The sequence below is a fragment of the Melopsittacus undulatus genome, chromosome 8, assembly GCF_012275295.1.
Source record: "Melopsittacus undulatus isolate bMelUnd1 chromosome 8, bMelUnd1.mat.Z, whole genome shotgun sequence".
Lineage (NCBI taxonomy): Eukaryota > Metazoa > Chordata > Aves > Psittaciformes > Psittaculidae > Melopsittacus > Melopsittacus undulatus.
Genome location: NC_047534.1, coordinates 2599735 through 2873008, shown reverse-complemented (window position 1 = coordinate 2873008; position 273274 = coordinate 2599735). Strand labels below are relative to the sequence as shown.

The following is a 273274-nucleotide window of genomic DNA, read 5'->3' as shown; positions in this document are numbered from 1 at the left end:
ACCATCCAAGCTTAAACATGTGCTTTAAGTCATGGAGAACAGAGGTAAACTTCAGCACATGTTTAAATGCTTTTCTGTACATGGACCAGAAACACATCATTTCTGGTGTGTGTGATGTTAACAGGGAGAAGTGAAAAGGAAACAACTCAGAAATGAACAAAACATTTTGATTGAAGACAACCCTATCTCCTCCTGCTTGGCTATTCCTGTCCATGGGAAATAAGCTGTATGATTTGGAAGTTTCACTGCCTCCTATGAAGAGAAGTACCAGCAATGCATTGACAGTTATGTGTACAAGTGCCCATGTGAAAAAGGAAAATATAAAGAGTCTCACCAAGTCGGTACTGAGCCACTCCTCAATGTCATCCATGACAGAGGACTGTGCAACAGGGATCTAGGGAGTGCAGCGAGAGAACAGCAAGGCAGGCAAAAACCAAAACACATCCACAATCATGGCCACAGAGCGATGGAAAACGCCAGAAATCAGATTCAAAACCAAGAACAAAACAAAAACAAAGGTGTAAGATGGGCTGGAAGGAAAAAAAAACACAAAAAAGGGAAAAAAAGGCAACAAAATATAAATGGCATTTTAAATAAAGAAACACTCAGGGAAGGAAATGATGAACAACAAGGCTAAATAAAACAACCCAAGAGAAGATTATGGGGAACGACGTGACTTGATGCCAGCGTGACTTCTCGACCACGTATTAAAACCATCAGGATGGGCTGATGGTTCTAATCTTGGTGGTGGAAAGCTTTTAAGGGTAGAATACTGGATCTCAGTTAGGTTTTGAAAGGTTAAATTTGCACCTTTTTGTTTTGGACGATGGGTGTTAGGCACAGTGAAGGGTTAGCAAAATGAGGGGCTCAGAGTGTTCAGCAGCACTCCTATGAGGACAGTCTGGCTCTCTCTGCAGGTGGAGGCAGTCACAGCTCAGGGTACACAGTCCTGTTTCCTTCCAGTTCCTCCTCCCTCCATATCACTGAACACACTGGATTAAAGCAAAACTGTCCCAGCTCCATATTCTCTATATTCTATGACCTTCTCCCAGCAGATCCAACCTGTGCCAGTGTAAAGTGTGGAGTCTCAAAGGTGAAGGTGAGGAGGAGGAGGATGGGGCAGCAGCTCATGGCGTGCGTACAGAAGGAATGCACAGCACAGCACCCTCGACTCATTGTCAGGCTGCTATAGATGGTGTAATGAAAAGGCATGGAAGGTTTGCATCTCCTCCTGTGACAAACCACTCACAGTTCACTGTGTGACGATGACAGCAGCATGCTGAGCGCTGAAGTTATCTCACAAAGTGCTACAGGCAACAGGGTCAGCAGAGGGAAATTACTGCCTATGAGGTGTAGAGTTTCCTGACTTAGCTGCACTGCTCCAACACAACTGAGGGCTGCAGGAGTAAACAGGAAAACTGCACAATAGATCCCGTGAGGACAACCTGAAAAACACTTGGAAAGCCAAGTCAGACACAGGTTCCAGGGCAGAGCACAGCAGTTGTGCTGGAGCACCTTCCACTAAACCAAGCCCCATCCTACCTGGCCTTTTTCTCCTAACCAAGTGGCCCTTTGTACTAAGGAGACTGGTTAAGCCCCTGCTTGAGGTGAGGTCTGTGAAGGTGGATTAGCTGTGTCTAAGGAGGGGAAATCCAGGGCTCAGTTCAAAGCATCTCCCACTGAGAGGCACTGGGATGATGGCTTGGCTCTGACTGCAGGCTGCTGGACAAAGTGCACGGGACAGATCCAAGAAGGGTGAGAGGTGCAAGTTGTCATTTTGCTGTCAGCTAATACATGAAGATCCCCAAAGAGAAAAGAATTTCCTGCATTTTCCTTTGGAATGGGCCAGATGAAGGATTAATTGCTCCTTTTTAACTTGCAGTGGAGAGCTGAATCATGCACATACTGCAAGGTGGCCATTAACAAGAGGCGGGCTCTGCAGACATCTGCCAACACATTCCTTCCCAAAGACAAGTTGCATCTTGTAGGACTGGTTTGTTGGTTTAACAGCTTTGGAGAAGACAGCTTTAGAAATACAAAGCAATGGAATTATTCAGCCTACAGCAACCTAAAAACTCCAGCAGAAGTTTCCCTGCTGTCTCTCTCCTGCATTGCTTAACGCTGAACACAATAAGGGATGCTTTGGGAGGTGCAGCCTTCAGAGCTGCTATGAAAGGTAGTTGAAGGTTTCTTTAAGGATGGGATAATGTGTATGGAAGGGAGGAAGAAAATAGCAGGGTTTTTTTGCTTTTCTATGAATAAAATAAGAGCAGCTGTTCTATAAAGTACATTATGCAATCTCTGTGTTGGAAGGAACACAGTTCAAATCTCAGTTATCCCCAAAACAGGACAGATGACTGAGCAAGGAATGGACTCTTGAGTTACAGGAGTCCTGGAAGAGCAGCTCGGCAGTACAGGAGTCTGTGCTGCTGTGTTCTGTAAGGCTTGAAGACAGAAAGGAATTCCACTTTCAGACAGACCTATCTTATATAACAAACACAAACCTCACAAGTGCAAGAACACTTCTCACACAGGTCATATATAAGCCACAGAGAGAACTGCAGGATAAACATTTGAGCACGTCAGCCTTTTGCTATTCAGAACTGACCTTTTAAAAAGCTTCCCCTACCTTCCAGCACGCCACACAAGTGCCAAGGGTTTGTATCTATTGCTCCTTCCCTCCTCAAACACAATTTATTGTGGCAGTCGGAGCCCCAGTTCCCCCATAAACCATGGGTTCAACGTCTCAGGTTTAATTTGCTCCAGAAGAAAGAAGGGGGGAACTCTCCAGAGTAAGTGGAAGTTTTAACATGCTTTAAGATTGCACCATTTCTATTCCAGTTGAAAGTGGCCACACGCAGACGTTTGGCTTTTGCCAGTTTCTTGTGGCTTTGGCAGGTTTCCCCTTTGCAGAAGCCCTCAACTGGAAAGTGTGGAGGGGAGTTTTGTTCAAACTAATCCCCTACAGCACAACAGGAGCAATGGCAAATAATCAATGAGCTGGTTTACACGTTAAAAAGAAACAACAGTTGCTGGGAACAAACAGCAGTGGCAGCCACAGACTGCATGGAAATGGCTCCAGAGTGGGATAGCCTCTTGTTAATACTTTGATTATGCAAACATGCACGGTCTAGTGAAGCTCTGAGTCTTGGCAAGACAGTTCCCTCGACAGTCATTGTTGGCTGCAAGAGCTGCTTTTATACCAATATTGTGATTTCTTTGAGTCTACACTCAAAGTCAATGGAAGTTTTGGGTCCTTTGCGGAACTGGCTCGAATGAAACGTTGGGCTCAATGTTCAAGTTCCTTTTCTATTTCGTCTTTGGAAAATCCTACTAATGGGATCATCTCAACAATCCCGAAAGGGAAATGGAAAAGGAAGGCTGGGAGAACAAAAGGAAGCACTCAATCCCACAAAACCCATAGGAACCTGGAATTCGAGGTTTCATTTCGGTCTAAGATCGTGTTGGTGTTCTCACTAGCAGTCAAAAGCCAGAGAGTATTGCCAATAGATTTCCTCAGAAGTCATATAATCCAATATTCTACCCTTAAAAAGACAGTGTAAGGTTATTACCATCACATTTTATTTCTATTAAAGATGATCCCACTGGAAAAGAAGCAGGTATGAAATGACAATTCAGGTTTCTAGGTGAGCTCATTAATGTTCTTCAAATGTTTAACAAGGTTCATGCTAATTGTTGCTAGACTACTGTCTTGTAGTAGCTTAGTTAATTCCACTTCCTTCTAGGTGTTTAACAAAGCTGACACCAACACTAGGTTAGTTGCTATTCACTCCCCCCCCGTTAGTTAGCAATAGTAAAGAGAGCTCTGTCATTCCTATAGCAGCAGAATGAGCACTAAGATGCCTACTAGCAGTCTACTCCAGCTTACTACTAGTCTTACCACCTATTTAAAGCTGTTGTAATCTTGAAATAGCTGCCTGGCCTCAATATTAGAACATGTTTGACTTTATAGGTAAGGGTTTAATTAGCTACTTGATTACTTGGAACTGTGTTTGCACACTGCATAGACAGGGAAAGCAAGAGCTCAGGTGCGGTTCGCTCCCCAGCACAGCCTGTTGTGCCCGTACAACAACCAGCCCATCTGGATCTGATGGCATGTCCAGGCAGTGAAAGCCTTCGTTCATGTGGGTGTCCCTGTAAAGTGGCTCCATAAAATGCCATGGCTGGACGGGGAATGAAACCTATGTGGTCTTCAGACCAAGGGAACGAGCCTGCTTGCCTTCAAAAGGGAGAGGGGTCTTACCACACTGAAGAAATGAGATCTTCCTGTGCTTATTTCTCTATCTGTCCACAGCCCAAGCACTTTAGCCTCCAAGATGATGCATTTCAACAGTCTCATGTTAACCAAGGCATTTCCACATCCTAGATCCTATCTCTCTACTGAAGGCCCATAGTGGCATCCCACTTTGTCACCGACCAACAACATCTCAACAAAGGTTTCATTTACTCTTTACCCACATATCTTTATCTCTTCTCCAGCTGCTGGTGGTCGAGATGCAATGCTGAAGGCTGTTCCTATCACTTCCTGTGACCTCTGGTTCAGTTTTATTCTTCCCAAATAACACCTGCCCTGATGTGGTGGCTTAAGCAACACCTGCTTCTCACTTTCATTACAAACACCTATCTGGCATGTGAGCGGGTGACAGATGATTCCAACAATTACATCTCAATTGCTGCCCAAACTCATGAGAAGGAACTGGAATTACCTGCACTAAAATGTGGTGGCCTTACGCTGCGCCTATGAGCTGCTGATACAAACCCCTGTATGACACCTCCCTTGCAGAAACCCAGACCTTACACTGCAAACAGACCCATCACTGGAACAGCTCAGGTGCCATCCCTAAATCACATTTGAATCACACACTTTTCTATAGCTATCACTTTGTCTGCATTAGCTGGAATGGATAAAGGTGTGGTTTGTGTCTCCGTGGTCCTGGCAACCCTTTGTTAGCAGAACTGAGCTGTATGTGAAGCTGAAACAGAAGCAACACTGCCAAGAGAGTATGCAAAGCCCTGAGTGAGCCTTCCTCTACAAAGGTGTGCTGGTAGAACTGGGATGCACAGAAACGGAGTGAGAAGAACTCAACCCTAAGCTAAAACATCACAGTTTGGGATATAAAACATATCACGAGGGATGCTCTGGCATGGGGAGGATGCCTTTTCAGTGGTCACAGTGTTGTACAGGCACAGCTAATGGCAATGTCAGCTCACCCCTCTGACACTTGTCCAAGTACAACAAGCTACCAAGGAAATGTGCACATCAAATCCATACCTGGGATGCTAATTATTCCACTGGTATTGCAAATGCTACAAAGTCACATTAATAAATATGGTTAAGAACTACAGCCAGTTAAGAGGACAACAGAGTTAATCATTAGTTTTGGTTTAGGCATTTCTCTCTCACATTTAGCATACAAACAAGGTGACAGGTTTGTAAGAGCAGCGACTGGCTGGACAGTCAGATCCCTTTCCCTCCCCAAATCCATATGGCTCCATGAATGCTGCAGTATCCTTTTTCCAGGCTGAATAACCACAAGCCAATGAAGGAATATTGTCTTTGTTTTCTTAATAAAGCAGTGGTAAGAGTGGTGGGAGCAGCAGGGGGGCCGATTTCATGCTTCCCCGCTCTTGTAAACAGTGGAAAGGCAAAGAAGAGGAACTAACTAAATCACTGGGTTATTCATTATGGATGAACATCTCACAGCAGCACAGCACATTCAAGGCTGCAACAGAGCTACTGAGCAGCAAGAGCCTCTGTCAACTACAGTCAACACTATGAGAGGCACAGCAAAGGCTGCACGCTTCATAGCTCTTCACTCTGGTGTTGAGCTGGGGGCTCTGACAAGCACCAAATGGAAATGCTGGCTCCCAAGGCCAGGTACCTACAGTTTGGGTTCACCCACGTGTGCTTGCAGGCACAGCACCGCTTTTGGGTGCTTGCACGGGCAGGTAGATACAACCGGATGGATGCACGCGTCCAATGGCATGCAAACACCTGAGGAATTCCTCACCCGCCCAATAGGAATCACCTGTATTAGCCCTAAATCTAAAGGAATAAATACAAAGTGTTTCACAGATTATTTGATATTGGATTTTCTCAGCCTTAAAGCTCTCTGGGATGTTTCTCTTCATAAGCACTGGGCAGCCTGGTCTGGGATAACCAAGGCTCTCCCTGGAGTGAGGCATCCCTGCCCCATAGGCCTCCTGACACCCAGCCCCACAGGCTGCACTGCAAGTGCACCCTAGCCCAAAGGGAATTCTATACTGTGCCTTTTACTGAGCTCAGCCCCAGCCAGGACTGCTTCAGAGGGAGTTTGTACAGTCACATCATTGGTACTAATCTCAAACAACGCTTCAAATGATGGATTATGGCATCCAAAAACACAAAACTGCCCTTAGATCTTGGCTTTAAGGCATAGCTGAGGCTGGTTTTTACCTCCCCCTGACTTCTGCACTTAAAGCAGGCTTTTGAACTGCTCTCTGTGAGCCTGTTGATGAAGGACAACTTCAAACAAGGTCAACATGTGCACAGATTCCGTGATGTTCAGAAGCCTGATTTTCTCAGAGCACTGGCATCAGTAGACATGGGAATTAAATCCTTCAAGCCAGAAACACTCTTGTACCTTTTGGAGTCTGAATCCCAATGCCAGTGGGGTGCAAGAAGGCAATGTGGGGAGCAGCTCTCCCATTCCTTTCATACAGAACTATGCCTGCATTATTCATTCCATTAGGTATGACCCTACAACTTCCATATGTTTATTCCAGACCACATACTTCAGCACTACCAGAAAAGGCTGCTTTAAGGACACATAGGATGTGTCCTCTTTATGGACAAGATCCAGGAGACTTGTGTTTATCCCTCGAAAAGTGGATACTGCATCAAGAAATCAAGACAGTATAAGGAACCAAATGGATCCCCAGGCTTCTTCCAAAGGCAATGTGGGATCCTACAGATGATTCAGTTGGTTACAGGCCTGCATAAACCAGGAATTGGTGCAAATCTTTCCCTTTGCCCCAGGAAATGATGTAGGTAGGAAATAAACTCCTTGTACTGTCTGATTTCAAGCGGTTCAGTAGGGCAGGACAGGAGGTGAATGGAGGATGGTTATTCTAGGTGAAGGGACTGGGGTGGGCAATAGGAATCGCTTCACTGGTGAAGTCCTCACCATTCCTTGTGTAATTAGCCACTTGTCTATGGGCTCCATGTCTGAGTTCCCACCTTTACCTCTCCTCTGTGTTGAGAACAGAAAGGTCCATAAAGAAAGAAACCACAGCAACAACCCATGATAAAGTAACAGAACAGCAAGTTAAAAACTTCACATACACGTAACCCACAGACAGAGATGCATCCCCCTCTGCTCCCTGTCAGCTCTGTGAAGGGCCAGGCCTCCCCCTCACCTCTGCACTTCCTACAGACAGTTCATGGTATTTGAGCACTTCCTCCCCACTGATATTAAAACCCAATGTCACTGACTAGTAGTGAGGCTGATGTTTGTCATCTTAGAAGGAAGATGCAGGCTACCCAACCTACTAAAATCAGACTGACTGGAAACACCCGTATTACACACTGTGCAGTCCCCTGTTTATGAAGCTGAGAGCTGCAGCACACCCTAGTTACCTGCTTGATCTCAGCCCCAACCTCAAAGTGTGACAGCTCTACTGATGGTGCTGAGCAGGAGGGTAAGTAAAGCAGTTTGCTGCAGTGCTCTGGCAACCTTTCAAAGTGCCCCTCTTGAGGAGCAGCAGAGGTTAAAAGGACTATGTTCGGTTGCAGATTGCATGGCACAGCAACACAGAGACTCCCAAGATGGTTCAATGTCATTCAGCATCTCATCTCTGTGCCAGGGCATGGGTGCAGAGTCACCTCCAGCTCCAGAAGGGCTTGCTTGGGACAGAGCACAGTGATCCCAGCCCACCAGCCCTGGTAGAACTGGGCCAGCTCAGCAGAGCCACTGGTGTGGTTATATACAACACCCATATACATGGTGCCCCCCTTCCACACACAATGGAGAATCAGCTGCAACCTTTTACATCTCATTTCAGTACTTGTGCTGTGAAATAAGGGGGGCACAAAACCACTCCAACCTCATCTCCTCTCTGGGTAACACCAGAGGGTTGTTTCTTGGCCACCTCTCCTCCCAGTCGTGATCACGCAACCGCTCTGCGGCAACGAAAGCAATTCCCAACATGGAAAAGCAATATTAAGAAAACCTGTTATTTTTAGCTCCTCTCGTTTCCAGCTGCTAAATCATATGAGAAGCCAGCTCATGCCACGTGAGCAGCCCTCTCCCTGCAGACCATTCTGAGAACGGCTGCATTCGGAGCGCCGGATGGGCTGGATTTTACCCCTGGAACAAGACATGTGTGAAGAATGTGTTGTGAACCTCTTGGCTCCTCCCTAGAGCTGCTCTTAACTTAGCTCTCGACCCAAATGAATGCGTGTTGCCTGTTTACAGAGCGCTGCCAGGGGGTTTTGACACACATAACTTTAGGAGGGTTTAATTTCCTTGCAGGAGAGACACCCACAAGCCTCACAAACGCTTGGCACAAAGCAGTGTTTACCCACCAAGGGCTGCGTTTCAAAACAAGAGATTCTGATGACATGATGCAGTCAGCAGGACCTTTGAAAAGAGGCTGAAAGGCTCTGCAACACCTCAGAGCCCAGAGTTCCACAGCACATAAAGCCTCTGCCTCAGAAAATACTCTGACCATCAGATTAGCTCAGAGACAGCCCTTTGAACTGAACACCACTTGGGGCAGAGCCGGTGTGAATGACACGTCCCATCAGGGCCTCAAGCAGAACTGGCTGAGAACAAAAGTGTTAATAACTAAGGACACGACCCTGTGGCCACCAAGGGGAATACGGCCCCTTGACCAGTAGCTAAATGCAGGCTCCTTTGCTTTTCCAGGAACAAAGAGGAGAGGCTCAAATCCTTTCCCAGCTGCCAATAACTCAGCTCGGTGATACTGAGGGCTTGGGCTGTCACATTGGCTTCAGGAATTCCCCTCTCATTCCTACCTTAATGTACTCCTGCCTTCCCATGCTTCCCCTTTTTCCCTCACTGCTGTCACTGGTCACGGGGCTGACGTGGGTTATAAATTACACTTTCTGCAGCAGGACAGGGACAGGAACAAGCAGCTGGATTTGTGGAGTGGGGAGGGGGGATGCTCCATAAGGAATCACTGCTGAAGCCCTGCCACCACTAAACTATGGCCCAGGCAGGCGGCAGCTGGGATCTGACCCCAGCTGGCTCCCAAAGCAAATTCCCCCTGGCTCAGAGCACAGGCTGCCAGGCATGCCAGCTGCCCTGAGCGCTCCCATTTCAGCTTAGGAAAGAACTAGGGCGGGATCAGCCTAGGCATGGGGAGGCAATTCCCCATGGAGGGAGGTGTGTGTGTTACACTGGCTCTGCCGTGCTCCCTAGTGGTCAGCACAGGCTGGAAAAGGCTCTGACCTCGCTCCATCATCTCCATACTGACAGCTGAGTACAAAGGAGCCGGGCAGGTTTCAAAAGCAGGGTGGTAGGAAGGGGGTGAGGGATGATTGGAAAGCTCTTTTCACTTCTGCCTTCACCAAAGCTGGCCAAGCTCAAGCTCTCAAACACGTTTCTAGCATCAGCTGCTGGGAGGTGACAGCACATGGGCCTCCTCTGCTCACACAAGAGAGCAGGAGCCTGCCTTGGGACAGACAGAACAGACTGCATGCAAGGGCACTTGTAGCAAAGCATGGGAAGCATTAAGTCCCTCCCTGTAACTCGCTCTTGTATCCATGCACTTAGAGCAAAGTCTAATAGATTAAGACTGCATCAACTTTCATAAGCAAAACCAAACCAAATTCACACCAGTGTTCACAAGACATTCCCCACTTATTCTTTTCAGCAGTGATTCCAGTCAAAGAGCTGAACCCCCGCAGGCAAGCTGCAAGAACACAGGAGAATTTACCCACTCTGATTATGATCTCTTTTAGGCTGGTGTGCTAAGTAGCAGCTCTTTAGAGATCATTACTGTGCAAGTACTTGCTCCTAGATATCAATTTCAAAATAGCCAGTGCTAGCATGTTGCTGGAATACAGAATGAGGAGTCTCAGTCAAAAGCAGCTGCCTACAGCTTGGATTCCATGCACGGCTCCAGATAACGAAACACAGAGCAACCACCTACCCCTCCTGTGTTCTGTTTTCGAACATCCAGGGCAGACGCTAGTCCTTTGACAGCCTGTGGATCCTCATATGTCACGCTGCAAGAAAGGAACAGACCATAGAAACAGAAGGAAGTCCAGCAGTCACCCATGAGGAATGCACTTCCTGCTCTGATTTACACCCCTGGAAATCAGAAAGCATGTTCTTTTTCTTAACAAGACTTCAAACATATGAAGTGTATTCCAAGAGAAGGAGCGTGTGCTGTATAAAGACCATCCATCAGTTTCAATAAGCGTGTTGAAGCAAAAAGAGTAAGACCAGCATTATGAAAGGAAGGCAAATAGGTTACAAGGCACCCTAAGCGTGTCCAAGAGCTAGCAGAAGACTATGAAAGGAGGCCAGATTACAGATTATGTTTTGCAAAGCTCTGAAGATGACATTTGGAAGCCTGACCTTGGTACATGCATGGGGAGAGGCAGGAGAGGGGGGCTCGAAGGCAGGTGAAAGGACTAAGGAACTAGAGTGAAGCATACAAAATAAATGCACTATTTGCAGAGCACATAAAAAGAGCTTCTCCATTGCTACACAAAAGGGACATGTCGCAGTCAGGGGGCAGAGGCAGGAGCATCATTCCTCAGAGCACAGGGGTGAGCCATGAGCTGAAGCAGACGCTAAGACCTGCCAGTAAATCAGCCCCTGGGAGGAGCTGCATGTCTGAGCAGGAGGAGCCCTTCCTCCTCCAGCCTGCTGGCTTCTCCCAGGCTCTGAGCACAGTACCCAGAGGCTCTCACCTACACAGCACAGCAAGTCACACTCACATCTTCCCTGCCTCGCTGCTGCTCCATTTATACAGCGTACAACCCATGGAAGATATAGCAATCCTCCCTTGTGCAATCAGGGACTGATATGTGCTCCTTGTTCCATTAGCTCGCAGAATGAGATAGAGGTGCAGTGTGGGAAGACTAGTTTCGTGCTTCATTTAGCACAAGAGACAGAGGGACCTCTATTAGATCTCTCTGCAATGCATCTCCTTTCTGACTACACATTAGGGCTCTCAGCCTGAAATCTCCAGTGGTAATGCACGCCTCTACAGCAGAGCATGTCTTCTCAACACGGATATTACAGCTGAGGCAGGACCAATAGCTATATTGAGAACTGCAAATAAAAGATCCTGATAGATTTGCTGGCTCAAGCTGGCATGTTTTGGCCAATTTGCTAAGGTCTGAGCTAAGCTATTTAACAATAGCTCTTAGTTTGAGACAAGATACTGATGATGTTCTAACTGCTCGTAGCTACTACATCCTCTAGAAACTGAAACCAGGAGGCAAAGAAATCATATATGAAAGAAAAATACCCAAGTGTGTCTTTTACTGAATCTCACTTGACAGGGATCAAAGGATTTCTTTGTAAGTGCCTAGATTTATTTCACATTAAAATAATGTGACCTGTTAAATGCCCTTGAAAGTGCCAGCTCTGCAGCTCTGGAGATGCAAGCCCCATGCATATAAACAAATTAGGAATAGCATGGCAGCCAGGCAAGCTGCACTGCCTTGACAGCCTGCAAGAGCCTGACTGCTGGGCCAAAGGGAGACTTTAACTGGATGGTAATTCTGTTTCCAAGCCCTTGATGACAGTAATTCAGTCACCAAAGCATATCCATGACCTTCAGGTGAAGGACCCTTATGCTCCTGTATCTCAAGCACTGGCTGGGTGGATGGGATGACAAGCCTTTATGAGAGGAAGCATCTGCAGAAATATAGGCAAGTACATTTCCAGGTTTCCAGTGAGCTCATTAACTGTGACAGTCAAATAACATTTCTCAGCTGGCCTGTTCTGCCCACAGCAGCAGGAACTTCTCCACTTGCTCATCCTAATAATGACCAACAGGATAAGGATTGGACGAGAAGCACAAACACATAAACCAAAACTACTTTTTCTCTCTGGAACAAAGTCAAGAAGCTTCAGATTTATGCCCTTAGAAAACAGCAGCCCCATGACTCAAACAGTGCTAAAGACAAACTCCACGTACTTCTTTCGCTGCTCAGCCAAGGAGCTGCCTCTTGTCTGTGCAAACATGTCGAAGTCATCACGGGGATTCGAGTGCTGGAGAGAGCTGAGTGTGCCGCTGACGCTGTTTGTACCCAAGTCTGCAACGAGAGGCACAGAAAGGAAAGCAGTGAAGCAGCAAACCATAGGCAAGCCCCACTGCCATGACTATAGAGGGTACAGAGGATGTCATTAACAACATAGACAGCTATAGATACCATCTAGTTTACAGTTGCAGTTCTGTCCAGAAGAGGCTGGAGGCTGCTAATCATGCATCCATTAAAAGACAAACACAGAGATTGTCTTATTCCTCCTGGAAGCCACACACCATAACTATTTCTCATTGAGAAGCCAACATTTGGGAATTCATGTGCATCTGCTGCCCATCCCATCTTGAATAGGCCTATCCCATTCACTAACATGGTCCAAGATTTTGGGCATGGATATTAGTCTTGCCACAGAGTTTTGAAACGCTGGGCTGAAGAAGGGATCCTCCTGCTCTTAGTTCTCAGCTACTGACTCTGAAACCAACAGTTTCAAGACAAGTGATAGGATATTGGTGCAGTGCTGAAAGAAGTGGAGAACCTGCAGTGAAATCGAGTGATGCTATCAAGCACACTTTGGTTTGATTTGATGTAAAACACTTTATAGTATCATAAAGCCTTTCACCCAAAGATTTCAAGTGTTATTTGTACAAAAGGAATCAAGAACGTTCACAATAAGGGTTTGCACTAGGTGTTCACATTGGTCACAGGGATCTCAGCAACTGCCAGACTTGCTCCTGCAATCACACACATAGATTGCCCAGCAGCCTGCACATGATGGTCAACAGACCTGTTAGGTTTGGAAAAGTCCATGCATTGAGCCTGGTGTTCATCAGCACTCTTCAGATCAGGTACTCACCAAGCCCTGCAAGCTGTGAAGAAAGTGAAGATGGGGGAGCTGAGTTTCCAACCATTGGGCTGACTACAGCTGGAGAGCCAGGACCCAGATCTATTAAGTTATCTTCTGTCACCTCATTGAGTACCTGTTGGGACACAAGAAACAAAGCAATCTACACATGGCAGAGGGTTCAACACCAAAACATAATGGGTACTTCCTTGCACACTGCCAAATGGACCAGTCTCTTGGACACTACAGTGATAAATGCAGAATAAGGAGGGTCAGCCACCAAAAAACCCCTCAGGTTGACTGCTCAGCACAGACAGAAGCTCTCCTGGAGGTCATCAACATCTCTTCAGATTTAGTTGATATCTCTGTGTTCTCCACCTCTTTTAGGACCAGGCCAGCAACATAGCTAAGTCAAACTGAGTTTGCTGCCATCTTCCACATTAGATATAAACTGCTTTCAGAAGCAAAACTTCTTTGTTGTGGCTGAAGTTACCACGCAGAGCCTGTGCTGGAGTTTGCATCAGTCTGCAGTGGAACAGCCATCAACCAGGCAAAGTAAACAGAGGGAATGGTTAGAAGAAGGCAGAACAGTAAATGTGATGGTGACACATAAGAATGCATCACATACTCGGATCTTGAACACTGAATGAATAATAAGAACTGTAATACTTCAGCTTGGAAAGAAGCTGCTGAAAAAGGAGAAGTTCCTAAACTTATGAGTAGCATTAAGAAAATTAACCTGCCCAGTGGCATTGTATGACACAGTGATCAAATGTAAGCAAAACAGTTACTAAATACCCTCACAAATACATAAAAATGTATAGTGAATCTGTGGAACTCAGTACTTAAGGGCATTATGAATGCCTAAAGTCCACATGGACTCAAAAGCACCCATAAAAGTTAGAGGAAAGAAAACCCATCGAGGACTGTAAACCCAGGTGTTTTAGTGGAGGGGCTTCCTGAGCTAAAGGCTGTCACTTGTGGTTTGCACACCCTCAGGCTCTTTTCCCTGTATCCACTTCACCACTACAGGCAGAAGAGAGGGCTGAAGAGGCAAAAGGTCTGATCCCAGTGATACTAGCATGGTGTAACTGCTGATATAATAAATGGACTTAGGTACTTACTCCATTGCTGGCATTTTGTGTTGAACGTCCCGATCTGTAGCGCTCAAATCTGTTCAGAAAACAACAAAAAACCAACATGGATTATCAAAACCACCAATAAACCGTGAAAACCACGAGTTTAACAAAGCCATGACACTGAATTCTGCTTTTGCTGGTTCAAGAAGGAACCCTGGAAGTGTTAACTCCAAGCCAGGACAAAGGGAGGACAGATGCAGAAGTTGCATCCTTGGCAAATGGGGATATTAAACTGACTGATCTCATCCTGCTGCACACACAAGCCTGGAAAACACTGTAGGATTTGTCTTTGGTTTGGGTTGTTTGGGTTGTTTTTCTTCCATTAAGTGCTTCATGACAGCCTATTCTGTTAGCCAAGGGACGGGAGGAACTGCAGCAAGATTGATGCTCCCTGCTAAATAAGCTGAGCACGGCAGCAAGTCTGACTCCCACTTAACAGCTCCCTCTTGCTGCAATCGATGTAAATGAGAAGCCATATGCAGGTTAAGGCACAGCCCTGCCCAGGCAGCACATGGCAAGAGAGACAATAATGAGCACATTCATTTCTTAAAAGCCTAGGTCAAAGCCTGTCAAAACCTACGTGCAGATAGTTTGGTCCTTTCCAAGAAGGAAAAGTAATGATGCTGCATGGAAATCCTCATACTACTTAGGGGAAGAAGAATGGCAGGATCTGGTCTCTTCTCTACTCAGATGGGCATTTGGGGCTGCAAACCTGACCACAGCTTTCATGAAGTCAAAAAGCAGAACTGCCTCCTCCCAAGGCCTGTCTGAGGCCATTTCAATCTCCTTCCTTCCCAGGAAGAGCATCATGATGGCTCTAAGACATTCGACTTTTCCCTCATTTAAAAGCAGTTTCACATGCAACCTCTCTGTTCACCAAAACCATGATATTAATATAATCCTGTGGGTTTGCTCCCAGATGGACAAAGTACAACAGGGAATCTCAAGCAAACTAAAACCTTTTCTGGATGCAACAGAGGGAAATGCAGACTTCAAAGGCAGCAGAACCAAACCGAAGCCCAATTTTCAATTTTAGGAAACTGTGGGTGTCTACTATTACTGGAAATCCAGCTCCCTTAGCTGGAGACCTGAGACACCTCCCACCTCATACTTCTCACCAAAAGGCTTATGAACCACACATTGGTTTACAGCCAAAGCTTCCCCAGTGAAGGCCAGAGCTCCTGCTTGAGTCACTGACAGAGCTTGGTACCCAGACTAGAAATCAGTGTGATGAATGTGGAGCCACTGGAATAGCAGAGGAGCAACTGGGATTTATGGAAACATTCAGACCAGTGCAGCTATTCCAGCACAAACAGCTTGCTAACATCACTCAGCTCACCTTTCAGTGTATAATGACTACAAACACATTAGCCGCAGTCAGCAAAGGCACAGATGGAGGAGAATAAGGGTGAACAGACTAAGCCTTGGTGACAGTTCCACTTTGCCACTTGCAGAATCATGCTCGTGCATGAAACACACATCATTTCACTTGAAAAGCCAGCATTTGTTTCAAAGTTTGCCCTGATCTCCTCCGAGCAGCTAAATCAAAGACAAAAATTGAGGCCACTGAAGTCTCCTCTCCAGCCTTCACCGTGACAGCGCAGCTTCACACATCTAGAGTCTCATTTCTTTTTAAAGGCTTCAGAAACAAAGCCCTGTGCTAAGAGCAAGGAACAAAGGGTGTTCTTTAGTGCCTCACACCCTAGGCCTGTCATTAAGGGGAAGATTAAACTTTCCCAAGCCTGCTCCATCACGTGTCACCTACTGCAGCAGATGTGGCTGACAGCGCCTTTGTCTAACGTGTCCCAAGTCCTGTGACCCATGGGGATGATTCCTGCAGCCCAGCTCTGCCCAATCTTTTCTCTGAGATTTTAAGTGTTAACTTAAAACCTAAACCCTCCATGCAGGAAGGTCAGGCCCACCTCAGACAGCTCCCCTTGCACCGGCACTGGAGCTAGAAAGCTCAGAGAACAGAAGAGCTCACAGGAGCCTCACTAAGCAGCAAAAGCATTCATGCAGAGCCCAAGCTAGCAAGCAGAATTAGTGACTGTGGCTGTGCTGTTTGGGATCCCACATCCCTACATCTGCACAACAGGGACTTGCAGACTCAAGTCTCTGCTGGTTCAGAGAGTTCTGCACAAGATCGCCTTGGATCTTATGGATACACCCCACAGAAATTCGGCAGCAAGGACAAAAACCCCAAATCACAGTTATTAAAAGAAACAACTGAAATGGGAATTTTACCACAAAAGACCATAAAAAGACTTTGTAAATGCCTTCTGTGCCTTGGTTCTCTGCATTCTGTTATATTGGACCATTGGCCCCATCGGTCAGCTCTTGTCAAGTGCCCTGTCTCATACACAGTGAAAACCCAGACTGAATGTCAATAGTTGCTGGAAAAGGTGCCCACCTTTCATACCGGAGGAAAACGTTATTTAAATCATCATTCACATGCAGCAGCTCCTCTGTGACTTCTTCATTGGACACTCGTGAGATAAGCTCCACAATTCTCTGCTGCATTGCTCTGCAGGTCCGGTTCAGTTCCTAGGAGCAACGCATTGTGCACACACATTCTGATAAACAGCCAGCAATAAGCTCTGTTCACAGCCAAACATGTCCCCCAGCTGAGAACCACTAGGACAAGTTTATCTTTGCATGATTAAATGTCACCCAAAAGCACATCTAATCAAACACCCTTCAAGAGCCGATGGCATAAAACCTTGAGAGCCTATTTACAATTCAACATCCTGATTCTTCTTGAACTCGGAGCACTTCAGGAAATAAATATCTGTATTTTAGTGATGGGGTTTAAGAATAAAACATGTTAATACAACAGCCTTCCAGAAGAGAGCTTTCAAGGAAAATTCAATCTGCCTTTTTTTTGGCAATAGCATCCTTAGACACTGAAAGATGGACAAGTAGGGAAAGTCACTTGTAGTAGCCCTGAGTGCTGGGGACAAAGAACCTACCAGCCACTGAGAACATGAGGGTGAACACAAAGCAACAGGAGCATGAAGAGATGAGGCCTTTGCACACTGAACTACACACAGAAACGTTCCCTTCAGCTGAGCAAGTCCCCAGACAAGAGACTGCAAAGAGGCAGTGGGGAGGTTCAGAAGAAAAAGTTAAAGGATATATAGCAAGGGTGTTTATTTCAGAAGTGTTTCATGCCAAGGAATGTAGATTTGAGTTTGCCTGAACCATGAGTTCTCCTGCTTCCAGCACACCTCTTCCACCATAAATCATAGAATGGTTTGGGTTGGAAAGGACCTTAAGATCATCCAGTTCCAACCCCCCTGCCATGGGCAGGAACACCTCACACTAAACCATGGCACCCAAGGCTCTGTCCAACCTGGCCTTGAGCACTGCCAGGGATGGAGCATTCACAACCTCCCTGGGCAACCCATTCCAGTGCCTCAGCATCCTCACAGTAAAGAACTTCCTCCTTATATCCAATCTAAACTTTCCCTGTTTCAATTTGAACCCGTTACCCCTTGTCATGTCGCTACAGTCCCTAATGAACAGTCCCTCCCCAGCATCCCTGTAGGATACTTCACACACTGGAAGCTGCTCTGAGGTCTCCACGCAGCCTTCTCTTCTCCAGGCTGAACAGCCCCAACTTTCTCAGCCTGTCTCCATGCAGGAGGTGCTCCAGTCCCTGATCATCCTCGTGGCTTCCTCTGGACTTGTTCCAACAGTTCCATGTCCTTTTTATGTTGAGGACACCAGAACTGCACACAATGCTCCAGGTGAGGTCTCACCAGAGCAGAGCAGAGCAGAGGGGCAGGATCACTCAGCAGAATTCTTTACTGCTGAAAATCCTCAAGACCAAAGATCAAAACTGGTCTGTTGAGGAGGAACTCCAAGCAGGAAGGTGCCATATGGCACAGCACCACTGCTTAGGCCCACGGTTTTACTTCAATAAGCACTGACACTCCAACTGAAGCATGTCCCTCTGTCACCTTCTACCCCCTCCCAGCCTCTCTTCACAGCAAAACTGCAGCCCTAACCAAGGCTGCCTTGTTGGTACACAACCTTGGGGATGAAAGCAAAAACGTGTTTGTTTTCCTTCCTCGGTCTGACATCCTAAGCTCTGGATAAATTTCACCTAGTGCAATCCAGCTGCCTTAACAGCTTGAGGAATGTGTTCTCCAATGTCAGTTTTGATCCCATCACTTGCGAAGCAGATTGTGACATTTCAGAGGTTTGTTTGCTGCCTTTCCAAGCGGGCTGACAGTACCTATCTATTCTGCTCAGAGCTGGCTCTCCAGCAAGCTGTTTACATTTGATTGTAGGAGAAAATGTCAGGAATTATTTAAGGAGGACAGGGCTATATAAACCTCAAAGCAAGGACTCCTTGTATGCAGCACCCAGCTTATGGCTTTCAAAAGACTAACCAGCCTTTGGTAGCAAAACCAGGTTCTCCCCAGCTCTGTGATTCAGATTTAGGATGATTTCAGTCAAAGGAGGGAAGCAGTTGGAATAAAGAATCCTCGCTGTCACTCCGCTTTATGATCAAGGTCTTTCACCTTAAAGCTATGCCGTAAGGTTACGCTGTCAAGATGTTAGGAGCTGTTCCTGAATGTAAGCAAACTGTTCTGTGCTGCTCTGTCTGTCGTGGTTTCCTGGCAGCTTCTTTTGTTTTGAGCAGCCCGACCCAAATGGGCAGTAACTGAAAGGCTCTTTATTGCAAAGCCTCTCATCAGCTGCCATCATGGCTCTAAGACAAACACACAATGCCGCTGCATGGGAGAGACCAGTTTTTGGATGGATTTCAAACACTGATGTATCACAGAGAGCAATTCCCTGCCTTCCTCCAAATGTACTGCTGTGGGAGCCCATCCTCCCTGCCGGAGGCTCAAAACAGAAGCCTATTTCTGAAGCTATGGAAAAGCAAATACCATGGTAAGGGCAGCAGCTGGAATGCTCGCTCACAGTATTCCTCATCTGTGCTGCACGTGGTACCGCATTACTTTCCTGAGCCAAAAGACCATCCCACTACCACTGGCGTAGGGAAACATGCATAAAGCCTGAGATATGAGCTCAGCTTATACTGTTTTTCCTCCTGAGATGCTAAATGCTGCACTGGATTGAGCCTTTCCACTGAAGAAATCCATCTGATTCCCCAGCCAACCCTTTGGACAGCAGGAAGCTTCATCCAAGCACGTGTCTTAAGACACTACCTTCAGGAGAAGCTGCAGCACATCTTCTGGAAAGACATTTAGTTCATATGTAAGACTTCAAGTGGCAGAGAATCCACAGCCCCTTGGGTAATGTTTGGTCCAGCTGGAAACACGGAGTGGTTTTTTCCTGCATAGTGACTTGGAATGTTTTGACACTGCCTGAGTGATGATAGAAGACGTAAGAGAAGCAGAAATGCTCAGGGCTTACAGGGCTTATGGCAATTCTAAGCTGTTTTCTGGTAAAGGAGACCTGATATTCAACACTGGGAAGGATTTCTAGCCACACAAAGAAAGCCCTGGACCAAAATCCGAGGGTAGTTAGGAAATCCTTGCCACCGGAAGCTTTAGCAAATGAAGAGCATCAAGTGATGAGTCTAAGCAGGGTCAAGCACAGCCCACATTCATTATGTAAACCAGGCAAACCAAGGCAACAAAACACACACCCCAAATCAAGCAGAGAAAGATCAGGATCGTATTTCCTAGGAAACTCTTACCTGGAGTAATTCAAGGTCTGAGGAATCCTCTTGTCCAGGTACCATTTCCGTCAGCATTTCAGACATCACTTTTGTGTTCCCACGGACGATATCCAGCTCACTGCGCAGCCGGGCAATCTGAATTGGAGTAAAAAGACAGCACAATGCTGCACCATCATTGGGTTCAAGCAGATCACTTTCATTAACTGACTTTGGGATACCTCTGAGTTTGTATCTGAGGCTCCAGACATTCTAGCTGGGGGGAAACTGTAAAGATGAGAAGTTTACCCAGAGGAGAGTTATAGAAAAGCAATAGAAAACAAAGATAACTTCGTAGATCCACTCATTGTCATTACAGCCCCAGATGTGCTATGTCTGGATGGAAGGGAAGGAACTGAAATCAGCTAAAACCAGACCCTGTTTGTAGGACTTCATTCAGGTAGGGGGAAAGATGCACAACTTTCAGCAGGATCTTGGGTTCTGAAGTTATTTTTGCAGAGGGAGAAGGAAATCTTCTATCAGGGCATTTGCAAGGGTCTTATGGATTTAGACTTCCTGCATCTGCAAGACATTCTGTGCCTTTAAAGCAGGGGAGGATAAGAAGAATAACTGCTAACCTACAGCACAACTGCTGAGTGGAGTGGTTTATCAGGCTGGGAGGTTTTGTAACTGCTGCCATTAGCCACACATCCCAACTGAAAGCCTAGATTTCACAGTGTAACAGGAGGAAAGATTACTAAGTAGAACCCAAGCTAGGAGGCAATCAAAGCCAAAAGAGTTCAAATGAAGGTTCCTCTGCAAACTGGTTTCTAATTTGATCTGCCGAGAGTCTCACTCAAAAGAACCATCATCCCAATACCTGTTCAGAATTAGCAGTGATGGGACCAGTCACATTCAAAGCTGGGGCCTGAGGAGAATACGCTGTCGGAGAAGATGACGAGTAAGAACTGGTGCTCATCCTTTGCTGAGGCTGGGAATTGTGCATATTTGCTGCAGGATCAACTTCAGGGACACTCTGCCACATCAGAAAAACAGGAGTTCAAAGCTGAATTGTGACAGCACTTGCTTTGTCAGCAACCTCAGGCCAGCTATGCTCAAATATAGAACATAATTGCACCTTGTGGAAAAGGTCAGTGGAGCTCTGAGACCAGACCAGCAGGCCAGCCCATAAACAGGCAGCTGCAACAAAACCCTGTGCCTGTACTTTCTCAACCCAACCCACCTGGATTTAAGTCAATTCAGCTTTACAAGTGAGAAGCAAAATAAAAACAAGAGCCAAAGAGAAATAATTACAAATCATTTTAAACCCGGAGTTGCTTATAAAACATGATGTGTAGACACTGACTGTAATTAATCTTGACACAAGAATTGTAATCTTTCAGTCCTTGATCACTTGCATTTAACCACTTCAAAGATTCATTAACTTCAGCTTTCGGAGTGAATAATCAGAACACCTGTGATCATTAAGTCACTTCCTAACAGCACTTCTGTCAACTTTCCAGACCCAACTTTTCAGAGGGCAAAGATCTCACATTACCATAGGATCAGGGAGAGATTCTGACTCGGTACATCTTTAGAAGCCAGGCTGGCCTGGGTTCAGGGTTATCACCAGCAGAAACAACCATATTTTGGAGCAAAAGAAGGAAAACCACAACCATATATCCTGCTGGAATCTCTCTGAACAAATTAGCTGCATTTGTCTGGTGGTTTTGTGCTACAAGAGAGATGTACAAACCTCTCCAAACCCTTTTCTCATCTCAGATGTCTGACTCAAGGGAGGAGATACCATTAGCTCATCAGCCTGTCAAATGCAGCTGTATTATGCTTCTCCTCCTGCATAACCTTTGACTATTGAAAGAGGCCTTTCAGGAGTGAGTAAATGAGCCAAATTTGGTAAAACAGGAAGGGAAAGAAGAGAAATTATCCAATTATTTGGACATCTTGGGAAAACACCCCTGGAATTGCAAAGCTGCAGCTTACCCTCTGTGGTGTGTGTATTGGAGACAGAGCATCAAGATCTGCCATGGGAAACTCGATGCCTTTCCTCTTGAGCTCTTCATAAATATGCACTACTCCAGTTAAATCAGGGCTACTTCGAAAGGCATCAGCCCAGGCCTGGAAAACAGGAGGGATTATCCATAAACCTTCCAAACGAAGTTCCAGCTCCACCATGACCTCAGATACCGACTATAAAGAACTTTGATGTATTTCAGCTTCAAAGGGAAGCTGTAACCATTAGACCTGGTCTAAAAGACCCTGCAAATATTAAGACAGTCATGTACATATTTCATTCAAACATAAATAGGAACCCAGTGGCTGTGTCTAGCCCCTGACATCATCAGCATCTGTAAATGCAAATGAAAGCCAATCTCCTCTGCTGTGTGAGTGCACGCTGAGCTTTTCTTGCATCTTCTATGGCCAATGACTCACCAGAAAAAGTCTGATGTGAAAGATTAAATGGATCTAAGCAGAATTTATAACGTTACCCAATAATCTGAGGTCAATACTCACTTTATGGAACATCCTCATTTGGTGTCAAATGCAAATCAGAGCTGTCAAGTTTTCTTCAGTATTTCATCTGGACCAAATTTAGGTTCAAAAAGGTAGTTTCTGAGGTTCTTATAATGGGAAACATAGAATCCCATGAGAGATAATGAAGCCTGCGTTCTTACAGAGCATAGCCAACACTCAGACACCCCAGTGGGGCAGAAAGAACAAGCTTAAAGTAGAGTCGTATCATCTCTCCTGCGTGAATTCTCTGGTGTCTAAAGAGCCCTGAATTCACATTGGAGCTTTCCCTTCAGTGGGAATACTAAGTGATCCTCTTCCCTAGCCAGCCTCCCATACTCACAGAGCAGCTGGGAGCACGATACCTTGAAAGCCTCTCCCCCCTTTCACTTGAGCTGGAAATTAGCCAGGTATTAAAAATGGAGAGGAAGGGAAAATTGCAATATTATGACTCAACTCAAAAGGAAGCAGTCCACAAACCCCCACATACGTGAGGCAGAGTATCAGCTCTGCATCCAGAGCTGCTGCGAGACGCGTGTGTGGGCTCTGCACTTCATTCATTTAGTCATCACTTTTGCACTAGTTCTTTGGACTATTTTTACTTTAAAAGCTGTATTTAACCACTTTTTCTATCTAAGAGGAGAGAAATCAAAGATAGCAAGGAAAGGAAAGAAATAATATTAATATCTAGGAATAGCAATTCTATTCCTATCCAGTTCAATTCTAAGAAAGAGCATTTCCTACCCCATGTGCCCAGGAGACAATCCATTATATCAGTTGCAAGCTAATAATTCTGGGTTTGCTTCCCAGCTTTCTTAAGGGTAAATTAAGTGCATCAAATGTTCTGCTGCAGTGCACGTCCAAACAGCACTGCTTGAGCCAGAGAAAACAGCAGTGACTGCAAAGAGCCATTCTGTTTCCTTGGAGCTGACCTTCCAAGCCATCCCTAATTCTGATGGAGATATTGACTGCAAGAGTAACTCTACCCTGGCACTCTCTCTGCATTTTCAATTTACATAAGAAGTCATCTGAGTGATGCTTCTACATAATGCGTCCCCCACTTCAACTCTATTTGCATGTAAGAGGGAAAAATGTTAGGCAAGGGATGCTTTAGTCAGTAATCACTCAAAAGAAACTTAGAGGTAAGAGTACACTGGGTTGCTGCACCCTACTTTTAATGAGCTTTGTTTGTCCAGGAGGATGCACTGATGTCCTCTCTTTCACTGCCTTCCTATAGATTTCGTTGCAGGCACAAATGACTGACCTCGCTTCATTTGCACTCTACCTGTTTAATGTATTCTCTCTCCTGCAGCTCTCTTCCCTGGAGAAAGGAGACACTGTCATTTGTATTCTTCCTCGCCTGCACTGGGAGCATTATCTACTTTAGGGTGTCTCTCAGAGGTCATGAGCAGGTCTGGGCACTATTGTCCTAAGTGCTGTCTACACACATTGTAAGACAATCCCTGTCCTAGACAGCTTATAATTCAACTAGGCAACAGTAATATTAGCTTTACTTTGCAGATAAGGAGCTACACACAGAGCTTAGGAGACTTACCCATTGTCCAAACAAGCATATGACAGAGGTGAGATTGAATTCAGACCTTCTAAGGCTTTAGGCCAGACTATCAGGGGTAGATATTTAAGGATACTGCTGTATAAATCTCACCAGTGTGCCCAAACAGGTTCAATAAATACCATTGCAAATCTGTCCTTAAATCAGTGACCATCCCAAGGCAAAAGGTGTTTGACACTGGAAAAATCAACACAGGTACCCACAAAAGTCTCCCCATATTTCATCTCTGATGACACTGCTCAGCTATGGGCAGTAAGGTGGAACTCTGAGGTGATAGTGAAGCTCTTACCAGAGGTACAGCAATAAGGAATATATCCAAGGCCTTTTAACAAGGTGAACAAGGCTGAATAAGCAGCATTTAATACATGCTAATTCATGTACATTGGCAAATGGGTTGAGAAAGTGAAACACAAGATGGTCAACATCTCAGAACAGTCAAGTCTCTAGGTAAGGAATTGGATGGCAGTTTATCTACCCTTGCTATGGAAAGGCCCAGGAGCACAAGAGCTGCATGGCTGGAAACATGCTGTTTGTACAAGTGCTTGCTGCTGATCCTCTCATTTCTGTTCCTGATATCAACTTGTAAAAGAAAGGGATAAATGTAGTGTGAGTGGAGCAGAACAGAGGAGATGAGGCCCCTGGAATGGGGTTGGAGCTCTGAAGAGCAAAGTCTAAGCTAAGGGTATCTGGGGGGTGTGCATCCACAGGGCACTCGGGATGAGTGACTGCAATCACTTCTCCTAACTTGTCAGGCCATCTGGAAAACAAAGTCCCACCACCTCCAGTTAGAGACACTAACAGAACCCACCCACAGGCAGCTTCCATCATTCCCAGGCTTTTCACACCAAAAGCTATTTAGTGTCCATAGTGAGGCTTTTAGCTCTACTGCACTGAGTCTGCACAGATAAGGCTCTGTTTAACACACTGAGACAATGACTGGGGCTTTTTGGTTATGTTACAAACACTTCAATCTCGGTCACATTGATGACTGAGAATCCACTTAAATCCAGGATGCAGCAGAACCAGCATTCTTTAAAACACTAACAGAGCAAATGGCAGGGAAACATGCACAGCTTCTCTTTATGGGGCAGGATTTAACCTCATCTCCTGGTCACTGCATGCATCAGCTCTCCCACTAAAATCAGCAGACATCTGAGAGCTCAGTCAGATGCACAAGAATTGCTTTTAATAATCATTAATGTTGTGCCATTTCTTTAGAAAGCCTTGAGATGAGAGACCAGAAATCAAAGGACAGACACAGACCCCAATGCAACACCCACCTAATTCCCCCTCTCAGCCTATTTCCTGCTTGAAAATCACTTATTTACATTGTCATGCTCCAATGATGTCCTATCTGGGTATCCAAATAACAAATAACCTAGCAGAAATCCAACTGCATGCTCTGGCACAAAAATCAGAAGTACATTTGTGCATTTGCACATACCTTCCCACTAGAAACACTGCAGCAGGTTTAGATCATTTTAAATACGCAGCATCTTTTAGTCTCTGGTGTATGCAATAGTCTGTAGAAGCTTAGTGATAAAGCTTCCTATAATTGTCAGATTTCCTCCAGGCAGGCACCAATGTTCCCTCATGTGTTGCTAATGGGTTGTGGAATTAGCATGGCTGTTTATTGTTATGCTGCACAGAAGGAGAAGTGGCAGACAGGCCTATGTCTGAACTTCCCCACTGCAGGCAAGGATGCGACAGTGCACTTTCACTGCACAATAACCAGAGAAAAGACACCAGAACCCATTTTAACTCCTATATGGTCATTTACTTTTCTATAACCATCATGAAAAAGGATTCAGAATGCTTTCTAATGGAGGGAAACAACTCCATTTTACGGTCAGGGGAACAGACACAGAAAGGTTCCACAACTGACAGCAAAAACACAATCCTCTAAGATTTCCCAGCCTTAAGAGGACATGAAGCAAGTCTCCATCTTCTAGATGGGACTGTTAAGTTGCCAATCTATCCATTTATCTTTTATGAAGTCTTCTTGCTTTAGAGTTCTCTATCAGAACCCAGACACTTCTCCTTCAATGAAGAACCTATGTACATGCACATCTGTCCTTCCCTGCCCATCTGGATATATTGTCTTTACCTATAAAAACCTTGCCACATTTCTAATGATGACAGCATGTTTCAACACCGAAGCAGACAGTCCTTATTTGAGGCAGCAACGCAAGGAAGCTGTGTACCTGAATGAGGGCTAATACTTTATCCTGGACAATAGTGGGGGGGTTATTCTTGGGCGAGATGATTTTCACCAGGACACCATCGATGAAGTCACGGTTTGCCACCAAGACATGGAAGCGATGGCCGCAGTTCTTCACACAGGTCTCCAACACCTACACACACAGAGGAAAACATTCATTGCTGCTGCAAAGCTTGATCACACACACAGCAACTATGGGCTTGGTTTCTGATTTTGGGGGGTTTCTCCCCTTTTTAAAGCTTTTGAAGGGAGAAAAAGAAGATAGAGGAGAAATTATACTTATAGGCTTAATTCTTCTCCAGTTTTACCAGAAAGCTTCCTCTTTACACACACATTCAGATGTACTTCACTCACCATTACCCATACTGACCGCTTCTGTGACCTACCTTCAAGGTAAAGAAACATAAAGCTTCTTCCTCTTCAAAGCAGAACTTCCCAACCTGCACAGCTATGTACACAGCATCACATCAAGAGCAGAGGACATCCTGTCACAGTGAAATATCACCGTGCTGTGGCACTCCACCATTGTCTATGTACCCAGAACACAGCTGGGCCCAGTTGCTCCGAGCTATAAGCCATGTTTTAGAGTTGGGAATTCAGGTGAATGATCTTCACTCATTCAAAACCCTCCCTTGTGAATGCTCTGACAGGTTATACTTTGACACATTTTCCCCCTGCAACCTAGCTGGAGGCACCTTCCACTTGCCATTCAACTGCCATGGAAGAACAGCTGTTGGTTTTTCTCTGAAGAACATGATTAGCATGGAGATAAATCCAATGCGTCACTCCTTACAGCCATGCCTAATAACCACTGCGACTCTGTAGCTGAGGAGGCTGTAATTACTCCCCTACTTCAGCTACTCTCATCAGCCATGATGACACGGACTCGTTCCTGATGAATTTCACCCTTCCCTGCACAATGGATATGCTCATGGCTTGGGCTTTGGTAATCTGTCAAAATGACAATCCAGGAGAGGAAAGGGCAAGAGGACTGAAAGTACAGTTATGCTTTGTCAGGGAGACGTAACAAGAGCTCTGTGATAGAATCACACAGGTCCCCTACCCACAGCAGTGTAATTCCCTGTAGCTACTGCTGCAGCAGAGCCTGGCCAGCACTGCGCACTCAGGAGTGCTGTGCTGCTCAGCAAACCCCTGGCAAAAGCCATCAGCAGGAAAGGTCACTGGCAAAATACCTCACACCTTCCCAGTGCTGCCTAAATGCTCTGAATGTAATTTACACTTTATTGAGTGAAATTAGATCAGCAGAAATGAGTGTGAGGCTCCTACAGGGATCCATTCACGAGGGAAATTGTGCATCAGCTCCTTATGAAGCTGAAAATCTGGCAAGTTCATCATTCTCACTTGCAGATATGCCCATAGCTGTTGGAGTGGAGAAACAGCTGGACACAGGGTGATGAGAGGAGAAGGGGAAGCCCCAAAGGGTACTCAGACCCATTTGGGCTACTTTAGCTTTCCTCAGCCAGTACTTGTGATGAGTAAGAGCCCTGAAAAAACCCAGGAATCAATTGAGTCAGAAAAACGCTATGCAAAGCTGCCAGGAACAGTCCCCAAGGAGGAGAGGAGGCAATTGGAGAGAGGAAAAGGGCAGAGCAGTGGCTGTTAAAGCAAATAGTGTGTGTATTGAAGAGATTGCCAGGGAAAGCAAAAGGACAAAAGAGAAGGGTTCTGCCCTTTCGAGGCATTCCAGCCTGCCGCCACTCACCGTCAGTGCCAGCATGACCTCTCTGTAGTTCTTGTTTCCGTTCAGCCTCTTCTTCAGCGCTCGAATGGCATCCTTGGGGCTGAGGGAGAAATGCATCAGCTCAGACACACTTTTCACATGGCATATATTGTGGGGAAAGGAATCTTTTCCCATTTCCAGCTGCACACAGGCATAGGTGTTAACTTCAGATGGCTTGACTACCAATAGGGTCACGCACAATGATGGGAAGAGACAAGGTATCACAGAAGTCATGACCAGAGCAACATCTGAGGCCTCCAAAAAGGCAGGATGCTGATCAAGCAGGAAAGACTGTCAGCTACTCAAAGGTCTAGGGTGTAAGACCAGTGACCAGCTCTGCAAGCAGCACAGCTTTGCTGATGCTGAGGGAAGTGTATCAGAGGTTTCCATGCGAATGGCTGGAATTAATGGCACTGCAAAGAGATACAGCTGCTGAAAACAAGAACCCCAAAAGCATAATAAGCTCAGTACCCTCTCCAACAATGTGCTTTTCCTGCCAAGCAGAGGCTGACCACAAAGTGCTGCATCATACAACAGCTTTCTGAAATGGCTACAGAGAACTGAGCAATCCATGCAACCACATTCATCACAGAATGGTTTGGGCAGGAAGGGACCTTAAAGCTCATCCCATTCCAACCTCCTGCCACAGACAGGGACACCTTCCACTAGAGCAGGTTGTGCACACTATGAGCATCTGCCCCCAAACTCGCTCCTCCCATGTGGAGTGCAACTGGATGAAGATCACGGTCATGAATCTCTCAAAGCTTGCTGAAGTAGCACATACCCTTCTTCTGTCTCGTTGATAATGTCACAGATCTCCATGTTCAGTGTCCAGTCTTCGCTCTGCAGAGACCCATCTGTGGCCTTTTCTGTAAAGTAAAGAAAAATCAATCTTTTTCATCTTCCTCATTAGACTTCAATCTATCTTCAGTTACTCTGAGCTCAAACTACCCAGTAGAAGGAAGATAGGGGCAAAAAAGAAGTCCCCAGTGCCAGTAAGCAATGTCAAACCTTCCTTCCTGGCTTTAGGGATCAGCACAGAGGTTTCCAGACAGCATCCATTATCCCCCGAGCTCACTACCTTCAGCCCACATAGATGGGCTGCTCTTCAAAGACTCCTCAATTCCTGGCAGAGCAGGCAAATGTCAGCTAATTCCAACTTAAACTTCTCAAATGCTGCACTGTAGGCAGGTTATGAGGTAGGAAAATCTCCCCCAGATCAACATGACCTCCCCTCTGGTTCAGTAGCTAACACCTCCACATGGATTGAGCGAGGAAAGACAGCAACTTGGGAGACAGAATTCAAGGGAATCCAGAATTCCAGTGTGAAAAGAGCATTGAAGCACATCAAATCAGTGAGTATGTGATAGTTCAAGTCATAATATCATTCATGAGCACCTCTTTTTAGCCAGGAGCCTCCTATTCCTTCCCATACGTGGTGCCTCAGTCCCTGCTTGCCTCCTGCTCCACACTGTTTCCTCTGTTTCCTCTCCATCCTAGGGCTCCCAAGCACAATCTGCCTTCCTCCTGACTCCCAAATGTTCCCTCACTCTCTGCATGGCAGCTAAGTCACTTCAGCATCAGCCTAAACACAAGGGATGACCTACAGCACTGTGACAGTGGCAGATGCCAACTGTTGGCAGTGTAATTTATAGACGTCTGCAAGAGTAGCATAACCATAACTTCAAGTAAGCAGTTGACAAGAACTATTTCCTCCTTGGGATTTCCTCCTAAATCAATATAGTTCTGTCTCGTGGTGCTTAGAACAGCCCCTGAAGTTTTCACACTCCTCTCCTGCAGCACTCAAACCCTATCTGCATGACACTCAGAAATGCTATCAAGTTGAACATAAACCCTGTCACCAAGGAGACCTACAAAGGGGACCTTTGAGCTGAACACAACCTTCTCCTCTACATTAGTCTGGCTCTGTCTGCATTCCATGGCAGAAGGCAAACAAAACCCATATTTAAGATGTGAAATAAAGCAAGCCAGAACAAAACATCAAGCTTTTATATGTCTGCAAGCAGAAACAAACCCATCTTCACCATTTATCCTTCTGTCTCCACATCAGCCCCCAAGCTGACCCCCAGAACAAGGCCAACCCTGTTTGAGGACATGAGGCTCCAAGGACTTCACACATCTCGCTCTGTTTACCAAGGATGCTTTTCCCATTAACATTTCTAGCACTGTGACTGAGGATACAGATGCCCACAGGCCATAATTATGGGACATGAATGGAGAAAGACTGTGTCTGGGTAATTTAAGTTTCAGTGACTTATCTACACTGCAATAGTAGCTAAAGCAACTCCACCAAGGACAGTAACTACAGGAGACTGAGACAAAGCCAGAGAGCTATGCAAAACCCAAGCAGAGAGTGCTGAAAAGAAGCCATCTAGCTCCAGAAGGGAGAGGATACCATGGAAAAGGAGATTATGGACCTCATTCTTTGCAGGCTCACTTCCCATTCGGAGGCAGTGCGGGGGGGGCAATGCAGATCATTGCACAGGGTCTTACCCACAGGGGAACAAACAGAAGGTGCAGAATTCCCAGTTCCAGGTCTTCTTCAGCCATCACCACCCATGGGAAAGTTCACTTTGACAACAACTCTCTTTGAGGAGGAGCCTCAGAGATGCATGGCTTCCAAAATGTCCCAGTAAATCCTGGACAGGTTATTGAGTACTCTGAATTTACTGCATTTAGGCTATGCTAGGCAGGGATTCTCTTAAGGAAGAGTGCAGGCAGAGCTGTTTCATGCTTTCTGGGATACAGGAATTCATCTGTGCCAGTACTGAAACTGTGGCTACAAAGATGACCAAGACTCCCTTTTTACCAGGAGTCACACAGAAAAGGGGCAATGGGTACAAATTACTGCTGGGGAGATTCCAACTGGACACAAGAGGAAAATACTTCCCAATGAGAACAACCAGCCACTGGGAAAATTTCCCTATGGAAGTGATGGATTCCCCAGTGCTGGATACTGTTAAGATGCAGATGGACAGGGTGCTGGGACATCTAGTCTGGGTCATGCTTTGCCTAGAAAGGTTGGACCAGATGATCCTTGAGGTCCCCTCCATCCTCTTGTGCTGTGATTCTATGACACATCTTTGTGCACAGCTACTTGTAACAATCACTTTTATTAGTTGCATTTTGTTCTTATACTCCACATAAGACTATTTTATATGTGATCTGCCTTCATGTGCATACAGTACCTGCTCCTTAGGAAAACATTTTATTTACCATCAGGGAAAAAACCTTTCATATCCAGAGATATGAAAGAAAACATCCCTACATCTGCTCTGCTGGGAAAGGGGAGTCCCAAAGGATTCAGTGCTGCAAAATGAGAGATTACACCTTAAATACAGAGTATTCCTTTAGCTAGTCCTATGATTTGTTTTCTTAATCTAGAACTATATTAAAGAATTTGTGTGTTTTTGACAGCATCAGGCAGCAACTTTGCTCTGCTCTAAATGGCTGTGGAAAATGCTGCTGCTGCACAAAGCTCCCAGCCCATTCATTCACTGCTCTGCTAAAACCCATGCAGTGAAGGGTCATTTTGTGTATATGGCAGCACTCCACAGCTAAAAACTGTGCTGGTTTGGAGATGGAGTGCAGGGATGCTGCTGCAGTGCTGCGCAGAGGTAGCACAGGAATGCTCCTTAGGGGGCCCTTATAACCTCATTGCATTTCCCTTCTGAGATGCACTAAGGAAAACCAAATCCCCTCTTCCCAGAGAGGTTGGCTACCACCTTCTTGTTTCTGTTCTTCAGCTGGAGTAATGCATGGTTGAACCTGGTGTAACCCAGATTTGCCACTGCAGAGCTCTCTCTGCTGTTACAAAGGAGTTAACTCACTGCAGAGAAGGCACAGGAGGTGGTGTGTGATGGGGCTGAAGAACAGCATTACCCTGCAAGAAACTGAGAGCCTGGAGATCTCTTGCAGAACCAAAGGCAGCAGGTTGGATCTGGATTTCTGGTGGAACAGCTCTGCCTACACTCACCTGTAAGACAATCCCTGCCCCACACATCCAAAATGCAGGAAATTAAACATGCTCAATAACCTGTCCAGGATTTAATGGCTTCTTTGGAAGCCATGCATCTGTTTGATGCAAAATAGGTATGACTGTCACATATCTATGGCTGCCCCATCCCTGGCAGTGCTCAAGGCCAGGTTGGATAGGGCTTGGAGCAGCTGCTCCATTGGAAGGGGTCCCTGCCTGTAGCAGGGGGTTGGAACTGGATGAGCTTTAAGGTCCCTTCCAACACAAACCAGTCTGGGATTCTATTATTCTATGTTTTTATGACAAAGATTAAACAGATTTTGGAAGCTATCACAACTGCTCCTCTCCTCTGCTCTCATGAGACCTCACCTGGAGCATTGTGTGCAGTTCTGGTGCCCTCAACATAAAAAGGACATGGAACTGTTAGAACAAGTCCAGAGGAGGCCACAAGGATGATTAGGGGCTGGAGCAGCTCCTGTATGGAGACAGGCTGAGAAAGTTGGGGCTGTTCAGCCTGGAGCAGAGAAGGCTGCGTGGAGACCTCAGAGCAGCTTCCAGTATCTGAAGGAGGCCTACAGGGATGCTGGGGAGGGACTGTTCATTAGGGACTGTAGTGATAGGACAAGGGGTAACGGGTTCAAACTGAAACAGGGAAGTTCAGGTTAGATATAAGGAAGAAGTTCTTTCCTGTGAGGGTGCTGAGGCACTGGAATGGGTTGCCCAGGGAGGTTGTGAATGCTCCATCCCTGGCAGTGTTCAAGGCCAGGTTGGACACAGTCTTGGGTGCCATGGTTTAGTGTGAGGTGTCCCTGCCCATGGCAGGGGGTTGGAACTGGATGATCTTCAAGTCCTTTCCAACCCAAACCATTCTATGATTCTATGAATGGCATGCAAAGCATGCCAATACCCTTTTAAAAGTCACCAGTTCCTCAGTCTCATTAAAAGGCATCTAAATAGCACTGGCTCACACCAAGGCTGGATCACTACCAAAGGATCCCGGAGTGACATGAGAATGTGAAATCAGACAAGGAAGAAGGCAATGAGCAGGAGTCCCTCCTGCCCCTCCCTTGCTGAACTAAAGAGTTCATGGCATGGTTTAATAGCACAACAAAAGGGCTGACACCTCCCAGCCTGGTGCCAAAGGCACCCTACACACCTCCTGACCCCAGAGCAGCTCCCGGTGCTGTGTCAGTGCTGATTCAGTCCCTGCAGGAGCTGGGGTCTCCCACAGAGCCAGGATACCAGCAGCAGGATGGTCGCATCTCCCAAATTAAAGCAGAAATGCTCTGGTAGAAAGGAAGCCAATCTGGCACCCTGGGCCTGACACTCCACAGACCTCGGGCACTGCATATGCACACACAAGCATTAGCTTATCTTTAGCCTGCAAAGAAAAGGAGGCAAACAAAATGATGCTATTTTTCCACTTCACACCTTCCTTCTGAGATTTAACTCTTGGGGCTCCGTTTCCATGCTCTGCCAAATGGCAGGATCAGTATTGCCCTTCTCACACTGAGGTCCTGCACCTTTGCAGTGTAGGGTTTGCAGTGTACACAGGCTCAGGGCACACACCAGCCCAGCCAAGCCTCTTGCTCTGCCCTGAGAGATGTCATCACACGGAAACCCAAGTCAGGAACACCTGTGGAACCAGCTGGTAATAAACAGGCAGGGCAGGAATGCAGGAAGAAAACAGAAGGTCTTTGACCACCCATCCTGAACCAGCTCAAGTCACCTAACAAAACAATGCTAAGACTGGTTGTCTTCAAGAAGTTAACTCTCAATCCATACTCCTCATGCTTCTAACTTACATACAGATGTGATAAAGCAGAATTCCTCACTCTTCCCTGCTTCCCCCTTACAGCACTCATCTCTGAGCATGACACTGAAAATAGCACTGGAGACAGCCTCAAGACTCCAACGTGTGCAGTCCCCATCTCAATTGGAGTGTGGATGCTCTTTAACTCACATGCCATTGATGCAGCAGAGACTGAGCGCTGGAAGCACTGAGAACAGCTCCTGTGGCTGAATGATGAAAGGAGGCACAACCAGCGTGGAGATCTCCCTAGAAAGGTCTGTCTCTCAGTACCAGTGACTGTGGTGCTGGATAGGAAAAGGAAGAGGTGCTGCACTAACAACAACTCACATGGAATGACAGTGGGAGAACTGTGCTGTTTTCTGCCTGAATCCCAGAACCCAGTGAATGAACAGATCTCTGTGCTCAGAGAAAGCACAGTTTTCCCTTGGGGCTTCTCCAGATGTTGCTTCAGAGACTCTCGATACATATGTTTAGGAAGGATTACACACAAAAATCACCTTCTGTTTACACAGGAAGCATTCACACCCCAACAGAGAGATCCAAGAGCAAGCTCCAACTCCAACTCTCTCCCATTCCCTCCGACAGCATCTTCAGGCAGCGTAAAACATCTTGTTTGGGGTGTTTTTCTGCTTGGAAGTTCAGAAGATTGTGGTTCTTAGATCTCTCTGCCTCTTAACAGTCCAGCTGCCTGCCAGCTGTGCTCCAAGCCTCACATTAGCAAATCAAACAGTCAGATGCGCTCTATTTCACTGCGTGATACATGACAGGGAAGAGAAGAAGCTGCAGCATTAGCGGGCCTTTACTTCCATCCTACTGGTCCCCCTCTTGTGGGTGCAGGAAAAGCCTCTCAAATCAAGGGCTATCACTAAGGTCAAATGCAAAATGCTTTTACAGCAGGGACAAAGGTCCTTGAGGGGAAAACAGATGCAAGGCAATGCAGAAGAGGCAGGACAGCTCACAAGGGAAGATAAGCTATTGATGGAGGCGATGGCATCTCTCCCTTGAGCTGTAGCTTATAGAATTGTGCTGCTTTAAAGCATCTCTATGTTTCATGGCTGCAGTTTCTCTCAGATTCAACAAATCAGCAGTGACCTGCACAGCACCATCAGTAAGACATGGGGAAAAGACCATACAGAGGCCATGGAAGCAGATTTCAGCTGTCCAAGCAAAATGAAGATAAGACTAAAGATCCTCAGTATCCACATAGCTACTGAGTTCAAGATACCTCACTTGGAAGATGGAGATAACCAGAATGACACACTTGGATACTCCTGGACTTCACAATCTTGCTTTCTCTGTTTTCTTTCAGAAAGACAGTCACAGGCATTTAGACATTATGGTACCAAGAGAAGGTTTTTTGCCTTTTGATCAAAATGCTGCTATTAAAGAAAATAAATGGGACTTATTCAAGATGCCAGATCAAAACTCAGCTCCTGAAGTGACTTAGTCCAAAACCCCTGCCAGTTTCTTTGTTCGAAAGCACAGCTCCAATAGCAGTTTTCAATTAGCCACCTCACTGCTCCGAGTCCTTTTTCTACATTCCTTATTTCACACTGCTCTGAAAATGCTGAGCTTCACACTTCCAAAGGAACAGGCAGTCAGCTTGAACAAACGGGCTCAATCGGAACGGCAGGGCATTACAGAGAACGTGAGCTGGGTTGTACTGCTCAGCACTGGTCACCCACTTCGACCGTTGTGATTTTGCAATTGATTTTAACTATGCTCATGGTGAAACTCTTTGGGATGAAGTCATTTATCCTCCACTCCTTGTTTCAACCGAGTTTCGTATGCTGAATAAACAAATAACCATGGTTTGAGTTGAAAGGGACCTTAAAGCTCATCCAGCTCCAACCCCTGCCATGGGCAGGGACACCTCACACTACAGCAGGATGCTCCAAGCCCCTGTGTCCAACCTGGCCTTGAGCACTGCCAGGGATGGGGCAGCCACAGCTGCTCTGGGCACCCTGTGCCAGCGCCTCAGCACCCTCACAGGGAAGAGCTTCTGCCTAAGAGCTCAGCTCAGTCTCCCCTCTCTTGGGCAGGTTCAAGCCATTCCCCTTGGCCTGTCCCTACAGGCCCTTGTCCCAAGCCCCTCTCCAGGTTTCCTGCAGCCCCTTTAGGCACTAGCGCTGCTCTAAGGTCTCCCTGTAACCTTTTCTTTCACCCTGAAGACAAGAGAAGCTGAAGTATATGTGCAGAGTGAATGTTTAGCTCCAATGATGTTTGAAGGCTCAGGGGTAAACTGGGAGCTGTCATTTTCCCCAGTTAACTTTCAGGTTTTCCTCTTCCTGGAGCTGCTGCCCAAATGCCAAACTTCTCCAGACCTTTCTGAATCACACTTCCCTGCAACCATGAAGAAGCAATATGCAATTACTGGGCCTAAGGTCCACATGATATTCAGAGTTATGCTACAGCATTCCTGTGATTTAGATATGCTATAGGAAAGACGTCACCCCCCAAACTCTCTGGAGCAGGAAGCTATAACTGATTAACTGAGCATATTACAGCAGTTTCAGCAGCAGAGCAAGGTGAATGGATTAACACATTAAATATTAACAGTTGTACAACAAAGATGGTTTTCCTTTCATGCTCAGAGCTTCTCCTGAACAAAACCAAAACAGCAGTCCTTATAATAATCACATAGGAGGCAAGGGAGTGTATCAGTTCAGTTTATCACATCTCGTAAGTCTCAATGCATTTACAGGTTGTAAAACCAGATGGACCTCCCAGGACTACACTATTATATTGTGCAGGAATGGCCTGACAGGGTAACCTAGTCCAGGCAGTTTCTGTACTCAGATGTCATTCATCTGAGCACAAATGATGCTTTAGTCATAGCCTTTAAGAGCATTTGGAATGCGGATCTGCAGCAGAACGGTGTGTTTCTGTACAATAAAGACTTCTGTTATGTATCTTCTCACTGAAGTTCCCCCATCAGCAGAAATTGCTGCTGCTGACAGCATGCTCCGCTGAATGACATGTATAGAAGTTGCTCTCTTTCAAAACAGATGGCAGAAAGAGACTACTGCTTCTTTAAACCCAAGCGAAATCCCTCCCACTTCTTCATTCTCCCTAGCTTTAAAAGCAACACACAACCTCCTGCCTCCCTCCTATGCGCTGTACACTCATTAAAGCAAGCGTGTTGACCCATGTACTGTAAATAGCTGTCCTTCAGAGCTAGGTCACACAGCAGCAGCTCAGAGAGCCATTTGTGTGATTCACAGGCACTTCTCCCCAAAACTCTGCTTGCACTGCACGTCTCCTCACCTCTTTCAGCAATGACCTTGGCCAGATTCCCATCTCCCTGCAAAGCCACGATACTCATCCTCTGGTGCCACTTTACAAGTGACAAACAAGGACCTGCTCGCTTCAATAGGCTAAAGCCTTCAATCAGGAATGTCAACGCAGTTGGAAAATATACACCCTGTATTAATGGATTTTAGTGGATTTGAATGGAGGTGTTTGCTGTGTGATTTACTGCAGGGAAGCAACAACCCAGCTACTCCTTCGTGACATGCCACATCTCATGACAGACTGTCCCCTCGCATGGCTGGATAGGTGGAGATGATGGCTCTGCTTGGCAAACATCTGTGATCTATGAGGCCATGCTTTCAGCAGTGATATTATCACACTCCATGTGTCCATCTAGATGAGAGGCATGAAAGCATACATTAAAACCTTCGAGGTGATAAAATGCTCCCCCTTGGATTTGCCTTGTCTGAGTCTGACTGCTATGACTTGTCCATATGACTCTGCACAGGAGAATCAGTCAGTGCTGTGCTACTTCAACAGGTCAGTGCATTAGGGTGGTGAGCCAAACCTCCTCCTCCTTTGGCCACAGTAAGCTGCACACCAAATCACCCCAACATCCAATCATTTCCATAGCCAGAACTCAGCTTGCCAAAGAGCTTTTATTTCTCCAATGAATTTGGATGACTGGGGGAGCTCCTTGTTCCTTAACTGGGGCTACCAGGCCCTTAACTGAAATCTCAGCTATTACACCACATACCAGATGAGTAACTCCTGTTGACCAACAGTAGAAATACAACATTTCTTAAGAGCTGAGTCTTTGCCTGTCCCCAACCTGAAAAACCCTACATTAAACTAGAAAAAGCTGCAAATAGTCTTTTCCCAAGCACCCCTTAGCACCTGAGAAGCTTTTCTCACCAGAAAGAGAACTCACAACAGACAACCCCAATACTGCAAGAAAGCTCTTAAACAGCTCACACATAGACATGAATTTGTCCTAATGCCAAAAAGCATTTGCTAAAAGAGGGGAGGGGAAGAAAAAAACCCATGCATTTTACCAGCCTTAACTTAAATCTGAGAGCAGGGGCAGCTGAAAGGACTGATCTCCTTCTCAAGTTCTTTGCTAACATGCCTGAAGGCTCTATTTTCCAAGTCACACAGAACACCAGGATGACAGCTCCTTAAATAAACTGTTGCAAATGGCTTTTTTAAACATTTCCCCCCCAAAAGGCAGGAGAACATCACTACAATACAAAGCAGAATGTATTTGACAGGAAGATACTACCAGGAGTTAAGAGGGAGGGAGAAAGGAGTATTCTATGCATCCAGATGCAGTTTTACCACCCAGAACTGCAGGCAGAGAGGTGTTCCAATCTGATAGCTCAGCTGCACAAGATGTCAAAGCAGCACCAAGAGCAAGGAGGTGGCCTCATGTGTGCCTTGCTGCCCTGCTCAGGACATCAGCAGCATCCAGTCATTACAGGTGAGACCAAAAGGAATAACTTTATGGAAACTTGTAGCTGATCAGAGTGGCAGTGAGCCCTATTTGAAATCTATCAGCTCTTGATGGCCAATTTTGTACTACATGAGTAAAGCAAGTTCTAATAACTCACTTGGGACTTCACTCCAGTACTTACAAGCGACGTGCTTTTCATATTCATAAAACAAACCTAATTGCCTTTCATGGATGAAATGTTTGAGGAATTTTTAATCCACGTCAGCTGCACACTGAAAATCCAGCCCCGTATATTTAGACCTCTCCCTCCCACCCACTCCCTTGGAACATGTTTGCTGCAAACAGATTCCAAGGCAAAGAGAATCCATCAGGCTCCTACATTAGTATTATTTAGATCAGTTTTAGGGGTTACTCAAGTCAATTGCCCACATTCTCACACGCTTAAAATGAACTGAAAACACTGATTACATTTAATGAGGGGCCAAAAAAAAAGGCAGAATCTTCCCATCCTGCAAAGGAAGGAGCTGTAAGAACAAGTTTACTCCTTAGCTGCAGTGTGCTACAGAAGATTCTGTGTTAAGAATGAACTGAAGCAACTCCTGCAGTGATTATTGCATGTGCATGTTCCCCTACCCAGCTCTATTACTATGAAGGTGAGAGCTGTCTCCTCTGGCAAACCATGATTATCCCATATGTAGAAGTAGGCAGTGAGGAGCCTCCTCTCACACTGCTCTATAAGATAACAGCACACCTGAGCACAAGGCAGCTTGCTCCCATCCCATTCAAACTCTCCGTGGCTTGAAGATCAGTGTCTGCAATACACTAAGTGTTCTCACCATGGGAAAAGGGGAGAGCTGGCTCTTGCTCCTCTAGGTACCGGGAATCACTCCTGCCAATTCTCATTGAAGGGCTCTGTTGCCAGCTGCCCATTCCAAGGAGCCAAGCTTGCTATGCCTGTTGAAGCTTCCAAAGTCTTCTTGGGAAAGCTGAGTGCAAATCAGGTGATATTAACCAGATGCATGTGTGCAATTCCAGCCTGTCCAGGCTGAGAAATGCAGGTTCCTTGGTCTCTAATAACCCCACTAAAAACACTGCTCCATTTCTGCAGCCCTGCTTCTCAAGTGCATTGCCACAGATAACTCTGAAAAAGACTGATAAATAGAAGATGTCAATGCAAGAAGTGCAGATCAAGCATGCACCTGCCTATTTCTGAGGCTGCCATTTTAATTTCCCCTTAAGTTTCCATTCCCCAACTGGTGTTATTGAGTCATGTAACTTCTTCACGTCAGGAACTGTCCCACTACACCACATTCCACTGCAATTGCCTGTTGTACATGATGCTATTACTGTGGTAAAAGTAAAACCAGTGTGAATGTGCAGGGGATTGCATTTTACTTGGGGAAAAGAACTATATTGGCCCTTGGGCAGTTGAAATTCTAAGTGGAACACAGGTTCTGAGCATGGCTTACAAAGAGTTTGGCTCAAAGTGAACCCTAGCAAATGAAAAAGGCTGACCTGAAGAAAGGGCACTCTGAAAACTGAGGAGCAGGGATGGGAAGGGAACTTTCCCAGTGTGAACATACACAACCCTCCTGGAATGCACAGAGAACCAGCTCCCCAGTCCTTGCTGCTTATAGCTTGTGAATGGGAGATTAGACAGGATACTGAATACCAAATCCAAACCCCACTGGCAGTGTGACACTGATACCTGTTGGTGCCACTGCTCCTGCTTGGGAAAGCAATGGGTACCAGCACCAACCTGCTCCTGTTTGCTGGTGACCCACTCAGTGACTGCGCATCACCAGCTTCAGCTGAGTTTAAGCCTCTCCTGGGTACCCCTAACGTTTGAGTGGATCAAGAGTTTCTCAGCTTCCTCTGGCTTTAATGTTCATGTACACTGTGCACGTCCTTCCTCAGCCCAGCAGCAGCTTCCTAAGCAACCAACAATATAATGAAACAGTCTTTTTGAAAGGGTGCCCTTTAGAGGTGTAAAGCTTGCCTGAGAGAGGTGGCAACGTTTCAGCTCTCTCCTGGTGACCAGCAACAACCAGCATGCAGACTAAGGATTGCTTTAATGGATGCTACATCTGAAATACATCACTAGCTGCACCAAGAATCAAGGCCGATATCCTTTAAGGAACTCGGTTGGAAGAGGGATTTCTTGCTCACTGGCTATGCCAAGTCATAGGCATTGATGAGCATTTTAAAGGTGGGGTTTATGATAGGAGGTAAACCCCATACAGGATCCAGTGTTCAAACTGACCACTGACCCATTTGGGATATTTGTTGAACTTTGATCATGTCAAGTCTGACAGCTGCTCAAATTGCTCATTACACTTGTAAATACAAACTGATCTCACTCTGCCATTAGGCAGCCACTGTAGAGTTGCCATAACAACTTCTTGTCTAATAAGTGATTTCAGATTTCCCATTCTTTGCACTAACAGAACATTTCACAAAGGTCTGAGATGGCTCTTTTCATTAAAATACCCTTCTAATTAGAAGAACTCAAAATCAGGAGAGAAAGAGCAGCTCAAAGATAATGAAAATCAAGCCATTTACTACAGCTTAACCATCAGATAGAGTAACTCGAACCCAAATACAAGCTGGATCCTACTTAACCTCTGCCTCTCACTCTCAATCATCTCCATACCCCATAACAACTGCTTGGAAAAAGACAAGCCAGAGTTCAGGGAATAACTGGTCACAATGTGGAGACTGATTTCCAGATGAAATATCCCAAATGTTCTAATAAAGTTTGTCTGTTTTCTCTATTAATACCTTACATTAGGAACCAATGAACTGGTTAAATTCCTTAACACTGTCAGAGCTGCTCAAGGTACCTTTTTGAGGTTACAGGCAGGAAGGAGGTCCTTTTCCTTCCAAAAGGAAGGGAAATGCAGAAAACTAGAACTGAGACAAAACTAAGGTTAAAAAACACAGACTAATCAGGAAATACAAGGTTTTAAGAGGGACTTTCTGCATTTACTCATCTCCACAAGATCTGCGAATGCTTTGCTATTTGGGACAAATACAAAGCTGGCCACACTTTTTGCAGGAGATGCATCCTACACAAATACAGGGATGATGCAACACATCCATGTTAACAATATCCTCATCCTCCCTGCGCACATTTGGGAAGCAACAAAGTCTCTTGCTTTCAGAATAAGAAGCCAAGGCTCTGCAAAGCTCTGGGGTTCAAGCACAGTTTAACGCACCAATCTGTGCCTCCACTTGTGTGCATTTGCTTTGATCTAAATTTGAACAAAGAATCTCTTCCCAAAGTAATGGAAGCCAGAAGGTTTCTGAGGACCAGCTGGGGAACAGCCTGCCTTCGCCTGCAAGAAGAAAGCAAGATTATGAACCACACAAATGATTCAACAGGTCTCTTCTATCTTCTCATCTTTGAGTCTCCTAATGCTCTGAGACTACGTGGCTAACACTGAGCTGCTAAAGGGTTTCTGGGAGCTGAGAGATACTGAAGCATGGGTACGTAGTCTCTACATAACCCTGCCAGGGATTGCCCAAACACAGGCAGGGTATATACATAAAGGGACTTTTCTTCCTTAATCCCTGATTTTGAAATGAGCTACTACATTATGGGCCCTACCTTATAATTCTGACAGGTACAGAACGATCACAGAGTGTGTATTTAAATACAAAGACAGTGCTGCCAATAACAGGCTGGCTGCATTTATGTGCATCTCCTCTTGAGCAATGGGAAGAACACCTACAGATTGGAAGATGTGGTTCCATGAGTTAGGTAAAGACACGTTTACCTGCAGCAAAGGACCTGCTCCTAAGGGAAGAGAGAAGCAAAAGCAAAGCCTTTAGACCAGTGAGGTTTTGTTCTGAATTTTAAGAGTCCTTTCCCATTGATAACAAACAAGTGAGCAAGGCAATCGGGGAGAACCATCAGCAGAATGGCTAAGCAAGCAAAGCAGATTAGGTTTGTCCATCCGAGATAGGATCTGTACCTTCAGCAACAAGTTTCTTCTATGTAAAACCGTAACAATTCCCTACAGAGATGCAGAAATGGATAAGCCATTCTGGATGATCTGCGCAGACTCATCATAGGGAGGAAGATGATGCTCTGCAGATTGGCCTTCAGGTCACTTCAACTGCTCAGGGCTCCTACAACACTTCCTTCGCCACTGTGTTCTCCAAGCATTTTTTGCCTGTATATTACATGGATTTTGAAACCAAAACAGGGGGTGAAACCATTTACCCAAATACAAAATACCACATGAGGAAGGAGACTGCCAGGACAAGCCTGATGAGCACCAACCCTGCAGGAACCATGCAGCACCTTTCCCCCCAAAGGATCATCATAGAATGGTTTGGGTTGGAAAGGACCTTAAGATCAGCCAGTTCCAACCCCACTGACCGTCAGCACTGAGGATGCTACCAAATGCCTCCATCCTCTTCAAGGGATGCTTAATTAAAACCTCACCATAGTTTATGAAATCAAAGGGAAGTCTCAGTAATTTAAACCTGTTCTTAATCCAGCCAAGGCAAACACACAATGCTGCTATTTTTGGTGAGAACACTTTTGGCTGAAATCTGAAATCAGTTGGAAGGGTCTGTGGGGATTTTCTAACTGTGCTTTTAGTCAAGCACATATGAAATGTGCAGTTTAAAGACACAGTATGTGAACAGAGAGGCAAACTGGGAACGAGCTGTCCTCACACTGCAACCTCTCACATCGAGGTCTCTATTAGAAGCATATGGAGTATATATTTAAGTATCTTGTGCTGGAAGAGATAAAACTGCATTACTCAGAAATGCATGTTCTAATACCTTCATGAACTACAATCTGCTTTTGTGCCTATAAAATAAATCCAGTCTTAGAGCCTTAGTATTAAATGGCATTATACTAATTACCCAGCTTCACACATGTATGTAGTTTCTCCAAGTTGCCAGATCCATGACTCAGGAGTTATTTGCTCCTTTAAAAAGCAAAGAGAGCCATTTTCATATTCCATGCCAATCTGCCTTACAACAGAAACCATTGTCACAAAGTGAAAGCAGATCCAAATAATCTCATAAAACTAAAGCACTTTATCAGACTCTCTTTTGCATGACTAGCACTAAATGAACAGCAGGGGGTTGGATCCTTCCCAACTGACCAGCTATAGGAATACCTATAAAAGCACTTAAACTCTAAGGAAAGAACTTCTTGTGCTCTCTTCACTGCAGGAAAACACAAAGTTCACCTTTCTGATATCATACAGCATATGCTGTGGGCATCTAGTTACTGCTACCTTGTCCTGAGAAGAGCTTCCCATAGAACAGGGCACAATACTTCAGTGGTTATAGTTTTATTTCATTACAATGCAATGAATGAAGGGAGAGAGGATGCAGGCGCCAGCAGCACGCTGCAAACACATCACTTTATTGGTACCAGATCCTAAGATTATGCTGTGCACATTAAGCACTGACTTCTGGTGCTGGGGAAAGGTTTGTCTTTAAAAACGTGGTTTACTTACAGCATAGCAAAGTAGAAAGTTTACTCTGAGGGGGACTTGTGTATGTGGACACGAAAGGCTGGGTTAATTCCTCCTGGGGGATTACCATGGGCTGCTGGCTGCAATACATTCCTCTATTCCTGCACGGAGCCATCAACTCATTCATTTAGGAGCCACTTTTATTCCAAGACTCATAAAAATCTTGAGACAGAAGAAACCTGAAGAAAGGCCTTAAGTGCTTCTTAGGGAAAGGAAAATAAAACGGTGTTTATGCACCTCCCAAGCGGAGGCATTTTCTCATTAAAGGGAGGGGAATGAACCAGCAGCTCTGGAAACAGACTCTGTTCACCACATTTATTATCAATTTAACAGCCCTGAATGGAAACTGCGAGTGCTTTTGATAAAAATCAATTGCAAAGCTGTCTGCCTCACCGGTGCTTCAATAAAGTGCCTCGGTATCTTTTGCTGAAGCCTTGTTTTCATAGCCTCCTTAAACAATACTCTCTATTAAACCACTGTACTGTTCCTCCTCTGGAAACAGCTGGTCTGAACCAGCACCCCTCATTCAGACCTACCTTCAGCAGCAGGGAACAGGGGGGTAAACCCTGATCAACACCCCCAGTTGTGCAGAACACCTTCATTCCTACTATATAGTTTCAAATTACCTTTCAGGCCTCTGTGCATTAAGTCTGGTGCTGGACCTCTCTCTCTGGAAGTCTTAGGCTCCAAGTCAAGCAGTCCTGAGCTTGAAAGGCTGACTTCAGCACCACACAAAGCCCTGACCACAGCCCTTCCAAACCGGACCTGGATGTGCCCATCCATCACCCCATTTCACACATCACTGCCCCAAATCGCCCCTTTCAGCCCTAAGGGAGCTTGGTGGGAGCTGAGCAAGACTTGGTTTAGATTCAAACACATCAGCACTCTCCTGAAGTCTTTGTAAAATATCGAGAGGTAAAAAAAATACCCTAAAACACTACAAAATGGAACTGGTTTTCCTGTGTCCTCACGTGGAAGCCATATGGTCTATATCAAGTAAGCAAAAATGAAGGCACCAGCACTCCCCATTCTTGTAATTCAATCAGCTTTAATCATCTGAGATATTTCTGCTAACCGATGGCAAGGGTATTTGTTCTAATAACCTTGAATCGAGTGGTGACACTTTAAAGATGGCTCCCTTGAACAAAGAGAGATAAAACACAATTTATGGCAGGATGTTCAATCTCAAGGCAAATTCCCACTACTGTAAATTGCTGCTTTTTCCCCCAGGCCAGCCCCTCACCATACAGCAAGCAGTCTGTCTTTGCTGGTTTACTGCCCATCCTCCTGCACTTCTCCTCCTCACTGCTCTGGAGGCCTGTTCACAATAATCCTTCTCTAAAGATTTAGTCCATTGTATTTACAGCACTAAGTGGGGAAAAATCAACAGCTCGGTTATAAGAACCAGGCCAACACCCAGAGCCACAAAGGATCAGAAACCTGCCATACTCAGCAGCCTATGAAGCCCACAGCACCCAGTTCCACCCTCCAGACCCTTGCCAACTTCTCTAGGGCTGGTGGCACAACCACCCCTCAGCTGGCCAGAGCCACCAGCACAAGCTGCCAATGAAAGCTCCAGTGCCCTCCGGGCTCCCTGTGCAGCATCACCAATGGTTACTGGGTTCAATGCATGCTGAGCATGCAGCACTGGTTAAAAGCCATTCACAGTACACCAGGAACAACACACAAGCCCTAGACCTTCCCAAGGAAGCCTGCTAGGAAGCACTGACCACTAAGATGGGCTGAAGGGACCAGGAGGACTTCTAAGTGCCTTGGGATGCTGAAGAGCACCATTTGCTCACACAGCCTTTGGGGAGTATTGGATTCTGCTACAAAGACCTGGCTGAAGCTTTCAGTTTATATGCAAAGTGATGCTATTACCTCCCTCCAGGTAAAAGGCAATATGGAATGAACAAGATAAGTTGGAATCTCTCAGCCAGCAGCCCAGCACCTTCACACAACAGCCCCATCAAAAGCTACCTCATCCACTCAGCAGAGGACCTTGCTGGAGGCGTAAAGGCAGTTCAGTGTCCACAGGTCAATCAAAGCATCAAAGCAAAATTAAGTGTGGTTTGTAATTACTGGCCATGGTGATGGCTTATACAGCTTGGGTTCTGCCACCACTGGAAATTAAATAGAGGCTATTATAAAGCCAGTTCAAAAATCAGGTAGCTTTCAGCAATGAGGAACCTGGCTGCCGTTTAAACCAGCACTTTAGATGCAGGAGACTCCATCCATCTCCATTACAAATCCTCCGAGCTCATCCTTGCATTACTTTGCCACATTAAGCAAAAGAGTTCACATAAAAAGCCTGTCTGGCTTCAGACATTATCCAGCTAAAGAGGAGGAAAGGAGAAAATCCCTTGTATTACCTCCCCGAGCTCTCCCCAAACCTTCTCCCACATCTTTGTTCCTTCTCTGCAGACATCGTGTAGCCCTAATTAAATCTTCATGTGAACTCCCTGCTACTTCCTGGCAGAGCACACACATTCTTGGTGTGCTGATGGACCTACAGGATTTGCTGCACTCCTCCCTTCTGGTGAGTGTTAGGCCTTGCTTGAAAACATCACAACTGTGTTCAACACAATATGTTGAACCAGAAATACCAAATCATTCAGTTCCTTTGAAAGGATGAAGAGGAACATAAGTGAAAATCATATTCCACAAGCTCATTGAAAAAAAAAACCCAAAAAAGCCTGTGGAAACAGTGGGCAAATAGCAGTGTCTGAGAACAAGGCATGCTTTTGTTTCCCTGTTGTCTCAGAGAAGGGATAACTGACAGGGATATGAGAAGCAGAAATATCTTCCTTCCAAAACAAGATCTGCAGCTCCCTCTTCTCCCCCCTGGAACCAGAATCCATTCTTAAAGTGCAGTGGAATTTTGCATTAAGGGAAGCTGCATTAGAAGCCCCTCACACCCCTCCCAGCCTTAGCTGATGAAAGCAGCTCCTTTGGAGCTTTGTCTTCAAAGCTTCCAAGTTGGAAGCAACTGCTCAAAGAGGGGATGGAAGAGCTGTGAAAACCTTTGCAGAGGTTGGAAAGCAGAAGGTTAGAAAAGCAGCTTTTAGTGCTAAACACCCCCCCAGCAATTCTTAAGGAAGCCCCTTTAAAACACTCACTGATGCTAAAAGGAGCTGACAATAGATGAGAAATGATTGCCTTCCCTTTAACAGCACTCACTGTAGAAGGCCTGTCCAAGCAGCTATCAGCCAGCTGTCCCGGCAGATGTGGTCATATGGCCAAGCACAAAGCAAAGGCACTTTAAAAGCATGTTTAACTTTCCCCATTCCCATTATTACCCTCAGCACTTCTCTCCTTAAGCAGATGAAATAACCCCAGATGGCTAAAGCAAACCAGCAAGTCATAGAGATGCTCCATAGAGCCTGACAAAGCAGAGTCCAGTCATTTTCAGTGCATGGTGGGAGACTCTCCCATGTGAGGGCCTTTCACCTCTGCAAGGTGTGGGTGAGGAAACTGCTATAGAAGAACCTCAGGGCTTTGAGGCCATGAGCAGATCCCCTGCCAAATGTTTCCACTTTAATTTCCAATTGGAAATTGAAGGAACAAATGGACCAATATTCCATAAATTAACATGGAATACCTATAGGTTATATAAGCTATATATAAGTCCTAAACAAGGCATTAGAACTGTTGTTTTGAAACGCATTCAACTGCACATGGCCTTGGCTCCTGGGACCCCTCATTGCAGGAACCTGAGCTGCTCTGCTGCTCCTTCCCAATGTAAGGGATCTTTCAGTTCTTCAAGGTCCAAGAGAAGAGAGCAGGAGGCAAAACCAGGCCACCCAACCATGGGCAAGGCACCAAACTCTGCACAACTGGTGCCCAGGCCTCCTCCCATGGTCCTGGCTGTGGCAACCCAGCCCAAAACCAGCCCTGCCACAGCTGAGAGTGGATGCATCTGTGGGAGGGAAGGAAGGAGGAGCAGCCACAGCAACCAGGGAAGGCCTTCGCCAGTCTTAGAGTGGAAGCACAGCCAAAATAACCTGCCCGATGTCCACAGAGCTTTAGCAAACCACACCTGAAGCTCTGGGCTGAAAACAGAGCATTGTATCCCTAAACCTCAGCACTCTCCGTGCACATACACAGGACCGGGGGGTTCCACACTTTGGGTTAAAGGCAGCAGAACCCCAGAGCTGCTCCGTAACCAAGCACACACAGGGAGGAGAAGGGAGTGGGGAAGCAGGGCAACGACTTCTCCTCATCCACCAACCACCCTGGAGTGGTGTTGCTCCCTCCCCATGGCAAACAGCCTGCCCAAGGCCACCACCCCCCATACTGCTGCCCACAGACCCCTCTGTGACCCACACATACAGCACCCACCAGACCCAAACCCCTCCACGGCCAGAGCCCCCCCAATCCTCCATTAGCACTCATCTCCTCCAATTAACCCCCAGTTAATACAGTTACCTCCAATTAACTCCATGGGCCCCCCCCCAGGCCTTCACTGACCCCCCCCACATCACCTCACGGCCCCACCGCCCGGAGGCCCACAGCCCCCCCATAACCCCGCTGTCCCTCCAGCCCCTCCTCGCCCCCTTACCGAGGCTCTGCCCCACCGGGGTGCTGAAGGGGTTCCCCAGCAGAAACTCCATCTTGGGATGACAACAAACAGCGGCCTGGCGGCCTGCTCTCCCCCCCTTCCCCGTCCCTCACCCCGCCCTGACTGACAGCCTCACAGACCAATCGCAGCTCGTTTTATCGAGCAAGTCCCGCCCCCTCGCGGTTGATTGGATAATGGATGGACACCTCCTGGATTCATAGGCTAAGGGGAGTGTCCATCACTGTCAACCGAAGGGCACGCCCCCGCGGTAGTCCCGCCCTCCTGTTGATGGCCACCGATGCTGTCATTCCTCATTGGGCAGCGGCCAAGCCAATCTCTGGTATTATTGGGAGAGAGGGACGTCAATCAAGCGAGCCTCCTCCCGCCCCCAGGGCACGGTGCCGGCGCTGATTGGCTGACACGGATTTCTCGCGCTCTGATTAGCAGCCGGCCTTCCCACCCACTCGCTGACTATTGGTGGATGAGCCTGTCACGTGGCCTCCCTTAGCAACGCGCCGGGGCTTCCTTAGCAACCGGAGGCGAGGCGCAGGTGAGGGCCGGGCAGGGCCGCGGCCTGGCCCTGGGTGGGAGCCGGGGGCAGGCGGCAGCAGACCGGGATCAGACACTGACAGGCAGGGACAGGACCCATTCTGTGCCAGGGATATGGGGCTTGACCCGGGGCTGGGGTCCGGTGGGCACCAGCTTTGCGTCTGGAGGCTGACCCATTGCTGGCACAGACACCCGTGCGGTTCCCTGCCGTATCCTGGGCTGCATCCAAAGGAGCGTGAGCAGCAGGGTGAAGAAGGTGATCCTGCCCCTCTGCTCTGCTCTCGTGAGATTTCACCTGGAGCATTGTGTGCAGTTCTGGGGTCCTCGACATAAAAAGGACATGGAACTATTGGAACAAGTCCAGAGGAGGCCACGAGGATCATACAAGAGCTGCTCCAGCCCCTGATCGAGACAGGCTGAGAAAGTTGGGGCTGTTCAGCCTGGAGAAGAGAAGGCTGCGTGGAGACCTCAGAGCAGCTTCCAGTGTCTGAAGGGGGCCTATAGGGATGCTGGGGAGGGACTATTCATTAGGGACTGTAGTGATAGGACAAGGGGTAATGGGTTAAAGGAGAGAACTCTCTAAACCATGCATTTATCTTTCCTGTCCTGTGCCAAATATCAGCAGAACTTATTCCATAACTACAGACACCTCACACAAGCAGGAGTTGGATGATTCCTGTCCCTCAGACTGATTCATTAACTGGGCACAGCTCTAGGAAGATAAGAAGTCTCCTTGTTTCCCTTAGGGATATTTAAATGACAAAGAGCAGAAGGGTTTGATTGACAGCATTGTCTATACCCCCCAAAGGAAACATGCTTCCTCAATGAAGGTGGGTTTCAGCAACAAGTGACTGCCATGCAATGGACTGTTGCTCTTCAGAGGTGCTGCACGGGGCCTCCTTTCCTAGTCTATTTATTAGGCCAAATCCTAGTATTCTTCACTGAAAACACCCAAAAGTCATTGGAAGTTCACATATGAACATGCCCGGCTTGCACTTCGAGCCAAACCAGTGACTCCATGATCCAAGTTAAGTCTTTGGTATGAACTGGGAGGTACTAGCTCTTAAACCTCAGCTGTGCTCTTTATTCCTTGGTATCATCACCCCTCTTCAAGGAATGCTGGAAATAGCTAAGCAGTCGTTTTATTTCTCTTTCTTTTCTCTCCTTTAAGGCAGATACTGTCTAAGAATGAGTCACTTGTATGAGAACATCGAGCCAACCATTATTGATGATGAACTGGTTCAGAAAGTTCTTGAAGAGGAGCGCACAGAGGGCATAGAAGAGATTGTCAGAACGGAAGGCTTTAACTTAAAGGATGTGAAGGAGCTACAGCTTAGTTTTAGAAGTGAGTATCAGAACATCAGAACAATAGAACCAAGCATGAATAGAATCATGGCAATGAAACACTCACGATTAGCTTGGATTTGTTATGTGAAAAGCAGCATTTCACTTACATTTTCAGGCAGAGCTCTATGAAGTAGCTTCATTCAAGCGAGTTGAGTGCTTTTGCTGGTGGGTAACATTAAAGCTGCTTAACCTGATGCTATTATTGTCGTCGCTGTTCTTATTTAACATTTATATTGTGGTGACACCTACAGGCCACAGGCCTGTTGGGCCCTTCTGTGGACAACTCCAACCCTGGGCAGGCTCTGCCATAGCTGGTGATGATGTGAGAGCTATTTGGTCGATGATGGTGATTACAGACCAATTCAGTGGCTTCCTCCCGTCATCGGTAGCATTATCACAGCTTGCCTCTGACTGTCCAACCAGGCTTAAACTTGCATTCTAAAAAGGCAAAGGAAGAACATTTGGCTCAATATTTGAGTGTTCTGGGGGTATGTAATTGGATGGGCAAAAATCTGCCTTCCATTATCCCTCCTGTGCTCCGGTGACATCATGGTGGGTGTTAGTTGGGTTCCTTAGGGCAGGCCCCCCGATCCTGCATGTGTTCCTCTGCAAATACAGAATATGGAACTGTGTGAGTATTTTATGCATGAAATTCCTTCCTTTACTCTGCACTAAACACTGACAGCAGCAAAGCAGCCACCAAAAATCTCCTGTGAAGCCATTGCAGAGGGAAGGGGAAGCAGGAGTGGGAATATTCTATATTGTGTGGGTCCCAGTGTTTTGCTGTAGTGCCTAACGACCTGATTCTGTTTTGGGAGCAAGCTAAATGCAGGGATATTGATTAGCTCCAAACTGCAGCCTTCACAGAAAGAGTAGACCCCAGCTTGCTCTCCTGCAATGAGAATCCCAGGAGCACAGGAGTCATTTACACAAGCAGTTGCTGGCCACCTCTAACCTGCAAATGCAGAGAAAAGCAGAATCTCATCCCAAATCTCCCTCTTGGAGCTGGAAAGGAAAATGAAGGTCAAGGTCTCCTAGTAGTGGATTCATAAAGCTGCTCCTGACTGCAGGGCCGTAGTCAGCATCCCCTCAGCGGCTCGTTGGCATCGCTGATGAGCAGTGTGCGCTGGGGCAGGACACTGAGGTTAACTGGGCTGCTGCACTGAAATCTCATCCAGCCAGTGGAGCTCTCAGCTCTCTAGAGCAGTCATCACACGCTCTTGTAATCTGCTGAAAATCATTTTGGAGGTAAGACTGGGCATGTTTGCCTTGTGCAAGATAGCGTGGCTGCTGCACTGAGAGCTGTCTCACACGGAAAGCAATTCTCTTTGATTTATTCGGGGTGGTTTTCTATGGTTTTAGATATCCTGCAGATTGCTAATCTGTGGCAGTTTGAGAACCTGACTAAACTGCAGCTGGACAACAACATCATTGAGAAGATAGAAGGCCTGGAGAGTCTGGTTCACCTTGTATGGCTCGGTAAGACACAGGCAGACGAGGCTGGGTGCCTTCACACAGTGTGCGATAAAGCCAGGATGTCACATTCCTTCTCAAACACGACTGATAGGAGCTTTCCCAGGGAAGGCTGTCAGCTGTCGGTGTGTTCTCTTGTTTGACTGTCAAATGTCAAAATGCCTGAATATCAGAGCTGCAAAACAATCCTTCAAATGTTTCAAAACTGGGTTTGATACATTCAGGGTGGCAGGAACAGGAAGCTGAGATTTTAAGGTTGTTCCCAGAGTCTGGAGGTGACTTTCAGGAATATTTATGGAAACATCTCTATGGTTGAGAAGCCTGTATTCTGTTTTCAAAGCTAATGCAGGCGTTTCAAAGCCTAGAACCCACTATCTTTACCCCTCCATGCTGAAGGGCTTGTCATCATTGTTGTCCCAAGAAGTGCCCATCTTCGTAGTTTTATGTGACTGCTTTCAAACTCAGGATGATGAGAGAGGCATCACACAGTGGTGCAGGTTTTGATGCTGGGCAGACTGGGGAGCTTGCTGCTACAGGTGCATCACTCAGAGTGCTGGTTGGCTGTGGAAATATACCCTCAGCTGTGTTTTGGAACACCACGGAGGGCTGCAGCTCATAGGGACAACTTAAGACGTCCAATAGTCTCTGTGGTTCACACTGTTTTGCTGCACAGTGACTGACTAACACACTGGTGAATCAACAGCTGATGACCACAACGTAAGCACAGTGTTTTGCAGCACACTTACATGGGCTGGTTTGCCCAAAGGCTGCAGTGCTTCAGCAGCTGCTGCATAAGTGTCTTATCCCTCCAAGGCCTGGGGTGATGCTGACACCTCATCAACCATCTTTGGACTCTTGAATGGCTCAGTACTGGCCTGAGGAGAAATACTGCCCCTATGACAAACGTAGGTGTTATAATAGCTGTTCTGACAGGATAAGAGGAGATTTCAATGAGTGAAATAGCTCAAGTGAATATATGCCTTTGTATGCCTCCAGGGTGATTGGTCCTATGGGAATGACCCTGACAGTGGGCACTGGTGTGGCAGGCAAGAGTCTGCAAGAACCAAGGCAGGGAGGATCAGATTGGTCACAGAAATACACCCTTTTAGGGCATTTCCCCACCTCTTTTCTTGTGTTTTGGGTTTCCCCATAAGCTACAAATCACTTTCAGGTGGACTCTGCAGGGAATACCTTCAGCTGTGGAAGGACGTACGCATGGACCGTTGCAAGGGGGAGATGTGAACAAATGATGGTTTAATGCAGGCTTTCCTGCGGAACACTGAACACCCCTGAGGAAAATACTGCCCATCAACTCCTAATGCAAGAACCAGGCTAAATGCAAGGTCTGAATCAAGGTGTTCTGCTAGAAATAACTGCACTTTCTCAACTCTTCCTCAGACTTGTCCTTCAACAATATTGAAGTAATCGAGGGCCTGGATACCCTCATCAAACTGCAGGACCTCAGTCTCTACAGTAACAGGATATCTAAGATCGAGAACCTGGACACGTTGCAAGAGCTGCAGATCTTCTCCATAGGAAAGAATAACCTGACCACTCTGGAAGATGTGAGTACTCCCTGGATTTGTAAATGTTCCCTGTCAAAGGGTTGCATATTCTAAGGCTGACGTTTGTCACTGTGTCTGAGCCCCTCCTTAGGGGAGGAAATCCTCCTTAGGTTCTCACTGCCTCTATAGTGTAAGTTATGGTTTTGGTAAGCTCTGTTGGTGCTAAGTGCTTACTACAGTTATTTCTCTTTTAGATTATTGACTCCTGGGGGCCTGGTTCTGTTACTGCTGTCAGCCATGGCAGAATTCCTATGGGATCCCATGAAAGCTAGGAAAGGAATAAGTAGCTATCAATGAGAAAAGGAAGGAGTGGAGACGAGGATGTATTTGGGGTTCTTTCAAGGTCGGCTGATCAATCTCAGGCCCATGATTTGTATCTACCCCATCTCCCTTCTCTCTACACCCAACATTTATATATTCAGGACATAAATTTAAGTATTCCCTTTCCTGAAAGGATTAGAAACTCCTAATTCAATGTTGTCTGTGTTTGGCAGCAGAGCACCATATGTATTGCAACATTAAACTGACAGAGGGTGGATTTAGATTAGACATTAAGAAGTTCTTCCCTGGGAGGGTGCTGAGGTGCTGGCACAGGGTGCCCAGAGAAGCTGTGGCTGCCCCATCCCTGGCAGTGCTCAAGGCCAGGTTGGACACAGGGGCTTGGAGCAGCTGCTCCAGTGGAAGGGGTCCCTGCCCGTGGCAGGGGTTGGAGCTGGAGGAGCTTTAAGGACCCTTCCCACACAAACCATTCCCTGATTCTATAACTGTATTAAGACCAATGAATTTCAAGGCTGTGTTTCCCAGCACTGGGGTGAGCATCATCTCTTTCCCCTTGGCACAGGTGGTCTATTTCAGGAGGTTTAAACACTTACGGACGCTGAACCTCGCTGGGAACCCTCTCTGCGACGACGAGCGGTACATGCTCTATATTGTTGCTTACGTTCCCAACCTGGTGTATTTGGACTTCAAGCTCGTGAGAGACTCCACAGTAAGCATCCCTGCATCCCCTGCTTGTGAAATCCAGCAGGAGCATCTTACAGAGCGTTTGCTTTGTTGGTGTGCCAGCAATATCCTAGCACTGGGGGCAGGTTCCCTGCAGAAATGAGGCTCTCAGAAACATGCAGTGTTGATTCTGCCTCCACCTAACAGCTGTGAACCTGTAGGCCAAATCCTATCAAATCTGACAGGGAGGCAGAGGTGTCAGAGGCATGATGTCTTCACAGATTTGATGAAGATCAGCAGCTGTGTGTAGGAGGGGGGCCTGGTTAATGTTGCCACAGAGAGGCTGCAGTGTAAGCAGAAGCCTTCTTAGAGATCAGAAATATCTCAGAGGAAATCAGTCTTGAGACATGGATCCAGGGGGAAGAAACCTTGGTGGTCCTGCTGCTCAGTGAGCAATTACAGAGTGGACTGACTCTGTATCCAGGCAAGCAGGTACCATCAAATGCACTTCCCACTCTTGGTTCTGACAGTGCATCTGCACTGGTAACCCGTGGGGCTGCTTTTTGATCCCAGGGCTCAAAGGAATAAAGAAGGGGGGTTTGGGGAGGGGATTTATTTTAAGTAACCAAAGGACATGGTTAATTGTGAATTTGCTTGGCACTGAGCAGAGCCTGTACTTGGAATATCTATTACTCTTACCCTAGGATGGAAAGGGTTTTCCAGGTCACTGAGCCCAGTCCCTGCTCACACAGACAGTACGTCATAGACCTGCAGACTTAAATTTGTCAAGCTTCAGTTTCGAGCTAATGAGGTTCTTGCCCCTGCCACTACTTTGCCATCCACTCCTCCAAAGAGCCTTCTCCTCCCTAGTAAATGTATTAATCTCTCCAGCTGATCGAATCAGAGCTCAGATCCTGGAAGTCAAAACAGGACTTCCTGCTAGAAAAGAGAAAAACAACCCAAAAGAGGAGGCAATGGGGAGAGAAAAGTTTTCTGGGGCTGAATCCACTCAGATGCACCAAGTGCAGAGCCAGAGGAACATGGCAACAAAAGAAGGGATGAGGAATGGATTAGAAACCTTTGTAAGCAGTTTCATTAAAAGCCCACAGAGAAATGGAGCTGCACATGTCACTCAGGTGCATGTTCTAGAAAGTCCAAGGGCTGAAGCCCACAGTTTTTGAGCAATGCTGGATGATCTATTAACAATTTGCTCTTTGTTCTCATTTCTCAGCGAGAAGAGGCAGTTTTACAGTATCAATATCATATTGAGCCATTGGAACAGGAGGAGGCCGAGGCCCTGGCTCAGCTGGAGGACAAACAGGCAAAGCAGAGGGAGCTGGAGTACCACAAGGTATGTTTTCTTTGGCTGGCTGTATATTGTCTCAGGAGAAAGAAGCACAACACATATTGACTTCTCCTTTACCTGCTTGAAGATTTAATGAGAGGTTAACATCGACCATGCTAAAACTAAGGCTGGGATTAATCTCTGTGATCTCTGAATCTCATCTTCAGCATGAAACCAGGAACTGCTGTGGAATACACATGATGTTGGGGAACGTGCTTCTTCTGGCTGAACAATGAACCTACAGATACAGACCCTGCAAAGCTAAATAGTAAAACATACCCAAGGATCTTATCAGCCTGACATAAGATTAAGCACATTACAGGTCTGAGGGAACTCTCAGCATCATCATAGTGCAGTGACTTTATTTTCTCCTTCAGACTAAGTGAATGCTTTTCATTAGTTTCATGGTTAAACCATTCCAGGCTTACAGAGATCACTATAGTCCTGTGAACAGACTGAAAACAAGCCCAGGCAGGATGGTGCTGTCAGTCTGGCTCTGTATTCCCCACCTCCAAAAGATCAGACTGGCTGGAGAACAGGAGCTGGTTTAGTTACAGGGAGGGCATCTTCAGCTCTTCCTTCCATCCCTCCCCAAAGTCCATTGATTCCTTATCTGAAAGGCTTAACAGCCTTCTAATATGTGGTTGAATGTGATAATGTCTCCTATAAGACTAAACAGTGTTTTCTATCCTCAGGCTAGAGTGTTCTAGCAGCAAAGGCACCAGGATGGTTGTCAGTCCAGTTGCAGAATGCTTTCCTCACTTGGTGTATCTATTGTGTTGGTGTAACTGTGTCTGCACCAGCATTCCTTTGCTGGTATAGTGCTTATAGGAGAGACACATGCTGAGCACTGGCAGCAGGTTGGCAGTCTTCATTTTGCTTATATTGCTCTGATTCTCTTCAAAGACAGCCTTTGTTGAGTACCTGAATGGATCATTCCTGTTTGACAGTATGTTTGCAGAGGATACAGAAGCTGCCAAACTGGCTTGCCTCCCTGGAGTGAATGACCTGCTGCAGACATATCCTTCCTGGGTTTAGAATACCTACAGCTAAATGTAATGCCTCGAGTTAAGAATGAGGTGCATCCACAGGGACTCTTCATCCATTGCTTTTGTCCAGGGCTGAAAGCTCCATTGATGTAAGATCTGAAACAGTCTGTGTTCAACTTTTGAATGGTATCAAAAAACCCACTGCAAGACTCTGAGACCACTGACAGCTTTAAGGCTTGATGCCTTGTGAAATATGAGGGCTAAAAACAAATGGTTTCTATGACTGCCAAGCTGGCCAGCCCAGCTTGAAACAACCCAGTTGTAAACCCACTTGTTTCTGTCAGCAACAGGTCATGGGATGCCAGCATTCCGAATCCTCACTGTTGGAATGACCATATTCCCTTCCCTTCCCTTGAATCCAATGCCTTCTTTTCTGACCCTTCAAGAATCAAGGCTTTGTACTTTCTCTAAGTCAGGAATCCACTTACACTTTAAAATGAGCTGCAAGATAAATCTCTGTCAGTTAGATTGTGAGAGCGCAGCGGCTGAAATCAGGTTGAAATGGAAGTGGTAGGAGATAGGAACAGACTAATCAGAATGATATGAGTCGCATATCTCACAACCTGCCAGAACTGGCAACATGAAGTTTTCAGGCCAGTGCATTTTTCTGATCATTGCTCCTACACGAGGATCAGAAAGCAGACACTTCTTTTCCTCTTCTCTTTTCTCATTCAGATTAATAGAGCATTGTCAAGGCCGGTAACTTGACCTTCCTTAAAATTGCATTACACTGGTGGGGGGGAAAATGCATCATGGCTTAACTACAAGAGGCTCCAAAAACAATTCCATTGCCAAGATAATAGCAGAAGAAAAATGGACGTTGTTTTTGTGATGTTACCAAGTCAGGAGTTTATTCTCTGCTCTGGCTCTAGGCTCCAGAGCTGTATTTATTAACTACTCTGGCACTGTATTCACACTTGTGAAGATAGATAGTGTTGTATGCTTCATTCTGCTGCTGTGTCAGAAAGGAGGCAGAGAAGCTTATGCATTTCCTTTTCTGCAAGGCCTTTTCCCCCTCGAGTTGCTACAGCTTTCCCCATACCCTTAAGGCAGCACAATCCTAGCTATAAAACACGAATGGGTGACCCAGCCCTGCCATAGACAATACTTGGCAGCCTTCTCCCTGCAAGAACTACAGGCTTTACAGAACAGTAGCTTGTAACTCTTGTTGCTTCAGTCTGCAGAGGTAGAAGGAACGTAGCATGTTGCTCCACTCAACAAGTGAAATACCTTGACTCTGGTGTCACGTACAGGGAGGAGTTTGTCTCAGTCTGTGAGAGCCTTTTTAACTATGGGCTGAAGGAGCATGAAAACCGAGAAGCTGAAGTCTCCCATTTCTATGAATACCTTAATGAAGTGTTAACAGCCAACCAGCAAGAAGGCAGGAAAAGAGTCCTAGAGTTTGAAAATCAGAGCAAAAAGGTAATGTGGCTATATTCTTGTTTGTTTCATACATGATCTATCTATAGTATATCTGTATCATGTGCTAGCTTTTAATTTGACAGGAACCAAGGATAACCCCATGAAAATTAGTTCTACCATTCTGGATTTACACTGCTGTGATAGGAATCAGTACTGGATCCCTAATGGTAGAATCACAGAGTGGTTGTTGAGGTTGGCAGTCTCCAACCCTGCTCAAGCAGGCTCACTACAGCAGGCTGCCCCTGTTCATGCAGCTACTGAGTAAAGGATGGAGACTCCACAACCTCAGGGGGCAACCTCTTCCAGGGCTCACTCCCTGATCTATCCTGACAGATTAAATCCATACCAAGAAAAGATGCTATATTAGCAATACAGTGTCATTAACTAACAGAATGGTAAAAGGTGATTACTACTTTATGGAGGAAAAGAATCTGGGGATTGAAGTTTCAACCCCTTTGGGCAAACCAGAACCAGCTATCACTGACAGCCGTTATCTACACTGGAAATTCAGTGTAGGACACAATTTACATGTCACCAGGTTATTTTACTGTTCATAAGGTAAAGATCCTTCAAGGCCTTACAGAAAGAAAGTAGCTAAGTATGACTTTCATTTGCCATCCACAAAAGTGACCAGTCTTTAACAAAACAGAAATGCTCAACTTTCTTTTAGCTGAAGCATTTTTGATGAAGTTGATTTCAAATCTGTATAGGTTTATCAGACTCAATGCCAATCCCCTTTGCTTTGAGGCCTCCAATAGCTCTTCCTTCATTAAAAAATGGGGAAGAAAAGGAAGGAGATTGAAGGGATTCTGTTTGCTTTCAAGTCATTTTCTGCTTTGGGTCATTTTGTCAACAACAGCTCAAAGAACTTTGACAAAATCAAGTTATTGTAATGTATTTCTGGCCTTTTTTAAGCAGAAACTGTCTTTTCTCCTTCTGCTCAATTACAGCCACCCACTGCGGCTGCTAAGGGTGCAGCTTCTAGCTGGATCCCTTTCTAACCATGTATAATAGATGGATCATTATAGTGTTTCCACAGGAATAACAAGAGGAGGGGATGCTAAAGCCCAGTGACCCTGTCAGCTGAGCAGAGCAACTGACACCAGGCAGAGTCACAAGCCCTGGCTCCCTTTGGAAACCAGGTCACTTCTGCTAGGTGCCTTGTCTCTGCTGCTGAGTCGCTCTGCTCCCAGGTCCTTGAACCTTGCTGACTCACGCTGGCACATGGGCTCCATGTGCTCTACTTGGGGTATGAGTCTGCAGCCTTATCAGAAGGCAACGTGGAAAGATGGAGCTGCTCAGAGGGCTGGAGCTGCTCTGCTCTGGAGCCAGGCTGGGAGAGCTGGGCTGGGGCAGCCTGGACAAGAGAAAGGTCCTGAAGGGGAAACCTGAGAGCAGCTCCAGTGCCTAAAGGGGCTGCAGGAAACCTGGAGAGGGGCTTGGGACAAGGGCCTGTAGGGACAGGCCAAGGGGAATGGCTTGAACCTGCCTGAGGGGAGACTGAGCTGAGCTCTTAGGCAGAAGCTGTTCCCTGTGAGGGTGCTGAGGCGCTGGCACAGGGTGCCCAGAGGAGCTGTGGCTGCCCCATCCCTGGCAGTGCTCAAGGCCAGGTTGGACACAGGGGCTTGGAGCAGCTGCTCCAGTGGAAGGGGTCCATGGCAGGGGCTGGATGAGCTTTAAGGTCCCTTCCCACACAAACCAGTCTGGGATTCCAGGATTCTATGGCGATACGTACTCAGTTAACTTCCACTTGAATTCCCAATAAATCTTGAATATAACTTGAATTGAAATATAATCTTGAAAATAACTTGAATTCCCAATAAATCTTCCATTAAAAAACCAAAACCAAACCCCCCAACCAACCAGCCATCCAAACCCCCCTCCAAAAATACCCCAAATCAAACCCAAAGAAACACAGCTAAGGCCACATTTTGGCCCTCCACCTTTGCCTGATGACCTGCTGGCTCAGCTATAAGTGAGCTGCAAGAACAGGACCCAGGGGTCAGTGGGATGGTTTTCATCTGAATACTGGAGAAGTTGGCATCCAAACTGAACACTGCATTTAACAGCATTTCCCCATTCATTGCAGCTTGCCAGAGGAGTTCAAAGGCTGCGGAGGCCCCAGCAGACTGGAGTCTGTGAGCCTTTCTTAGGGGCTGTTTGTCTCGCTGGAATCCTTTCATGTAAACTTGGGTAACCTGTAAAATAACTGCTCTCTGAAGTTGCTAAAGGAGCAAAGGAGCATTAAAAGCCTTGAACTTTGAAGTTACTGCTCCCAGAGGTGTGTCTTGAATGGCTGCAGAGCCTTTGGAGCCTCCTGACTTCTTTACAATAGACAAGAGGATTCCTTGCTCTCCCCCCCCACACTTTTAACACTGCAGAGTTTGGGTAACCTGGTTTGTTTTCAGACACAAGTCTTGGCAATGGTTTTCAGCAAAGTTCCCTATTTCAGCCCATTCTGTTCACTCTCAGAAGTGGATTGGACATCCTAAACCATGTTTATTGTTTTCCTTCCTTGTTTTAACCTTTGATTGTTAACTGACTTGGAACAGACTTGGGAATAACACATTGGAGAAGGAGATGGTTTTGATCCGAGAAATCAGACATCGTCTCTGATCCAAACCTGACATCAGTATTTCCTTCTGAAGGGCAATAAATCCTTGCTGTAAGAGGAGGTCAGGCCATGAGAGGTATTCCATATTCAGAATACTCAATCCTGACCCCAAGGAAGTCAATCAAGCTTCTCCTTGACATGAAGGGGATCAGGATTTAGGCCTGCGTTTCTTCCTGCAAAGGTATTGTTAATCTCCTCTTCATGGCCAGCAATGTCAAGACTCTCATTAGTCTTGACTTGCAATGTGTCAGAAGGGGAACCAAAGTTGGAGGCATTGAAGGAGCAAAGTCTTCTGCTGACTGGAGGATGAGGAAGCGTTTTCAGTGACTCCACTGCATTGCCCCTAGTGCAGCAGCATACCTCAGCAGTGTTGACGACCCAGTATGTAAATGTGGAGACTTCCTGAATCATCACATTTCATTTCAGCTCATCAGCAGCAGGAACTTTCCTCGCATCTCTAACAAGTTAATTAAATTGCAATGGAGTGCTGAACACAAACTACGAGTAATTTATGTATCTCTGTGTTTAGAGGCTGGAGGAGATTCATAATGCCACTAGTTATGATATTGCTGAGTCGAAACGAGCCCGGTACAGGGAGGACATCCTTCAGCTCTCTGAAGCACTCATGGGCTTGGAAATCCTGATAACCAACCAGCTGGAGGTAAGGCTCAAACACATACCTGGGAGACCTCACATCCACAATGTGGGGGGGTCACTTTTCTGTTGCTGCACCCCTCTGTTTAGTAGCTCATTGCACAGAGAGTGGGGCACAGGTCCCCATCTTACTCCTTTTCTAGTCAGAGTTGTTCTGGATGAGATCAGGCCCTGGACATCAATACATTGCAATAGATTTCTGTTTCTCAGAGCAGAGCACAGTACATCCTTTACATTTATCCAAGCTGATTTCCTAGGCTTTAGGGAAAGGGTCATTCAATCGTTTCATAGGTCTGCGTACAGAAGTGGCTGCCTAGCATGGGGTGTGCATTTGGGATTCTAGAGGTGTAATGCTTTGAAGCTCATCTTTGCTCTGAATAAGATTACACACATTCCTGCCCAGCTTCCTGCATTTGCTTGCATAATAGCTGCCTTTTTTTCTCCCCAGACTTCTCAAAGAAGTAGGGCAGGGCTGCTAATGTGCATCTTCATTTGAAAGGGAAGAAATCTGTCTCGAAATTAGCAGGCAGGAGCAAGCAGCTGCAGCAGATCACTGCTGTGAATGTGCATGACAGCAAGCAGCTCAAAATGGATTCCTCACTGCAGCAGGATGGTGCCTGGTGGTGTTTATTGCTCCTCGTGTATCTGCAGTCACTGATGGAGCAGAACCCAGGTGGCTGTATCTGAACTGTTGTTTCAAGGCATCTAAGTTCAACACCTCATAGTCGATTTTGAGAGGGGTCCTAAGCAGCAATTTTAATTCCTGAGGACTAAACCAAAAGCTGCACTAAGCCTTGGCATTGGTTCTGCTTCCAATAAGAGGCTCTTCATGCATACAAGGAGACTGTGGCATTGCAGGATATGGGAATACTGCACTCTCCATGCACTACTTAAGTGAGGGTAAAGAAGGATCAGCTGTCTCGACACCGACTATGGGAATCATTCAGTCTCCTTCCCTCCCCTAACCTGATTGTGATGTTCTGGCCCCAAAGGAGGAGAGAAAACCTTGCAACACGTTCAAAACACTTTAAATGCTTGAGGCAGTTCAGTTTGTGAGTGTGCTGGGAACAGCAGTGAGTCCAAATGGTAATCAGATGTAGATTCTTCCCAGGCTCCCCAGCTTGCTTTTATGTTTATGCAAGTTCACATGGTAATATCTCCTCTTTTCCCCTCTGTTAAGGAAATACTAGAGGAATTTAAAAGAAACATTGCTGCTGTAGCATCAACATTCATGGAAAACGTGAAAGGGATATATCCTTTGGACAGTTTGTTGGCCTGGACCTCCCAGTGAGGTATGTATATCTCACCTATAGGCTCAGAAATGAGCCAGCGCTATAGAACTTGGGGGGCTGGTTGGGTTGGTTGGGGTTTCTTTTAGTCGACAGAAAAGGTCTCTTCATAGGAATAGCCATTAAAGGTGCTCAGCTTCTTTCTGTTGGGTCCCTGGAGAGCACAAAAGGATTTAAGTTCTCCTGTGTCTGTAGGACTTATGGAGCTTTCTCCCCCTTGGGAACCTTCCTTTCTTCCCACAGCAGTGACAAAGCCCTGGGAAGATCTGCTTAGGCTGATTCCTATGTACATTCCTGCTACAGCAGCCAGTGCTATACCTACAGCTCTTGCTGAAGTTTCTTTAAATGGCTTCCATTTTGGGGTTGTTGCTGTCTTCTGGAACAAAGTGAGATGAGGATAACCAAGTGCTTCAGTGACAGGTTACACTAAATATAGAGATCTCTTGGCCTGGGGCGAATAACTGCATCATATTCAGAGCATAGTTTCTATCCTGGGAGGCCTCTTTCAATTCCCTTTGCAAACTTAGGCCCACTCTCAGTTCTGTGTAATAGATAGCAGTGAGGATGAGCCCTAATGTGTGATTAAGAGCACTAAGTGCATATCCTGACATCACAGCAGCTTCTGGCAGCAGCAAGGCCCTTTCCTGCAGAGGTCCACTCAGTCTCTAGTTACAGGAGCTCATTTAATCCCTGTAAGTGAATGGTGTGCTCAGCTTTTTCCTTAACCATCTTCTATACGATGAACCAGTGCCGGGACCTGGAAAACCATCACCATGAGAAGCTGATGGAGATCTCCATCACCACGCTGGAGAAATCACTCAAGGATGAGCTCGACGTGGATTTGCCAGCTGCTGTTCAAAGGGTGAGGGCACCAGAACAGCTCATCTCTGCTAGGGAGCTGGCAAGAAGAGGCCACAGCCTCTTCTCTGAAGAGACATGGTTTCCAGTGGGCTCAGTACCACTAGAGCCATGCCTAAGGCAGAGCATCACCTCCTCCCGAGTGGTCCCAGCCCCAGTGCTGCAGGACATCTCTGCTGCCTGGGATAAAGGATAACTGCACTGCAGGTTTCCCTGGGTGCTGGTGGCAGCAGCCCAAGGAAGTGCTGAGGGAATCTCTCTCCTGCTTCCAGCACAACTCACTGCTCTGGCTGATTTCCAGACAGCCCCAACCCAGTAGGCACTTAGGCAGCATCTCTGCTGCCCTCAGAGCTGGGTTGGTTCAGACTCTCCCTGCTCCCCCAAGGAGAATCCAAACGCTGCTCTGTTTGCCTTGGTGCTTTCAAATCCCTCCCCAGCCCATGCTTTGGAGGTGGGATGTGACATTTCAAACGGAGCCTTGCACAGAGCCTTGCTGTGATAGCAAGGAGCCCTTCAGAGAGCACAGAGGTCTCTGCAGGGCTCCAGTCAGCAGCGCTGCCAACCTTTTTGCCTCCACTCCCCCTTTAGTTCCTGGCTAAATGCCTCCAGTTTTGCATTCCCTGTGGTTTCCCTCTGTCTAGATTATCCTCCTGTTCCTCCAGGTAATCAAGAGCTGACAGACACAAACCAGAGCCCTCAGCCCCCCGCCAGGCTGGGGGGAGCTCCCTGCTTTATGGCCTGTGCAGATGGCTGCAGTTCCGCACCGTTGCTGTGCACCCATTTTGCCTCCCTGCCATCCATTTCCACAGAGAAGCAATCTTCATTTGTTCAGCAGCTGCACTTGGCTGCAGGAGGAGAAGTCATTATGGCTTAGTGAAGCCACCTTCCATTTAGAGCCCTGGGGGGAAGTCACTGCTTCCATCAGGAACTGGGACTCTCCAAAAATGAGGATTTATGGCCAGTGCCACCAGTCCAAGAGACCTTTCCAAGTGGGATTTTGCACTTGGTGTGCTGGAGCACAGGCAGCTGCCCACAGGGGCCTGCCATGTGCTGCAGCAGGGCATTTGCACACAGGGTGCTGCCTCAGTTTCCCCACCCATAGGAAGGATAGTTCTCCATTACACCCTAGGGAGGCCCATGAGCATCCTTGCGAAGGGTAAAGCTCTGGATTCACGCTGGTGACTGGGGCTTTGTCTGAGACACAGGGCTCATTTTCCACCCTGTGAGCTGCTTGTTGTGAGCTCTGCTGCTTTCCCTGCATGCCTGCTCCCCTCCTCTCATCCGGTCACGTTACCCCCAGCTTCTGGTGGACAAAAACACCATTGTCAACGCAGTCAACACATCCCATGGCACCCGCCTGCGGAGCATTGATAAGCGAGAGAGTGACATCCTCAGCAACATCGACCACTGGCAGAACTCTGTGACAGAGAAGGTAAGAGACCCTCGAGCTCAGGGGGATGGGACACAGGTAGGTCTGGCTCAAACGGCAGGGACACCAGTAGTAAAGATGCTCCCTAACCTTTGCTGGAGCCCTGTGTGTGCTGGGGACCCTGGCCAGGGATGCTGACCAGCCTGTGGGTTCAATCTGTGCAGGCTTTCCAAAATGAGATCGACAGGAACCGCAACCGGGTCAAAGAGATCATTGTGTTCATTGAGAATCTCCAGGAGGAGCTGGAGAGCATCAAGATCCCAGAGCCCACGGAATAGGTCTGGTATGGGTTGGGGGGGGTGCTTTAGCTGGGGGCGCACAGGACAGCCCCCAGCAGCAGCACACACAGCCAGGGATGCTGCCTGGGACATTTCTCCTTCCATCCCACCATAAACTGCAAATAAAAGCTACTTCTTGACCCTGGAAAAGCTGTTTCTTCCATCCCATTGGCGTGAAGCCGTGCAGAGCTCAGACCTGATCACAAGGGGCTATGGGTCAGCTGTGAGCTGTCTGAACCAGCTCATCCCAGCACATCACCCCTGACAGCTTTGCTACCTGCAAGCACAGTGGCAGGAACCTGTGAGCCACAGGCACGTGGCAGCAGCGTGGGAGAGGAGTGCTCTCCATCAAACCACCCCCAGGATAACAGCAGGTTTCCAGCTCAGCAAGCACAAGGCTGGCAGGGGCTCTGCATGCCTGGGAGCCTCGTCCTCTTCCAAAGCGGCTTTGTGCAGCGTGAACAGAGCAGCCCCCAGCAGCAGGAAAGGGAATCAAGGGTTCCAGAGGAGCTCACACACTGCTGCTCACAACAGCCAAGCGAGGAGTCATTAATTCCCCTCCTTTGCTCCGTGACAGCAGCTGCTGCACTCACTTGTGGGCAGCTCCTGAGCAATGATGCTGGCTGGTGCAGTACTGCTGGAGGCAAGCAGCAAGGAGGAAGGTGGGGAGGTTACATGAGAGGGTGGCTGCATACATGGCCTGCAGAAGAGACTGGGTCTCTCTCAAAGCCCCATGGTGCTGTCATACACAGGTTTAGCTCACAGTGCTCTGAAGCCCACATTCCCTCCTTGTCCTGCTCCAGGATTGCAGTTGCCTCCCTGTCACTCTGCAAGGACAGGGCACCTTGCATGGGCAGGCTCACCCAGAGGGAGCAGATCTGTTGGGTAGGGTATGCTCTGCTCCATGCCTGCAGCCATCCCAGAGCCTCCAGCACCACAGCTTGCTGGTTAAAACAAAGAACTACTCAGCAGCGTTGGCTTTCAGGACCTAGCAGGGATGTGCCTTTAATCAAACAGAGAGACCCTGGTGTTACATACAGGCACGCTGAGGGATGAAGAACAGATGCAATGGAGCCTGTTTTCAGATTCCCATAACAAGTGTGTGTCAGGAGCTGGCAGCTATGAAGACATGTGGCATATGTTGGGTATGTCTGTGCCGTGCCCTGCCCAGGAAGCTGTTCCCTTCGTGGGAGCTCCTCTGATGCATTGCTGACACCAGCATTGGACAGAGCTGCTGGCCTGGGATGCAGAGGATGCTCACCTTGACCTTCCCTCTTTGGGGGCTCAGAACTGCTGGTGCTGCACTATGACAAGCAGCCCAAGAGAGGAGCTGCCCACAAAGTCACAGCTCCTCAGCATAAGGCTGATCCCAGGAAAGATGTGATGGCAGGAGGATGATTCCCATCCCTTGGATCATGCCAGGGATTCAGAGCCAGGCATTTTCCTGCTGTTCCAGCCCAGCAGCCTCAGTCCTGCAGCAGTTTGTGTTTCACAGTCGTGCTCTCCGAACAGAGGTGGACAAAGAGAGTCCCAGCTGCAGCACGGGCACGCAGCTCACACAGGTCATAGTCATGGGCCCACTCCACATTGCCCCATCGCTGGATCTGAAGGAGAGGAGGAACACGAGGCAGTTCAGAACTGGGTTATCCATAGAGCTGCTCAGCAGCTCTCCCTTTCCATGGCTGTGAACCAGGAGCTGTGCTGGTCACTAATGGGGCAGGGAGATCTCCTGTGGTGGAAGGATGTGCTGCATCTCTAGTGGGGTCTGAGGCAAAGTCCCTTAAAGGGAGGATGAAAAGATTCCCATCAATTTCAACCACTTTTGGGTCAGGGAGAGCTTTGTGCCAGGCCAGCTTCCAGCAAGCAAGTTATTAGCTTGGTGTCTGCCAAAGCCTCCAGGCTGGATAACCCACAGCAAGAGAAGCCAGCCACAACTTTGCACTTCACATTAGAGAGGGAGCAAAGCAGCCATCTGGGCTCTGCAATAAGAACCTGGCAGCCCCAGGAGCTCTCTGGGCTGCTGTGCCCATGGTGTTGCTTTACAGCAGCACACTCCAAGCTCTCTCAAACGCAGAGAGTGGTGAGGTGGAACCTCTCCTGCAATAGCAGCACTTCCCTTGCCAGTTATTTGTGGTGGGAGATGCATTTGTCACGCTGAGATTATTGCTATTTGAATGATAGGGCTGCTTTGTAACATGATTTACCTGGTATTCTTCCTCCAGGCGAGAGAGGAGCACGGCTTTCTCCACTGTAATGTGCCTGTCAATCACACCCATGGACAGGATCAGAGATTTCAGCTGGGTGATGATATATTCTATACCTGGAAGGGAATAACCCAAAACAAACAAGATTCAGCACTGTTTTATGCAGCATTACAGCAGCATCTTCACATGCTCTGATGAGACAGGCGGTGTGGAACCTCCTCAGGGAGCTCACAGGGCCACTGATCCTTGTATCTGGGTACTTGAGTCTCAGATCTGCAGTTAACAGCAGACACAAAACGCTGTTGTGGTCACTGTCACTGCAGTGACAAAGGTTCTGCCTTGGCAACTGCCTCCTTTTATTGTGCCACAAACCTTCCCTGTGCAAAATACCCTCTCTCACCTTGCAGGGCCCACATGTTGTAGGATGCCAGATGGCTGACAAAGGTATCCTTGGTGCTGGCTGGGATGTTTGGCCCCAGGATGCTGGTGGAGGAGCCAATTGCCACATTGTACCTGGAATGATCACCCAGCTCCTTAGAAAAGCACAAGGCTCATGGATCCTGTGGCTCTGACAGCCACAAGCATCAAAGCTCCTGGCCTGGGCAGGCCAAAAGCAGACAGGAACATCTTTGGCCTCTTCTTACCTTTCCTCAGCCCAGGCAACAATGGGATCCCATTCATTCTTCTGCAGCTCTGCCAAGGCAGGTGGCTCCTCCACACGATAGCTGGGCCATTGCAGAACAGAACCACAATGGGTGTTCATTCACCCCCAGAGCACAGCAAGGGGGATGAAGGCAGTGGCAGCAGTGATGGGAACAATCCCCCCACTTCCTCCCCACATTCAGTGTTCTGCTGTTCCAGGAAGGATAATTCTTACTACAAAACAGAGCAGCAAAGCAGCCAACAGGCAGCCCCAGGCCAGGCACAGGATGCAGTGAGGTTTAGTGGTCGGAGCAGGGGATATATCCCACTGGAATTCTTTATATGGGGCCATGCAGCTCCCAGTGGGTATCACAGAGGCTGGGACTGTGAGACAGAAGTCTGGGCATGAAAGGCTGGATCCTGCAGCCCACTTTAAGGAATGAAGGGCATTTGGCTGCTGGTACAAGTTATATGAGCTGCTTGAACTGGCACAGGAGTGCCAGGGACTGGGCTCACAGATTCCCCAAGGCCTTTCAAAGCTGTTATCTTTTCCCCAAGGAAATCTTCATTTCCTGCTGCTCCCAGCCTTGCCCAGCATGGACATGTCCAAAACAGGGGTCAGCAGAGGACCAGATCCCCATTCACATGCATGAGCTTCCACTAAGTCTGCAGACACAGAACTGGCCTAAACCAATTCAAACCCTCAGGCCAACCCTTGGGCAGCTCAGAGCCCTGCTGTGACTGAGTTACAAGAGACATCAACCCCACGGTGCCCAGACAACCTCCCCCCTGTGCCCCATCTCGTACCAGACAGTGTCAGTCTCCAGGAACTTCACGGCTGCTCGGATCAGCTGCATTTTGCTCCTCTGTGTGGGGTTGTCCAGTGCTGTGTTGCACAGGGTGGTCTAGGGAACAGAGGCTGTTTAAACCACCTCAATCATGGCTTGGGGAAGGAGCAGCTTCTATTGTACAAAGGCAAGAAGCAGCAGAGGAGTTCAGAGGGGTGCAGCTAAAGGGGGTGCAGGGCCAGAGCTGTGTCATAGGAATCATCTCCCTGCTTTCAGAAGCCACAGGAATGGGCTCATCCAGCACCAGGGAAGGAAGCTCATCCTTTCCTCCTGCCCTCACAGTCCCCACTGACACAGTCCAGCCCCTTCTCAAGTCCCTCCAGTGACACCCTCTGGAGTCACCCAACCAATGTCAACCCAACCAGTGTCAAGCAGTGCCCTGTCAAACTCCTGACCTCTTATCCCTGTTTCCATGGGCATTCGGACAACCTGACCTCTCAGTGTTCTCTCTTTAGAGACCATTCTCATGTCTACGTGGTCACCCCTGTTCTACACCAACCTATGCCAATTCCACTGCGAGCACTCAGGAAGGCTGGGAAAGGCAGGATACAGAAGGAACCTCTCTCAGAAGATGCTTTGAGAAGATCTCATGCATCCCAGCACATCCCAAAGTGTTCCAGCTCTTGCTCTGGAATCCACTCCATGCACTGGCAAAGCCCTCACCAGGTAGCAGTGGCCTGGAAAACCCACCTTTAACCCCTGGAATTTCAATTCCCTGTCTCTAATCCTGACTTTCTTGACCTGACTGCTCCCAGCACACTGTGTTCTGTCCTTCCAAGGTCCTGGTATCCCATCTTGCCGTGCTCACCAGATGCATGGTGTAGAACTTGATGGTGTCTTTCTGGGAGTCCCATTCTGTTGCCACTGCAATGGCCAAGGCCTCACTGGGCACAGTGAAGAGCTTGGCCTGGGGTGTTTTCAGCTTTCGGTGGTCCAGGTTGATTTCAAAGCCTCCTGGGGAATCAGAGTAGAAATCCTGGGGAATCAAAGAGGAGCAGGCACTAAGGAACAACAGCCAATCCCACAGACTGACAGCGGGAGCTGAAGGGAGCAAGGACCAGGGATGCTCCAACACCATCATTTGGCCATATTGGGTCTTGGAAGTGGCTTCCCACCCCACAGCTTTGCTATGGATGAGGAAAGGGGACAGCAGGATGGTGACCATACCAAACCCACACAGGCAGGGACCAGCCCCTCTGCCCTGTCCCAGTGGCTGCACTCACCTTCTCCTTGAGAGATGCTCACGTTCTGGTAAAACCGCTTCCTCTCTGGGGACAAAAACAGCCTTTTAGGGGCAGTCAAGGGGAGGTTGGTCCCTTCCCCTGCTCCCCATCACAGCAGACAGAGCCCTCGGGGCTGTTCTGGTGGCCTGGCCACAGAATTCCAGCCCATTCCTTCCCAGCTTCCAAGCACCCCAATGAGCTCCACTCAACCAGGGAAGCTCCAGGACACTGGTGAGAAGCACAGCATTGCTGTGCACAACCTGCACGTCAATGGGAGCAGCTTCACTCTGCTCAGCTCCCTTGGAGCCCTGAGCACTGCCAGGGATGGGGCAGCCACAGCTTCTCTGGGCACCCTGTGCCAGCGCCTCAGCACCCTCACAGGGAACAGCTTCTGCCTAAGAGCTCAGCTCAGTCTCCCCTCAGGCAGGTTCAACCCATTCCCCTTGGCCTGTCCCTACATCCCTTGTCCCAAGCCCCTCTCCAGGTTTCCTGCAGCCCCTTTAGGCACTGGAGCTGCTCTCAGCTCTCCCCTTCTCTTGTCCAGGCTGCCCCAGCCCAGCTCCCATCCTGCTGCAGCTTCTCCCACTGCAATCCAAGACAGCAAACCCATCAGAGCCGGGTTAGGACAGGGCACAGAAACCTCTTCCCACCCCTTGATGACAACAAACCCACTCTCAGTGCCTCTGACTCCTTCCCTGCCCTGCACACTGCAGCCGTGTCCAGGGGCAGGATGCTGTGATGATGGTGCTGAGGACACATGGACCACACTGAGGCACCAGGGGAGGATCCAGCTCCATCCTGCCCCAGCAGCAAGGCCAGCTCTGCTTTCAGAGCACCTTCACCTCCTCCCGGTGCTGTTGCACACATCACTTGGAGCCAGGTTAAAGCCATCACAAAGGCAGGAGGAATCTGCCCCATGTAAACCCCAAGCCAAGTGAAGGGGGAAGCAAGAGGCCAGGCTGCAGCTCTTTGATGGGAGGCTAAAGGAGGCTCATTCCCGCTGGGAATGGAAGGGGATTTGCTCAGCCTCAGGAAGCACCACAGTGTAAAGCACAGATCAATGCACCCCAAAGGAGACCCAGCAGTGAGTCACAGCAGCTGCAGCCTCGCCTCCGACAGAACCAGCCTCATTTTAGTGCCCCCAAACCCACACAATAAGGTCTGTGCAGGGGATGCACGGCCCAGAATGTCCCTGAAACACCCCCAAACCCCATGGAACCCCAAACCCAACATATCAGAGCAGTGCATTGAGGATGTGGCTCCGCTAACGCCAGGCAAAGGGTGCAGGGGGATGCCCATCACCAGGAGCACTGTCCGAGGTGCTCAGAGGATGGGGGGGCCCCGACCCCACAGGACTGTGCTTGCAGGGGGGATCCCGTGTCCCATTCAGCCCATGGGGCCCTTCCCTGGCCCAACAGGGCTGGTCACCCTGCAGACCCCCCCTCCCCATGACAGCTCTGAAGGTCATCCCTGGACATGAGGGGGTATAGGGAGGTATGGGATATAAAGTATGGGGTATGGGAGGGGTATGAAATATGAGATATGGGGTATGGGATAGGGGCTATAGGGGGGGTATGGAATACGGGCTATGAAGTATTAGATACGGGGTATGGGGTATAGGGGGGTATGGGATAAAGGGTATGGGGTGTGAAGTATGGGATATGGGGTATGGGATATGGGGTATGGGATACAGGGTATGGGATATGGGGTATAGGGGGGTATGGGATAAGGGATATGAAGTATGGGATACGGGGTATGGGATATGGGGTATGAACTATGGGATACAGGGTATAGAATATGGGGTACAAGGGGAGTATGGGATATGGGGCATGAAGTATGGGATACGGGCTATGGGCTATGGGGTAAGGGAACAGCCCCCCCCCCCCCCCGTGTGCTGCAGGCTCTTCTCACCTCCGGGCGGGGCATACCCCCGTGCGGCACCGGCCGCGGCAGGGGGCGGGGGGGGCAGCGGGCGGCGGGCGCACAGCAGGCGGCGGCATGGGCGAAACATGGCGGCGGCCAGGCCCCCATGCGCCCCCTCACCGCCGCCGCACGGGCGCCGCCATACTGCCGCGGCGCCAGCCAATCAGACTGCGCGAACGCGTTTTGTCCCTTCCGCCGCCCCGTCCCTCCGCCTACGGCAACGGAACCACACTTCCCATCAGCCCCCGCGGCCGCGCCTGCCGGGAGGCAGCCCGCAGCCAATCAGCGTCCGGCTCCGCCCCCCCCGCTGCGGCCCCGGGAGCCAATGGGAGCGCGAGGAGGCGCTGACGGGCGGCCCCTCAGTGAGGCAGGCGGCGGCCTCGGCGTGAGGGGAGCGGAGCCGAGCCCCGGTTCCCCCCTCCGGTCCCCCCCGGCCCCGGCCACGCTGGCGCCCGGGGACCCCCCCGAGATGCCGGTGAGGAGCGAGCGGTGCCGCGCAGGCGGGGCCGCGGCGGGCCCGGCCTCGGCCTCCTCCTCGTCCTCCGCTTCGCCGCCGGCCGGAGCGGCCGCCAGCAGCCTGGTGCCGCCGCCCCCCATCAACACGGCGCAGCCCGGCGTGGCCACCTCGCTGCTGTACAGCGGGGCCAAGTTCCGCGGGCAGCAGCGCAGCAAGGGCAATGCCTACGAGGTGGAGGTCGTCATGCAGGTGAGGGCACGGCGGAGGACGGGTTCTGACCGCCCCATCTCCACACAGCTTCACCGGGCCTCGGGCTCCTCCCTGCCGGCCCCTCAGGCCTGCTCTGGCTCGGGCCGTGTCCTGCCGCCGGCCTCCCTGCCTTCAGGCCCGGCCCCGGCTCGCTCAGGACGCAGCCGCAGTGGTATGAACCGGCCGCGGAGCCCCACTGAGGCCTGTGGCTGAGCGGGGGCTCGCACACAGACCTCTCTCTGTCCCCGTTCCCTTCGGGCCTGGAGAGGCCCATGGCGCTCCCTGCTTGACCTCCCTGTGAGTCTCCTGGTTCTGTGAAGCCCAGGGACAGCTCTGAGTGCTGAGGTCTGCAGGGATCTCTTGTTACCTTCTGTGCTCCCCTTTCCTGTTGGGATAAGGGGTAAAGACTGTGTCCTGTTCTCCTCAGGCCCCAGGAGAGGCTCCATTCCCGCAGGGCCACCACTTTGCTCCCTTGCCCTCAAACCCTAAGCAGAGCTCACTGCGCTCAAGCTTTCCCCTCACCTCTGTGCCCTCTTCCCCTTGGGGCTGTCAAGGTTCCTCCCTTCCCCATTCCCTGCAGGCTGTGGAGTGGCCATGCAGGACAGAAGGGTGAGAGCCCGGCTCAGAGCGGGTGATGTCCTCAGAATCCCTTCTTCTGGCATGGCCTGTATTTCAGGCCTGGCTGGGAATGACCAGAGAGCCAGGTCCCAGTCCCAGGCTGTGGCAGAGCTGGACCCAGGGTTCTCCATCCCTGTGGTGTAGGAAGCTCCCACAGGAAGCATGAGGTGAGGTGCGGTGGTTTGTCTGTAACAGGAATGCAACCAGACAGCTGTAGCGTGCTGGAGAATGGGTCCTCTGGCTCCTGTGGCCATTCCTCCTGCAGTCATTGTCACCTGCATGCTTTACTTTTAGGCCCAGGCTCTGGCAGGCTTGCTTTGGGCAGAGCTGGGATGTGTGAAGTCATTAATACACGTCCAAGAAGCCATCTGAGACATGCTTCCCTACAGAGCACACTGCTCACAGCTTTATTCCCACCTTGGTGGCACAGGAGCATGTAGTGAGGGCAGTGCTGAAGCCTGACAGTGCAATGGGGAGCCCCAGGGCTAGCAGATGGGGGGTGTTTGAGCCAGCTCCAGCAGCACCAATGTACCTGGTGGGGTTTGCTGCGGTGGGGACATCCTATGGCTGCTCAGCTCCACTGCACGCAGGGGCTGGCAGTGCCTTTGTGCTAAAAATGCTGCTGTTTTCATGTGTGTCAGCTGAGGAGAGGTGGCTGCTGCTGCTGCTGCTCTCCCTGTGCTGAGCACAGGGAAATGGCGCTTTCCACAGCACAGGTGGGGAAGATTCATCTCCTCAGTGCCTGCACTTCTCTAAATAACTTCCTGCTTGCTCTGAGAAAGGAGCTGGAGATGGTAGGAAAAGCTTGGGAAATCCTCTGGTTTTAAAGGTTCATGGAACCCATGCGGCATCCTAACCAGTGAGATGGAGCCCAAAGAAGGGTGGCATCAAAGTGTTGGATCTGGGAGAAAGGCCTCCTTCAAAGCACATGGGACCTCATCTGGCTTCTGAGCAGGCCTTGGTGTGCACCCTGCAGCCAGGAGAGGCAGGGTGCACACAGAAGCTGTGGCTGCCCCATCCCTGGCAGTGTTCAAGGCCAGGTTGGACACAGGGGCTTGGAGCAGCTGCTCCAGTGGAAGGGGTCCCTGCCCGTGGCTGGGGTTGGAGCTGGAGGAGCTTTAAGGTCCTTTCCAACCCAAACCATTCCATGATTCTATGGGAAGTGAGTTAGTGAGGTGTGGGTCAGGCCTGTTAAATAAGCAGAGGGCAAAGCTCAGGGCTGTGCTTTCTTCCTCTAGCCTGGATTATCTCCAGTAAATAAGATGCTTTTTACTCTTCCCTCACCCAAACACTTGTTTGCTGCTGGTGGTTGATGGAGAGATGTGGGGCTGGGGGTGTGATTAAGTCAATGGTGCTTTCACTTGGAGAAAACAGAGTTGGCTTCATCTGGGTGGAAGGGGAAGGTTTGCTTCCTATTGGAGACCTAGGCAGAGGCTGCTGCCTCAGTGTGATGGAGCTGGAAGCCGGCAGGGTGATATCAGGGATGTCGGAGGTGAGCTGAGCACCTCTAGATGATCATTCCAAGTGGTTCCCAGCCATGGGGAAGGGCTGTGAGTGTGAGCACTGGGCAGTGAGCTGGACAGAAATTAGCCTTGCAGGGGTCAGAAACTGCTTTGGATCAATTGGGTGTCTTCTTGCCTGTGCTTATGGTTGGACCTTGCACTCTTTTCTAGCATGTGGATATGGAAAACTCGTATCTCTGTGGATACTTGAAGATTAAAGGCCTTACAGAGGTGAGTGTTAAGTGGAAAACAGCAAGAAAAGATGCATGTAAAGGCTTTGCTTGTTCCTGGTGGAGTGGGGGAAGCTGCCATTAGAAATAGGAAGTGGAGTAGATTTCACCACCAAACAGTTTAACAGCGTCAGTCTGTGCTTGGCATGTAGAGCAAGTGCAGTGGGCCTGGATGGGAGTCCTGGGAGTGGGAAGTTCATCTGTCATCCCTTAAGGTTGAGCAGGCCAAATCTGACCCTGCTTTAGGCACTCTACCAGTGGTGCTGTGTGGCTGAAAGAGTCAGATCTTCATGTATTTCCTTTCCCATCCACCCTCTAAGCTTGCTCATGGTGTGGGACAGTCAGTGAGAGCTGTCTCCCAGGAGTGATGCTTGGAGAAGCTTGCTCACCCCAGCTGAGTCTTCTGTTCCCTGCCCTTGCTCTCCTAATTCAGTGCTAAGGCAAAGCTGGAGAGGAGGTTTTCTCCCCTGGGTGGCTTAATGCAGCCCTTGGGCTTTGGAGCAGCCACACAGCAAGGGGCTGGGTGTCCTCTGGGGAGCTGGCTGTGATTGTCCTGCTAAGAGACTCCCCACGGTCCAGCTCTGACACAGTTCCTGCTTTCAGGAAGTGAAGAGAGGGGCTGGGATAAGAGGGTGAAGGTTGTATGTGTGTGTGTGTGTACCAGACCTGGAGGTGTGAGGCAGGCAGGACCAGTCAGTGGTTGGGAAGCTGAGAGCTCCAGCCTTGGATAGCTCAGAGCTCCTGCTGGGAGATGTGGCTTCTTGCTGAGTGCATGTACCCCTCTATGTGTGTGTGAGTTTCTGGCTCTAGGTGACAAATCTGACCTCTCATCCATCTCTCTTGTCTCCCAGGAGTATCCAACCCTCACCACTTTCTTTGAAGGTGAAATAATCAGTAAGAAACACCCTTTCTTAACACGCAAGTGGGATGCTGATGAAGATGTGGATCGGAAACACTGGGTAAATAACCCTGGGGGGGAGCAGATGTGGGTTCAGTTCAGCTGCTCTGGTGGTAAGGTGCAGTGTGTGCCCATGCCAGAGCTGTCAGAAAGGCCTAGAAACATCTTCTTGGATGTCTTCCTCCTTCCCTCACTGGGATCTTTGCAGGTAGAGGTTCCCCCAGCAGGCTGGTGGCTGTGATCCATGACAGGGGATGGGGCATCTTGCTTGCTGCTTGCTGACCCTGGGGTTGGAAGGGAGCAGCAACAACCTCCCATCTCTTTACCTCCCAACAGGGAGAACATGCTCCTTATTTGAAGGTTTATCACAAAACGGAGTGGAGATGGAGAAGGTGCCTCTAGCACAGGCAGGGCAATTGGTACCTGTGTCTTGGCCACCTCAACCCTCTGCTCAGGGCTGGGTGTGCCTGTGCTCTGGGTCAAGCAGTTCATTGCCTTCCCACCTTGACCTTTGCTGTTGTTTGCCAGACTTTGATGTTTATTATGTTTCTGTCAATAATTTCCTCTGGAAGTATAGGAGCTTCTCCAGCCAGGCTGGATATGGCTGTGGGTGTCTGCCAGTCAATCCTCTGTGTTCCCCTGTGCTCATACTGGGGTATGTGTTTAGCACTGCTCCAAGGGAAGAGCCCCTTTGGTGAGCAGGTCCTGTTCTGTAACAGCTTTTGCTTCCCAAATAGCAGCTGGCACCAGTGAGCTGGAATAAGCATCCTCAATGTTTTCTTCTGTGTTTCAGGGGAAGTTCCAGGCTTTTTACCAGTATGCAAAAACATTTAACTCTGATGACTTTGACTATGAGGATCTGAAAAATGGGGACTATGTCTTCATGAGATGGAAGGTAAACTTCACATGTCTCCTTCTCTGAGCTTACAAAGGACGGATGGAGGCTTGTGGTACCTGAAAGCTTTGTCAGCTCTGATTTAATGAAAGGTTTCACCCTCCCAACGTCATAACCCACCACAGCTGCAAATCCCAGCATGACTCTTGTCTAGCCAGCTAATTGCATCCTGAAGGGCTGCAGTCATGGCTCAAAACACAACAGGAAAATCTTGCTTGGTGATGAGAGAATTGGTGTCTTCAGTCCCTGTGTGTGTGTGACACAGACTGGACAGTCTGCACCTCTCTGTTCTTCACCTGGGTTGATTCTTTCCTCTTTACATGAGCCTTGTGCAGCTGCAAGAGGAGGAAATGATAGAAATGTGGAGTGGTTTGTGTTGGAAGAGGCTTTTGAAAGTCATTCTGGTACCACTTCCCCACCAGGGGACATCTTTTCCCTTTGGATGTTTCCAGGCATAGGTATCTACCACCTCTCTGGGCAGCCTGTGCCAGCAAAGAAAGTCTTCCTTATACCCAATGTAAATCTCCTCTCTTCTGGTTTAAAACTGATACCCCTTCTCCTATCACTAGATGCCCTGGTAAAAAGTCTCTCCATCTTTCTCCTAAGCCCCCTAGAAGGCTGTAAGGTCTCCCCAGAGCTCTCTCTTCATCATCAGCTGGCTCTGATTGCTGGTTTTGCAATTGGCTTCTGGTCTGAGCTGAAACTGATCTCATGCCCTCTTGTTATAAGAGCTTCTATCCTCGGTTGTCTGCTCCCCTGTAGGATGCCTGCAGTGGGGCAGGTGGTGAAAGAACACACTGGTCTCTGCACTGGGCTGCTGAGGGTGCAGGGAGTGCTCAACCAGGAATGCCTTCATGTGAATGGATGCCAGTGCTCAGTTTGGGAGGACACATTGAAGGGAGGGGGTTGTATTTTTGCTCTGTGGTGTTTTAAAACGGAGTCTGTGTTTTGTGCACAGGAGCAGTTTCTAGTCCCAGATCACACCATCAAAGACATCAGTGGTGCTTCCTTTGCTGGTTTCTATTACATCTGCTTCCAGAAGTCAGCAGCATCTATAGAGGGCTATTACTACCATAGGAGTTCAGAATGGTAAGGAAGCTTCTTCCCTTCTGCTCCTCAAACCTAGGAGTGTTCAGGTGGTGCTTTTCTGGGCTGAGAAGGGGGTTTAGCCTGGTGGCTGGACCTCAGGGCAGAAGGGATGGGGTGTGTGCCATGCTTTTCGCCAGAGCAAGCTACTGCAGCCCATCTGTGTGGTATAAAGTGCTGCCCTTTCTTCATGGTGGGGACTAATTGCACTGGTGAAGTGGAGCAGGGGTTGGTACCAGGTCTAGAGGCGTGCTGTGGCTCAGCAAAGCAATGCTCTGGTACATGGGCAGGCAGATAGCACTTATGGATCATGGAAAGCATCCCTCCAGAAGCCTTGTCTCCAGTCCAAGTGCTGACAGGACTCTCTTGTGAGGAAAGACGAGCACAGAGCAGCCTGATCTCGTGTGGAGTTGTGCTCCCTCAGCTTGTGCTTTGCTCAGTGATTGAGGCTTTGAGCTTCTCTGTGCCTTGCCCCTTCAGAGGATGTCAGAGGGGCTTCTGAGAGCGAGCTCAGTACTTCCTCACATATAATGACTGTTGCTCCCTTCAGGCAGCAGCCTTGTCAGGCCAGTGTGTTGTAGTCCAAGGTGCTTGGGGGGTTGCTGTAAGACAAAGGAACAGTCAAAGTCAGTTGGTGTCTTATTAGAGGCAGGGATCTGACAGTGAGCTGTGGAGAGCTCTTTTCCCTCTGGCAGCCTCGAATGTGACACACACAGCAAGTGAATCTGTAGGGTGGCTGAGGCTCTCAGGGGGAGGGAAAGTACCTGGGAGGCTTTCAGACAGATCCCCTCAAGCTGAGCTTTGAAAGGCCTGAGTGTGATTTGCAGTCACAGCAAACACCGTTTGAACATGAAAGTTGTTGCACTTCAAAAGGTGTCCAGAGCCCACCTCAAACACAGCCTGCCTGCAGGTAGCTCAAGGAATGGAAATGAGGCATGATGCTGAGGGGTTTGGCACTGTGGGTAAGTGGGTGTTGGGTGCCTGAACACCTCTGAGGCTGTAAAAGGGGAGAGAAAAGCCACCCGCCAGGCTGTGTGCCCTGGGGGCTGCCAAGCGCTAGGGGAGCTCTGTTGCTCTATGTAATCCTCTTCATCCATCTCTTTCCTTCTCCCAGGTATCAGTCATTGAATTTAACTCACGTTCCTGAGCACAGTGCTCCTATCTATGAATTCCGATGACAGCTGTCCGGAACTGGTACCACACAGAAGCAAACTGGGCAGGAGAGCATGGCCTGCCAGGAGAACTGTGTCCCTGTCGGAGCACGGGAATGCTTCTCTCCTGCCCCTCGGACTCGCGAGACAGAGCCTGAATGTAAAACTCACCCAGCCCAAGGAGCGTGGCTGCTGGAGCTTGATTCTCCCTCCTGTCGAGTGGCGATTTGATCTTTAATCTGGTTTTTGAGCTACCTTTAAATGCACTTTCTTATTGCACAGTTAGTTTCTCTATCACTGAAGTTCTTCCCGGCTCTCCTTTGGAAGCTGTTTCCTCAGTAGCTGGAATCAGTGGTTTGCCCTCTGAGTAATAAGAAAATACAAGCTGGGTGCTTTCTATTTTCATTCTTCCAGCCTGGAGATGGGTTGAAATCGCCAGGACTCAGGTTTGTTGCCCAGATTGCTGCTCCCACAGCCAGGTCCTGTGTGTTTGGGGGGGCTCTGCTCGCCTGCAGCGTGCTGGGGGAGCATTGGCTGAGGCAGATAAGGCTGGAATGAGTCTTTGCTTTGTGCTGGCTGAGGAGGTTAGCCAGAGCTGCAGATCTTTCAGGAATGCCAGCCCTTTGGAGCTGGGAGCTCTTCCAGTGTCTGGATAAGCCACTGGGAATTAATTTGATGTATGGACTTCCAGGCTCTCAGTAAAGTGGATCTGAACTTTGCTTATAGGTGTATATTTGCTCTTTACTTAAGTTAAGGGTAAAAGACAAAAAAAAAGACAAAAAAAAGAGACTTTTATTAAATATATATATATATATTTTTATGGTTCCTTTTCCAAAGGACCCCAATGCACAAGTACTCAATGGCATTTTACAGTTTTCACATTGAAAACCAGGAATGTTTTGTGTTAGTTTTCCAGACGTGTCTGTAATCAGCCGCCTGCTTCCGAGCAGCACCATAGGAACAGGGCAGCATTTGCACTCACTCCTTGTGCTTCCCCACCGCTGCTTGATACCTTTTTATGGGGCTAAAAATACCAAGGAAAGGCAAAAAATACCCCAGCAAAACCCACCCCCAAGTAGCTCTCCTCTGACTTGGAATGTTTCAAGTGATAACTTAAGGCTCCTGTGCCAAAGTGTGTGTGTGTGATGCGCGTGTGGTTTGGTTTCTTAAAGACATTTTCACCCTCAGCCTCGGTTGTATGTTTTACGTGACTGTCCCACCCCGTGGGGCTTGTGATGAGGGTTTAGTTTGAGCTTTTCTGGCTGGTTTTGAAGCATAAACCCCTCCGAGCAGGTTTGTGTTGGGAGTTAACCGGGTGGGTGTTGAGGAAGTGAAGCCTGCCTGTGCCTAGCACCAAGGTGGTTTGGGTTTTCTTCTTTCGAGCTGCCCTTGCTTCCTTTGGTTTATTGCAGCAGCTCAATTGCTAGTTTAAGCCTTAAAGAGAAAGTATTCAGGTCTTGGTGAGCCCGTTTCCTTTATTCCAGGTTGGGATCATGTGTGATTTGGGAAGTGGCTGAGCTGGTCTTGGGAAGTGATGCAGGAATCGCCTGCTTTGAGCATGCTGTTTGCTGCGAATGAATCCTATTCCCCAGCACAAGCAGGGAGAGACCTGCTTTTGGGAGAAGGGGGGACCTGGCCCTTCCGTGGGGCAGGAGCCCCCCATGCCATGAGGGAAGCATGTGCATTGTCTTGGCTGTTGCAGGTGGATTTGGAGAGTAGGGGGAAGTGGGAGAACGATTCAAGGCACGAAGGGAGAGCGGCTGCGAGCAGAGCAGTTGGGAAGCACATCCCTGTTTTATCCTGCTCAAGGAAACTCATCCCTTTGGCAATGGGGAGAGGGGTTTCCTCACGGATGGTGCTGGGTTCAGAGCCTCAGTGGTGCTCTGCTGTGACCAAGCATGGGCTGAAGCCTCCTCCTAGGTGCTGTTTGGGTGCAGAGGGGCAGCTCCAGAGGCTCACTGTGCAATGCTGGTGGTGACACCAACCTCCTTGTGCTTCCCAAGGTGTGACACTTGGGTTTCTGCTGTGGTTGATGCTGGTTGTTGGCAGGAGCTGGGTTAGGAAGGGGTTGTTTAAGATGTCCAAGTACCCCCAAACCTCTGAAGTGTTTTCTTTGAGGCTTGCTATGTTCCAAGGATGGGGAAGGAGCATCCCGCTCTGTGCCGTCTCCTTCCCACCATCCTGAAGCCAACACTTGGGGGGATGCTGATGTGTGTGATAGGCACAGAGCGGGTTGTGGAGCTGAGGAAGCTGTTGGTGCTCAGAGCTTTCCCCCCTATAAACCTTCAGTTTTGGTTTTCCTTTTGCCTTGTTTGAGCTCAGGAGAGCCGTTTTGTATGTGCTGGTGTGGGGAGAGAGAACCCATGTGGGCTTTGGGGGTCAGAGATGGGGTGTTTGGTGTGGGGAGAGGTTGTGATGTCTCTATAAGGTGTTACAGGAGGCGTTTTGCAGAGCGATCAACATCCCAATTAAACATGAACTGTATTCAAGGGCTGTGTCCGTGTGTGTTTGTCAACCAAAGCACTTCTCGTTCCAGCGGTGAGCTCTGCTTCATCCTCTCCCAATGGGATTCCTCCAGCAATCCAGTTACGGAATCCCAGACTGCTTTGGGTTGGAAAACACCTTAAAACTCACCTAATTCCACCCCCTTGCCATGGGCAGGGACACCTTCCACTGGAGCAGCTTGCCCTGACTTGGTGCTGAGCACTGCCAGGATGGGGCTGATTGCTTTAAACGCAGGATTTGGCCTTCATTAATGGATCCTGGGGGGGTCCCTCTGCATCCTTCCTTAGCCCTCTCCCTATAATCCCCATCCATTCACTCCCATCCCTTCCTCCGGGGATGGCCACGCTCGGAACCCAGGCTCCCGGCGCAGGGTTGCAGCCGGAGCGGCGCTGCGGGCGCACAGCACCGCCCTCCCACCCGGACGTGCAACGGGGCCGGCGGCAGTTCCGGAGCGCGGCGTGCGGAGCGGAGCCGGACACAGCCATGGGCATCCTGGAGAAGATCTCGGAGATCGAGAAGGAGATCGCCCGGACACAGAAGAACAAAGGTATGGGGGGAGGTGTTAATGACCCCGGTGTTAATTACCCCTGGTGCTAATTACCCCCGGTATTAATTACCCCTGGTATTAATTACCCCTGGTATTAACTACCCCTGGTATTAGGGTGGCTCTGCCCTGGGTTGGGGCAAGGAGACCTAAGTGATGCTGATGCAAAGAGATGCGGGGTGGTGCTGGGAAGCCATAGGTTAAAGAGGGGAGTGGGGAGCAGAGCTCCCCGTGGGGTCTGTGGGGCCCCGTTGCTGTGGGGAGTGGGGAAATAAAGCTGTAAAGCTTTGGGGTTTGTGGTCTTCTCTGTTCCTTAGGGCTCTGCCTCCTGTTCGGCTGTGCCGGGTGGGAATGGGAAGTGTTCCTATGGGATCACAGCCTGGGTTGGGTTGGAAGGGAGCTTAAAGCTCATCCAGCTCCAACCCCTGCCACAGGCAGGGACCCCTTCCACTGGAGCAGCTGCTCCAAGCCCCTGTGTCCAACCTGGCCTTGAACACTGCCAGGGATGGGGCAGCCACAGCTTCTCTGGGCACCCTGTGCCAGCGCCTCAGCACCCTCATAGTAAAGAACTTCTTGCTAATACCTAACCCAAATCTGCTGTGTTTTTGCCAAGAATAAGCCCATAAAATACTTCCACACGGGAGCTACAAGTTAAATGTCTTTAAAAATTAACAAAAGCAGGGAGAAAACAAATCTTGCATCTTTATGATGTTAAATGTTGTTGGTAAGGAGGGGTCTTTGCCCTGGCGCAGCCATTCCCTGTTTAACTGGCTCCCTTCACTGTTCATTCCTGCCCCTGCTCTCCCCCTGGCTCTCTCTTACTAAGGACCATTTTGGCTGCTTATTCCCCCTAAGCCTGACTTTATGGACTGGTTACCAAAGGTTTGCTCCCAGTGTTTCAGATGCTACAGAACAGCTCCTGTGTGTTGCAGTGGTTCAGACCTGGACCACAAACCGCAATGCTGTTAGTTAGGAGGGGTCCAGCAGTGCATTACCTGTGTTACCTGGTTGTTGTGTTCCTGTTCTTCCAGCCACCGAGTACCACCTTGGGCTGCTGAAGGCAAAGCTTGCCAAGTACAGAGCTCAGCTGCTGGAGCCATCCAAGTCCTCGGCTGCCAAGGGAGAAGGCTTCGATGTGATGAAATCCGGAGATGCCCGCGTGGCACTGATCGGTTTTCCTTCCGTGGGTAAGGTCAGTGAGAGCCTCTGTGTTCCCAGTGTGGGATAGTGGTGTCTAAAGCAGAAACCCATCCGCTCTTCATCCCTCACCTTCCTGCCAGGAGCTAACAGGAGGTGGTTGTGTGCTGAGAGCTGAAGGTTAGGGAGAGGGAAAACCCTCCTCTTGTGCTCTGTGGCAGCAGCCTGAAGCTTGGTCTTGCCCAGCTACAGCAGAGAAAATAGGTGGGAGCATGGGATTTCCATGGAGTTATAGAATCCCAGACTGGTTTAGGTTGGAAAGGACTTAAAGATCATCCAGTTCCAACCCCCTGCCACAAGCAGGGACACCTCACACTAAACCATGGCACCCAAGACAGTGTCCAACCTGGCCTTGAACACCACCAGGGATGGAGCATTCACAGCTTCCCTGGGCAACCCATTCCAGTGCCTCAGCACCCTCACAGTAAAGAACTTCTTCCTTATATCCAACCTGAACTAACCCTGGTTTAGTTTGAACCCATCCCTACTTGTCCTATCTCTCCAGTCCCTGATGATTTACCATCATTGAGGAAAGCATTGTCTGTCCCATCGCCACTTTAATCCCTGTTCCTGGAACAGCCACAACCCAGCTCCTAAGAGCCGAGGAACCCTTTGGTGTTGCCTGTTGAGCTCTTTGTTGGTGTCTCTTTAGTGATGCTCATCTCTTGCCTTGCAGTCCACGTTTTTGAGCTTAATGACCTCAACCGCCAGCGAAGCTGCCTCTTACGAGTTCACAACCCTGACGTGCATCCCAGGAGTCATAGAAGTGAGTAGGATTCTCCTCCTTTTCACATAGTAGTAGTAGCAAGAACCCCAGCCACGCTGATGTGTCTGTTTGCACCGGTTACACTTGTGCTGCCGCTAAGCAGTGATAGCCAAAGGGCTCTGCTGACTTCTGCTTTCAGCTCTGGGATGTCATGAGTGCTCGCAGGTCTCGTGCAACCTGCAGTGCTGATTTAGCACTTCCCTCGCTCCATAACTCCTCAGCATTGGCTGTCTTGAGTGGGGTTTCATCCGCTGCTGTTGGAGTGACCAGAGCAAGGCGACGGTTCTCAGCTGAGTTTTTAATACCCACTATTGGCAGCATTGACCAGATGGCAGGAAACCTTGACAGATTTGTTTTTAATGAAGCTTTCAAAGAGGCAATCTGTACTGTGATCAATTTTGGAAGGAAAACACAGCTCCTCCTGTCCTTGAGGAGTTTGATTAGCGGTGGGCTAAGCATCCATCAGCAAAGCAAATGACAAAGGGCATCAAACTGAAAAGCGTTCAAGAGTAATGAGAAAAGCAGGGCCTGGATTGCAAAGTGGAGTTAAATAATGAAAGCAACTGTATTGGTGTGAACCCAAACACTAATATTGTGACACATCCACATGCAGTCGCTATGAGGGCTTTGCTGCAGGAATAACATGGAAGCTGATGCCCCCACAGATCTGGTGATGAATGAAAACCTCCCATTGCTTCCTGCTGCTGTAAGACCTGCAACACATCTGAGTGACTCGGAGCTGTCTCAATGGGAGGTGGTGGCCCTTGCTTGTTCCTGTGCTTCCTTAGGAGACCAAGAGGAAGGGGTCTGTCCCCTCTCCCTGGTGCTTTGTCCAGCTGCAGTGCTGTGGTGCTTTAGGAGCTGGGGACCTGGGGTGCTGCACCCAGCTTCATAGGAAACACTCTGGAGGTGGCTTTGCAAAGCAGAGCCATCAGCACTATGCAGGGCTGTCCTGCTCTGTCAGCCTCCTTCAGCTCTGCCCTCTGCAGGCTTTGCACCACGTATTTAGGGCTTTTGAGGCAGCTCAGGTGCCCTGTACGAGGCTTTCAACTTCCCACCCTTCTGTTTCCTTTCCAGTACAAAGGAGCCAACATTCAGCTGCTGGATCTGCCTGGCATCATCGAAGGAGCAGCACAAGGTTGGCTGATCGATGTGTTCATGTCAAGCAGGCTCTGCCCTCAGCTGCGCACCTGTGGTGCCTCACACATTAGCAGGTTTCCTGGGCCAATGGTTTCCACGTTGGGTTTCCACATTTGAAGAGTCCTTGATCCTATGTGAGGCACGATTTTTATCCCGGAGCCCACGTATGGTTCTATATGTAGCAGAAAGCTGCTTTTCTGGAGGTGGGAGCCAAAGCAAGGCAGGCTCTTCTCACCTTCCTGCATGAGTGTTATCTTGCTCATCTGTTTTGTGGTGCAGAGGAAGTCTAAAGAAAGATGCTGGAGAGGCGGAGGGGGAAATTACAGCTACACAGTCACCCCTTTTGACTGAGAGCCTGCCAGTCCTCCCATGACTCCGGATTATGGGAGGGGGGCTGGCTTTGTCATTGTCCCCACATTGCCTGTGTCAGAAGATGCCTTAGGGAGCTGCAGATAATCTCCCAATGGTCTCTTGAAGGAGCATGTTCTGGTTGATAAGGTCTTGTTTTGGACCAGAAAATACATTGAACCCTTCTGCACAGGGGCCCTAGGCCCATATCTGGAGCTGCTGCCACAGCAAGTGTGTGGGGATGTGTGTCCTGCTGTCGCAGATGTCATTTCCACCCATGCAGCTGTACTCCAATAGCTCTGCACACACTAATTCCTGTATCCTGTGGCAGAACAGCAGTAAAGGGTATTGTGCTGGACATAACACAGCATGGATGGACCACATACAGTCCCTCAGGGCCCTCCAGCAGCACTGCAGGACCTTTTTCCTTGCTTCCAAGTAGCAGCCCTCCTCTGACACAGACCTCAGCTGGTTTTCCTTGCTGATGGGGCCATCTCCTCTCTCCTCAGGGAAGGGCAGAGGCCGGCAGGTGATAGCTGTGGCCAGGACAGCAGACGTGGTTATTATGATGCTGGATGCCACGAAGGGTGAGGTACAGAGGTGAGTATGTGCTGATGGGCTGCAGAGCTATGGGGTGACCAGGTTCAGGGGCTCCCATGTGCCCAGGGGTTTGAACACACCAACTTCCTCAAGCATTGAGCTCCCAGTGTGTTGGGGAACCAGTATTAAAGCTATTGAGTACGAGCTGGAGGTTGTACTATGTTAGAAGTGGGCTAGCTAACTGGCTTGGGCTCCTGAGCTGGATTGTTCCCTCCGGATGGCTGTTTGGAAATGGGGATGTCAACCTTGATTTCTGCCTCACACTGTTCTCTTATTAGCTGTGGTTTCTAGGTTGTAGGTAAAGGCTGTATCAATGGGAGAGTCAAAAAGGGAAGGGATGGGTGTCCCCTGTCCATGCTCAGCCTGACAGGTACTAATGTGCAGTGTCCCTGCAGGGCCTTGCTGGAGAAAGAACTGGAATCTGTAGGGATCCGGCTGAACAAAAGCAAACCAAATATCTACTTCAAGGTGAGGTTTCCTGGGCTGCTGCAAGCACAGCTGTGTCTGGCTGCCTGTTCAAAGCAGAGATCCCTGTGCACTGCCCCTTGTATTGGACAGACTGAAGGAGGGTCATGGGTTTTGCACTGGTCTTAAGGCTCTTTGTTGCCTCCCTGCAGCCGAAGAAAGGTGGGGGCATCTCCTTCAACTCAACTGTCACGTTGACTCAGTGCTCGGAGAAGCTGGTGCAGCTCATCCTCCATGAATACAGTATCCTTTCCTAACACAGGAGACCCCGAAGCCATCAGCATCAAGTGGTACCCACAGTGGTACTTGCAGTGCCTTTGGTGCTGTCAGCATTGACAGGCCAGCTGATGCTGCTGGCTCCCCATGATGTGTGGATGTGTTGGGGTTTGGGCCTTGACAATGCTCACCTCAGAAATCTTCAATGCTGAAGTCCTGTTCAGAGAGGATTGTTCTCCTGATGAGTTCATTGATGTGATTGTAGGCAACAGGGTCTACATGCCGTGCCTCTATGTGAGTATCTCAGGAGCACACTGCACCCACCACCTGCAGCCTGTGCTGAAGCAAACACTGGGTCCTCCTGGTTCCTAAAGCAGTTAGATTTGGGGGTTAAGAAGTGGAAAACAGCTCCTCAGGGAGCTTTTCATCAGCTTTCCATGGGTGGCTGTGCTCTGTGTGTGTTCTCTGTGCCCTCTTGTGGCTGCCTGCTGTGGAGCAGCATGAGGAGCTGCCTGTCCTGCTGCCATGGGGTTTGTTCCTATGGCAAGGAGCCTTCCTGTGCTGCAAGCTCTGTGCTTGGGGTTTCACTACTGGTCCCATGTGCCAGAGGTCACGTAATGGCTATGGGAGTGACTGGGCCTATAGTGAAACTAAAGGTACTGGAGAACACATTGCAAATCATCCCAAAGGATGAACTTTAAAAGGGCCAAAGTTACGTTTAGGCTTCTGGATTTTACCAGTTTGCTTTACAAAGAGCCTTGGCCTCTCCTCTGGCTCCCAGTTTCTGTTTGAGATGCTGGAACTACCCTGTGATACCTGCAGGTACATGTCTTACTGCCCCACAGTGTTGCTGAATTGACTTCCTAAAGGGTGTGTTGTGTCTTCTTTACTTAGGTTTATAACAAGATTGACCAGATATCCATGGAGGAAGTGGATCGTCTTGCTCGGCGGCCCCACAGTGTTGTCATCAGGTAGGAGGCTGTGACACTGATGTCCTGCCCCACATGGTGTGCTGGTTCATTCCATACCCCTTTCTCCAGCTTTTCCCAAGGAAGGGCTTTTTCCAGGCATCCTTACCCTGGTGAGGCAGGCTGCTTGGCTTCTCCACACTGTCTGCAGGCCAGAGTAAGCCAATCGAAGCTGGTTTAGAAGTGCTGCTCTATCTGGCTGTGGCTTTGGTGCCCCGAAGCTGCTCACCCTTCTGAAGGCTCTATTTACTTACTTCACCTTGGGCTTTTTCCTTTAGTGGCCTCTTTAAAGACTTTCCCCTTTGTCCCCTAACCCTCAGTAAGATGCTTCACCTTGTTCTCCTGGAGCTCTGAATCACAACAGCACTAAACAGAGGTGTTCCTGGTGTTTTGCAGCTGTGGCATGAAACTGAACCTGGATTACTTGCTGGAGAAGCTCTGGGAATACCTGGCACTTACCTGCATCTACACCAAGAAACGAGGACGTAAGTGGCCATCAGCTGAACAGGTTTGAGAGGCCCAAGGGGTCAGTGCTCAGACAGGCTGCTGGTGGGTGCCAGGCTGTCAGTGAGCTCGTGTGGCTTGGGAATGCTGCAGTTGTGCTCTCCCTGAGCAGCTTTCAGCTCTTGGGAGATGCTTTCTCTTCCACCTGATCCTATCTCTCTGCACTAAGAGCTGGACTAAAGCAGGGGAAGGTCAGGTTGGATATAAGGAAGAAGTTCTTTACTGTGAGGGTGCTGAGGTACTGGAATGGGTTGCCCAGGGAGGTTGTGAATGCTCCATCCCTGGCAATGTTCAAGGCCAGGTTGGACAGAGCCTTGGGTGCCATGGTTTAGTGTGAGGTGTCCCTATCCATAGCAGGGGGTTGGAACTGGATGAACTTAAGGTCCTTTCCAAGCCAAACCATCCTATGATGATACAAGGAAGCAAAGTGTGCAAGTTCACTGCTTTCTTCCTTATTATTTGTGAGTACTGGGGTGTCTGCAGAACAGATTCGATGCTTTCAATGCCTGTTTGGGCAAGTGTAACAGGAGGAGGAATTTGGGAGTAGTAAGCCCAAGGCAAGGTGAGGTTGTGTCAGCATATTAGAACACATTTGATGGAAATTAAATGCTTTTTGTTCCCTCCCTCTGCTGCTTCTCCACAGAGAGACCAGACTTTACAGATGCCATTATTCTGCGGAAAGGGGCCTCCGTGGAGCATGTGGTAATTTCTCTGCATCTTTTATGTGTCCTTGTCTGTAGAAAGCAGCTTCCTCTTGGAGCCTGCTGTGATTTGTGCTTCATAAAGCTCAGGATGGGTCAGTGTTACCTGGGCTTCTCCTTTTGTTACTGTTCCTGAGTCCATCTGCCTCAGGTGGCTTTCCTAGCTGCTAGGAAAGGCTAAAAAGGAACTGAATGCAGTCCAGTGAAGAAGCACATGGGAGCAGTGGAACTGGGGCTGTTTGGTGGCTAGTGATCCCTGTGTGTCTCTTCTGTATTCTTCCAAGTGCCATTAACTGGCTCCTAAAGTCACTGTTGTCATTTCTGCCATAGGGTTGAGTTGCTTTTGATTCCTGGGTATTGAGTAGGTTGGTTGTAAAGGCAAAGTAGTGTCATTGCACTGCCTCACACGGTGTCTCTCTTGCAGTGCCATCGCATCCACAGGTCGTTAGCCAGCCAGTTCAAATATGCATTGGTGTGGGTAAGTGCTTAACAGCAAATGACATCTATGTCCTCTGCTGTCTCTGGTCTCCTCTTAACCTTCTTCCCTTTTTGCTTTCAAGGGGACAAGCACAAAATACAGCCCTCAAAGAGTGGGCTTAACCCATATGATGGAGCACGAAGACGTCATTCAGATCGTAAAGAAGTAACTCATGGCTGGTGCTTGGCCTCATCTTTGATCACTACAATTGGAACTGACCACATAAAAGCAAAAGCAACCAAACAAAACAAGAAATAAACGAAAAAGAGAAAGAAAAAGGAAAGGGGAGACGTGTTCCACAGCCAAGAGAGCTTCTGTGAAGCTCCTTCTCTTGGAGAAAGGCAAAAGCTGAGGCTACTCTACTGTACACGCAGGTGGGGATGGGGAAGATGAGGTTCCATCAGGTCAAGTGTTGTCTCCTAGAAAGAAGAGCCACTTCTTCTAGGACACAGTTCCCACAGGTAGGGATGTCCTGCTCCTAGCAGGGGCAGGGTTTGCACATGGATCTGTGGCTGGCTTGACCAGTGGGTTTGTGAGAACAGATCTGGCCCTGTGCTTTGGGACAAGGAAGCCAGGGCTGAGGGAACATTGCTGATGCTTTGCTGCTTATCCATTCACGTAAGTTAAGCACTGATCTGAAACAAAAACGAAGTTCTCCCTCCCCTGCCCACTGGAATCATGATCTCTGCAGCATTCACCATTGGAGGCTTTGGTCTCTGCATCTGAGACAACCCCTGGTGAATGTATCATGGTCCCACCTGAGGTAACACGAGAACGTGGCTCTCTGTGCCTCTCCTTAGCTCTGCAGTAGGGTTTGTAGGACCCCCTGCTCCAGCTGGTACTGAGATGAGGAATGGAGCTTTGCTGATGAATTAACCTGACCAGACTGCAGCAGGGTATGATCACAGTGCCATGGTCTGCACTGAGGAGGCACTTGGGGCTTACTGCTCATCGAGGAGCTCCTTTGCTCTTGGGTCCTTTGCTCCTCCTGCCCATTGGTCCTCAAGAGTCTTGCTGGGGATCTCCTCCTTTCTCACTCATGCCCTTCAATTCCAGTAGCAGCTCTCTGAGCTCCAAGTACCACCCTGTGCCATGGGTTTCACCCCAGCCCTGTAACCATTCTTGCTTGTCTGGCTGTTTCCCATCAGAAATGTGGGCTTCTTCTAATCCTGCTTTTTCCCTTCACTACTGATGCTAAACAACTGGGAGTGCCTGATAGAGAACAGCTCTTTCCTTCTGGGATCAAGAGTTGCCAATAGCTTTTCTTTTATGGGGAAAAGAAAAAGGGGTTGGGGGTGATGTGGATCCTTAACTGTGATGGCAAACATGCCTGAGCAGGGCTCCTTCCCTCTCCTGTGTGCTCCTCGCCATCCCTCACTCACTGATGGAGGAGAAATGGAAGGATTATTTTACTTGAGGAAATAAAAGTTGCTGTTTCATGTGAACTGTGGGTGTCTGCCTGCAGTGGGCAGATGGTTTTGGGGTGCTTTCTATCTCTCTGCTTTACCTCTGGCCACCTGAGGGATGCTGGATGCTGCTGCAGCAGGGAATGGATTGTGAGGCTGGAGGGTGGGAGTGATAGAGATAGCTTAGGTATTGTGTGTAATACCTATTGAAGAAGGTGACTTTGAACTCTTGAGTTCCCTTCCCTGTTCCTGCCTTTGTTCACAGCTGGAATGCAAGAGCAAATCCAGGCTGTGGAGGCAGCAAGTGGAGAATGAGCTCCAAATCAGCTGCATCCTGCCTGAGCTGGCTGTGGAAGCAGGAGCTTCTCCGTGTCAGTCGGGTGGGATGCTCTTCCCATTCACTTCCCTTTCCATTTCCCACCAAGGTTGCACAGTTACCCACACAAAGGCTTCTTTTGGTTCCATTTTGTCCCTGAGTTTCTGACTTTTCAGTCCAAGCCCTGGCACAGCAGTGGGCTCCATCCTTAGGCTGTGTGGGGTTGGGAAGGTACCTGGTGCTTGTATGAGGCTGAAATGCTCAGCATTGCCTGCGGGAACATGTCCTTGGTTGGTTAGTGCCTGCCTCTCCGTGTGTTTGGGTGTCAAAATGACTAATCCACCATTAAAACCCCTCTGTCTAATTACTTTTCCTGCAGGAAATGGGGCAGTTTATCCCGTTCCAGATGAACTCCTGGTAGGTGATTAAATTTGGAATGGGGATGAAGTAAAAATAGCAGAGGCAGAAGAAGATAACTTCTTTTTTTAGTGAGAGTAGCTCCTCACAAGCCAGTTTATGGCTGTGTTTGAAGACATTTAATTGCAGCCTTCACTTTTCCAGACGGCTTCCCTAATTGTTCTGTGCTGCCGTTAAAAGCTGCCAACGTTGCAGTTGGATGCAGGTTTGGTTGATGATGCCTCTGAATCCTCAGAAAGCAAGATCCAAAGGGCAAGGGGGGAATCGGCATTAGGATTGTTCTGGAGCCTCCTGAGGTTTATGGGGTTGGTTGGACCCTTCTCTAGTGTTGAGGGATGCTCGGAGCATCCTTGCAGAGTGGGTTTGGAGAAAGGTTCTGGTGGGAGGATGTGGGGTGGTTGAATAGAATGGAATGGTTTGGGTTGGAAGGGACCTTAAAGTTCATCCAGTTCCAACCCCTGCCATGGACACCTTCCATTAGAGCAACTTGCTCCAAGCCCCTGTGTCCAACCTGGCCTTGAGCACTGCCAGGGATGGGGCAGCCACAGCTTCTCTGGGCACCCTGTGCCAGCGCCTCAGCACCCTCACAGGGAACAGCTTATTCCTTATATCCAACCTAAATCTCCCTGTTCAAGTTTGCGCCCATGGAGCAGCATCCACCTTTTCCCTGCTGTATGGGCTTGGGTGATGCTCTATGAGCATCACCCCATAGAGCAATCTCCCCTGCAGAGCAATCTGCCCTTAACCATTCCCTGCTCTTTACTCCACTTCCCTTAGTGCCATACCCTGCTCCCTGCAGGGATCCTTCCCTGTTGCTGGAGCACCCCTGGCATCACCACTGAGCATCACTCCAGCTGGGAAGTGGGGTGAACCCATCAGCCACCCTCCATCTACCCTGGAATCAGCACCGGCCCGAGGCTTGCTCCGTTTCAAGCTCCTGTTCCAGGCAATGGAGCAGCTTGGATTGGCTGAAACGCTCCCTTTTAGAGCATAATTTAGTCAGGAATCGCTTTGCAAGGTAATAAACAGCCTCTGCCTCCAAATCCATTCATTTAATTCAATGAGAGACACTTAGTGCAGGCGGGCTCGTCTCAGCCCCATCCCTGCTGCCATCCTCAAGTGCTGCTCAGGGCTGTAGATAAGAGGCAGCTCCGCAGTGACAGCTTAATTGTTTGGGATGCTGACAAGGGTGACCCCGAGAGGAGGATTTATGGCTGGCAAATAGGTTTGAATTCCTCTGGTTGCAGCTTGCTCAATGATGGAGCTGCCCCGTGGGGACTGGGGCTATTGATTGTAATTTGCAGTTAAGGCCTCGCTTTCTGAGGAATCAGCATAATAAATACCCAGCGCATTCCAGCAGGGATGTGTCTGCATGGAGGAGGAGGAGGAGGAGGGAGCCTGCAGCAGGATGCTGGCCCTGCATATGGAGAAGGAGAAAGGCTCTTTTTTGGCTGCTGGTTTCTAGTTTGGTGTGATGCAGGAAGCTGGTGTCAGAGCTTTAAGGCACTGGGATGCTTTGAGAAGCAGGTAGAGATGCCCTGCTCATCCTAATGGTAATGTTGGGATGATGGGTGTCTAGATCCCTTCTGCAGCCTTGCTTTGGAGAGGGATGTGAGTGGTGTATGTGTGTGTCCATCCCTGTATCCCTGTGATGCCTTCTCCTGAACTCACATTGCTCTGGGGCCATTAGTTCACATCTGGGCTCAATGACAGAGGTGGCCCAGGTCTGCATCCCAGAGGGAAGGGGCTTTAGGGCTGTCACTGGTAGCAGGAAGAGATGGATGGAACCACAGGAGGACCAGAGCTGCTGCCTTCACCCCTCTGCTGCTCCCGGCCCTGCAGAGGGAAGATCAGCTCCAGTCGTGGGGATGTGAACAATAGCACTCATCAAATATGCATTGGGTGCCAGTGCCTGCAGCCAGCCTGGTCCTGCGGCTGCCTCTGAGCCCTGATGGGGAGCGAAGCCAAGAGCACGACCAGCACCATGCGGGTGCCTTAGGCTGCCCCAGGTGAGTGCCTGCGGGTCCCCTATGGGGTGATGCATCCCTTGGCATCACAGGTCCTGCCATGGCTTGGCCTGTGTGTGTGGTGTTGGTCCTCCCGTGAATGCAGTGCTGTGGGGCTCGGATCCCCTGGTCAGGGTGTGCGGTGTCCCCTTTATCCCTCCTTATCCCACCTTTTGCCTCCTGCCTCTCCCAGCAGCATCCTGCTGCCCTTTGCTCCATGTCTCCTACCACCTTTTCCCCACATTCCTTGTGTCTCGGGGCTGTTTTACCCTGGGAAAGCTGCCCCACACCATAGCTGAGCCTTGTGGGACTGTGTGCTTGGATCTGGGGTGAGGGCACAAGGCTGTGACCTGGCTCTGGAGCTGCCAGGCAGCATTCCTGAGTGCATGCCAGGGATGCCTCATGCCCAGCATTCACTCCAGCCTCTCTCCTCCCCATAGCACTTCCTTGTGGCAGCACTTGTCCAGTGGGCAGGGATGTGATGTGCTGGGTCCTCATCCTCAATTGGGAGCAAGGAACTGGAGGGGATGGGAATGAGCCAGTTCAGGGGTGTGATGGGTGCCATGGGGGCTTGCAAGGCTGTGCTGCTGCCACATTCCCTGTTACTGGAAGCATCCAGCCTATGTGCTCCCAGCATCCCTGTGGCTCATGGCTGGAACAGCGAGAGCTGTGCCAGGGCTGCACATGGGTGTTCGGAAGTGGATGCACAGTGACACAGAAGGGGAATGTGGGATGTGATGGGAGATGCTCACATGGAGCAGCTCACATGGGAGGCTCTCATGTGGATGAGCGGTGATGGGTTGGCATGGCACAGTGTGGTGGCACTGGGTTCCAGCTGGAAGCAGACCCAGAGCCCCATTGCTCCCAGAGCAATGTGTGCCAGTCCAAAGGTACAGTCCTGCTGGGCTGGGGTGGGCGAAGCAGGATCCTGGTAACCAAAGGCTCCATCTCCTTCCTGACCCAGCCAGGGCCATGGCCCTGGGGTGAGGTGGTTTTCCCTGTCTCAGCCACATGGCTGGAGCCATTCAGGGATGTTGGGGTCAGAGGATGCTCTGAGCATCCTTCCCCTGGTCCCCATTGCTGTGCCAGGGAACCCCTCACTGTACCCAGGCTCCCTTCCTTGTCCTGCCATGCCCAGACACCTTGGGAACAGGCACCACGTGTGGATGCCCCATGGTTTGGTGTTCATGGCTGTGGATTCCCCCTCCATCCCACAGTGCATCCCACTGTGCCTGGGCACAAATGCCCCTTTGCCAGCTCCGTGCTGCCCAAGGTGGATGAATACTGTGCTCATGGGGCTGTGAGGGCTCTAGTATGGGTGGAACCATGGAAGGCAGCCCCTGTATGGATGAATGCCTATAAATTAAAGCAGGAGGCCAGATTGTGGCTGGGGATGAGACAGCACCGTGGGGTAAAGCCCATTGGAGGAAGCCAATAGGTCTGGTCCAGCAGCTGGTTCTTGGCCCTGCCAGCTGTGGCACATCTGGATGCTGCTGCTGCCTCTCCCCATCCACCCCTGTGAGGCCATGGAGCGGTGCTGGTGCTGCTTAATCTTTGATGAGCCTGCAGCCCAGGCATTAACATTTGATGTGGTCCCCCCCTTCCCTGTGTGAGCAAACACGTGTGGCACATGCAAGCCCCCTCACCGGTTATGTGTGCACACGGGTGCACCCTGCACATACATGTACACATACATGTAACACGCATGGCACGGTGTGGGGGGTACCCTCTCTGCTTCCCATTGGGGCTGTGTGGGATGCCTGGTGTTGGGATTCCCCTCAGCATTGCTCCCTTTGGCTGTGCCCATAGTGCCAGGGCTAACGTGTGCTCTGAGCTCTGGTCTCCTCTTCCTCAGTGCTGCACTTTGGCTTTATGGGGTTGAAAGCATCCTTGGGGTTCATCCTCCTTTGTGCTGCATGGAGGAAGAGGTGGAATCCCCATTGGAGAGCACAGGGAGCCCCGAGGTGCAGGGGGGTGTTTGTTATGGATCCATTGCCATTGCGTTATCCCATTGTGGGGATGCTCCCATCAGTGGGGGGCCCTTCCCCACTGCATTGGAAAGCTCTGGTGGCCGGAGCAGCGCATCCCTTACATTATTGATGCCACCACCACGAGCTGCGGTGCTTGGGTTACAACCAGAGCCCAGCTCGTGGGGAGGCAGGAGGCAGCTCGCACCGGGGGCTGCACCGGCGCTGCCCCCCCCTCCACCACCAGCACCATGCCAAGAGGGGGGCACACGCACAGGCATAGGCATCGTTGGCATCGGATGCAGGTAATTCCAGGTGACGGGAAGTGCCTCGTGCCGGAGCTGGGCATCACCTCCCAGCGCCCCACCGGGGCTGGAGCATGAGCATCCGCAGCCGGTGGGATGGCCGGGAAGAAGGGGGAGCCCAAAAAGGATGCGGAAGCCAAAGGGAAAGGGGGCAAAGGGAGAGGGAAGGATGGAAAGAAAGGCAAGAAGGAGGCACCCAATGAGTCGGAGGAGACGTCGGATACGGAGCTGCTGAAGGAGGAGGAGAGTGAGGAGCCGGAGGTGGTGGTGGAGGAGGAGAAGGATGAGGAGGAGGAGGTGGTGGAGGAGCCCAAGAAGGGGAAGGGGAAGGAGAAGAAGGGGGTGCTCAAGGGGGTGGTGGGGAAGAAGCCAGGCCGGGGGAAGAAGGTGCAGCTGGAGCCGGAGGAGCAGGAGGGTGGCAGTGATGCTGCACCCAAGAAGAACCTGAAGGGCACATCCAAACTGGTGCTGGGGCTGTCGGCCGTCAACATCAAGAAGAAGAAAGGAGCCAAAGGGGGTGCAGAGACCAAAGCACTGGTGGAGCCTGGCCCGGCTGAGGAAGAGGAGGCAGCGGCACCGAAGGCCCGGGCCAAGCGGAGCCTCCGCAGCACCTCCAGGCTCTTCGTGGGCTTACAGAAGCTGGGCTTGCGCCGGCCTAAGAAGGCTCAGTTCAAGAACACATCTCGGTTCTTCTGGGGGCTGCACAAGCGCAGCACCCACCGCAGGAGGAAGAAGAAGAACAAAGCAGTGCTCAAATCCACCTCCAACCTCATGGTGCGCTTCAAGCGCGTGGGCAAGAAGAGGAAGGACACATCCGGCACCGCGGTGCCAGCAAAGCCATCCTTCCTGCTGCTGCGGCACAGCCCGGCGGGCACCGAGGACGGAGCATCCCTCTTCCGACGGCGGCCGGAGAGGAAATTCAAGCCACGGGCACAGGTGCTGAGCAAAGCGGCTGCAGCCACCGGTTGGTTGGCCAAGAAGGTGCTGAGCCGGCGCGGGAGGCTGGCGGGGGGCGGCCGTGCCGCAGACACGGCCTGGCTGTCCCGGATCGGTGCCAGGAAGCTGCCGTTCCCTGCGGAAGATGAGATCCTCCGGCACAGGGCCAACATGAAGCGCATCCCCGGAGGCAGCAGGAGGATGTCGCGGCGCGGCAGCATGGCAAGGAGGCCGTCCCGGCGGCGTTCCCAACGCGGGTCCACGGAGGTGCCGGTGCCGCGGTATGGGTGGGCTGAGGAGGAGGATGGAGCTTACAGGCACCGGCGTGGCTATGGCAAGGAGGAGGATGGAGGGTATGGATCCAGGAGGGGCTATGGCAAGAAGGAAGATGGAGCCTATGGCCGCTGGCGTGGCTACGGCAAGGAGGATGATGGAGCCTATGGTCCTCAGCGCGGCTACGCAGAGGATGGAGACTATGGCCCGTGGCACAGCTACAGTGAGGAGGAGGATGGAGCCTACGGCCCTCAGCGTGGCTACAATGAGGAGGAGGAAGGCTATGCCCAAGCCCCAGCCTACCCTGCAGCGTACGGCTATGAGGACGTGGGGCCGAGCCCTTACTCTGACTACCCTGGCTATGGGGCAGAGCAGGATTATGGCTTCTATGGGGGGGGTTGGGAGGAGGGAGACCCCCAGGGACCCCCCTATGGCTATGGGGAGCTGGCGGACGAGGCATCATTTGCTGGTGGCTCCCCCCTTGCCCTCTATGACCCCTATGGCAGCGACCAGGAGTACAGCGAGGACACAGTGGGGCCTTTGGGCTACAGGGGGGACCCCTATGAGGACTTTGGGGACTACCCTGGGGGTGAGTACCCCGAGCACCGCATCCAGTACAGCGAAGGGGGGTGGGCGCCGCACGCCCAGTCCTGCAATCCCTATGCCCTGGCCCTGGAGGAGATAGCGGAGGCCGGAGAGCCGGAGGAGTGGGATGAAGAGGAGGAGGAGGACAAGGAGTATCCGTTCCCCATCCTCAGCTCCTCCTCGCTGCGGGGCATGCGGGACACGCTCTCCTCCAAGCTCTCCCTCAACCGCAAGTTCCGGCTCTTCCCCCGGCCTCAGGTCAAGCTGTTCGGCAGGGACCGCCTCGATGTCCCCCTCCCCCCGTCCCCCCATCTGCCCCCGGGCCGGGATGAGGATGACTACGATGAGTACGAGCCCCCGGTCCCCAGCCCCACTGCCCCCCGCGGCCGCCGCGTTGCCGCAGCGCGGTCGTGCGGGAGCCCTTTGGGACAGTTCCTGCAGCGCTCCCTCTCGCAGCCCCTCAGCCGCCCTCCGAGGGCTGCAATGGGGCCCCGGGACCGCCGCGCCCCACAACCCTCCTATAGGCACTCGGGCCGCAGGATGGACAGCGCCGCAATGGGGCCGCGGGACCCTTCCCCACCCTGGGGGCAGCCCCGGCTCCCGTCCCTCCGCAACCCCTTCGCCAACGTGGGGCGCTCCCCATCGCCCCCCCCGGCCCGGCAGCGCCCGGAGCCCCCACGTCGCTCCCCTTCCCTCGGTGCCAGCATCCGCCGGTTCGGCCCCGAGCCCCCAGCGCCGCCTCCATCCCCGGGCCCCGGGGGGAGGCGTTTGGGGAGCCCCCGGTCCCTGCGGCAGAGCAGCCCCCCTGGGCTGCCGCTGCCCCAGGCCTGGCCCCGGCTCCCTGAGCCCCCCACCAAGGCTGTGAAGCCGCTGCAGAGATCCCCCTTTATGGCATCGTCCCGGCCCGGCAGCCGCCGCCTCGGCCCCTCTTGGGACGCGGAGCTGCCCCCTTGGCAGGGCGCTGCTGCTGGGGTGCCCCCCCCTCCCAGTCCCGCTCCTGGTACCCCCAAAACCTTCATCCAACGCATCGGGCAGCCCCTTGCCGGGATGGCTCCGCGCTCCCCCCCGGCCCGGCCGTCCCCTGCCGAACCGAGCAGCCCCATACGCTCCATGGGGCAATCCCTGGCATCGCTGCTCGTGAGGAGCATGGCCCCTTCTGCAACCCCCCCATCCCCACCGCCCGCCCGCCGCGCTTCCTCCCGTTCACCCTCCTCTCCCCAGCGCCCATCCCGACGGGACGGGAGCACCCGTAGGTCACCGAGCCCTCCCCCGGCGCACCGGGGCTGGACCGACCCCGGGCCCCCTATGGCCCCGTCCATCCCTCGCGGGGACCGGAGCCCCTCACCGCAGCGTCAGGCCTCGTTCCCATCACCCCGCGGCAGAGCCCCCGGCTCCCCGGCCACCCCCCGCCGTGGCCCGGAGGCCGTCGAGGGTGATGCTCTGTCCGGGGAGGAGGGCTTGGGGCGCTACGCGGTGGTGACGCCGCAGGTACAGAGGTTGGGCTCCTTCCGACGGGCGTCCCGCATGTACAAGCAGCACTGGTCCGCGCAGCACGTCGTGAGGGTGCGGGAGATGCCCGACCTCTGGACGGCAGAGCAGGGACCCCCCCAGCGGCCCTCCCAGCGCGGCCGGCGGTGGGGGAGCCATCGGGGAGCCGACATCGGCCGGTACCTGAGCCAGCGGCCGTCGGGGGGCGGCTGGAGGGAGCGGCACCCCTGGGCCGACGGGTACCTGGGCAGCAAGCAGCCCTGGCGCAGCAAGGTAACGACGGGGGGAGAGCAGTGTGGTGCTGGTGATGGGATGGAGCAAAGGGATGAGGTGGTAGTGCCAGGGACCGGGATGGGGGAGTGCAATTTGGTGCTGGTGATGGGATGAAGCTGTGGGATGAGGTGATAGCTCCAAGGACAAGAATGGGGGGATCCCAATATGGTTCTGGTGATGGGATGGAGTAAGGGGATAAGCTGGTAGCACAAGGGACTGGGATGGGGGGATCCCAATGCGGTGCTGGTGATGGGATGGAGCTGTGGGATGAGGTGGTAGCTCCAAGGACCAGGATGGGGGATCCCAATGCAGTTCTGGTGATGTAATGGAGTAAGGGGATAAGCTGGTAGCACAAGGGACTGGGATGGGGCGATCCTGATGCAGTGCCAGTGGTGTGGATGGAGCTGTGGGGTGAGGTGGTAACTCCAAGGACTGTGATGGGGGGAGCGCAATGCGGTGCTGGTGATGGGATGGAGTTGGAAGGACCGGGATGGGTGGTGTATTGTGGTTGCTGGCTCCATGGTGAGTGACACTAGAACCAGGGGGTTTGCAGCACCCAACGTGGGGTTATAAGAGGTGCACTGATGCTGATGGGGGTCCTGCCATAGGGAGCAGGGTGGATGGGGGTTGTTATTGCCCATTACGTATCCCCCCCATGCAAGGCCCCATCGGGGACACTTGACTCTCACGTATGGAAATGCTGAGATCTGATCCCTGTGCACTGACCCGGCTGGTGTCTGCTTTCCTGCCCTCACTGGAATGTTGCCAGTGTGGGCTCCTGGTGCTACCCATCCTGTGTCACCTCTGTGGGGCACAGGCATGGGGAGCAGCCCCCAGCCCCACAGCTTGGCCCCCATCACACCCCCCTTCCATCCTCTCCCCTGGAGGTGCTGCCTGGACCAGTCCCCAAGGATGCTTTGGTGGCCTCATGTCCCCATTTCCAGTGCTGCTGCTATCCCCTAACACACCACACTCTTGCTGGGGGACTGGTTTTGGGGGTGTGAGATGCTTGTTTGGGGTCCTTGCCATCACTGGCTGTGGGGTCCCCAATTTGGGGTCATAGATGGTGGGTTTGGGGTGGTGGTGGCCAGATAGGACACTGAAGGGGGTGGGGGGGTGGCACTGTCCTGTGGTGATGGGGCTGGATTGCTCCATGCAGATGCAGTCCCTGTGCAGCCTGCCCATTGTGCGGTACCAGGAGCCACAGGAGGAGGATGGACTGGAGGACATGACCCAGCTGGAGTGAGCATCCTTTGTCCCCCATCCATGCACTTACAGCCCCCTCTGCTCCCATCCCATCCCATCCCACTCCATCCCATCCCAACCCAGAACAGGGTCTGCTCCATCCTCCTGGGGATGCTGGGGACAGGCTTGGGGACAGCAGATGCCCCCTGTCCCGCTGTCATCCCCTAACACAGCCTCTGCTCTATGCAGGGACCTCCAGGAGGCAGCGGTGCTGAGCAACATCCGGACACGGTTCGAGCGCCAGCTCATCTATGTAAGCTTAGGGGTGCAGAGCACCCCATGAGGAGCCTGGGTGTGGGGTGTTCGGGGGGTCAGCACCCAAACCTGGCTCTCTATAGACCTACATCGGCAGCATCCTGGTGTCGGTGAACCCATACCGGCTCTATGACATCTATGGCACAGAGCAGGTCCTGCAGTATGAGGGCAGAGCCCTGGGCGAGAACCCACCGTGAGTATTGGGGTAACCCAAACACCCTGCGGTCAGGGGCACTTGTACCCATCACTACCCTCCCCTTGGTCCTACAGCAGCCCCCAGTGGTCCCAGGTCCCCTCGTGTCAGGTGCTGTCTGTGCATGGGGATGCTCAGGGTGCAATGGGGGTCCCTGTACTGGGGCAATGTGGCACCAGACCCCCCCTCACCCAGTTCTGCCTCTCCCCACTCCAGGCACCTCTTTGCCATCGCGAACGTCGCCTACTCCAAAGTGATGGATGCCAAACACAACCAGTGTATCATCATCAGGTCAGACACAGCCATCCCCATGCACAGCCCTCCCTAATCAGTGCTGCTCTCATTGCTGGATGCAGGATGCTGTCACCAGCCCATCCTTGCAGCATCCCCTATGGGGACTGGCTGCCGGGTGTGTTTGGGGTGTGCAGACCCCTTTAAGCCCCTCTTGGGTTGGTGATGGCCCCGGCTGTGTTCCTTTCCCTGTGTTTCAGTGGGGAGAGCGGCTCAGGGAAGACTGAAGCCACCAAACTGATCCTGCGGTACCTGGCAGCCGTCAGCCAGAAGCGCAGCACTGCCCCACAGGTACCTCCCTGTCCCCAGCCCCTTATCCCCTGTCCCCAGCCCCTTACCCCTGTCCCCATCCCCTTATCCCCTGTCCCCATCCCCTTATCCCCTGTCCCCAGCCCCTTATCCCCTGTCCCCAGCCCCTTATCCCCCCTCCCTGCCTTCTCCTCCATCCCCTGCTCATGGCTCTGTTTCCTCCTCCATATCCTTTGCTTCCACCTGGATCACTGCAGATAGAGGTACCAGATGGGACACATGGGCTGGGATGGTTCAAGGGGATTGAGCATCGTGGTGGCCACATCACCCTAGATGCAGGAGGGATGCAGGGATGGATGTGGGAGTGTGGTCCATGCATATACATGGGGTCCTTGTGCTCTCCTGCATCCTCATGCAACCTGGCCTCAGTGCACACCTTGAATTAGGGTGTCCGCATGGGGCTGGAGGGTGTCGGGTGGGGGTATTGGGGTGCCTGGGTTGGCCCCATCTCTCCCCATTGCAGATCCTGGAGGCGACCCCTTTGCTGGAGTCCTTCGGCAATGCCAAAACCGTCAGGAATGATAATTCCAGCAGGTTTGGGAAGTTTGTGGAGATCTTCCTGGAGGAGTAAGTAACAATGAGAGCTGAGCAGCTCCTGCCTGTGGGGGTCCCCTCCCTGTGTCCTGGGGTGCCCAACCCGGCCCCCAGCCCCACAGTCCCTTGGTGCTGGGATAGGATGCACACAGGGATGCTTCTGGGGATAATGGTAGGGATAAGGTAATGTTGCCTAAAGACAGGCAGTGTTCACTGTCCTTAGGGCAGGGATGCTGTGCCCTGGGCTGGCACTGTGACCACTCTTCATCCCTGTGACATCCCCCATTCCCATGCTTGCTCATCCCCACTGATCCCACAGGGGATGCTCAATGTCACCCTGGGGTGCAGCATCTCCAGCCCTAGCTTGGGAGCCGGATGCAGGGAACCTTCCTCTGCCCACCCATCCCTTTTGGGGGTACCCGGGGACCAGAACCAACCCCCTGGTGCTGCTGGGAGCATCCAGATGGGCACTGGGATGGGGTCAGAGCCCCTGCCCATGCTGAGCCTGCAGCTGGGTTCCTGCTCTCACCCCTGCAGTGGTTTGATCTGCGGTGCCATAACCTCGCAGTACCTGCTGGAGAAGTCCCGTGTGGTCTTCCAGGTGGGTGCGAGGCTCTTCCCTCCATCCCTGCCCTCCCTATGGACCCCATCCCACCCCATGGACCCCATCCCACCCCATGGACCCCATCCCACCCCATGGACCCCATCCCACCCCACGGACCCCATCCTACCTCATGGACCCCATCCCACCCCATGGACCCCATCCCACCCCACGGACCCCATCCCACCCCATGGACCCCATCCCACCCCATGGACCCATCCCACCCCATGGACCCCATCCCACCCCATGGACCCCATCCCACCCCATGGACCCCATCCCACCCCATGGACCCCATCCCACCCCATGGGCCCCATCCCACCCCATGGGCCCCATCCCACCCCATGGACCCCATCCCACCCCACGGACCCCATCCCACCCCATGGACCCTATCCCACCCCACGGACCCCATCCCACCCCATGGACCCCATCCCACCCAATCCTCTGCATCCCAGGCCAAGAGCGAGCGCAATTACCACATCTTCTATGAGATGCTGGCAGGGCTGCCTGCGCAGCAGCGGCAGCGGTACTGCCTGCAGGGCGCCGAGACATACTACTACCTGAACCAGGTAGGGTGACCCCAAACAGCCCCATGGCACCTTCCTTTTGGGGGGCTGACCGAGCTTTGGGGTGTTGGTGGGTTCCTGCATTCAACAGGCAGATGGGGAGGGTGTCCCAATCTCGCCCCCCCTCCCTGCCAATGGCATCCATTGATGGCATGGATGGGGCAATTCCAGGGTGGGAACTGTGAGATTCCCGGGAAGAACGATGAGGAGGATTTCCATCGCCTGCTCAGCACCATGGAAGCGCTGAGCTTCAGTGTGGAGGAGCAGAACAGCATCTTCCGCATCCTCTCCTCCGTCCTCCACTTGGGCAACGTCTACTTCGACAAATACGAGGTACCCAAAGGGTATCCAAAGGGTGCTCCTTGATCTGGGATGCGGCAATGGGGGATCCCTGCATCCCATTGCTGCATCCCATAGAGTGACTGCCAGGAGGTGGCCATGGTGGTGAGCGCCACGGAGATCCGGACCGTGGCTGAGCTGCTGCAGGTGTCCCCCGAGGGCCTGCAGAAAGCCATCACCTTCAAGGTGACGGTGAGTGCAGGGGATGCAGGCAGGGAATGGGGTCATTGGGAGCCGTGGGTTGTGATCCCAAAGCTCCATCGCATCCTTGGGTTTGTGCATCCCGAACAGGAGACGCTGAGGGAGAAGATCTTTACCCCTCTGACTGTTGAAAGTGCTGTGGATGCCAGGTAAAGGGGAAGGGAGTTCCTATGGGATGGGGCAGGAGGTGGGATGCTGGGATGGGAAAGGGGTGGCCAAGTCTACCAGTGAGGATTTGGCTCTTGGTGAGTAAAACTGAGGGGTGTCCTGGGCTATGAGGGGTGCTGGCAGCCATGGTGGTGGTGTGTGCCATGCCACACTGTGCCATGCTGGAGCTCCAACTCGTCTTCCCCATTCAGGGATGCCATTGCCAAGACCCTCTACTCCCTGCTCTTCGGCTGGCTCACCGACCGCATCAACAAGCTGGTGTACCCGCGGCAGGAGGCCCTCTCCATCGCCATCCTGGACATCTATGGCTTTGAGGTGAGCAGGATCCATCCCAGCTCCATCCCACCCAGGCACCATCCCCAGTGCTGTGGGACCTCAGGCTCCATGGACCTTCCTTCCTGCAGGATCTCAACTTCAACAGCTTTGAGCAGCTCTGCATCAACTATGCCAATGAGTACCTGCAGTTCTTCTTCAACAAGATCGTGTTCCAGGAGGAGCAGGTTTGGGCCCAGGGAGCTGTGCAGGGCTCTGCCCCATGCTGAGCATCGCCATGGGGCTGACCGAGGGCTGGCCCCATAGGAGGAGTACCTGCGGGAGCAGATCGAGTGGAAGGAGATCCCCTTCAGTGACAACCAGCCTTGCATTGACCTCATCTCCCAGAAGCCCTATGGGATCCTGCGCATCCTGGATGACCAGAGCTGCTTCCCCCAGGTGAGGGTGGCAGCACTGGGTGGTCAATGTGGTTGGGATCCATTCCCTATGGATGCTGCATTCCTGGAGAACCTGGGAGGCTTCCCTGGGGTTTCCAGGCTGGAAACAAGCCCCATGAAGTCCTAGGTCGGTGCCATTGGAGCAGCTTCCCCCAGAGGACTTGCTTTTGCAGGAATTACTGAGAAACCTGCCCTATATGAGACTGTGGGGTCTCTGATGGGGAAACTGAGGCACAGAGGAGCAGATGCCCATGGCCAGTGGCAGAGCTGAGATCTGGTCCAGGCATCCCCATCCCGATGCCTACATCCCAATGGGCTGCTCCATGACCCGCTCCATGTCTCATCCCTGCATCCATCCCTAGGCCACCGACCACACGTTCCTCCAGAAGTGTCACTACCACCATGGGACAAACCCACTGTACACCAAGCCGAAGATGCCACTGCCCGAGTTCACCATCAAGCACTACGCAGGGAAGGTGACCTACCAGGTATGGGGCAGTGGGATGCTCAGCTGGGGTCTTAAGGAGGGTTAAAGAGGAGGTTTATGGGGTTGGGGCAGCTGAGGGGTCCATCTATAGGGGCACATCCTGGCCTGCATCTCTTTGCCCCTATGAGGTTTTGCTCTTTGCCAGGTCCACAAGTTTTTGGATAAGAACTATGACCAGGTCCGTCAGGATGTGCTGGACCTGTTCCTCAGCAGCAGGACCAAGGTAGGGCCCTGTTAGACCCTGGTCCTAGGGACACGGGAGGCATGGATGACCCCCTTCCATGCACATCACCCTTCATGTCCCCACACATGTGCTGGTGAAGCCCAGGGGGACCAGAAGCAGAAGATGCCTCCTGTGCCCTCTTCCCATGGGGTCCTCTGGGCTTGGACCCTTCAAGCACTGGCACAAAGGGGGACACAGAGGCTGCTCTTGTGCTTCCCCATCCCTATCCAGGGAATCTAACTGCGAATAAGGGATACAGATGGACAAAGAGGCAGTGGTTGGGCTGGGAAGAGGAGCCAGGATTGCTGCTCCATCCATCCACCCACCTTCCTCCTCCCTAACCCTTCCCATCTCCCCAAGGTGGTGGCCAACCTCTTCTTCGGCCATGCCCAGGTGCTGGCGCGGCAGAGGAGCCTCATGAGGAGGAGCAGCACCAGGACACGCCGGTACAAGGCTCCCACTGTGGCCGCCCGCTTCCAGCAGTCACTTCTGGAGCTGGTGGAGAGGATGGAGAGGTCAGCACAGGCAGGAGCACTGGGATGGTGGGAGCAGGGTGACCATGGACCAAGCCCGAGGTGGCCAGGTTGGCTTTGTCCCATTGCCCATGGCCAATGCGGTGTCTTCAATGCAGGTGCAACCCCTTCTTCGTGCGCTGTCTCAAACCCAACAACAAGAAGGTGAGAGCTTGGTTGGGGCCTCCCTACCCATGGTGATGCCAATGCTGGGGTGGGCACACAGGGGTTTCCCTCATGGCCACTAAAGCTTCTCCCCATCTCCTCCCCAGGAACCAGGGCTCTTTGAGGCTGATGTGGTCAGCAGCCAGCTGCGGTACTCAGGGATCCTGGAGACCATCCGCATCCGCAAGGAAGGCTTCCCCATCCGCATCCCTTTCCTTGTCTTCATTGACAGGTGCCTGGGGTTGGGTACCAGCATCCTGGTGAGGGTAGAGCACAGAATGGGGGGTGTTTGGAGGGATGCTTTGATGGGAGCTGGGAGCCCCCCTGCTTTGGTCCACAGCAGCAGCAGCAGCAGCAGCTTTCTAGGTATAGAATTGAACAATAATGGAATTGTTTGGGTGGGAAGGGACCTTAAAGCTCCTCCAGCTCCAAGCCCTCCCACAGGCAGGGACCCCTTCCACTGGAGCAGCTGCTCCAAGCCCCTGTGTCCAGCCTGGCCTTGAGCACTGCCAGGGATGGAGCATTCATCACTTCTTTGGGTGCCCTGTTCCAGTGTCTCATCACTCTCATAGTAAAGAGTTTCTTCCTTATATCCAGCCTGATCTCCCCCTGGTTCAGTTTAAACCCATTCCCCCTTGTCCTGTTGCTGCAATCCCTGATGAAGAGTCCCTCTCCAGCATCCCTGTACCCACGGTGACCACCACGCAGGAAGGATCCACACTGGTGTTGGGATCCGGTGTGGTGATGGTGTCCCTGCTCACCCAGGTACCGCTGCCTCGTTGACATGTGGTCCAACGTCATTCCCAACGGCTCCAACTGCGTGGAGATGCTGAGGAGCCTCTGCCCCGTCAGCCCCAGCATGTACTACGTCGGTGTCACCAAGGTGCTGGTCCTGGGCATGGGGTTTAGCTCCGGTGATGCCCATTGGGATGGCAGCCGAGGGGGGGGTCTCACAGCATCACCCCCTTTCCCAGCTCTTCCTGAAGGAGCAGCTGTACCAGGCCCTGGAGAGCAAACGTGCCCGTGCCCATCACTTGGCTGCACTCACACTCCAGCGCTATGCTCGCACCTTCTTCATCAAGAGGCGCTTCCGCTCGCTCCGAAGGAAGATCATCCTGCTGCAGAGCCGGGCAAGGGGATACCTGGCCAGGTTGGGGTGCCTGGGGGTGCTGGGGGGGCTCTGAAGGGTGGCGGAGGGTGATGGGTGCTCTCCCCATCGCAGGCAGCGGTACCGGCGCATGCGGCGCACGCTCATCAAGTTCAGGTCACTGGTGCACATCTATGTGAACCGCCGGCGGTACCTCAAGGTGAGGATGGGGATGGCACAGCCATAAAGGGGTCCTGGCACCCGTTTCCTCCCTGCTGCATGCTCGGTGGTGGGGCTGGAGAGGCAACCACAGACCCTGAGCCCCACAGAGCCCATCCTTCCATCTCCTCCATGCGCCATGGTGCTCTTTGGCATGGGAGCCTGGTGATGCCAGGGGACAAACGGCTGCCTCTTGGCCTCCCTCATGGCATGGGCTCAGTGTGGGTGCTCTGCTTGCAGAAGAAGGAGGATGCCCGCCGGCGGGCAGAGGAGGAGAAGGAAAGGATGAAGCAGGTAATGGCTGTGCAGCACTGCAGGAAGCATATATGTGATGCTATCCAACCCATGTTGCTCCCATCCCTGCCATGTGCTCCCTGAAGCACCCATGGGTGCTGCATCCCTGCTCTGTGCCTGCAGGAGCTGACCAGGAGGGAGGTGGTGGACGTCACCCACCTGGAGATCCCGGCCGAGCTGATGGGGCTGCTGGAGGCGGCCGCAGGTGAGCGGGTCCTGTGGGGCAGCCAGCACCGCTCCCCCCCCTTACCCCCCACCCCATTCCATGCATCCCTATGGCCGTGCCCCATCTCCCTCTGTGCCGCAGCCGCCCGGGAGGTGAACGCCGGCTGCGTGGTGCTGGTGCCGCCGCCGGCTCTGCAGCCCGACCCGCAGCTCACGCTGCCGCTCGACATCAACGACTACCCCATGGCCAAGTACGTGCGGGGCCACTTCCAGGTAAAGGTGGGCACCGGCGGAGGGGAACGTGCCCCGTGGTCGGGGACTCCTCGGTCGTGAGCGCTCAGGTCCAGGGGCCCCCGCGGAGGGGAGTCCGGAGCCTCCTCCCTCTGCCCCACCGGGCTCAGCCCCGGCTCCGGCCCCGGGGGTGCTGTGGGGTGCGAGAGGGGCCGGCCCCGGGGGGGCTGCGGTGCCACAAGGAGCCGGCCGCCGCCTCCCTCCCTCCCCGTGGGTTCCTGTCGTCTCCAGGGGCCGGGGGGACCCCGCTGAGGCCATGGACTGACACCGGCCGAGCCCTCCTGTACGCCCGACGTGGGGCAGATCCGGAAACGCTGGGGCGGTGGAGCAGGTGGCTTTGTTCCCGGGATCCCAGCCCCGTCCCCGCTCTCTTTTCCTCCCTCTTCCTCCTCGCCTCCTGTTTTTGCCGTGTGTTTCCCGGTCCCCAGCATCCCAAATGGCAGCATCGGGGCCGCATCCCGCTCCCTGGTGCCACTGAGCCCATCCCAAACCGCTGCTGGGAGACTACCGGCCCCATCCTGCGCCCCAGCCCTGTAGTCCCCATCCAGCATCAACCCCATGCTCAGCACCATGGGGCTGGTCCCTCATAGCCTGAGCCTGTCCCCAGGGCTGGGGTATAGCCATGGGTGCGGGTGTCACCGCAGGAACCAGCGTTCGGGATGCTGACTGCCCCATTGATGGCTCCTCTCACCCGGCTGGATGAGGAGCTGTGCCACGAGGCGCTGAGCCTCTTCCAGCTGGTAGGTGGGATGGCACAGAGCCCATCACCGTGGTCCCCTGCCTGCTCCCTGCCTGGGGCCGGAGGCAAGGACCTCACTGTCCCCTCTCAGATCCTGCGGTTCATGGGGGACCCTGCGCTGGGAGGCTCACAGGAGACCCTGTTTGGCAACTACATCGTGCAGAAGGGGCTGTCGGTGCCGGGGCTGCGGGACGAGCTCCTGGCACAAGCGGCCAACCAGGTCTGGCGTAACACCAACGTCAACAACGAGGAGCGGGGCTGGCTGCTGCTGGCCGCCTGCCTCAGCGCCTTCCCCCCCTCCGCTGCCTTTGACAAGTACCTGCTCAAGTGAGGTGGATGGGGAGCGGGATGGGTGCTGGGGCCGGCTGGGATCCTTGGGGATGCTGCTGGGGTTGCCTGGTACACGGGGCTGAGGATGCTGCTGGGTCAAGGTGGGGATGCTCTGAGGTCCATCCATGGGCTTTGGGGCCAGCCTGGCACACGTGCTAAGGATGCTGCTGAGATCCTTCCAGGGATGCTCTTAGCCCCTCTGTGGTCCCCTAGGGCCAGCCTGGCACACATTATTAACCACTGTGGCCAGTGGTTATGCTCAGGTCTCTCTAGGACCCCTCTGCCCAGCCTTAGCACACATTATGCTGCCAGGATCCCTCCAGGAATGCTCTTAGTGTGTCCTGCGATCCTCTGGGGCCAGCCTGACACTTGTGCCTGAGGATGCTGCCCAGGTGCCACTGGGGGTGCTCTGAAGTCACTCCCGGGTCCCTGAGGCCAGCCTGGCACATGTGGCCAGGGATTATGCTCAGGGCCCTCCAGAATCCCTCTGGCCACCTTGTAATATACTCCAAGGATGCTGCTGAGATCCCTCCAGGGATGTTCTTAGCCCCTTTGTGGTCCCCTGTGACCAGCCTCACACATGTGCCCAGGGATGCCATGCAAGTCCTATTGGGGATGCTCTGAGGTCTCTAAATGGTCCTTGGGGGCCCGCTTGGAATATACGCCCAGGATGCTACCAAGATCCCTCCAGGGATGCCCCTGGTCCCTCTGTGGTCCCTGGGACCAGCCTGCCACATGTGCCTATGGATGCTGCCCACATCCCTCCTCCTGCAGCATCCTCCCTTGCCCCCAGGTTCGTCTCTGACTACGCCTTCGCTGGCTACAAGCCGGTGTGCCAGCGCAAGCTGATGCACGCCATGGCACGGTCCCAGCTGGGCACCGCGGCCGCCAGAGCCTACCCCCCATCACTGCTGGAGTGGACGGCGAACCGGCAGCAAGCCAGCATGGCACTGGACCTGCACTGCTTCAATGGTGCTGGTGGTGTGGGGCTGGGGCAGTGAGGGGCAGGGGGCACTGCTGGGTCCTGCTCACCTCCCATCCCTCCACAGGTGACCAGTTCTCCTGCCCTGTCCACTCCTGGGCCACAGGCGAGGACCTGGCAGGGGATGTCCTGAAGCACAGGTACCCAGCAGCTCAGCACCCATCCCTTCCATGGGGCTCAGCATCACTTTGGGTGACCCCAGGATCTGGGATGTCCAGGGTGTCCCCATGGAGGCTGTTGGACTCCCATCCCCATCCCGCTGTTGGCAGGGGGCTGGTGGAGGGCTGGCGGGGCTGGTCCGTGGCCATGAAGGCTGGTGCCCAATGGGCCGAGCTGGCTGGTCATGACTATGTCCTGGACCTCATCTCCGACCTCGAGCTGCTCCGTGGCTTCCCCAAGCAGAAGTCCTGCTTCCTGGTTGCATGGGATGGAGCCGAGAGCCACAGCGGGGACAGCCGGGCGTAGGTACCCGGGCAGGGATGGGTGCCCCGCTGGATGGGTGCCGGCAGAGGCATGGGATGGGGTCCTGGTGGTGATCTGGTACCCAATGGGTGCACAATGAGCACAGCCTCTCCCTGTGCAGGGTGTTGGGACACGGCTTGGATTTGGATGAAGTGCCTCCTCCTCCAGCTGTGAAAGCCCCAACGCTGCCATCCACAGAGATGTACCATCCCCATGGTAGGGCATCACCCCCTGACCCATGTGGGACCATGATGGTGAAGCTGTGCTGCTGACAGCACATCCCTCCTTGTCCCACAGGAGATGGGGAGTTTGGGGAGCCGCGCAGCCAGAAGGGTCTGGACCGGTACCTGGACAGCCTCTTCGACCCTGTGCTCTCCTATGGCAATGGGGTGAGAGGGAGCCCAGCATTTTGGGGGTGCAGTTGGCTTGACCTTCATCCATCCACCCATCCATTCATCCATCCCATTGTCCCCAGGAGCTGGAGAAGCCAGCTGCTGTCACACAGAGGATGAAGGGAAGAGGTGGTGCAGGAGGAAGGGATGGTGATGCTGAGCACAGCAGACCCCCAGTGCCTGCAGACACACAGCAGCCAAGAGGTGAGCACCCTCAGCCAGCTCCCTGCCTCGGTTTCCCCTCCTGATCCCTGCTGTGGGGTCATCCCTGCACCCCATAGCCCCAGTTTGGGGGGTACAGGACACCCTGTCTTAGCGCTCCCCTTTTGGCACCACAGGCACGGAGCCAGCCCCATCCTTACAGCACCCGGCAGATGCCAACCAGACACAGGTCAGTGGGGCAGAGCTGGGGGTCTGGGAGGGATTGGGTCCTGCCCCACAGCTCTCCTGGGCAGCTCTATGGGGCTGGGGGCACTGGGGGGGGGGGGTCTTGATGCTCACAGTGGGGTGTCCTTTGTAGGGCAGAGCAGCAGAGGGGACACCAGCCCGTGCCCCCCAGCCCCGGCCCTACATGCAGAAAGCAGGTAAGGGGTCCCAGTGCAATGGGGTGTCAATGGGGGCTGGTGTCGGCCCCAGCAGTGACCCCTGAGCCATGTGCTTGGCCCCACAGCCCCCGTGGGCCGGCGGTGGCCAGGAGAGCTGGTGCGGAATTCCCGGCTCAACTCGGAGCACTTCCCACGGCCCACACACGACATCCGGAACATCATCCGGCAGTGCCAGCCTGCCCCACGGGGATCCCAGCCCCACAGGTACCCTGCACCCCACAGACACCGGCCCCTCCTGCATGGGGGTGCATGTGCTGGGATGCAGGTGATGCCAGGTAGAGGTGATGCCTGGATGCAGGTGATGCTGGGGTGCAGGTGATGCTGGGGTGCAGGTGATGCTGGGGTGCAGGTGATGCTGGGGATACAGGTGATGCTGGGGTACAGGTGATGCTGGGGTACAGGTGATGCTGGGATACAGGTGATGCTGGGGTACAGGTGATGCTGGGGTGCAGGTGATGCTGGGATGCAGGTGATACTGGGGTGCAGGTGATGCTGGGATGCAGGTGATACTGGGGTACAGGTGATGCTGGGATACAGGTGATGCTGGGGTACAGATGATGCTGGGGTACAGATGATGCTGGGATACAGGTGATGCTGGGGTGCAGGTGATGCTGGGATACAGGTGATGCTGGGGTGCAGGTGATGCTGGGATACAGGTGATGCTGGGGTGCAGGTGATGCTGGGATACAGGTGATGCTGGGGTGCAGGTGATGCTGGGATACAGGTGATGCTGGGGTGCAGGTGATGCTGGGATACAGATGATGCTGGGATACAGGTGATGCTGGGATGCAGGTGATGCTGGGATGCAGGTGATGCTGGGGTGCAGGTGATGCTGGGATGCAGGTGATGCTGGGGTACAGGTGATACTGGGATACAGGTGATGCTGGGGTGCAGGTGATGCTGGGATACAGGTGATGCTGGGGTACAGGTGATACTGGGATACAGGTGATGCTGGGGTGCAGGTGATGCTGGGGTGCAGGTGATGCTGGGGTGCAGGTGATGCTGGGATACAGGTGATGCTGGGGCACAGGTGATACTGGGATACAGGTGATGCTGGGGTGCAGGTGATGCTGGGGTATAGGTGATGCTGGGATATAGGTGATGCTGGGATACAGGTGATGCTGGGATACAGGTGCTGCTGGGATGCAGGCAATGTGAGGTGCTGTCTCCACAGCAAGCTCTTTGGGAAGAAGCAGGACCCCCACGAGGAAGCCCTGCAGATCCTGAAGGAGCAGCTCTCAGCATCCCCAGTGCCAGCGGCTGCGGTAGGGATGGAGCCACCCCATGTGCCCCACACCAGGCTGGGGGTGTCACCATCCCCAACAGCAGTGACTCTGCCTCACAGGCCCCCAAGGAGGTGGTGGCCACAGTGAAGCCGGTCACCAGCAGCAGGTACCCACCGCGACCACCAATGGGACGTGCAGTGGCCACCCGGTCCCCAGGTACTGCAGGGCAGTGGCACTTGGGGGGGTCCAGCTCTACAGCATCCTTATGGGATAACCTGTGTCTAGCTAAACCCTCCCTGGTCCCCGTGCCTCAGTTTCCCCTTGTGGTGAGAGGCTATTGGTGGTTCCCTCAGGGATGTGTGGGGCTTCCCATCCCTTTCCAGTGTCTGTGTCACGGGAGCTCCCATCCGAGGCGCAGCAGATCCAGACCCAGCTGCACCGGAGCTGCAGTGAGGACTTCTACACCTACCACAACGTGCCCTGGAAAATATACATCCGGAAGGAGGTGTGGGGACGGGATAAGGATGGGGACAGGATGATGGGGGAATGCTATGGGGATAAAGGGGCTTGTTGCTATGTTTGGGGTGATGCTGGTGATGCTGGTGTCCCTCCTGACAGGTGTTCTACCCCAAGGACAGCATCAACAACCCATTGCTGCTCGACCTCATCTTCAGGCAGGTGAGGTCCCCTAGGAGCTGGAGTACCTCTCATATCATTGGGGTGATGGTTCACTCATCCCACTGCATCCATCCCCATGCCACGGAGGAGCAGGGGGTCCCTGTTGGCTCCCCCAAGCCCAGGGAGCAGGCAGGGCAATGGGGCACACAGAGCCCCACTGCTCCTCACCCCCTTCCCAGATCTTCAATGATGTGCTCTCCAACACCTGCATCCGGCTCAGCCAGGAGGAGCGGCTCCGCATGAAGTCCCTCTTCGGTAACCTGCATCCTGCTGCTCCCAGGATGGGGGGGACACTTATGGGGCCCAAACCTGGGGGGATCTCACCATCCATCCTCATCTGATGGGGATCTCCAAGCCACAACCAGCTCTGCTTAAAGATGGGGTAGTTTTGCTTCCAAATGCAATGAGCCCCTGTGATACAGGGATGTTGGAGAGGGAACCTTCATCAGGACTGTAGTGATGGGACAAGGGGTGATGGGTTCAGACTGAAACAGGGGAAGTTCAGGTTGGATATAAGGAAGCTGTTCCCTGTGAGGGTGCCCAGAGAAGCTGTGGCTGCCCCATCCCTGGCAGTGCTCAAGGCCAGGTTGGACACAGGGGTTGGAGCAGCTGCTCCAGTGGAAGGTGTCCCTGCCCATGGATGAGCTTTAAGGTTCCTTCCATCCCAAATCATTCCATGATCCCATCATTTAGTGCTCCACAAAGTCACGAGTTGTGTCAGGTCTCGGCCAGGTTTGCTGCATTAGGATAATGATGCAGCAGGGGAAGGCTTGGGATGGGGATGAGCATCCCCACTCTTGCTGTGAACCCTGTGTCTGGATCCTCCCTGGGAGATATATATACACACACACATATGCTATATATATGCATGCTGGGGTGTATACTATATATATAGTATGAGACTACAGCATATAGATAGTAGATGACAAATACCAGTGTCTGTTTCTCCCCACAGCGGAAAACAAACTGGACTCCTTCAGCCCTGTGGCCACCGAGAGCGTCAAGAGGGAGATCATCACAGCCGCCCGCGATGGCTGTGATGTGTACTTCTCTCGCCTCTTCCCTGCCACGGTGAGGGTGCAGCCATGGGGCAGGGCAGTGTGGGGTGCCCCCTATCCCTGTGCCCCACGGCGAGGGTGCAGCTATGGGGCAGGGCAGTGTGGGGTGCCCCCATCCCCATGCCCCACACTGAGGCAGGGTCCCACCCCACAGGGCAGTGTGGGGACGGGGGTGCAGATCCTGGCTGTGTCCCACACTGGTGTCAAGCTGCTGCGGATGGTGAAGGGCAGCAATGTTCCTGGGGAGCAGCTGAGGGTGCTGCGGGCATACGGGTGAGAGCAGGGACCCGCTCGGTGCGGGTGTGATGGGTGCTGTGGGTGCCGGGTGTTCCAGCATCCCTCATCCTCCCCAGCTATGCCGATGTGCTCTTCGTGACCACCCCATCCAGGAACATGCTGGAGCTCAACCTGCGCAGCGAGAAGCTCATCCTATTCTCCCCCAAAGCCCCACACGTCAAGGCTATGGTTGATCACTTCATCACGGAGCTCAGGAAGGTGGGGGGGGCACCCTGTAAATGGGACCATGCCCGGGGTGGTGATGGGTACCCAGTGGCTGTGGGTGCTGGGTGGGATGTGATGTACATGTGTGTACCTGTGTGTGCATGCATGTGCCTGCATGCATGGGCTATGCCAGCCCCCCCCCCCCGTACCCAGGACTCCCAGTACGTGGTGGCTGTGAGGAACTATAGCCCAGAGGACAAGAGCCGGCTCAGCTTCCATAAAGGGGACATCATCCACCTGCAGCCAATGAAGCATCCTGAGAGAGGTGAGTGGTGTCCCCCCCCCATGCCAAAACACCTGCAATGTGGGGCACAGGGATGGCAGGACCGATGGCTTCTGGATAATGGATGTGGATGACACCCCATGATGTCCCCATAGATCACTACTATGGCTGTGTGGTCCGCAAGAAGGTGATGTACCTGGAGGAGCTGAAGACAGGCACCCAGGACTTCGGTGGGTATCCCTGGTGTGCACACACTGCCCTGGGGTGGGGTATGGGGCAGGATCCTGCCTCTGCCACCCCTCAGCTGGATGGGTCGGGCTCCTTTTGGTACCAACCTGATGCAGGGGATGCTCTGCTGCGGTTCCCACACTGCCCCACATCCCAGATGGAACTGGGCTTTGTGGCCCCTTCTCCATTGCTTTACATTGAACAACATCAGTTTTTCCACCCAAATCCTGCAGCCAGACCCCTTGGAAAGGGCTTGGGATGCACAGGGACAGGAGGGGACGGACAGGCGGAGCTGCCAGCCTGGATCCATCCCCCATGTGCCCACTGCAGGGTGGAAGTTTGGTGCCATCCACAGCAGCTCCGGTCTCTTCCCTGCTGAGTACGTCCAGCCTGTGGCAGCCCCAGACTTTGTCCATTTGCCAGCGGAGAGGAAAGAGGAGCCCAGGGACAAGCAGGGCAAGGTGGTGGCTCCAGCAGCCGTGGCCGTGGCTGTGGCCTCCACTGCTGTGGCACAGGAGCTGGACCGCAAAGGGGAGGTGGGTGCTGGTGTGGGGCTGTTGATGCATGGGGCTGGATGCACCCGGTACCCATTGCTCTGCCCCACAGGCATCCCCGGCCAGCACAGCAGAGGGTGACAGCAGTGAGGAGCTTGGTGCCAGCACAGGGACCTGCCCCATGCTGCCCTTTGCCAGGCAGTATTTCCGTGCGGCACGGCATGGGGAGGCAATGTGAGCACCCAGCAATGGGATGGGGATGCTCTGGATCAGAGCACCCATGCCCATCTGCTCCTTCATCCCTCTCCTAGGGAACCCTGCGGGATGAAGGCCAAAAGGGATGTGCCCAACGTGCTGGAGATGCTGACATACAGCAAGGTGAGGGGAACGGGGGTGTCCCTGCCTTGCTGTCACCTGCAGGTCACCCTGCTGGGCTCGGGGGTGATGTGAATGACACCCCAATGCTCACCCCATCCCTCTGGATGCTCCCGGTTGCTGATGCTCTCCCTCCTTAGACCCCTATCCAGGAGTCACTCATTGAATTTGTGGATGGTGGCATCAGCAAACTGGCCACGGAGACGTTCCAAGGTAGGCAAATGGCACCAGCCCCATCCCTATCCTTGGGGAAGGGTGGGAGCAGGACCAGGATGGGGTGGCCTGGAGAGGACCAGGATGGGATGGTCTAGAGAGGTCCAGGCTGTTGCCCGCACCCAATGGACCATATCCCTGGGGAAGGGATGGGATGAGCAGTACCAGTGCCTTTGTCCCCAGCCGTGATGAAGTTCATGGGTGACCATCCCCTGCGAGGGCAGACGGAGCTGGACAGTGTCTGCACCATCCTCAGGGTAAATCCTGTGTGGGTGCTGGGTGCTGGGGGTGTCCTGGGCAGGGGCTGGCAGCTGTGCCTGTCCCCAGCTCTGTGCAGAGCATGAGGTCCTGCGGGATGAGGTCTACTGCCAGGTGGTGAAGCAGATCACCAACAACAGCAGCTCCAAGCCGTGAGTCCCTGTTCCTGAGCCATCCATATCCCTGCTCCCAGCCATCCAGCATCCCTGCTCCCAGCCATCCAGCATCCTTGTTCCCAGCCATCCAGCATCCCTGTTCCCAGCCATCCAGCATCCCTGTTCCCGGCCATCCAGCATCCCTGCTCCCGGTCATCCAGCATCCCTGCTCCTGGTCATCCAGCATCCCTGTTCCCAGCCATCCATCATCCCTGCTCCCGAGCCATCCAGCATCCCTGTTCCCGGCCATCCAGCATCCCTGCTCCCGGCCATCCATATCCCTGCTCCCAGCCATCCAGCATCCCTGCTCCTGGCCATCCAGCATCCCTGCTGCCGGCCATCCAGCATCCCTGCTCCCAGCCATCCAGCATCCCTGTTCCCGGCCATCCAGCATCCCTGCTCCCGGCCATCCATATCCCTGCTCCCAGGCCATCCATCATCCCTGCTCCTGGCCATGCAGCATCCCTGTTCCCAGCCATCCATCATCCCTGCTGGGACACCACAGCCTGGCACTGGGGACACTTGCCTGGGTACACGTGGGTACCCCAAGCTCTCAGTGTCTCCATGTGCATCCTCACCCTTCCCACAGGGATAGCTGCCAGAAGGGCTGGAGGCTGCTCTACATCCTCGCTGCTTACTACAAGTGCTCCGAGGTGCTCAGGCCCTTCCTGCTGTCCTTCCTGCAGGATGCCAGCAGGCACCCGGAGCTGCCGTTCCACGGTAGGGGCTGTGCATGCCCAGGCTGTGGGGTGCATGGGGCTCAGCTCCATCCCTCATCCCGGTCCCCATCCCTCATCCCGGTCCCCATCCCTCATCCCGGTCCCCATCCCTGCCAGGCATTGCCAAGGCCTGTGAGCTGAACCTGCACAAAACCCTGCAGTTTGGTGGCCGCAGGCTCTTCCCCAGCAGCACGGAGCTCAGGGCCATGGTGGTGAGGATGGGTGCTTATGGGTGCATATGGGGTGCAGGGTAAGGATGGTGCCAGTCTGAGATCACTCCCAGAGGTTCCAGGTCCTCCCAATGGCTTAGGATCCCCCCCCCAGACACTGTCCTGGAGCTCATGGCCCCTTTTGGTGTGGGGAGCATGGTCCTTTATGGTCCCTCTTTGGGGGTACCTTGAGCATCCCAGTGGGGATGCAGCTCTGCACATGTGGGGTGAAGGGCACAATGGCTCACCCAGGAAAGATGGGTGAGATACAGGATGGTGCCCTGGGATAGTCTGGGGATTCAGGATGTCCTTTAGGGTCTTGCTTTGCAAAGGTCCCCCCCTGCACCCCAATGTGTCCCCCCCATGCAGGCTGGACGCAGCGCCAAGCGCCAGCTCTTCCTCCTGCCTGGTGGCATTGAGAGGCACCTCAAGATCAAGACGTGCTCGGTGAGTTAGAGGGGGCAAGAGGCTCTGTGCAGCCCAGATACAGAGGAACCCCCATCTGTGGGTGCCTTGGGGGTGTAGATGTGGGGAGGGCTTCACCCCTTGGCTGTCCATGAGCTGGGGGACTTTGTTCTCCTCTTCCTCGGGGAGCAACATGGGAGCCCTGTGTGGCAGGGGGATGTGGCAGCATCCCAGCCTCCTTGTCCCCATACACAGGTGGCTCTGGATGTGATCGAGGAGCTGTGCTGTGAGATGGGGCTGCAGCATCCAGAGGCTTTTGAGGAGTACATCCTCTTTGTGGTGACCGACAGAGGTGAGGGGCTGCTGGGGACAGGATGGCCGTGCATGGCGGGTACCGTGCGTGGTGGGTACTGTGCATGGTGGGTACCACACATGATGGGTACCACGTATGGTGGATACTGTGCACAGTGGGTGCCATGCATGGTGGATGTCACATATGGTGGGTACAATGCATGGAGAATGCTGTGCATGAGAGGATGCTGTGCATGGTGAATGCTATGCATGAAGGGTACCATGCATGGTGGATGCTGTGCATGGAGGATGCTGTGCATGGTGGATGCTGTACATGGAGGATGCTGTGCATGGTGGATGCTGTACATGGAGGATGCTGTGCATGGAGGATGCTGTTCATGAAGGATGCTGTCATGAGGATGCTGTACATGGAGGATGCTGTGCATGGAGGATGCTGTCATGAGGATGCTGTGCATGGAAGATGCTGTGCATGGAGGATGCTGTCAGGAGGATGCTGTGCATGGAGGATGCTGTGCATGGAAGATGCTGTCATGAGGATGCTGTTCATAGTGCCCATCTCCTGGGGTGGCACAGGGCAGAGCGTGCGGCCGCTGACCCGCCGGGAATACGTGCTGGATGTGGCCGCCGAGACGGAGCGCAGGGACACCAGCTACACCTTCTGGTGCCGCCGCGTGGTCTGGGGACAGCCCCTCAAGTTTGACAACGAGCTCTATGTCACCGTCCACTACAACCAGGTCAGGGCCCCCCATGTCCCTGTCCCCCTGCCATGGCCTGTGCTCCATCCCCACACCCTGCCCCTGTTCTCTGCCCCTCCAGGTCCTCCCTGACTACCTCAAGGGGCTGTTCACTGTCCTGCCACCAGCCAGGCCGGCAGAGCAGCACTTCCCACACGTGGCCAAGCTGGCTGCCCTCCAGCACCGAGCCAAGGACCACCATCACCTCCCCACCGCGTAGGGCTGGCAATGGAGGGTCTGGGTTTTGGGGTGCATCCCATGGGGTGCGGGACCCCCCAGCCTGACCCCCGGCTCCCCGCAGGCGAGAGATGCAGGATTATGTCCCACCACAGCTCTTCCGCCTGCTGAAGGCTCAATCCTGGCTCCATATGGTGACCCAGCACATGCAGCAAGCGCAGGCGCTCAGCGCCCACCAGGCCAGGGCACAGTTCCTGGGTGAGCAGGATGGAGCCAGGGAGGTGATGGTAGTGAGGATGTGATGCTAATGAGGATACATGCTAATGAGGATGCATGCTAATGAGGATGCAGTGCTGCTGGGGATGTGGTGCTGCTGAGGATGTGATGGAACGATGATGATGGGGATGCCCAGGAGGTGATGCTGATGGAGATGCTGCTGGGGTGTGATGCTCCGGGTGGCTCATCCATGGGGAGCCTGGGATGGGCCCTGCATGGAGCCAAGGATGCTGCATGGCCAGTGGGATGCTGCTCATGGAGGGCAGGACCACAGCAGCAGGACAGAGCAGGCTGCTTGGCCACCCACTTTCCCAGCAGGCTGCAATAGGGCTCCTTGATTGCTCCTGGGTCCAGTCCTGGTCCTGGTTCAGTGCCCCTACCATGCTTGGGGTTGGTTTGGTCCCTCAGCAGGCAGGACAGGGTGGTGATGGGCACTGAGACCCCATCCTCTATCCCGCAGGGCTGCTGAGCGCCTACCCCATGTTCGGCTCATCCTTCTTCTACATCCAGAGCTGCAGCAACAACACCATCGTCTCCCCCTGCATCCTGGCTGTCAACCAGAACGGCCTCAACTTCCTCAGCAAGGAGACCCACGTAGGTGGGGGGCTGTGTGTGTGTGGGGGGGACACCCCCTGCTCCTGTCCCCATCCCGGGACAGAGCCTGTGGCACCATAGGATGGGATGGGATGGTGGGAGGCGGTGATATCCCTCCCCAAAGCACGGTCCAGGTTCAGCTCCATCAGCGCACCCAGGGCTGCATCACCAGCATCCTCCGGTCCTCAGTCCCCTTGGGGCACATGGACCATCCCCTTATCCGCTTCCTCAGGAGCCCATCGCCAAGTTCCAGCTGAAGGAGATCCAATCCACACGGACACAGCGTCCGACAGCCGGCTCCAGCTACCCCTATGTGGAGATCACCCTGGGCGACCTCCAGGCACAGAGCATCACCCAGCTGCAGCTGGAGCAGGTTGGGGATGCTCGGGGAGCATCCGTGGGGGGGTCCCATGGCGCTGGCAGGGACACCCATGGTTGTGGTCCCCTCCGGCAGGGCCTGGAGCTGTGCCGGGTGGTGGCTGCGCACATGGAGAGGCTGTTGGGAGCACGGGAGAAGAGGCTGACGCTGCCGCCCAGTGAGATCACCCTGCTATGAGCATGGCATGGACACACCATGGATCCTGTCATGGATCCATCATGGATCCCATCATGGATCCCATCATGGATCCCACCATGGACACACCATGGATCCCATCATGGACCACAACCATGGGACCCACATGGAATCAACCATGGAACACACCATGGCACCCACCATGGACCACCACCATGGGACCCACCATGGGACCCACCATGGACCACTACCATGGAATCCCATCATGGAGCTCCCCATGGAATCCCACCATGGATGCTATTTCCTGTCTCCCCTGCACTGTTGTCCTTAGAGTTTTATACACGTCCATGAGACCGGCCTGACTCGGTGTTCCCTGGCTTGTGCTGCACTGGCTGCTGCCCCCATGCCTCAGTTTCCCAATCCCAGTGTCTCACATCCCCCATTCCCTTCCCTCAGTTTCCCCATTCCCTTCCCTCAGTTTCCCCATTCCCTTGCCTCAGTGTCCCCATTCCCGGTGTCTCAGTGTCCCCATTCCCGGTGCCTCAGTTTCCCCATTCCCTTCCCTCAGTTTCCCCATTCCCTTCCCTCAGTTCCCCATTCCCTTGCCTCAGTTTCCCCATTCCCTTGCCTCAGTTTCCCATTCCCTTGCCTCAGTTTCCCCATCCCAGTGCCTCAGTTTCCCATTCCCTTGCCTCAGTTTCCCAATCCCAGTGCCTCAGTTTCCCATTCCCTTGCCTCAGTTTCCCATTCCCTTCCCTCAGTTTCCCCATTCCCTTCCCTCAGTTTCCCCATTCCCTTGCCTCAGTTTCCCAATCCCAGTGCCTCAGTTTCCCATTCCCTTGCCTCAGTTTCCCATTCCCTTCCCTCAGTTTCCCATTCCCTTGCCTCAGTTTCCCATTCCCTTCCCTCAGTTTCCCCATTCCCTTCCCTCAGTTTCCCCATTCCCTTGCCTCAGTTTCCCAATCCCAGTGCCTCAGTTTCCCATTCCCTTGCCTCAGTTTCCCATTCCCTTCCCTCAGTTTCCCATTCCCTTCCCTCAGTGTCCCCATTCCCTTGCCTCAGTTTCCCCATTCCCGTACCTCCCCGTCCCCCGCCCCCATCCCCCCCATCCCCCCGGTACATTCCCACTTCCCGGGATGCAGGAATCCCTCTGACGCTCCGGTTACACCTCCCACCCATTCCTCCCGACCGCCAGGGGGCGCTATGGCCCCTCCCTCCTCCCGCCCCCGACCAATCCCGGAAGGCGGGGGGCGTGGCGTGTCTGCCGGTTACCGGTTCCCCCACGCCGTGCTGCCGGCTGTACGTACGTACGTGCGTACGTGCGTGCGTGCGCGCACCCGCGGAGCGGTTGGGGGCGTGTCCTTCTGCGCGCGGGGCGCGTGCGCGGCGGGGGCGGGGCCTGCTCCGGGATGTCGGGCTGGCTCCTGGTGACGTAGCGCACCGCGGGAAGGGCCGCGACAGACCCCGGTGGCCGCCGACCCCCGCACCGGGCCCGGCTCCGGTTCCGGTTCCGGTTCCGGTTCCCCCCCCCCCCCGTTCCCTTCCCCATCCTCGTTCCCGTCCCCCCGCCATGCGCAGCGCCACGGGAGCGGGCAGCGCCGGGGCCGCGGGTCATGTGCCAGGCCCGGCCGCCGCGTGAGCGCCGGTACCGGCAGCGTTGTCCGCACCAGCCCCGGGCCCAGCCGTGAGTGTGGCGTCCGTTCGTGGGGGGGGGGGGGGCGGGTCCGGTATCCCGGTTATTGTGGTGGTGGTGGTTGGGGGGGGGGGGGGTCCCGGTTGTCCCCTCCCCGGTGCTCACCCCCGGGGCTCTTCCCGCAGGCCGCCGGGTGCCATGAGCAGCAGCTGCGCGTCCCCCGCCGCCGCCCGCCGCCGCCTGCAGCGCCGGGATCGATAGAGGCGGGGGCTGCGGACGCACTATGGCCGGCAGCGGATACACGGACCTGCGGGAGAAGCTCAAGTCCATGATGCCCTACCGGGACGGGCACAAAGGGAGCGGCGGAGGGGGGGGTCTCGCACGGGAACCCCCCGAACCTCCCCTTTACGACCGCAAGCGGCGGCACCAGGAGGATTCCGGCTCCGAGCACAGCGACTACGAGGAGCAGAAGGAGGAGGAAGAGGCTCGGAAAGTGAAGAGCGGCATCCGGCAGCTCCGGCTCTTCAGCGCCGAGGAGTGTGCCAAGATCGAAGCCCGCATCGAGGACGTGGTGTCCCGGGCCGAGAAGGGGCTTTATAAGGAGCACACGGTTGACCGGGCCCCGCTGCGGAACAAGTATTTCTTCGGGGAGGGTTATACCTACGGGTCTCAGCTGCAGAGACGAGGCCCTGGGCAGGAGCGCCTGTATCCCAGGGGGGAGGTGGATGCTATCCCCGAGTGGGTGCACGACCTGGTGATCAGGAAGCTGGTGGAGCACCGGGTGATCCCCGAGGGCTTTGTGAACAGTGCCGTCATCAACGACTACCAGCCCGGGGGATGCATTGTCTCCCACGTGGACCCCATCCATATCTTCGAGAGGCCCATCGTGTCCGTCTCCTTCTTCAGCGACTCGGCGCTTTGCTTCGGGTGTAAATTCCAGTTCAAACCCATCAGGGTCTCGGAGCCTGTTCTCTTCCTGCCCGTCAAGAGGGGGAGCGTCACGGTGCTCAGGTAACGCGCCCTCGAGGCCTCCCGTTAACGTGCTGGGGGCTGGGTTGTGTAACGTGGATCTCACTCCTCTCGTTGGAAGGGACACAGGAAGGGTTTGGAGGGGATGGGGGTTTTAGGGATGGAGGGTGCCCTCTCCATAAGGTTTGAGGTGAGTCCTGCTGGGAGCGAGGCCACTTTTGGGGCTGAGCTTTGCCTGTCAGTGGTTAAAATAACACATCGAGACACAAAATGGATCCTCTGCCCAGGAGCGGCCAGAGCGGAGCAGCTGGTTGGGATGGGGCTCCTGGGTCTATTCTTAGCTCGGCCATGCCTTCCAGACCTGACCTTAAAGGTGGAGAGGAGGAGGTGTGAATGGCCTCGTCCTCCCAGTCCCTTAAACTGGGAATACTGCACCCTGTCCTGCCTGGTGTCAATGGGGAGATGGGAGAGCCCTGTGGACCGTTGCTTGGAAGCACGGTGGGTCATGGGCACAAGGAAGGGTTTTACTGTGTGTTCACGCAAGCAAAGGAAGAGCTGTGGAGGTGAAATGACCTGCCCAAGGTCATGCAGCCAGTCCCTGGTAAAGCTGGGATTGACACTGGGAAACTGTGCTGGGCAGGCAGGGAAAGGGACAGGGACAGGCAGGATTGTGTGGAGCTGGTACCTACAGACCCACTGGGGTCCTGGGCTTAGGGACTGCATCTCAAAGCCCAGCACTGGGGCTCCTTAACTCCATGAGCACCAACCCCTCATGTCCCTGAAGGTCAGAGCGCTCCCTGCCAGGAGCAGAGATCACCCAGCCTCTGCCAGCAGGGCAGAGCTACCAATGGTGTCCCCATCTGAGGTTGTAGGTTTGGGGTTGGTGAAGGTCCAGGCCGGTTTTCAGGGCTCCCAAGCAGTAACACAATCCCTTCCATTGGCTTGTAAAGTGATCGCCGCAGGGTTCGGGGAGGAATTCTTCCCCCCACATCCACACAGCCTCACCCGCTGACTGGGGCATCAATAATAGATGCTGAGAGCTCGCATCGCTTCCCTCTTGGAGAAGCTGCACGAGCACCAACTCGTCCATGCCGTACCCCGGCGTTAGGTAACTTGTGTGGATCAGGGAGGGAAGTGGGAATGGTGCTGAGGACGTTGCCACCCTCGTTTTCCTGCTGGCGATGCCATTCCCTGCAGGCCTGGGGTAAATCCTTGTCCTTCCTTTCGGAGCCAGAGGTCTTTGGCTAAGGACAGGGAGAGGGTTTCCTTGCTTGGAAGCACGCTGGCAGAGCTGTTAGTGCAGGGGCACTCTGGAGCCTTGCAGGCAAAGCCAGGAGGAAAACCCATGGCTTTCCATCCCAAGCAGGCTCAGGACATGCAATAGGGCAGGACAGGGGCTTTGCTCTGCTCTGGGACCAGGAACTGCTGTTTTCTTGTGCCATATCCTCACTTTTCCCCTCTATAACTTCCGGGAAGAGGCAGCTGACTCAGGGATTGGAGAGGGTGTCTGCAGGCCTGTGTGTTTGGGTTGTTGGCCAGGTCACCTGGGTGCTGTAATCAGTTTATTAACTGAAGCAATGGTACAAATCAAACCAAGAGAGCTTGTTTTCCTTCCGAACAGGAGGGTTCCTTCCTGCCCCACCACAGGCATTCATTCCCCAGCTTCATCCCCTTAGATGTTCTGCTCTCCAGCAAATAATAGCCTTTAAAACAGGGATTATTTCAATTTTGGTACTGCAGTTAGCAGATACTTAGCACTCACTTAAGAGAGCTTCTGCCAAAGTGATTGTTCCCTGATGAGATGATCCCGGCTGGATGCGAGTTCCTCGACTCCACTCTTCCCTTCTAACCCTGGCATAGCAGGGAGAGGTGCAGACCCTCGGTAGGCTCTCAGGGGTCTAGATCCCACATCCAGCCCTTGGTCGTGCTAAACTCAACTCCCCAAACTTGGCTCATTCTCCTCTCAGTAAACAGTTCCTGAAGGCAGTTGCCCTGGAGATAGGGAAACGGCGCAGATAGAAATGGCATGCTTGTAATGTCTGTGATTCCAGTGCTGCTGGGGCAGCGGCTGCTGCCAGCAGTGCAGCCACATGGCTTTGGTTACCAGATCTAAAGAAAGCTGTTGGATTTCTTCTCTGTGCCCTCACATCGGTCTCAGGCTGTCCCCAGGCCATGTCTGTCCTGTTGCTGCCTGTTCCACCCGCCCAGCAGGGGGTATGCAGAGGGGCTTTCCCCATATCCCTCCCTTGACTCTATTTGCCCACCCTGTGTTGTCTGCAAGCACTGAACCTGCCCCACACTCACTGGGGAGCATTCATATCTCAATAACCTGGTGTTTCAAAGGTGGAAGCCAGATTCTCCTGCCTGGGCTGAGCACCTTTGCCAGCAGGACAAAGGCTGAGCCACTTCACAACCTGCTAATAGAGCCCTTTGCTCTTGGAGCAAAGCACTTCCTCCTCTCTTTTCACATCCGTGGTGCAGTCAACCCTTGTAGGCTTGACTTAAAGGAGAAGATGACCTCCTCCTTGTCGGATAGAAGACAACCTCCTCCAGCCCCTGTTGTCTCCCAGCACCAGGAAGCGGATGCTCCTTCAGGTTTGTCCCACTGCCAGGCTAACAGGAGATGCAGGAGCTCCTTGCTCTGTGCTGCTCTCAGGCAGAGTTAAGTGGGGTTTCAATCCTGTCTGGCCCTTGTTTGTGGCCTTTCTTTTTCTGCCTATGATTTGATAAGCATCGATCGCTGGAAGCGGTGGGGAGGGGATGGAGGAATTTGCGTGTTCATGTGGGGAACACGTGCTTTGACAAATGCTTAGGCTGGATAAAAGGAGCTGAGCTTGTGTGATGTACGAGCTTCTCTTCTGCAGCTGGGGGTGCTCCGTGTTGTAAGAGCAGTGGTGATGGCAATGGGATGTTTGTGTCTCCTGTTGTGTCTCCTGTTTGCAGTCTGAGGATGATCCCACTTTCTTCCCAGCCACAGGAATCTCTCCACAGCTGCCTGGATTAGATGCCTTCCCCAGGAAAGTCTGATCCCTCACGACAGGCTCTTGGTGCAGAGGAAGCTCTGTGTGTGTGCCAGTGGGGAGGTGATAAATAGATGGGTTCAAGCTCTGCTTGAGCTGGTTGGTGCCACAGCCATGCCCTGAGCTGCTCAGCCCTGTGATGGGTCAGTGTGTGAGGTCCCCTGCCTGCCCTCAGCCCCTGCAAACACATCCCATTCGATGCACAGCTCCAGGATCTCCTTTCGGGTGATGTTTGTACAGAACCCTCTGCTTTCATCTCCATGTGAATCAGTTGTGTTGTGGCTCAGCAGCAGCTCCTGTGGACTGGAAAAGGCTGGGGCAGGAGCTGGGGGTGTGAGATGTGACAGCTGGGGTGTGAGCTGGGGGAGTGTGTGGATGGCACCTGCACCTCCCCATGTTCTTCTGGAAGACGCTTTAGGCTTGATGCTTGGGTGTGCTCATGAATAGAGGTTTAGGGTTTTCCTTCCCAAGTTGTCTCTTCCATCACTCTTTGGGTTTCTTCTCTGGGTGGGAATTGTCAGGGTAGACCCTCAATGGCATTACAGGTGCTTTGTCCCCTGTCTGTCCCTTGACGCATCATTGGGATGCAGCAGGGCCAGGCAGAGGGTGAGAAGCTCCTGCTGCCACATAAGTGTGGTAGAAGCAAATAAGCTTTTCCTTCCATTTCCCTGCCTGCTTTTGCCTGTGCAAACCTTGCTGACATTTCCTAATGGAAAACACAGGGCTGGAAGAGACCTTTCCCTGATGTTCCTTGTGTCACTGAGGATGCACTGGGTTGAATGTTAACATGGGTGATATTAATGAATTCACTGGAGCTTGACGCAGAGGTTCCTGGAACATAATAGAGCATCATTATAAACCCCTTCTCATAATGCTGCTGTCCTCTGCGGTGCCTCAGAGGATGGGGGGGGATGGACATCAACCCCTGTATTAACTGATCAGCTCTTTGACTTTTAGCTCCCTTCTCAAAGCAGTAAATCTGTCCTCGAGGTGTGTTTCGCACTGAGTGGGTGGGTTATCTAACCAGATAGAGCAAACCTGGGCCTGTCCTGGCTTGAGTGTGATCTGTTCTGGGATAACCTGGAAGCTGCTGAGCCATGGTAAAGCCTCATGGGGATGGTGGGCTCTGGGGCTTCTGCTTCAGGTTAAACCAGTGTGGGGTTCACCCAAATCCCTCCAAAGGTATTCCTGTGCTTTCAGCTGTTTCAGGAGGCTCTGAAGGTGTTTAACTTCTGGGCTCTAGAAGGCTCTGTTGTGAGCAAACACTCCAAGCAGCAGGTAGAGGGCAGGCCCACCTCTTGTTAGCATCCATGGGAGTGATGGGATGTGCTCCTGCAGGAGCAAAACACTCCTCCTGAGCACAGCTGCTGTGTGGCCATGGAGTTGCTTGATCCCTCAGTCCAGGTCTCTGTCTCACCCTGTGGCAGGGAGATTTTGGGGGTGCAGCTCTATTTGCAGGTCTGGATGTGAAGGTTACCCCATGTGCTTCGTGTTGGGCTTGGGCAGTGCTGGGGGGTGATGTTTGTGTCGTGGCTGAGGTTGTGCTGCATCAAGGGGGATGAGGGTGCTGAGATGGCAGCGTCTGTGTCCAGGTGATGGGGATGAGAGACTTGACCTCCTCTTGGACTAATGCATTCATGTCTGGGTGTGCTGCACAGCTCAGCCATGAAAGGTGGCTTTCCATGGGGGCATTTGGAGCAGTGCTGCTGAGTTTTGATCCTTGAATTGCCTGAATTTGCCCTCCATAAACTCATTTCCTACGTGTCTTATTGCAGTGTTGTGGCAGGTGGCTCTTTCCTCTGGTATACACTAAGAAATAGAGGATAAAACCCCAAAACAACCTTCATTTTTTGAAGTCTCTTCCTTCTTTTAAGTCCTGCTCCTGTGTGCCTGGGAGAACAGCGTTTAGAGGAGGAATTCCTGCCGGAAGTTAGGGAATGATTGGCCACACTGAGGTGTTGGGGCTGCTTTCTGCCTGTGTTTTCTCACAGTGCCTTTCTGTTTGTGTTGCCAGTGGCTATGCAGCTGATGAAATCACACACTGTATTCGACCCCAGGACATCAAGGAGAGAAGAGCCGTCATCATCCTTCGAAAGTAAGTGCTGGAGCCCTGTGGACACTGAGATAAACTCATGATGTGCTTCAGAGAAACACTTGCAAACTGCCTCACTTGTTAATTTGCTGGCTTGATCTTCCATCGTGATTAGCTGTCACTCTCATGCTCACTGATGCCATACCCAGGGTGGAAGTAGGTGGAACTTGTTACTGCAGAGTTAATCACTTCTTGGCTCTGTGCAGCAGTGCTTCATTGTTATGCCTGGGTTTGCAAGCCCTGTTTGTGTCCCAACACCTGGCCTTCGTTGCTAGCCTGGCTCCAGACAGCTAGGGTTTCAAAGTCTTGTCTGGGGCCATGTATTCAGGTGTCTGATCATACGATACCCACACCTGTGAGTTACCTGCGTGGTCCTTTGGAGCTGATGCTTATGGTGAGGAATAGGCTTTAAAGCAGAGAAAGTTCTCTTGGTAGCATGGCCTTTGTTTCCTGGAGAGGGAGAGGACAACGCTGGCTGCAAAGGGAAATGGATGCAGTGAATGCAGGGATCACTTTACAGAGCCTGTCCTTCAAGTTGCTGGTGGGAAGCCAGGCGCTGGGAGCTGGTTGGAAGATGCGCTGCCTTGATGGCATTTCATCAACCAGTGCTTGTTCCTAAAGCTTCTGAGAAAATGGAGGACAAAATAAGCCAACCCTATCCCAAACTCCCTCAGTTTAACCTTCGTTTGTGGCCAGAAATGTCCTTTCTCATCAGTGCCTTCTCCTAGGAGATGGAAAAATGTGACTGCCACACACTGACCCGTGCTGATTGTGCCTTAGAAGGTGTTAGCTGTAATTCTGCTGTCAGGGAATCTCTCTGCAAGTGAAAACACACAATTTGAGTGCTGGAAACCCAACTGAAAGCGTGGCCATCGGTGGCAGGGCTGCAGTTGCCCAGGCTAGCAGAAGGCTAGCAGGTCTAGATTCGGACTTGCTGAGCTTTTGGACGGTGTAGTTGGTTTCAGAACAAGTTTGGCACCATTGTGAAGATATGGCCCAAAGCCAGGGGAGTGGAGTTGGACATCTGGTTAGAGAGACCATGAAATGAAGGCAAGGAAAACAGCAGCCCTGAGGCATTAAGCAGGCAAAATGAGCCTAGACCCAGGGAGGCAGGATGAGATGTGGCAGGTGATAGAGTGGGATGAAAGACAGATGAGAGCCAAACCGCTCCATAGCTGGTTATTGCCACATGGGGTTTAAGGGTTGTGATAAGAGCTAAAAGGCTGTTGCATTCGTGTTGTTGGTGGCAAGCAGTGTGAGTGTTGATAAACACCAGTGGAAGGCATCTCAAATCCAGTAGTTAGGCTTTGGGGATAGAGAAGAGAAGCTTCTGTATTAGGCTGTGGAGCAGTTCCCTCAGAAAGACTTGGCTAAATCAGTTAAAGCAGCCCAAATGATGCAAATACCCAGCACACTTGTTTAAACAGGTTCTTCCTCGTGGTTTTATGCCATCCTCTGTAAGCTGAGGGTGTCACAGTTGTTTCAGCCTTGCCTCAATGCCCTCAGTGTGCAACTGAGTGAACACGCAGAGCTGCAGAGAAGCACCCAGCCAGCCTGGTGCGTGGCTGCTGAAGAGGCAAAGCTCAGCTCCTAGCAGAGTGTATTGGCTGGTTTTGCTTGGCCATCCTATAGCACTGGGTCCTTCTGTCTTGCCCTCATTTCAGGGCCCTGATTGCCTTGGTGTTAGAGCAGGAATGTGTGCCCGGTCACCCATAGACAGCAATGGGAGGCTGAATGAAACAGCACCAGGCTTTTCTCTCTTGAGCAAAGTGGGAACCCCCTGGCTAGTTCCTGATGTGCAATCCCCATGGAGTTCAGCAGCCCCTGGTGCTTACATGGCAATTGCCTGGTTGCCAAAGGGTGCACTCTGATGGCTGCTAAATAGAGCTTATTAATTGCTGCTTCTCCCTTGTGTCAGTGCAGCCCATGCACGCATGCACACACAGCAGGGCTGCGGTGACCTTCCTCTGCTCTCACATCCCCCCGGCATGTATTCCTGCAGCATTCCCCACTCCTGGATCATGCGGCTTTGGGCAGTCTCAAATAGGGTGTTACGCAAGCAGGAAAACAGCTGCTTCCATTGGTGGCCTGCTAGCATGAAAGGCTTGGGAGCAGCTGACATACAGCTCCTCTTCCTCATCTTCGTGGTAAGGATCGACCCTGAGTTATCCAATGGGATCAGGTCAGTTGGGGTGTAGAGCAGCATAAACTTCACTGAAGCTGGGATGTGATTAGGCTGCCAGAGCCTGCTGGGTCCCAGACATCTGGATCTGCTCTTGCCTCTACTTGGAGTGTGTGGATCCAGAGATGGATTGTGCTGGCAGTGGCAGAAGGAAGCTGTGGAAGCCAGAGCAGTGGCTGGGTTTGCAGGCTGCTCAGGAGCAGTGTGGTTACCAAGTAGGTCATAAACACTTCAGTGCTGTAGAGTGATGATACTTACAGTGTTTCCTGCATGCTGGAGTGCAGGACTGCGGGGAACCAGCAAGGTTTGGAAGCTTGTGGAGCAAGAGGCTGGAGCGGGGAGGAGCGGTGCTCTCTGTCTTGAGATGCTGAAGGAGGTAACGTGGGAGGTAGGATGGAAATGAGACCTATTGGAATGGGTCTTAAAGCCATCTGGGAGGTTTATGGTGCCATGGGTAAGCAGTTACATCAGAGTGATTCTGTTTAAGTTGGACTTTGGGAGGTGTTTTGCTCTCTGTTTTAGTGCCTTGCTCCTGCATTGCTCTGTGGACAGGGCGAGCGTGGCTGCTGTTCCTTTGCCCTTGCAGTACACTTGGTGGTTTGCTTTAATTGCAGGCCTGTAGTTGTTGTGTTTGAGAGGTATTTAAACCACAGAGCTTGTTCAGGGCAGGATCCACAACGCCTTTGGTGTTCAACCTGGGCTGGGTCCAGTCCTGGAGCTGGGAACAGCTCAGGATGGTGGTGGTGTGGACTAGAGCAGGCAGCTGCCTGTGGAGGTGTGCCTTGTTTCTGGCATGCTGGATGGAGCAGGGCTGCTCTGCTCCGTTTCACAACTGCCAGCATGGCATCACCTTGCTTAACTGAAGAGGCTCTCACAGTAGCAGAGAGGAAGTTTGGCAACTGCCTGTACTTCCTAATGGGATTTTAGGTTGGGATTCTGTGGAAACCTCCCTCAGGTGCTGAAGTTCAGCACTAGAGAGCAAGTAGGAATTGTCCTCTTTGTATCACCCTTACATATTCACCTCGCAGCCAAAGGAGGGAGACAGGCTGCAACAACAGGATCAGGGTGCTTTTCCTTGTGGGAATGTGCTTGCATCCTCCTGGAGGTGGCATTCTGGAGCACCAGCACCACCTCCCAGTGTGTTTTGCCCATGCTTAGCCTTCAGTCTGTGTTTTAGCAGAGCTTGGAAGTTGAGGTGGTAACTGTGCTGTGCTTGGGGATGGTGATAGAGCTGTGATAAACTACACCAAGTGTTCATTGCTGCTGCCTCCCTCCCCCTGTGCGTGGCTGCAGCAGTGCCTGATCCAGCAGCAGCTCTGCTTTGGGACGAGCTGTGCTTGCTCTGGTGCAGCTTGAGCGTGTTCTGTGCTGCTGGAAGGGGATGTGGGTGCAGCTTCTCTTGGCCAGGCCTTCTCCTGGCTCCTACTTCAACTCTTTACACCTCTTAGTCAAGCTGAGAAACGCCTGACCCCATGAGAACTCCAGGTAGGAGGGAGTTTCCACATGGAAGCAGTTATTACTGATAGAGGTGATGATGAATTTCACAGGTGGCTTAACAGGAGCTGTGAGTTATCGACCAGTCACTGCGATTTCATAGGGTTTCACAAGTGTACCAGTGCCTCTATCCCATAACCGGTATTCCGGTGAGCCCAGCACCATTGGTATTCCCCTCACGTATCCCTCTGAGCAAAGGTTAAAGCTGAAGGTTCAAGCACCAGAAAGCTGCAGCTTGTTCTGCTGTTGGCTGTCAATAGTCCTGACCCTCTTCCTGAGCTGTGTGGCAGGGACTGAAGGTGGTTTCAGCACATGTAGGGTCAATACCTGCTGCAGCACACTCGTGGCTCTATAGGAACTCCTTGCCCATTCTCTTCTCTTTACCCATTTGCAGAACAAGACTAGATGCACCTCGACTGGAAACAAAATCCCTGAGTAGCTCTGTGTTGCCACCGGGTTATAACTCAGGAAGCAACCGGGACCAGATCCTGAAACCAAAGCGGTCCCATCGCAAAGCAGATCCTGATGCTGCTCACAGGTAGGATCATCTCTCCTAAAAGCAACGTTTCAGGTGCTACCTCTAGGGCTGTGTGTGTCTGTCCCGGGCTCAGGTAAGAGAGGCTGCACAATGCACTTAGAAGCACCCTACTTTGCACCTCCCAGGTGCTTTCAGTAGTGTACAGATGTGCTTTATCAGAACACACGTTCCTCCTAGGCTTGTGGAGGCTAAGCTCTGGCTGTAAGCAGCTTACATTGTTTATCCTGTGAGTGGCATAATGAAGAAGCAATAGATTTGGCTGGCTCCTGATAATGCAGTCGTTCCAAACAATAGTTTCCCTGCAGCTAATTATTTTTGACCTCTATTGCCAAGCAACCTGTGCAGCTGCATTAAACTGTGTTATGAAAGCAGTCCTGGGAGGGAGAAAGGGAGGGTTTGCTATCTGGGAAAGGTGAAGGTCGGCTTGGGCAGCTTCTCAGACCTGTTTTGGTGCCCCAGCTGCACGTGTGTGTGTAAGCAGACTGTGTGCATATGTGACCTTCAGGAGAGCTCCTCGCTGAGCAGCCTGAGCTCTGCAGCAAAGCTTCCCTCAGACACTACTTGCTCTGTGTGAATGTACTGGTAGCCGTGAGGGATATTCCTGGTATTCCCCAGTTCCAAATGCTCCTGGGGACCGTGCAGTGTTCTCTGCACGTCATGTGGAACCCATGGTTTGGGCCTGGGGCTTGGCTCTGTGCTCCCAGCCTGTGTTTCAACCTGTGCTGGAGGGAGGTGGGTGGGGATGCTGTGTTCATGAGCAGTGTTCATTCACCTGCACTCTGCCTGCCTGGGGAGGAGCAGCAAGAGGAGCCTGCAGATGGAAGCTGGAGCACACAGAGGGCTGGGGTGTGATGAGAGGGGCGAGCACACAGAATGAATCTGTGCATCTCACTGGGAGTGGAGAAGCTGTGGCTGCCCCATCCCTGGCAGTGCTCAAGGCCAGGTTGGACACAGGGGCTTGGAGCAGCTGCTCCAGTGGAAGGGGTCCCTGCTTGGAGCTGGATGAGCTTTAAGGTCCCTTCCAACCCACCCATTCTATGACCTGATCGGGGTATGGTGCATGGATTCCTGCAGCACATTGATGGGTATCAAAAGCCTCTTTTTCTCTTCCTTTAGCCTCAAACCCCCCAGTATAACAGGTAACCAGCATGGATGTCATGTGGTGGTATCTCTTTATGGAGCTCAGCAGTTGCCACTTAGGATATAATAAGTGGTGTGTGCAGCTCACCAGCCCTGTCCTGCTCCAAAGCAATCACAGACAAGAGCAGAGACAGCTTTGTAGAAATAGCAGTTGCCCTGTGCTGATGCTTGAGAGGACAAAGGAGCTCAGAGCTGGGGTTTGATCCTGCACTGCAAGCACCCCAAAAAGGAGCCCAGATCTGTGCTGTGAGTTCTCCTATAGGAGAGACAGAGCCTTGTTCCCGAGGGATGTTTCTTGAAGCCACAAGCTGCACTTAGAAAGAGGTGACTGGGTTGTTTGGAAGTGTTCCTGATGGAGGTAAGGACCAAAACTTGCTCTGGGAAGGGGGAAGACTTGCACCATCGAAAGCACAATTCCCAGCTTCCCTGTGGGAGGTGTGAGGTGGTTCCTGCTCTGCTCAGTGCCCAGGACTGGGAAAGCGATGTGGAACCAGTCATAGTGCTCAAAAGGATGCAAAGCTACACGGGGAATGCTGAAATCCCACCATGGATGTGCTCACGCTCCCTTCTTCCTCTCTTCCCATAGGCCACGCATTCTAGAAATGGATAAAGAGGAGAACAGGCGCTCGGTCCTCTTACCAAAACATAGGAGAAGGAGCAACTTCAGCTCCGAGAACTATTGGCGAAGGTCTTACGAGTACACAGAGGACTGTGACGAGGAAGAGGAGGATGGAAGCCCAGCTAGGAAAGTGAAGATGAGGCGACACTGAGGATTGCACTTTCCAGGCTCATAGTGGAGCTGCTTGGCCTCCAGTCTGTGAAAACTCTCTCTTCCCTCTGGCTCTCTTCCATCTAGCTTCAGTTTTGGTTTTTCCTTTCAGGCTGAAGAGTAAACAGGAAGGATCCTAGCGATTTGCTTTGATGAATGGAGGAATGCTGAGACATACGGAAGGATGGGAACATGTCCAGTGCACACGGTGCCCTGAGTCATGGGGTCAAACGGGCATCTCTTCCCTTAGGAAGCAGATAAAGTGATGGCAGTTTGTTGGGATTGCTTTGGAAAACACCAAAACCAGGTTTCCCGTTGTGCAGGATTCAGGAATTGCATTTGTGGGGGTTTTGTTTCTTTTCTTTGCTTTAACTTTCCTCCTTTCCACATGGTCTAAATGTAACGTTCGACCCCAGGAGCTGAAACCCGCTGCGGTGGCCTCGGATGTGCTTCACCAAAGGGCTCCTTGGTCTGCTCTGACCTGGTTGTTGTTGGGTTTGTTTTAAGGATGCCCTGCAGTAACTGGAAGTTTGAAGCTTTGCAGACCCCTCTTAACTGCGGTTGATTTCAAAGGGTTTAGGACAGGTTTTTGTTGCACTTTAGTACCAGTTTTAACATAGGTTTCCTTTCCAGTCCCTTTTCCCAAGCCAGCGTGGGCTCGCACAGTTCCCTGTGCTGCCCTCTCCGAGAGGAATGTACTTGAGCTCTGGTTTCTCAGTGCTGGTCTGATGAGGAGTGTGTTTTGCTTGAGGAAGAAGGAAACGTGGCTGGCTTCAGTGAGGCTGGCCCCAGGTCCATATTGGAGCCCTGGGACTGCTGAGTGAGTGATCACATTGAGTACATGCTGCTTCCCAGAGCTGGGGATAGCAAAGAGGAATAGGAGAGTTGCTGTGCTTGTGAAGGACGTTTGCCTTGGGACCCCCTGAGAAGCGCAGTTCTCCATGCCTGGGGGACTGGCTTTCATCCCCCTGCCCCTTTAGGTGGAGAGAGTTGAGGTGATGCAGCATCCCATGCCGAGGCGATGCAGCATCCCATGCTGAGGGGATGCAGCATCCCATCCCGAGGTGATGCAGCATCCCATCCCGAGGTGATGCAGCATCCCATGCCATGCAGCATCCCATGCCGAGGCGATGCAGCATCCCATGCCATGCAGCATCCCATGCCGAGGCGATGCAGCATCCCATCCCGAGGTGATGCAGCATCCCATGCCGAGGTGATGCAGCATCCCATGCCGAGGTGATGCAGCATCCCATCCCGAGGTGATGCAGCATCGCATCCCAAGGTGATGCAGCATCCCATCCCGAGGTGATGCAGCATCCCATCCCAAGGGATGTGCTCTGATGGAGCAGGAGCAGGCACTGTCATGGCCTTGGGCAGCTCTGCTGCAGAGTGTCCCCTCCAAGGCTGGCTCTGGGAGCAGGGATGCTGCGAGGGTCTAAGCTTGGCCTCAGTTCAGTGCATTCAGCAGTGGTTGCCTGCCTCCTCCTGGCTTTATCCCTGCCTGTGTTCCTGGGGCAGGGAGTTGCCTGCTTGCTCCAGGGAAGACCCAGGCCCTATGGCATTAGTGTTAGATTGCTGCCTTCCTCTTCTCCCTCCCAGCTTGCGTTAGCCCAGACCAAAGCCTCAGTGTGTTCCCAAAGCTTTGGGGCCCAACAGCATCTTTCCAACCCTACTTTTAAGAGGCTTCCTCCGGTTGATCCTTGAACCCAAGCGTTGACAGTTGTAAGGAGTAGTGTTCTGTTGACCCCCTGCTGCTTTGCCCTCCTCCCAGGTGTAGTTTCTCTCTGTGTCGTGTCCCTCTCACACTTCGTGGCCGCACGCTTGGCAATAAAAAGATGTAATATATTTTGGAACCCAGTTTGCTGCTGTCTTGAGGGGCTCCCAGTCAGATCCCACCACTCCTCGCAGTGCTCTTTGCTCACATCTGGGTCTTGGTGTCCTTTGCCTTCCCCACTGACTTCCTTCCATAGCTCCTGCTGCTCTCTTGTTGCTGGGCTCACTGCTCAGGCTGGATCTAGTGGTCATCTTAGTCCATATGAGCTGACTGTCACCTGCAGCAGAGCTGACGTGTGGAGTGTTGTAGGGGAGGCTCTCGCTGCCTGTCTCTTGTTATCAGGTTGGTTTCTGGTGACAGCCACTGTCGGCTCTGTGCGGAGGTAGAGGCACAGAACCTTGTGTTGTCTGCCTGGAGATCTGGAAGTTGGTGCTTTGGCTGCTTCTGAACCCTTTAAAACCCCATTTCCAGAGCACATTCAGCATCCGAAGGGTGTTCCTCACCCTCCTGCCTTTCTGCAGAGGATCCAGGCCAGCTCTTGACTACACATCCACTGCTTTGGAAAGCCTGCCATTCCCTGATAGCAAAACCACATGCAGGGAGCAGTGGTCCCCTCTCCTCATGGCTGGTGCAGACATCTCCGGTGAGCTGGGGACCTGCTAGCAGGATGCCTGCAGTGCCCGTTTCCAGGTGTCTTCCTGCCTTCATCCTGGATGTGCCCCGTGCTTTCCTCGGTGTCAGGTGTGATGTGGGTGATGCTGATGGTGGCACAACCAGCTCTTCCCCCCCAGCTCCCAGTTGTACACCTACCTCTGCAGTAGGGATGCTGTACCCTGGTGTCAGCTGGAGGCAGCCTGGCTTTCCAGGGCTGCTTTCCAGAGCAGGAATCCCATGGGATGAGGTGTTGGCTTTGTCAGCACTGAAGGTTGAACAGGACATCCTGAGGTCTTACTCCTCAGCCTTGCTTCCATCCTCTAGCCTGGTACCATCACCTCATGCAGTCTGTGTGTGTGCAGGTATCCTTCCTCTCCCACCTTGTTTTGCTGTTCCTGCAGGCCATGGTTGGGAGCTCTCCCCTCTTCCTCCCTGCCCCACATCCCTGCAGTGGGTCTGAGCTGGCAGCCGTGGCTGGAGGGACACGAGGAGCTCCTCACCATTCCAGGCACTGTTTTCAACCTGGTCGGTTGGGGCTTGACACCTTGGAATGAGAATGGGACACAACCAGTCTGACCTGTAGCATCTCCTGGGTGTCCCCAGTGTGTGGGCAGGCCACCTTCCCCTCTTGTACAGACATTTTCTATAGACACAGATGTATATGTGTAGATAACATCGTTTTTTAACTCTTTTGCACTGAACAACAGCAGAGTGAATCCCTGATTCAAACCACATTTCCATGGGGATCCAGGTCTTTGGATCCCGAACTGCAACCTCCCTGGAAAGCTGTAGCTCTAATACTGGTGATGCCCATACCTGTTCTCTGTCATTGGCTGTGTTGGGCTTCAGGTCAGGCTGGTGCTGTGGGTCTGGTGTGAAGGATGGAGCGTGGTGAGCTCTGATTCAGACCCAAAAGTGCTCCCCAGACTCATGCACAGACCTGACCCCGTTGGCTTTGTTGTATCTGTTAAGTCCAATCGTGCAGTCCCACCTCCTCTCCATCCACCCACAGTGTGTCATTGGTGTAACCTGCTCATCCCGAAACTGGGAATAAGGCTCTGTTCAGTGTGACGATCCCATACACCCACAGCCCAGACCGGGAGAACTGTCTTTCTTAAGGAAGGGGGGAAGAAAGTGGGGTCTGTCCCTGCTTTAGTGGGGTTCATCCTGCTTTGGTGGGTTCCATCCCCTCAGCTGTGCTAAGGGCAGAAGGAATTGGGGTCTCTCACTGTTAGCTGTATCTCTTGGAGGCTCAGGGATGGAACTAAAGCTCTTACATCCATGGTGTGGGCTCATTGTGTCCATAGGAAGGGCTGTTTGCTGGCTCTAAGGTGAACCACAGGCAGAGCCACATCTGAACCCTCATCCAGATGTTAGGAGAGAGCTGGTTAGGAGAGGCTTGGCTCATCCCAAGGGATCACTCATGGGAATGGTCATCCAGCACCCCCATGAGCCACCATCCATTGGGATGAGCGCTCCAACCTCTGCCTTGTGTTGGTACCAGCGCTCACCCCATGGATCAAAACGCATTGAGGAGGGCATTGGGGGGGGACCCAGGTCTGGACCCCACCAGCAGCAGAAAGTCTTTTACCAGCCCAAAGTGATCCCTTTCCCACCGGGAAGGAGAAATCCTAATGAGGAGCATCTCGGCTTCCTTTTCCCATCTCTGCTCCTTTTCCCACACTTCAAGACTTTGAATTTTAGGATTTTCTCTTTTTTTTCCCCCTAAAGAATTTAATTTCCTCCCCCCTTTTTTTGTTACAAATCACAGGAAATAAAGAAAAGTGGCAATATTTTTTTTCCGGAAGCTTTTCCTCGGAAAAAGCCGAGGTTTGTATCAAAGTTGTACAGTTGGGACGTTTGGGATACGAGAAGTACTGTGTGAAACGCTGTAAATGGGGCAGAGATTATTTTCTGTACAGGCTGACAAAGTGGGGGGGGGGGGAATCGTTGGGATTCCCGTTGGTTCCTTGGGAAGGATCCGGTTCTTGGCTGGTGGGGGTTGGAATTTCACCGTTTCCTGGTTATTTGGGGTTGGGTTTTTCCCCCTTGTATAGATTGCTGCATTAATTGAATAAAAGCAGAAAGCATCACTCGGGCTCAGTGGTGGTGCTGCTGGATGGGAGCTGTGTCCTGCTTCCCGGCAGCAGGAATGGGGCTGTGGGAGCTGCTGCTAAATTAAGGGAGTCTCCATCTCCCCCAGGGAGCCAAGTGGAGTCTGTCCCTCCTGTGCTGCCCTAGAAAGTGGGGATGGGGCTTGCAGCCTTCCTTTCCTTTCCTTTCCTTTCCTTTCCTTTCCTTTCCTTTCCTTTCCTTTCCTTTCCTTTCCTTTCCTTTCCTTTCCTTTCCTTTCCTTTCCGTTCCTTTCCTTTCCTTTCCTTTCCTTTCCTTTCCTTTCCTTTCCTTTCCTTTCCTTTCCTTTCCTTTCCTTTCCTTTCCTTTCCTTTCCTTTCCTTTCCTTTCCTTTCCTTTCCTTTCCTTTCCTTTCCTTTCCTTTCCTTTCCTTTCCTTTCCTTTCCTTTCCTTTCCTTTCCTTTCCTTTCCTTTCCTTTCCTTTCCTTTCCTTTCCTTTCCTTTCCTTTCCTTTCCTTTCCTTTCCTTTCCTTTCCTTTCCTTTCCTTTCCTTTCCTTTCCTTTCCTTTCCTTTCCTTTCCTTTCCTTTCCTTTCCTTTCCTTTCCTTTCCTTTCCTTTCCTTTCCTTTCCTTTCCTTTCCTTTCCTTTCCTTTCCTTTCCTTTCCTTTCCTTTCCTTTCCTTTCCTTTCCTTTCCTTTCCTTTCCTTTCCTTTCCTTTCCTTTCCTTTCCTTTCCTTTCCTTTCCTTTCCTTTCCTTTCCTTTCCTTTCCTTTCCTTTCCTTTCCTTTCCTTTCCTTTCCTTTCCTTTCCTTTCCTTTCCTTTCCTTTCCTTTCCTTTCCTTTCCTTTCCTTTCCTTTCCTTTCCTTTCCTTTCCTTTCCTTTCCTTTCCTTTCCTTTCCTTTCCTTTCCTTTCCTTTCCTTTCCTTTCCTTTCCTTTCCTTTCCTTTCCTTTCCTTTCCTTTCCTTTCCTTTCCTTTCCTTTCCTTTCCTTTCCTTTCCTTTCCTTTCCTTTCCTTTCCTTTCCTTTCCTTTCCTTTCCTTTCCTTTCCTTTCCTTTCCTTTCCTTTCCTTTCCTTTCCTTTCCTTTCCTTTCCTTTCCTTTCCTTTTCCTTTTCCTTTCCTTTCCTTTCCTTTCCTTTCCTTTCCTTTCCTTTCCTTTCCTTTCCTTTCCTTTCCTTTCCTTTCCTTTCCTTTCCTTTCCTTTCCTTTCCTTTCCTTTCCTTTCCTTTCCTTTCCTTTCCTTTCCTTTCCTTTCCTTTCCTTTCCTTTCCTTTCCTTTCCTTTCCTTTCCTTTCCTTTCCTTTCCTCCCTTCCCTCCTTCCTTTCCCTTTCCCTTCTTCCCTCCTTTCCTTCCTTCTCACTTCCCCTCCTTAACTTCCATTCACCTTCCCTTCATTCCTCCTTCTCCCTTCCCTCCTTTCCTTCTTTTCCCTTTCCCTCCTTCCTTTTTTACTTCCTTCCTTTCCTTCCTCCTTCCCTTTTACTTCCTCTTTATGTCCTCTCCTTTTCTCCTTTCCTTCTCCATTCCCTACCTTCTTTCCTTCCTCCTCCTGTTCTCCCACCTCAGGAGCTGGGAAGCAGATATGGACACTGTCCCCCTGCAGCTTCCATAGTACTTGGTCCCCAAATAACCCCAGCACCCCTTGGAGGCTGCATCCCCTCTGCTTCATCCTTGTATGGAGCCCCTCATCCTCCCTACCCTGTGCCTTCATCCCGCAAGAGGATGGAGATGGATGTGAGGAGCCAGAGAGGTGATGGCATAGTTGGATGGGGTCTGCCCATCCTCTTCCTCCTCCTCTTCCTGACCTCCTCCCTCATCTATGTCCTTTCCATCCCTTGGTTTCAAGCCCTGGGGCTGTGAGTGGGATCAGACCCATCCATCCATCTATGAGCCCATCACCAGGGCATCAGGTCAACCCCCGCCTCGGGCCATTTTCCACCCCAAAAGCTGTGTCACCCCAATGTGGCATCACCCCAGGACTGATGTTAGTCAGCAGGGAGGGGAAGCCCTGCCCTGCCTTGGGTTGACTCACCCCGAAGTGGGGTGCAGGGCACCTCACTGTGCCATGATAGGGACAAGGATGGTAATGGGGCATGGGTATCAATAGCAGGGGCCAGCAGGATGCTGAGCATGGTCCCTCTCGGCGCATCCACGCCGAGAGGGACCATGCTCAGCATCCTGCTGGCCAGAGACCCCATAGCACTGAATGCAGGGCTCCCTATGTGGCCATAATAAACACTTTGGAAATACCCTTCCCATCCCCATTTTCCCATAGGAAAAAGTAGGGAATTCCCTTAAATCCTATGGATCAGGGAGCCCTGTGCCCATAATAAACACTTTGGGAATACCATTCCCATCCCATCCCCATTTTCCCATAGGAAAAAGTGGGGAACTCCTTTAAACCCTATGGATTAGGGAGCCCTGTGCCCATAATAAACACTTTGGGAATACCCTTCCCATCCCATCCCCATTTTCCCATAGGAAAAAGTGGGGAATTCCCTTAAACCCTATGGATTAGGGAGCCCTGTGCCCATAATAAACACTTTGGGAATACCCTTCCCATCCCATCCCCATTTTCCCATAGGAAAAAGTGGGAATTCCCTTAAACCCACCCAATCCCAACCCACAAACCACCCATAGAGGGCGCAGCGGCCAAAGAACTACAACTCCCATCACCCCCGCGTCAGCGCATGCGTAACTCCAGTGGGCGGGCCCTCGGGGCGAAGCTCCACGCTGATTGGTCGAAGTCCTTGTCCATCACCCCCTTGTGCCCCGCCCCGCCCCGCCGCGGCGGTGCCTGCCCCGGGGCTCGGCGCGCGCGATCCCGATCGGGATCGGGACCGGGATCGGGATCGGGATCAATTACCGGTAACCGATCCCTATAACCGGTAACGGGGGATATCCCCCCCCCCCCCTTCCGTATCCCATTCCGGTACCGACCCCCGGCGGGATCCCCCGGCCCCGCCCGCCCCTCCCGGTACCGTGCTCCACCATGATGAAGTTTCGGTTCCGGCGGCAGGGTGCCGACCCGCACCGGGACCGCATCCGGCACGACCTGTTCGCCTTCAGTAAGGTAAGGGCGGCGATGGGGGGGGGGGTACGGGAGCACCGGGAGCACCGGGGGTGCGGGTACACCCCGCTCCCATGGGAACCGGGGAGCACCGCAACGGGAGCCCCCCGAGGTAGGGATGCAGCAATGGGGGATCCCGAGGGGGTATCCACCGCAACGGGACCCCCCGGTGCGTGGCTGTGGGGTGCCGGTCTCCCTCGGGGTGCAGAGGGCATCCCGGCCGCGGGGTGTCCCCATCCCGCACCCCGAGAGGGATGTGACCCCCGTATCCAGTCCCTGCATCCCTATGGGTTCCTCCCAGTCTCGCACATTGGCAGCGGTGTTTTGGGGTGCCCTGGAGCATCCCTGTCTGCAATGGGGGGGGGGGAGGTCAGGCCCTCATCCTGCCCAAGGATGGGGTATGGGGGGGCTGGACCCCAATGTCAGCAGGAGGGGATGTGGTGGTGATGCGGGGGCTCCCATTGCACCCCAAGGATGTCTCTGGGGGGTACCCGAGGCCCAGAGCTTGGTCCCACACTTGGTTTCCTGCTGTGGGGCCATCAAACACCCGGGGGGGACCCTTGGGTGCAGGACCCATCCCTTGGTGGATGGGGGTGCCCATGGGTGCACCCCATCCCGGGACTCCCATGGTGTTGGGACCACAGCAGCGGCAGCAGCCCCAGGCTGAGCCCTGCCCGTGTCCATCCATCCCTTGGCAGCATCCTGGCATCGGACGCTTCCCTAAAGTCCTGGTGGGGACTATGGAGGCATCCCCACATCACCCTGAGATGGGATGTGCCACGATGTGGGGGGGGGTGGGGGGGGTCAGAGCAGCACCCACCACCCCAACACATCCCTATCCCCCCAAACCCCACTGCTATGGGTGAAGGTCCGGCCGGGACACAAGCCTCACCCCATCCAGAGCCCCCCAGTTTTAGTGGGGATGATCCCACATCCGCATCCCACCCAAGCAGCCTCCCCATAGGGTCTGCATCCACCGGGACACGGCAGGGGGGCTGGGACCAGCCCCTCTCCATGCAGCCCAGCACTGGGGCCGCTGGTTTCCCACCTGCCTCCCATTAGCGGTTGTTTTCCCTCCCGAGCTCCAGCAATCCTGGGATTTGCTGTGATTTGGCCGGGAATGCTCCTTGGCCAGCACAGGCTGCCGGATGCGGCCCCATTGCCGGCTGGGAGGAAGGGCTGTGGATGGGGGGCTGCCAGTGGGTCCCCCATGGAGATGGGGGTGCAGGGAGTGCAGTGCTATGGGGTTTGCTGTCGTTGTCATAGTGGTGTCCAGCCTAAAGCATCCCTGCTCCTGCCCTCATCCTCCGGTGCAATGCGCATCCCTATGGGATTTGGGGTGATGCTGTGTGGGGCTGCCACATGCTCACCCCCCTGCCCCCCCCAGCCACACTGGGACCCTCTGGATGGAGCAGGGATGTTGCCGTACTCCTAAAGGTGTCCCTATAGAGGGGAATGGGATCCGGGAGGTGACTGTGGCTGTGCCAACGGGTGCAAAGAGCCGCCCCAGACAAAGGGATCGGGTCAGGATCCGGCCAGGCTGGCTCCGGCTGTGTCCCTATCATCCCATCGGCTGTCGCTGCTCAGCCAAGCTGCCCCCAGGGCTTCCCCCCCCCCAACAATGCCCTCACCTTAGGGTGTCCCCTGTGTCCCCCAGTGCCGGGTGCCTCCTGCGTGCCCACACATGCCATGGGTGGCCAGGACTTCCTTGGGAAGGTGCCTGTGGGCACATGGCTCCGGCAGGGACATCCCCTGCACTGGTGGCTCCTGCTTGCCTGGTTCTGCCACCCGGCACCATGGACCCCAGGGATGCTGGTGGGGATGGGCTGGATCCCACTTCCTCCCAGGGCTTCTGTGCCTGGGGTATGGGGTTAGAGTGGGGTCCCAATGGGTGCAAGCTCAGATGGACCCTGGCCCTTGGGTTGGGTAGGTTTTGGGGGTGTCAGGTGGGAACGGGGTGAGCAGTGATGTCCCCTCCCCAAGGACCACAGTGGTGGTATATTGGTGAGGCAGCATCCTCATGGCTCTCCATCCCGGCCAGTGTGGGCTCAGAGCCATAGGGATGAAGGGGGGATTTGGGGGGTGTCCCCACTCTGACCTTCCCATACCCCCCACAGACAGTGGAGCACGGCTTCCCCAGCCAGCCCAGCGCCCTGGCCTATGACCCTGTGCTGCGTGTGATGGCCATCGGCACCAAGGCTGGAGCAGTGAAGCTGTATCCTTTTCCCACCCATGGGGCAGGAGGTGAGGACCCCCCCGACCTCCCCATCCCATCCCACTGCAGACACGGCCATGCTGTGTTCCCATCCCTCCATCCGGCTCCGGCACTGATGGGGTGACTGTAGGACCCCCCCAATGCCCACACCACCGTGGGAACCATCCCGGCTGGCATCCCATGCTATGGGGGGGGGTGCATCCCGCTGTTATCCCATCGGGCTCCCATCATCCATGGGGCAGCAGGGCCTCTGGCCGGCCTGGCGCCGGGGTGAGGGGCACTGATGGGCACTGATCCCATTCCCGAGGGGGGGCACACACACGAGGATGTGGGGCCCGGTTGGGCTTTGTTGCCGGCGGCGTGTGCTGGCCGGCGGCCAGGCTGGGGCTGGATGCGGCCGCGCTCGGGGGCCCCGCGCCATTGGAATGTGGGGTGGGAAGGGGGAGGGGGGGGGCGGCTGTGCCTGCAGCAGGGTCAGCAATGGGGGGGGGTCCCCATTGCATTCCCTGCCCCCCCGGTACAAAGATGGTGTGGGGAAGGGGGGGTTGGTGCTGCCGGTGCCAGCCCGGCTGCGATGTCGCCGGGTGCTCCACTGGGATGCTGGGCTCTGGAGCGCTGGATCCAGCCATGCCCATAGGGAACCCTCTGTGTGGGGCAGGAATGACCCTGAGCATTGCTGTGGGGTGGCTGTGGGGTGCTCCCGGCCCCGCTCTGGTTGCAGCTGGGATCATGGTTTGGGTTGGAAGGGACCTTTGGTGGTCATCCCCTGATCCAGCCCCACTGCAGCGAGCAGGGAAGATGCTTCTGGAGGCTCCCGGGGCCAGGCGGCAGCCGGAGCTGGCCTGACTGGTGCTACTGGTTAGTGGGGGCACCCATGGGTGCTTCCTGAGCAGGGGTGGGTGGATCCAGCTGCAGACAAGGGGTTTCCACTGCCTGGGGCATCTCCTGGGGCTTGGACACCCATTGCAGTGAGCTGGTGTCACCAGTGCTCCTGGGACACTGTTTGGGATGGGGAAAGCCCCCAGGATGGCATCCCCCATCCTTATAGCATCCAGAACCCTGTGTATGTGTGTGTGTGCCTTGGTCTCCCTGCATCCTTTAATGCTGCCATACAGCTCCTGCCTGTTGGTCCAGGCAGAGCCGCTGGGCTGGTTCCTTGTGCCAGGGGGGCAATGGGGGCACCCAGCAGCGATGCCAAGGCACAGCCATGCAGCGCCCCGGTGGCACCGGCATGGGGCAAGGCAGTGCTATGGGATGCTGGGGAGCACCGTGTGGGGCAAGGCAGTGCTATGGGATGCTGGGGAGCACCATGTGGGGCAAGGCACTGCTATGGGATGCTGGGGAGCACCGTGTGGGGCAAGGCAGTGCTATGGGATGCTGGGGAGCACCGTGTGGGGCAAGGCAGTGCTATGGGATGCTGGGGAGCACCGTGTGGGGCAAGGCACTGCTATGGGATGCTGGGGAGCACCGAGTGGGGCAAGGCAGTGCTATGGGATGCTGGGGAGCACCGTGTGGGTCCTGCCCCGGTTCCTGCTGAGCGGCGTCGCCGGCGGAGGAGCCGGGACCAGTCTGGTGAGTGAGGCTGTGCCAGCACATGCCGATCCCCACCCTGCACTGGGGCTGCCGGCGCCTCTGCTCCGGAACAAGGAGTGGTGGAGGGCAGGAGCCGGCCTGGCCTCGCACACCCACGGCGGCCGCGTGCCGGCCGCATCCTGACCCGCGGCGTTCCGGTGCATCCCAGACAGGGATGGTTTGGATGCCGGAGAGGGAGGATGCAGCAGGGGATGGAGCCATAGGGGAAGGGTGATGGGTTATAGCTTAAACAGGGGAGTTCAGGTTAGATCCAAGTTCTTCCCTATGAGGGTGCCCAGAGAAGCTGTGGCTGCCCCATCCCTGGCAGTGCTCAAGGCCAGGTTGGACACAGGGGCTTGGAGCAGCTGCTCCAGTGGAAGGGGTCCCTGCTTGGAGCTGGATGAGCTTTAAGGTCCCTTCCAACCCAAACCAGGCTGGGATTCAATGGTGGTACCAAGCCTGGTCCAGCATCAGGGATGCTCTGACCTGGCTCTTTGCAGGGCCATGGGGCTGAACTGCTGATAGGCCTGGGGGTGTGGAGGGGTAATTTAGGGGTCTGTGGGTTCATTTAGGGCAGGGGGGGGCTCTACCCTCGTTATTCCTTTAACGGCCCCCCCAGATATGGCGCGCCAGGCGTGGAGCTGACCGGCTTGCACAAGGAGACAGCCACTGTCACCCAGCTGCACTTCCTCCCTGGCCAGGTAGGGATGTGTGTGTGTGCTTGGGGGTCCTGGGGGGCAGCTCTCCTTGTGCCCCATCCCACCCCATTGTCACTGTGTGTGTGTTTGGGGGTCCTGGGGGTCAGCTCTCCTTGTGCCCCATCCCACCCCATTGTCACTGTGTGTGTGTTTGGGGGTCCTGGGGGTCAGCTCTCCTTGTGCCCCATCCCACCCCATTGTCACTGTGTGTGTGTGTGCTTGGGGGTCCCGGGGGTCAGCTCTCCTTGTGCCCCATCCCACCCCATTGTCACTGTGTGTGTGTGTGTTTGGGGGTCCTGGGGGGCAGCTCTCCTTGTGCCCCATCCCACCCCATTGTCACTGTGTGTGTGTGTGTTTGGGGGTCCTGGGGAGCAGCTCTCCTTGTGCCCCATCCCACCCCATTGTCACTGTGTGTGTGTGTGTTTGGGGGTCCCGGGGCGCAGCTCTCCTTGTTCTCCATCCCACCCCATTGTCACTGTGTGTGTGTGTGTTTGGGGGTCCTAGGGGTCAGCTCTCCTTGTGCCCCATCCCACCCCATTGTCACTGTGTGTGTGTACCTGGGGGTCCCGGGGGCAGCTCTCCTTGTGCCCCATCCCACCCCATTGTCACTGTGTGTCCCCCCCAGGGCTGGCTCCTGTCCCTGCTGGATGACAACACCCTGCACCTCTGGGAGGTGTGCCAGAGGGATGGATGCTCCCACCTGGAAGAGACCCGAAGCTTCGGCCTCCCTGGACGCCCAGGGTCTGATAAGCACCGAGTGCTTGTTTGGGGGGTGTCTGCAGTCGCTCCCCCATAGGGCTGCTGGCTGGGAATGGTGTGTGGGAGCTCCCAAGGTCCCCTCCGTGGCGCTGGTTTATCAGCTGGATGCTCCTCTGATCCCAGCCGGGATGGGATAACACAGCCTGGAGCTTTTTATAGGCACCGATAGGGCACAGGGGTGATAACGGCTCCGATGGATTCAGTGCTGAGGCTCTCCCTGTCCTTTGGGGCCCATGGGGATGCAGCGCTGGGGAATGGGATGTTTGGGGTCTCTGCTGCTTCCCCATCACAGGGCTGACCCAAGCCCCCCATTCCCCTCTGTAGGTGCTCTCCTGGCATCACCCGGGTGACGGTGGTGCTGCCCACATCCTGCTGTGCTGTGGCCTGCCTGGGTACTGAGGGTGGTGCAGTGTACTTCCTCTCCCTGCCCACCCTGGTGCTGCTGGAGGACAGAACCCTGTTCCCGGATGAGGTCCTGCAGAGGTGAGCCCTGCAAACCCCACACCCCCTCCCCACAGATCCCAGCACCCCCATCCTGTCCCCTCCATGCAGTGTTCCGGATGAGTACCGCTGTGGGAAGGCACTGGGACCGGTGGAGTCCATCCAGGAGCATCCGCAGGACAACAACCGGCTCCTCATCGGCTACAGCCGGGGACTGGTGGTACTCTGGGAGCAGAGCACACGTGTGGTCCAGCACCTCTTCCTTGGGAACCAGGTACAAGGGGTGAAGGGGGACATGGCCTTGTGCGTGTGGTGCTGAGCATCCTCTGTGTGGGTGCTGAGCATCCTCTGTGTGCCCCCGCAGCAGTTGGAGAGCCTGGCTTGGGAGCAGAGTGGGAAGAGCATCGTCAGCTCCCACAGTGATGGGGGGTACATGGTGTGGGCCGTCAGTGGGGCCGGACAGAAGACCCAGCAGCCCGTCATGTCCACCATCCCCTATGGTATGGGGTTAAGAGGGGAGGTGAAGGGGGTTGGGGCTGATGGTGCTGTCCTGGTGTTGCTGCTGCAGATCAGGGTTGGGATCTGTGTCTGCTGGAGGGCAGGAGGCTCTGCAGAGGGATGTGGCCAGGCTGGATCCATGGGTTGTGGCTGATGGGATGAGGATCCACAAGGCAAAGTGCTGGGTCCTGCACTTGGTCACAACAGCCCCAGGCAGTGCTGCAGGCCTGGGGCAGAGTGGTTGGATGCTGCTCATGGAAGAGGAGCTGGTGTGTTGGTTAATGACAGCTGAACATGAGCAGCCCCCAGCATCCTGGTCTGTACCAGCACCAGTGCGGCAGCAGGGACAGGGCAGGGATTGTGCCCCTGTGCTGGGCACTGGGGAGGCTGCACCTGAATCCTGTGCTCAGCTCTGGTCCCTTCACTGCAAGAGAGACCTTGAGGTGCTGGATGGGGCCAGAGAAGGGAATGGAGCTGGAGCAGGGCCTGGAGCACAAGAGATGGGGAAGGGCTGAGGGACCTGGGGGGTTCAGATGGAGAAGAGAAGGCTCAGGGGGGACCTGATAGCTCCCTCCAAGTGCCTGCAGGAGAATGGAGCCAGGAGGGGCTGGGCTCTGCTCCCAAGGAACAAGGGATGGGACAAGAGGAAACGGCCTCAAGCTGCACCAGGGCAGGTTTAGATGGAGCTGAGGAACAATTCCTGCCCCACAGGGTGCTCAGCATTGGAACAGCTGCCCAGGGCAGGGCTGCAGGCACCGGCCCTACAAGTGCTCACAAACCCCATAGCCGAGGCCTCAGTGCCATGGGGCAGGGGTGGCTCTGGGGTCTCAGTTGCACTCCATGATCCAGGTTTCCTCCATACTCACTGACCCAATGACTCATTTCAGGTCCATTCCCTTGCAAAGCCATCAGCAAAATCCTGTGGCGGACCTGCGAGTCGGGGTACGTCCATAGGGCACAGTGGGGATGCGGGCAGGGTGTCCTGCGGGGTCTGATGGATGCTGCTTCCTCCCTGCCCAGGAACCCCTTCATCATCTTCAGCGGGGGGATGCCAAGGGCCAGCTATGGGGACCGGCACTGTGTGAGTGTGCTGCAGGGACAGACCCTGGCCACGCTCGACTTCACCTCTAGGGTCATTGACTTCTTCACTGTGCACAGCCCCGAGGTGCCCGAGGGAGGTAGGTCCTTATGGGGACACCTTGTGTATGGCACAGTGTATGTGTATGGGGGGGTCTCTGTTATCAGCACCCATCTGTGCCCCCCCAGGCTTTGAGAACCCCCGTGCCCTCGTGGTGCTGGTGGAGGAGGAGCTGGTGGCCATAGACCTGCGCACACCGGGATGGCCGAGCATCCCTGCGCCGTACCTGGCACCGCTGCACTCCTCTGCCATCACCTGCTCCTGCCACGTCTCCAATGTGCCCCTCAAGCTCTGGGAGAGGATCATCAGTGCTGGGGAGCAGCAGAGCCCCCGGCTCTCCTGTGCTGTGAGTGATGGGGATGTTGGGGTGCATGAGCCCCATGGGGTGCGCCAATGGGGTCAGTCCCTCCCGATGGGTTCAGTCCTTCCTGTCTCTCCCTTCCAGGCTTGGCCCATTGATGGGGGGAAGAACCTGGCACAGGAGCCCACACAAAGGGGGCTTCTCCTCACGGGGTGAGTGGCCTGGGGAACTCCAAATGCACCCCTAGAGGAGAGATGGGGGGGGGGGGGTGACACACACATCTCACCCCATTCCTGCAGTGGGGAATGGGATGGGTTGGGCTGCCTCATTCCCCATCCCTCATTGATGTGTCACCCCCTGCCCCCCCATCTGCCTGCACACAGGCAGCCCTTGTTAGCAGGCAGATGTCAGGGCCCTGCACTAACCCCATACCCCCCCTCTGGTTTCCAGGCATGAGGATGGCACCGTGCGGTTCTGGGATGCCTCAGGGGTCTCCCTGAAGCCCCTCTACAAGCTGGGCACTGCCAGCATCTTCCAGACCGACTGTGAGCACAACGACAGCCTCAACCAGGCGGCCGAGGAGGAGTGGCCTCCATTCCGCAAGGTGGGCACCCCAACACCCTCCTCTGCCCCCCCAGCACCCCAGTGTGGGACACACAAGCCCCATAGATGGGCAGTGAGGATGGAGCCGTCCCGGCATCGCACCGCGGACGTGTGCCTGCATCCCGGGCGCAGCTGCTGTGTGCCTGCCTATGGGGACAACAAGGGATGCTTGTTCCATGTGCCATGACTTGTGGGTCTGCCCCAGTGTGGGGCCGGGGGGGGGCACGTGGGGACAGACATGTCCCAGGCATCATGCCCAGAGCAGCCCGTGCGCTGCAGCTGGTGGGGGGGACATTGGGGTGCACTGAGGGGGGGCTGCCCCATAGCGGTACCAAGGTGCCCAGCCCCACAGCCCCTCTTTTCCTCCCATAGGTGGGCTGCTTTGATCCCTACAGTGACGACCCACGCCTGGGGGTGCAGAAGATTGCTCTGTGCAAGTACACGGCCAAGATGGTGGTGGCTGGGACAGCAGGGCAGGTAGGGCAGAGTGGGGTCTGACCCCCCCCAGACCCTGCAGCCCCACATGAAGGGCTCCTCCCCATGGGGTTTAGCCCCTCCCTTGCAGCAGTGTGGCCATCATAGGGGCAGGGGCTTCATCCTGCATCCCCTGCAGGTGCTGGTGATGGAGCTGAGCGATGAGAAGTCAGAGCATGCAGTGAGTGTGGCCACCGTGGACCTGCTGCAGGACCGGGAGGGCTTCACCTGGAAGGGCCACGACCGGCTGGCCCCACGGAACGGGCCCTTGCCCTTCAGCCCTGGCTTCCAGCCCAGTGTCCTGGTGCAGTGTGTGCCCCCTGCCGCCGTCACCGCCGTCACCCTCCACTCCGAATGGAACCTCGTGGCCTTCGGCACCAGCCACGGCTTCGGGCTCTTTGACTATTACCGGCGCAACCCCGTCCTGGCCAGGTATATGGGGCAGAGGGATGGGGATCGCGGTGCTGGGGTGATGGGTGCTGAGCAGCATCGGTGCCCACAGGTGCACACTGCACCCCAATGACTCCCTGGCCATGGAGGGGCCCCTGTCCCGGGTGAAGTCCCTTAAGAAGTCCCTGCGGCAGTCGTTCCGGCGCATCCGCAAGAGCCGCGTGTCGGGCAAGAAGAGGCTCAGCACCGGCAGCCCCTCCAGCAAGGTGGGTATGGGGGGAGCATCCCCCTGCTCCGCATCCCTATGGAGCAATGGGGCTGATCCCACATCCCCTCTATGCAGGTCCAGGAGGCCAATGCTCAGCTGGCGGAGCAGGCAGGACCCCCCGAGGTGGAGATGACACCAGTGCAGCGCCGCATTGAGCCGCGCTCTGCCGATGACTCCCTCTCTGGGGTCGTGCGGTGCCTTTACTTCGCTGACACCTTCCTGCGGGATGGTGAGAGCCCCTGTCCTGGACCCCCCCCCACCATGGAGCTGTGGGTCTGGCTATGGGGATGGGGGCTCTGATGCTGCTCCCGTCCCACAGCCGCACACCACGGCCCCACAATGTGGGCAGGGACCAACTCGGGGTCGGTGTTCGCCTATGCCCTGGAGGTGCCGTCGCAGGAGAAGTTCTCGGAGCGGGCGGTGGAGGCAGTGCTGGGGAAGGAGATCCAGCTCATGCACCGTGCGCCCGTGGTGGCCATCGCGGTGCTGGACGGGAGGGGGAACCCCCTGCCCGAGCCCTATGAGGTGTCAAGGGACCTGGCCAAGGCTCCGGACATGCAGGGGAGTCACTCCATGCTCATCTCCTCCGAGGAGCAGTTCAAGGTGAGCGTGGGCATCACCACCGTGTGCTGTGTGGGTATCCCCATTGCTCCGGGTGCAGGGGTAGGGATGGAGGTGCTTGGGGCATCCCTATGGTGGTGATGCTGCCCCTTGCTCAGGGCTCTGCTCTCCCACCCCATAGGTCTTCACCCTGCCCAAAGTGAGCGCCAAGACCAAGTTCAAGCTGACGGCCCATGAAGGCTGCCGGGTGCGGAAGGTGGCTCTGGTGAGCCTGGCGAGCGCCGGCTCCGAGGAGCGGCAGGAGAACTGCCTGGTCTGCCTCACCAACCTGGGTGACATCCACATCTTCACCGTGCCTGGCCTGCGGCCGCAGGTGCACTATGGCTGCATCCGGAAGGAGGACATCAGCGGCATCGCCTCCTGTGTCTTCACCAAGCATGGGCAGGGTGAGGGCTGGGGTGATGTGTGTGTGAGGTGGGATTTGGGCTGCATCCCATGGGATGCTCCTGAGGCTCTGCCGTGTTCCCTGCTCCAGGTTTCTATCTGATCTCCCCATCCGAGTTCGAGCGCTTCTCGCTGAGCGCCAGGAACGTGACGGAGCCGCTGTGCCGGCTGGAGGTCTCCCGGCTCCAGGACACCTCCTGCCTCAGGTATCCCAGCATCCCGGTGCCCTCATCCCATGGCACCAGCTCCATCAATAACCTCCCTGCCTTTCCTTCCAGCAACAGCTCTATGGCAACACCGAAGCTGCCGCAAGCCAACGGTACCCACGTCCTGTGCAGCCCTGAGGGACCACACTCACCCACCAACAGTGACCGTGAGTGGTGACACTGTCCCCTCCGTGCCCATCACATCCTCCCCATGGCCCTATGGACCTGACCCCGTGTCCTGCCTGCGCCCCATCCAACCCTCCCATCCCCATAGGGTCCCCTGAGGAGCACCCGGCTGCCTTCTCGCCCAGCTCCATGGACTCCCCCAACAGCAGCATGGAGAACCCTCTGGACACCACTGGGGACATCACCGTGGAGGAAGTGAAGGATTTCCTGGCGTGAGTATGGTGGGAATGGTGTAACCGGTGCCCGTGGTGCTGTCACCAGTGCTGATATCCCATTGGGGGTCCATGGGCTGCCTCTCACCCTGCTTCACCCCCAGATCCTCAGAGGAAGTGGAGAGGAACCTGAGGAACGCCAGCGAGGACGAGGCCAGGCCCACAGGGATCCTCATCAAGTGAGGTGTGTGTGGGGCTGGTGGCCATGGGGCTGGTGGTCATGGGGCTGGGTGGCCCCACAGCATGGCTGCAACCCCATGGGCTTCAGGGCTGGGACCCCCATCCAGCATAACGGGGCTGTGACCCCTAAAGGGGGATAGGGGAGGGCAGCATCCATCTCCATCCCGTTCTCAAGGGGGGATGCATCCGTCCCCAGGCAGCACCAGCCTCCCTGACCCATCTCAGTGCTCGGATTCCCGGGATGCGCGACTCGACTGGACCCCCCCCCCCCCATGTAACGTAGACTCGTCTGTTCTCTAACACCCACCGGCTCCCCCCGGTCCCCCCCGCCCGGCCCCGGGCTCCATGGTGCACAGGACTCATCCTGGGGGAGATCCCGTTCCTCTTGGACACGCTCCATGGCTCCAGAGCCAGGGGGATGCTGCTGCTGATGCTGGGGCTTGTGGGCACCCCCCTCATCCCCTGGTTTGGTCCATTGGGAAAGTGGGGGGCCGGGAGCCCCCGGGCAGGGCCCTCCCATCCCCTGGTCTGTGTTTACATGCCCGGCTCCCTGCAGTTTACAGCCCCATCCCCAGCCTGCAGCAGCTCCATGGGATACCCCATTCCCAGGGCATCCCAGTGTGGATCCCGCTGCTCCAAGGTGGGCACTGGAAGGCTTAAGCAGCCTGGGGTTTGGGGGGGTCACAGGTGGCCTTTTTCTCTTAGTGGCTTCTCCAAGGGCTATTGTCCAGGTTGGGCTCGGTGCCTGCTGCTCCTTTGACACTAATTCCTGCCACGGGTGGGGTTGGGATGGGAACACACCAGCTCCTGGTCCATGCTGGTGCTGGGATGGGGGGATACGGATGGAATACGGGGGTACCCCAACCCCTTCTTGCCCCAACCCGGGGGTCTCACTGTGCCAAATCCCCCCCTGGCCTGCCTCATCCTCACCGGGGGCTGCTGTGATGCTGGCTCTGGTCCATAGCACCCGTCCCTATGTGGCTCTAGGGCTCAGCCTGGTACTTCCCCTCCCCTTTAGGGGATGTGGGGCCATTTTGGACCCCCCCCCCCCAGGCTCTCTTGCGGTACGTGTGTGGCTGGGGGGGCCGGGAAGGCTCTGTCGGGGCTGTAGCGTCCTTGGTAGAACCCCCCCCACTCATCCTTCTGTTTGTTTTTTTGGTAAGATGAATTTAGCAATGTTTAGTTATTAAAAATACTGGTTTTTAATATTGAAAATAAAGCATTTAATATCAACTGCCCAGGCTGCAGGGAGCTGGGGGGGGTTGGATATGGGGGGGGTCATAGGGTCCCCTGAACCACAGGGATCAGTGGGGTGAGGACCCCCCTTGGGAGTGAGATGGGCACAGGCTTGGGGTGAGAAGTGCAGCATTTATTGATGTGACACCAATGGGATGTGCCCATGAACAGCCCCCCCTGTGCTAAAGCAAAGCATCCTCAAACCAACCTGGGTACCACTCAGCACTGATCTGTAACATGGACCCACACTGCCCCATCCAGCCCTTGGGAAGGGGCTGAACTGGGCCTGGTGCTGGGAGATGTGGGGATGAGGATGGACTGAACTGGTCCTTAGGCAGGGGGCTTGCGGAAGACACTCCAGGCATGGAAGCAGCGGGTGAAGGGCCAGGGCTCATTCCCCTTCCGCACCAGCCGGAGCTTGCGGGGATGTGCGGGGTCCTTGGAGCGCATGTGCTGGATGTAGACCTGGGGCACAGCACAGCCATGGGGCTCTCACCCATCTCTGGGGCTGGACCAGGGCCCCATGGGATGGAGGTGCCCAAATGCTCCCTCAATAGGAGCAAGGCTTACCTGGCAGGCCTTGAGGCTCAGCTTGATCTCCACCTGGCTGGTCTGGGTGCCCACCCACATGTAGACCTGTGGGAAAGGAAGCATGGAATGGTTTGGGTTGGGAGGGACCTTAAAGCTCATCCAGCTCCAAGCAGGGACACGTTCCACTGGAGCAGCTGCTCCAAGCCCCATCCACAGGGAAGAGCTGCCTAAGAGCTCATCTCAGTCTCCCCTTGGGCAGGTTAAAGCCAATCCCTTTGCCCTGTCCCTACATCCCTTGTCCAAAGCCCCTCTCCAGGTTTCCTGCAGCCCCTTTTTAGGTACTGGAAGACTGACAAGGACATGGAGCCAGGATGGAGGCACCGGCAGATCCATCCCTATGGAGCCCCCATCACCTCGCGCCCGTTGTCCAGCAGCATAATGTCATCATCAGCCAGGTCATCCTGGCAGAAATCCGAGCACTTCTCTGACACGGAGAAATATCCCTTCTCATTGGAGCACCTATGGGAAGAGCAGGATGGGACCATACCAATGGCATCAGAAGGAAGGGATGTGATGGAGCTGCTCCGGATGGACAGCGCTGGGAAAGGGGTTTCCTTATCACCGGAGCTATGCGCTGGCTACTATGGGACCCACCTGAAGAGCCGGGAGTGCTTCATGTATTCAGCATCTTCATCATAAGGCTTCTGGCTCCCGATGCCCACCCAGAAGAAGTTTTCAGGCTCTTCCCCCTCATTGATCACCTGCAAGGACAGGGACAGGGCTGAGCATCACCATCCCCTGCCCCAATGGCTGTTGCCACCCAGGTAAGCTGGTACCAACCCCCTCGACTCCCATTGCTCACCTGTTTGCTGTAGGAGTCATCAAACATGTGGTTCATGATGTCCTCGGCCAGTTTGGCCTCGTCAGGGTCAGCTGCCCTTCCCACCCAGGTATAGACGATGCCCTGGTTGTCTGTGCTCTCAAAGGGCACCTGGGGGAACACAGAGTCAGGGACACCAAACAGGAGGAGGGCAAGCAGCTGAGCATCCCTATGGATGCTGCTCCATGGGCAGTACCTTGAGGATGAAGCAGAACTCCGAGTTGAGCAGCCCAGCGTCTGTATTGATCTGGATGCACCTGGAAAAGGAACCCATGGGATGCAGTGAGCAAGAGGTGAGGCCGTGGTGCCCATTGGCACCCATGGGTGCCCCATCCAGCAGTGCTGACCTGGTGCAGAGGGCCCCGCCGTTGGTGCGGATGTGGTAGAGGCTGGGCTGGGGTGGGCTGGCCCTGTCCTTCCTCTTGCCCCGATGGATGAGGAACCTCCTCTTGAAGTGCGACAGGAACTTGGGGTTCTCCTGCTGCTGGGTCATGCGCACGACCTGCACAAGGAGCAGGTGTCAGCAGGGACATGGGGACCCCAAAACCCAGCCCCGAACCCCAACTGCATCCCTGTGCCCACAGCAGCATCACCTCCAGCTTGCCGGGGAAGAGGCTCTCGAACTTCTTCTGCAGGCTGAAGGTGAATGTGAGCCAGCCCATGTTGGAGGCCTCCCGGCCCTGCCAGAAGTACACAATGCACTGGAAGTCTTCCTCAGGCTGCCTCTCCTCTTCCTCCTCCCCGTCCTCCTCCCCTTTGCCTTCTCCCTTCTTCTTCTTCTCCTCCTCCTCCTCATACTCCACTGGTACCCAGTACCTGAGGGCAGGAATAGGCAGTGATGTGAGGGATGGGGCAGGTGGGGGGTTTGGGCAGGGAGATGTGGGTCCAGCAGCCCCATAGAGGGGCCAAGCCAGGTGTCACCTGCAGAGGAAGACGTAACAGTCGTGGGTATGGAAGTGGCCAAACTCCTCCTCGGGCAGGCGAGCGAACTTCTTGCCCTCCAGCACAAACCCCTCCATCCCATCCAGATCCTCGTTCCACTCCTCCATCAGCTGCTCTGCCTGCATCCCATGGGCTCCATCAGTCCCTCCATCACCCAGCACAATGGGGGGATGCAGGGGATGGTCCCCAGCCCTACCTCGCTCAGGGGCATGGGTGGCTGTCGGGGCAGGAAGAGTGCAGTGAGATCTGCCTTCATCTGATCCTTCTTCTCAGCATCCTTACGGACCTTCCCAGCGAGACCCCCCTCCTGCAGCACCGACTCAGCATTGCGGGTGTAATCCACACGCAGGACATCGTCCCAGTTCTTGAACTTGGACTTGAACACCTAAACAGAGGAGGTAACACACCCACAGCACCCTTGTGGCACCCACAGCACCCTTGTGGCACCCACAGCATCCTTGTGGCACCCACAGCACCCTTGTGGCACCCACAGCACCCTTGTGGCACCCACAGCATCCTTGTGGCACCCACAGCACCCTTGTGGCACCCACAGCACCCTTGTGGCACACACAGCACCCTTGTGGCACCCACAGCACCCTTGTGGCACCCACAGCATCCTTGTGGCACCCACAGCACCCTTGTGGCACCCACAGCATCCTTGTGGCACACACAGCACCCTTGTGGCACCCACAGCACCCTTGTGGCACCCACAGCATCCTTGTGGCACCCACAGCACCCTTGTGGCACCCACAGCACCATTCTGGCACCCACAGCACCCTTGTGGCACCCACAGCACCCTTGTGGCACCCAGCATCCTTGTGGCACCCACAGCACCCTTGTGGCACCCACAGCATCCTTGTGCCACCCAGCACCCTTGTGGCACCCACAGCACCCTTGTGGCACCCACAGCACCATTCTGGCACCCACAGCACCCTTGTGGCACCCACAGCATCCTTGTGGCACCCACAGCACCCTTGTGGCACCCACAGCACCCTTGTGGCACCCACAGCACCCTTGTGGCACCCACAGCATCCCTGTGGCACCCAGCACCCTCGTGGCACCCACAGCATCCTCGTGGCACCCACAGCATCCTCGTGGCACCCACAGCACCCTTGTGGCACCCACAGCACCCTTGTGGCACCCACAGCACCCCTGTGGCACCCACAGCACCCTTGTGGCACACACAGCACCCTTGTGGCACCCAGCACCCTTGTGGCACCCACAGCACCCTTGTGGCACCCAGCACCCTTGTGGAACACCCAGCACCCTTGTGGCACCCACAGCACCCTTGTGGCACACACAGCATCCTTGTGGCACCCAGCACCCTTGTGGCACCCACAGCACCCTTGTGGCACCCACAGCACCCTTGTGGCACCCACAGCACCCTTGTGGCACACACAGCACCCTTGTGGCACCCACAGCACCCTTGTGGCACACACAGCACCCTTGTGGCACCCACAGCACCCTTGTGGCACCCAGCACCCCATCCATCACCACTGCCCTACCTGGCACTCGGTGCCCTCCAGGTTCCTGGTGACCATGGCGTGCTTGGGCCGGTGCAGCATCCCGCACAGCTCCTGGCTCAGCTTCAGTGCTGCCGCCCGCACCAGGCGTGGGGACTTCCTCCCGATCCAGATGAAGACATCGGACCAGCAGTCCAGGATGTACACGCTCTTGGTGTCCAGCAGGCTCTGGAGCTGAGGGCACCGCAGGGGATAAGGGGGATCAGGCATCCATGGGGTTCCCTGGCTGAGAACACCCTGCTTGATCCCACAGACCCAGGCAGGAGGAGCAGAGCATCCCCACGCGGGCGCTGCTGGCTGAACCTGCCTCTCCCAGGGCACTGCTGGAGGCAGAAGGGGCATGAAACCAGTCCCACTGGTCAGACTGGGAGAACACATCCTACCAGGCGCATCTCCGGCATCAGATCAGCCTTCAGCCTCTTCTTGTGCTCCACTGAGAGCTTGTAGTTGATCTGGGGCAGCTCCAGGTAGCCCAGACCCAGGCCAACCTATGGAGAGGTATAGGGACGTGGGTGAGGAGTGCTGCAGGGTCCTGGGGACACCAACAGCCCCATGGACAGCAGCTCCTCACCTTGTACAGCTTGGGCTTGTGGGGCTGGAAGTCATCGGGGACACAGGGCCGGATCTCCTCGGGCTGCCCCCCAAGTGCTTCCCAGAAGTCGGGGGTCTCCTGGCCCTGTGTGAGCAGTGTGATCTCTGCCTTGCCCTTCCGCTCGTTCTTGTTGATCTTCTCGGCAAAGAGCCTGTGGGGCAATGGGTGAGATGGGAAGTGTGGGGCTCCTGCCCCCCCAGCCCCATAACCAGCCCTACCTGGCCTTGGTGGTGCTGCTCAGCGTGGCCTGGGCCCCGCGCCACACGAAGAGGTTGAGGCCGTGGTCCAGGAGGAAGACGAACCTGGAGGATGCAGAGGTGAGAGGATAACTGGGAGAGAAGGGGGGTCCATCAGCATCCTCCCACCCTGGGGTCCGTGTGGAGCAGGATATGGACCCACATCCTTATAGGAAAGTGCTGGAATGGCCAATTCCCACCCCAGAGCTGCAGCAGTGATGCTGTGGGTGTTATCCCAGCACCAAGTCCCTCCACAGGGACCTGCTCACCGAGGGTCCAGTGATGTCCCTTTCAGTGCCACCGGCTCCAGCTTGACGTTCTTTTTCCCATAGACACGGTACAGCCTGGAGGAGAAACAGCCATGGTGGGATGTGGGGCACTGCCAGCCCCACACATCCCCCCCAGCTGCTGCCCCACTGGTACCTGGTGATGTACTGAGTGTCCTCAACAGTGAAGAACCCGCTGGCCGTGCCCCCCTCAATGTAGGAGATGTCATTGTCAAAGACCTGGGGACCGGGAAGGGGTGAGGATGGAGATGCAGCACTGGGGGCTATGGGGAGCTGGGGGTCAGCCTTACCTGTAGGAACTCATCACTCTCATCCCCCATCTCCTCCCGGATGCTGCGGCACTCGGCCCCCAGGTAGTTGCGGAGGTTGACAGCATGGATGGCAGAACAAGCCTTCTTATCCAGCGTGGCCTCCTGCCCGATCCAGTAGTAGATCTCCCAGTTGAGGGAGCCGTTCTCATCCAGGAAGGTCTGGGGATGGACAAGGTATGAGATGGGATGGGGTGTGGGATGGGATGGGGTGTGAGATGGGATGGGGTGTGAGATGGGATGGGGTGTGGGATGGGATGGGGTGTGGGATGGGATGGGGTGTGAGATGGGATGGGGTGTGAGACGGGATGGGGTGTGAGACGGGATGGGGTGTGAGATGGGATGGGGTGTGGGATGGGACGGGGTGTGAGACGGGACGGGGTGTGAGACGGGATGGGGTGTGAGACGGGATGGGGTGTGGGATGGGATGGGGTGTGGGATGGGATGGGGTGTGGGATGGGATGGGGTGAGATGGGATGGGGTGTGAGACGGGATGGGGTACGAGATGGGATGGGGTGTGAGATGGGATGGGGTACGAGATGGGATGGGGTGTGAGATGGGATGGGGTGTGAGATGGGATGGGGTACGAGATGGGATGGGATGTGAGATGGGATGGGGTGTGAGATGGGATGGGGTGTGAGATGGGATGGGGTGTGAGATGGGATGGGGTGTGGGATGGGATGGGGTGTGAGATGGGATGGGGTGTGAGATGCAACAGGCACACTGGGGATGTGAGGGACCATTGGTGCTCCCCAGGCACCTTGAGCACGATGTAGCAGTCAGCCTCATAGAACTTCCCATGGAAAGCCTCATCCACCAGCGTGGGCACGAAGTTCTCTATCTGCCACACGCAGAGCCCAGGCAGCTGCCCCACATCCTCACTGAAGAACTCCGAGTAATCCAACTGCGGCTTCTCCAAGCCCTGATCCCAACGTCGTGTCTTCAGGTCAGGCACCTTGGCCTCCCCGGTCTCCTGTAGGGGATGGGGACAGGTCACTGAATGGGAGGCAATGGGGTCCCTGATGCTCGGGGTCCCTTTTCCTACCCCAAACCCTACCTCGATCTTCTTGTTCTTCTCCTGGGCCACATCCGACATCCCCTTCAGCACCTGCTTGGCTTGGTCGTCCTGGGCTGAGTCCTTGCGCCGCCGGAGCCGCATCTTGCGCGCCAGGGGGTCCTTGGTGCCGCTCCCTGGGATATGGGGATGGGGTGAGAGGCAGCCGGGACACCCATTACCCCCATTGCCCTGTGTGTGGGGCACAGCCCCACGGCCCTGGCACGGACCGGCTGCAGCGGCTGCAACGGTGGCTGGGGAGGCTCCAGCCAAGCGGAGCTGGTTCTGGAGGGAGAAGTCAATGTTGTACCACTCCGAGGTCTGATCCAGAGGCTTCGGGGGCATCACCAGGTTGGGGTTCTCGCGCACGTCCAGGATCTGACAGAGGGATGGGATTGCTCATTGCTCTGTAGGGGCAGAGCCTGTGCCTTGGGTGATGTGTCCAGGGTGCCATAGGTTGGAACTGGGTGAGCTTAGGGCCCCTTCCAGCTCAAAGCATCCATGGGGATGCTGAGGATGTGGGGAGGGACACCCTGGGCTTCAATGAGGTGAGGGGAGCCCCAAATCCATCACCTGCCTGGGCTGAACCGTGTGCCACAGTGCATGGATCGGTCCCGAACACCCCTGTCCTCACCTCATCCCATCCCACCCTACAGCTCCCAGGGGCTGTGCTGGACCCATCCGGAGGTGCTGGCCTCACCTCCACATCCGTCAGGAAGTGGATGGCCTCTGGCAGCGTCACCAGGCGGTTCTTGTTCAGCACCAGCTTCCTCAGCTTGGAGCACCTATGGGGCACAGAGACGATGGGATAGGACCAAGGCAAAGTGACCCCATGGCACCACACAGCCCCTATGTCCCCTACCTGCACAGGCTCTCAGGGATGAGCTCCAGGTTGTTGTTGGCTGCCATGAACTCCTCGAGGTTGACCAGCTTCCCGATGCCCGAGGGGATCCCATCGAAGTCCAGCTTGTTGGAGTTCAGGTACAGCTTCTTCAGCTTGGTCAGCTTACAGATGGCAGACTGGGGAAGGAGAGGGTGGGATGAGGGAGAACACAATGGTTCCGGATGGGCAGGGATGCCCCATGCGGGCAGGGACGTACAGGCAGGGAGGTGAGCTGGTTGCGGGACAGGTTGAGGGTCTCCAGTTGGGTCCATTGGTCGATGCAGAGGGATAACTCCATGATCTGGTTGCTGCTGAGGTTGAGGCGCCGCAGGCTCCCCAATGTGTACAGGCACTCGGGGACACGGCTGAGGTCATTGCAGGACAGGTCCACATCTGATGGAAGCAATGGGGGTGACACCACAGACCCATGGGGAAGGAGGCCCCATAGGGCTGAATGCCCCATTCCTACCTGCCAGGTTGACCAAGCCCTCGAGGCTGGTGGGCAGGTTGCTCTGTGTGCGCTGTGTGTTCCTAAGGTGCAGGGTCTGCAGGGCTGTCATCGCCGGGAGCTGCCTGTGGACCATGGAACCAAAGGGACAACGTCAGGGCTTGGAGCAGGCACACGGCACAGTGGGATCCAGCCTGGAAAACCGGGATGTACCGGAGCTGTGCGTGCAGGAGGGGGTTGTTGTTGAGGATGAGGGTCTGGAGGTGCACCAGGCGTCGCATCTGCGGAGGGAGGCTCTCCAGCTTGTTGTCACTCAGGTCCAGGTAGAGCAGGTCCGTCAGGTTGATGAAGAGCTGGTTGGGGATGGTCTCGATGCTGGGGGGGAGATGAGGGCTTTAGGGCTGCTTGAGACTGCATTAGGGCTCCCTTAAAGAGGGGCAGAGGGCAGGATATGGAGGGATGGATGGAGGGATGGATGGAGGTGGCCACAGCCTGGACCTACCTGTTGTGGCCGAGGTTGAGGACCAGCATGTTCTTGGCGTTCTCCAGCTCCCGGGGACACTCCGTGAGTTGGTTGTAGCTCAGGTCCTGGAGCAATGGGAGAGCAAAGGAGGCATCAGCCCCTGCCCACATCCAACCACCACCTGAGGACCAAGGGGAACCTGCAGGGGTATCTCCTGCCTGTACCACACTGGGCATTGCCCTGTGGATTGGTGCAGGAGGTGGATGAGCACATGGAGAACCTGGACACAGCAACAAGCAATGCTATGGGGTTACCTACGCCATAGGGTTATCTGTGACACAGGGTTATCTATGCTATAGTGTTATCTACTCTGTAGGGTTATCTACGCCATAGAGCTATCTATGCTATAGCATTATCTATGACCATAGTGTTATCTACGCCATAGTATTATCTATGCCATGGGGTTATCTATGCCATAGGGTTATGTATGCCATAGGGTTATCTACGTTATAGGGTTAACCGTGCCATAGAGCTATCTACGCCATAGTGTTATCTATGCCATAATATTATCTATGCCATAGGGTTATCTACACCATAGGGTTAGCAGGAGTGGTGCTGAAAGGATACTGGATCTCCTGTGGGGGATGTAGTTATGGTCTGATCACCCAAATGCCAAAGGGAGACTGATTTACCCCCTGCACCTTCACCCCTCAAGGAGCATGAGGTACCACTGAGGTGCCAGAATGGGACCCAGGAGTCTGAGGTGGCTCCTGCTATAGCCAAGGAGACTCCAAACCTACCAGCACCGAGAGATCATCCAGCTGGAAGATGTCATCAGGGACCCCCGAGTTCTTCAGGCTGTTTGCACGAGCCACGATGGCCTTGGAAGGGGAACAAGAGGCACCCACTGCAGCCACCAGCCTGCCCCATGGGTGCTGAACCCCCTTGGGGTGGCCGGGCACGATCCCTGTGTGTCCCCAGAGCCAGGAGGTGCCTGGGGACACGTTGATGCCCATGGGATGAATGAGGGGGACACTCACCCGCAGGCAGGGAAGGCCGGAGAGCTCCCCATGGAGTGTGGTGAGGCTGTTGTGGCTCACGGAGAGGTGTTCCTGGGGGGAGGCAGCAGTGAGCATGGGGAGGAAACAGGTCCCCAACACCAATGGGGGGGCTCCTCGATCCCAGGAATGTTGGGGGGGTCTTGGGATGAGCTCGGCTCTGTCCCACACAAGGCTGCTGGGATGCTCCCAGTCCCAAACTGGTACCAATGCACACACAGTTCATAGGGGCAGACCTGAGACACCCCAGGGTGTTATGGGTGCAGGGTTATGGGTGCAGGGTTATGGGTGCTGTCACAAACCAGCTCAACAGCACCCGAAACAGCGACAAGGGCCTTTGGCAGCATTCAAAGGTCTGTGTTTGCCTGACACTGATGTAATGAGGCCCATAATGGTGCAGGGCATCACCAAAGCAAACCTCAACCACTGACTCCACCAAGGCCACCCAAAAGCAGAGCCAGGCAGCTGCCTGCTATTGCTCTTGGTGTCTTCTAGCAAAAATAAAGGGAAAACAAGCCTCAAAACCTTAATTTCCCCTTTACTAAACCTTCCCCTTTCCCTTCTATTACAGGGCAGAGGATCTGAGCATGGGTTTTCTTCTGGTTTCCTAGGAAAACAAGGTAAAACCGAGCCCAAGCCTGTCTCAACCCTACTCCTACCAGCTCCTGCATCCGATTTCAACCACACATCATTGCTCAGCCCTATCATTAGACACCAGAGCATCCGCTGAGGTTGGCAGGCACAGGGCTCCTGTCTCTGCCTCGCAGGGCCCCATCTGACCCCATAGAGCCCCATTCCCGGCTGGAAAGGTGCCGCTCACCAGCTTCTGGAGGGCAGCGAGCTCCTCGGGCAGGTAGCAGAGCCCAGTGTGGTTCAGCTTCAGCCAGCGCAGGCTTGTCATTGCCTTCACATGCTCCGGGAAGTAGCCACCCTGCGAGGAAGAGGAGGATGAGGATGGGGATGGGGATAGCAGCTGTTCCATGGGGTGAGGAGCTGGGAAGATCAGTCTGAGGGGCTCTGTGTGGGTGGAGGGTCTGGGGTTGGCCATTTCTATGGGGTTGGGTGGGAGGGTGGGATTGCCCAGTCCTATAGGATTGGGAATGGGGATTGACTGGTCCTATTGGATTGGGAGCTGGGGGTGGGGCTGCTCAATCCTATGGTATTGGGAAGTGTGGTGGGAAGACCACACAGTCCTATGGGATTGGGAACTGGGGAGTAGGATTGCCCAGTCTTGTGGGATTGGGAATTGGGATTACCTGGGCCTGTAAGACTGGGAGCTGGAGGATGGGATCGCTAAGTCCTATGGTACTGGGAAGTGTGGGGTGGGATCACAGAGTCCTATGGGATTTGGAACTGGGGACCCGCGATCACCCAGTTCTATGGGATTGGCAGCTGGGGAGCTGTGATTGCTCAGTCCTATGGGACTGGGAAACGGGGAACCGGGATCACCTAGTCCTATGGGATAGGGAGCTGGGACCGCCCAGTCCTATGGGATGAGGAGCTGCGGGATGGGATCGCTCAGTCCTATGGGACTGGGAGCTGGGGAACCGGGATCACCTAGTCCTATGGGATAGGGAACTGGGACCACCCAATCCTATGGGATGAGAAGCTGCGGGATGGGATCACTCAGTCCTATGGGATCAGGCACTGGAGAGCTGGGATCGGTTAATCCTATGGGACTGGGAACTGGGGATCCGGGATCACCCAGTTCTATGGGATTGGCAGCTGGGGAGCTGTGATCGCTCAGTCCTATGGGACTGGGAGCTGGGGAACCGGGATCACCTAGTCCTATGGGATAGGGAACTGGGACCGCCCAGTCCTATGGGATGGGATCACTCAGTCCTATGGGATCAGGCACTGGACAGCTGGGATCGGTTAATCCTATGGGACTGGGAACCGGGGACCCCATGGAACCGGGGGGGGGGGCGCTGATCGGAGCCGGGCTCACAGAGCCCTGCGGTCCCCGGTCCCCCCCCGATCCCCCCCCGGTCCCCCCGCACCTTGAAGTCGTTGCCGCTGAGGTCGACGCCGCGCACGAAGGGCAGGACCCCGGTGGCCGCCATGGCTGCGGAAGGGCGGAGGGACCCTGGCGCGCTCCGCCCCCTCTGACCACGCCCCCTCCCCCTCCAAGCCCCGCCCCGGCGGTGACGTTGCTCGGGGTGTGGGCGGAGCCAGGTTCTGCTTCCGAGCGCGATTGGGCGGAGCCGGGGCCGAGACGCGCTCCTATTGGCTGGGCTCGGAGCGGGGGGCTCTTAGGGCGCGCCGGCACCCGCGGGCAGCGTGCGGTGAGTGCGGGCAGGGCCGGGAGGGGGGAGCCCGGAGCGGACCCGGTCCTGCCCTCGGGGGGGGGGGGCTCCGGTTCCTGCCTGCCCTCGGGGGGGGCTCCGGTCCCTGCCTGCCCTCGGGGGGGGCTCCCCCCGCGGTCCCTCCCCGCAGTGACCCTTGCTCCTCCGCCGTACCCAGGCCTCCCGGAGCCGGTGAGGTGAGCAGCGGGGGGGGCTCCGTGGGGCCGGTGCAATCCAATCCCCGTTCCCTGCGCTCCTCTGCCGTGCTCTGGGTCATCCCTCGCTGCTTCCCTTCCCCTCTCCATAGGGTCGCCATGAGTGACTTCCTGCGCCAGCGGAGTAAGCGGCAGGAGGACAACGGGCTGGGCAGTGTCCTCGATGTGCTGTTGGCCAACGCCAGGCTGGTGCTGGGTGTCACCGGGGCAGCCGTGCTCGCCATAGCCACGCTGGCCGTGAAGAGGGTGAGGGTGATGTGGGCATCACTGGGGCTCAGGGATGGGGAGGAGAAGTGCTTTGCTCTCCAGCTACAATTGGATAATCCTTTGAGTATGGTGGAATGCTGTGGGAATGGAGCTGACTGCTCCCATCCTGGGGGGACATGGACATGCTGGAGCAGCACCCATTTGGGATATAGTATTCCATCCAGAGAGGCACCTTTGGAAACCTGATTGCTTTCCAGTTGAAATCTCTAGGAAGCAAATCTGCCCCTTTGTTGTTCCCTAAATTATGTAATTCCCTACATTCTATTCCCTAAATATTCCCTAAATAAGTTCCCTAAAGTTTTGCCTCTGAGGCTGTGTCTTCCTATGCATGTACTAAAGGGGCTGGTGTCCCCCTTTGTCCAGGCTGTGACAGTGGGGATGTCATCCAAAGCCAGTAACTCATCCCCCTGTGCCTTCCTCCCCTGCAGCTCATAGACCGAGCCACCAGCCCTCGCGATGAGGGCGATCCCAAAGCCGAGCAGAAGACCCTGGAGGAGAGCTGGCAGGACCTGGCCTTGATCAAAGCTGCACCAAAACCCCCCCAGAAGCAGAGAAGGGAAGACCTCAGCGAGCCCCTGCTCTCCCCAGCCCGGCCACCAGCACCAGGTGAGGCTCATGGGGGGGTGCATGTGGCCCCACTGTGGTCAGGAAGGGATCACCTTGGTGTGCTCCAGGCTGGAAGCTCCATGTTATTTTTAGCTGGGTGTCCGGACAGCTGAGCCTGCCCTGCTGGGAGGATCCCAAGTCACAGCCCCATTTTAGGCAATGCATCTCTGATACCATCCCGGCTGTCTGGGCCTGGTGGGGGCTTTGTTTCCTCTGGAGCTGTGCTGGTTTCTGGGTCAGCTGTGGGAAGCACAGGAAGGTGCCATCCGGAGCTGCTGCAGACAAAGGCTGCCTTGTCCTGCTGCCTGCAAAGCCTTGTTCCAAGTGGGAAAGCAGATACTGGACCCGGAGCGGGGTCGTTTGGAGGATAAGGGCATGCTGCAGCAGGCTCAGTGGGACTGAGGCTGTAGGGACAGGGACAGTGAGCCCCTTGCCTGCTCTGTCCATCTCTGTCTATGTGTGAGGCTGGAAACTGTTGTGTTTTGGGGTTAATTTGGGCTCTGCCTTAGCTCAGAAGTGCTTCTAACATCAGAGGACTTGGAGGTGGCATCTTGGCCACCCTCATACCCAGAGGGGTGGGATGGAAGCTGGGCACCGAGTTTGTGCCTCCCCCTTGGCTATGGCAGAAGCTGTTGGCTGCAGGTACCTCCTCAGGGTTGTGACTTCTCCCTTCCCTCTGCCCTTCTCCCAGAGCCCAGGGTCTGCTCTGCCCCTCTGGATCCTCCTCGGGTCGAACCCATCCCTCGGCACTGCCTCACGCTGCAGGAGAAGCTCCTCTCCCACTACAGCCGCTTGGCTGTACCGCAGGTGGAAGCATCCCTGGCCCCACAGCTGGCCAGGAGCATCTGCACCCAGCTCCAGAGGTTCCTGCGGAGCAAGTGCCCGGAGCTGCCCTTTGGGAACCTGTTCCTCAGCGGTGCCCTGCTCGATGGCCTCGAGGCTCTGGCAGCCGATCACATCCACATCATGCTGCCCGTGGTCCTGGACACCGCGCTCTGGAGCCTCATCCCAGGGGAGGACACTGTGGTGAGGAACCCCCAGTACTGGATGATCAAGAGGACGGATCTGGAGTATTTCCCCCGTGGGTGCAGCCCCTGGGACAGGTTCATTGTGGGTCGGTATCTCTCCTCCAACGTGCTCAATGAGACCCTCCACAAGCTGCTGGTGGCCTCCATCAACTGGCCTGCTATAGGCAGCTTGCTGGGGAGCATCATCCACCCGGTTGTGGCATCCCAGGAGCTGAAGGTGGAAGTCAAACATGAGCAGGTCGAGCTGAGCATCACCCTCTACCCAGTGGTGGAAATGGAGGGCAAGGTTCTTCTGGCTGCTCCTCCTCAAGGATTGGTGGAGAACCTCTGGCTTGAGAGCTTTTACAAGGCAGAGGTGTCGAAGGTGAAGGAGCTGGATGCTGGTGATGCTGGGGCTCGGCAGCACTGCCTCCGCATCCTCAACGGCATCTGCAAGAGCCATCCCAGCCTGCACAAACTGAGTGGCAGCCCCATGACCCACATCGTCCTTCACCTCAGTGCCACCAGTTCAGACTGGGCAGAAGAGAGCCTTGCTGAGAGGTTCCAGGAGGTGCTGGAGGAGCTGGTAGCTTACCTGGAGCAAGGGGTCCTGCCTTCCTATTTCAACCCCAAAATCAACCTCTTCTGCGAGCTGTTGGAAGAGGAGATCGATGAGATGGGCTTCATGCTCTACAGAGCCATAGCTGAGCCGGAGCTGCTGCTGAAGGAGCAATGACTCGGTGCTTTGGGAGCTCCCATATGGAGGGTGTTCCTCACCCACGTGCTGCTCCCATGAGAGGGTGGCAATGCTTCTAGTTGACTAGTGAATAAGAGGCAAAGTTCTTGCACTTTATGAGGAAACAAAGCATTTTCTACCTGAATTAAAGGTGCCTGAGCAGAGGTGGGGGTTGATGTAAGAAGCCTCTTATGGAGGCCCTGCTGAACCTGGGTGAGTGCAGCCCACACCTCAAGTACCTGCAGGTGAGTCCCGTCCCCTGGGCACTGGGAGCCAATGGGCAGCATGTTTGGTCTCTGGTTCCCTGTGCCCTTTGCCTGTTATAGTGGTCAGGCCCCCCTTGTGCTCCAAGCAGGAGCTGGAGGGGAGCAGTTCCTTTTGCTGCTGTGTCCTGCAGACCCAAAGGTGCAGCATCCTGGGTGCTGGATGGGTCCTTTCACCAGCACCCTGCTTTGTGCCATGCTTTTTGGGGCTGTAGGGTACCACCAATCCAAAGTAAGCCCCCAGCCATCACCTGGGTGGTTGTGTGGGCACTTGAAGGTACAGCCATAGCAAAGGGGGGTACTTTGGAGGCCCTTTGAGCTGCCAAAAGGGCAAGCTCAGCCCTACCTCTACCAGTATTGGCTCTGCCCTGAGGAAGAGATGTGCTCCCAGCAGTGTTGGGCTCCAAGGCTCTTGTCCCAATGGATGTTTTGCTGGAAGAGGTGGTGGCAGGAAGAAAGCTGCTGATCCCCTTGGTGAGGCTGCAGCAGGGCTCTGCCTGCTCCCCAATGGGTGGGCTGCTGCCAGTGTCCATCTGCAGGTACCTCTGCTCTGCAACCAACCACAGCAATGAATGTCCCTTTCCTGTCTGTCCAGTGACCTTTTCGCTCATGTATTGCTGCTGTCTTGAGGTCCTGTTCCCCCTCAGCCCCATGCTGTGGGGCAGGAAAGGGCAGGAATGATGCTCTGAGCAGAGCGCTTGCAAGAACTGATTGATGCTTTTCTATGAAGGAGGTGTGTTTTGTTTGGGTGTTGTGTTTGGTTTCCTTACTTGGAGTGGCTGCTGTAGTAGGCTTTGGTTCTGGCTGTAGGCCCAGAGTGAAGGAATATCCTCTTCTATTTAATGGGAAGAGCTGGTTTTGCATGCTGGTGGGGATGGAGAAATCCTGTGGGCTTCTGTATGAGCAGCTCTTGTGGTTTAGTTTTCTTTACAGCTATATTTATGGTAGGAAAATAAACCAGCTTTTCCTCTTAGTCTGGACATGATTTGAGTTTGTTCCTCCAAAACTGTTCCCAGGTATTAGTGAGAATAAACCTTCCCTGTGTATGCTGGTTCTTGTGTCAGCTCTGCTCTGTCTCCTTTCCCATTCCAAGGGCTGAGGTGAGCCTTAGCTATGGTGACAGGAGGGTATCCCTCACTGCATGGAGAGCTTGGTGATGCTCAGACCCCATCCTGCAAAGCCTTTCTCCTCCTCTTCCAACCTCCTATGTACCCGTGGCTGCAGCATGAGTCCCCTGGACATGGAGCTTGTGCCATTTACCTGAGTGCTGACCAGGGTTAGACCAGTAAAGCCAGTAACAGCTGGTGCTGTCACCAGCACCCCACTGCCTGGGTGCTGCACCGATGCTTTCTGCTGCTATCAGAGGCTCCTGCTGTGCTCTCACCAGTGCACTGATTGCATTACAAAGCCTCCTAATCCTGGTATTTTAGCTGGCAGGAATGTATTTTTAGGCTGCAGCTGTTCACTGTGGGAGTGAGTGGGACAGGGGAACGCAACCCAAGTGCAACCCAAGTTCTCCTCCTCGTACTCCATAGGTTTTAAGCACAATACTGATGGGATAGCTGCACAGAAAAAGGCTCTTCTCTTTCATGCAGACCTTAATATGAATGTGTGTTGCTGTGGTCTGCTTTGAGCATCCCTCTGTGCTTCAGCCTCCTGCCCTCCATGTGCTACCTATCACCCTCAGTGCTGACCCCAGGGAGCTCATCCATGTCCAGGAGCAGCATCAGGGGCCATGGGGATACACTCATGTTATCCTGTGCCAGAAGAGGATGCAGGAATCTTGTGATCTGCTTTCTTTGATGTACAGAGGAAGCTCCCCCAGAGAGGAAGGAGGAGGCCTGGCTTCCCAAGGGAGGGCAGTATGGAAACCAGGATCTCCCTTCAGCTCTGTCCTTCCCTGTGCAGCCATGCTGCAGCTGGTGAGCTAAACCCACATTCCCTACCCCTCTGCAGCTCAATCCTGAACAACTGTAGGGAGTTTCTCCCAAGAAAGCTTCTATATTGCTCTGATGAGTGAAAAGAGCAAGATTTGGGTGGGTGCTTTCACAGTAATAGTTTAAGTGCTTTGAGTAGGAAGGAATAATAAGGCACAGTTAAGGTGTCACTGCATCCCATTTATGAATTAAATAAATTTTAATAAGAAACTTATTAGCTAGATAAAAATAACTCCCATTAGCTAGCAGCATCCCAGAGGCATGGCTGAGGCTTGGGGAAGAACTTGGGTTTCATATTCAGCAGCTGTTTGAAATGAAGGCTCTTGCTGAGCACTGCAGCTGAGCTTCCCTTCCAGGGCAAGCAGCCCATCCAGCTCCTCTGAACCTGGCTCTTCTTCCCTGTGGGGACAACCAAGGTAAGGGGTGCAGTGCTGGGACAACAAGGGGGAATGTTCTTCAGGGAACATCAACTTAGAGGGGACTTAAAGACATTTCCACACTGTGGAAAGGCAGGGACTGAGAGCTATGTGGCCCTGGTGCCTCTCCTAGTGACAATCCAGCTTTTCCTTGTACAGGGAGGCTGGATACAGCTGCCAGTATAGCAGGCGCTGTGGGTGGATTCAATCCAGTGTTGGTTTCTCTGCAGAGGCAGTTTCCAGCCTATCCCAAGCTGCTCAGGAGGAGAGCAGCTCAAACCAAAGGCTGACTCCAGTAGTGGAGCCACCTTTCTGAGCTCAGGCACATAATGCATGTGCAGGAGCAGCCTGCAGCCAGAACACACTCAACAGGCTTGGTTCCAGGCTCCAGTTCCTTCCACAGCAGCTGCTCCTGTGTCACTTCCTCACCACCTTGGACCTTTCAGGCTCTCATGGGATGTTCAACCAGGCTCAGTGGTTCTGAGGGCAGGTTTTCCTAGTGTGGCCAGGCTGGTGGCAAATGCTGCAGGTCCGTGGTTTCTTGGCAGTGGCTCCTGACAAGAAGGTGCCTGGTCTCTTGGCTTTGCTTCCCAACCCTCTTGAGAACCCACTGCTGCCAAAATGGTTCCCAGAGACATCTCCAGAAGGCCCTAGAAACAACGTGCATGTAAGTACCTTTGGAAGCAGGTGAGAAACAGGAGGTAAGTTCAAAAGGGCAGATCAAGGATTTCACTATCTCAGCCACTTGGATTATACCTGAAACTACACTTATTTCAGCTCTGAACAGTTAAATGTTACCCATTTGTCTTGCAGCATTAGAGGAATGTGGGAACAAAGCAGGGAAACTGCTCTGCTTGGTTGCATGCTTTGGCCTACAGCTGAAGCTGAAACAACAGAACATCCCAGAGGAAAACTTGGGGTTTAGTTTCAAAAGCTTTATCCCATCCCTTTAGGCCCAAATGCCTGAGAAGGAGGAGGAAGATTTCTCTCAGACAACATCTCCACCCATCTCTCTGCTTACTGTCCCTTTGTGTGAGTGTTCTTTCTTTTGCAGCCTTACTTTGTGATTATCTTTAATGGGTATTTGCTTTCAGCATCTCTCCACAGCAGCCACACTCAGTTTGTCAGCTCTGATCAAAGCTTCAGAACGACTTGGCCTTTCTCTGCATTCCTAAAGTAGGGCAGAGGGAGCAGCACCGTTTCCCTGCCACGACAGAATGGGGTTTCCCACCTCCAAAAGTGGTGCTGTTGCTCCAACTCTGCAGCAAGTTGGTACCAGCTCTCACAAAGCTGAGCTCCAGAATTTGGGAGGACAGATTCCCAGTGTTGGAAAGAGGGATGGGCTTTTATCCAACAGGTCATGGACAGATAGATGCTAAAGAGAACTGCATGCAGAAGGAAAGCATCCTGCTTGGAGCTCAGCAGATGTATGGCTGGAAAAGGTAAGCCAGACTTGGTTGTTATGAGCAACATCTGCAGTGCTAGAATGTTGCTGCCAGATGGTTTAAAGACAAACCTGAAGTCTGTTAAATGTGTGAGTTGCTACAAGAGCCGTGGTAGCATGAGAAATGTGTTAAGTTTAGCATCAGGAACAGCCTCCACCCCGTGTTCCACCTCAAGCCTTACCTGGAGCTGTGTTCTCATCTGCCCACTGGAAGAAGCCACACTGCTGCTCCCGGGGTTTGGAGCACGTGTGGAACTGCCTCCCTTTGTTGGGCCCATCCTTTTGGACAGTGCGTGTGACAGCTGGTTGGTCACAATTGCACACTGTGCTGCCTCCTGAATCATAGTTACTGCTTCCAAAGAGCTCTGGGCCTCTCCCTCCTCCTCCTCCTGGGCGCTGAAATCCTGCTGGGCCCCTTCCTGCAGAGGGCTGGGGCAATGCAGAGCCCCATGGAACCGTGTTGTTTCTGTCCTCTGGCTGCTGATTAGCCCAGAGAAAGAAGCTGCAGGTGCTGGTGCTGCACTTGTAGAACTGCCTGCCTTGGTTGGGCCCCTCTTTGCGCACAGTGAGCAGCAGGGCTTCATTCCCACAGTTGCACACCACTGCGTTGTTCCCATCGTTTGGAGCAGCTGAAAGAGCAGGTCTGGGTGTTCTCGTTGAGTTCACAGGGAACAGATGTCTTGGAGCCAGGTTTGTGGTCCCCCTCATGTGCCTGTTTTCACCACTAGCTCTGTTAAAGGAGTTGTTGACCTGAGAGTGGTTGGTTTCCTGGCTGGCTGATGATGCAGGTTGGGATGATCTGTGTAAGTACTTGAGGTCCAAGAGCTCTTTGAGCATGTCATCACAGCCTCCAATGCAACCAACAAACTCCAGGGGCATCACGGGTGGAACACTGCCTCTTTTGAATTTAAACTTCAGTCTAAAAGGGAAGGAAGAACAGAAGTCTCTCAGTTCACACAGTTTCTCATCATAGAATAGTTAGGGTTGGAAAGGACCTTAAGCTCATCAAGTTCCAGCCGCCTGCCATGGGCAGGGACACCTCACACTAAACCATGTCATCAACAAGCCTCAATTTGGACTTCAGTTTTTTCATTGTGGGGTTTCTTCTGAATTCTTCTATATTATATAGCAGAATATATAGCATATATATTATATACATACACATATATATGTATATACATATATATGTATATTTAGAGAATATATATTACAGAGGGGTTTCCCCAGCCCCTCTTCTTTCTATCCCCAAGCCAAAGCTGCTCCAGCTTTCCAAGACTGCAATGGAAGATGATTACTCAGCCCATGAAGCCTCTGGCCCTGATGGCTAACACGAAGTGTCCAAGGGGCTACATTTCCCAAGGGATAACTGGTCTGACCTACCTGTGAACTGGATGTGGTTTACACACAGCACAGATGCTCTCATCCCTGGTCACGTCCAGCACGAAATCAGGAAACCAGACTGCAGTTTTACAAGCTGGATAGCCCATGCAGCTGAGATAGAACCTGCCGTGGGACAAAAGCAGTGCATGAGGAAGAGGCAATGTGAGGGCACACAGAGAGCTGCTCTCCTGCCTTCTCGCCATCAGAAACTGTCAAAGCAACTATTTTAAAGGGAAAATAGGTATTTGAGAGGTTCAGCTGAATCCACACAGATTATACAGCTGGTGGAGTGAACCAGATGCAGCCCAAGTTTTCATGCTTGTTATAGAGGGGAGGCAAATGAACACCACCTAGAAACAACACATGAACACCACCAGAAACCAACCCAGAAAGCCACTTCCCACAAGAGGGAAGATCACCAACCCGCCATTCTTCTTGGTCTTCAGCACCATGTCGTTGTTGCACTGTGGACACTTCCGAACAGGAAGAGGTGTTGCTGGATAGACCTCCTCCTGCTCTGCACTTCCTCTGGCTTCTCCAAAGTACTGAGCCAGGGCCTGGTCCAACCTATAAAGAAACCAGCAGAGCATCCTATGGGTCTCCCCTGCAAAGAGCAATCAGGCACTGAAGTGAATTCACGCCTGCTGCCCTCCTCACAGTCCCTCCTGGCTTCTGGAACAGGCTAGGTGTGGGTACAATGTGAAAGAGGTCAGTGCCTGTTGCTATCTCCTTCCCCCAGCTCTGAATTTAAATTTAAGGGTTTAAACCAAGGTGAGCATGCAGTTGGCATCAGCTCACGACAGTGTGCCAGGCTGTGAGTCACGCATGCAAATGCCTACACACACTAGGCAGAGCTCCAGGGAAGCTGTGACAGGATCCCACTCCAGGCTGAGCCCTGGATGAGAAGCCAGCAGCTCCCAAAAGAGCAACCAGAAGAGGGTAAAGACTCACTTGTTGGCTCTGGCCACAGCTTCGATGAAGACTTGCTTGTACTTTTGGACCTGCTGCTGCAACACCACAGATTTGTCTTTCTTTCCCTCACAGATGAGTTTCAGATCAGCCTCCAGCTCAGCTCGAAGGTCAGGCTTGGACATCTCATAGCCCATGGAATCGTAGCCTGAGGAACATACCGCATGGTAAGCGAAAAGAAGGAGCCTGTAAGGAACCTGCCATGTTCCTAATGGATACTGCCCTTACCTTCCACCAGCCCCATGCCCAGGTGGCCTGGGAGGAACCGCTGATCGTCTGTGAGGCCCACGTACATCCGTGACTTTATCGTCTCGATGTGCTCGGCGTGAGTGGCGTCAGTCCCTGCAAGCAGCAGACAGGATGTCAGCCAAATCAGGTGCCAAGAAGTGGGATTCCCCTGTGCCTAGTGCAGAGGGCAAGGTGCTAAAGGGACAAGGAGACAAGTTATAGTTGGGAGCAGCACTGCCCCTGAGTCCCACTGGCACTGAGGCCAACAAGGTGCTGGCAGGCCCAGCCTGCAGCCTGAACCACACATCTGCCCAGGCACTTGAGGCTCTCTGCAGCCTCCTTAGGAGATCTGGACTTTGCCCACAGGTCTCAACTATCCCTTTGTTCTGTACATTTAAGTGATTTCTTATCTGAAGGGACCTATTCTGATGGTGGGACAAAACTGCTGTTAGAGATGTTGAGAAGAAGCTTATGAACAGAACTCCCCCAAGAATTGAGAGACCACGCTACCAATACTGACCAATGCCATGTTTCTCCATGAGAGCAATGAGATCCGCTTCTGTGAGGAGCAATGGAGGGCTGGTTTCCCCATCCACCATCTCCACTGTAGTGGGCTGAAAGCGAGACCCTTTCTGATACACTGGGATAACCTGAAAGGAAGGAGAATCTCTTTGAAACTGCCCTGTGGTCCAGCAAACATCAGTGTGACAAAACATCACACTAACAGTGCTGTAATAGAGCAGCACTGTGGTCGAGAGGAGATCCAGCCTCAGGATCAGAGAGCAATGTACTGCCAGAGAGACCATAGAACAGCAATTGGAGCTCCTCTTGGTGAGTAAAGTCGATCCCACAGCCCTGTATGGTCTTTGCTGTGGTGTCAGAAGGAAAAGAATCTACCCAAAGCTGGCACAATAAAGCAGCAGAGATGTCTCTGAGTGAAACAGCCAGTGGGCCAGGTAACTGTCAAAGGGTGCTCTGTAGAGGGGCATGAAGTTGGCACTGAAATGCTATTTTAAGCTTCAGGTACTTCAGCTTCTCTCATCTATGTTATTCAAGGGCATTACCTTATCACTCCACTTGTCATAAGGATAGACTTCCAGGTAATTTCGGGCCAGGATCATCAGTCCTTGAGCAACGAATCGCTCATGGGCAATGTCAATCTCCACAGTGGTTTCCTGGCCCTTGGCATCTTGAGAGCAGCAAGCCAAGAAATGGCGCACAATGAACTCGTACAGCCTCTGCTCGTTGCCCTAAGATCAAACAGTAAGGAAGGGTCAGTGCCCTCCTGTGTTGATGAGGTGTCAAGTGAGATCTCAGGTGAGGTTACTGTGCTAATAACCATCTCATCAAGACTTCATTTATCAACCTCTGCCTTTGTTAACTCACCTGCAGGTTAGCAGTGTATTTGGTGGGGTGAATGGGAGGGTGAGCCTGATCTGATTTGTTTCCACTCCGAGGGGTTGGCCCACCCTGATCCAAAATCCTCTGTGCAAATGCTCCCCAGTTTGGGTCCTGTGTTTGCTGTCGTACTAAGGCAGAGAGGTCCAGCTCCTTGGGGAAAATGTTGGTCTCGGTTCGGGGGTAGCTAATGAACCTTAAGAAGTAAAAGCATCACTTTAAGAGGTGCTCCAAGATGGTTTTGGCCTAAAGGCCTTTTACTTTTGAAAGACTTGAGTTTACCAAGCCAAGTCTTGCTTCCTTACCCTTGAGTATAGAGTTTTTCTGATATCCTCATGGTTTCCTTTGCATTTATCCTTAGTTTGCGGGAAGCCAACTTCTCAAGTTCCTGGAGCCAGAACAAAACAGAGGCATTGGTGCATAATTCAGAGTGGTGAGTAAAGTATCTGTTCAGAGCTTCCTTCAGGTTAAGTCCATTCAGCACAGTTCAAACGTACCACGGTGTCCAGGGGTAGGGGCCTCCATCTGCTCTTGGGCTTGCTCCCAACCTCGACAACAGTTGCTACTGGATCCTAAACACAAAGTAAACCTCCTTTAAGAGTTTACTCAAGCTGTCTTCAGCAAGACCAATGTAAGAAGTGTGGCTGATATTGGATTGTACAACTATTGATAAGCTTTCCTACCTCCATACACATCTGGTAAAGGACCAGGCATGCTGTGTGATTGAAGAGCCGGTTCCTCTTCCAGTTGAAGACCACACTGCCATCTTCATGATCATGTGTCACTGTGTTGAACAACAGATCTGAGTGTTATAGTAGTAATACAATGGAAATACAGCAAGGGAAATAGAGGCACTATTAGGAAACCTTTCAGTGCTGCTTAGTGAGCATAGCAAAGAGGAAACCACCTCTGCATCACTGTTTGGTTGTTTCCCTGATGCTCTTCCTTTCTATACACATCCAATCCTCTAAGACAGAACCCAGGCCTCCTTTTCCCCAGGCGTACCTTTTATTTTATAGAAGGCTTCAGGAACGAAGGCCTGGATGGCTTTAAAGCGTTCAACTACAAAGCCCAGTGTTGGGAACTGGCAGCTACCATAGCTGATCAGCTGATCTGCTAAGATATCTGGGAAGATCTTCCGCAGCCTCAGTGTCTGGAATCTGGTGAAGGCAGCACCTGTGAAAAGAAAGTGGACCCCGCAAGTGAATACAACACTTCAGATGGTTCTTTTTAATACTCTGAGCATTAATTTTACTCCAATAATCAGTTGCAGAAGCCTGTCAGTGCTGCATGAGTTATACACCTAGCTTATCCTTCAAAGAGCATGGTTCCAGTAAAACATGAGATGTGTGATTGTATCTGATCTAATAATCAGATTTATAACACTGCAGAAGGCATTTGTCTTGTGTTGAGGATACAGTAACAGATGATTTCTAAACACCCCTTGCCAGGCTTTAACAATGTGCATTCAATGTGGTTAGAGGAGAACTGAGGAAGAGCCTGATGGATGGATGGATCTTGTTTGTAAAGCAGTCTAAGGGAGCGCATTTAGACTACACAATGCTAACAAAGCTGTCCCCTGCCCACCTACCACAGTTGGTCACCTCCTGTTAGCAGAGGTGTATGGGAGGGCCTGGCAGCCTGCTCTCATCTCCAGGGCATGTTTACGTACCTATCCTGAGGTCCAGCTCCTGCCTGACATCGACGGCATCACTTGTTTTTTGGTCAGGTTGGGTGAGGTTCTCGCAGGCTGTTCTGACAGCATGGAGCGTGATCTCTGAGAAACGGGCTCGGAACACACACAGGTTTGGCTTTACTGTCACAGGAACACAGGGAGAAACCCAAAGAAATCAAAGAGTGGCTCAAACACCAATGGAAAGGAGCAATGAATAAACAGCCATCTTCAAATGAGTGTGCTGTCAACCCATTCTACAGCTGAACATGCTTCTGGACTATCAGAGCCACATATTTAACAGTCAACATTTAACCTGGACGCAGGAAGATTGAGAACGTTCCAAGATCTCTCAGCAGCAATACCTGTCACATCAGCACTTTAATGGAACTCGGATGAAGAAGCTGCTCTACGCACCAGCTTTGCAAACGTGAATGATCTCAAAGCCAATGTTCTCTCCTTCTCGGTCACAGTCAGTCCAGATCACCAGAGCTTGGCACTGCTGGATTTCTCGTTCAAGAGTTCTCTGAGATGAGGAAATACCACACACTGAGCTATACCAGGCCACTTGCTTTGTCATTTAGCTTTAGAATTAAACCAAACATGAAATATGTGTATCCATAGAGATGTTGAAATAAGGTTTTGTAATTGTGGGTCTCATGAGACCAGGCAGCTTTCAGAAGAGCTGAGTCATTTAGTTACATCTGACTGTTATAAAGCATGGTTTGGCTCGGATTGTGCCACCATTGTGCTGAAAATGGTATTTTTTTGGCCAAATTCAGATGCAGTTGCCAATTCCGCCTTGTTGGAAAAAGTATTTCTACTTTTAGCAAAGCAGCTGTCCTTTACTGCTCTAATGTTTCTATTCATTAGGGACTGTAGTGACAGGACAAGGGGTAACAGGTTCAAATTGAAACAGGGGAAGTTTAGACTGGATCTAAGGAAGTGCTTTACTGTGAGGGTGCTGAGGCACTGGAATGGGTTGCCCAAAGAAGTGGTAAATACCCCAATCCCTGCCTACGTTCAAGGGCAGGCTGGACAGAGCCTTGGGTGCCACGGTTTAGTGTGAGGTGTCCCTGCCCATGGCAGGGGGTTGAAACTGGATGATCTTAAGGTCCTTTCCAACCCAAACCATTCTATGATTCTATAATGTACATGAGCAAGAGACTTTTGATGTCACAAACAGCACGTGTGTGTGTATATATATATATAGTGCTATGATACACAGAAGGAATTTGTTAAACTGCAGAAATGTGGATGTTAAGGACAAAGGTACAACTGTTCTCCTGTCTGAGGCAATGTTTGCAGAACCTCTGACCTCAAAAAGTTTCAGGGGAAACTCTTAAAAACAACATACCTTGATATCTATGTAGTTTTCAGGGCAATACTTCTCAATTTCAGCATCAAAAAGAGCTAGAGGGTTGCAGCTATGCCTGGGAAAGAGAAGATAAAGAGTGTGCATAGCAAAAACTGAAACATCTGCTGTGAGACACTAACTGCTGCTGTCTTGTGAGGAAATGCTGTTCAAGTACTGGAATTAATGTGTTTTGTTATGGGCCTCATCTTAGCATTTATGTGAACTCTGTGTTGTCTGAGTTACACTTAAAAAGCAATGGAAACAAAGAGCAACAAGGGAAAACAGCCAATCTGGAGGGCTGCCCTAAACAAGCAGCTTCTCTCATTTCAAGTGCAGAGAACAAAGGGGGAGGAAACCAGAGAAAGTGCATCACCTCCTGGGGACAATGTCTGCTTGAACAAAGAACACAAAAGCATCGATCAGGTTTCAGAATCAGTTTAATTCTTTGGGTCTGCCTTAATGCATTTTAACAGGATGAAGACTTCAGGGGGATTTAGCAGTCCGAAGACTGTAATTGGAAGGAATATTATATTCTATATCGACTTTGGTACTCATCACCCTGCTCTGCAGCTGTGTCAGAGTCCCTCCTGCTCTGCTTAGCTGCGGGTTGAAAGCAGAAGATGCCAGCCCTCTCCTGTGAGGGGTACCATGTACTCACCATTTGCGAAAGGGCATCTTGAAGTCATGAGCCAGTAAATGTCCTGACACAGATGTCATCACCATAGTAACGGTCTGCAAGAGACAGAGCAAGGTAATCAGTGCCCATCCTTTGCTAAAAGCCACCCCCAGGCCCAAGATCTTCCTTCAGTTCTCAGTTTACGCAGTCAGTGACACCTCCCTCCTGCTAATACAAAGCTCTTCTCTCTACTGACAGCCAAATCTATGGCCTTTTCCTCAATTCCTTTAGGAAGCTCCCAGTTTTCAACAGCAACATCTTTTTGACTGATATTAAACCAAACTGAAAGATGTAAAGCAATGAAACAGGTCAGTGCTTGAGCCAAGAAAGTAACATCTGACTCTTCCTCATCTTTAGACAATATGTCCCCATCACTGGGTATGTGTGCTGTAACTTCTAGCAAATGGCTTTTAATTGCTATTTTGCACTTGTAGGAGCAGAATGAAGGGAAACACTACCTGGCCAAACATCTGGTAGTCGTATTCATAGATCTTGTTGAACTTGGAGAACCCTTCTCGCTGGAAGGAAAAGGAAAAGGTCCTGAGTTTCTGGCTGCTGCAGGAAACCAAACTCATTCTGCTTCACTTTATACATGTGTTTATACACAGCAGCTCACAGAGGAGTGTGGAGCAAGTGAAAACCAGGTCCTGTACCTGATAAAAATTACCTATACCATTTACAGAGACATATAAATGGTGCTTTTAAACATTAAGAGCATTTTAAACCATACGTAAGAGGATAGTAAACCATGCCTAAGGGGGTGCCAGGGTTATCTCCCCATGGAGAGTGTCAACAGTGAAGAAGAGACTTATTTAATGGGGCTGGTCAGTTATACTCCTGACAAACAACTGTCCTGCTCTGGGTCCCCAAGATTATGTTCTGCCTGAGGCTCATGCAAGTTTCTAGATTGCATATTTGCTGCTTTTTCTATAGAAGCAGAATGCCATCCTCCTTGATTTGGGAGTGTCAGCACTCAGGTGCTCAGTAACACCTTTGATTCAAACTAATTCTAGTCTAGAAGCACCTTCGAGCTCTCAGCTTGAAAATGGCAAGTGAGTATGCACACTGCCAGTCACAAAGCAAAGCAGCAGAGAGATCTCTGAACTCCTCCAACCCACAGACCATCTTTGCTTTACTGTGTGCACTCCAGTGAACCCCTCACACTTGCTGATGCTGCAGAAATGGTGCTTTTTGACTGGGAAACACAAGCCAGATGGTTTCAGTTCCTGAAGCCTTTCACATACACTGCAACTGGAGGAAGAGCATGGGGAGCCCTCACTGTGGAGTTCAGAGCTTGGAGAAGGCTGTCCAGACAGAGGAAGCACATCTGGGGAGCCAAATGCCAACAGGAAAAGGGATCCAAGGCTCCCAAATAGAATCGTAGAATAGTTAGGGTTGGAAAGGACCTTAAGAAATACATTTGGGCAAGGTTATTCTTGTACTCTTGCGTGGTCAGGAGCAGCCAGAACAAAAAAGCAGTGCAAGATGTTGCATGTACTGATGGAAGCTGCTCTGCTGAGCACACCGGGGCTACAGCACAAGACACCGACTGTGCCACCGATGCTCTGCAGCCAGCAATGGCAGCCCCATGTGCGAGGCCTGAGCCGTGGCCCATCCCTACCCTCCGCATCCTGCTGTTGGAGAGCAGCTCCGCGATCCCCCGGGCAGCATCGTTCTTCTCGGCCACGCACAGCACCTTCCGGATCCTCTGCAGCGCCGCGTCCTCCGCAGCCCGGGACAAGAGGCGCCAGGGCTGGGGCAGCATCCTGAGCCCTCCGCCGGCCAGCAGCCGGGCCGGGCCGCTCATCACCGGGCACAGCGGCAGCTCCGCAGGGCTGCGGGCATCCTGCAGGCCCTGCCGGGGGTCAGAGCGAGCGCTGAGCCGCCATTCACGGGCCTGGTCCACCTTTGAGGGGCCAAAGGCACCCTCATTGCTGCGGGAGCCTCCCCCCGCTGTCAGAAGCGGCTCCCGGCACCCCGTACCCCGCCGGTCAGTGCAGCCCCACACACCTCGAGGCCTCCCCTCAGCACCCTCATTGCCGGAGGCGGCTTCTTCCCATTACCGGGTCCTCATACCCACCCCCAGGCACCCCTCAGGCCTCGGCTGCCCCATACCCACCCCCGGGCCCCCCTCAGGCCTCAGCTGCCCCATACCCACCCCCGGTGCACCCCTCAGGCCTCGGCTGCCCCATACCCACCCCCGGGCCCCCTTCAGGCCTCGGCTGCCCCATACCCACCCCCGGGCCCCCCTCAGGCCTCGGCTGCCCCATACCCACCCCCGGTGCACCCCTCACCCCTCCGGTCTCCCCTCACCGGAGCCTCCCCCTCCGGTTCTCCCCACGCTCTCTCCTCACGCACTGCCCGCACCTCAGCTCTGTCGTAAAATGGCGGGACGAGTCGCGCTTTCCCTGCTCTGCCGTAAAGCGCTGCAGGACTACAACTCCCATGATGCTCCTCGCCGCTCGGTCGCCGTTCCGCTCCGGTTTAACCGTTCCCGTCGCCCTTCCGCCCCCGTTTGCGGTCCCCTCCGGTTGAAGGAACGCGAACGGACGGCGGAGGCTTAAAAACAACGGTAAAGAGCGACGGGGAAGGCGGCGGTGTCTCCTTCCCTTCCGGTTGTTGGGGTGAGAGGTGGCGGCGTCATGTGATCCCAAGATGGCTGCGGGGCTGCGGTGTCCGTGAGGGCCGTTGGGGCCCGGCCACGGCCGAGGCGTGAGGAGGAGGAGGCGGTGGGGCCGGAACGGAGCTCGGTGGGGCACGGGCTGCGGTGGGGCCTCCGGTAGGGCCCGGTGGTGGTGGGGGGGGACACCGGACGGGGCCTCGCTGCTCCATGTGGGTCCCGTCCTAAGGGAAATATGATCAGCGCCCCCGATGTGGTGGCGTTCACCCGGGAGGAGGAGCTGCAGGATGAGCTGTACCGAGAGCCCCCGCTGCCCGAGGAGTACTCGGTGCCGCTGTTCCCCTTCGCCGGCCACGGAGCCAACCCCTGGGCCAAGGTCGCCAACTCCAAGTTCAGCCGGGATTTCATCCTCATCTCCGAGTTCTCGGAGCAGGTGGGGCCTCAGCCGCTCCTGACCATCCCCGATGATGCCAGAGTGTCAGGGACCTTCGATCTCAATTACTTCTCCCTGCGGATCATGTCTGTGGATTATCAGGCCTCCTTCGTGGGGCATCCTCCCGGCTCGGCCTACCCGAAGCTGAACTTCGTGGAGGATTCCAAAGTGGTGCTCGGGGACTCGAAGGAAGGAGCCTTTGCCTACGTGCACCACTTGACTCTCTATGACCTGGAAGCCAGGGGGTTCGTGAGGCCCTTCTGCATGGCTTACATCTCTGCCGATGAGCACAAGATCATGCAGCAGTTCCAGGAGCTCTCTGCTGAGTTTTCCAAAGCTTCTGAATGCTTAAAGACAGGGAACAGGAAAGCTTTTGCTAATGAACTGGAAAAGAAGCTGAGAGATCTCGACTACACCAGGACTGTGCTGCACAATGAAACTGAGCTGCAGAAGAAAGCCAATGACAAAGGGTATTACACGACCCAAGCCATTGAGAAAGCCAACGAGCTGGCCAGTGTGGAGAAGTCCATCATCGAGCACCAGGACCTGCTGAAACAAATCAGGTCCTATCCCTACAGGAAGCTGAAGGAATCCGACTTCCACCCCTACGAGCCGGAGTGTGCGCTGCTGGATGAGGCCAATGCGGGCTGCGAGCGGGACCCCACTACCTCCGACCCTGCTGAAACTCCCCTTTACACCCATGTGCCGTCCTATACCCCCAAGCTTATCAAAGCCAAGTCTGCCAAATGCTTTGACAAGAAGCTGAAGACGCTGGAGGAGCTCTGTGATGTGTATTTTTTCACCCAAACCCTTGACCAGCTGCACCAGATCGAGAGGACTTTCAGAGGAGATGTGTGCTACCTCCTGACAGAGCAGATCAGCAGGGCACTGCTAAAGCAACAGACCATAACTAACTTCCTCTTTGAGGATGTGTCTTGTCTGGATGAAAAACCACCTGAGAAACAAGGCAGAGGTTGCCAGGGACACAGTCATGATGCTAGAGATGGGAAGTGTTCGGAAGAGTTCCTTGCTCCAACGGTGGTCATCAGCTTGGGATCCTACAAGTCCAGCGTGGAGTGTGTGCCCATCAAGATGGAGCAGGACATTGAGGACACCCAAGAGCCCCAAATGAGCGAGTCTGTGACGTTTGAGCACCAGGAGAACCTGGATTACCTGGATGCAGATCTCAAAGGCAGCATCAGCAGCGGTGAGAGCATCGAGGTTCTGGGAACGGAGAAGTCTGCCTCTGGCTTGCCCAAGTCGGAGAGCCAGGCCAGCCTGCCCGTCAGCCCCAGCCCTCAGGTGGGCAGGAGCAAGGTGGGCAGCAGGAGGACCGTCAGTGAGGACAGCATCGAGGTCCTCAGCACGTGTCCTTCCGAGTCGCTCATCCCAGAGGACTTCAAAGCGAGTTACCCAAGTGCCATTAACGAGGAGCCCTATGTGGGTGATGAAGAGGGAGGCCTCCGCTTCACCCCCAGGCTGAACCTGGATGATGCTGACGAGCAGGAAGATGTTTCAAACCAGGAGAACTTAGTGCAGGTGGATTCTGCTTGTTGCATCGGGAAGGAGAGCCCCAACTTCCTGGAGCCTGAGCTGGGCCACAAGCCCTGCGATGAGGATGGGGTGGTCAGGATCCCACCGCAGCCATACCGGGCATCCGAGCCGGGGCTGCATGGGACCTTTGGGAGCTTCCCCTCCCACGATGGCATCGCTGGGGGGCTCCTGCCCTACGAGCTTGACTCTCGCTACCTGGGGGGCAGCAGGGAGGTCAGCAAGAGCAGCCTGGATGAGTGCTCGGACTCCACGAGCTATATGAGCAGCGCTGCCTCCACGTGCTCCGACAGGACCCCTTCTCCAGCTCACCCTGCCTGCCACGGGGCCGACAGGCACAAGAAGAAGGCTGGGCAGAATGCACTGAGGTTCATCAGGCAATACCCCTTTGCCCACCCTGCCATCTACTCCCTGCTCAGTGGCAGGACCCTCATCGTGCTGGGGGAGGAGGAAGCCATCGTCAAGAAGCTCGTGACAGCCCTCTCCATCTTCGTGCCCAACTGCGGCCTCTATGGCAAGCCCGTGAAGCACTGGCTCACATCCCCTCTGCACGTCGTGGATTTCCAGAAGTGGAAGCTCATCGGGCTCCAGAGGTAAATCTGGGATCTGTTCTCTTTGTCCTCTTGGGGGGTTTGATGGGAACATCATCTCCCAAGTGGGGATTTCGGGGTGGGAAGTTCATATGCCCCCAAAGGTCACTGCCACTGCCATGAATTGCTGCTTGTGGGGTGTATTTGGAAGGGGGATTTGGCTCTTTGTATCCAGCCTCACTTCAGCATTGATGTTTAGAACATCTGTGTGCTTTTTGGCTCATACTGGTGTCCTGGCCAGGGGGTTTCCTTCTAGTTTAGGTCTTAGTCTGGCAAAGCAGAGAACAAACATGAGTCCTGCTGGTTTCCAGGTGGATCTAAGAGTTTCTAGCTGGAATTTGGGGGTTTAAATGGATGCTTTGATGCAAGGAGGGTTTGTCCTTGTGCACCCTAATGAAGGGAGGAGATGCAGTAGGTCAGAAATCGGACCTTGGGCTGTGTTGGTGAGGGTGTGCAACTGGGTGTCATGGGTTAGGGTGGAGGTGTGGAGCCCTGTGGGGAGTGCAGCTGGACAAAGGGTTTAGTGCAGGCAAACAGCCCCAGGGAGCTGTGGTGTTTGGATTGCAGGTCAGATGCGAAGAGAACCTCTGCTCAGGGTGAAGCCCATCACCCTTCCCCACCATCCAGACCTCAAGTGTGGCTTTGGGGTTTATAGCCACAAACAGCCATTGCTCAGCCCTCGAGATTTCATCCCTGCCTTCGTTAGGAAAGGGGTTTTCTTTGTGTGTGTTACCAGGATGTGTTTGGTGCTTCGGGTGCATGACAGGGACCGGCCACTGCTGTCAGAACATGGCAAACATGAGTCAAAGGGGCAGCCCATTGCCCAGAGCATCCTGAAACCCTGTTTCTGAGCAGCATGAAAACCAACCCATGGAGAACGCTCCTCTCTGGGCTGCTGAGAATGGAGCTGCTGTGGGTTGGGGGTGATGGAATGAACCCAAGCTGGGAGCTTCCCCTGTTTCTGGGCTGCTGAGGCAGGATGAGAGCTCCGGAACAGCCGTTCCCCAACTTCCCTGTCTGTCAGTGAGGTTTTTTAAAGCCCCGAGTGTTCCCTCCTTGCTCAATGGTTGTGGTTAGCTGTGATTTCTATAAACTAAAGGCATTCTTATTTTGGAGCAGTGCTTGTAACGTGTGTCAGTCATTTCGAGGCTCCTCATGGAATGCTAATGGAGCGTTGAGTTCAATGACGTTTGCTCTCAGCAAACCCTTTGGACCAGGGCTTTGGGAAGGCTGGATTTGTCCTTCTGGTTAAGGACACTGTGTCTCAAAGACCAGACAGTGCCTGGGCACAGGAGCAGGCCTGATGCCACGAGTTGGGGCTCCTGCTTGGAGGCTGGGAGCTGTCTCTCAAGCGAGCGACTTTACCCACGCAGAGCTGAGGAACAGAAGGCAGAGCTGGTGTAGGCTTGTCATTTGCATTTAAATAACATACATTTGGGCTCAGTTGGGTAATTGCATGTTGTGAACAGTGCTGTGGGTTGGCACCTGAATGAGAAATGGCCAAGCTCAGCCAGGGAATGTTCTGGTTTAAGGATGCTTCCCTTTGGAAAGGAGGAAGGTTTTGCTGCACTCAGGGCTTTGATCAGCTTCCTCCCAGAGCAGTGATATGGGGGGGGAAGGGGAAGTAAAGCTCATGGCAAGGGGGGACGGGGCAGGTTGGATTTTGGGTGCTTGTTGTCACATCCAGAAGGAAGATTTGCTTCTGTTCACCAGAGGTGTCCTATTGCTCCCACTCCTGTCACTGAGGGAGGAAGCTGCCCCGTGATGCGGTGGTTTATGAAGCAGCACATGGACAATGTGGATCAGGGCACGTGGGGATCTATGGATGGAGGTTCCTTTGGGATCTGGGAGGTTGGAGAGATGATTTAGCTGCTCTTTTCCCTGCTAGCCTCTTACTTCCTCACAGGGGCTCATGCACCATCCCATGAGCTAAGGGAACATCCATGCAATAGAGGGGCACGGACCCAACCTGCTGCTCACCTGTGGGGTCCCCTCCATCCGTGACCTCTCTCTTTGCTGTTCCAGGACAGTGTCTCCTGCAGGGGTGAACGTGCTGCACACCCTGAGCCGCTACAGCCGCTACATCAGCATCCTGGATGCTGACAGTAAGACTCTGCGCTGCCCTCTGTACAAAGGCTCCGTGGTGTCCCGGCTGGCCGACCACCGCACGCAGATCAAGCGAGGAAGCACCTACTATATGCACGTCCAAAGCATCCTCACCCAGCTGTGCTCAAAAGCCTTTCTCTTCACCTTCTGCCACCACCTGCACCTTCCCATCAGCGAAAGGGAACCCGAGGAGTCCGTTGTGAGTCGCAGGATGAACTTCCTGAAGCTGCAGCTGGGGCTGGTCAATGAAGACGTGAAGATCGTGCAGTACCTGGCAGAGCTGCTGAAGCTGCAGTACCTTCAGGAGCCTGGGCAGGGGGTGAGCCCTCTGCTCCGCTTTGACTACGTGCCCAGCTTTTTGTACAAGATCTAGCCTCCTGGGGCTGTCTGCACTGGGGTCTGATGGAGCTCATCCCTGCTTCACATCGCTGTCTGCAGTAGCTCTCATCCATCGGGAAGGGTGAAGAAGCTGATGTGTTTGTGAGCGTCTCTGCTCCACAGAAATCCATGTTTCAGGGACTGGATTTCTGTTCCCTATAGCCAAGAACGTAGATGTTCCATCACCTAAACCACCGGGCACTCTGTTTGTACATGTTAGAAGGGGCACTGTTAACTTTGCATGGCAGCATCCCAGGGGGGAATAGGGCATGGAGAGAGGTGGGCTGTGTCGGGGATCAATACTAGTGCACAGCCCTCAAACAGCAGTGCTCTGTATGCTTCTGCCACATCCCCAAATGCTCTTGGTCCCTTCCATGGAGACGTGAAGGTTTTAATCCACCAGTGTCTCATGCGAGTGTAGCTCAGAAGCTCCCTGGTAAGGTAGCAGCTTGCAGTTACCCATCCTTCCTGTGCTTATCCAAGTTCCCTGGTGCTTCCTGGGACAGGTTGTCCCTGGGTGGGTGGGAGCACAGTGGAAGCACATGTGCTTCCCTCCAGGAAGTGTTTTCCAGTCTCTCTCAGCTTTGTTAGGATCCGGAACGTGGAAGGCTTCACCCGCTGCCATGAAGGTAGAGTGCTGTGCCTTGTAACTTGTCATGTCCTGTTTGCACCTCTGAGAAGGGTGGGAAAGGGTTAGGGTTAGGGTGCTCTGAATCCTCAGAGCACATGAGGTTGAGGGAGGCCTTTTAAGGAGAGAGAAAGGGGCTGAAATGAGTGGGGGGAGCCTCATTTTTAGGTGCTTTCTGTGATGGGGAGATGGAACAGTGCAATGAAGTGATGCTGTGAGGCAGCTGGATGGTAGAGCAGCTGCTTGGCTGGTGAGATAGGAGTGCTCAGGAGAGATCAGGGATGGATGTACTAGGTACCTGTAATAGCTTCTTTTGCTTGGGGTTATTTCTGGCATGGAGCTGACTTCTGTGCTGTGGGGCACAGCAGGGTCAGTGTCACCATGTGCTGCTTCTGGCCTTCATCCTGTCCCCATTGCCTCTCCTAGGGCGCTCCTGGGTAGCTCTGGATGGGGCAGGACTGCTCTCTGAGCCTGGATGCAGAGGACTTTTCCTTTCAAAGCTTCTGTGCTGCTGTCTGTGCCATTAAGGTTGTGCCTAAGGTGGTGACAGCCCCACATTGTTCTGTCAGTGTCAGGGGCACAGCGCTTCCATATGGAGTCCCAGATGAGATGCTGCTCCTTGGCCACTCGTACCAGGCTGTGGTCTGCTCTGCCCGGTGCTGTGTGGCCAGAGCAGCCCCTGTGGTCCTCCTGAGCAAGAAAAGCCTTGCTAAGGAAGGTTTAGCCTTGGTTTTATTTGTGTTTTAGCACTGATTATGGGGGCAGAAGAGCTGCGATGGTACAAAATGAGCTGATGTTGTTTGCTTTGGGTTACTTCTTGCTTTAAACCTCTGTTTCTGTGATGCTGTGAGGCAGTGCAGGAGGTGACGGTGATGCCCCTTCCGAGCCCAGGGAAGGTTCTGTGTGCAGACGTGTCTCAGACCCACTGATAACTGCTGTGAGAACCACATCACTCCAAAACCAGTGTCCTAAAGGCACGGAGGCTCTTTGGGCACCAGCATCTGCAGCTCAGCACCGCTGCTGCCTCTCTCTTCTTTACATTCAAGGCTGGTTTAAACATCAGTGTTGTTTCTGGTGGTGCACAGCGAGGTTGTGGCCCTCTCCAGAGGGATTTCCAAGGTCAGGGATTGCGGGTTGAGGTCCCAGAGGGGAAGCAGCGTGGCTGAAGGTGAGCAGGGTGTTTGTCCCAGGGCTGACTGCCTTTAAAGCACGTTTAAAGGCCTCTTCCTGTCTGGATTGTGCCCTTGTGTCATGCATGAGCTGGGCCTGCTGTGAAAGACTTCTGTGTCCATCAGAAGGGTGATGTGAGGTGTCCCCTGCTCCATTTGTGTGCACCCAAACGTGGAAGCTGAGGCGAGATTCCCCAGGGAAAGAGGCATCCTGGTAGATGAGTAATGCAGGTGACACGAGGGAGTCAAAAGCTCCTGCATCCCTCCTGGAATGTGGCTCTGGAGGAGGGCTCAGTGTGGGAGCTGCTTTCCTGCTGACTCACTGCTGTCTCCCTCCAGGCTGATGGGTGAGCTCTTGCTCACAGTGGTCTCGACCCCTGGTGTTCAGCTGCACTCATGATGGGTAAAGACCTCATTGTTCCCTCTGTCAAAGCTGATGTTCAAGGCTGTGTTGAGCAATACTTGCACCACCACCGGCCTGACCTGCTTCATCTCTGTGCCACATCTCTGGTCGGGGAGGATGCCCTGGGTACCAGTGTCAGAACAGGAGCTCTGCACTATCTGCAGCTCTGCTCTCAAGCAGGAGCTGTGGGGGAACACCTTGGGGTGGTTGATCTCAGTCTGCCTTACAGCAGCAGGAACTGGGGGAAGCCCGAGTGCTTTGGGTGGTTTGGGAGCTCAGTTCCTCTTCACTCAGTAGTTTCTCTGTCTGACCCCTGCTCCTGCACAGAGCAGATCCCTGTCCTGGCACTTTAAGACATCCCTCATCTTCACTGTGGTACCTCACTAGTTTCCCATAGAAACAGACTCCCACTCCTTGCACTGACAGCTCCCGCAGGGAATCCTGACCTCTGTGTGTGTGTGCACGTTCCTCCCAGTGCAATACTGCCCAGCCCTCCCTCAGCTCTGCATGGCCCTCTGCATGTTCCCATCTCCTGCATGGCAGCTCCAGCTGCCTCCTCTCGCTGCTGGCTGGCAGGGAGGGGAGGCACTGAGCCTGATGGAGCTGCCCTGTGCTATCCCCTATACTTGGGATGCTCCTGTCCGTCCCCTGCTCTGCTCTAGCCCAGAGCTGCCTGCAGATCCCACCCCAAGGAGGGTCAGCCATAGGAGTAGGTGATCTCAACCCTACACAGCACTCACTCCTCAGAGAACAGTGCTTGGATTTACTTCCATCCCATAGCAATCACTTCTGAGCAGCTCCTAAAAGCTGCCTTGCCTTGACTAGGGGAAGTCCTGCCTATACTCTAGCAATATTCACTGCGTTGTACGGGGTAGGAGAGGTGTTTGAAGGTGGCAGTTGGTGGTTCCATGTGCCCAGGCCAGTTGGTTGGGTTCTATTGAGCATGGGGGGGGCCAGAGCCCCCCATTCCAGTGATGGGTGACAGCCCACACGGTGGATTTGGTGTCTTGGCATTACAAAGGTTCCTGAATAAGGTGTGATGGGGAATTCAAGGCTGCTGAGGGGGAGAGTGCCCCAGGAGCACAATAGCCAAGCAGCACAATGTACCCCCATAATGGAGGGGTCCCTGGGATGTGTTTTAACTGGAAGGCAGAAACAGGGTACCCGGTCCCAGCACGGGGATGGGGCCGGGCTCAGAGCCGCCTCGGAGGGCTCACGAGGAGGCTGTGCTGACTCCTCTCATCTCATTTGAAAGCACTGTATCCTATTCCCTGCATGTGGAGTTCAGTGTGTGTGCGCGTGTGCCTGTGCGTGCTGAGTGCTTGTGGCCATAGCTGGAGCGAGTGCGAGCGGGAGGAATCCAAGCAGCATGTGTCAGTGTCGTGGCTGGAAGGGTGTTAAACCCCTTAAAGGGTTTACCAAGATGTCGACACCAAATGAAGGCGTCTGAGAAATGGACTTTTAAGGAAAAAAAATGAAAAAAAAAGAAAAATTATTTATTTGGGTTCAGATATTTTTGAAATACAAAAGAAAAAACCAAACGCAACAAAGCAATCGCCTGTGGTTTTTAAAGCTCCTACTCCTGGTCCTGGGGTGTGGGTCCATTCCTCGTTTGAGCCTGCTCATTAAAAAGTGGTTCTAACCTCAACTTTGTGCTCAGAGAACTCAGAAGATCCCGGAGATGTGGGATAGGATGGGATGGTGATCCCTGAAAGGCTCCTTGGGGCAAGACCTTGGCCTTGTCCAAGCCTGTGGAGGCTGGAAGGTGCAAATGGAGAGCAAGGAATCCTCGAGGCTGAAGGCAGGGGGGTTTTAGCAGTGCTGTTAAGGCTCTTGTGCAGCCAAGCAGTGCACATGTGGCTGCAGGGGGGTGGCTTCCATACAGGTGGCCCCCATATCCCTCCTGCGTATCCTCATCTGCTGCTCCATGGCCATGAGAGCTGGATCAGACCTGGCCATGAGGCAGGATGTGCTTGGTCCCTATTGTAACACTGAGTGGTGAAGGGGTTGGTGCCCCCCACGGGGGTCCTGTGCCCCAGATGGGAGGTGAGAAGGAGCCCAACTGCTGCTGCACCACAGCTGGTGCCAGCGGGGAGGTAGGTGCTGGGAGGAGGCACTGGGGTGTGTTGGTCTCCGTGCTGCATTCCCGGATACTTCCGCGGCTCCAGGAGCAGGGAGAGTCCATTCCCTTTACAGGACCGGCAGCCCTGGGAGTGGGAAGGTCCCTGCGAAGGCCTCCACCTCCTCCTTCAGTGCCTTCAGCTCCTTCTGGTACTTCTCCTCTTCCAGTTTCTCCTTGAACTCCTTCAGTGTGGCCTTGGGGTTCATGTCCTTCTGCACCTGCAGCGTCAGCTCGATCCCTGCCAGCGTGGAAGATGTGATGCTCAGTGCTGTGCACCCCACTGCAGGGCTGGGGCTGATCCCTGGGCCACAGGGGAGGGAAGGGGTTGGGATGGGAGGGAAGGAGGAGGATTGGGAGGGTCTCTGCCCTGGGAAACCAGCATGGGCACCTTTTGGTGCTGTGCAATAAGGGAGGGTTTGGCTGTGACCAGATGTGCTCTCCCACATCCAGATGTGCAATTGGGATCATTACTGTTCACTTTTGTGTGTGCTCTTTTGCTGGAGAAGCCTGAGCTTGGCTCAGGTGGTGCCTCCTCACCCAGAGGAGCTGCCCTGTGCTGCTGCTTGGAGCTGTGAGCCTGCCCCAGCCTCACCTTTGTGGATGTACTGAGCCACCATGCGGAAATCATCCTGCCGGAAGCCACGGGAGGTGAGAGCTGGTGTCCCAAACCTCAGACCGCTGGGGCGCAGGGCACTGACATCACCTGCACCAGAACCAGCCACGAGTGACCAAACCCAGTACCAAACCCACCACACACAAGGGGTTCAGGGTGGACCTGGAGCTGGGATCCCTGCACAGCCCCCAGATCTCCAGCAGGGGAGGCAGGGTAAGGCAGAGCTTGTGGGATCCCTCACCAGGGCACGTGTTCTTGTTGCAGGCGATGGAGCAGAGCTCCAGCACCCTCTCAGCCCGGCTGCCATCTGTGCCTTTGCTGCGCAGGTCCACAAGGATCAGGTGGTTGTCGGTGCCCCCTGTAAAGAGAGGGGATGGTGGGAATGTGGGATTAAGGTAGGCTCTGCTCCCATGGGAAAATGCCACAAGGAAAGGCTTGGGATTGCCTCAGGCCTCTGGTTCTGGGGGGCAGAAGGAAGCTCAGCCCCATCCCACCACTGAGACCCATCCTCACCAGTGACAATGTCGTAGCCCAGCTCTGACAGCGCCGTGGAGAGCACCTTGCAGTTCACCACCACTTGCTGCTGGTAGGCTTTGAACTCGGGTGTCATGGCCTGCTGCAGCGCCACAGCAACCCCTGGAGGAAGGCAGAGCAGGGTGAGGTTTGGTGCATCCCAAAGGGAGAGCTGATGGGCATGTGTAGCACTGCCAGCGGGAGTCCTCCTGGAAGCGGAGCAAACAGGGACAGTCCCTTTCCCTAGGCTGGGGTCATTGCCATGAGCCCCACACCAGGGGTCAGAGCCCAGTCCAGGGCATCCTTGCCAACTCCCTTTGGCCCCCAAGAGCCGGTGGCCAGCCTGGATGTGTACCTGCAATGGCGTGGTTGTGGGGGCCTCCCTGCAGCCCAGGGAACACTGCCTGGTTGATGAGGCTCTCCAGGTTGTAGAGCGTCTCCTTGCCTGTCTTGGGGTCCACGCTGCGGGTGCCTGCAGGAGGGGAGGGCAAGGTCACTCAGGAGGCAGGAATGGTGGTGGTTCCTCTTTACATCTGAGCTCCCAGACCTTCCTGCCCCCCTTCCTTCCCAGCTAGAGCAGGAATAGCTTGAACCTGCAGCCCCCCAGCTCCTCAGCCAGCTCAGGCACCTTTGCGGTAGAAGATCATGCCGGACCTGCAGCCCCGCAGGGTCTTGTGCGTGGTGGTGGAGACGATGTCGCAGTAGTCGAAGGGAGAGGGCACCACACCAGCAGCCACCAGTCCACTGATATGGGCCATGTCAGCCATGAGATAGGCACTGTTGGCGTCGGCGATCTTCCGCATGCGGGCATAGTCCAGGTTGCGTGAGTAGCAGCTCACACCTGCAGGGAGATGGGATGGGATGTGGATGGGAAGACAGCTATGGGTCCAGGCCTGCAGTGGGGACAATCCAGCTGGGGATGCCCATAAGGTTTGATCCTTACCTGCTATGATCAGCTTGGGGTGGAAGAGCCGGGCGTTCGCTTCCAGCTGGTCATAGTCGATGTAACCGGTCTTGGGGTTGACCTGGGAGAGGAAGAGGAGGGTTCAGTCACCTTGGTATGGGTGAAGATCAATGCAGCACCATAATAATACAGAAGGGGGTGCTGGGAGCGTGACACTTCCAACTCTAAGAGGCACCAACACTTATGACAGGAGCACCCTGGAGCATCTCTCTGTACCTTATAGGGCATGGACTCAAAGAAGATCGAGGTGGCAGAGATCTTCTTCTTCTCTGTCATGAACCCATGGGTGAGGTGGCCTCCATCGGGCAGGTCCAGCCCCATGATCCTGCCATGGGGCTCCACCAGGGCTGTGTACACCGCAAAGTTTGCGGGTGTCCCTGCAGCAAGAGCACACCAGGACAGGTATGAGTGCTGGGGCATGCAGAGGTCTGTGCAACTGGGCTGGCTCTCCTAAGCACCCCATTACCTGAGTAGGGCTGGACGTTGACCCCCCACTTCTGGGGGTCGAGCCGGTACGCCTGCAGGGCTCGCTTCTGGCACAGCCTTTCCAGCTCGTCTATGAACTCTGTCCCACCATAGTACCTGACAGGGAAGCATCGAACAGGGGTTAAAACCAAACTCACGATTCAGGCCCATCCCAGTGATCCAGCTGGGAAGAAACTGGGATGTTGCTGCAGTTGTGGCAGGCACTGGGAGAGCAGCTGCAGCAGATGTGATCCTGCTGAGGCTGTCCTACATGTGGCCAAGGACAGAAGCCAAGAGGGTCAGAGCGTCCCAGAGGTGAGGTCTGGTGGTGGCTCCTCTCCCTCCCTGCAGGGGTTTGGGTTGGGTTGGCCTCAGTTACCTCTGTCCTGGGTACCCCTCGGAGTATTTGTTGTTCATGCAGGATCCCAGGGCCTCCAGGACCGCTCGGCTCGCAAAGTTCTCTGATGCAATCAGTTCCAGCCCAAGCTTCTGCCGCTGCTTCTCCTTCTTGATGATGTTGTGCACCTGTGGGAGAGGAGAGAAACAGCTTTACCCATGCTGGGAATGGAGAAAGGCCTGGAAAGGTACTGCAGGAGGGAGATGAGGTCCCTTCTTTGTACAGCTGATCCCAAACAGCTCATCCTGTTTTGGGTTTCTATCTCAGATAATTCAGCTGTCGTTTGGGCTTGAAATCCATAGGCAACAGCCACATAGCCTGGCTACTCTGGTGTGGGCATCAGAGCTTCAAGCAGAGGGGCATGTGCCATAGATGTGAAGTTATGACCATACAGATGGTTGGAGGATGTCCTCCCTCTTGCCTCCATGCAAAGAGGGCTTGGAGGATGAATGGGTCCCACCAACTCAGCCTTGGGCTGTCTCCCTGCCCCATCCCTGGCTCCAGGAGGTCAGTATGAACAAAGCAGCTGCTGGGCAGAGGCAGGAAGGAGCTCTCACCTCTGGGTCATTGGTTTCAAGCGGCTCCATCACCATGTTCCTATGGGAGGCCCAGAGTGCCACGCTGGGGAGGCCCCCGTCGCCCTGTGTTGAGTTTGCCATCCTCCTGCTGGGTCCAAGGTCACCTGCCAGTGGAGAGGGGAGTTGGTGGGTGCTTCCACACCATATCCCTGCATGCAGCCTGCTCCTATCCCATATCTTCCCTGGGGAAAGGGTCTTCCCTGCTAATCCAAGACCAATCCATTAATCACAGTGCTTTGGTAATATCTGATTCTCACCCATCACTGCAGTGCCTGATTAAACAACACAGGCTGTGTAGTTTGAAAGGCAGAGAAGTGTTCATACCCACTATGCCCTAAACCCTAACTGAAGCGAGCATGGCTGGAACTGCACCCCGAGAAGCAGCAGCCCTGGCTTCATAGCTTGTGCCATGCCCTGGCCTGGCAGCAGCCCTCTGGCCCCATCAGTGTGACCACTGCTCCTGGGCAGACATGAGAGCCCCCCTACCGCCTTGGCTGAGAACAGTGCCTCCTTTTACCCATTAACCATGCAAGGCCAGTGAAGGGCCGTGAGCAGGTTGTTAAGCAACCACACTTAGTTTGCTCACGCCAAGCTGCTAAAGTCTATTCAGCCCAGGCCTGCTGTGCATTGGCCTCGCTGGGCTGCGGTGCTCAGCTGTGCTCCTACCCGAGCCTGGGGCCTCACTGGCAGGGGGGGAATTCCCATGCTTAGGCTGGGCACAAAGCTCTGGGTGGGAGCAGCAGGGCAGGGTCCAGGGACACCCCCCAGCACAGATCACTGCAGGGTGTGCACCCAGCGCTGTTGGCAAACCTATAGGAGGCTCAGGGGAAACAAACCCCCCACTCCCCAGCCAGGACAAGCCCCACATTTCCACCCTCTCAGTGGGTCACCGGTTTAACCCTGGTTCATCAGACCCCCAGCCCTGAGGCTCCATCTCTACCTGGTTCTGTGCCCCCCAACCCGATCCCGGCTCCATCACCTCCTGTGCCCCATAACCCGATCTCGGCTCCATCACCTCCTGTGCCCCATAACCCGATCTCGGCTCCATCACCTCCTGTGCCCCATAACCCGATCCCGGCTCCATCCCCCCCTGCTGTCCCTGTCCCCTCCGGCCCCACACGCCTCCTACCCGCCCGCAGCGCTGCGCCGACGCCCGCTCCCGCCCGGCAGCGCCTAGCATACCCCGCTCGGACACGCCCCTGCGCGCATCTGCCAATCAGCGCCTCGCTCCGCCCCCTAGCCAGCTGACGGGACACACCCCCTAGGTTATGCAGACCAATCAGCGCCCAGCTCTTCCCTCTTCCCGAGTCCTATTGGCCCGCGCAGAGGCGGGGCTGGCGGCGCTAGCAGCACGCGGTCGGTGGGGCACGGGTGACCTTGGCCGTGGCAGCGGCTCTGCTGTCGTCACCCCATCGCTGGCACCCCATTGCTGCCGTCACCCCACTGCTGCCGTCACCCCACTGCTGCCGTCACCCCACTGCTGCCGTCACCCCACCGCTGACACCCCACTGCTGCCGTCACCCCACTGCTGGCACCCCACTGCTGCCGTCACCCCACCGCTGGCACCCCACTGCTGCCGTCACCTCACTGCTGCCGTCACCCCACTGCTGGCACCTCACTGCTGCCGTCACCTCACTGCTGGCACCCCACTGCTGCGTCACCCTACTGCTGCCGTCACACACCACTGCCGTCACCCCACTGCTGCTGTCACCCCACTGCTGCCGTCACCCCACTGCTGCCGTCACCCCACTGCTGCCATCACCCCAGTGCTGCCGTCACACACCACTGCCGTCACCCCACTGCTGCCGTCACCCCACCGCTGACAGCCCACTGCTGCCGTCACCCCACTGCTGCCGTCACCCCACCGCTGCCGTCACCCCACCGCTGCCGTCACCCCACTGCTGCTGTCACCCTACTGCTGCTGTCACCCCACCGCTGCTGTCACCCCGTGCTGCTGTCACCCCACTGCTGCCATCACCCCAATGCTGCCGTCACCCTGTGCTGCTGACACCCCACTGCTGCCGTCACCCCATCGCTGGCACCCCACTGCTGCCGTCACCCCATCGCTGGCACCCCACTGCTGCGTCACCCCACTGCTGCGTCACCCCACTGCTGCCGTCACCCCACTGCTGCCGTCACCCCACCGCTGCCGTCACCCCACTGCTGGCACCCCACTGCTGCTGTCACCCCACTGCTGCCATCACCCCACCGCTGCCATCATCCCACCGCTGGCACCCCACTGCTGCAGTCACCCCATGCTGCTGTCATCCTGCAGGTCCAGCCCTGCTGTGCACCCCAAAGGACCAGCCCTAGGGTGTTCCCAGTGATCTGGGGGTGCCTCTTGCCTCCCCCATGAACTGGAGGATGGGGCTCATTACCCTGCCGTCGAGGGCCTGGCCATGCTGCTGGCCAAAGCCATGTGTGTGCTGTGCCAGGCCATAACATGGGTCAGCTGCTGCTGTGGGGAGCTTGGTCCTGGTGGGCATCCTGGTGCTCCGGAGGAAGGAAGCAGCCCTGGGGGATGTCTCTGAGCATCAAATCCAAGGGAGCGGATGGGCTCAGGCAACCTGTGGCTGCAGAGATTCAGGGGTTAAATCAATGCAACCAAAATTGAGGAACAAGATTAGGGAATAAGTGATCCCACTAAATTCCTCGTGATCCCAAACCATGGCAAAATGGGATGAGGCAGCGTGAGTCACTCTGGAGAGGAGCAGTGTCTCAGTGGGGAGGCAGCCAGAAGGTGAGAGCACCCACCGTGGGCAGAGTGGTGAAGGAGCGGTGAGAGCTGCCCCCAGGAGCTGCAGAGGTGGGTATGGGAGTGAGGGGAATGACTGGGAGCAATGGGTGTGCTGGGAGCGTGGTGTGAGGGCTGATGGTCACACCAGAACTCACCTTTAGGGTCATCCTGTTGTTGGAGTGCACCTCCCTGGAAGGTACTTGCTGAAGGAACAAGCTTTTGACTCAATCTGTCTCAGTCTTGATGGGTGTTTCTGTCTGAATTTGTTAGTGGGCATCTAAAGAAGACTCATTACAGCAGCAGGGCTTGGGGTCCCACAGCTGGCCCGTGTCAGATTGCTGCTGTAGGCTGATTTACTGGCACAGGGTGCCCAGAGAAGCTGTGGCTGCCCCATCCCTGGCAGTGCTCAAGGCCAGGTTGGACACGGGGGCTTGGAGCAGCTGCTCCAGTGGAAGGTGTCCCTGCCCAACCCAACCCATCCCACTCTGATTCTATGACTATGGAGGTGTTGTTCTGACAGTGCTGATGCCAACAACAAAACCTGGGTTGTTTTCTCTGGTCACAGTGATTTCTGTGATGTGCAGAAGTTACAGAGAAGGATTTATATTAACTATATACTGTTACACAGCCTGGCTTGCATACACATTTTGTGTGCAGTTACTAGTGAAGATATTCACCTCTCTGGAGCTGTAGCTGCAGATAATGGTTGTGTGTGCTGCTGTTTCAGGACTGCTTGCTCACGATGGACAGCGTCTCTTCTTCCCCTCCACTCTTCTCTGCCAGTTTCCCCACTGACCAGCCTGACAACACCACTGCCCATGCTGAGGACTCCAGCCTCCAGAAGAGCATGCACATCCTCTCCATGGTGGTGTACAGCATCGCCTGTTTGCTGGGGGTAACAGGCAACGGCCTTGTCATCTGGATCACAGGCTTCAAGATGAAGAAGACGGTGAACTCAGTCTGGTTCCTCAACCTGGCCATTGCAGACTTCATCTTCACCTTCTTCCTGCCCCTCAGCATTGCCTACACTGCCCTGGGCTTCCACTGGCCATTTGGGAAGCTCCTGTGCAAGCTGAACAGCACCATCGCCTTCCTCAACATGTTTGCCAGCGTCTTCCTCCTGACAGTCATCAGCATGGACCGCTGTGTTTCTGTGGCCTTTCCCGTCTGGTCTCACAACCACCGGAGCCCAGAGCTGGCAGCCAGGATCGCAGTGGGGACGTGGGTCCTGGCACTGCTCCTCAGCTCCCCATACCTTGTTTTTCGGGACACTATGCTCAGCTCCAGGAACAGCACCAGCTGCTACAATAATTTTGCCCTGTCCGATGACTACTCGTCCGAGGCGACGCGGAGGCTGTGGAGGATGAGGCATAAAGCCATGATCATAACACGGTTCTTATGCGGGTTCCTCATCCCTTTCACGGTGATCCTCATCTGCTACAGCATCGTTGCCATCAAGCTGAAAAGGCGGCAGTTAGCCAGCTCTGCGAAGCCATACAGAATCATCATCGCTGTCACGGTCTCATTCTTCCTCTGTTATTTCCCCTATCATGTCTTCTCCTTGCTGGAGATATCCAAAAACTCTTCCAGTCCTGAGATGAAAATGGCCCTTTACATCGGGATCCCCTTGGTTTCCAGCCTGGCTTTCTTCAACAGCTGCATCAACCCCATCCTGTATGTATTTGTGGGGCCAGATTTCAAGGAGAAGTTCCGCCAGTCCATCCTATCCACCTTCGAAGGGGCCTTCAGTGATGAGTCGGTCCTGGGCAGCCTCACCAGCCGGAGGAAGTCCAGGTCTGCTTCCGAAGTGGAGCCCCCAAGGGTCTGAGTGGGTGATGGTGTAGAGGGGACAGTTCTTTCTCTGCACTGTCCCCTTGTTTCAGAGCTATGACCACAGGACTGGGGGCTGCAAAGGGCTGTGGTGGCTAAGAAAGTGTGATCCAGTGTTTTGGGGGTACATCAAGCATACTCTGACTTAGTACACTATGGAAACAACTCTGTGGAGCTGCAGCAGTGTGGGTCAAAGTAGTAGCATTTTACTCCCTTTGCCACTTCCCTGGGGGAGACATCTGGGGACAAATCCTGCTTGCATCTCCACTGGGTTCACCTGCAGCCTGCGGCACATTTGCACATTGCAAACCACAGGGAGATTTTCTTCCTTGGCCTTACCAGACTTTCCTGGCAGCTCATCTTCACTGGGGTTCCACCAGATGGGAAAGCAGGTGCCATTGCATGTGGCTGCACTGGAGGTGTATGGCTGCACCAGCATTTCGTCTGTCCAGAGGAGAAAAGGAGGGAGGGGAGAGCTATTTCACAAGTCCCTGGTAATTAAACTCATCTTTTCTCTCCTCAGATATGAGGTAGGATGAAGTATTGGTTGTGCTGCAGTTACTCAGGTTCGATGGGCAGTGGAACTGTTTCTGAGCAATGCTTGGCTATGTTCGTGTTTGACATGTTTCTGGCCCTTAAATAGCAGAGATCTGACATTTTGCACTGGTGGTGAATGAATACTGAATCCCAATAAAGTCAGGTAAAACATACTTGGCCTCTTGTGTTGTGATGAAAGACTTGATCCAACCTGACCGAACACACTTGTTTTCAGTAACAGAACAACTAGATAAAAAGATTAAATACCCAGAATTTGGAAACAAACCACTGGCATTAGCAGCAAATCCCATGACTGAAGCAGACAGGACTCAACCTGGGTGTGGAGACTTGGGGTCCTTGTGGACCTGATTGCCAGACCGTGGTTATGGCTTATCACTGGGTTTCAGGGCTTTTGGTACATTTGAAAAGCAGTGGTTTGGAGGAGGAAGAGGAGCTGAGCTGGGTCTGGTCAAGGTCCACATTTGCAAACTGCTCAGGGTAAGATGGTGTGTGTAAGATTCTTCCCAGGCTTGATCAGGCTCTGAAACACTATTTGTTTTAAGTAGGAAAGGATGGTCATGTAAAAGGGAGTGATGGCTGGAAAACCCTCTGGCTCCCAGCCTGAAGAGATGAATGTACACGTACCTCACTACTCTGCATGGATGACATTACTGAGTGAGAGCTGTCACTTGAAGATGCTGGGATTAATTCTGGGTCTGCTGGGCCATGCAATATTAAATGAAGGTCGTGATCCTACAGGCATGCATGTACTTAACCTTAAATTCATGCATAAACCCGCTGAGAACAGGGAGTGTAACAACACCATCCATATGTCAAGCCTGAGTGAACAGAGGGATTTACCCTTTGCCACAAATTGCTGCCTGTCATGCTGATAAGACTGCAATGTTTGCTATGCAGCGTGCAACTCCAGGGCTATTTACTTGCTCCTGGTGGTAAGCTACAGCATTGATTGCCACGTCAAGGTTGTGCAAAGCAGTGTTTGCTCTTTGTGGTGCTTATCTCTTTGCAGAGCTCACGTAATTCCTTGTGACAGGAGTTTCTGAGTGTTGGACCAGGCCTCGGACTCCTGTCATGCTCCTCTCCTCACCCCAGCACCCTTGAAGGGTCAGGACTTGAAGGTAAGAAGGAAAGAATTTTATGGGTCATTTGGACATCCAAGGTGGGTACAGGATTCCCATGGGACAACATCATTTAAGTGAAGCAGAGTGTCTGGGTGATGTAAGGAATGACCATTGGAATACCAGCAGGTATCTAACCAGGGCTCCATCTCCTCCTGGCACCCCGGCCAAGCACAGCAGCCCTCTTGAGCAGCAGCTCTGATGTCTTTGACTCCAGACCTGAGACAAAGTTGCACCTTCTCTCTCTTGCAATATCTCCCACCAAGGAAGCTGCTTCCACTCTAAGCAGCATGTTATTACACCTAAGGAAAACAGTGTGTCTTTGACAAGATTAATGCCTGCATGGTGGGGATGGGATGGAGAAAGCTTTCAGACTGCCATTCCTGAGAACCTGCCAAATTCTGCTGGGAGCAAAAAGGGGGAAGCAAATGTTTTATCACTGGTAATGGCCAATGCTGTATTACTGAGGGAGAGATGGGTCTGTCATCCCTGGTCTGATCCCTTTGTGCAATGAGAAACCATGCTGACATCAGGATGGGGTCAGGCTGCCAAGGGACTGGTTCCAAGGTAAATCTCCTATTGTATTGAGCACCCTCCTATTCAGACTATTGTGATAGTCCTTCATTCCCAACTAGGAAGCAGGCTGTTCATTCCCCCTGATCCCTCTGCTTATCATGTGCTTATCTAGAAAAGCTTGGACAAAAATAAAAAGGGGGCAAATCTTTTCCAAAGGCATGGAAATAATCCAGAGAGGTTGAACAACTCTTTTGGCAGCTGTGTCCTGCTGTGACACAGCTCTGCTCTCAAGGCTCTTGTGGATGGGATGGGATGGGTGGAACAGCCTGAACCCCCCCAGTATTTGCAGTCATTGAGAAAGGAGCTGAACCCACTGCCCTGCTGGCACGAGGTCCTCATTGGTCCCATGAAGGGGCTGATCCAACAGCCCCACTCGTACAAATCTGGGGTGTGCAGAGCCATCGGGCCTGAGGGGTTTAGGCAGAGCAATTGGGGCCTGTGGGGTTTGACTGTGCACAGGGTAGCCAAGGAGGACATGGCAAATGGTAGCTCAAGAGGAGAAGGTATTTTCTCCTCGGGACCTGGATGAAAGCATGGAAATAGAAACTGGGCTCAGAATGGCTAAGAGGAAAGAGGGTGGAAGGAGTGGGAACAAAAACCAGCAGGTGATGGTAGGTTTAAATGAGTGGGAGGGAGACAGCAGCAGGTCAGGAAGATCTCGTTAAGGGGAACTTAATGAGACTATAAAAGCTGCTGTGAAAGTCAGCAGCTCCCAGGCCTTTCCTCTGGTGAACCTTTCCTGGTGAGTAATGTTTTTAAGTGTCCTACTCTTGAGTTTGGGGAATTGACTTGTTAGATAAGGTCTGATAGCAGAGCCTCTTTCAGAGCTTGCTGAAGTCAGGCAGGAAGCAACGTGGAAAATTAGAGGGCTGGTAGTGGTAAAAAGCTTCTCTGTGAAAGAGAGTTATTGGCAGTGCTGTTAGTCAGTGGTGCAGGCCAAGCCTTACCCAGGTCTTCCAGCCTTTCTGTGTAGCAGATGGATGTGAGTTCCAGCCAGTGAGGGAATTAATCTGCTCATCCAGAGTAGATCCTGGTTGGCACAAACTGGGGAGCATCTGGGGTGCTCTTTGCTGGTTGAAATTTGCTTATTCCCTGCACCTCTGCCACCTTCCAATTAGCTGTGTGGGGCAGGGCTGGTAGCAAACCTTTCCTCCACATCCCCCAGTCTCTCTGTGCATCTGCACATGCAAAGTGCAGGATCTCTTCTGCCCAGAATTCAGCTTTAATTTGTGAGCTTGCTCTGCAGTGACCAGTGACAAGCTCAAGCCCTTCCTGTGTGTTCACTCAGTGTCTCTACAGAGTACAATGCTCATCCTCTGTTTGAAGAGGAGCTGTCACAGTGCAGTAAATGTCAAGTCACTCTAGAACCCAGCAGGTAGGACAGAGAGGAATGGGCACTAATTAGAGTTGGGCACTAACTAGTCCAGTTCCTAAAATGGCATGGATTCACTGTCCAGTTCAACCACCTTTTTGTCTAAAGGTGACTCAAAGGGCAAAGCCCATCTGCAAACAGGAGGTGCTGGATGTTATCAGGCAGTTACGCAGACTTTGCAGGACAACTGCCCACTGACACAGCAAAGCAAAGAGCATCTGTGACCAAAGCAAGAGGCACTGCTGCTAGTCCCTGTTTTAGGTCAGTGTTTGTTCAAACCCTTGCCCTCTCATCCAGGTTGAGCTGTTTGTGCAGTGACTTGTTAAACAGCAGGTATTCCAACAAGCCTCTCATCCCTCTGATTGAAGGCTAGTTGGAGATAACCCTGTGCTCATGCTGAAGCAGCAGCTCCGTTACTCATTGCAGACTGAGCCAGAATGAAGAGTGTGGTTAGAAACAGAGGAACAAACAGCTCAGTGAATCTTTCAGCCAAAGCTTCATGACTCAGGAGGAACAGGATGGTAACAACATGAGCTGGTGCCTATTTCCTGCAGACAGCCAAGCCACGGCTAGGTAGTAATATCTAATACAAAGCAATATGAGAGTGCTCTCTATTTACTCAGACAACATTTGCTCTCTGCTCTGGGGCCTTTTTCTAAGACACTCTGGTTCCCAGATGTGGGGAATGCTATTTTCCATGTCACTCCCAAGAAATTATATTTCTCCTTTCCTTGATTTACAGCTGCTTTGAGTTCTGCCTCCCTGCTGGTAATATCCAAGCCAGGAAATTAGATGTGGTTGTTCCCAACGTAGTAAAGCTGATGGCACAGGAGGGAGGTGATGGCCTTTAAGCTGTGTGTGGAGGTGTTTGTCCTGTGGATCCTCCCAGTAGGCTCTGAGGGGCTGTGTGAGATAGAGGATGCTTTTGGGGTGCCTCATAGGACTGAGCATTGAGTGAGACCAAACCTCTTCACAGGGCTCTGTTAGGATCAGATCAAAGCATGCCTTTGGTGTAGCGTGTCTGATGATGTTGCTGTCAGGCGGTTTGGTAGGTGAGCTTTAACATCCACCTTTTGCAATGAAAACCCAACCCAAATCAAACAAGAAAAAGCCCATCTGACTGAGCAGTGATTGATAGAGCTCAGGAAACTGGATGGCAGCAGTGTTTGTCTTCCCCCAGGTGATGGACACAGGCTGTTACCAGCCAACCTTGGCTGGACTAGGTGCACACCTCCGCTTGCCAGGGCAGCATCTGGCTTAAGAGCAACAAATCTCTGTGAGGCAGTATTTCACAGGCAGCAAATGTTTGGAATTCCTTAGATGACTGCTAATTGAATCCTTGTAAAGGAAATCAACCCCAGGCGCTCATCCTGGAGCAACTCTTTGTTAAACTCTTAGCATGTGGGTAGCATATTGTAAAATTAACAAATCCCTCTCTCTTGGGAGCTGTGATTTAAACTCGCATTGCTCTGGCCAGGAAAACAGGGAAGAAATGGATTTGCTCTCAGCAAACAAAGGCAATACCCTTCTAAAGAGGACCAGAGAGAATCTATAAGTTCCTGGTCCTGTGGTTTGCTTAAGCAATGGCAGGAATTTGGGGCAGCACAAATCAAGCAGTCAGCAAATTCTGGGTGCCCTAGGGTGTTGAAAAATGCTTCTGGGTAAGGCTGTTGATTGCATGATGGGTCAGTGCTTTGCTGTGTTGTTTCTAGCTGTTCTGCCTTAAATTGCTCTGCCATGCTACCCTGTAGTGAAACCCCACGTAAAGACTGATGCCGAGAGGGAAATCTCTGCTGCTTGGTGAAGAGGTTAACAAAAAGCTTAAAGCTCCTTCCCGGTTGTCCAAAAAGCCCCAAACCAACAACAAAAAACCCTATTACAGTCAATTACCCTGAATCAACAAAAGAAAAATAGAACCATAAAATGGTTTGGGTTGGAAGGGACCTTACAGATCATCCGTCTGGTTGTGAGGTGTTAGGAGAGGTCTGTTCTCCGATCCTTAGGTGCAATTTGGAAGAGCCTCTAGGAAAGGCAGAGGATCACTGCTGCCTCCCTGAGGGTACAGACTCATGGCCTCCCTGCTGATGTGGTTCCCTGCTCTCTACATCTGGCAGCAGCTCCAGGTTAAATTGCTCTCCTTGCCCGATCCGAGCCTGTTGAAAACACACAAAAGAAGGAGATAAGGAATCAAGCAATAAGGAAAAGCTGTGGAATACAGGGAAACACTGCCTCGTGAATGTTTAACATGGAAAATGCAGCTTGTAGTGAAACTGCAGTCTCCAAGCATGAAGGTAAATGTTGTCCTTTTGCAGGCACATTGGGGGAGCAGTCCTGGCAGCCATGGCTTCTTCCTCCATGGTAAGGGCAGCACAGACAGAAGCATCTGCTGGGTGCTAAAATCACAGGGAATAAGAGAATCCCAGACTGGTTTGGGTTGGAAAGCACCTTAAGATCATCCAGTTCCAACCCCCCTGCCATGGGCAGGGACACCTCACACTAAACCATGGCACCCAAGGCTCTGTCCAACCTGGCCTTGAACACTGCCAGGGATGGAGCATTCACAACCTCCCTGGACAACCCATTCCAGTGCCTCAGCACCCTCACAGGAAAGAACTTCTTCCTTATATCCAATCTAAACTTCCCCTGTGTCAGTTTGAACCCGTTACCCCTTGTCCTGTCACTACAGTCCCTAATGAATAGTCCCTCCCCAGCATCCCTGTAGCCCCCTTCAGACACTAGAAGCTGCTCTGAGGTCTCCACGCAGCCTTCTCTTCTCCAGGCTGAACAGCCCCAACTTTCTCAGCCTGTCTCCATACAGGAGCTGCTCCAGCCCCTGATCATCCTCGTGGCCTCCTCTGGACTTGTTCCAACAGTTCCATGTCCTTTATGTTGAGGACACCAGAACTGCACACAATGCTCCAAGTGAGGTCTCACCAGAGCAGAGCACCTCCTTTGACCTGCTGGTCACACTCCTTTGGATGCAGCCCAGGATACGGTTGCTTTCTGGGCTGTAAGCGCACATTGAAGCCGGCTCATGTTCATTTTCTCATTGACCAACACCCCCAAGTCCTTCTCCTTGGGCTGCTCTGAATCTCTTCTCTGCCCAACCTGTAGCTGTGCCTGGGATTGCCCTGATCCAGGTGTAGGACCTTGCACTTGGCATGGTTCAACATGATTCTGGCATCAGCCCACCTCACAAGCGTGTCCAGGTCCCTCTGCTATAGAGCAATGAGGGCTGGAAAAGGCCTTAAGGTTATCGTGTTCCAAGCCCGCTCAAAGCCTCCAGAACCCTAACCCTAACCCTTGCTCCAATGCTCAGCAATAATGATGTTCAGTTGTTACCTGTGCTAAAAGCAGCAGCAGGAAGTACCCATCAGGGAATGATTTGTACCCTTCATGCGGAAATTCGGATCCATAAAATGCTCTTCTATGGCCATACCGAAAAGTGGGATTTAGAACAACTTCCAGCTACCCAGTTAGGCAGAAAACACAGTGCTTGGGGGGTTTATTTCAGCATTGGGATCTGGGTGGAAAAGCCTTATCCTCCTGTGTGGGATGACTTGAACTTCATCACAGCAGTGAAAAGACACAGCTTCTGTCATGGGTGCTGCTTGTGATAAAGGGGTGGCTAAAATCAGTGCCTTGCTGCTTGAAGATGTCCAATGCATCTTCACTCAGTGTAACCTGTGTGTGTTGCAAGGATGGCCCCGATTCCCAATGGGACAAACCACAGATGTTCTTTACGGTACTGATCGTTTCTTGCCTTAATTTACTTTCCGGAACAGCTTTCCTCTCTGCAAACACAGCTGGACCTGATGGCAAAGCCCAGCCACAACCCGGTGCTGCAGGGATGCCGAGGACCCGCCGCTGTGGTGCCGGTGCCGAGCAGCCGATGCCCGACCATCCCTGGCAGCGATGCAGGCATGGGACCCATAAAACCTCTCGGACATCGCTGGTTTATGCTGTACGGACTCAGCACCGCGGCTCTCCCAACCCCGCTGGGGACATTGCTCACTCTTTATTGGTAAGAAACGCTGAAATACGCCATTAGTAACGCGGTGTTCCCGTTATCCCCATCACGGGGGCTAAGGGGGAAGATGGCGGCGGCGGCTGCTCCCCTCAGCGGCGGCGGGAGGTGGGGGGGGAAGAGGGCGTCGGCTGGACCCCGCCCCTCGCGCGCCCTCCGCCCTCCCTCACGCGGCGCCGCCATCTTGCGAGCGGACAACTGGAGGCGCTGGGCTCCGCCGCTGCCTCCGCTTGTGCCCCCCCTTTCCCCTCCCCTCCGGCCGGGGCTGCCTTCTCCCGGGGCCGGGGGGCCGGAGCCGGCAGGTAAGGCCTTCGGCAAGGGGGCACGCTGCCCGCTCAGCCCACTTCAGCCGGCTGTGTGAGCGGCAGGACATCCTCCTTCCCCGGCGCTCTCTCCCCCATCCCCACGCAGGGTTGAGCCGCTTGAGGAACGGCGGCTTCGTTGCCCTCCCCTCAGGGACTGTATGGGTAGGAAGGCACCTGCCCCGGGCTGTGGGGGCTGTCTGCAGGTGAGAGGTGTGCCCAGGCCTCTCCCATGAGGAGGGGAGCGAGCCTCAGGTACCCCGGGGTGCCCTGGTGGGCTTCCCCCACCCCAGGGTATGTGGAACCCCTCTGGAGCTGAAGGGCTTGTAGGGAGGTGTGGGGTGGAGGGCTCAACCCTCTGTGTTTAGCCCAGGGGAGCAGGTTAGTGTGGAAGGTCCTTTTGGGACCATCTCTGTGGGGAGATGGGTGAGAGGGTTCAGTTTCCTTCCAGGCCGTGGGCATCAATTCCTTAGTACCATGGTTATTATTCCTGCCTCTGCTGCTTTCTGTGCGGGCATCCTCAGTGTAAAGCCAGTGATGTGTGCTCGGTAATTGTTGTCATCATGGTCTGTCTGTGTTAACTGTGTGCAGCCCGAAGGAAAAGGCAGGAGTCTGTGGGCTGCATCCTACTCTGTGATGTATGTATGCTCTTAAATCTGATGGAGGCTTGAAGGCTTTGCCCACCTCAAGCTGAGAGCCCTGGTCCTGTGTACCCTTATGGAGTCATGTTCTTACACACCTAATAAAGTTCTGTGAGCTTCCTCTCATCCCAACACCTGTTTCAGGGTTGATCCATCAATATTATCTCTATAAATGCAGCTTCCTTCCCTGCACACACACTATAGCCCACTTGTTGCTGCTGAAATACATCTACAAGACAGTCCTTGGCCTATGGTTATGTGAAGAGCTCTGTTCAGTGTTGCTTGTGAGTATGTCGGTATCTTACTGTGGTGTAAAATGCCCCCTGAATGATAACCAAGAACCAACAGCTCTTGCCTTTCAGCTCTTTCACTCCTAACTCTTCTTAAAGGAGAGTAAAGAAGGTAACACAATTGGAAGAAAGCTGTGCTTCAAAACACACTGTGACTATTACTAGTAACATTGGCAGTTATCTCTACGTTGTTCCCATCTAAGTGCGCAAGCAGGATGCATTCAGGTGTCCTTCTGGGCCCTAGTACATGCTCACTTTGGGTCTTTAACACCCCTATGACTATTTGATGGATAATGGCCATTAGTTACCAGCTAGGAGTTACAGGGAGTAAGTGAGTAACAGAACAAAGAAACACTAGCTAAGCAATAGGTTTCTCCTTGAATTGATGGATGCTTAGTTTGGGAGAGATATAGTTGGGTTTAGGCTGGATGTCTGGGACCATGCTGCCTTCTAGGATTGTTATTTTTATTTTCCAGTATTGTCTAAAAGCAAAGGCTGAAAGGAGCAGGGTCTCTCGTTAGGGCCCATCAGGCTCTAGTAGAGTTGAAACATCCAGGCATTCAAATTCTGTTGCCAGAGTTGTTGCTGTTTATGCTCTTGTTCTGCACATGTTGGAGGTTTTGGTGACAGGCAGGTTTCATTCACAACAGTTGAGCCTAGCACAGCCTCTGCATGAAGAGAGTTGTCATCAGGAAGTCCCTGTCTTTGGCTTTTAGGACAGTTTCTGTGATGAGGTCAAACTGAGCAAGGGTGGAAAGCTGGGCTGAATGAGATTAGGGAGCAAACCAGCTGTTCCTATGAGTATGGAAGCTTACTTTCCTTTTAGATGCTGGTTTTGAGTACTTAATAGTACTGGTTATGGTTGATACACCATCAGGCTGTTGTAACATTGCATTTCTCAGCGGGGAGATGTTTACCAGCAAAAAAAATAACTGATTTATCCTAAGCTCTGTTTTTTGTTTGTTTTGCATTATGCCACGTGTATTTGGTATTTCAGTCCCCTTCATAATGCTGAAATGGCTGCTGAAGGGTTGGACTATTTATACAGCAGACATGGAGTGTGGTAGAGTTTTGTGTGCAGCAATTTTGAGTTGAATGCTACTTTGCTCTATCAGCAACTGCTGGTCAATGTGATTGCTTCTTTTCTCTTTACATGGATAAAATGTTACAGTAGAATTAGTAACGGAAATGTGATGTTACAAAGAAGAGTAAAATGTGTGAAGATGGAATCCCATCAAAGCCTTGGCAGGATTAGTGCTTTGTACCCTTGTTTGCAAAAAACCCCATAAAGATTGTATAGATTTCCTCTTGATATTTTTCTCCTGTTTCCACAGGAGAGATATTAGTACCAAAGAATGACAAGAACTGCTTCACCAAGTGGCTGCATTGTGCAAGAGGTCATTATTTACAGCTACCAGCTTTATTGAACTCTTCCTTACATTTCATCCTTCTTTGTAAGTTTATAATTTGTTGCAAAGTGATGGAAAGATACACAGCTGTGGAAATAGACTTTTCTGGCCAGAGCCAGGACCCATGGGCTCTGTTTAGCTCAATTCCATCTCTTTGTGATCTTGCAAAAGTCAATAAATGTTGCTCAGTTCAGGAAAATGAACTGGACAGGCTGATGGAAAAGCGAATCTGTGTTACTGATGATAGCATGAGGAAACATTTAAGTTAGGAAGTTGTCTTGGGGATGTTTGGAGACCACAGGGGAAGTGTTCTACTGGAGGGTATAGAGCTTGGGGGCAGGAGAAGGAAGGCAGGATGGGCTGAATGCCCCTTTGTGGCCTATGTTGGTTGTGCTGAGCTATCTCAAAAATGTTCTGAAGGATACATTTGTGGTACTATTATTGATAACAACTATTGAGGATGCTGGAGAATATAGGCTTGTGGGAAACTCTTCACTTTCTAAACAGGGAAAATCTGGTTTTTGTTTTTAATGTTGTGGCTTCAACAGACCTTTGATCTCTTGCAGTCTTCTAGAAGCGGAAAAACAACTTAGGTTTGATGTTTTGTGTGCCATCAACTGAAATTGGGGCCATCATGAATGTAACCAAGGGTGGACTGGTGCTGTTTTCAGCTAATTCCAATTCGTCATGCATGGAACTGTCCAAGAGGATTGCTGAGTAAGTAGAACCTCCTGCAGGGCCACTCAGGATCTTGGTGTTACTGTGTTGGGGCCTATTTTACTTCAGACAGATACCTGATTTTAAGGGAAGATATATGGGAAAACCACCATGGTTTGTGAGGACATGGAGTGTGCTGTCTTGCAGTATTTCAACAGATCAGTAACTTGTGTTTAAATTGTTAGGTGGCAGGTTGTGATTTGCTGCAGTATGTTAGAGAACATGTAGAAAAATGAATGTTTGATAACACTAAATCATGGTACAAGCAGGATATTTCTTAGCAAAGCTGCATCTATCCCGCTCACTGTATTTTAGATGGAAACATTAATTTAGCTTTAAATGCAGAAATACTTTCAGGAGAACTTTAATGACTTAAGAACATTTTTACCATGCTACTGTAGAGGTATTGGATTGCACAACATGACCAGGTGTACAGCAGGGGATCGGCTTTTTCCTGAGGCTTATGGACCAGAGGTTAGGTACAGATAGGAGGAGAAGGGAGAGTGTAAAGGATCTCGAGTTACATGTGGCAAGGACTCGGGCATAAGTACACAGCACACTCCAGTCTCTCACTTCTTTAGTGATGAGTGTCTGTGCTAATACTGAAGTGGAATAAATACAGCACACATTAGTCTCCTATTCCTCACAGAATGGTGCTCGCCAGTATTTCCTATTCACTCATCACTGACATTCTTTCTACAGAGAGGAATGCTTTAAAAGAGGTCTTGTAAGCATTGCACGTGTGATGCTGCCATGTATATATACATATATATATGTCAACATCCATGGAATGTGTATAGAGATACACGTTAGAAATTGTTACATGATTTAGCAATCATTATTCTGCTTGTTCATCCCAGCCTGACTTGAAATGAGTTTAGCTGAGCCTGGGGTGCAAATTCTGGAAACTAGATGCTTTGTTAAGAGGTTTCCACTATAATTACTGGGTTTATGCTTTGGGATTTTCTGCTTTTGCTTTTCTCCTGTGAAATACAGCCTTTTCAGTGACTGTCACATTGTAAAGGCTTTGTTTTGCCCTTCATTTTCCCTGTTGACATCTACTTTTCTTTCTTCTGCTCCTGCAGGCGCTTAGGAGTTGAGATGGGGAAGGTTCAGGTTTATCAAGAGCCAAACAGAGGTGAGCATTTAATTGGCAAAACTAGAAACCTACCTACCTATAATGTGCATGTATTGGTTACCTGTTCCTTCTGCTCTTGTTGGGTTTTGCTATTGAAAATATGACATGTTTCTCTTCTTGGCAGAAACAAGAGTGCAGATCCAGGAGTCTGTGAGAGGAAAGGATGTATTCATCATCCAAACAGTTTCAAAGTGAGTAATAGTTTAAAGACGTTGTGCTGATATTTTGACTGTCCATAAGAATGCTTCTATTTTAATTTTTCTTCTCATTTTATGTATAAGATACAGTATAATAAGCTTAGGTTAACTACACAGAGGCTTCTCTTTTTGGTTTTGTTGCCGTTTTGTTTTTTGATATGTGCACAAAGACTTCAGGGACACTTCATCAGGGACTGTAGTGATAGGACAAGGGGTAATGGGTTCAAACTGAAACAGGGGAAGTTCAGGTTAGGTATAAGGAAGAAGTTCTTTACTGTGAGGGTGCTGAGGCACTGGAATGAGTTGCCCAGGAAAGTGGTGAATGCTCCATCCCTGGCAGTGTTCAAGGCTGGGTTGGACAGAGCCTTGGGTGCCATGGTTTAGTGTGAGGTGTCCCTGCCCATGGCAGGGGGTTGGAACTGGATGATCTTAAGGTCCTTTCCAACTCAAACCACTCTATGATAAGATGCTGTTTTAATTTTCAGTTGAATATGACTTCACTGAATATGAAACAGTTCATTGAGTGAGTCAATGAAACTTTCCCCTGGGACTCTGCATTCTTTTGCCAAGTACATTCTTCTGCTTATGTTATTCTTTTAAATTATTCCCTTCCCAGTTGCCTGTCTCTAGCATCATTATAAAAGTCTAAATTTGGAGGAGCATTTCCTAGGCAGTGTCCTGTGATTCAGGAAAGAACTTTACAAGTGGTGAGACTTGTTTTAATGGCAACAGAAACAGGATGTCTCTTAATTAATGACCAGTTCTCATTTAAAAAGATAAACCTATCTTCTAGGGGAAAAAATAGATGGGAATTGTTATATATTTAGCCTGCTGTTGTAAAGTCTGAAACTGTTGCAAAGTCTGAAACTTAAAAACAAAAAGCTTATCTGTATTAAAAAATATATATTATTTTGTGCATGACAAAAGGAGATATTGGAGATGAATTATGGGCTGCTTTGTTACAGCAGCATGGGACAACAAAAACTGAATTACTTTCATTTAATTCAGCTCAAAATAGCTAAGTGAAAAAAAAATTGTGAGGTCTAATTCTAGTGAAGGATTCAAATGCTGTGTCCAGGGCACTGTCCATCCTGGGGGGGGCACAGCTGGATTCTTAGGGCAGATCATTCAGTCACAGTACTCTTTACTGCCCTGGAGCAGGTATAAATACTGTGTTAAACAGACGGTTCTTATGCACAAAATACAGAACTGGATGCTTCTTGTTCCAGGGATGTGAATACTACAATCATGGAACTCCTAATCATGGTGTATGCTTGTAAAACCTCCTGTGCCAAAAGCATTATTGGAGTGATTCCTTACTTCCCGTACAGCAAACAGTGCAAGATGAGGAAAAGGGGCTCCATTGTCTCTAAGTTACTGGCCTCCATGATGTGCAAAGCGGGTAAGAGCACAGCCCTTCTGAAATGATCAGGGCAATGGGGGCTCTTGCTGTCAGCTTTCAGGTTTAGAGATGTCTGTGTTCAAGTTGGGCTGCAGAGTTTTTTTGTGTGTTAAAACCCATATAGGAAGGAGAATGTCTTTAGGACTGTTTCTGAATGAGTTCATGAAGAAAGTGCAAACTTGTAACAGCCCTTTTACATTGTGTCCTGAGCTGGCAGAGTGAGGCAACTGCACTCTGCTGCTCTGGGCAGTGGTGTCTCTCTCAGAATACTGCTCCTTGCCTTTCTGACACTCTGGAGCAGTTGTCCCTTGTCATTGCTGGCCTGTTTTTTTACCTGTTGGATAAATGCACTTTGTCCTTTACATTTGACATGCGGTGGGAGTTTGAGTTTGCATTTTCGCAGTGGTCAGCACATCTGCTCCTTTCCTTTTGCTCCTGTCCCTGGGAAAAATCATCAGTTCCAGTGAACACAGTGTGATCTGGTTTCTTATTTTGAGAGAAGTGTTTTGATCATTAGGATTTGGGCCCATTTTTCAGGAGTTGATAACTTGAGTATTAGTTGTGGGTCTTGTTCTGTGACACAGGACAATTTATCTCCTTCGTGCTCTCATTTTGTCACATGTAGAATGGAGAAGGATCTTCCCTGCCGCAGTGTGGCACTGCTGAGTCAATTATGAAGCGTTCTGAGATCCTTTTGGAGAAGGAATCTGGGAAGTTACTGAAGAGGGATGGAATTAATGTGCTTTGTGCTTTCACAGAGTCTGTTATTCTTGTGCTAATGCATCTTAGAGGTTTTGGTTTGGCCACACTTCTGTAGTAGAGAAACAGAGTGTGGTTGTTCTCTCTTTTCTTGATATGTTTCTCCATATGTTGTTTTACTTATTTTTTTAAAGGACTAACTCACCTTATTACCATGGATCTACACCAGAAGGAAATACAGGGCTTCTTCAACATTCCAGTTGATAACCTGAGAGCATCTCCATTTTTACTGCAGTACATCCAGGAAGAGGTGAGGAAGCCCTGCTGTTACACTTGCTTTTTTGAATGATATTTTGTCATGTCTCGGGGCTTCTGAAACAAATTCCTCTGAAGGAACTTAACTCCTCAAATAGGGTTTTAAATGGGGAAGGGAGTGGCATTGGGCAGTTAGTACTTTTCTTTCCCACAGGCTTAACTTTAGCTTTTGTGAAGAGCAGGTATTTTATCCATGCAGTGATGCTGCTCGTGTCTTCTTAGATATATTCTCCTAACTAGTCTTGGAGGAAAAAAAGGGGATTTTCTTCTTCTTTTCCTATTTCCAGTTTTGACATCTATAGGATGAACTGCTTGTGTAGGTGTAATTTATATCGTGTTATGAAAACACTTTGGAAGTGAAGTTGTAAACTGAGAGAGCCTATCGATCCTCCTCTGACAACAGGAACAGATGACTTCTTATGTGGAAATCCTCACCTGCTGTTTGTTCAGCATGTCTTGACTTGAGCTTTACTTCGAATGTTCTGTACATTCATTTTCCCATCTTATTTTTATAAGTGCTTTGAGAAGTGCTACTGGTAGATTCATATCTATAAAAATTGTGTAAATGATAATTGTAGGTGTGCAAATGATAATTGTAGGTGTGAGATGGGGATAAAGCCTCTGACTAATGATAACGTGGAATAAAGAAAATGTTTTTTTCCTAGTGAGAAAAAAGGGTTTGCTTACTCTTACTTCTGAGTCCAGTTTATTTTTATAGAGATATAAAATGCCTCAATTTAAAAGAAACAAGCAAAAAAGCCAACAAAGCAACATGATTTTGTTATGACAAACATAACATGAGTTATTTTATGTTTGGGGAATCAATTGCTATTTGGTAATCTGCCATTATAATTTCATTTGGTAATAGAGTCCAAGAGGATTATAGAACTAGAACTAGATGACAAAGCTTCAAGCTCTGGCTTTGCAACATTCATTCACCTTATATACCAGGAGGGAAGTACTGAATGTTGGAAGCACTTTGTAAGTTAAAAAACAGGAAAAACCACAGAAAACCAAATATGCAGAAACAAGACAAGTTCTGCCTTTATATTGCTTGAATGTATGGGGGTTACGGTCCCTGACAAGAGCGTTGTCCTGGTTTAGCCTGGAAGCACATTTTGGTACATGAACTCGTAATGCTTTACAAAGAATTATTACAGCTTTGAGTCTGGCACTGCTGTGCAGTCTGTGAAGAAATGAACACTTGTAGAGATCTGCTGGAGTATGTGTAGAGAGGTCTTGAAAGACACTTGAAGTTTCTAATTTCTTCATTCCCCTGCACATGCATGAGAGCACTTGCTCAAGCTCGAGTTGACTGAATGTAGCTGATCAGGTGGGATTTGTATGGTTAAGAGTCTTCACAAGCCATGTCATACATAGTGTCTTTCCTTAGATGCTTCATACAGTGCTGCTCGGGAGGAATTCAGAATTCAGCTCAGATTCACAGTGGCAGCAGCTTGCTGCATAATCCCACACTGTGAATGCCAAAGCATGAAGAATGTTTCAAATGGGAGTTGGCGTGGGATATATTGAGCAGTAGGAAATGAGTCTGGCTTGATTAGCACAGAGGTCACTTAAAAAGCATTTAACTGAGAGTTAAGAGGGTGAGGGCTTGTAGTTGTTCCCTGTGGGGAATTTATGGCTAGGTGTGAAGAGAATTACTTGGTGTTCTGGTGTGAAGACCATTCAGTGGTACAAAAATAATAGTCATTTTCCTTTGTGTGCTTAGCAAGTGCTTGACACTTGGTGTCTTCTCTCTTTACTATGGATATGTGTTAATCTTAGCTTGACGTAGCCCTTTGTTACAAGGAGTTGTTGATGTCTTTACTATCTTTTGAATGACATTTCTGGTTTTCTGACTTCATCTTTAAAGAGCTGAGAACAAATTTGATAATTTGGCAGGGGGAAAAATGAGGCAATGATGTCTGAACAAGATCAAAGCCTTTATTATGTCAAGTGACAGGCCCTGCCTTGTCCATACCTTCCATCACGTTAATCTTTGTAGCCTCTTGTATAACTGTCTGTAAAGGAGAGAACATGCTGAATTCCCAGTATTATAGGTGGAGTTAGCAGCACTGTGGATTATTAATGTTTCCTGACATGTCCTTAGAAAAGCTCTTGTTTTCAGTTGCTCAGACCCATGCTCAGATTCAGAACTTCATTTTTTCTTTCCCATGCCTGTTTCAGTTAGAGAGCTTTTGGAAGTACACAGTCAATGTGGTTTGTTGAGGATTGATTGTGGAAGCATTTACTTTGCTTGTGTTTGAAAAATAACCCCCAATCAACAGGTGTTTCTGTGCTCTGGGACTGGTACTTGAGATCTAACTGTAAGGCAATGAACTGCATGTCAGGGTTTCACTCCCCAGATTTGTGCAATTACAGCTGTAACAGGCCAGTTTGCAGGTGTTTAGTAAAGAGTCTTCTGTCCCTTAACAATGGGATCCTGAGGAGGAGATCTGCTCTGTAGGTCTTGGCTGTTGCAGCTACGAGTGGCTGTGGGCTACTGCTGATAGAAGGACAGACAGTTTCTCTGTGGGAGATGGATTGCCCCAGGGTACAACAGTGAAGGAAAATGCTGAGTTTGCAAGGAAGAGGGTAAGATGAGATGTAAAAGGGAGCATATATTGCTGTTGGAAAGGAGGACTGGAAGCATGAATATTGGAATGCTTGGAAGTTATGGATGAGGAAAGACAAATGTCACGTGGAGTCATTGTTTGCAGGGAAAGCAGAGAGGATAAGAAACTTTTGAGACATGGGGACTAAAATGCTGCCTAAATATAAAGGGGGGAATCGGGAGTGAGAAGCCAGTATGGGAATGCTGGGGCAGGGGAGGGGCAGTAAACTTATTAAGGCTGACTGAATAACCCATGAGGCCTCAAAATGAAACCCAGACTTGATCTTACCCCTTTGCTGCTGTCAGCATTCACAGCAGCATCCTTCAGTGCTGATCTGCATAGAAGATGGTTTACAGCAATATTAGACTGTGACACCAGGATGAGTGCAGTGAATGTGGAACTTTTACCCCTTTTGATGCTCCATGTAAAGAGTCTGATGTGATGGAGTGATGGAGAGGTGTTGCTTTTTGATGTGCTCTGAAAACCAAAAGGAAGTAGATGAAACACTGTATTCTCAAGTGGCTAAGCTGTCATGTGCACTCACAAGACAAGTTGAACAGGAAACTTTAATTTTGATGGTTTCCTGTTTCTTTTAACACTTGTTCATGTAGCGCTGATGGTCTAAAGCAGATAATTTAATGTCATCCATAATATGTTTATGAAAGGTACAGTTTTTAATACTTGAATTTTCTAAATACCTGTTTTTACTGAGCTCTGCACTCTGATCATGTACAGTGGATTCTTGAGGTTGCTTTCGATGCTTAAAATTCTTCTGGCAAAATAAAGTTCTCTTGATTCTTACTGAGTTTAAATTTGTCTAAAGATATGAAGTAGACATTGCTATCTGTTATTTACTACAGATACCAGACTACAGGAATGCTGTAATTGTGGCCAAATCACCTGCGTCTGCAAAGAGGTGGGTAAGATCTGCTCTCTTGTGTTAGAGCAGGAAATCTCGATCGTGATTTTGTGCTTAGGATCTGCTGAAGGACAGATATCCCATAATTAGAAGATGCTGCCTTCAAATCCCTCCTAATTCTCCTTTGTAAGATGAGTAGTTTTTACATCATCGCTGTAATTATAATAAATCTAAGGAGAGTAAAAAAGGCCAAACAAAAGGATGAGGAGAATCAATGCAGTGCTTAGGCTAATGAAAGTTTTTAATCATATTAGATTTGTGTGCATTTACATCATAAATTTCCTGCTGTAAATGAAAAATGACTGGAAGTGTAACACCATTAATCCAGAGTAATTGCTAAGCATGTTTATAACCTAGAACATTGGTGATCAGCCCCTAAATACAGATAGCTGTTACGCAGCATGGTGGAACAGGATTTGATGGTTGAGATGATTTTGGTTGTGAAGTCTGTGTTGGCTGTTCTTGATCCATGAAGCTCTTTGGTTGACTGAACTCTGTGGAATGACACCACTCTCAGCAGGTGGTGGAAGAGTTGGGTGGTGGTTTCTGAGATACTTTATTTGCTGTGGTAAGAACCCCAAGTTTCTTGAAAAGTTATTTAGATGGATCATGCACTCTTTGTAAGAAAGGTTTCTGTTATTTCATATAGCAAATCAGACATACTTTTATTTGGGGCATTATAGTGAAGGGAGTAACTTTGGTCACCTTTGTTTTCCAGCAGTACTTTTTATGTGATTTCTTTTGTTTTGGCCAGTTACTTTACATTTGCTTGTCTTTCTTTCTTTTACTTGGTCCCAGTATTGGAGCATTTCATGCTTGTCATGTACCTGTGCATGCCAGCAAATAGTCTCTATGTACCTTTAGCTGATCAGACAGATAAGTTGCACACGTAACCTGTTTGGGTAGGAGAGGATCCCAGAGCTGTATTGTTTAGCTTCTTCATGTCCACATGTGAGCATTTAAGAGCAGTGTTTGAGGAGGAACATTATGTTTGGAAAAGGCTGATGGAATGTTTCAGCCTAATCAAGGAAAACACTTGTCAGATGAATGCCAACTTGTGTAAGAGAACCTCTCCTCGATGAAGTCAGAATGTTTCTGCGGTTTCTGAGCTCATTGGAAAATGAATAAATCATTTTACTGTTACTTTGAACTTCATTCAATTAAATATTACATTTTAAAGTAGTTATTACGGTTTTGTTGATAGGATTAAGCCTTCAAAGACTTAACCCAAAATGTTTGGGGTTATCTGGAATTAACTGCTTGCAAAAACTATCCTAACTGTATGCTGACCATAGGGCAGAAGATTCTTTAGTTTGAAGTCACTGAGTAGTCACAGTGGGCTCATTATTCTCTGGACTTTGAGTTGTTTGGATAGTGAAACAGGGCTCAAGTGTGAAGGAGCTGATACAGGCTATTAGATGCTAATGGGAGAACAAAGTGGCTCACCCTGAATGTATCAGGCCCACTTTGCCCAGGAGTCTGGATGACTAGCTTAGGGTAGATACGGAGTTCTGGGATGTGTGAGGTAAGGTAGGATGAATCTGTTACTTTTGACTTGCTGCTTCCAGGTTCTGGGATACAGTGTCTGTGAAATTCCTTTTTTCGTGCCTCTGCTGTCCCCATTCCCCCAGCTGACCTCACACTTCTTTACATAAATCATAGATTCCTGATTTTAGTTGAAGAAGCTGCACAGTGAAGGAGCTTTATGTAAATCAGTAAAAATCCAGGCTGTGACTCTGAAGTGTGGTTTGTCAGGCAAAATGATTGTCTGGGTTCCCTTTTCTGTAGGGTGTCTGAGGTTGTGTCAGGGATGTTGCCTTTATTTAGTGCACATCTTGCTAAAAATAAATCAGTGAACACTTGTTTTCTGTTTTCATGTAAATATATGTATATTTTCCTATTGAATACGGTCAATCCAGGTATCCAGGTTGTTTTTGGTTACTGTAAGCTGCAAGCTGCTAAAGCATGGGATCTCAGTAATGCTGAAGGCTAGGAAGTAGTTTTCTGGCTGTTGGGCAGAACAGAAGGGAAGAATCAGAATGAGGTGACTTGTAGCATTTATCCTGTTGCTTCAAGGCCACTGTGTGGCTACTTCAAGGTGATTCTGACTTTCACAGCCTGATGAAATCAAGATTCTAAGGGGCCAGTGATTTCTTCTATCCATTTTCCTAAACTTTTAGGATCATTCAGTTTTTCCTCTGAAACATTAGGAATAAAATGGGAATAGATGAGGATTGTACAAATACGAATTACTGTAAATGTAATGAGTTTCTGTTGTTTTTAACCCTTTCCATACAGGGCCCAGTCCTTCGCTGAGCGCTTACGGTTGGGAATTGCAGTGATTCATGGGGAGGCTCAGGATGCAGAGTCTGACATGGTGGATGGTCGCCACTCACCACCTACAGCCAAAAACGTAGCTGCTATTCATCCCAGTCTGGAGATACCCAGTAAGTAAGTTTGTGTGTGAAGGTGTTTCCTGTAGGTTTGGGAGTGGGGCTGGCAGTGATGGGCCATTTTTAGGGGCAAAAAAGAGAGTTTTTTTTCTTACTAATGGGAAAAAAGTTCCTTTTTGATGCTTTCTACATGATTTTAATGCTAGGCTGTAAAAGAGGTCTGTGTAGATGGGGCTGTAGCATTACAGGCAGTCAGAACCCCTGGCAGTGAGGCCTCACTTTTAATTTGCAATTTACTTTCCCATTGGAATTTTTCTGGGATACAGAGCTAATAAGCTGGGCTGGCACTGGTTTTGTGTGTAGCTGTATAATGTCACAGCCCTTCATACAGTGACCTTGCTGAATGTGGATGTGACCTATAGCTGCACGAGCCCAGCTTCATTGCATAAATACAGCTTGGACCTCAGTAGGGTGGTTGAACTGGTTGTGTCTGCAAACCACTCTATTCTCTGGACTAAAATGAAGAATTAATTGACTTTAAGAATTTGGGTGTAAATGAGTGTAGTTATTTTCTTAAGCTTAGCCCAAAGTATTATTTTGTATTAAAATCCTGCTGGTTTTCCCCAGTAACTCTGTGATGGTTGAAATAGTTGTTGCTTCATTTCTCTCTATAACAGCAATGATATATGTAAAGCAGACACTTGAATTGTATAAACTTTGTCTCTCTTTCTACTTTCTACCCCTCTGAAAAAACTTGCTGTTGATCAGTGCTGATTCCCAAGGAAAAACCACCCATCACAGTTGTTGGAGATGTAGGAGGAAGAATAGCTATCATCGTGGTAAGTAAGATGCTATCACTTCTGCTAAATCACATTAAACATGTGCAAGTTGCAGAAATCAAGTAGATACTCTGCTGTGTCAGCAACTGAACTTGCATGGATGGTGTACTATTGGTACTGCACTGTTCATCAAGTGAGGTTCTGCACTCTGGCTGAACTTGGCCATGTGAGCTATGAAGAGATCTGTGTTGAAAAGCAGCATTTGGACCTTGTTTCTGTGAAGAGGCAGCTAAAAGTCTGTTCAAGTGCTTGCCTGAAGGTGGAGAGCTCAACACAGCTGGTATGGGGAGAATCACCATGTTTCTACCCTGTGAGTTTAGAAATGCTTGTGATGATGCAGCCTGCCTTATGGTTTCTCTGAAGCAGAGTATCATCTCTGCACTACTTCTATTAGTTTGGTTTCTGACTGGATGTCAGTTGTCTTGGCTTTTTCCTCTTTCCCTCATGGAGGAATACCTCTGCCCCTTGATGCTATGGTACTTTTGGATGCTCTCCTTTTTTGCTCTTTCACACCTCAGGTGTCTGAAGAACAGCATCAATAAAAATGTCCATTTTGCATTGGCTTGTTCAAGGTGTAATGTTGTTTGGGGTGTGTTGCTGGTGGATCTTCACTGACTTGATCTCCTCTTGCCAGGATGACATCATAGATGACGTTGACAGCTTCCTGGCTGCAGCTGAGACCCTCAAGGAGCGGGGGGCTTACAAGATCTTTGTAATGGCTACACATGGCCTCTTATCTTCAGATGCTCCCAGGCTCATAGAGGAATCTGCAATTGATGAGGTAAGAATGGATCATGGATTCTGAACTTCTCATCAGATGGGCTGGGGTTTTGTAAGCAAAGAGCTTTCTCCTGACTTGACTATTAAAATACACTGGTGTGAAGAATTTAGCTGGAAGGTTCCTGGATTTGGGCTTTGTGACTGTGGAATCGTATGCTCGAATATTAGCATCTACACATCCTGAAAGTATAGTGACAGGAAGGTAGGGAAGTTGTGAGATGAGGGACTGCCTGTGCTGGCAGTTTTTGTTCCCTTCAGTCTGGGAGAGATTTTCCTTCCTTGCTTTGGACCTGCATGGCAGAGTGAATGAAGAGAAGGAAGGACAGTGCCATTAGTATCCATGGATACGTGCAACCCTGTGGCAATGCATGGCTCTTCCTAAGGTTTTAATCCTGACAGTAATGTAAAGGGTGGCTTCACAGGATCTGGTGGGTGGACGTTCCCTTCCACAGCTTTAATACAGGAGGTGGAAAAGAGCTACATCCTTCTGATTGTTGTTTTTCTTTCTGTAGGTGGTTGTTACAAACACAATCCCACATGAAATACAGAAACTCCAGTGCCCTAAAATCAAGACTGTGGATATCAGCATGATCCTCTCGGAAGCCATTCGCAGGATCCATAACGGAGAGTCCATGTCTTACCTCTTCAGAAATATAGGACTGGATGATTAATGCTTCTTCCTCTAAAGAAATAGAATAAACCCCAAACTGGGCCAAACTGGAAGCAGATACCGAGCTGTGAAGCATCATACTTAACCTTAATATTTCTATTGAGCCACTTCTTGTTTTCTCTTGGATTTAAGTATCAAGGTAGAACAGTTTTTGAGAGTGGTTTTCTTTACAGGGTTTTATTTTTTGGGGAGGGTCGGGAGGTGGGAGGGGAAGAAACATTTTCCAGAGAACCTGTTAGTTGCTTTTAGGTTAGTTGCACTATATACACGATGGGACACAACCCTCAAAACACTTGAGGCAAGAATTTGGCTTCTAAATTAAGCATTCCTCTCCCAAAGCTGCTTGCTACAAGTGCTTTAAAAGATAAGAAAATGAAGGGACTGTATAATACTTGCGTTTTAAAAGCCAAAAAGGTTGTACTGTTGTTGGCAGTTGAGTGATTTTGTAGGAGTGCTTTTATAGAAAGCAGATGAAATATGCACCTGTATTTATTTTCTGCCACAAAGAATAAAGACTTGTTTTTGTGTGAGCTTTCTAAAAATGTTCATATACCTGTCACTTGTCTTCTGAAGTGTGTCCCCTTAAAGTGATCTGCAGGGCAGGAGGTGAAGTGATTGTTTTATCCTCATGGGTTCCTTTGGAATGTGAATGGGACTTGCACTGCTTAGCAGTATAGAGAGTGATGTATGTTTGGTTGTTGTTATAGTGAAACACCTGCAGAGGGGGAGGAGAGGCTGCTTTTCCCTAATACTGATGCTCATGGTGATTTATCAACCTATCTGCTGCTGAGCAGCCTTGTAAAACCCAAAATACAACCTCTCACCTTTCTGGTGCTACCAAAGGCATTAAATGAGTTATAATTCGGCCCTTCTGGCACACTTCCAGTAGACTGCTTTGCTTTGGGGAATGTAGGGAGCAAAATCTATGGCTGGATGTCCCAGAACAGGGAATTGAGGGGCAAAGGTTCCAACTGAAATGCATTGGTGAGCTCACAGATAACAGCTGTAATGCAGAGCTTATCTTGTTGAGGTTTGTTTTCCCAGCCATCCTTACGGAGGTGTGTGTGGAATGCCTGGCTAGCTGCCCAGCTGAGCTTCCAGTCTTGGAGACCTGACCTGTCACAGAGACGACTGTTGGAACTGAAGAGCACATAGGGGTTGCTTGGTCTCATCTCTCCATCAGCGTCCAGCAAAGGAGTATAATAACTTCTGGCATGTTCAAAACCAGAAGTGGAAATTCACCTTTGTTATCACCATTTTACCTGAGACAAACTTCCAACGGCATTGGAGGTTCATTTGCTTTCAAGGATAAAACCAGGTTTTTCCTTCCCTTGTCACCGGTGGTGCAGCACTGGGCATGGTGGAGGCCTGTGATGGGAAGACCTGCATACTGCTCAAAGAGCTCCAGGACTTGATCTTGGTGCATTGAGCCTGAGAGCTGGTGGTTTTATTTCACAGCCACTGTTCAGATAACCCTTTTCTTCCTTCTCTGAGCTTAAGTTTTGTCGGATTATTCCATTTGATTTTTGCACTCGTGTCCATAGGTACAAAATGACCAAACACAAGGCTGCACCTGGTTGTACTTTAATGACAGTGGGTTATTAAACACTTCAGTGATGTTACTAGATACACCAAGCTGACATACTAACGCTTGCACCTACTTTGTGTAAATGCAGTTTTAATTCCAGCTGAGCAGTGAGGGAGAGCTTCAGTTCCTCTCTCAGAGCACAAACCTGCTCCTGGGTGCATCAGCAGCTGCTTCAGAGAGAGGAGAAACCTGCTGACCTCTTGGTTAAGGGCACTATTACTTGCTGTGTATTTACTTTATTAGCAAGACCTTGTGATGTGTGCTTGGAACTTGTGCTGCCACTGGAAAAGGAGCCAGAATCTGGTGCAGCAAGTGGTGTGATTCCTAAATATCCCAAAACATTACATCTAAAGGCTGTTTCCTGATGCTTGTTTCCTGCTGGCCTTTGGCATAGCTTAATCTCTTCTGTGGGTGTTTGTGCTGGTTGGCTCTTGCTGCTGTGCTGAAGCTCCACCTTGGGCATAAGCATAACTCCTGTGTTTGATGGTCACTGTAGGTAGAAACCCCCCAAATTTGCCTATTTTCATGCAGTGCAGTTACTGTATTGATGAGGAGTCAAGGATTTGGTGTCCTAAGGCTGGTTTGCTCGTCCTTTGACATTCCATAGTATTAAGCAGTTGAAAGGGTGACTTCATTCAGTTTTCATCCCCCTTTCATTACAGTGTGTAACTGCAGAGCTCCTTCATCTCTACTTGCTTTTCCCAGAAGCAAAAATCCCACATTGCCAGAAACACCAGCTGTTCCTCAAGGTGTTCCCTTCGGATCCTTCAAATGTACAGAACACTTTAAAAACCTGCTTTATTCAGCAGTTCCTACAGTGATTTTCCATGGAAATTCTTTCCAGGCTTCTCCAAGAGCAATGTTGGGTTTGGTTTCTGTTTCCCTGAACACGGAAACAGTTTCTTGTCCAACAATATCCAGATGTAAGCTTGGGAGCTGCTGTGCTGAGACCCTGCCTCAATTGAGGGACAGCTTTGTGCTGGAGCCTGCAGCTTCTTCAGGCTCAGTGCAGCAGCAGCAGGAAACCCCAAGGAAATGGGGTTGGAGTGGATGCTCCTTTGTGAGACTGAAATCCAGAGGTGCTGTCCCTTTGGTGCCAGCAGGAAGGGCAGTGGGAAAACGGGAAGGGGGCAGCGGACAGCCAGGCTGCCCACCTGATGCCTTTGGAAGCACAGCTCCTGCTGCCAGTTCATGTCATGATAAACCCTCAAGCTCTAAGGAGTTACTGGTTCAGTGCCTGTAGTGAGGCTGGGGATGGAGGAGGAGGAGGAATGATGGAGGGCAACTCCATTGCTGCAGCCTTCAGCCCCTTGCAGCAGCTCAGGGTTGCTGACCTTGTTGTCATAACAGCTTATTTCTCCTTAAACATTGCAGTGGGAATATGGGTAGGAATGTTTTCTCCCCTTCCTTTCTGCTTGCTTTATTTGAACAGGTTCTCTTTCAGCTCTGCCTTTTCTGCATGGAATTGGAAAACCTCTTGTTATTGTCAGGTTGGATGGGGCTTGGAGCAAGCTGCTCTGGTGGAAGGTGTCCTGCCTGTGGCAGGGGATTGGAACTGGGTGAGCCTTAAGGTCCCTTCCAACCCAAACCATTCCATGATTTTCTTGTACTTTGCACTTGCTCCATATTTGTGTGTTGTACAAACCCTCCACCCCTCTTATACCCTATAGAAAGACTCCTAAAACCTGAAACCAAGGTGGAATTAACCACACCACAAACCTCTCCCCTGGCCTCCGGCCTGCTGGGTGTAAGCAGATCTGCTGCTTGTCTATTAGAGGGTGTTGAGACAAATACCCTGCTTCACAGGAAAAGCCCTTGGCTACCTGAGCTTCCAGATGAGGGATCTCCAGAGCCATTTATTCTGCCTTGCAGAAAACCCATAGCCAAAACTGGTCCCCATTAGCCAACCTGTCTGCTCGGGATGACGGCAGGATGGGCGCATCCCTTCTGCTTCCCCCTCTCGGGGTGCCTTTGCTGTTCATGGCTCCAGGTACTTGGGGTGCAGCCACTGTTTCGTGTAATTAAGCTGGAGTTGCAGAGTTCCCATTAATTATCCAGAGTCTCCTGTCTCTTGGCTTCTTGTCTGGGAGTCTCGGTCCTCGATTCCTGGTGTTTTGTCTGGGTTTGTAGGGAAAGGCTGCTCTGTGCTCAGCTTTTCTCCTCCCCATCTTAATGCAGGGTGAACAGGAACACCGGCAGTGGCTGTTTCCTTGCGGGCAGAGACAGGGCCTGGTGGCCAGTAAGTAAAGACTGTTCCTTGTGTGACACCCTGGGACACCCAGCACCACCGAATTCCCTCTTTGGTGCCCTTGCTTTCCCCCACCTTGTACCACCACCTCCTGCCAGGATTTGTATCCTTGGATCTGTGTTTCCCTTCTTATTCCACAAAGGATGTTGGTTCTTCTCATAAGCTGCTCTGAACTCAAGGAAGAGTCAATGGAGCCCAATAGGATGCTTCTGGTGCCTCCAACAACCCATGGGTGTCCTTCATTCCCCCCTCTTTTGGTATGATCTTGACTGGGTGTAGGTAACCACTGACTGTGTCTGGCACTGGCTCCTTGCACAAGGCCACCTCCAGGCAGGGTGTGCAATGCAGACAGTGGCAAAGGCAGCAACACATGGCTCCTCATCTTCCTGAAGCCAAGCAAGTCCATCCAATCCCACCTGGGATGCCCAGATGGGTTGAACTGGGAAAGCACTGGCTGCTGGGGCTCAGGGATACCTGAAGTAGGGTCTCTTGGGGGTTATCTTGTATATATGTGTATGTCCTTCACAACACATGGAATCCCAGAGTGGTTTGTGTTGGAAGGGACCTTAAAGCTCCTCCAGCTCCAAGCAGGGACCCCTTCCACTGGAGCAGCTGCTCCAAGCCTGTGTCCAACCTGGCCTTGAGCACTGCCAGGGATGGGGCAGCCACAGCTTCTCTGGGCACCCTGTGCCAGCGCCTCAGCACCCTCACAGGGAACAGCTTCTGCCTAAGAGCTCAGCTCAGTTTCCCCTTGGACAGGTTCAAGCCATTCCCCTTGGCCTGTCCCTACAGGCCCTTGTCCTAAGCCCCTCTCCAGGTTTCCTGCAGCCCCTTTAGGCACTGGAGCTGCTCTAAGCTCTGGCTTTCTGGGATGTGAGTGCACGCTGCTGGGTCACAATGGGGTTGCTGTATCTTTGTCCACGCTTTGCTTCTGGAAGTGATGGGAAATCTGAGCTCTGCTACTCCTTTTCAGACACCTCTTCTGCCACCTCCTCTTCCCAAGTTACCCCTTGGGGGCTGCACTGTTGGATCCAGATGGAATGATGCTTATCCAAGCTGCAGGGAGCCCAAGCACCCACAGCACCTCCTTTGCTGCTCCATAGATGGGTGCCTCCCTCTTTGCCAGCAGCGAGGGCTCGAGGCTCTTCAATGGGCTGACTGGGACCAGTGCTGTCACTGGCTTCAGGTGGAAGGTAAGAGCTGTGTTGTGTCAGCAAGGGAACGAGTTCCTCGAGCCCTGTCGCTGCAGGTGGCTTCACACCACTGCTTGCAAGGCTGGGAGGAGCAGTGCAGGGGGTAATTAACACAACCCTGCTAACTCAGCTTCTCCAGCCTGGGTCTAATGCACGTATGGGGAGGATGGAGCCAGCTCAGGTCCATGTGCTCGGAGGAAAGGGCATTTCAGGGCTAGTCCAGCCCCTGCAGATCCCACTTCCTGACCCGGATCCCTGCTTCCCTGCACCTTGTTTCTAAAGTCTTTGTGTTCTTCAGTACAATATGCAGCATTTGGCTTGCTTGGTGCTCAGGGAGTTAGTGGGAAAGGGCTGGGGCTGCCAGGGGGTCTCCACCATGGTCTCATGCGCTCCTGTCTGAAGTCATTTAGGGATGGAAGTGTGCACTGGAGGTGAACCAGGAGCAGGTTAGGAATGGTGGACAAGGCTCTGGCACTGCAGCCAGTGCTGAGCTGCACCAGGATCAGTGCTGCCTTCTGCCTGTGCCATGTTCTCCCTTCCCAACAGGTGACTTATGCTCTGCTGGCACTTGCCTGGGTGTTCATCTCTGTCTACATCCCATCTGGTTACATCCCACTGCCCTCGGCCTGCATGGCCTTGGCCGTGGCCCCTGCTCCCTGCAGGGCTGTCACTGCTGTGAGGCTCTGTTCTGGGAATATAGCCTTCCCTAGGACCATCCCTAGAGGAAGGGGCATGATTCCTCTCTTTTTCCCATGGCAGATGGTCACCATGCCCGGGTACCTCCAGTGAAGGTTTGGATGGGAGAGGATCCGGATGTACCTCTCTGATCGGATGCTCCTGCTCTCCATCTGCACCAAGACCCCTGTGAGCAGCTCCCACCCAGCTGTAGGACAAAGCCACAACTGATCCAAGGGTTATTTTGGGGCTCAAACCTCAAATAAAGGGCTGAGAAGCTGCTGCAGCAGATGCTGTCTGCAGCACCCTGTGTGTTCATAGGCAGACCCAGCAGTGATGCTTGTGTCCAGGTGGCCCTGATGGATGCATGGCTGCGTGTTAGGATACCCAGACACACAGTGCACTCACCTCGCAGCAGAGGCTGTGGGTGAACCATGCTCAGAGGCTGAGCTGGATCATCTGGGTTTCTCCATGCTCTGGCAGTGATGCTTTGCATAATTCCTTATGGTCCTGGCAGAGCCAGGGGAGCTGGGATGCATTTGCTGCTGTAGGACACATGGGTTTTCTAAGGAAAGGATTACCTGCAGCTGTAAGATGACCAAACCCATGCACAAAGTGTCTGATTTTCAGGGACTTTTGCTGCTGTGAGAAGAGTTTATCTGAGGTAAAACAGCTCAAGAGGCTGTGACGAGAGGCCTGGGGCAAGCAGGAGGGAGCCAGGCACAGACAGCCCTGGGGGCTGAGACTGAGATCAAGAGCAAACAGCACAGGAGCATCCGGAGGAGCAATCCCGCAGGGTCTGACCCGGGGTCTGCATTGCACTGCCTGAAAGGAACAGGCTTTTATGGATGCTTGGCTGCAAGAACCGTGTGTGTGCATTGGGTTTCTGCGAGCAGTGGGTGAGGGCAGGAGGTCCCATGCGTGTTTCCCCACGGAGCGGCGCTCAGCGCCTGGCTCCCTGCTCCCAGCTCCCTGCTTCCTGGGTGCAGCATCGCTCCCTGCATCCTCCTCCATCCTGCCGGGCTGAGCTAGGGGGGATGCTCTGGGTCTTCCTCATAGGGATGCGGAGGATGGAGCAGCTCACAAACAGCTCCTCCATCAGTGTGTAATGCGAAGGGAGAGGCTGTCCCTGCCGCTCAGTGCTGTGTGATGTGATGTGTCCCCATCTCCTTCCCATGAGCTGCTCTTGGGCAAAGCACTGTGCTTTGGGTTTAAAAGCAGGTTGCAGGGGAGAAGGGAGCCCCGTGTCCCTGCTGATATAGGGATACAGGTGGCAGAGGTGATGCTGGTGCGGTTGCCACCTGTATTTCCCTCTGCAAAAGCATGTTCTGTTTCCTGGAGGGAATTCTTCCCATAAAACTGATGTTCTTTATACCCTTATTTATGGCTTGAGAATCCTATGGGATTTCTCCTGAAATCAGCCTGGTGGCTTCTGGAGCACCAGTTCCATTGGCAAGCTTGGGCAGTGACACTTTGATTACTCCCTAAATGTCCTAATGTCCAGTCAACTGCTGTCACTTCCCTCTCTTGTGCTGCTCAGGAGACATCTCTCCCCTTGCTCCTTATGAAGACCCAGGAGGAGCTTGGGGGAGATGCTGGAGCATCCTTGTCTATGGAGCTGGTGTGAATCCCTCCTGGTGTTTAAAGGGAAAGGTTGGAAGCTGGGATAGGATTTCTGATGGGATAGTTTGTTCTTGCTGCTCCAAGTTTAGAGGAAGAAGTCCATGGTAGTCTGAAGGTGGGATCTATCATAGACACCCCTCTTCCCTGACAGAGCAGTGCTCTCCCATGCCGTGCTGTGATGTACCACATCCCTTTGCATTCCAGCCTCTCCATGGCTTTGCCCAGAAGGGATGGATGTCCTCTGCGTTCATTCCTAGCTTGGGAGACCGCTGTGGAGTCACCCCTTGCCTAACACAGAGGAACCTATGGATGACCTCTGCATGGTGCCTGCACCCATGGGAACCTCTGCGGTTCTCCTGGCCCTTAGCACAGCCCCACACAGTGTGTGTGGAGCCTGATGGACACTCCCTGGTGCCTCTTTCTCAGCCAGTGCTCCAGTTTGTTTGGCCTGATGAGTGCTCTGCTCTGAGTCACTCGGGATGAGACAGGAGAGCAATCGACCTAGAGAGGGGATTAGCTGGGCTCCATTCATGGTACATCACTCAAACAATGCCTGTTTCCAGCCCTGGGTGGGATGAGTGCCTGCAGACACGCGGGGTGTTGTCAACATGTCCCAGTGTCCCATCCCTGGTGGTGGCTGCAGCGTGGGATGAGAGTGTGAAACACACGGCAATGCCTTGGCTCTTCCTTTGGGGCAGGAAGATGATACAATCACAGACTGGTTTGGGTTGGAAAGGACCATCCAGTTCCAACCCCTGCCATGGGAATGATGCTCCCTCCTCTCCTGGAGTTTGCCCTTTGGGGGACCCCAACCTCCTGTGTCCCAGGCGCAGCAAAGTCCTGCTCAGAGATGGTGTCCCCATTGGCTTGGGACACGTCAGGAGAGGCACAGGCATCCCAACCTTGGCAAAGAGGCTCCTCTGTACCCCGGATAACTGGGTCCTGCCGAGGCTTTGGCTTCGCTAGCTGTTAAATCCAAGCTGTCTCTAGAGCCAGCTTTCATTGGGAAGGCATTACCTGTTGTTGGGTAAGAACGAGTTTCCAGGTGAGGTCACCAGTGCAAGCAGGGATCTTGCTGGATTACGAGCCCTGACTTCAAAGGCTTCTCCTCTCCTTTTGCAGTTGAAAGGACTTATTTCATGACTAGGTCATGCCTGCTTTTAATGAGCTTGTTGTTGCGTTTGGGATGTCTTATTAAGCACCCGCTCACATGCGCTTGTCTTCTTTCCCACCCTCAGCAGAATGAGCAGGAAGGGAGGTGGGGAGACCTCAGCTTCCTCATAGCAAAGGCTTAGACTCATTTGCAGACGACTGCAGAAATGATTAAGCATTGAGAAAGCCAAGAGCAGCAGTTATGAAATAGCTTCTCCAGGGCTGAGTCTTTGTACTTGGGCTCTGGAGAAGCTCAGAGTCTTCTATGGAAGGCTATGGCTTTCTGGCTGGTGCTGAGAGGACAAGTGATGGATCCCTCCAAGAGGGATGCTGGGAGCTCCAGGAGATGCTAAGGATGCTGACACTGTGCTAGGGAGGCTTAAGATCATAGAATCCCAGACTGGTTTGGGTTGGAAAGGACATTAAGATCACCCAGTTCCAACCCCTGCCATGGGCAGGGACACCTCACACTAAACCATGGCACCCAAGGCTCTGTCCAACCTGGCTTTGAACACTGCCAGGGATGGAGCATTCACAACCTCCCTGGGCAACCCATTCCAGTGCCTCAGCACCCTCACAGTAAAGAACTTCTTCCTTATATCCAATCTAAACCTCCCCTGTCCTGTCACTACAGTCCCTAATGAAGAGTCCATCCCAGCATCCCTATAGGCCCCCTTCAGAAAAGCTGTTTTGTGTCCCCGCTTTAGGTTGCATTGGGAGGCTGAAGACCTTTGGTTGGGGCTTTTCTGCCTTGCAGGTGAAGCTTGCACTGCCTGAATGGCTTTGCTGTCCTCTTGTAGAACACCATTGCTTGGTGTTCTGTGTGGTGCCAGGCTCTGGTTGGATTGCATCTGTGGTGGGAAGGCAGCAGAGGAGCCACTGGTAGAGGTTTGCCATGGTCACACCTGAGTTGGCTCCTCTGCAGCAGGACATTCCAAGCCTGAATTGCCACTCAGTATTGGAAAGGGCTCTCCCAAAGCCATGGCCAAGCCCAAGTGCAGCTGAGGACATGCAGTACCTCCCTTGGGAATGGCAGGAATGACTGTGGTGTAAAGCCTGGTCCAGATGTTGTGGAACAGTCCCTGCATGAAGATCCTCAAGATCATGGTGTAAGTGCTCTTCTGGTTAGCTCAATGGGTGATTTAATCAACGTTATGCCTAATGGTGTGGGTTTATCCACTAGGAAACAGCTTTCCCGTTGTGCTGGAGCTGGATATGTGCTGGTTTTCATGGCTGATGGAGCCCTCCTGAAGGGGCACAACCTGGTTCTCCCATTGCATGATCCTGCCTGGCCCCTCTCCATCACCTGGTGCTGGTCCTGAGCTCCTGGAGCAGCACTGGGAGGAGGAAGGGCAGAGGTGTGAGATGGGAAACAGCATCAATGCTCCCCATTACTAATCCCAAGCAAGTGCTCCCGCATGACCAGGCAAGAAGGCTCTGTTGGTTGGGGGGTGGTTTGTGGAAGGGGTGTGAAGACAGACGTCAAACCCAGGCTGATGTCTTGGCTGTGGGAATCCATCACAGCTCCGGGCGAGGGTGCGGAGCTCTCCTGCCTCTTCCTGCCCCTTCTGGCCTTGTTTCCTTCTCCAAACAAGGCTCTTGAGCAGATAACCCTGCAGAGCACTGGGGATGGCTGAGCTGAGCTGCAAGTGCAGACATGGTGGTGGCACAAGCACTGCCTGCTCTGCCTCCTCCTTTCCTCCCATGGCATCGCTGCTGTTGTTGTGCCCCAGCTCGGGGTCTCTGCTTCCCATCCTATTCCCATGCAAGCGTGACCAGACCTCCCTGTGTGGGTGCAGCCTTCCCATGGGTGGGATATGGTGGTCACTTTGGGGTGTCAAGCATCTCAAGCAGTGTGGTGCCTGAGTGAGCTGCAGGCCTGCGTGTGCTCCTGGCATCCCTATGGGATGTGATGCAGGCATAGGAGATGCTGGGGCTGGTGGAGGCAGTGTGTTGGATGGAGCTGATCTGTCCTACTGTGGCCAAGCAGAACCCTCAGACCTCCTCCAGGGGCTCTGCAATGGGAGCTGCAAAGGCCAAGGGATGTGCTGGAGGATGCATTTGTCTCTTTCCTGTTGGGGTTTAGGACCTTTGGGCTTCTCCTTCAGGGCCAAAAGCATCTCCTTCCATTTGCCTGTGCCTCGATTTCCTCCTCTGTGCAAAGCCAGGAGGTGACTTCTTGTTGGGGAGCAGGTTTTGTGCTCCATGATGGGGCTGCCCCTGTCTGTCCTCACCATTGAGCAGCTGCAGGGGTTGAAATGCTGCTGCAGCCATCAGGGATCAGGGGAGCACCTTCCTCTGCCTCACCAGCACCCACCTGAGCACCTCTGAATGGCTCAGGTGAGGTGGTGCAAAGCTTCCCTATCCATCAGTAAGGGCATTGCGGGTACCAGCAGCACCTCAAAGTCCCTGCCCCATGGAAGAGATCCCCTCCTGCCCCAGCAGCATCTTTAGGCTCCTGCCACCTTCCTGGCTGGTTTGATGGCCCAGACCATTGAACTGCAGCTGGGGATGGGGGAGCTGGTCCTTGCCAGCAGCACGGGTGCCAGGAGGGTGAATCCTGCCCATTAGAATGTGAAACACCAGCTACAGCCACCCTGGGGTGCTGGTACCAGCCCCATCTCCAGTGCCTTGTACAAAGCATGGCGAGATGCCACTTGGGAACAGGGCACTGGAACTGGAGGTACTCGGGGCAGCTCAGGTCAGGGTCTGATCCTGCAGAGGGCTGAGTATCCAGTGCAGGCAGTGGCAGCACTGATGCTCCAAAGCATCCCGTTTCTGACCCTTACATCCCCCTGTCTGCATCCAACTGAGTCCAGTTACATGTGACTGGAGCTGCTTGTGCTGCTCTTCGGAGGTAGGTGGCCTGTGACACCCATCTGCAGCTGGGACATGTGGATCTCATAGGGGACCCCAGCTCCAGTGATGGCTTTGGAGGTATCCTATTGGCACAAGCAACACAACATCCTCTCTGTGCCCATGGTTCTGATCACTTCCCTGCTGTACCGCTCCTGGGGAGCTCTCTAGGAAACAGATGGCACCTTCCCTAACCCCTGTGTTTCCTGTTCCATGCACAGACTGGCCTGTACTGGGAGCCCTCTCTGTCCAAGTCTGCCTGGGCTGGGACCTTTCCCTCTCCACCATCCTGATGCTGATGGTCGCAGGGCTCTACACCATTGCAGGCAGGGTACTCAGTGTCTGCTGGCCTCAAATGGTTCTTCTTTGGTTGAACAGCAGCACTCACACTCCTGCTTTCACCTTATTGCTAGTACTTTTTGCTCCTGGGAGGTCTTTGGGGGTTTATATTCAATGGGGATCACATTCCCTGCCCTACCCAGGCAGTATCTGAGCATCCTTCAAGCGTCAGCTCAAGCGATGACTCAATACTTGACCTCTGCTTTGTCATTATAGCTTTCCAGCTGTAATAACTCCTCCTCCATCACGTAGTTAAGTGCTTTCTTGTGCATGTACCTATTTGTACCAGCAATAATCAGGGCTTCTCCTATTACAGGACTATTACTATGGAATCTACAGGCTGGAAGCCCTTTACTCAGTTCATTTCCCTCCCACTTGCCCTGCCTGCACTACAACTGCTGCCTTCCCTCTGCAAAGCTCTTGGGAATGTTTCTTGCCTATTCCTCTTGCAGGGTCAATCCCTGTGGTTCCATAGGGATCTGGAGGCAGTGATGGAGATGGAGTTGGAAATTGTGGGTTCCTGGCTTTCAGCCCCACTCTTAGACCATGGGGCCCTGCATCCCTGGCAGCCCTTTTGGTTATTACTGTAGGTGGGACATTCCCTCCCCTGCAGTAGATTCTCCCTCTCTATCTCATCCCAGGCATCAAAACAAGACTCAGTTTAAGCATATCCAAACCAGGGTGGATTTTGCCAGACTTTGGTTTTAAGCAAATCCCATCTTAGGCTTTTCCCTGCCCACAAGGCTTGTCCTGATGCAAGCTCACTTCAGTGTGTGTGTGATCATTGCATCACCCTCATCCCAAGAGCATCCCTCCAAATCCCAGGCATGGCCGGGGAAGGTGCAGCTCTGGATTCCTGGGATGTGAGTCGGTGACTGAGGTTGAAGCTGGTTCAGTTTGAGCCCATTTCCTCCAGCTCCACTACCTGGTAATGCTTTTGTTCATGTGCTGAGTAACTGCTCTCTGGCTGCATGAGCAGCTCCTGGCTTTGCCACAGGTCCAGAGAGAGCTTGGGATGGAAAGGGAAGGATATTGCTGGTCTAATGGCCACAGGGGATCCCAGTAAGCATCAGCTGGGGAAATAACTGTGGGGTTGGGAGAGCTGAGGGGTGTAGGAAGGGGAAACCTCTACAGTGGTTGGACTTGATGATCCTAAGGGTCTTTTCCAACCTAACTGGTTCTATGTTGCTGCAGGAAGGTGGGATGAGACAAACATCCTGAATGTGGTTTCCTTGCTGGAGCATCCAAAGAGGCTCATGGGCATCCTCCTGACTGCATGGGGACCTGGGGGCTGCATCCTCCCCTCCTGCCATCCCTTGGCTCCCCTTCCCTTCCCACGGCTATTGTCTGTGTGTCCCCCCATCTATGGGGTGCTGTTCCCCCTCCACACTCCCACTGCATCCCCATATGTCACAGCACAATGACAGGCACATCCCTTCCAGCACAGGCAGCTTTATTGGGGCTGGAGGACCAGGCAGCAGTGACTGTGCCTTGCTCTCCTGCAGGAGGACTGGCGGCCGTCATCTACACCAACACACTGCAGATGCTCATCGTGGTCCTCGGAGCCATCGTGCTGGTGATGAAAGGTAAGAGCTGGGGCATTGAGGACCCACAGAGGGAGTCCATCCACTTTGTGGTCTCAGAAATAAATAAGAAGACTCAGTCTAAGCAGTTCAGTGGCCAAGATGCACAGCAGGGCTTTGGCCTGGAGCAGGTACCTAAAGGAAGTCTGTGGTTCCCCTGTGTCCCCCTGTCCTCTGGGTGAAGATGCTGTGAAGCATCCTCCTGGTCTCCCATGTGGTCATTGCTGCTCCATATATTGGCCTCTGGTCCATGCATCCGAGAGGTGGATGATATCAAGTGTCTGATGGTGAAGCAGCATTTCCAGTCCTGCTCTGGGAAACTTGCAGTGTTGTTGTGATGGGGGCTTCAGAAGGGATCCCACCATTGCAAGAGGTGATGCTGGTACAAGGCACTGCCGCAGGGGATTGATTCCATGGGGATGCAGAGCATGGAGCTGTGCCTTCATCCCGGTTGGAGTGAGCGTGGTTCATCCCCAGCCCTCTCTCAACACGCTCAGCACCATTGTGTCTCTGTACCTGCAGCCTCACACAGGTGCTCATCAGCCTTATTGTGCCATTGGGGCTCTGGGCCCTGAGGAGTAGGAGGCAAAAAGTCAGGTCCCAGCTTCAAAGGAGGGTATTTAACTACAGAGGGTGATTCCAGAGGTGATTCCCACCATTCCCTGCCGCAGTCTGCTTCAGTGGGCAGGCACTGACCTCAGCTATGGAGGTGGGAGCAGCTCTGGACCTGCATCCAGCCCCATCCCAAGGCTGCTCCCCTGTGCAGAGCTCGGTCCTGGGTGAGCCCTGGCTAAGCAAGATCCATGCACACAATACAAATGGGAGGGCAGATCCTTCCTGCAGAAGGGACAACACCAGCAAGAAGGCAGAGGAGCCTGCCCAAGCACATCCAAGCAGTGGCCGCAGCCTTTGCATTAACCGAGGTGCTCAGGCACAGCTGGTTGCTGTCTGAAGCTGTGGTTGGCCATGGGGCTCTCTCTGGAGCTTGTGTCTGCTGAGTTGGGCTGGGAAAATCCCCTCCAGCGACTGCAGAACCCGGCTTGTTTTGGCTTTGCCAACCTTCATGGTGTGTGCAGGGAGATGAGGGTGCCTGGGACAGGGATTGGTGCAGGGGAGCCAGAACACAAGGTGCTGGTCACAGTTCTTGTCCTCAGGGCTCAGGACCTGGAGGCTTTGTCACCTCTTGTCCAGCTCCTCTAATAAAGGATGCTCTTCATGGTCTATGTTTGTGTCTTCAGACCATGACATCTGCATCGGTGATGCTAATACTCATGAGCTAAGCTGTGAGTCCTCTGGGCCTGCTCTGCCTGGCCCATTGCCTCCCTTATTGCTGCTGAAGGGATAACAAAATGCATTGCTTGGCTCTGGGGCTCACAGGGGAGAGCAGCAGAGTTGTACCCATCCCCTTGGGTGGATGCTGGCCAACAACAGGCTGCAGACCCAAGGGCTGCAGACATCACTTTGCTTTACAGAGAGCTCAGTGGCTGTTTCACGGTGGCTCCAGCATCACGGATAAGAGAGACCATCCCATCCTGCACCCGCTTGGCATTCACATGGGGCTGTTAATCCTGCTGGAGCCCATGGGCTGCAGCCCAGCATCCGCAGGCTGAGCTCCCGCTGCCCTGATGCAGGTGTAGGTGTTGGGACTTGCCGGTGAACCCCTTTGGGAAGGGAGCGGGCCCACACCCCCAGGTGTGAATCTGTGCCTTGGAGAGCCTTTGTTGGTGCCCAACACCCATGCAAAGCTTGGGAGTAGCCGGCGCCTGGGTAAGCCAAGAGCTGGAGGGGGGCCAGGGCTGCTTGCACAAGAGCAGGAGGAGCTCAGCAGTGCTGACTGGTTTGCAATGGGGGGAGCACGGTGGGTGATGCCCCTCTGTGAAGTACCCAATAGCATCAGGTCAGGGGGATGCCCTGGGATGGGGATGCAGGGAAAGGGCTGTCCTCAGGCAGGGGGGACGATGGAGCAGGATGGGTGTCTTAGGCATTGAGCTAGCACTTGATGATGATCCCAGCATCCAGCACCTGATGCCTGAGGGATTTGCTCTTGATCTAAAGCCAGCAGCACCTGTGGGGATGGTCCTGCAAGAGGGTGACTTCCCAGGACCATGTTCCCACATTGTAGTGGGCTGAGCTGTGTCCCATGGGCAGGGTGGAAGGGATGCAGGATGCGATAGCTGGACCAGATGGGGACAAATCCACCCAGGGATGCTCATGGATCTTGCTCTGAGTCCCCAGAGCCTCCTGTCTCTTTACCCTGAGCACCAGCTGCTGTGGGTATGGGGGTGCCAACACCTCCCTGCTTATCTCCATGCTGCTCCATGGGTGGCCACAGCACATGGGGGCCTCCCATCCCTCCCTCATCCAAAAAGCGATGCCTCTGGCTCTGGAATTCTGCTGGAGGTACTGGAGGAGCTGCAAGGAGCATTCAGCCCCCCAGGAACAGGGAGATGGGGGGGGCCAGGGCAGAGCCTGGGGCTGTTGGCTATGGAGCAGCAAGGAGGAGCACCAAGGCAGCTGCCAAGGGCTCGGAGGCTGCTTGCTAAGGCTTGTCCATGGCATGTACTGCTCAGTGGGGCTCAGGCCAAGATCCAGACCCTGGGTTCCATTTGATAGGAAAGAAAGCAGTGAAAATGGCTTTTTTTGTTCCTTTTTTGTTCCTTTTTTCCCTGGTTGCTGAGGTTTGGGGCTGGAGATGCATGGGGGGTGCTGGGGAAACGCTTAGGGAGCAGAAGACATCTGAGCACCTTGAGCTGTAGCACATCAAGTCAAAGGCTGCCTAAGGTTGCATTTAACAGTCCTAGGTGAGTTTCCCCTGCTCTGGGACTGGGGAGCTTTAATAAACAAGTTGCTTTTACAGTACGAGGTCAAAAGAAGTGGGTCCCTTTGTCCCAGGTCACCCTCTGAAGCTGGGACCTGCTGTGCAAAACCATGATAGAAGAGTCTCTTAAACAACTACAAGCAAACACGACCATGAAGGAGCCCTCTTTGGGCAGCACCTCTGAGTCAAAGGGTTGGGGTGAGCTTTGCCAGCCGATCCCAGGCCGCTGGGCTTTGCTGGCCTCCAACCCAATGATGCTTTCCAGCTCTCAATGAGATCGGAGGCTCCCCCAACCTGGAAGAGGCCTATCTAAAAGCTGTGCCATCCAAGATCATTCCCAACACGACCTGCCCAGAGCCGGTCCATGCATCTCTTCCGAGATCCAGTCTCTGGAGCCCTGCCCTGGACCGGGATGACTTTTGGGCTGTCTATCATAGCCACATGCTACTGGTGCATTGACCAGGTAAGTGTAAACAAGATCCCCCTGCCCCATGTAACAGCATTGCCTGGGGTCCAGGCACGCTCCACTATGCCTCTCACCATGGAAGTCCACCTTTACCTATTGCTCCTTCTGGCTGCTGGGCTCAGGAGGCTTCTTTTTGGAGTCAATAGAAGCACCCGCAACCCTGCTCTTGAGGTGCTTGGATTGGGACAGTTTGGAAAGAGGGATGCCAAGGGGTGTCCTCATCTCCTCCGTTGTCTTCTGGCTTTCTGGAAGGGAGCCTAAGCACTTGCTTGGTGTCCTGGGGTTGCTGGTGGGGCCGTGGCCGGGCTGCTTGCTGGGGCTGAAGGCTTTGCTCTGCCAATAGGGCTGGCTGCCTGCAATGGTCTTTTTGGGTTCGGCTCCGTCCCCTCTGTATTTGGTGGCCCCGGGGGGTTTCTCATGTGTTGGGGAGCAGGAGACCTCCTTGCCTTGTTCTCTGCCCAAGGGGTTCCTGGGTCGGTAGCGGTAGATGTGAGTCCCCTGTTTGGGAAAGAGCAGAGAAAAGGATGAGATACTGGTGTGCTCAGGATGCTGGTGTCTGGGCTTGGTCCTCATGGACAAACCCTTTTATCACCTGCTGCACTCCCTTGCTCCAATCCTATTGAGACTGGTGGCAGCTCAAAGCCACTGCTGCTCCTCTGTTTCTTGCTCTGGCAACACATTGCCCTGCACATTGCAGCATCTCAGCAGCCCAGGGCCAAATCTGGAGATCCAGAACCAAGGATGCCAGGGGTATCTCAACACCTTCTCCCCAGCAGCAGCCTGAGCACCCATCTAAGCCTTCTTTTCAGGCCCAAAGAGCATTCAGTCATCCAGACCCAACCTGTGGGATTAGGCAGCTACCAAGATGAGATGAAAGGATGGAGAGGAGATGGGATGAGGAGACAAGTGAGCTGCAGCAGCACTGCGGGGGTGGCTCTGATTACCTGGGTTGAGAGACACATCTGGATCGGGTCTGAGCATCATTAATCTCCGTTCTGGCCCGGGTAAAGCCTTAATGCATGGCTGTGGTCACCAGATACTTATCTTCCCCTTTGGGTGTGCCTGCACCGCAATGTGGAGGTGTGATTGCACCCTGTGCAGATGGGCAAGATGGAATCTAACAAGTGCAGGTGCTGATGGCAGGATGAGCTGGGGCTGGGAGGTTCAGAGCTGGCTGCACCGACCTGCCCTGCCGATGCCATGACCCTCACGCTGCTGCTGGCATCACCTCGGTGCTCACCCATTTAACACCAGTATCCCAATGGTCCTCAAGCAGATGCCTCCTGCTTTCACCATGGGGGCTGCATTCAAGCGGTTTGGCTTGGATAATGCTAGACTGATTTAAGCAGATTGCTTAAAATCAGTGCTAAGCTCTGAGATGTCTGCAGGTGGGAAGGATGGAGGGTGATTTAGCTCCTCTCCCTTTGAGGTCATTAGGTGCTGATGTGGTGCATGAGCTGGGTGGTGAGCCCTGTGCCTCCTGACATGCTCTGGCTCTGGGATAGATGCTTCCCCAAACAACCCACCCCAAGAACCAGCACCCCATCCTTTTTGCCCACCACAAGGTCAGGAATGGCTGCTGGATGCTGAGCACTTCTCTGTAAGCCTTTGGGGGAGAGTTTAAGCTCTTTTAAAGACAGCATTTCCTATGGATTTTGCCTGTTTAAGAGGTTGCCTCAAAGCCCAGGGCTGGCTGTGCTGGGGATGGACATGGCTTGGTCAGAGCTTTGAGGTGTGATGGTTTGGGCAGTGTGGGTGGCAGTGAGCTGTGGTAGGAGCTGCCTGCTCTCTGTGTCCATTTCATTGAGGGCACCCTTTGGGGAGGAGGTTGAATAGAAGGGGCAAGAGGGAGAGAGGATGGTGGTGGGGAATGGTTGGACACACTGCTGTGGTTGCACTGGGATTTGTGGTGCTATGGCATAACACAGACCCAGTGCTGGTCTGGGGAGAAACCCAGACAGGGGTTTGGGTTCACACCTGTGTTTGGAGCTGCATTTGGGCCCAGCAGCTCCAGCAGTTGGAGATGCTTGGGATGCACTTTGGCAAGGAGGAGGCTCACGTGCAATAGATGTTGGTGGCTTCTCAGCCATTGCCTGGTTCTCCCACAGGTCATCATCCAGTGGTCAATATCTGCTAAGAGCCTGAGTCATACCAAGGCTGGCTGCATCCTGGGCAGCCACCTGAGGATGCTGCCCTTGTTGGTTATCACCATGCCAGGGATGATCAGCAGGGTCCTGTACCCAGGTAAGGGCTCTGCTGGGTGGGCATGGAGCTGGCAGGGTGGTAAACAAGGAATGGAGGGGGGGGCTTGTCTGGAACCCCCTGCTCTGCACAGACCCGAGTGTCCTGTGCAGTGCATCAGCCAATGCTGCTGTGCTCTATTAACCATGCAGCTGGATGGGAACAGGGCTGTGTGTATGTGGGCAAGGTGATGCTCATGGGGTAGCTTGGGTGCTGTGTCCTCAAAGTGATGGGAACCCCATGGTGTTTGCCCTGTGGTTGAGCCTCCACCTGTGTTTTGGGCCATGGGCCAGCACATAAGAAGTGTGGATCAGGAATGAAATCCTTTGGCAGTGGTTGATGGTGATTCTTTTGGATTCGAGGTTTCTAGAAAGTTAATCAAGGGTTGCTTTGCTTTATTAACTTTACACATGGGAGGAGCTCTTCCCTGTGCATTCCCATCAGTTGAGGGCTGGTTTTCCCCATCCCAATGGTGTTGTTCATTACCTGCCTTTCATCAAAGGGCTGGGACAAGTTATTGCAGGGACACCAATGTCCCTGGCCACTCTGAGCAAGGTGGCACCAGAGGCCTGGGTGCAGAGCATCAAAGCAGAGCTCCTTGCCCTGGGCACGAGGGGATTTGTGATGTGTGAGGATTAAAACCTTACTCTGAGCTCTGTGGCCCTGGCTGGGAAGGGAGAAGTGAAGTGGATTCAGGGCTTGTAAATTTAATTCCCTGTAAATACAGATTAGATGCTCAGCTCGGGTAACCTCAGGTGGCTTCAGTGATTTCAGCTGCTGGTTTAGCCCTGAGGGTTTGAATGCCCTGAGAACAGCGGGTGGGGAGCCTTGAGAAACCAAATGGCTTCATAGTGGTGCAAGAGGCTGGGTGGAAATAGGGGATTGACCCTGCGATCCCCATTGAGTGGATGGGGTGATGCTCCTGCTATGGTGGGGATGCTGGTGTGCACCCCAAGCTCTATTAGTATGGATGCTGGTGCACACACCCCCTGAGCTCCAGCAGTGGGGATGCTGCTGTGCATCCCAAGCTCCATCCATGGGGATGCTGGCGTGCACCCCATGGGGTGACAAGGTCTGGCGTCACTCGTGGAGCAGCCACAAAGCTGCTGACTGCAGCGCTCGCCCATAGAGGTTGCTGTCCCTGTTTCTCTGTCTTGCTCTGCCTAATTATGTGTCCGAGTGCTTTTACTTTGATGCTAATCACCTTTGTGAGGAGCTAGAAAACAAACCGGAGTGGGACACGCCTGCACGCACAGCCTGTCCCTGCCTGGGCACGATGCCACTGCCGATGGGCTGTGGGATGGAGCTGTACAGCCCAGAGCCTCTGGGCTCCATCCCACAGCTCAATGTCATGGGATAATCCTTAATTCCCCCAAAACCTTCCCTTTGCCAGCCATTCCTATTGCACTCCTAGACACAAATGGCTGTGTCATGGCCACCACCTTCCTGACCAAGAGCACCTTTTGGGTGACTCCTACCATGGCTGCATGCAGGGCATTATTCTCCTGTATGAGACCCTGATCTCAGCACATAGGACGCGGCACCAAAGCCAGGGATGACACCACACCTCGGCTAAGCTGCCTGGGTCACCTCCAGGTTTGCAACCTTTGTAGGGTGGAGGAGCATAGGGAAGGTTGTAGCAATAAGTCCTACCTGCGTGGCACTGCTGGGGTAGGAGCTGTTGCCATCCAGGATGGTGCGGGGCAGCACACACCTGATCTCCACCGCGTTGCTCCTCCTCTTGTTGGCATCCTCCATGCGGATGTGCTTTAGGGATGGGAGGCTCCCCAGGGGGCTGAGGAAGGTGCCTCTGCTGATGTGGGGGTCACTGAGCTTCCTCTGGATGGGAAGGATCTCCCCATTGTGGGTGACATCCGAATTGGTTCTCCGGAGGGGTCCATAGCGGTCCCGCACCTCGAAGTACTCATCCGAGATGGAGGAGGCATTGGAGCGGCGGTAGCTGTGGTCAGCAGAGCTGCTGGAGTAGCTCTCCTGGTCACTGAGGGTGATGTACTCCTCTTCCTCCTCCTCCTCCTCCTCTCCCAGCCCATTGTGGGCACAGGGAGGCCCTTTGTCTTCCTGTGGCCCTGCTGTTGACCGCTCTGGCTGGAGATGGCAGCTCTCCATTGAGGCTCTGTTGGGGTTCTCCTCCTGTTCCTGCTTTGCACCCACGAGGTCGGTCAGTGGTGGTTGTGTGTCACCCTCCAGGGCAGTGCTGCTGTCACAGGCTGTGAGGACTTTGGTCATGAGGATGCCAACAGGGGTTGTCCTTGGCTTTGGAACTGGAGGTTTAATGTCCTCCAGTGTCTCCTCTGGTGGCTTCAAGTGGTGACCCAATGGTGAAGTGGCAAACGAGCCTGATTGCTTCATTGTCCAGCTGGTAGATTCAATGGGGCTGGTTGTGGTGGCTGCAGGAGCTTCCATGGGGATCTGTGGGGCCTGTCTTTGGCAGGGGGACACCAGGAGCTGCTCTTGCTCCAAGTTCTTCTTGGCCTCCATCTCCCTGTTCTTCAGCATCTGCCGGTGCTGAGCGCTGGCCTGGGACACATCACACACCTTGATGCGGTTCATCTGTGACAGCTTCACATTCTTCACCTTGGGGTCGATGATGTTGATGTAGCCCAAGACTTCACTCCCAGGCTCGGGATCAGGCTCAACCCATGTGGGCAGATAGTCAAACATGTTGGCTTTCTCCAGGTTCAGGAGGCCGGGATGGATGAGCAGGGAGAGATCGGCCACGTCCCCATGCCTATCACCCCCCTGGCCCTCAGGCAGGGCTTTACCTTTGGTGTCCACCTTCTGGTTCTTGTCCTGGGTCTCAGATGAAGTCTTGCTGATCTGGTCAGCACTCTTGGCCTTCACCAGGGCATATTTAGGGTTGATCAGCTTCTTCACCACCGCGTTGGCCGGTGTCACCGGCACTACAGAGGGCAGCGTTACGGGCTCGGGTTCAGGCTCTTCACCCATGGAGATGGATTTGAGGCTCACCCCTTTGGACATGAGGTAGAGCTCCTGGAACTGCTTGTCAAATGCCTCCACCACTTGGCCTGAGAGGACTGTGATGACGTTTCGGTCTGTCCTGGCCGCAGACCAGGTGAAGCTGGAACAGAAACACATTGGAAAGTCAGGGCTTGTTGGTAAATAACACACCTCTGCCCAGCCCCGGCTTCCCCCGAGGGGCTGCTGGTGCTGGCAGGGACACGGTCTCACCATAAACATCAATCAGAATGGGATCGAAGGAGCAGCTCTCAACCCAGGTGGGAATGAAGGGTTGAAGTCTTGAGCGCATTGGGACTTGAAGGAAGGTGTTTGCTGTGGGGCTGTTGGCTTTTCTCTTCAGTGTTGGCTGCTTTTCCTTCCTCAGTTTGGGTTAGTTAAGAAAAGAGGCTCTGGATGGGGTTTTGTTGTGGCTGGGAAGCAGGAAATGTTTCAGTTCCATCTTTCAGGCTGAAAAGCTCACTGAAATGGAACTATTTCAACCAAAGTAAGTCTTCATTTGGGCAAATTGGAAAGGACAAATTCATTTGGACAAATTTGGGTAGGAAATGCTTGACTGGAAAAGCTGAGGTTGATGTGAGAGCTTGGACTGACCGCAGTTTAGTGCTTTTATCCTTCCTTGTGCTCATCACATCCATTGGCAGAAGCACTTGATGCGTTCCACCACCTCCAACAAGGAGGGGTGTCCCAGACCTGCCTGTGGGGTGGGGGGAACCCCTTTGGGTCCCACTCCAAATCTCAGCTGGCCTTGAAAGCGTAAGGGGGGGGGAATGGGGTCCTCGGGCCATACTGGGCAAGGACCAGGGCTCGGACTATGTGGGTCTGTGCTGGTCCTTTGACCAACACCACTATGGGGTGAGCAAGAGGAGACGCCATCGGTTACCTGTAGGATCCGCACATGGCCCGATCCCCATCCACAAACATGAACTTCTGGGCCAAAGCCCCTTTGAACTTGGTGGCCGAACGCGTGAAGAACTCTGTTCCCCCCGTGCTCCGGACTCGCAGGTTCTGCAAGGCAAAGGCAGAGCAGTGAGTGGGGACAGGAGCAAAGGGCTGGTCTTAAAGCATCATTCACCCCTCCACTGATACCCCAATGGATGCTCCAGAGTGGGAAACGCTCAGAGGAGGCCACAGCAATGGGAAGATAAAATAACTTGCCCCAAGCCATGCAGCAAACTATGGATCTGGTGTCTGGAATTTCCTGCTTTGCCATGTATCGGGCAGTGTTTCCTACCTCTTGAACCCGGCGCTGCCTGCATCCGTGGGTGAGCAGTGTGAGAGTGCTGCCAAGGGCTTCCCATCTCCTGCGATCTATGCAAATGCCACCATGGGAGAGGTTTCTTCACCTTCTCCCCAGTGGGAGACATGCAATGGTTTTAGGGGGAGGTGGTGACCACAGGACGGTCCATACAGACCTGACAGCAATGGGCTTGTCCCCCATGAAGGTCTCCCATTGCTTGTCCTCTTAAATGTGAGCATCTTGCCCTGGTTATAGGAATGGGTAGGGGAAAGCTGGCAATGGGGCAGCACCTTTTCAGCACTGGAAACCAAACCCCAGGGATGTGGGCTGTATCCCTGTGGATACGGCCAGGAAGTGAGCTGTCCTTCCCCATGGGAGCATGGTCATGGAAGGGCAGTTAGAGCTGCTCTTATCTCCCATCTGCTTCATGCCTCTGTGCCTCTCCATGGAGGGCAATGGCAGGTTTCTGCAGGCGAGCAGATAGCATCTCACTGCAAAGGGTCTCCCTTGGGTGGAGAGGAAGTGTTTTCCTATGGAAGTGCCTGCATTCCTCCTGTGCGTGCCGGGATGGTGGTGATGCTCTTGCTGTAGGCACTGTGTCGTCATGGGGTCGTGCCCTCCATGGTGGGGTTTTTGTGTGTTTTGTTGGCTTCTTTGGTGTTTTTTACTCAAGGAATGAGAAGTATTCGTGTTCCCACCTCCAGCTCTTATCTGTGTCCCTGGGCTCTCCCTTCTGCTTGTGCACAACAACCAGGCACATCCCTAAGCCTGCATTCAAGCTGAGCTTGGGCATCCCTGCTCCTTGTGCACCTGGTAGGAGGGATGGTGAATCAGTACTGGATTTAACACGATGCAAAAGCAAAGTCTTTCCTGAGCAGGTTTCCAGGGAAGTTTTGCACCCAATGGAGTGATTTGGGATGTTTTTTGGGTGCATTTGAGGTTTTTCTTTCTAGCGTTTGCCTTTTTGCTTGGTGCAGTTGAGCGGTCCTGGGGTTGGCTGGAAGCAGGCTGGGATGAGAACTCATGGAATGGTTTGGGATGGAAGGGACCTTAAAGCTCCTCTGGCTCCAACCCCTTCCACTGGAGCAGCTGCTCCAAGCCCCTGTGTCCAACCTGGCCTTGAGCACTGCCAGGGATGGGGCAGCCACAGCTTCTCTGGGCACCCTGTGCCAGCACCTCAGCACCCTCACAGGGAATTCCCATCCTTGTCCATACTGGCCCTGCCTTGAGAGCAGCTGGTTACTGGGTAATGCTGAACCCTCTGCCCATTGCCAGCCTGGGCATCCCCTCACATTCCCACTCAGAATCCACCCTTTGCACAGAGACCCAAAGCAGCCCTGGCTTTATCTCAGCAGCACACAGAGAACACAGGTCCCTGTAAGCCAGAAGCCTGTCCCCTTCCCTCCCCTCCTGGCTACTCTCTGCTGTTAAGTAAGATCTGTTTATTTCATCTCCCCCTAGAGCATCAAGCACCCAGCACCACGGCTGGGACAAGCTGAATCACTCCCCATTGCTCAACCAAGCGACCTCCTTGCCCAAGCCAGGCTGCTAATTGCGGCACCGAGATAACAACCTATGTTTCGTTAGCATCTCCCTCTTACGAAGCAGCTCCCAGACACTGCCCTAGTTTCCTCACAGCCTCCCTGTGCCAGCCAACCTGCCTGCAACATGCGGCAAATCCCAACTTCCAGGCATTTGCCGAGCTCTGCAGATGCTCTCCTGCTTTTCCAGTCCTGCCACCAGGATGCTCATGCATTAGAACAGTGGTGTGCGTCAGCTCCGGCTTTTCTGGTCTCGGAGCAGCCTGCAGGAGGCCAGGCTCTATGGGGTAAAAGCTGGTTTGAGTCTGGTTTAGTTGTTGTGAGCAGCAGTGAAGCAGGGCTGGTGGCTGGGGCTCAGCTGCTTGGTGCTTGGGGGTCTCTGAGCCCCCTGTTGTATCCCTTAGCCTGGCATGAAGGTGGCTCTGGTGCGTTCCTGCTCACCATAAGCAGATGTGGGAGCTTGCCCGGGCACGGGCCTCGCCGGCAGCTATTTGGCTGATGTCAGGCACAGAAACATCACTTCTGTGCCAAGCAACAGGCAAGGCCGAGGTGGGAAGTACAACAGGAGAGGGGTGTCTGTGAGCCCTCCAGTGCTGGGTGGCTCTGGTGTGTTTGGAGCTGGTGGTGGTGATGGGGATGTTGTGCCCCATGGAGACACTGGGGATGTGTCCTATGGATGGAGCAAGGGTCTCTGCTCCCACTGAGGCTGATATAACCCCTCACCCTCTGCTCTACCTCTTCCTCTGCATTAAGCACTGTACCACCTGGTTTCCTTTGCTGCCCCACCATGCACAGGGATGCATAAGTGTTTGAGGGCACTTTGGGCAGGGATGGAGCCCCTTTGCTGCCCGGCATCCCCTGTTCTGCTTTCCCTTCCCTTGTTCCAGCATGGTTTGTGCCATGTGCAGCCACCAGCACCTCCATGGTCAGGTTAACAACAGGCAGATGGGTCCTGCTGGTCACTGTGGTGTGAGCAGTGAGGACATCCCTGGCAATGTGGGTCCCTCCCTGCTCCGATGCTGGCCCCACACTGGGGCGGAGGCTCTGGAAAAGGGGAAAATCGAGTTCTTCAGTTCCAGCCTCTTGACTTGCAGGAAGGGCTGAAGGGAGAGAACCTGCGGCTGCTCCTGCCCCTGGGGATGCAGCAGGAATGGGGCTGGCAACAGTGCGGATCAGCCCTGCGGAGCATCCTCCTCTCCTGCCTTCCCTCTTGCTCACCAGGAGCATGGAGGCTTGCCCTGGGATGTGCAGTGTCCTGCCTGAGTTGTGCCCTATGTGGGGATACAGCTCCCTATATGCACCGATGCCCTATGTGTGGCCACAGCTCCTCAAACACCCCCTGCCCCAAAGCCATCTCTGCCTGGGTACCAGAAGCTCCTCAGGCTTTCTGCATTCAGCTTGGCTGCATGGAAATCTAGATCTCCATAGCTCATCCATTCCCTTCCACCCTGCTGCTCCTGGATTTAGGCATCACCTTCACCTTTGCTACAGAAAAATGGACTAAACTCATCTCATTTAGGGGTTGTGGTTCCCCCAAGACAGGAGGGAGCAGGGTTGACAGCTCTGATAGCCTCTATATTGAAGGAGGTTACAGGGCCCCTTTGGGCCACCCTTACCTTCAAGTGTCCCGCGTGCATCTGGGCTCGCTCGCACATCTGAAGGAAGTGCTTCACGTTGGTCTCATCCAGGATGATGTAAACCCCCACTTTCCTCTTGAACCCTGCATCCAGGAGGTCCTTGAAGATGTCTACATCAGTGAACATGTCCATGACGACCGCGATGACCTGGAGAGGGGAGATGAGAGGTGAGTCTGGGTAGCACGGCTGGGTGACAACCCCAAGGTACAGCCAAGGGCTTGTTTTGTGGGAGCTGAAGTGATGTGTGTGCTCCAGGAGGTTGGGATTTGGCTTTGGGAGCCAGCCTGAGGGTGAAAAGCAGGAGCCCCCAGTCCCATTCCTTTGCTGTCTCTATGGGAGGTCTGGTCTCAGGTGAAGCCTGTAGCATCACATATGTGTGAGTAATTGCTTTCTGAGGGGGAATCTTTCTTGCCTTTGGCAAGCACCATTTGCTTCAGAGTCTGGTTTCTGGCTAAGTTTGGTGTCCCTTTGCTATTGGCACTGCCTGTGGCCCCATCGCTGAGCCCTGGAAGGGGAAGCTGTGATGCAATGGTACGTCTGCCTGTCTGAGACACGTCTCATGGGCTGTCCTGGGTTGTTGTGCATGCCTGTGTTGAGAGAAACAGGATAAAAAACAGCCAAGAATGACTCTAAGCTTGGTAGCAAGTATCTGGATAGCCCTGAGGCACATTCAGGAGCTGAAGTGGCTTTTAATACCTTTAAAAACAGGCTGGATGAGGTTGCTTAGAAGCAACCAGGAGTGCGCAGCTCATGCAACTGCTGCTCTGAGTCCAGGCTGCTGCTAACAGCAATGTGGTTGGGTTCATGGTCTTCTCCCCACTGTGAGCCCAAAGCAGAGCATTGGGGACAGGGATGCTGATGCCCTTCTTGGTCCTGTTCATGTGGATCTTGCATTGCCATGAGCCTGCCGGGTGCCCAGGGTGCTGCTCCTGCATCCCTGCTTGTCCCAGGCTGTGTGAGAGCAGAGCCAGGATGACAGTGCCAGCACCCATGCAGTGACAGCAGGGTTTGACACACAGCAGTGTCACCATCCTTTGTAAGCCAGAGCTGCCTTTGTACCCAGGGCGTTTGCTGCCCTGGCAGGACCAGGGCGAGTCCTGTGTGTGATAGGAAGATGCATCTGTGCCACGTCCGGACATGCTGCGATGGCCTAAGCACCAAAGTTCACTCCATGCTATGGATTTTGCCTTCCTGGAGATGGCATCACCCCGATGGTGAACAGCAGCAGTGCAGCACAAGGGGTGTGCAACTGAGCATCTCCTCTGCCCTATCCCTGGGGTAGCAATAGGGCAGCGCAGCCCCACAACCTCTCCTTATCCCACATGAGGTGTTAACAGCCACACAGGGAAGTGGCTTGTCACTGGGACACTGTCATTGCCCCATGCTTGGAAACCCATCGGTGTCCCCATCTCTGTGGCTGTTCCTGGAAGTCACCCTGGATCAGGGGAGATGGTGCTGTTCCATTAAGGCTCTGCTGGCTACAGCACATGGGGAAGCCAGAAAGGATAACACAATGGGAACATACATGCTGTGGGTGCCAGACCCTGGGATACTCCTCCCTAAGGAAGGAAGGGATGAGGATGGTGCTTGCACACTCAGGCCCGTCCAGTCCAGGGCTCTCAAAGCACAGAGCTGCCTTTTAATTAGTCCTGTGCCACAGGAGCTGGAGAGCTCTAATTAAACAGGGGATTATTGTGCATTATTCCACTGTCAGCTCTTCCCTTCCTTCTCTGCAGGCAATGGGGCAGGGAGAGAGGCTGCAGGGGCAGCCTCAGCCTGTGCCAGCCCCAAACCTGGCCCCATTCAAGGGTGTCAGGAGGTGACAGAGGGGACCACTCTCTGCCTCTTCATTCTAATTGAGCTCCCATTTATCCTCAGAGCCTCTCAACAGGCTTTGCCATAAATCCTCACTCCCTTGTGCACCCATTCCTGGGCTTTGTCCTGATGGGGAAACTGAGGCAGCAAAGCGGGTGCTTGCTTTGCATGGGCTGCGCTTGTCTCGCCAGCGATGTAAAGTGGGACAGGTTCAAAGCTCCTCTTAAAGCTCAGGGCTTGGCTTTTCCATGTGCAGCAAGGGACTGGGGAGGAGCTGTGGATGAAAAGGCACTGGGATGGCATCTCCCTGGCTTGAGAGGTGGGTTTGGTGGCAGATCTTTGTTCCTGTCTCTGACACTGATGCTCCCTGTGGCCATGGTCATGTCATTGCCTGTGAGCTGCATTTTCTTTGCAGGAAGCTGAGCCCTTATCAATAGAGATGAGAACAGTATTGGCCTTCGTTTGGGGAGGAAAAAGGCATTTTCTCACTGTGATCCTGGCATTCCCGAGGTGTTCCCTTGCTGCTCTGGGTCTGAAGATAGGGATGCAGGCAGGACATGGCCATGTCCTCTATCCCAGGCACTGCCCATAGGATGCTGAGCAGGGATCACACTGCAGGCACTTGCCCATGTTTTCAACCCAATTCCTCCTGCTCAGCTGGTGCATCCTGCTCAGTGCTGCTGCTTCCTCCCCACTGCATCTCGCCTGCAGGACAGGCTCGGCCTTGGTTTGCCACTGGGATCTCAGGCCTGTGTACCAGTGTGTCCTGGCCCAGAACGGGATGGGAGGGTGAGAATGGTGCTGCCAGTGCTCCCAGTGCAGTGAGTCCAGGGACCACAGGGACAGAACCTGCTGCCTGTGCTGGAACCTCGGCTGGGACTGGTTTGGCCTGTACCAAACCCAGGTATGGGTTTATCTGTAAAGAACAGAGGTCTGTTCACTCCAGAGCAGTGAAATCTTGTGTGCTGTTTGCTTCCCATTCCCAACCCCTGGAATGGGAGTCCCTGGAGCCATCCTGCTGTGGGAAGGGAGCTTGGCATCCTTGTCCTTGTCACCTCTGCTGGGGCAGCGCTCAGTGTTCCACATGCTCCGTGTTAGGGAGGTCTCCAGCAGCAGGAGAAACCCATTTCCTCTGTGTCATCCCATTTGCCATCCCTTTGCCATTCATCTGGATGGTGCAGAGGAAACCAACCCCAAATCTACAGCCAGATGCTCCCAGCACCCAAGTGATGCTTTCCTTCCCAGGACCTGCCAATTGATCCGTTGGATGGAACAGACGCACTGATACCGCATCCCAACACCCTGAGCATCCCATCCCCTCAGACAGATGTTGGGATCCTCCTGAGGAGCACGTCAAGCGCAGGACCATGTTTTATAGAGGAAATGACAGCTCTTTATTAGCTCACTGTGACTCATCAGATAATGACTTTTGGGGCACACCACGTGGGCACCCCATAAATTAGGCAGGCACCAAGGCCCAATTAGAGGAAGCGTGTTGGGATGAGGGAGAGGTGGGACAAACAGCATTAATAATTGCTCTCCCCCATCGACCCTTTCATCCAGGAATGGCAGAGGGCTCTGTAAACAGTAATTAATAGGGGCCTCCCAACCTTGGCTGGAAGTTGCTCAGGGTAATTATAGCACCACAATCCCAACCTGGAACCCCAGGTGCAGGGGAGGTCAGAGTTGCCTCTGTCTCAGGTGGCTTTTGGCCAAGGTTGTTGTTTGCAGCCTGCTCTGGTTTCTGGGCAGACAGAGCCAACATCTAGAGCAGGAGAAAGGAGGAAGAGCTTCCTCCCTACCCATCCCATGAGCTTTACAGCCCCAGGGCATCTACATAAGGAGCTGGACCTGCAGAGGTCTCCATTGGCGCACCACGTCCATGACCACCAATGGTTATTGGCCACAGAGATGGGATTTGCTGGGAGATGAGGCCACAGGATCCTGCCTCCCTCTCTCCCGTTTATTCCCAGGAAGAGGAGTGCATCATTTGCATCCCCTGCTCTGGCTCGCCCGGGTTTGCTTCTCAATGAGCTCAGCAGCGTTTGGCCTTGTTCCTGCAGGCAAGTAGGTGCATCTGCACCATCAAAGGGGCCTCACGTCCCAGCTCTTGGCTTCCTCACCCAGCTCTGAGCCTCCCCAGCACACAGGCTCAGAACCCTCCTCGGCCAGGCTGATGTTGGGTGGACTTTGCTCCTCTGGCCATGAGACAGCAGCCACATGGCTCTGTTTGGTATCTGAGTGTGTTTCAGACCAAGTGTCTTTGACAGCGGCTGGAGCAAGGGTCATCCTCTGGGATGTAACACCCAAACCCATGCTCCTTTACAGGTGGATGCAGAGCACCACCATTGACCAGTGGGATGGGACAATTCAGCAGGGCTCTCTGCAGAACACCATAGGGAGGACAGGGCTTGTGCCACCCTACATGGCATTGGATGGGATGGCAGCTGGACCATCCCTCTGTCTGCCTTTGGCTCCCTCAGACAAACCCTTTGACCTCTGAGCTGCCCTGAAGACCTTAAGCCTTGGCTGGAATCTCTGTGCATGGTCCAGGTCAGCATCCCCATGCTTAGGAGCACCCACACCAGTGCTGAGCAGGTTCAGGTCCTCATGGATGGGGTGGGAAACCTTTGGAGGAAGCCCATATGTGAGACTGCTGCCATCCCCAGACCCTACAGACTGCTTCAGCACGCACCCATCAGCTCCAAGCAGCCTCCTGCCTGTCACCAGTGGTGTCACCACCTCTCATCCCACCAGCAGGGACCACCTGGACCAGGAGGCAGAGCCCAGCCCTGCCTATGGAGCACCAAGGAGCCGGTGACAAGCAGAGCATCATCCACCGCGGCCCCATCCCTGCGGCATGGAGAAGCTCCAAGGAGAGGTGGGGATGGTGCCTGACTCAGCCTCCTGGCTCTGCAAGCAGGAGGAGGGCATTGGGATGACTCAGGAGATGCTGTTTGTGTGGGGGCAGGTGGGAAGCGGTGAGTAGGCAAAGCCAGGCAGGAGCTGCAAGCCTGGGTCAGAGCGAGCTGGAAAGACCCGAGGATGAGACATCCTTTGCTGTTGGGGAGTTCTCCCATCCTCCATCCCTTGGAACTTCAACCCTCCCTTCCCTTTGTTCTCACTGCAAAGCCCTTTGGAGGGGAAAACACTGCAGGCAAGGACAGGTCAGGTTGGCTTTTGCAAGGTGTTATTGGGCAGAGATGGCTCCTGTCTGCAGCACAGCAGCCCTGGTATCCCAAATCCTGTGAGCCTTGGATGTGTTTTCCTGCCTGAGCCCAGGCTCTTCATGCTCAGATCCTCAGCCCTCTGGTCATGGAGAAGCTCTGAATGGCTGCATGCCACTAGGATTTGTGAATCCCAGCACAGTTCCAGGCCCTGGCATGGGGAATCACTACAGTCACGTAGACCTGACGCATCCTATCCTGGCTCCCTCTGCTCCATAGCCACCCTGGCAGGGTGTCCCTGTTTTCCTGCTGCAGTATCCTCAGGGTTGGGATGCTCCTGCATTGGAGGTGCATTTCTCAAGGGGGAGTGGATGCAGAGAGCTCAAAGAGCTTCAAAGCACCATGAAAACAACAGGTACTGACCCCTCCTGTGCTTCCCAAATGGGAAACACCAGCAACCTCTGCCCACCACCACCATCATCTCCCTCCTTTCTGGTCCTCCTGCCTATGGCACGAGCCTGACCCCATCACCCTGCTCCTTGGTTTGGTGCCACAGGAAGGACAAGTCTCAACCCAAATCTCAGCATCAACCCAACCTTGTCCCATGCATCAGCTCACCCTTTAACTCCTAAAACCAGGATGAGGCCAGCCTGGGCCACCGCAGCAATCTCAGGCCACACTTGATGCTCGGGTACATCAGCACCAGAGCAGTGGCTCAGGCTGCCTGGCCCCAGGGCTGAGTTTGGCTCCTTTGGTTCCTGCGTGTTGCCACATGCAGTCACACAGGGTTTGGGAATAACCATCCTGGGGTGCCTGGGATGTGGGCTCACTGCTGGGAAGCTGCTCAACCCCTTTTATTCTCCCCATAGGTTTTCCCCACAGCCCCATGAGGACTCAATGGTGCTGCCGCATGGATCACGGGAAGGGTCGCGCTGCTCCCAGGGGGTGCTGGACCAAGCCAACAGCATCTTCATCCACATCAGATCCCTAAATACTGATTACACCCATTAACACCCGAGCGCTCGACCGCGATGCCTTTGCTTGGGCAGAGCTCACCGCAGAGCAGGGATTGCCTCTGCCAAGCAGGACGTTAGGATCTGTCATCACGACAGCCTGAAGGCAAATCCTGCCCGGATCCCGTCGCACACCTCACCTTCTGAGCCTGGCAGATCATCTTCCTCACCACCTCCTTGATGTGTGCTTGCCCCTCGATGGGTGGCTGCATGTAGACAGTGGCACGGGTGACGCCGCGGTAGGCGATGGTCTCGGGCCAGCCGAGGTCCAGCTGTGGGATGGAGCGGTCGGACCTTTGGGGCCAGTATTCCAGGGATGGGGCCATGTCCTGCTCGTCCCCTTGGCTGTTGTGGTCACCATCACTCTCCCCTGTGCTGCTGCCGTGGCGTGGGATGTACTCAGAGCCGGGGTCGTATGTCTCCAATGTATCCAGGATCTTCTTTAGCTCCAGCTCGGAGAGGAAGTCCCTGATGTTCTCCTTCTTCAGGACCTCATAGAAAGCATCAGGCCCACGGGAAGCCAGTGCCTCCAAGGCCAGACGCTGCTCCTCACTATAGAAGAACTCAGGCTTGGACTCGCTGGACCTCCAGTTGACATGGCTGTCGTCCAGGCACTGCACTTGGGAGAAAGCCATGGTGCCGACACACACCAGTCCCCCCTATCCCAATGGATCTCTGCACCCCCAACGAGTGCCGGATGTCCACAATAAATAAGGAATTAATGATTCTCTAGTCTTTAAACACACCCCTCGCTTTGCTTCACCCTCCACAGCTCAATGTGCAGCTTTGGGAACACGCCGCTCCCTTCTCCTCCGGCTCCGGCCACGCCAGAGCTTTCCTATGCCGGGGAGGAGGATTCGGTTCTCTGCTCACTCCTGGCTCCAGGCAAGGAAAACCTGGAGCTTCCCACAGCCAGGGCTTGGGGTCCTCTACCTCCGCATCCACTCTCTTCTCATCCTCCGCTCCTTCCGGACAATGATAACACCGGCTCCAAGTGGGAAAGAAGCAGGAAAACAGCTTAAAGAAGGCAGAGAAAAGCAGGTTTGTTGGCCCAGACACCGTCCCTGGTGCTTGCTCCTGGAGAACCGGGTCAGCCGCTGGGTTCCGTGGCACCAACCGTCTCCAGCAGGCTCTGGTGCATGGCCCCGGCTGCCGGGTCGGTTATTGCCGGCACCAGACAGGTAAGAGGGAGAAGTGAAAAGAGGAAAAGCAAAGGAGTGATTCATCACTCTCCGCCCTGCCCCACCTGCAGTCACATGCTGCCTTCACACATTCCGGCCCTGCCCGCACATTAACCCTTTCGGCTGGTGCTGTGCGGGTGCGGGAGGTCAGGGCTGCATGGGGAGGGGTTGGTGTTTGTCCTCCTAACAACAATGATAACAATGAGTGTTATTGATATAATCAGATCTCCTTTGAGATCTCCCCTTGGGAAGTCAATATCCCTCAGGAAAGCTGCTCTGCCTCGTCCTTAACCCCTCCTGTGCTGAGCACAGGGACCCTGATGGGTCTTGGGGGCAGCACCAGGCTGGGGCCAGCATCTAATGCTTCAAAGCTGCAGCACAGGGGGCTTAGACTGGATGTTAAGGAGCATTTCTTTAGCAAAAGGGTGGTCAAATGCTGGAATGGGCTTCCTAGAGAGGCAGTTGATGCCCTGAGCCTGTCAGTGTTTGAGGTGCATTCGGATAATGCCCTTTATAACGTGATTTCACTTTTGGTCAGCCCTGAAGGGGTCAGGCAGTGGGATTTAGATGAACCTTGTAGGGCCATTTCAGTGGAAATGTTCTATTCTCTTCTATTTTAGTCTATTCTAATATATTCAAGCCATTCTCATTTCTAGTTTATTCCTATTCTAATATATTCCTATCCTACCCTATTCTATAACCTCCTCTGCTTTGGCACGAGGTTTGCAGCATGGACACAAGGAGCTCGACCTTGCTATGGCAGATTACATTAGTAACCAGGAGATGGGCAAAAAGCCCCTTCTGTCTCCACCAACTGATGCTCACAAGCCTGAATCCTGGAGCTTTGTGCTCACAAGCTTGGCTAAAGGAGAACATCAGGAATCAGGGTCAGATTCCTGCAATGAAAGGGAAGTGCCAGGGGCTGCGTCTCAGCTCCCTCGCGTTGGTGCAGCTCATCTGGATCCGCAGCCGTGTAAATGAGGGCCCTGCTTGAGTCAGGCTCCCGAGGCAAAGCCACCCGTCTGCCTGGGTATGTGGCCATCAAAGTGCTTCTGCCTGCATAGACAATGGCTATGGGGCTTCCTGGATGCTCCATCCCTGGCTGAGGCTCGTGGTGCGGTGAAGCACTGGGCACAGGGGGGGTTTGGAAGGGAGGATGGGTCAGGGATGTGCAGGAAGAGGAGAAACTGCAGCAGGGCTTTCTTAAAGCTGAGGTTGTGTAAGCTTGGCTTTAAGTCTGCTTAGGGGAACTGGTGGCTTCTTCCCTTTCTGTTGGGGTAAACTGGTTTATGTCAGTGCATGGAAAACTCATCCCATAATGTGGTATCATGCTCCAGGTTGTGCCCAGCCCTGGGTTGCTGTGTGCAGGAGGTGGCAGTGGGACACAGGGATGTGGGGATGCATCAGTGTGTGTTGGGATCAGGACATGGGGAGGAACAAAGTGTTTGGCTTCCACTGGAGGTGGTGCAGATGGAGCTGATGATGTTATGGAAGGGCTGTGTGACCCCATAGGGATTTCCTACCTGCATTCCATGGCCTGGCAGCGAGGGGTGCAGCACAGTATGGGAGCCCAAACCCATTCATTTTAGGTTAAATCCCAGCCCTTCTGAGCAAGGGACAGCAAAAGTGACAGAACCAAACAGCTATAGGGATGCTCCAGGACCTTGTCCCCAGTTATTGTCCTCCCTTGGGTGGCCCAGCACCCATCGGTTACGAGATGCCCTGGATTTGGGCATTGAGCATGGGTGTGTGTGGCGTGGCTGGAGCGTGCTGCGGTCGTACCCACCTCACAGCCCTGGGTTTGTTGTGCAAGGAGCTTTATGGTCGCCTTAGTGGGGTGTGTGCGTGCTTGTGATTTATGACACAGTGGCATTAATGCAACATCCCATCGCTCATGCCATGTGCCAGCTCCTATAGCCATGATGGAGGGGGGATTGGGTCCATAGAGCTCTATGGCTGGAGCATCTCCTATAGGGTAAAGACCTATTAGTCACCCTGGGACCTAATTGTGTGCAGCCCCCTTGCAGGGACAGGTCCCCATGGATGAGCAGGTTGGGCCCTGCCGTCCTGGCTGTCCCCATTTGGCCACCCTGGGGTGACCCAGCCGGACAGGCAGCACCGGCACAGACACAGGACCGGCTCCTCCCGACTGCAGATGGAAGCATTAATTACATGCTCCTAATTAATTTCCCATCTCTAGCAAAGGGCCTAATGCTAAAGCAAAGCAGCAGGGGACGATGGAATGATGCTGGGGTCTGCTCCCAGCTCGGGGGCTCTGGATGCCCACTGGGCTCAGCTCCTGCTCCCAGGTCCCACTGATGGGTTTGATGGCAGAGCTGAGCCCTGGGGCGAGTGTTTCAGCTGGGCTATAACACCCAGACGCTGCTTTGCCCTCTGGAGCATCTTCCACCCTCCAGGCACCAGCCATTTGCATAGGGCAGAGCACAATGTGCTCTTTTAAAGAGGAGGAAAGCGAGGCAGTGATGCAGCTTTACTCACAGAGTCACCAGAGCCCCAGCACTGGCTCTAACCCAGGGGAAAGGTGGCTCAGGTTGGGCTCTTTTAGCGTCCTTGGGATTGCTGAGCATTGGCCTGTGCTCTGCTGCCTGTGCCGTGTTCTCACCCCACATTGCACCCCATTGTGTCTCATAACCCATCATGTAAAGCCTCGAGGTGTTACCAGCCAGGGTTTGCCTTCCCCATCCACTCCTGCTGGGGGTACCCTGCTTTGGGGAGGGTCACCATGCAGGAGGACCGGGATGATGCTCCCAGTGGTGTGCAGGGAGTACCCTCATTGGGAGGATGCAGAGCAGGGAGCCGGGCAGCTCACCCACACTGATGCCTGGCATTCATTTCCATTCATTTCTGTATTTTATGAGCATAACAATAAGAGGGCTCAGTGCTCATTGAGACACAATCAATGGGGCGGTGACCGCGCTGCCGCCCGCGTCCCATGGAACTGCTGGGTGCTGCCCATGGTAATTGCTCCAACGGTGCATGAACCCCATGAACACCCCATGAACACCAGCTTCAGCCACAGCACCGGGTCCTGGTGGGGCCCCTGTCACTGGCTTTAATGTGGGGAGGGCTCAATGGGGTAGATCTGAACAGAGGTGGGCTGGATGTGGGGCAGTGCGAGCTGAGGGTGATGCTGCTGGGCTGGGTCCTGTCTGTGTTAAGGCTGATGGGGGAGGCAGAGGTGGATCATCCATGTGGGATGGGCTCTTCTCCTCCACCCAGTTCTGTGCTTATGGAGCATCATGGCCATGGCAAAAGGCCAATACCTACCCCAAGGGAATGGGGTGCCAAGGGATGGAAGGGTCCTAGAGCATCACCTACCTCTATCCCCCAGACACCATGGCCTGCGTGGACCCCAAGGAGTGCACCCACATCTGTGGGGCTGCTGTGGGCTGCTCCGACATCATCTGCCCCAAGCTGGTGATGGAGCTGATGCCCAGAGGTAGGTGGATAGGAGGGGGGCACCTGCATCTCCACTGGGCTTTGCCCCATCCAGGACTGCCCATGGAGCCTGGTGAGGCTTGGATGCTGGGGGGACCCTGCGGATGGTTGGGGTGGGTTTACCCTATGGATACATAGCCCACGCATGCAGCCTGTCCATGGGTGATTCCAGAAGTGAGGTCAGGGGATGTGGGTGATCCCATGGCAGTGCAGGTCCCAGCATCCCAGGGTGCAGATGGGTGCCCCAAACCCCATCCTTGCTCCAGGGGACATTGCAGTGTATTCCTGCAGATGGGGAGGCATTGCCCTTGAGTGAAGCATGGTGACTGTTACATCCCATCCCATCCCATCCCCTCTGGTTCAGCCGCATCCTGATGGTCCCTCTCCTCCCTAGGGTTGCATGATCCCATGATTGCAGTGATGATGGCTGTGATCACATCCTCCCTGACCTCCACATTTAACAGCAGCAGCATCCTCATCACCATGGGCATCCGGAGGAAGCTGAGGCCGGGGGCTGGCGAGCAGGAGCTGCTCTTGATGGCCAGGTAGGATTGCGGCTTCCCGGGACACCGTGGGTCTTGGAGAGACCGGTGGGGCCGGTCTGGCCCTCTGTGATCTGCCCTTTGTGCCCAGGAGCCTGCACAGGGCAAGCCCTTGGATTATGGATGGGAGCACTGGAAAGGGTGTTGGGAGAGGCCAGGATGTGCGTGAAGCCTCCCCCTTACCTCCTCCAGCCCCTTTCCCACCATCCAAGCGCATGGGAGACCTTCCCCCTGCTGCCATAGGATGTCGGATGCAGGATGGGTGCTCGGGGCGGCAGCGTCAGCGCTGGGGAATGCCCCGGTGCGGAGCGGAGCGGCCCGGGGCGCACGATGACAGGGAGGGAATGTGGGTCAGGGCTGCGGGGAGGCTCGGCCGGTTCGGCAGCTCCGGAGCAGCCTGTCCTTGGCATCTCCCATGCGGGGGGATGCGCAGCGGTGCCGGGATGCGCGGTCCCGCACGGCTGCTCCGTGGTGCTGAATGGGTAACGGGGGGTGCGGTGGGTGCACAGAGCTCTCCCATAGGGGGTAAGGGGTGTTTGCAATGGGGTTGCCCAACCCGGGGGGGGTCAGTGTCGCTGCTTCAGTCCGTGCTGGGCTGCTCGGGAGCGCATCGGGGGGTCTGTGTGAACAGAGGGCTGCAAATCCCATCCCTTGCGCACCACGGGGATGCAGCAAATGGGAAACGGTGTGGAGAGGGGAAAAAAGTGTTTTCAGGTGCATGTTTGAGGGTTTCCGACCTGCAAATCACTTGGGGGGGTTTAGGTGGGAGATAAGGAAGCTGTTCCCTGGGAGGGTGCTGAGGCGCTGGCACAGGGTGCCCAGAGAAGCTGTGGCTGCCCCATCCCTGGCAGTGCTCAAGGCCAGGTTGGACACAGGGATTGGAGCAGCTGCTCCAGTGGAAGGGGTCCCTGCCTGTAGAACCAATTGGTCTTTGAGGTCCCTTCCATCCGAAACCATTCTGTGACTCTGGTTCTATGATTCCAGCCTCCTCCCGGCTCAGCACAGGGAGAGAAGGGATTTGCCTGGGACTGGAGAGATCTCCCAGTTCCTGGACCTGTGGGTCTGAGCTCCTGCCATGGCCATGCTGCCTGGCTGGAAATCCCCACTGGTGTCTGGTGTGAGCTCAGTGCCAAGGCAATGATGTGGTGATGAGAGCACCCATCCAACCCTTCACAAATCCCCCCCCATATCTCCTAAGGAAGCTGTGCCAGGCTCTGCCCTCCATCCCTGCCTGCATCCCTGCTTCAGGATGCACATGGACCAGGACACATGCAGCCGGTGCCCCCAGCTCACACACTCCAGTGTTCCCCCATGTCCTGTTGGCATCCTCTGTGGGTTAAAGACCAACCAAGCACAGGGGTTTTCTCCTACCCCTTGGGTCAGGGTGTGCATTTTACCCTCTTTGTAGAGCGCCCCAATCTCAGCCAGGGGGTCCCTATAGGAGGGTCTGACCCTGAGGTGCTCTCACACCAAATCTAACCCCATTTCTAGCTGAAGGCTCTCACGTGGTTGACCCTCGCACGGGATCCCCTCAAGCTCTCCATGGATGGCACATCCCATGGATCCCATGCTGGTGAGTGTGTCCTTGGGGTGTCTGGCAGGGGAGGCATCTTCAGTGCTCCCCATTCCCTGCCTGTAATGGGCAGCATGGATGCCCTGTGCCTCAGTTTCCCCATAGTCCTATTCCCTGCAGGGGATATCCCCTACAATCACTGTGTTCCTGTGCCAGGCTCCTGCTCAGCCACCCCGGACAGTCATCAGCCATCAAAGGCAGTGGGACCCCCATCCATGGTCCTCAAGAGCATCACAGAACCCCCCTTCTGGTCCTGCATCTGCAGCATCAATGCCATTACCCTGATGTGTGTCAATGTGTTCTTCTATGCCCACTTTGCCTAACGCCTGCCAGCCCCTGGAGGGAGGAAAGGTGCTGGGAATGGTGGGGAAATGGGGATTTGGGGGATAGCTTTTACTGTTACCTTTGGGATGTGGGATGTTTAAATCCATCAGTGTGATGAGCTGCACGTTCTCAGCGCTGCGGATACTGAGTGCATCCCAGGGGGCTGTGAGGTGTTGGGGGGTATTTGTGGGGTCAGGAAAGGCTTTGGGGGGAGGTATTGGGGTGGGTGAATGGGGCTGAAGGGAGAGCAAACCACGGTGGGGCAGCAGGCACATGGATATGGCTGCGATGGTGGAATAGGAGCAGCCACGCTGGAGGCTGTCACCGAACACGTTTTACCAGCTCTGAGTAAAACTACATCACAAAAGGTACAATTTGCAGCTATTTACAGCAGGACTGAACCCCCTGGATCAGCCTTTCCCAGCATCCCTCCATGCAGGAACCAAGCCTGGCCGCATCCCGGCTGCCTGCAGCCCTGCTTGGAACCTGGGCTTTGCTTGCCCTGGAGAGGAGCAAAGGTTTGGGATACACATTCTCATCCCCTCCATAGCTGCCATCCCATCAGGCTCGGGAGAAGGTTTTATGGCCGCGGTCCGATGCTCTGTGCTGCTCCCAATGCAAGGCAATGCCTGGTCTGGGAATGCTGGAGGTCTCCTGGGCAGGGAGCAGGGAGAGCTGACATTCCAGGCTGCTGGAAATGGGCACCCTTGGATGGGGATCCCCATGATCCTGTCCATTACCTCCAGCACAGCCCCCATGGCACCGAGTCCTTGTGTGCTGCCAGCCCTGCGGAGGTACCGGCACCATCCATGGGGACAAGGGGATGTGCAGTCCGGTGAGTGGGGGGCAGCAGGGCCGTGGTCCCCCCCTGCTCGCCCATAGCAGCTCACTTGCAGATGGGGTGCACGTAGCTGCGAGGGAAGAGCCCGATGCGCCCGTAGATCTTCCCCTGCCACCAGTTGGGGTCGGGGCAGTCCAGGACCTCAATGATGTCCCCGCGGAGGAAGGGAAGCTGGGATGGGTCGTGGGGGGAGAAATCAAACTGGGCCTGCACGAACCTGGGTCTCACCTGGGGGAAGACAAGGGCAGGGGTTGGTGAAGGGAGAGGTGCCCCCTCTGTCACCCCCCTGCACTGGGTTGTGCTGCCTGAGGGTGATGGGGATGCGGTGACACCCCGAGGTGAGGACCAGCCGTGGGATGTGAGAGCATGGACGGTGTGGGGGGGGGGTTGGGATGCTTGCTTTGGGGACAGCAGATGGGAGATAGAGGAATCCTTCCATGGGAAGAGCTGGAATGATGGGAACAGCCTCTAGTGCAGGGCAGAGCCTGGGGCGCAGGGGAGCACCCCAAGGCATAAGGATGCCTGAGAGAGCCAAGGCTGGTACCCAGGAACCCCTGCTCGGGGCAGTTGGCACCTCTCTCCTTCCTGGGCCCTTCCTGGGTCCCTCTGGGTGCTGGAGCCAGCCCAGCCCAGTTCCCAGGGCCTGGTTTTGCCACCTCCACCATCACTGCCCCAGGGCTTGGCTTTGCTGGAGCTCACCCCGAAGCTGCCTGTGCCCCATTCAGTGCTGGTTGGGCTGTGCCACCTGCCCCAGGCATCACCCCTGGCATGAGGGATGGTGCCATGGGCCATGGGGAGCTGCCCTGCCCTGTGGAGCTGCACTGGAGGCTTCCTCCACCCTGCTGCAGCCCCATAGCACAGCATCCTCTGCTTGACACTGCATTGGTCCCATCCTGAGCACAAGGCTGAGTGCCAGCCTGGGGTGTCCCTGTCCTGCTCTATGGGGGGAGCTGAGCCTTGAAGTGGGGGTTATGAAGGGGTCTGGGACTGGACCCAGGATGCTTTGACTGATGGTGATGAGGGAGCCTGTGCCCAGAGGGGGCTGGAACTGGGGTCTGCTCAGAGCTGGGCCATTTGGTTTCATACAGTCATAGAATCCCAGCCTGGTTTGGGTTGGAAGGGACCTTAAAGCTCCTCCAGCTCCAAGCAGGGACCCCTTCCACTGGAGCAGCTGCTCCAAGCCCCTGTGTCCAACCTGGCCTTGAGCACTGCCAGGGATGGGGCAGCCACAGCTTCTCTGGGCACCCTGTGCCAGCGCCTCAGCACCCTCACAGGGAACAGCTTCTGCCTAAGAGCTCATCTATCCCAAAGGGCTCCCAGCCCATTGATACCATGGCCCCAGCTCTGAGCATCCCCATGGCCTCATCCCCTGCCGGTACCTCCTGTCCCTGGTCCTCATCCCGCAGGAAGATCTGCTGCTTTTTGGCGATGGTCGTGGTCCTGTAGAAATCCACCAGCTCATTGAGGGAGTTGAACTTCTCCTCCCAGAGGTAATATTTGCCATTTCTCTCCCTGAGCACCTTGAAGTGCTGGACGTGCTGCCCATAGCTGCGGAAGGAGGATGGATGTTACCCTGGCCTCGGGATGCACCAGACCTAATTCCAGCAGGGATCAAAGAGGAGCCACATGGGAAGACAATGTGGGGCGAGCTGCAGGTCCAGCTCAGCACATTCCAGGAGGAGACAGCAAAGGCTTGGATTGGGCTCCCAAAGTTGCAGGTAGGGACTTCCCTTGCCAGCCCCAACTGCTGTCACCCCTCGGTGTGTACTGGGGTGGCACATTGGGGTGGCTGCACTGCATGGGGCTGCTGCAGGGACCCATGGGTGCCAGGGCCTGGGGCAGGGGCAGGGACTGGGACCAGGCCTGGCTGGAGATGTAGGGCAGAGCAGGGCTCCCTTTCATTAGGGGCAATGACTTGAATGCTTAATTAGAGATCAGCAGGGTGAGAAAGTGCCTGGCCCTGGGGCTGGCTCCTGCTGCCCTGGCCCTGGGCAGGGAAGGGGCAGGGAAGGGGCAGCAATGGGGTGAGAGGCCCTGGGGCTGTCTCTGCCCTTTGGCATGCTGCCTTCACACAGCCCTGCTGCCCATGCCAAAGTCATCAGCCCCACAGCATTGGGATGCTGCAGCCCGACGTCCTTTGGGATGCTCTGGGCAATGAGTTCCTCCAGGCCATGTCCCCTGGGTTGTGCTTGCAGCTTGGCCCCAGTGCTGTTGTTACCCACATGGCTGTATTGAGGGGTACCCCAATGAGGGACCCCGATACAGCCCATGGAGCAGGAAGCGGTGGGGATGGAGGCAGAGCATGGAACTGCAGAGGGGAGGAAGAAGAGGAAGGCCCTGTCTGAGGCTGCTGCTTGGTGTCTTGGGGACATGGATCTGCAGCTCCCAGCCCCTTCGAGGTGACCAGGACAGGGCAGGATGCTCACCCCATCCCAGTGCTACAATGGGGACTATGCACAAGGATGGCCTTGATGCCTTTGGTTCCAAAAGCAGGCTCTGCTGGGGACCCCTGCCCATCCCATTGTGTGTCCATCCGCATCCCATTGGCACTCACTTGACGGAGATGGAGAACTCCCCCGGAGCACTCTCACTGTCTCGGATCAGGAAGGCTCCGATGTGCTTGCGCTGGAGGAGCTGCTCCTCTGCCAGATGCCGGGAGATCCTTCCTGCATACCAGCTGCGAGGGACACCGGGATCAGGGCACCCAGGGACACCCCAATGCCCCATCACTGCAGGATGGAGGCACCGAGAGCCCTGGTACTGGTGGGAGCGGGGTCCCCATTTGGCTCCCTATGGGGATGGGACATCCCTGAAGGGGATGGATCCCTTCCCCCCAGTTTATCACAGGGTGCTGTGCATGCAGACGTGTCCTCATGTGCTGCCTTATCCATACAGGGTTAGCACAGCATCACTGACAGCCGTGACCACATCCTGTCACCGGCTCATGTGCCTCATCCCCTACTTCACTGCCTCTCACCTCACTCCTCCCCATGTCTCCCTATGGGAACAGCCCTGCCAGAGAGGGTTGCAGGGCAGCAAATCCTCCATGCAGGATGAAACCCTTTCTGCCTGCATTGCAGGCAGCTGCTGAAACAATGTGGAGGAGCAGAGTCCCCATCTCCCATCCCTACCAAGGCTGTGTCTATGCATCTGGGGAGCCCCAGGCCGTGCAGACCTTTTGCTGCCTGTTAAAACTGCCCATGAATGATCACCCATGGACTGTCACACACCTCCCAGTGCCAACCCTCCATGCTCTGCACACAAGAGGCTGTGTCTTGCCCACCCCAGATTGTTAATCCAGACCAGAGAGGCAATGGGATGTGCTCTGGGTTCCCATGCGTTCCTGCAGCCCCAAGCAGGTTTTCCTGTGGCATTTACATGTGATGTACCAGGGGATAATGATACGTAAAACACAGGTTAAAACAGGGGTGGATTAGGCTGGGCTTTAATAACACAGGAACAGGATTGTGTCTAATGCACTCCTAATCCCATTGTGCTTCCTTGTTCCCCAATTATCATTTATGTAGCGGGCAGCCTGCTGTGAGGGTTGCATTGCTCTGTGTCAGGGGTATGTGGATGTGCTGCTGCCTCCTGTCCCCTCTGGCTGTGCTGGCATGGGCACACTGACCTGGCATACACACCCCAAATCGCTCTGTGACTCAGTTTCCCCATGTATGGGACTGCTCTGGCTTATGCAGATCAATGGGCATCAGGATGGAGTGTTGGGATCATAGCCTGGGTGGTGGGAGAGGATGTCCTGGTGCTGGTGGGTGCTACCAGAGCAGGGTTTCAAGCTCTGTTGCCATGTGTTGTGGATGGTACTTACGGGTGAGGCTTGACCTTGATGTAGTTCTTGGGGATGAAGCCCTCACAGCCGTGCAGCTCAGCCTTGTACCAGTTCTGGTCATCTTCCATGTTGAGGATCTAAGGTGGGAGAAGGGCTGAGTGGGATCCCCCTCACTGCCCCAGACCCCACATTCCCACCTCAACCTGCCCTAGTGGAAGGTGCCCCTGCCCATGGCTGGGGTTGGGACTGGATGAGCTTTGAGATCCCTTCCAACCCAAACCATTCTCCGACTCCTGGTGTCCAGGGGGCTCTGACAACAGTGATGTGGTTGGGGGCACCTCTACAGCCTGGCTGCCCCCCCCCAGCCCTCCTTAGCTCACAAATGCTGGCAATTGGGGGGTGCCCCAAACCCCCATCCCTGGAGGTGGCAGCCAGGCCCCTGTGTCCCCTGGTTGCAGCTGGGTGCTCTGTAGGAGGAAGGGCCCCGGTGCTGCCGGGTGCTGATACCCACTTCCCACAGGGTTTTCCAGCCTCCCATGCTGGGGCCAGCACCGCTGAGCAAACAGGATCCGAAACCTGGGGCATGGGGATGGGGAAAACACATTGGGGAGGGCACAGGGGCATGGCCATGCACTCACCCTGCCCAGGGCTGGCTGCAGGGTGCTGGGTACCACAGCATCAGCCCCATGGAGGGGGGTGAGTGCTGGGTGGTGTGGCAGGATGGGGGTGTCCTGACCCCATAGCAGGGCTGCAGTTCCCTTAGGGATGATTTGAGCCTCCATGAAGGTTTCTGGGGTTCTCAAGTGGTATCAAAGAGCCCACCTTGATGCAGAGGGTGTTTGAGCACATGCTCCCTGATGGGGGGTTCCTGCGGCCCTCAGTGAGTCAATGGGGCAGGGAAAACATGTTCCAGCTATGGGGGCTGTGGCAGAGCACAGTTGGTGGCCAGGGAGGCCACATGCCAAAGCCCAGCCGGGTCCTTGCTGGAGATGTGACCGGTGGCACAAAGTGGTACCCACCGCTCCTGGGGATGATGCTGCACACCCCAAACACCTCAAGTATGGCTCCTTATACACCACAGAAAGCCCCATAGAGGCAAGGAGGAAAGCACCCCCATGCCATGTGCTCACCCTATCCCCCAAACCAGCAGCATCCAACCCCCCCATGGCTGGTGACCCCCCTGCCCGTGTACCTTCAGGGTGTCCCCTTTGTGGAAGGGCAGCTCATCCTTCTCCGTGGTCTGGAAGCTGTACAGAGCCACCGACTCCATGGCTGTGGCTGGGACAGGATGGCTCTGAGGGGCCCTGTGGGGTGCAGGGGTGAGTACAGAGTGCAGCAGGAAGCTGTGCTGATGTCAGCACCAGCACCACGCAGGCACAGCTGCCCAGATGTGCTGGGGGGGGGAGATGTTCCGGCCCACCCGGATGCCAGGGGCCCATATGCAGAAGGATCCGGTCACGTTGGTTGGTGCCATCACCTCGGCCATGGGCAGTGGTGTTGGGAGGCAATGGATGTTGGAAGGGAACAGGATGGTGATGAGCTGGATGCACAGGTCATGGATGTGGGTGGAATGTGGCTGGAGAGCATGGCTGGCACATAATGCTGATGGGGGAGTCTCTGATGTCTTGTAAGGGCTGAGCTGACTTCATGGACTGTGAAAAGTGGCTTGATGGGAACGGATGTCTTGGTAAAGCTGGATGGGCAGAGGCACAGGAAGGAATGGTGGATGCACAGCCTCATTTCTTTGGGAATCAGACCAAAACCTCCATGTGAGGCCCCAGCTCTACCAGCAAGGTTTCAGCATCATTGCCATTGGCTTTTTTGCGTTGTGCCCCTTTGGAGATTGATTTTTTCCAGCCTTTTTTTCCACTGAAATAGGGGAAAAATAATCCCTTTTAGACTGAAACCATTTCCTGCAGCTCTCGTGGGCGTCAGGCACTGAGTCCGCAGGGCCCATCATTCCCAATGGGAAGGTTTCCGATGCCGTGCAGCATTCCCGTCGTGTGTGTGTGGGCCGGGACGTGAAGCACACAGAAAACCCTCCGGATGCTGGTTTTGCTTTGCTCTGAGGAATTAAAGCAGGGACAGCTGCAGCTCAATCCCTGCCCATGCAATTGGGCACTTTCCAGTGAGGAGCAGGATGCTGCTGCCATCTGCCCAGGGAGGGATGAGCTGTGGTGCTTGCAGGGCCTTGGTGGGGCTTGGATTTGTCTCTCCAACCCTTCCCAAGTGATCCAAGATGCTTTTCCAAGCGCATCCGAAGAGCAAACACTGTGTAACACCCCATTCAGGCTGTGTTCAGTGTCTCACTGCCCATGGGAAGTGGAGGAGGTGACCCTGGTTGCCTCAATGGTTATCCCCCAACACGGCCTCAGGACCTGCTGTTCCCAAGGGAAGCGGAAATGCTGGGAAGGCCGTGGGAATAGCTCGGGATGTCATAGGGACAGGACTCAGCACATCCCCATGGCCTGGTGAGACCCAGGGAACAGGACTGCAGCAGGAAGATGCTATCTCGGGACCGGCTTCCTCTGCTGCTTGGCCAGAGCAGAGATGGATGCTGCCTGCAGAGCTGCTGCTGTAACCCTGCTGCTGGCCAAGGGCTCCATCCTGCCCCTGTGCCCACCAGCACAGGTTGGGTGTTATTAAATCCGTGTCACATACAACAAGGTAAGGATGGGGATGAGTTGAGCATGGGGGTGTCTGAGCACTGGAAAGGGGTTTTACATGGGAGAAACCCACAATCCAGGGAGCAGGTTAGTGTGGGGTGATGACCACACATGGATACTGAGAGCAGTTTTGGGGTGCAGCTTCACTGGACTCACAGCAGAGAGGTTTGGGGGGGACCCTGGGGTGTCCATTCGAAGCCATGCATGGTGCCGCACTCCCCGGTGTGCCTGGGAGAGGGGTGCAGGACAATGGGGTCACAAAGGGGTCCCCAAGGCTTTGGGACAGTGTTTGGACTCAGGACCGGAGCAGGATTGGGTCCTGCCAGCAGATGGCAGCAGTATAAAGGGGGACACTGGGGACACTGGGGACAGTGCCACATGGTCCTGCACTCCTGCTCTAAGGAAGCAGGGAGCCCCTTTGGCATCTCTGTCCTTGCATCCCTACATCACATCCCCCCTTCCTTCACCCTGATCCTTCCTGCTGCTCCAGCCGTGGTCCCTGCCCAGGGGATGGGTCCCTCCTGCTCGCTGGTCTATAGCCCTGTTTCTAGTTCGGGAGCCAAACATTCCTGTGTTCAGCCATTTCCTGGGTGCTTCATCCCAATTCACTGCCAGGGAGAGGGATGAGGTGCCCCTGATGGCAGAGCCCAGTGTGTACCAGTTCAGCATCATGCCACCTCCAGAGAACCCCTCAAAGGGGCCATGAGCATCCTGGTACTGCAAACCCAGAGATGCCCATCGCATCCCATCCTCCAGCTGCTCCATTCCCTGGGAAATCCCTTCCTTGTGCTCATAAGCAGCCCCAAACCTTCCCCATCCTGTGCTCACCAGAGCCCTAAGAAGCTGGGACCCCTGCAATACCCAACTGACAGCATGAGGCTGTGCTGCAGAGCCCTGCAAGGCTGACTAACCACGGGTCTGAGACATCCATGGCACATCAAAACAAGGCTGATGGGGTTTCCCCCCCATCTTCCCTCCTGTCCCTTGTCCAACAGCCACATTTTGCACAGCACACCCTGTACCAGAGCAGGGAAGAGCCTGTCCCTGCAGTGCCAGCACTGAGCGGTGGGTGCTGAGTATCCTGGGGGTCTGTACCCCCATCCCTGCACCCTGTGGGACCCGGTGTTCAGAGGGACCCACTTGGTTGTGTTGGTGGGTGTCAAAGCCTGCATCCTGGAGCATGGTGGTGATGCTCACCCTGGGGATGGGCAGAGGGGGTGCAGTTGGCCCTGGCATCACCCATTCCCCTCTGGGTGCTGTTTGCTGCCCCGAGCTGGGCTGACTCCATCGTTGCCCAATCCTCTGAGCCTGTTTCATCAACATCCTGTGTTTACCTGGCTGCAAGCTCCCCATGCGGGAGGGAGGAAGAGGAGGGAGGGAGCCCTTTCCTTTCCTGCTGCAGGCCCCAGGAGCTTTGCTAAGGCTCCTCCTTGCTCCTCTCCATCCAGTGCATTGGGGAGGATGGGAGAGGAGGGGGTGCTTCAAGCCTGGCTTTGCCTCCTCTGAGGGGCTGTAAGCTGGGCTTGGATGATGGAAGGGTTGGAGAGTGTGAACTGGCTCATGCCACAGCCCCCAGTGTGTACATGGGCTTTGCTTGTGGCAGTGGGATGTCCCCTGGAGACCACAATAGATGTCCTGCACTGGCACAACAAGTGCTGGTCACATCACCCATAGCCGCCCGTGTGCCTGGGTCCGGTATCGACCCATGGCCGGTGCACGGGATGTGATGAGAATCCGGCCTCTGCAGGAAGCGGGTGCCCCACTGAGGCCCCACACGGAGAGGAAGCAACATCCTGGGCTAGAAACCACCACGTCAGTGCCTGCAAACAGGATTTCAGAGTCAGCACTTTCCCCCCAGGAGCACAGGTCACGTCCTGAGCATCAGACCCGTCCTTGTGCACAGCTCAACTCTTCTACAAAGGAGCTTGTGTCACCATTTACACCTTGGTGTAACTGAGTATGGGGAATGGACAGTGCTGGGAGGATCATACCCCTCTGAACCTCTCATTGTCCTGCAGGATCCATAGGGAAACATTTACAGGAGGGCAGCCAGTGGACCCAGAGCCAGTTGGCCATGTCCCACATGGCCTGAAGTCACAGAGCAGCATCTCCTTGGCATCAACAAGGGTGGCTGGGGATGCTATTAGGGTTTCTGGGCTAGTAAATCAGAGCAGGTCCTGCTTGCCCAATGGTGTGGCTGGGGTGGGAAGTGGGACTGTGCTCCCCAGCTCCCATGGGAGAATCATGGAATAGTTTGGGTTGGAAGGGAAGGAAAGAAGCCTGAGGGTGGGATGGGGTTGGTGGGACCTCACTTTGAGTGCTTGGGCCTGATGATGTTGCTGAAAAGGAACTGGAAATCCTGAAGTCTCACATAGGGAATTCCATCCCAAGCCTGCAGGAACAGGGATTCA

At 53.1% G+C, this 273274-nt stretch overlaps 18 protein-coding genes across 25 annotated transcripts in view; 11 read left to right on the top strand and 7 right to left on the bottom strand.

Moving 5' to 3' along the window:
- The window catches only part of TOM1L2 (target of myb1 like 2 membrane trafficking protein), a 56405-nt gene extending 7788 nt beyond the window's left edge, over window positions 1–48617 (bottom strand). Inside the window, exons 1-13 of one of the 3 annotated variants that reach the window (XM_005142346.3) lie at window positions 48516–48617; window positions 28717–28801; window positions 27915–27993; window positions 26175–26324; window positions 21870–22004; window positions 20749–20904; window positions 19911–20027; window positions 16644–16777; window positions 14219–14267; window positions 13107–13230; window positions 12187–12304; window positions 10180–10255; window positions 335–394 (exon numbers count right to left, since the gene is read on the bottom strand). In XM_005142346.3, the coding sequence (XP_005142403.1) occupies window positions 335–394; window positions 10180–10255; window positions 12187–12304; window positions 13107–13230; window positions 14219–14267; window positions 16644–16777; window positions 19911–20027; window positions 20749–20904; window positions 21870–22004; window positions 26175–26324; window positions 27915–27993; window positions 28717–28801; window positions 48516–48567 (1335 nt within the window). In that variant the 5' untranslated portion in view covers window positions 48568–48617. The remainder of the gene's footprint in view (window positions 1–334; window positions 395–10179; window positions 10256–12186; window positions 12305–13106; window positions 13231–14218; window positions 14268–16643; window positions 16778–19910; window positions 20028–20748; window positions 20905–21869; window positions 22005–26174; window positions 26325–27914; window positions 27994–28716; window positions 28802–48515) is intronic. The other 2 variants (XM_034065209.1, XM_034065210.1) reach the window with 2 other exon arrangements.
- A 1622-nt stretch (window positions 48618–50239) lies between these two features.
- On the top strand, window positions 50240–65468 carry DRC3 (dynein regulatory complex subunit 3). 2 transcript variants are annotated; one of them, XM_013131041.3, is made up of 12 exons: window positions 50240–50409; window positions 51774–51890; window positions 53283–53449; window positions 54291–54437; window positions 55623–55742; window positions 56643–56755; window positions 58033–58207; window positions 61351–61482; window positions 62656–62726; window positions 63503–63626; window positions 64923–65054; window positions 65216–65468. In XM_013131041.3, the coding sequence occupies exons 1-12, from the start codon at window positions 50253–50255 to the stop codon at window positions 65327–65329; spliced, it is 1569 nt and encodes a 522-aa protein (XP_012986495.2). In that variant the 5' UTR covers window positions 50240–50252; the 3' UTR covers window positions 65330–65468. The 2 variants fall into 2 exon arrangements, with proteins under 2 accessions (XP_012986495.2, XP_030898947.2); XM_031043087.2 differs by lacking the exon at window positions 54291–54437.
- Window positions 65469–66303: 835 nt separating this feature from the next.
- On the bottom strand, window positions 66304–72257 carry ATPAF2 (ATP synthase mitochondrial F1 complex assembly factor 2). Its single transcript, XM_034065345.1, has 8 exons — window positions 72158–72257; window positions 70247–70291; window positions 69832–69977; window positions 68983–69080; window positions 68178–68258; window positions 67934–68046; window positions 67534–67649; window positions 66304–66933 (listed from the first exon to the last, which is right to left on the bottom strand). The coding sequence occupies exons 1-8, from the start codon at window positions 72255–72257 to the stop codon at window positions 66796–66798; spliced, it is 837 nt and encodes a 278-aa protein (XP_033921236.1). The 3' UTR covers window positions 66304–66795.
- Window positions 72258–72553: 296 nt separating this feature from the next.
- On the top strand, window positions 72554–81744 carry GID4 (GID complex subunit 4 homolog). The gene is made up of 6 exons (XM_005142348.3): window positions 72554–72875; window positions 75167–75226; window positions 76077–76184; window positions 76917–77018; window positions 77977–78107; window positions 79219–81744. The coding sequence occupies exons 1-6, from the start codon at window positions 72639–72641 to the stop codon at window positions 79280–79282; spliced, it is 702 nt and encodes a 233-aa protein (XP_005142405.2). The 5' UTR covers window positions 72554–72638; the 3' UTR covers window positions 79283–81744.
- Window positions 81745–82196: 452 nt separating this feature from the next.
- Window positions 82197–89938, top strand: DRG2 (developmentally regulated GTP binding protein 2). The gene is made up of 13 exons (XM_034065698.1): window positions 82197–82307; window positions 83336–83496; window positions 84178–84267; window positions 85345–85405; window positions 86265–86355; window positions 86751–86823; window positions 86973–87063; window positions 87233–87330; window positions 87931–88007; window positions 88401–88489; window positions 89152–89210; window positions 89634–89687; window positions 89770–89938. The coding sequence occupies exons 1-13, from the start codon at window positions 82244–82246 to the stop codon at window positions 89854–89856; spliced, it is 1095 nt and encodes a 364-aa protein (XP_033921589.1). The 5' UTR covers window positions 82197–82243; the 3' UTR covers window positions 89857–89938.
- Window positions 89939–96200: 6262 nt separating this feature from the next.
- MYO15A (myosin XVA) lies at window positions 96201–121412 on the top strand. The gene is made up of 64 exons (XM_034065344.1): window positions 96201–99659; window positions 100819–100901; window positions 101094–101157; window positions 101243–101352; window positions 101569–101643; window positions 101844–101934; window positions 102150–102155; window positions 102416–102519; window positions 103024–103087; window positions 103540–103653; window positions 103822–103983; window positions 104068–104181; window positions 104281–104339; window positions 104550–104673; window positions 104763–104858; window positions 104938–105069; window positions 105431–105556; window positions 105701–105778; window positions 106139–106293; window positions 106410–106455; window positions 106563–106687; window positions 107221–107338; window positions 107430–107605; window positions 107678–107762; window positions 108002–108055; window positions 108179–108260; window positions 108363–108493; window positions 109156–109251; window positions 109342–109577; window positions 110374–110552; window positions 110630–110702; window positions 110832–111023; window positions 111146–111240; window positions 111325–111413; window positions 111500–111620; window positions 111755–111807; window positions 111937–112000; window positions 112087–112225; window positions 113196–113286; window positions 113367–113463; window positions 113631–113752; window positions 113866–113925; window positions 114105–114180; window positions 114881–114996; window positions 115138–115256; window positions 115337–115478; window positions 115638–115749; window positions 115863–115937; window positions 116266–116471; window positions 116542–116663; window positions 116741–116807; window positions 116945–117017; window positions 117201–117274; window positions 117345–117427; window positions 118020–118150; window positions 118267–118361; window positions 118728–118805; window positions 119019–119115; window positions 119649–119809; window positions 119892–120025; window positions 120111–120244; window positions 120723–120856; window positions 121089–121229; window positions 121311–121412. Exons 1-64 carry the CDS (start codon window positions 96201–96203, stop codon window positions 121410–121412), a joined length of 10212 nt encoding a protein of 3403 aa, XP_033921235.1.
- Window positions 121413–122953: 1541 nt separating this feature from the next.
- On the top strand, window positions 122954–139728 carry ALKBH5 (alkB homolog 5, RNA demethylase). Its single transcript, XM_034065548.1, has 6 exons — window positions 122954–123054; window positions 123189–124014; window positions 129007–129087; window positions 133155–133298; window positions 135025–136466; window positions 136536–139728. Exons 2-5 carry the CDS (start codon window positions 123287–123289, stop codon window positions 135206–135208), a joined length of 1137 nt encoding a protein of 378 aa, XP_033921439.1. The 5' UTR covers window positions 122954–123054; window positions 123189–123286; the 3' UTR covers window positions 135209–136466; window positions 136536–139728.
- A 2776-nt stretch (window positions 139729–142504) lies between these two features.
- Window positions 142505–155160, top strand: LLGL1 (LLGL scribble cell polarity complex component 1). The gene is made up of 23 exons (XM_034065734.1): window positions 142505–142784; window positions 144899–144996; window positions 147188–147269; window positions 147892–148007; window positions 148350–148508; window positions 148578–148740; window positions 148831–148966; window positions 149852–149906; window positions 149985–150142; window positions 150231–150448; window positions 150548–150615; window positions 150854–151007; window positions 151379–151483; window positions 151620–151912; window positions 151983–152136; window positions 152214–152367; window positions 152458–152741; window positions 152881–153145; window positions 153235–153349; window positions 153422–153516; window positions 153624–153747; window positions 153852–153931; window positions 154124–155160. The coding sequence occupies exons 1-22, from the start codon at window positions 142704–142706 to the stop codon at window positions 153928–153930; spliced, it is 3156 nt and encodes a 1051-aa protein (XP_033921625.1). The 5' UTR covers window positions 142505–142703; the 3' UTR covers window position 153931; window positions 154124–155160.
- Window positions 155161–155275: 115 nt separating this feature from the next.
- FLII (FLII actin remodeling protein) lies at window positions 155276–166481 on the bottom strand. The gene is made up of 30 exons (XM_034065733.1): window positions 166369–166481; window positions 165189–165299; window positions 164351–164422; window positions 164111–164191; window positions 163350–163435; window positions 163061–163222; window positions 162869–162972; window positions 162617–162792; window positions 162379–162536; window positions 162217–162301; window positions 161747–161894; window positions 161520–161653; window positions 161223–161435; window positions 160445–160624; window positions 160291–160373; window positions 160137–160211; window positions 159850–159933; window positions 159611–159782; window positions 159423–159527; window positions 159022–159213; window positions 157713–157901; window positions 157496–157635; window positions 157168–157390; window positions 156922–157076; window positions 156771–156831; window positions 156557–156685; window positions 156349–156455; window positions 156108–156213; window positions 155734–155799; window positions 155276–155628 (listed from the first exon to the last, which is right to left on the bottom strand). Exons 1-30 carry the CDS (start codon window positions 166429–166431, stop codon window positions 155494–155496), a joined length of 3795 nt encoding a protein of 1264 aa, XP_033921624.1. The 5' UTR covers window positions 166432–166481; the 3' UTR covers window positions 155276–155493.
- Window positions 166482–166491: 10 nt separating this feature from the next.
- On the top strand, window positions 166492–170720 carry MIEF2 (mitochondrial elongation factor 2). Of its 2 annotated transcripts, none has more exons than XM_034065735.1 (4): window positions 166492–166653; window positions 166961–167114; window positions 167564–167741; window positions 168433–170720. In XM_034065735.1, the coding sequence occupies exons 2-4, from the start codon at window positions 166968–166970 to the stop codon at window positions 169482–169484; spliced, it is 1377 nt and encodes a 458-aa protein (XP_033921626.1). In that variant the 5' UTR covers window positions 166492–166653; window positions 166961–166967; the 3' UTR covers window positions 169485–170720. The 2 variants fall into 2 exon arrangements, with proteins under 2 accessions (XP_033921626.1, XP_033921627.1); XM_034065736.1 differs by lacking the exon at window positions 166492–166653 and adding an exon at window positions 166775–166850.
- A 1149-nt stretch (window positions 170721–171869) lies between these two features.
- TOP3A (DNA topoisomerase III alpha) lies at window positions 171870–183592 on the bottom strand. Its single transcript, XM_005145043.3, has 20 exons — window positions 183538–183592; window positions 182846–183079; window positions 181683–181742; window positions 181207–181280; window positions 180549–180624; window positions 179609–179717; window positions 179192–179335; window positions 178525–178695; window positions 178203–178303; window positions 178017–178091; window positions 177825–177907; window positions 177508–177715; window positions 177186–177371; window positions 176642–176771; window positions 176122–176235; window positions 175876–176041; window positions 175348–175491; window positions 174925–175047; window positions 173727–174463; window positions 171870–172750 (listed from the first exon to the last, which is right to left on the bottom strand). Exons 2-20 carry the CDS (start codon window positions 183029–183031, stop codon window positions 172572–172574), a joined length of 3066 nt encoding a protein of 1021 aa, XP_005145100.2. The 5' UTR covers window positions 183032–183079; window positions 183538–183592; the 3' UTR covers window positions 171870–172571.
- Window positions 183593–184006: 414 nt separating this feature from the next.
- Window positions 184007–192750, top strand: SMCR8 (SMCR8-C9orf72 complex subunit). Its single transcript, XM_005145042.3, has 2 exons — window positions 184007–186421; window positions 188444–192750. Exons 1-2 carry the CDS (start codon window positions 184080–184082, stop codon window positions 188895–188897), a joined length of 2796 nt encoding a protein of 931 aa, XP_005145099.2. The 5' UTR covers window positions 184007–184079; the 3' UTR covers window positions 188898–192750.
- A 420-nt stretch (window positions 192751–193170) lies between these two features.
- Window positions 193171–197911, bottom strand: SHMT1 (serine hydroxymethyltransferase 1). The gene is made up of 12 exons (XM_034065189.1): window positions 197884–197911; window positions 196734–196858; window positions 196159–196304; window positions 195781–195896; window positions 195531–195691; window positions 195294–195375; window positions 194979–195191; window positions 194706–194822; window positions 194351–194473; window positions 194079–194195; window positions 193817–193927; window positions 193171–193462 (listed from the first exon to the last, which is right to left on the bottom strand). The coding sequence occupies exons 2-12, from the start codon at window positions 196833–196835 to the stop codon at window positions 193293–193295; spliced, it is 1458 nt and encodes a 485-aa protein (XP_033921080.1). The 5' UTR covers window positions 196836–196858; window positions 197884–197911; the 3' UTR covers window positions 193171–193292.
- Window positions 195299–202013, top strand: LOC101867800 (chemokine-like receptor 1). The gene is made up of 2 exons (XM_005145065.3): window positions 195299–196363; window positions 200219–202013. The coding sequence occupies exon 2, from the start codon at window positions 200234–200236 to the stop codon at window positions 201317–201319; it is 1086 nt and encodes a 361-aa protein (XP_005145122.1). The 5' UTR covers window positions 195299–196363; window positions 200219–200233; the 3' UTR covers window positions 201320–202013.
- Window positions 202014–209137: 7124 nt separating this feature from the next.
- Window positions 209138–224834, top strand: PRPSAP2 (phosphoribosyl pyrophosphate synthetase associated protein 2). 3 transcript variants are annotated; one of them, XM_034065347.1, is made up of 12 exons: window positions 209138–209274; window positions 211540–211659; window positions 212181–212331; window positions 213417–213469; window positions 213594–213660; window positions 214896–215068; window positions 215962–216077; window positions 219558–219613; window positions 221915–222063; window positions 222778–222848; window positions 223483–223629; window positions 224141–224834. In XM_034065347.1, the coding sequence occupies exons 3-12, from the start codon at window positions 212213–212215 to the stop codon at window positions 224297–224299; spliced, it is 1110 nt and encodes a 369-aa protein (XP_033921238.1). In that variant the 5' UTR covers window positions 209138–209274; window positions 211540–211659; window positions 212181–212212; the 3' UTR covers window positions 224300–224834. The 3 variants fall into 3 exon arrangements, with proteins under 3 accessions (XP_033921238.1, XP_033921239.1, XP_033921240.1); XM_034065348.1 differs by having other exon boundaries at window positions 211540–211602; window positions 224141–224828; XM_034065349.1 differs by lacking the exon at window positions 211540–211659 and having other exon boundaries at window positions 209144–209274; window positions 224141–224828.
- A 2326-nt stretch (window positions 224835–227160) lies between these two features.
- On the top strand, window positions 227161–263184 carry SLC5A10 (solute carrier family 5 member 10). The gene is given in 14 exon segments (XM_034065825.1): window positions 227161–227271; window positions 228039–228125; window positions 229238–229327; window positions 229874–229934; window positions 230088–230191; window positions 234557–234566; window positions 235855–235959; window positions 237478–237558; window positions 240639–240732; window positions 240734–240836; window positions 242948–243083; window positions 261024–261131; window positions 261525–261675; window positions 263164–263184. Coding segments are annotated over 14 exon segments (1245 nt in total). The 3' UTR covers window positions 263168–263184.
- On the bottom strand, window positions 237405–257706 carry FAM83G (family with sequence similarity 83 member G). 2 transcript variants are annotated; one of them, XM_005145040.3, is made up of 5 exons: window positions 256631–257704; window positions 250475–250642; window positions 246961–247085; window positions 244734–246180; window positions 237405–241337 (listed from the first exon to the last, which is right to left on the bottom strand). In XM_005145040.3, exons 1-5 carry the CDS (start codon window positions 257123–257125, stop codon window positions 240933–240935), a joined length of 2640 nt encoding a protein of 879 aa, XP_005145097.2. In that variant the 5' UTR covers window positions 257126–257704; the 3' UTR covers window positions 237405–240932. The 2 variants fall into 2 exon arrangements, with proteins under 2 accessions (XP_005145097.2, XP_030901284.2); XM_031045424.2 differs by having other exon boundaries at window positions 240950–241337; window positions 244795–246180; window positions 256631–257706.
- Window positions 263185–263897: 713 nt separating the features above from the next.
- GRAP (GRB2 related adaptor protein) lies at window positions 263898–269511 on the bottom strand. Its single transcript, XM_034065600.1, has 5 exons — window positions 269390–269511; window positions 268237–268334; window positions 266965–267087; window positions 265790–265958; window positions 263898–264638 (listed from the first exon to the last, which is right to left on the bottom strand). The coding sequence occupies exons 1-5, from the start codon at window positions 269465–269467 to the stop codon at window positions 264456–264458; spliced, it is 651 nt and encodes a 216-aa protein (XP_033921491.1). The 5' UTR covers window positions 269468–269511; the 3' UTR covers window positions 263898–264455.
- Between the last annotated feature and the right edge of the window lie 3763 nt (window positions 269512–273274).

Bases quoted from the DNA above. Each gene is read 5' to 3' on its own strand.
- DRG2 (XM_034065698.1), top strand. From the start codon at position 82,244: ATGGGCATCCTGGAGAAGATCTCGGAGATCGAGAAGGAGATCGCCCGG. The intron at 84,268-85,344 runs GTGAGTAGGATT...TTTCCTTTCCAG, and splicing joins GCATCCCAGGAGTCATAGAA to TACAAAGGAGCCAACATTCA. The intron at 89,211-89,633 runs GTAATTTCTCTG...TCTCTCTTGCAG, and splicing joins GGGCCTCCGTGGAGCATGTG to TGCCATCGCATCCACAGGTC.
- MYO15A (XM_034065344.1), top strand. From the start codon at position 96,201: ATGGCCGGGAAGAAGGGGGAGCCCAAAAAGGATGCGGAAGCCAAAGGG. The intron at 102,520-103,023 runs GTAAGTAACAAT...TCACCCCTGCAG, and splicing joins GTGGAGATCTTCCTGGAGGA to TGGTTTGATCTGCGGTGCCA. The intron at 109,578-110,373 runs GTGAGGTGGATG...CCTTGCCCCCAG, and splicing joins TTTGACAAGTACCTGCTCAA to GTTCGTCTCTGACTACGCCT.
- LLGL1 (XM_034065734.1), top strand. From the start codon at position 142,704: ATGATGAAGTTTCGGTTCCGGCGGCAGGGTGCCGACCCGCACCGGGAC. The intron at 148,509-148,577 runs GTGAGCCCTGCA...CCCTCCATGCAG, and splicing joins CCGGATGAGGTCCTGCAGAG to TGTTCCGGATGAGTACCGCT. The intron at 152,137-152,213 runs GTGGGTATGGGG...CCCTCTATGCAG, and splicing joins CCGGCAGCCCCTCCAGCAAG to GTCCAGGAGGCCAATGCTCA.
- SHMT1 (XM_034065189.1), bottom strand. From the start codon at position 196,835: ATGGCAAACTCAACACAGGGCGACGGGGGCCTCCCCAGCGTGGCACTC. The intron at 195,192-195,293 runs GTAAGGATCAAA...ATCTCCCTGCAG, and splicing joins CCCCAAGCTGATCATAGCAG to GTGTGAGCTGCTACTCACGC. The intron at 194,823-194,978 runs GTGCCTGAGCTG...CCCCTCCTGCAG, and splicing joins CATGATCTTCTACCGCAAAG to GCACCCGCAGCGTGGACCCC.
- TOP3A (XM_005145043.3), bottom strand. From the start codon at position 183,031: ATGAGCGGCCCGGCCCGGCTGCTGGCCGGCGGAGGGCTCAGGATGCTG. The intron at 181,281-181,682 runs GTAGTGTTTCCC...TGTCTCTTGCAG, and splicing joins ACTACCAGATGTTTGGCCAG to ACCGTTACTATGGTGATGAC. The intron at 179,718-180,548 runs GTATGTTGTTTT...TCCTCATCTCAG, and splicing joins AAAACTACATAGATATCAAG to AGAACTCTTGAACGAGAAAT.
- MIEF2 (XM_034065735.1), top strand. From the start codon at position 166,968: ATGAGTGACTTCCTGCGCCAGCGGAGTAAGCGGCAGGAGGACAACGGG. The intron at 167,115-167,563 runs GTGAGGGTGATG...CCTCCCCTGCAG, and splicing joins CCACGCTGGCCGTGAAGAGG to CTCATAGACCGAGCCACCAG. The intron at 167,742-168,432 runs GTGAGGCTCATG...CCCTTCTCCCAG, and splicing joins AGCCCGGCCACCAGCACCAG to AGCCCAGGGTCTGCTCTGCC.
- SMCR8 (XM_005145042.3), top strand. From the start codon at position 184,080: ATGATCAGCGCCCCCGATGTGGTGGCGTTCACCCGGGAGGAGGAGCTG. The intron at 186,422-188,443 runs GTAAATCTGGGA...TTGCTGTTCCAG, and splicing joins AAGCTCATCGGGCTCCAGAG to GACAGTGTCTCCTGCAGGGG.
- ALKBH5 (XM_034065548.1), top strand. From the start codon at position 123,287: ATGGCCGGCAGCGGATACACGGACCTGCGGGAGAAGCTCAAGTCCATG. The intron at 129,088-133,154 runs GTAAGTGCTGGA...ACCCATTTGCAG, and splicing joins GCCGTCATCATCCTTCGAAA to AACAAGACTAGATGCACCTC. The intron at 133,299-135,024 runs GTAGGATCATCT...CTCTTCCCATAG, and splicing joins GATCCTGATGCTGCTCACAG to GCCACGCATTCTAGAAATGG.
- FAM83G (XM_005145040.3), bottom strand. From the start codon at position 257,125: ATGGCTTTCTCCCAAGTGCAGTGCCTGGACGACAGCCATGTCAACTGG. The intron at 250,643-256,630 runs GTGAGGTGTGCG...TCCCCTCTCCAG, and splicing joins TGATCTGCCAGGCTCAGAAG to GTCATCGCGGTCGTCATGGA. The intron at 247,086-250,474 runs GTAAGGGTGGCC...TTTGCCTTGCAG, and splicing joins TGCACGCGGGACACTTGAAG to AACCTGCGAGTCCGGAGCAC.
- LOC101867800 (XM_005145065.3), top strand. From the start codon at position 200,234: ATGGACAGCGTCTCTTCTTCCCCTCCACTCTTCTCTGCCAGTTTCCCC.
- DRC3 (XM_013131041.3), top strand. From the start codon at position 50,253: ATGAGTCACTTGTATGAGAACATCGAGCCAACCATTATTGATGATGAA. The intron at 53,450-54,290 runs GTGAGTACTCCC...CCCTTGGCACAG, and splicing joins ACCTGACCACTCTGGAAGAT to GTGGTCTATTTCAGGAGGTT. The intron at 58,208-61,350 runs GTAATGTGGCTA...CTCTGTGTTTAG, and splicing joins TTGAAAATCAGAGCAAAAAG to AGGCTGGAGGAGATTCATAA.
- PRPSAP2 (XM_034065347.1), top strand. From the start codon at position 212,213: ATGTTTTGTGTGCCATCAACTGAAATTGGGGCCATCATGAATGTAACC. The intron at 219,614-221,914 runs GTGGGTAAGATC...CTTTCCATACAG, and splicing joins TCACCTGCGTCTGCAAAGAG to GGCCCAGTCCTTCGCTGAGC. The intron at 223,630-224,140 runs GTAAGAATGGAT...TTCTTTCTGTAG, and splicing joins AGGAATCTGCAATTGATGAG to GTGGTTGTTACAAACACAAT.
- FLII (XM_034065733.1), bottom strand. From the start codon at position 166,431: ATGGCGGCCACCGGGGTCCTGCCCTTCGTGCGCGGCGTCGACCTCAGC. The intron at 159,934-160,136 runs GTGAGCAGGTCC...TGCATCCTCCAG, and splicing joins GGGACATCACTGGACCCTCG to GTTCGTCTTCCTCCTGGACC. The intron at 156,832-156,921 runs GTCAGCACTGCT...TTCCTTTTCCAG, and splicing joins GGCGGGGCCCTCTGCACCAG to GTGCATCCAGATCAATACAG.
- GID4 (XM_005142348.3), top strand. From the start codon at position 72,639: ATGCCGGTGAGGAGCGAGCGGTGCCGCGCAGGCGGGGCCGCGGCGGGC. The intron at 75,227-76,076 runs GTGAGTGTTAAG...CTTGTCTCCCAG, and splicing joins AGATTAAAGGCCTTACAGAG to GAGTATCCAACCCTCACCAC. The intron at 76,185-76,916 runs GTAAATAACCCT...TCTGTGTTTCAG, and splicing joins ATGTGGATCGGAAACACTGG to GGGAAGTTCCAGGCTTTTTA.
- GRAP (XM_034065600.1), bottom strand. From the start codon at position 269,467: ATGGAGTCGGTGGCTCTGTACAGCTTCCAGACCACGGAGAAGGATGAG. The intron at 268,335-269,389 runs GTACACGGGCAG...CTCCCACCTTAG, and splicing joins ACAAAGGGGACACCCTGAAG to ATCCTCAACATGGAAGATGA. The intron at 264,639-265,789 runs GTACCGGCAGGG...GTCTTCCCCCAG, and splicing joins ATGAGGACCAGGGACAGGAG to GTGAGACCCAGGTTCGTGCA.
- ATPAF2 (XM_034065345.1), bottom strand. From the start codon at position 72,257: ATGTTTCGCCCATGCCGCCGCCTGCTGTGCGCCCGCCGCCCGCTGCCC. The intron at 69,081-69,831 runs GTGAGCACGGCA...TCTGTTCCCTAG, and splicing joins AGTTCTACACCATGCATCTG to ACCACCCTGTGCAACACAGC. The intron at 67,650-67,933 runs GTGAGAGAGGGT...ATTCCCTTCCAG, and splicing joins CAACATGTGGGCCCTGCAAG to GTATAGAATATATCATCACC.